General features: G+C 44.2%; 7 protein-coding genes across 18 annotated transcripts; 4 read left to right on the top strand and 3 right to left on the bottom strand.

Annotated features, from left to right (window-relative positions):
* Positions 1-1,856: 1,856 nt before the first annotated feature.
* Positions 1,857-4,852, bottom strand: CCDC184 (coiled-coil domain containing 184). Of its 2 annotated transcripts, XM_064284318.1 has the most exons (2): positions 3,173-4,852; positions 1,857-3,080 (listed from the first exon to the last, which is right to left on the bottom strand). In XM_064284318.1, exons 1-2 carry the CDS (start codon positions 3,648-3,650, stop codon positions 2,998-3,000), a joined length of 561 nt encoding a protein of 186 aa, XP_064140388.1. In that variant the 5' UTR covers positions 3,651-4,852; the 3' UTR covers positions 1,857-2,997. The 2 variants fall into 2 exon arrangements, with proteins under 2 accessions (XP_064140388.1, XP_010594475.1); XM_010596173.3 differs by having other exon boundaries at positions 1,857-4,847.
* Positions 4,853-29,823: 24,971 nt separating this feature from the next.
* On the top strand, positions 29,824-42,211 carry ASB8 (ankyrin repeat and SOCS box containing 8). Of its 3 annotated transcripts, none has more exons than XM_010596168.3 (4): positions 29,824-29,936; positions 33,039-33,202; positions 34,683-34,787; positions 37,619-42,211. In XM_010596168.3, exons 2-4 carry the CDS (start codon positions 33,074-33,076, stop codon positions 38,249-38,251), a joined length of 867 nt encoding a protein of 288 aa, XP_010594470.1. In that variant the 5' UTR covers positions 29,824-29,936; positions 33,039-33,073; the 3' UTR covers positions 38,252-42,211. The 3 variants fall into 3 exon arrangements, with proteins under 3 accessions (XP_010594470.1, XP_003405794.1, XP_064140393.1); XM_003405746.4 differs by having other exon boundaries at positions 29,830-29,936; positions 33,043-33,202; XM_064284323.1 differs by lacking the exon at positions 29,824-29,936 and adding an exon at positions 30,018-30,040 and having other exon boundaries at positions 33,043-33,202.
* PFKM (phosphofructokinase, muscle) lies at positions 42,204-99,748 on the bottom strand. 3 transcript variants are annotated; one of them, XM_023555730.2, is made up of 24 exons: positions 99,070-99,748; positions 98,287-98,409; positions 65,853-65,945; positions 57,587-57,660; positions 56,650-56,727; positions 54,867-55,056; positions 54,210-54,375; positions 53,433-53,477; positions 52,888-52,996; positions 52,678-52,773; positions 52,333-52,425; positions 51,391-51,516; positions 50,182-50,246; positions 49,631-49,694; positions 48,534-48,683; positions 48,020-48,090; positions 47,574-47,661; positions 47,334-47,486; positions 46,687-46,851; positions 45,163-45,224; positions 44,811-44,922; positions 43,155-43,254; positions 42,970-43,075; positions 42,204-42,745 (listed from the first exon to the last, which is right to left on the bottom strand). In XM_023555730.2, the coding sequence occupies exons 1-24, from the start codon at positions 99,149-99,151 to the stop codon at positions 42,601-42,603; spliced, it is 2,556 nt and encodes an 851-aa protein (XP_023411498.1). In that variant the 5' UTR covers positions 99,152-99,748; the 3' UTR covers positions 42,204-42,600. The 3 variants fall into 3 exon arrangements, with proteins under 3 accessions (XP_023411498.1, XP_010594468.1, XP_064140389.1); XM_010596166.3 differs by lacking the exons at positions 98,287-98,409; positions 99,070-99,748 and adding an exon at positions 69,017-69,118; XM_064284319.1 differs by lacking the exons at positions 42,204-42,745; positions 44,811-44,922; positions 98,287-98,409; positions 99,070-99,748 and adding an exon at positions 69,017-69,119.
* Positions 99,749-100,140: 392 nt separating this feature from the next.
* SENP1 (SUMO specific peptidase 1) lies at positions 100,141-165,213 on the top strand. 3 transcript variants are annotated; one of them, XM_064284321.1, is made up of 19 exons: positions 100,141-100,434; positions 104,171-104,217; positions 105,842-105,969; positions 107,226-107,310; positions 108,162-108,203; positions 112,802-112,961; positions 114,574-114,745; positions 135,216-135,319; positions 135,402-135,685; positions 137,223-137,277; positions 141,204-141,242; positions 142,191-142,275; positions 142,459-142,608; positions 143,507-143,638; positions 153,220-153,423; positions 154,298-154,377; positions 155,852-155,936; positions 158,434-158,529; positions 159,532-165,212. In XM_064284321.1, exons 2-19 carry the CDS (start codon positions 104,214-104,216, stop codon positions 159,592-159,594), a joined length of 1,968 nt encoding a protein of 655 aa, XP_064140391.1. In that variant the 5' UTR covers positions 100,141-100,434; positions 104,171-104,213; the 3' UTR covers positions 159,595-165,212. The 3 variants fall into 3 exon arrangements, with proteins under 3 accessions (XP_064140391.1, XP_010594465.2, XP_064140392.1); XM_064284322.1 differs by lacking the exon at positions 100,141-100,434 and adding an exon at positions 100,589-102,900 and having other exon boundaries at positions 159,532-165,213; XM_010596163.3 differs by lacking the exon at positions 108,162-108,203 and having other exon boundaries at positions 100,143-100,434; positions 159,532-165,198.
* Positions 165,214-207,618: 42,405 nt separating this feature from the next.
* LOC135231327 (collagen alpha-1(II) chain-like) lies at positions 207,619-216,625 on the top strand. Its single transcript, XM_064285166.1, has 10 exons — positions 207,619-207,811; positions 212,019-212,228; positions 213,906-213,922; positions 214,137-214,169; positions 214,272-214,304; positions 214,412-214,465; positions 214,622-214,723; positions 215,712-215,776; positions 216,413-216,457; positions 216,568-216,625. The coding sequence occupies exons 1-10, from the start codon at positions 207,727-207,729 to the stop codon at positions 216,623-216,625; spliced, it is 702 nt and encodes a 233-aa protein (XP_064141236.1). The 5' UTR covers positions 207,619-207,726.
* Positions 216,626-218,816: 2,191 nt separating this feature from the next.
* COL2A1 (collagen type II alpha 1 chain) lies at positions 218,817-240,201 on the top strand. Its single transcript, XM_064285167.1, has 40 exons — positions 218,817-218,854; positions 219,164-219,208; positions 219,665-219,718; positions 223,579-223,632; positions 225,190-225,280; positions 225,605-225,649; positions 225,752-225,850; positions 226,039-226,092; positions 226,473-226,580; positions 226,961-227,014; positions 227,099-227,197; positions 227,343-227,396; positions 227,817-227,915; positions 228,302-228,355; positions 228,704-228,757; positions 229,126-229,179; positions 229,376-229,429; positions 229,667-229,711; positions 229,875-229,973; positions 230,210-230,317; positions 230,624-230,677; positions 230,942-230,995; positions 231,359-231,412; positions 231,811-231,864; positions 232,156-232,263; positions 232,854-232,907; positions 233,395-233,448; positions 234,238-234,399; positions 234,737-234,844; positions 235,058-235,165; positions 235,472-235,525; positions 235,675-235,782; positions 235,956-236,009; positions 236,156-236,263; positions 236,539-236,592; positions 237,056-237,163; positions 237,509-237,797; positions 238,217-238,404; positions 238,915-239,157; positions 239,677-240,201. Exons 1-40 carry the CDS (start codon positions 218,817-218,819, stop codon positions 239,821-239,823), a joined length of 3,525 nt encoding a protein of 1,174 aa, XP_064141237.1. The 3' UTR covers positions 239,824-240,201.
* A 10,264-nt stretch (positions 240,202-250,465) lies between these two features.
* Positions 250,466-255,844, bottom strand: TMEM106C (transmembrane protein 106C). 5 transcript variants are annotated; one of them, XM_003405742.3, is made up of 8 exons: positions 255,780-255,844; positions 254,993-255,207; positions 254,091-254,154; positions 253,462-253,621; positions 253,229-253,369; positions 252,784-252,833; positions 252,066-252,119; positions 250,466-251,177 (listed from the first exon to the last, which is right to left on the bottom strand). In XM_003405742.3, exons 2-8 carry the CDS (start codon positions 255,177-255,179, stop codon positions 251,081-251,083), a joined length of 753 nt encoding a protein of 250 aa, XP_003405790.1. In that variant the 5' UTR covers positions 255,180-255,207; positions 255,780-255,844; the 3' UTR covers positions 250,466-251,080. The 5 variants fall into 5 exon arrangements, with proteins under 5 accessions (XP_003405790.1, XP_023411465.1, XP_010594445.1 ...); XM_023555697.2 differs by having other exon boundaries at positions 250,466-251,209; XM_010596143.2 differs by lacking the exon at positions 250,466-251,177 and adding an exon at positions 251,216-251,467.
* Positions 255,845-286,377: the final 30,533 nt, after the last annotated feature.

The raw sequence follows: 286,377 nt of genomic DNA on the forward strand, positions 1-286,377 counted from the left end.
GTCTCCTAAACTGTGAGAGAATAAATTTCTGTTTGTTAAGGCCATCCACTTGTGGTATTTCTGTTATAGCAGCACTAGATAACTAAGATACTAGCCAAAACCTAAATTGCAATTTCTCATTCCAACTGAGAAGATGAAACATGACTAAAACTAAGGTTATTTTCTTTTCAAGACTCTTTAGATTGTGGAGATAATAAATGTCCTCTGAAGATCCAAATAATAGAGCGATTAGCAGAGTGGTTACCATGTAAGGCTCTTCAAGTCAGGCAGACCTGGGTTTAAGTCCTGGCTTTACCAAGTACTAGCTGTGTGACCTTGAGCAAGTTTTGAAGGCTGTTTCTTGAACTGTTGAGTGGAAATAATAACACTGCTAACTTCATAGGGTTGTTGGGAGATAAATTTGATTATAGTACCTGGCACACAGTAAGTGCTTGTAGCTATTATTAGTTATTAGTGCTGAATACTGGAGCTATAGCAGGAAACTCTCTCTGAGTCCTCAGGGACATTTCCCCACTTACATGTTTTAGCTGCCTTCTTTACAGCCCCCAACACACATTTCCCAACCACTGCATAACTCAAAGCTTCCTCTGCTCATCCTATGTGCACAGGGCTGACCCCCAAGCTTATAGTTATATGAACATTTATGAGAAAAAAAGACCTGAGTTAGCTTAGGAATCTCACCATCCTCTTTTCCTGAATTCTCTCCTGAAGGATAAGGGTTCTTTAGGTAGGGAAAGATTATATAAAATGAAAGCTTCTAGAACCTTCCCTGGGTAGTTTTGTTTTCCCAAAGGAGTCAGTCATTGTCTCATTCCCACCCCCGAGAAATGTAGGGAAACTAACATTTGCACAAGACTTCCTAGGGGTCTTATATAGCTAATTCTCCCCAATAACTTTTTATCCCCACTTTATACATTCAAAAGCTAAGTCTCAAACAGGAAACTAAGTCTTAAGAAGTTGATTCACTGTTGGAACTGAGATTCTATCCCGGATCTGTGACTCTAGTGTTCTTTCCACCTCCCTATTCTCTCTCTCTCTCTCTCACACACACATACACACAGCATCCCAGTTCATCCTGCTCTCAAATTGCATTCCAGGGCCGCCTTGGGAAATCTCCATTGCTCAAGGGAGTGACTAGAGTTGATGTCTGCCTAAGCTCCCCAGGGAACACCACACCAGCATTCTCCACTAGAGATCTGAGGCAGTTATTGTGGTTTCCTTTGTGATATGTCACTCTGTGCCTCCCAGCAATCCCCGGCAATCCCTCCCAAACAATTAAAAAAAAAAATCAGTTTCCATGGAGTCCACTCTGGCTCATGGTAACCCCATGCGTATCACAGTAGAACTATGCTCCATAGGATTTTCAGTGGGTGATTTTTCAGAAGTATATCACCAGGCCTTTCTTTCGATGTGCCTCTGGGTGGACTCAAACCTCCAACCTTCTGGTTAGCAGTTGAGCACTAACCGTACCACCCAAGGTCTCCCCTCCTTAACCCTTCCATGGAACAGATGTCACGCCTGCCATTCCAGGATCCAGACTTGGAAATCATTTCCTAGGGGCCAGGTGCTTCACTGAAAAGAAGTCTTTAGCACATCTGAAGTTCTGGTTACTAAAAATTCTTGTTAGTTTGGGAGTCTCAACAAATACTCCCTTCTTCCCTAGTCCAACTTGAGATCAAGGTCCAGATCAGAAGGGAAAGCAGGCAAAACTGGCAGTGACTGTCCCGACCATGGTGGGTCAACTCCTTGGAACTAGAAGCAAGGAGAGAGGAGGGAAGGCAGTTCCCACTAAGCCCTGGTCCATGCAGTGGGCCCAGAAGCCCCACCCTAACATCCCTCTAGTACCAGTCAGCAAGGAGGGGAGATGACGCCTCTTTATTAAGGTTAACACCAAGGAAAGCATTGAGAAAGGGATACACAAAGGAGGGGGATGGGCACACAAAGTCACCACTTGAGGAGGCAGCAGGGAGGCACGTGAGTTAAGGAACCTCAGGACAGCCACATGCTCCATGCCCTGGTGGGGGTAGAAAGGGAGAAGGGGAAGCGCCATGACAGCTTGGGACTCAGAAGGGTCGGATGTCCCCTGAACCTAATGCCAGAGCCACAAGCCCTGCCCCTCAGGGCTCACACACTACTACACATGTGGACACACATAATACACACAAGACATCATGGAGGCAACACCGAGAGGCAGCGGGCAAGGATATTTTGGCAGCAAAAGGAACTGAAGTTAAGTGGATGTAGCCAGAAGAGAGAGAGCTTTTGGCTGCGGCTCCCAAGAGTCCCTCAAACGTCCCCTAAATCTGGGCTACTGCTGAGCACCCGAGTCTCTGCCTGTGAGCTGGGTTCTTTGTTCTCTAAACCCCAGTGAGTGGAAAAGCAATCCCGGATGAAGTCAGTGACAAGGCAGGATCCGCTCTGCATGCAAAATCCTAGAGGTTGAACTATTAGTCTTCATGCACATTCACAGCCAGCTCCTCCCAGCCCAGGGGCCCTTGGAACCCCATTCACCCAGATTCCTAGGGCTGCGGTTCCCTCCTCAAGCTTCCTTTACCAATCAGGAGCCGCCGAGATCTGTGAGGGGGAGAGCCTTCTGCAGAGCACTGAATATGTTGGGTTTCAGCAGAAGGGCAAATGTCCTGTTGCCAGAACAGAATACCCCAATTCCTTAATTTCTAGGTAAATCTTTAGAGATTATTTGCCATAGTCCTAGATAAGTCCTTTTTCAGAATAGAAAAAGCAGAATTTATTTACACAAGTCAGGGGTTCTCCTGTTGGCTGGAGAGGGGTAAGGGTAGGGTAGGGGATGGATAGGAGTCCAGAGACGGGCGCTTCCTCTCCTGGAGCCTCACCTTTCCGCCGTTTGCTACCTCTCGCTTGGTTGTGCAGAAAGAATTCTTGATGCTCCCAAAGTCCTTCACCTTACAAATCATTCCTCGGGAGTCTCTCTCTGCCTGATCTACGAGGTAGCATGCGGCACCGCGCCGTTCAGTCCTCTCACGTCATGCACTGGGAAACCCACAGCCAGCCCGGAAAGGTGCCTCCGCGGAGTCCCCTCACAGGGAGGCCTCGCCCTCCATCTGCAGAAGGGTGATGTCAGGAAGGTCGAGGGGCTCCACAAGTGGCCCGTCCCCCCCAAGGAGACCAGCGCAGGAGCTCTCGGGACGCTCACAGTGACTGGTGGGTGTGGCGGGGCTGGGCACTTCCTTCTTCTCTACTTCGTCGTCGTCGTCCTCCTCGTCCTCGGGTTCGCGACCCAGCAAGCCGCTGCCTCCGGCCCCAGGCGAAGGGTTCTCCGGCTCTTGGGGGGCGCCCGGGAAGCTCCCTTTGCCGCCGACCACGCCCAGGCCGCCCTGGCGGGGCGCCGTGGTCATAATCCTGCACATGGAGACGATGGCGCGCTGGTTGGCGCACACGTCGTCCGAGAGTACCTGGATGTGCGAAGCCTGCTCGTCCAGGGCCCCCCGCATGGCCCTCACGTCCTCAAACAGGGCCTGCAGCTGGGCCTTCAGGTGTTCCATCAGTTCCTTCATGCCGCCGTTGTACTCCCCGGCGATCACGTCCCCCACGGCCGGCACCGTGGACACCTCCAGAGGCGCCGGCATGTCGCCGCCGTCCTTGGTCATGATCTCCAGCAGACCGTCCTCCATTGAACGGCAGAAGCGGGCGGTGGCGGCTCGGGGTCCGGTCCGGCCGGGCCTCCGGGCGGGGGAAGGGCAAGGAGGGGGTCCCGGGAGGAGGCGGGGAGGAGCCCAGGGAAGAGGAGGCTCCCGAGAGGGGCGGGCAGCCGACGTAAGGATACGAGTCCTGGGCGGAGGGCACGGGCAGGCTCGGGGGAGTCCAGGGAGAAGCGGCGGGAAGAGGACCGGGCGAGGGTCCCAGTGCCGGCGTCTCTCGGGCTCGTCCCGGGGCGAAAGCTCCGCGCCCTGCCTGGGCTCCGGGGTTGCGCCCGTATCAGGGCCGCCCTCAGGGCGCCAGGAGCAGCGAGTGCCCGCCGGTTCCCTGAGTCACAAAGGCGCTCGCTGAGGGGCTCGGGCCGAGACAGAGGCCAGCAGCGCGTCCGGCTTGGGACTCCCCCCAGCCATTAACAGGCAGCGCCCGCGAGCGTGTTTGGAGCGGCTGGGGCCGGCTTCCCCGCTGCGCCGCGGATGCTCCTCTGTTTCCAAGGCGACGCACGGCACGTAAATGACGTATGTCTCCATAGCAACCAGGAAGTGGCGAAGAAAAAGGAACCGAGGCTCTGGAGTCGGAGCTAACGAGTGGGGCGGAAGGGAAGAATAGAGCACCGCAGTGGCCTCGGCGAGGCTGGAAAGAGCGTGTGGCTGCAATGTTCAATGGGGAAGCATGAGAAAGCAGTTTGCTGCGTAAACCCAAAAGCCCAGGGGGATCATCCCTTCCCCAGTCTGGGTATCAGACATTGAGTGCGACTGCCTCGGGAGCATTCTCACCAGCGCGCATTCCCTTCCCTGAGGGATGGCGCAGAGCTGGGTACTGCTTCTCTGTCCTCCAGCTGTCCGCAGGAACACGGAGAGGGTAGAGAGGCCCAAGCTAATCATCTGACTTGAGCTGGTGCGCCGCGGCACCCTGGATCCGGCCCCGCCAGGCTTCGGCAGGGTAGAAGGAGAGCACTACCGAGATTTCTGCCTCACACTTCGGCTTCTGCAGTAAATCAGCTGTCTTTGTAGAAAGCACAGAAACTGAGAAAGGATGGGATTCCCTTCCATGGAAGACCCAATCGCTCCTTCCCAGGTCACTAGGGTATTTTCCAGGACGGTGACGCGAAGCACTTAAGTGTTGAGAATGAAAGCTCTATGAAGAGCAGAGATTTTGCCTCTCCCTCCCACCCCCCAATGGCTGAATCCCTAGTGCCTGGAACATAGTAAGTAGGTGCTCAGTGTATTTGTTAAATGAATGCTTTAACAAGAACCACTGTGTCGTGTCCCATTCCCTCACCCAGGTGGATGTTGTTAGTTGCCATGGAGTCCATTCTGACTCATGGGCACCCCATGTGTGCAGAGTGGAACTGCTCCGTAGGGTTTTCAAGGCCGTGACGTTTTGGAAGCAGATCACCAGGCCTGTTCTCCTAGGTACCTCTGGGTGGGTTCAAAATGTCAACCTTTGGGCTAGTAGCATGCTTAACTGTGCTACCCAGGGACTCCTAGACGGAGGTTAACCAAAAACCGTGGCGTCCAACTCATTGTGATCCTATTGGACTGAGTAGAACTGTCCTATAGGGTTTCCAAAGCTGTAATCTTTACAGAAGCAGACTGCCACGTCTTTCTCCCTCAGAGCCACTGGTGGGTTGAACTACTGACCTTTGATTAGCAACAGAGCACTTAACCACTGTGTCACCAGGACTCCTAGATGAATGTTAGGAGACCTGAATTCAAGTTTTGATTCTGCTACTTATTAATTCAGAGACCTTGGCCAAATCATTTTCCTGATCTTCTAGGGGTCTGGACTGGATAATCTATAATATTATTTCTAACTCTGAGTAATGCTCTGTGTCAGCTTACGAATAAAGGCATAAACTGTTGACAGTTGTGTGGAGGGGATGGATGGGCGAACTGTGTGTGAGGATAATTTCCCCTCCCTCCACCCAGTGCAAATATACACTGAGTGTCCCAACCTTTGTGACAACCCCTTTCACTGTTTGAAAAGCCTAGTGGGAGGTGAAGATGAGGAAGAAAAATTTGGATTTAATATATTTACAGATGACAGTAAAGTGAGAAGCAGTCAGGCCCTGGGCAGCAACATACTAATTAATAATAAAACCAAAACCAAACCCACTGCCATGGAGTCACTTCTGACTCATAGAGACCCCACATGACAGAATAGAATTGCCCCCACAGGGTTTCTAAGTCTGTAAATCTTTAAGGAAGCAGACTGCCACATCTTTCTCCCATGGAGTAGCTGGTAGGTTCAAACTATCAACTTTTCAATTTGGATTCAAGTGCTTTAACCACTGTGCCACCAAGTCTCCTTAATTAAAATAAACCCAGTAAGTTGGAGAGGATCCCTGGTGGCAAAAAGGTTAAGCTCTTGGCTGGTAAACTGAAAGGTTGTCAATTCGAACCCACTCAGCTGCTCCGTAGGAGAAAGACCTGATGATCTGCTTCTGAAAAGATTACAGCCAAGAAAACCATATGGGGCAGTTCTGTTCTGTCACATGGAGTCACTATGAGTCAAAATCCACTCAGTGGCACCCAACAACAACAGTAAATTGGAGAAGCCAAGTGATCAGAAACCAAAAATGAAGTTCACAAGACCAAATAAATCTGGGGAGGAGAAACAAACAGCATCCCTTCAAGATGGGGACAAGATAGCTATGGGTGAGTGTTTTGTACACTAATGGTTCAATGATAGCAAACTTGGTCCTTTGGGGCTTCCGGAGTGAAGAGTGGGGCCCAAAAAAACACTCATGGCACTAAAGAACTATTCGGTCTTTGCCTGTATTACTGCTATAAAGTAGAAATAAATTGGAAATATCCTAAATATCCAACAGCGGAATGTTTAAATAATCTAAAACATTGTTAATATAAAAAAGTAGTTATTAGAAACTTATTTCCTAAAACAAATATACAAAGATATAAAAGACCCATAATATTGTATTTTCTAAAACTAATGATTCAGTTGTACTGCTAGGTCTGTCCTTCCTTCCTTCATTCATTCATTCCACAAACTTGAGCACTCTCACCTTGGTTATCACTGTTGTCACAATGAGCCCCCACAGGTTAGCCCTAAAGCCCTGACTCAAAAGAGGACAGAAATGCTTTTCCTCGGTTTCCTTAAGGAAAAAGTGGACTGGTATTTACAAAAAGACTAAACAAAAAGCTATAGAAGAACTGGCAGCTGAGACAGGACACACAAAAACAGGTGAGCTTACACAGCATACGTTTCTGATCACACCACCTTGAGCTTGTTTCCAGAGCAGACATGGGGTTCAACCCTGCTGTCATCCTGCCTGGAGAGCTCTGCTATAGCCAGTAAAGCCTGGCATTGCTTTCAGGCTTTTTTCTTCAGGCTATTACTTCACATCTTTTCACCTGCACTTCAAGGGAAGGATTTCATCTTGCCAGTTCCCTCACCCTTCAGGTGGGTCCCTGCCTTCTGCCTACAAAGAGTGGCCCTCTCCCCATTATAGGCCTCCCATCTTAGCAATCCCTAACCCTGCATTAAACATAGCCTCCAGGCAGTAGGAGCTGGGTTATGCCATCATATAGGCTCTTTGTCACAGTTGTTGAGTATACCATATATGTCAAGGCTTTCAGCATAGGATCACAAGATTACATCATGCTTTCCAGAGGCACTGGCCATGAAGTCTGCTGATAGAAAGGGGGTGCTGAGCCTAGAGGGAGGGGAAATTATTGGAGAAGCAAGAAAGAACATGGGAAACGCGTGCAGAGATCAAGGGGTGTGGCCGATCCAGTCAAGTTCCAGGTCAGACATTTAAGAGCCACGGGTAGGTGGGAACTGGGGGAGTGAATCAGTAGCAGGACTTGAAAATACAGGGAGGAGAACCAGATAATTTCAGAATTCTGTAGGAAAATCAGACAAGGAGGAGTAGGAGGAGGCTCTAGTCTCTGGAGAATAAGAAAAACAGAGGCAGAGAGCAAAGCAGAGACTCAGTTGGCTGGGTTACAGGACTGGGTACTCTGGATGCCATTGCCCTAAGGTTGTTGAGTGGGCCCATTCCCCAAAAAAAGGAGGTTTAGGGACAACCTGGCCATCCCAGTAGAGTATTCAGAGGGACTGACACATAGTGAGTAAAAATAAACCCTACACACTCCTCTTCTGCTTCCTGCCTTTCTCTTATCTTCTGGGAGCCGCCTTAGCTGTTCCATTCCTTCAGCCCAGTCTCATCAGCCCATGAGGGGAAGAGACCCCGTGATGCATAGATGTAGATCTCCATCAGGTACACCTAGTTCCAAACATCACATTCTCCCCAAGATTGTGATTCTAAATTGCCTCTGCCATTTTCCTCTATTCTGGTGTGTAGCTGATCTCCAGTTCGATTTTCTAAAGCTGGTGTGTCTTTTGCACTACAAATCCAACAGTCATGATGAAGCTGCTCCCTTGACTGAGACCTATAACAATTATTTAAATCAACATACAGCTGACTGCTGCATCTTAGGCCCCCGAATCCCAGACAATAACTCCCCCAAATTTAACTTTTATGAAGCTGAGCTGCCTTGTGGCTCATCTCAGCAAGATATCACACCCAATAGCCAAAAATAATTAAAAAGCAATTTCAATTTTTTTATAGTCTCTGGGAAAAGTCTAATGGGGTTACATTCTCAGCACAGAGCAAAACATCTTAAATTCCTCTTCTCCCCTCCTCTATGCATTGCACGTTTTATGGCATAACTGTTGCCTCCAGTCTCTCTCCTTTTTCCTCAACACCTCAAACTTTCTCTTAATCCTAGCACTTGCTTTCTCAGTCCTTCACTCCTCTCACTTCTTGAATGTGTTTTTCTCTTCTGCAAAAAGAAAGTCCTTGTCCTTCTAACATAAGGGAATCAAAGTTTGTTTCAGCTCCTTTGACTCTCTCCCTTGCTTCCCTAATCTGCACTAGTACCGAAAGCCCAACTCTTAAGGACAGGGGTCTCCTGAGACAGTAAGAGAGACTAAGAGGCTGAGAGTACTCATATTACTGGGGATTTTGTGTCACATAGACTAGGTTTTCTCAGCACCAGAAAGAGGTTTGCCTGCTGTTACGGCCAACCTGCTTTGCTCACCGCTCCCTGGTACAGGGTAACCAGCATGATGGTGTGCAAAGACCCTGGGCCCTCGTGAGCCTCTGACTGGGGAGGGAGCCTATCTTAGTTACCAAGTGCTGATGTAATACAAACACCACAAGTGGGCAGCTTTAAAGAACAGAAATTTTTTTTGTCACAGTACTGGAGGCTAAATGTTCAAATCAGGGTCTCAGCCGAGTCAATTCTGTCCTTGTTGGTAGCTCCAAGTGTTCAGTTCCTTGGCCATCCTCGCGTGGCATCTGTCTTCCCCAGTATGTGTGTGCCTCTGTATCTAATTTGCTCTTTTTATAACTCAGAATTAATTAGGTTTAGGATACATCCTACACTGATTGGTATGATCTCAGCTGAATTGATTGATTACATTACATTAGGTTGCATTATGAAAAGTGATTACATTACGTTGCATTGCGTTGTATTACATCCATAGGTATAGGGGTTAGGATTCCAACACATATTTTGGGGGACACAATTCAATCTTTAACAGAGCCCAACTATTCTTAAGAGTCTTTAGTGTCACAGATATGGCCATAAGGTGAGCCACAAACTCAAAGGCCACCCCCTTTGTTTCTCTTCCACATTAATTTTTCTCAGATCAACAAATCCAGGGGCCCCGCAACTTCTCATGCAGCCTGAATTTCCTCTAAAAATAACCCTTCATTCCAGTCGAACCTGCTTTGCTGATGTTCATTCTATCCCCCATCTCTGCCCTGTCCACTGCAATGGCTTCTCTAATGTCAGCATTTGCAGAGGCTCCTTTTTCCTCTCTCAGTGCATGTTCAATCTTCTTTCTTGCACCCTTCTGAAATGACCAATTCTAGTCCAAGGGTTGCTGGGTAAATTGGCCACAGACACAGAGGTGGTTGGAGCTCTGAAGCCACTGATGACCTTGGATGGACAGCTGCATGTCCTTCCCATCCTCTCCATATAGCTTCCTGCCCCAGAAGGCTGCCATTCTTGAAACAGCTTAGAGCATGGTTTGGCCACAAGTCAGAATCCTCATCAGGCACTGATAATGCTGAGCTACCTGAAAACATCCACAATTTCCGGTGCTACGGGGTGATTTTTCTGGACAAATTGCCTCTCTCTGATTATTAGTCCAGTTTAAAGGAAATTATGCCCAAACAGAAGTCCCTGGATTGGAAGTTCAAGCCCACCCAGAGGCACCTTAGAAGAAAGACCTGGTGATCTAATTCTGAAAAACCAGCCATTGAAAACCTTATAGAGTACAGTTCTTCTCTGACACACATGGGGTTGCCAAGAGTCAAGGTTGACTCAATGGCAAGGAGTAATCTCAAGTATCTAGGGCAGGGTAGGGACTGTGGTATGTCTACCCCAGACTTCCATTTCATTAAAGGGGATTTTAGAAATTTAGTGTCCTTCAATGTTGCTTTATGCAACTTCCATGATCTCTTCTCAACTGTCATATCTTTGTTTTTCAACTGTCATATCTTGAGGAAGCCTGTGAAATTCTGCTTAGAGAAAATGCACACAAAAATTTGTAGATCTCATTCTAATACATCTAGTTATACTCTGCCCCTTTCAGAGAACCTAAAAATACTATCAAAAGTGGTGTCTAGCACTTCCCTCTTGCTATGGGATGGTGTCCCGAGGGCCAGCAAGACACTATCAGCTGCAGTTTAGCAGTGACTGCAGGAGTATACTCCAGTGTTACTCCACAGATGCAGAAGAAGACTATGCCAGTGTCATCGACAAGGAGCCCAAAATGTAATCCACATCTTCAAAACGTTACAGCAGTGCTGGGTCTTAGGCAGAAGTGAGGAGAAGGGCCCCGTCAACCACACATTCACAGTTTAAAGGCACAAGGCCTGCATTTTTAAGGCAAAAGGACCCTACTGGAAAACCTCCAATGGCCTCCCTTTCAGAATAAGCCGTACCTGATCTGTTTCTCTCCACCCTATTCCCGTCCACCTTTTTGACTCATAGCCCACCTGTCTCTACTCCAGCCCCACCAGGCTCCTTGCTATTCCTCTGCCCTAGGTCTGTGCACATGCTGCAACCCTCTTCCCCTAGAATCTACATGCCTCCCTTCCTTCAGGTCAAACATGGCCTTATCAGTGAGGCCCCCGACCATCACCTTATACAACACAGCAGCTCGCACTCCCTTTATCCAAGAACTCTCTAATTCCATTACTTTGCTGTTATACTATATTATACTGTATTTTTTGCTTGTTTATTTATTTATTGTCTCTCATCCCCACTTAGAATGTAAGATCCATTAGGGCAGGGGTTTTGTTTTGTTCACTGCTGTATATCAAGCATCTAGAATAGTGCCTGGCACATGGTGGGTACTCAATGAATATTTGTTGAATAGATGAATTAATGAAGTCTGAATCCATATCTAGACAAAGCAGCAGCTCCCTTAAGTACATGTAGTCTGCAGAGCTCCAACTCTGCCTTCTGTTAGAGAGCAGTTAGCGTCCTGGGTTTCAGCCATCTACTTTGGTGATCTGTGGCTTCTAGTTGCACAATTAAATGGTCCATTTAGTGAATTTTCTGTTACTAATTTTAAGATTGCTAGCTGAAAGCGGATATTATTAATAGAAATAATTTTTAAATATTAATTTTTAAAGCTAGTGTTCCTCTTCCCTTTGAGTTCCTGAACTCTCAAACTGTAATAATTTAAGGCAATGTTAGCCTAGGGTACTTTTTACTATTAAAAAATTAAGACCTATTTGTCCCTTGCTTGTGCCCTTCCCTACTTCTGTCCTAAAACCAAAGCACAAAACAGAACAAAAACAAACCAAAAATTCTACACATTTGTTAAATATCTAATAAGGGATGCATAAAAATCAGTCTTTCCGGGAGAGTAAAGCCAAATTAAAACCAAACATCAGACAAGGATAAGAAAAACAGTACCCCAGGAATTGAAGTCAGTCTCTAAACAACGTAAGTAGGACAATTTCAATAAGGCTGTGTTAGTCTCCACAGTATTGTCTGGGTCTCTAAGAAACAAGAGGGCAACTGTATGTGAAGTTCATTGCTGATGGCCCAAATCAAATGTATTAAACTGGGAACTCGATCCTTCCCAGAGGGTGATCCCAAGTCACATATCCAACTTCCTATTCCTCCCAGCCCATCTTGTATTATTAAAAAATCAATTCCCTCTTACCAATGTCATTAGTGGCTCTTTGTTGCTCAGCAAAATAATGGTACCATCTAAGATGCCTCTGGAAATGGTAGATACTAAGTTACCCAAAATTTCACATTATTAGAACATTGAAATTGCTGCTGTTTGTATTAAAATGTGGGCTCTGAGATATAAGGCCTCTCTGCTTTATATTTGTGAACGTTTATTAGCGTTTGGGGACAGTTCTCTTCATAGAAAAGAGTTATGGAGGAAAGTTCAAAGGAGAAGCATGGAGATGATATTAGGGCTGTTATTTGGGATCTGCATTCTAATGGAAGAAAGGAAATAATCAACAGTGATCTAAGAGAGAAGGAAAAGCTCAAAAGAACTCCGTAGAGCTTTAACTCTGAGGCAAACTCTAGCACAGAGGCTGGTGAGCAACATTGTCCTCTGATTCCATGGAGGGCAGGAAGAAGACAAAGCATTTAGGTCAGGTCTCTTGAAGGACTTCTTGAGAGTGATGGATATGTGAGAGGAACAACAACAACAAAAAAACTCATTGCTGTCAAGTCAATGCCAACTCATAGCAACCCAATAGGACAGAGTAGAATTGCTCCATAGAGCTTCCAAGGAACACCTGGTGGATGTGAACTGCCAACTTTTATGGTTAGTAACCATAGCACTTAACCACTACGCCACCAGGGTTTCCATGTGAGAGAAAGGAGCCTGGAATCTCCTTTCCGGGAGACCTTGGAAGACAGGAGTGAGTCTTACTTGCCTGAGTTTAGCTTAGTAGAAATGTAGTTACCTACCACTGAGGCCTGCTGGCTCTGAGATATTTCTACAATCCCACTATCCACATTTTAACCACAAACCAAAGTTGAAAGAATTCCAAAGTGATTGCGTGATTTTCAAGATAGGAAGGTTACCATGGTCTCCAATACCCATAGACAGACATGTCCCTAATCCATCTGCTCATCCCTATTCTACAAGCAACACTATACTTCAGGCCCTTATTATCTCTGCCTGAGGCATGGTAATATCATCTGTTATTTCACTTCCAGTCTTCCCTCTGACCATTTTTTCCCCTCTCCTCCCCATATATCCACCTCTTCATAGCAACTACCAAAAACCAAACCCACTGCCATTGAGTCGATTCCAATTCATAGCGACTCTATAGGGCAAGGTAGAACTTAATAGGGCAAAGTAGAACCGCCCCATAGAGTTTCCAAGGAGCGGCTGGCAGATTCGAACTGCTGACCTCTATGGTTTCAGCTGTAGCACTTAACCACTACGACACCGGGGTTTCCTCACAGCAACCAGAGGAACTCACATTTGAGCCTTTCACATCTCAATTTCCAAAGCCTTGCCATAGCCTCCAGGCTCATTTTTTTCACCACTTCCTACCCCCTGGTTACACAAATCCGCTGGCAGTTCGCATACACACAGCACATTGTTTCAAGCCTTCATTCATGCTGTTCTCTGCATAAAAGTCCTTTCCCCCTTTCTTTTGTTCTTTCTTCTTCTCTTTGTGGATATTTATTAACTGAGAAATATAGTACAGATACATAGAAGTAAATAAACATGAATGTACAATTTAATTAATAAAAGCATGCCTATATAATCACTACCCAGGTCAAGAAACAGAATATCACAAGCATCTTTCCCCTACCCAAAAGCCACCCCCTCTCCTACCTTAAGACCCTTCACGGTCAAAACTCTTTCCTGCATCCCTAGAAGTAACCCTTTCCTTGATTTTCATGATAACGATTTCCTTGCTTTTCTTTATAGTTTTATTACATATTTATATATCTGTAAATAATATAGTATGATTTTGCCTGTTTTGAACATTATATGTATTTTTTTTTTGTCTGCTTTTCCACAACATTATATTTTTGAAAGTCATCAGTGTAGTAGGGGTAGCCATGTTTTTTGTTTTGTTTTGTTTTGTTTTCATTTTCATTGTTCTACAGTATCCTATTGTATGATTGTACTGCAATGTATTTATCTGCATTCTATCGTTCCACTCTACTGTCGGTGGACATTTCGGTTGTTTTCAGATTTAAGCTATTGTTAGCAATGCTGCTATGAACATTTTAGTACATGTTTTATAGTTCACATACGCGTGACTTTTTAGGATTGCAGAATCATAAGGTATGTTTATCATCAGCTTTACTAGAGAATATCAAATTGTTTTCAAAGGTGTTTGTAATAATTTACACTCTACCAGTAGGATAAGAGCTCTCATTGCTCCGCATCTTCACCAACACTTGGTATTGTTAGACTTTTTAATTATTAATTTGCTTTCTGATATAATCCAAAGTGCCTAGAATAGTGTCTGGTTCATAGTAGGCACATATTACATATTTATTGAATAACTGAATATTTTCTAATTTCCAAACATGAGGATTTGCCAGTTGTATTTAAAAGCTTAATTCCATGGTGGTTGAAGAACATTTCCTGTTTGAGTGCCACCTTTTGAAACTTATTGAGATCTGCTTACTAGACAAGTTTTTGCTTATAAGTGTTATTACATGCATCATGAAAGAATATGTATTTTTGCATTTGTTGAGTGTAAGGCTTAGATTTGCCCATTAGGATAAGTTTATAAACAGCGTTGTTCAAATCTTCTCTATCCTAAGTGATTTTTTTTCTACTCATATTACAAATTTCTAAGAAAAACGTATTACAATCGTCTACTATGTTTGTGAATTTATCATTGTAGTTCTGATAATTTTTGCTTTATATATTTTGAGTCTATGTTGTTAAATGTGATTTAAATTTTTAAATTGTCATATCTTCCTGGAAAATTGAACTTTCATTATTATGAGATGATTCTCTTTATCACTAAAAATGCTTTTGGCCTTAAAGCCAGTTTTGTCTGGTATTAATATGGCTGTACCAGCTTTCTTTTAGTTGGTGTACATGATATACATTTTTCCTGTCATCAACTTTCAATCTCTGTGTCTTTATGTTTTAGGTGTATGTCTGGTAGACGATATAGAGTCAGATTTTGATTTATTTTTCTTTTAATCTATTTTCACACTCTATCTTTCAACTAGAGCGTTTAGCCCGTTTATACTTAATATTAATGCAGTTAAAACTTGGACTTAAATATATCATGTTATTGTGACTTTCTATTTGCCTCTCTTGTTCTAAGCTTCTTTTTATCTCCTTTCTTACCTTTTTTTAGATTGATTGAATATGTTTTATCATGTCATTTTCCCCCTCTAATAGAATTGACTCGACGGCAGTGGGTTTGGTTTTTTTTTTTTTTTTTCTGATTAATAGTTTGTAAGTGATAAATCCACTTTCTTTTAGTGGTTTACCTAGAAACTGTTGTTGTTGTTAGGTGCTGTTGAGTCGCTTCCAACTCATAGTGACCTAATGTACCACAGAATGAAACACCGCCCAGTCCTGTGTCATGCTCACAATTGTTGCTATGCTTGAGCCCATTGTTGCAGCCACTATGTCAGTATATCTCATTGAGGGTCTTCCTGTTTTCTGCTGACCCTGTACTTTACCAAGTATGATGTCCTTCTCCAGGGACTGATCCCTCCTGATAACATGGCCAAAGTATGTAAGATGCAGTCTTGCCATCCTTGCTTCTAAGGAGCATTCTGGTTGTTCTTCTTCCAAGACAGATTTGTTTGTTCTTTTGGCAGTCCATGGTATATTCAATATTCTTCGTCAATACCACGATTCAAAGGCATCAATTATTCTTTGGTCTTCCTTATTCGTTGTCCAACTTTTGCATGCATATGTTGCGATTGAAAATATCATGGCTTGGATCAGGCATACCTTAGTCTTTGAGGTGACATCTTTGCTTTTCAACACTTTAAAGAACCTAGAAATTACAACATGCAAAATTAACTTATCAAAGTCTGAAGTTAACGTTTTTACCCTACTCCCAAGAAATACAGGGACCTCAAAACACCTCCTGACTTGTACATTATTGTTATTGTCCATTTTAAAGTCTATCTTTTTTTTTTAATCCTACAAGATATTATTATTATTATTTATTTAGATTTAATGGTATTCTTTTCTTTCGTTCCTCCCAGGATCTAAGGCTTTTATCTGGGATCATTTTCTACCTTAAGAAATTCCTTAGAAATTACCTTAGTGAGGGTGTGTTGGTGGCAAACTCTCACAGTTTTTGTCTGAAAATGTCTTTATGCTATGAGTCGGAATCGACTCGATGGCACTGGGTTTGGTTTTGGGTTTTTATACTTGAAAAATATTTCTGCTAAAAACAAACTTCTAGTTTGGCAACTACTATTCTCCAATACATTGAAGATATCATGCCACTGCCTTCTAATGTCTATTTTTGTTGTTCACTAGTGAGCTCTCAGCCTGATTTTTGCTCTTTGGTTTTTGACCCTCAAGCTGCTTTTAAATGTTTTCTCTTTGTTTTTCTGAGGTTTCACTTCAGATATATCTTCTTTTTAATCCTTCTTAGGTTTTAATGGACTTCTTAAACCTTTAGACTGGTATCTTTCATCAGTTCCAGTCCCGTGTTTAAGTATTCCAATATTGCTTCTGTCCATTCTCTTTCACTTAACATTCTGGAACACTGATTAAATATACAGCAAAAATGTTCTCACTCTATACTCTCTGTTACCCTTAACCTCACTTCTATGTTTTCCTGGTTTTTTTTTTTTGTTTTTTTTTTTGTCTCTCATGCCACATTCTGGGTATTTTCTTTAGACCTATCTTATAGCTCACTAATTCTCCCTTCAGCTATGTCTAATTTGCTATTAAACCTATTATGTTTTTTATTTCACTTACTGTGTTTTTCAGTTTTAGAAGTTCTATTTGTTTATTTTTCAAATCTGAAAGTTATTCTTTATGATTTTCTGTTCACAACCAGTATTTTATTTCCTTAAACATGGTAGGCATGGTTGTTTTATAATCCCCATTCAATAATTCTATTATCTGAAGTCTTTGTGGGTCTGTTTCTTCTCTTCTACTGGTTATTGCTAGGGTGACTAGTATCATGAGTGCTTGGTTATTTTTCTTATATGTAACTGCACTGTCCCTGGGAATTTGTGTGTGTGGAGGTGGGGGCGGGGGGCAGGATTTGAGGCCTCTAACAAAGTGACTTCCTCCGGAGAGATGTACTTGCTTCTGCCAGTTGCTCAAGTGACTACCAGTCAGAACCACTTTAAACCAAATCAAGAAGTTGAGGTTTTTAGGACAATCCACATGATGTGAATTTGGACTTCAAATCTTCGAGAGTAGTTGTCTGGGGAATCATCATGCCTGTCCACTGAAGAACATCCTTCTGTGTTTCCTCACTCAGAGATTCATCCATGCCTCTAAGTCATTCTGTTTGTTCATATTCTTCAGTGAGATCATTGGCTTCGTCAGGATGCTTGTAGCTCATACCAAAACCAGAAACCAAACCCAGTGCCATGGAGTCAATTCTGACTCATAGCGACCCTATAGCACTACTAAATTTTTAATTTATTTCGTTTTACATTTTTATCACCTCTTACACTGAACTTATTTGCTTTATCCTACAATACGCATGAAACAGTTTCACAATACCAGTATTAGCACTAACAGTAAAGCTACAGAATGAAGTTTTTGTTTGTTTGTTTGTTTTGTATGTTTCAGATTTGGGTTTCAATGTTATATTTATTTCATTAAAAAACGTTTTGAAGTTATCCTTTTTCTGTGCTTTGAAATAAAGATTCCCACGTAAAGCCATCTTGGACACTTTTAAGAAGATGAAAAAAAAAATTCTATCCAGTATTTTTAGTTGCTTTCAGCAGGGTGGCTGGTCTAAATAAGCTAGCCCATCTTTTTCCTGGGGGAGAACTCTCCACCTCTTCTTACCTGGTTTACTCCGTCTAATCTCTCAAGACTTCATCAGTTATCATCTCCTCTAAAATGCCTTCTCCCAATCCCCCAGATTGTGTCAAGCGCCCCTCTTCTGTGCTCCTACCAGACATTGTTCATTCTTGTGTTATTGCACTATATTGAAGTAATCCATTAATGCAGTCATTATCCTCCATTAGTGGGAAGTTTCTGAGGACAGGGATCATGCATTGCCTTCATTTTTGAACTTACAGTGTCTAGTGCCAAACACAGTACTCTCGACATACAGTAGGAGCCTTGATAAATATTTGATGATGTAATCTTTGATCAGACCCCTCCCACACACACAGACCTGTTCCTATCTTTGTAAATGGCTCTTCAGTTCATCCAGATGCTCACAGCAAAAATCTAGGAGTCTTACTTGGCAACTACACACCCTCATCCCCAGCTTACAATCAATTGCCAAGCCCTATCACCTCTGACGTTGAAATTTTTCAAACTTACCCACTTCTTTCCCTCTGTGTAGCCAGCCATCCTAGTCCAATCCCCCATCATTTCTTGCCTAGATCACTTAGACTGCTGTTTTCCCTATTTAATACTCACCTGCCCCCTCTGTAACCCCTTCTTCACCAACAAGTCAACATGATCCTTTAAAAACCCAGATGTAATCATGTCACTTGCATGAAACCTGTCGATAGCTTCCTTTTCTTCTGGGATAAAATTCAAAATGCTTAACATGTCCCCCAAGACCCTACTTAATCTGAAGCCTCCCTACCTTTCCAGTCTAAGCTTGTGTCCCTCTCCTCATCTTCCAACTTCCTAACTCTTCCCCTCTCAGCCCTTTGAACACACTGCTCCGTTTACCTGGAAGGCCCCCTCCCTGCACCTTGTTCCTGTCTTTAATCTGATTACTTCCATTCATCTTCCATGTCTGTGCTCAGGGAAGCTTTCCTTTATCTTCCAGCCTGAACAAGGTCCTCTTTTGAATGGTAATATGACCCTCTACACTTTTCCCTTACGGAACTTATGATGATTATTTAGGCATTCAGGTGATTATTTCTCTAATGTTTGTTAATCTTACTAATCTAAAATTTCCCTGAAGGCAGAGACCATGTCTGTCTTGTTCTAAATTATATCTTTAGCATCTATCACAATGCACAGCATAGTAATAGGATTTAATAAGTATTTGTTGGATGAATGGATAAAAAAATGAATCAATGACTAAACAAAAAAGGAATTACTGAACTTTGAATAAAAAGCCTCAAGGAGCAAATACTCTATTTCTCCTCCAGGGGGAGACAAACTCCTACTAGAAATAGCACAGGCCTCCAGAGAGCAGAAAATTCTGAGATCAACTAACTTGCTTTTCAAACCCCTGAAGCTGATTCAGAGTATCTGATCATATCTCTGCTGGTGGAACTTTCCAGATCAGTCTGGACCACCCAATGGTACCAGGCCGGTGGGCATTTTCTCTCTTGGGCAATCTTAAAACCTCATCTGTTAGAGTTTGTCCACTTCAGTCTTGGTTTGCCGGGTAACATAGTTGTGAATGCCTACCTTCTTGGGAAAGTAGTATCATGTATATTGCATTTTAAAATTAACATTAATGTTGTAATTTTTAGTTTTTCTGTAGTTAGTTTTTCAAAATCCCTCCGGCAAACTTTGTCTTCGAAGACTGAAAATATTTAAAAATTATTCTGATAGTAGAAAATATTGGTAGCCCATAGGGCCAAAAAATAATAAAATATTGATGAAAAACTAATTTAAAAAAGTAATCCATAAATATCACTGAGCCTTGGGGAAAGTTAAAACGAAAAAGATTTGAGTTTGAATAACGAGAGCATGTCTGTCTTTGAAGTGTTTCTGAAAGAAGTCCTTGTTTAACCCTAATGACGCGTCCGAGGAGGCAGTCCCTGCTGCACATAAATCCAGCTCTTCCGTCCACTGACCTCTTTCTCTAGGACAAGGCTTAAGAGTCTAAAAAGTTTCATGAGACATTCTATTTCCTCTGAACTTTCTTTTTCTTTTCCGTTGCTCTATTTCTAAAGCTTTCTTCTTCTTTTTTTTTTTTTTTTCGTTTTAAATGTGCCTCTGATCACTCTTTCAGTACTTACAGGCTTTGCATTCTTCCTGTCTTGGGGAGGTCCGTTCTCTGAAGTTCAGTTCATCTGGCATTAATCCACTACCTCCTGTGTGTCTGGAAACCCTGGTGGCCTAGTGGTTAAGTGCTACAGTTGCTAACCAAATGATCAGCAGTTCGAATCTGCCAGGCGCTCCTTGGAAACTCTATGGGGCAGTTCTACTCTGTCCTACAGGGTCTCTATGAGTCGGAATCGACTGGACTGCACTGGGTTGTTTTTTGAGTGTCTGTTGGGGCTGTGCTATGTGGGAGGAGGTGAGGGCAGGAAACCTAGTCTCTCAGCTAGAGGTGTTTACAATGTAGCTGGGAAGAATAGACATTTGGTAACCTTGAACAAATATAAAATGATACAAAGATGACATAAATAAGAATTGATATTTATACAGTTTACAGAACCACTTTTCAGAATGCGATCTAACTTTTGTGAAATTAATCCTTGGGATAATCTTGTTACGCTCATCTCCATTATAAAAAAAAAAACAAAAAAAAAATTTTTTTTTTTTCCATCTCCTTTATACAGATCAGAAAACAGACTTATGACAGGAAAAGTAACTTGCTTAGACAGGTGAAGTAACTAGAGTTACTCTCAGAACTGGAGCCCTGGTCCCTATGGTATTTGCATGATAAACCAAAAAACCAAACCCAGTGGCAGTCGATTCCCATAGCGATCCTAAAGGACAAAGTAGAACTGCCCCATAGAGTTTCCAAGGAGTGCATTTTTGGCCAGAGGCCAGAAAACTGTTGTGAAAGGGTTCATGTTACCACTTAGAGAAGTCTCAAGACAGAATTCCTCTCCTCCAGCACACTGTCACTCTAGACGATCACATGCAAAATCAGGACAGCATTTGGAGCCAGCAGGTAAAGGAAGGAGTTTTTCACTCCAAAAAGGAATGGCACAAAAGCCTGTGGCTGTTAGGTACCCACAAGGCTCACAGGGCAAGACACCTAGGTCTGTAATCTGGGACACCTCCACAGCATCTACCCATGGAGGCTGGATACTAATAACATGTTGAACAGTGACAGCAGCAGTCATTACAAGAAAAAAAACATCATTATCAAATTTCCAGTTCAGATTTATTCCAAGGGCTGAAAATAGGAACACTAGTTGTAATGTCAATCAACACCATCCAAGGAATACTTCTTGAGCACAGAACTGGAAGTAGCAAGGGATAGAAGAGAAAATAATGACCAGAAAATCTCATGGGAGTCACAGCACATTAAAAAAGAACTTATAGTATCACTTATTATAATCAAAAGTTGAACAGAAAAAACCAACTAGAATACATAGAGATGAAATCAAGATGTTGAATGCAAGATTCATGCGTTGTGATCCAAATGCAACTTTATTTGCCTTTTACCACATTGTAAAATATATCACAGGGAAGTATTTGTCCCCTGCCTTCGAATGGAAAATTGGGATGATTACCTGACTTTTCTGTTCACTCAGATAATTGACAGTCTTTTAGGTGACCATACTTTAAGTCAAAAAAGGCAGTCTTAATTTAGTAATTAGATGTTTGCAGTCCAAGATGGTTATCAAATAACTTCAGTCTTCGTTCTCAGGTACTGGTCTGAGACTTCTTGTCCCTCTCACCCGTGTAAGGACTATTGCCTTGCTTTCAGCTTTCTCTTCTACTTGCCACCTCCTTCAGTTAAAAGAAAAGAAAATTGTTGTCCTTGAGTCAATTCCAACTCATAGTGACCCTACAGGACACAGTAGGGTCCCCATACGGTTTCCAAGGAGCAGCTGGTGAATTCAAACTTCTGGCCTTTGGTTAGCAGCCAAGCTCTTAACCAAGGCTCCACCAGGGCTCCCCTCGCACACTGGGTAACTGCTATTTGATCTGCTGGTATCAAAGTGGGAGGACGCAGGACAGCTAAGTTCTTTTTCAGTAGAGTTACCCTGCACTAGCTGGGTCTGGCAGATGGTTAAAGTTAACTCTTTCTTTTGCGGGGTGCTTTTAAAGGTTCTTTGGAGATTCCCATCATCGGAAGCCTCTCACTTGAGTCCCTTTAACCCAGGTGGATGCAGGTGATAGCCTGTGACAACCTCTGTGGATTCTAGGATTTCCGGGTTCATCTCTAGCTTCTGGTCCCTGGGTCCCTCCAAACCTCTAGGCAGCCCTTTTGAATATACCCAAGGCAGTCCCATGTGGCTGTCTTCCATGTGGCCCACATTTATACATTTGTCACCCCTCTTGAACCCGGGATTGTAGGTGGATTCTACTGCAGTCTCCTCTACTCCCTGAGCATAAACCAAAAAATATCAAACCCATTGCTGTGGAGTCAATTCCAACTCATGGTGACCCTATGTGTGTCACTCCACAGAGTTTTCAATGACTGTAATCGTATGGAAGTAGGTCACCAGGCCTTTCTTCCACAGCACTGCTGGGTGTAGTTGAAATGCCAATCTTTTGGCTAGTAGCCAATCATAAACAGTTTGTACCACCCAGGGAAACTTTTTGTGGCCCTTTAAAAACAAATGGTTGCCATTGAGTAGACTCTGACTCAAGGCAACCCCATGTGTGTCAGAGTAGGACTGAGCTCCACAAGGTTTTCATGGTCATGACCTTTCAGCAGCAGATCACAGGCCTTTCTTCTGAGGTGCCCTCTGGCTAGGTTTGAACTACCAACCTTTCAGTTAGTAGCCAAGAGCTAACCATTTTTGCCACTCAGGGAGCCCCTCTATGGCCATAAAAACCAAAACCCACTGCCGTTGAGTCGATTCCAACTCACTGCAATCCTATAGGGTGGAGTAGAACTACCCGAAAGGGTTTCCAAGGCTGTAAACCTTTACAGAAACAACTACCACATCTTTTTTCTGCAGAGCAGCTGGTAGGTTCAAACCTTTGACATTTCTGTTAGCAGCCAAGCCTTTATAAGGCAAAAGTTGGTGCAGTTCTCTGTTTTACCACTACGGGGAACACATTCCAGGATCTCTAGTCCCACAAAGCCCTCTCTAGGCTTGAGGAGAAAAAAGCCACACCACTGCTTCTTCCCTGTTTAGGTGGAAGGGGAGTGGGGACTCAACAGCACAAACACATTTCTCCCCAAGAAACCTCTTCGCAGACCCTCGTCTGGCCACTCTCTTGATCTCACTGTGAAGTAGAACTGTCCTTCAACATTGGCTTTGTACATAAAAACCTTGTTGCAGTAATCATCTTTAATTATAATCAACCATTTGCATATCTAGCTCCTAACCCTTGATGATAAGGGACTGTGTCTCTCTATTTCTGTCTTCCCTGTACTGCTGAGCACAGGGCCTGAAACAAAATAGATACTCAGTAAATGTCTGATGAGTGAATGAATGAGCCTGAAACATTGGTCCCACTCACACTGTAAAATGTTGTCGTTGTGTGTGTTGTCGAATCAGTTCCGACTCATAGCGACCCTATAAGACAGAGTACAACTGCCCCCATAGGATTTCCTAGGCTGTAAATCTTTAGCGGAACAGATCATCAGGTCTTTTCTCTCAAGGAGCTATTGGTGGGTTCGAACCTCCGACCTTTTGGCTAGCAGCCAAGCACTACAGCATTGCACCATCATGGCTCCTTGCACTGTAAAATAGCCTGTATGAGTAGCCTATTTTATTACTCCCTGGCAGACTCTAATCTTTCTTACACTTATGATTGTAGTTTCCCAGAATTTATATGCCTTAGCATTTACCAAAGAAGCCCTGGTGGCACAGTTGTGAAGCTCTTGGCTGCTAACCAAAAGGCTGGCGGTTGGAACCCACAAGCTGCTCCACAGGAGAAAGATGTGGCAGTCTGCTCCAGTAAAGATTACAGGCTTGAAAACCCTGTGGTGCAGTTCTACTCTGTCCTATAAGGTCAAGATGAGTCAAAATTGACAGAAAAGGGGTTTTTTGGTTAGTGTTTATTAACCAAGAAATTTTGAGATCTAAGATAACACCAGGGGAAAAAAAAATCCATCTTTTTTAAGGAATAAATGGATAAATGAACATTCAATATTTCGGTGTTTTAGAATGGGATGTCAAATCAAGTCTTCTCAGAAAAAAAAATTCCCCCAAAGGTATGAGAATTGTGAGTATTATTTGAGTAATTTATTTCAAAAACCTAGAACTGGCCAAAAGAACAAAGAAATGAAAAATTACATAAACAAATTGGCAAAATGTTAATATGTTAAATAAAGGTAATGGACACAAAGGAGTTCATCATACTATTCTCTCTAGTTTTACTGTATGTTTCAACATCTTTATAATAAAAACAACATTCAAAAACCGAAGCTGGGAATCAACACTGTCTTTAACTTGCTTTAGAAAGGAGGTGCCAGAAGAAACAAAAATGAAACAGAGATAATGCCACCCTTGCATCTTTGCTGTTGTTGTTGTTAGGTGCCATCGAGTCAGCTCTGACTCATAGTGACTCTATGTACCACAGAACATCTTTGCAGGTTCCATTAATATAGTAGTGGTATGATAGCCACAAAGCTGTTATCATTTGGACTAGAGAGCAAAATTTTTGAAAGGAGAAATTTTTGCCTAGGAACAAGGTAGAATTAGAATTTGTAGAACTAGAAGGATATTTAGAGATCATCTCTGTCAACCCCTCACTTTACAAAACTGAAAACAGAGAAATGAAATAATTTATCAACCTCAGAGCCAGGCCAAAAACCTAGGTCTTCCATACTCTGGTCTCAAGCTCTTTCCAACATGCAAGTTGGCATGTGATGTTGAGCAAGAGCTTCCAAGGCATGAAACCTAGGAGGAGGGGCAGATGCCAACCTGCAACTGTGGTACTTGTATTTGTTGGATCCTTAAAAAAAAAAATTTTTTTGACTATATTATCTCTGCTGTGTGCAGGTGGGGACCTCCTTTGGTTTTGCAGTGGATTCTCAGAGATAGAGGGGTGGATCCACTACAGTTAGACTTAGTAAGCTGAAGGCCAGAAAGACAGTCACCAACCCCTCAACACGTTAGTTGTATGAAGTTCGTAGTCCACTCTCAGGGACTGTGGGTGTTGCCAAGCAGACCATCACCTTACTAGATCTAGAGAGAAGGAGATTTAGCAGGTCTGGCCCCACGGCATCATGGAATGGAACTTATTACGTATTACTGCCTCTTGCCACATAATTCCCCAGCCAGGTCACATCCAGGAGGGCTTAGGGGAGAATATACCATTGGGCTGTTGATGTTCATCACAGTTTTAGACACAGATGTGGATGGAGGCTTGATGGGTACTGAGTGAAATGGGACTAGGTCTGGACAAGGCATGTAGGTGGCTTGATTTTCCCTGTGTTCTGCTGCTGCCCAGTAAAGAAATAGGTTCCCAGAATGCACTCCCCCATTTTGGATCAGCACAGACTCAAGTACATTTAGTCCCTGTGTTTGGGAGTTTAATGTTCCTTTGGGCTCTGACATAGATTACTGGTTTAGAAGCAATGGGCACAGAATCAAACTCTTTCCATTCACTGACTGCAATTATATGCTGTAAAGTAGCTTGGGGGTGGGGTTGGGGGCTCTTGCCTCCACAGAGTCTCATTCAGACCACTTTCAAGCTACCCCATGTAAACCTGCAAATTAAGTAAAAACAATGTGGTCAGTTTGTAACTACAGCTTCAAGTCAATCCCCCAGGCTTCCCATCCCAATCAGAGGGCTGCCTCCTAAAACCCTCTTACACAGAAATCTTGGAGCTTCCAATGACCAACCCCTATGTGTCTGTCAGTTTGTTGTACTATGGGAGCTTGCATGTTGCTGTGATGCTGGAATCTATGCCACCTGTATTCAGATACCAGCAGGGTCACCCATGGAGGACAGGTTTCAGCTGAGTTTCCAACGAAGACAGGCTAGGAAGAAGAACCCAGCGGTCTACTTCTGAAAATAATTAGCCGGTGAAAACCTTATGAATAGCAGCGGAACAATGTCTGATATCGTGCCAGAAGATGAGCCCCCCAGGTTGGAAGACAGTCAAAAGATGGCTGGGGAAGAGCTGCCTCCTTATGTACAGTCAACCTTAACAATGTGGATGGAGTAAAGGTTTCACGACCTTCATTTGCTGATGTGGCATGACTCAAAATGAAAAGAAATAGCTGCAAACATCCATTAATAATTGGAACCTGGAATGTACAAAGTATGAATCTAGGAAAATTGAAAATCATCAAAAATGAAATGGAACACATAAACATCAATATCCTAGGCATTAGTGAGTTGAAATGGACTGGTATTGGCCATTCTGAATCAGACAATCATATAGTGTACTATGCCGGAAATGACAACTTGAGGAAGGAATGGTGTTGCATTCTTCATCAAAAATAACATTTCAAGAACTATCCTGAAGTACAGTCCTGTCAGTGATGGGATAATATCCATACACCTACAAGGAAGACCAGTTAATACAACTATTATTCAAATTTATGCACCAACCACTAAGGCCAAAGATGAATAAACTGAAGATTTTTATCAGCTTCTGTAGTCTGAAATTGATCGAACATGCAATCAGGATGCATTGATAATGACTGGTAATTGGAATCCGAAAGTTGGAAATAGAGAAGGATCAGTAGTTGGAAAATATGGCGTTGGTGATAGAAACAATGCTGGGGATCGAATGATAGAATTTTGCAAGACCAACGACTTCTTCACTGCAAATACCTTTTTTGACCAACATAAACGGCGACTATACACATGGACCTCGCCAGATGAAATACACAGGAATCAAATCGACTACATCTGAGGAAAGACAATGGAAAAGCTCAACATATCAGTCAGAACAAGGCCAGGAGCTGACAATGGAACAGAACACCAATTGCTCATATGCAAGTTCAAGTTGAAACTGAAGAAAATTAGAACAAGTCCACAAGAGCCAAAGTACAACCTTGGGTATATTCCATTTGAATTTAGAGACCATCTCAAGAATAGATTTGACACATTGCACATTAATGACCAAAGACCAGACGAGTTGTGGAATGATATCAAGGACATCATACATGAAGAAAGCAAGAGGTTATTGAAAAGATAGGAAAGAAAGAAAAAATCAAGATGGATGTCAGAGGAGATTCTGAAACTTGCTCTCGAATGTCAAGCAGCTAAAGCAAAAGGAAGAAATGATGAAGTAAAAGACTGAACAGAAGATTTCAAAGAGTGGCTCGAGAAGACAAAGTAAAGTATTATAACGACATGTGCAAAGAGCTGGAGATAGAAAACCAGAGGGAAGGATACACTTGGTGTTTCTCAAGCTGAAAGAACTGAAGAAAAACTCAAGCCTCGAGTTGCAATACTGAAGGATTCTATGGCAAAAATATTAAACTACGCAGGAAGCATCAAAAGAAGATGGAAGGAATACACAGTTATTATACCAAAAAGAATTAGTCAATGTTCAACCATTCCAAGAGGTAGCATATGATCAGGAATCGATGGTACTGAAGGAAGAAGTCCAAACTGCACTGAAGGCATTGGTGAAAAACAAGTCTCCAGGAATTGATGGAATATCAATTGAGATGTTTCAACAAACAGATGTAGCACCGGAAGTGCTCATTTGTCTATGCCAAGAAATTTGGAAGACAGCTACCTGGCCAACTGGCTAGAAGACATCCATATTTTTGCCTATTCCCAAGAAAGGTGATCCAACTGAATGAGGAAATTATAGAACAATATCATTAACATCACATGTAAGCAAAATGTTGCTGAAGATCATTCAAAAGCAGCTGCAGCAGTCTATAGAGAGGGAAATGCCAGAAATTCAGGCCGGATTCAGAAGAGGATATGGAACCAGGGATACCATTGCTGATGTCAGATGGATCCTGGGGGAAAGCAGAGAATACCAGAAGGATGTTTACCTGTGTTTTATTGACTGTGCAAAGGCATTTGACTGTGTGGATCATAACAAACTAGGAATAACATGGCGAAGAATGGGAATTCCGGAACACCTAATTGTGCTCACGAAGAACCTTTACATAGATCAAGAGGCAGTTGTTTGGACAGAACAAGGAGATACTGTGTGGTTTAAAGTCAGGAAAGGTATGAGTCAGGATTGTATCCTTTCACCATACCTATTCTATTTGTATGCTCAGCAAATAATCCAGGAAGCTGGACTATATGAAGAAGAACGGGGTATCAGGATTGGAGGAAGACTCATTAACAACCTGCATTATGCAGATGATACAACCTTGCTTGCTGGAAGTAAAGAAGACTTGAAGCACTTACTGATGAAGATCAAAGACCACAGCCTTCAGTATGGATTACACCTCAACACAAAGAAAACAAAAATCCTCACAACTAGACCAATAAGCAACATCATGATAAACAGAGAAAAGATTGAATTTGTCAAGGATTTCATTTTACTTGGATCCACAATCAACAGTCATGGAAGCAGCAGTCAAGAAAGCAAAAGATGCATTGCATTGGGTAAATCTGCTGCAAAGGACCTCTTCAAAGTGTTGAAGAGCAAAGGTGTCACCTTGAAGACTAAGGTGCACCTGACCCAAGCCATGGTATTTTCAATTGCATCATATACATGTGAAAGCTGGACAATGAATAAGGAAGACTGAAGAAGAATTGACATCTTTGAATTGTGGTTTTAGTGAAGAATATTGAATACACCTTGGACTGCCGAATGAACAAATCTGTCTCGGAAGAAGTACAAACAGATTGTTCCTTAGGAGCAAGAATGGCGAGGCTGCATCTTACATACTTTGGACATGTTGTCAGGAAGGATCAGTCTCTGGAGAAGGACATCATGCTTGGTAAAGTACAGCGTAAGCGGAAAAGAGGAAGACCCTCAATGAGATGGACTGACACAGTGGCTGCAACAATGGGCTCAAGCATAATAATGATTGTGAGCACGGCACAGGACAGGCAGTGTTTTGTTCTGTGGTACACAAGGTCACTATGACTCAGAACCAACTCAACAGCACCTAACAACAACCAATGACCAAAGCAGCCTTTAGTCTAGAGTTTGAAAGAGGTAGCTTGCAGGCATAATGTAAAACGATTTTTAGAAAATTGTTGCCAACATTTGCAATTTCAGGGAATTCCCATTCTTAAAAATCTAGATTTCAGCTTCTTTTGAGAAACTGGGCAACCTCACCATGGTGGGATGGGAGGGAGGGACCCAAAACCCAGTGCCATGGAATCGATTCTGACTCAGGAGGGAGGGAGGGGGACGCATTCCTGCATGGTACAAATTCACCCTTCAGACAGGGCATGAGCTGCATGAACTGTCTGACCCCTGCTTTAATCTCAAACCGGTTAGATTTTGTGACTTAGGCCAGTTTTGGGAAGTAAGTGCTGCAACACTCTTGACCCAACAGGCTGCTTCGTTAAACCGCCCGTGTGGGGAGCTTCTTTCTTTACATTCAGCACCATGTGCTGCTGGCTTTGAAATGTTTACGCTGTACACATGAAGCACATCTCTCAGAGGTGCCAGCATGGCTCTCCCTGGGTAGGAAGGGTTACTGTCAGCAATGACATCTGTTTTAGTCCTCAACATTTGGGCTACACCCCTAAGGTGGTTGAGTTTGTCTTCAGTGTAGTTCACTCCGATGGAGGGTGGACAATATCCAGGACGGGTACTAAAGAACATGGATTCGCTTCAACATGGTGGATAAATGCTGGAAGTCTCTCATTTGCCAAAGAGACTTTCTTGGAAACAATCTAGTCTCCTAAGCAAGTGTACCGGTGTGAATTCAGTCGACGCAAGGTTTGGTTTAGCGAGTGTGGCTAAGGAGGGTAGAATAGTCTGGGGATAAGGTGCCCAGGCCGTTTCTGGCGTGGAGACAGTGGCGAGGTAGAAAAGGGCACGGATGGCCCCACCGCAGGCCTCGTCTACGCAGGTGTGACCACACAGGCGGCCCGAGAGCCTGGGCCCCTGAGCTTTTTCCCACGGTAGGACTCGGACCCGAGCCCCCTGACTGTGGCCGAGAGTGCTACATCTCGCCCCCGCGCAAAGTCTCTGGGCGAAATGAGAAAGTAACGGGTGAACGAAACTCAGAAGGACACAGGTTGCCCCGCGAGTCTGCGCAGGCGCACCTGGTTCTCGGACGCCGGCCCGTGCGCAGGCGCGCTTCCTAGTCGGCCTTGTCCTGTAAACAGAAGGACCCGCTGCGACAACTTCTGCTTCCGGGTCACGCCTTGACAGCGGCTTTCGCCTCCCAGCTCAGCCTTGCGGTTCGGTGAGTCCGGCACTCGGTGCGGGAAGGTCTGCAGCCAGGTTCCCCACCCCGGGACACCACACCCAGTAACGCTCCCCGCTCGAGGCCCGTGAGCCCTCCAGGCTGTGAGACTTCGTTCCGGGCTTTGGGGAGAGATCCGTGCGAGGGTTGGTCCACTTCTGGGGCTTCTCTGGCGCAAATTGCGCGACCCCCTTTCAATTCCACCACCAGGAGATTTGCCGGGATCGCTGCGACCTTTTGGGAGCCCATGTGGAAAGTGACACCACACGTCCTTGCATGTTGTGCCCTTGCCTCCCGCCCCCTAGCCTCGGAGCGACCGAGCTGCCGCGAGCCCTTAAGGGTCCAGCAGGTGCGGTGGGTGGAGGGCGCCTCTGGCTGGGCCGAGGGTCTCCTCGCGGGCCGGAGGCCCAGGCCTGGCTAGCGCCAGAGCCTGAACGTCGCCTCTCTCCCACTTTGCTTCCAGCGTCGCAGTAAAAACTCTTCGGTGATACCTCCCGATCCTGTCGTAAAGAGAATGGGGGAGAAAGGGCTGTCAGCTCCAGCAGAAGGGGCCCAACAGACTCAAACCGTGCACGGGTGCACGGAGAGAGGTCGTGTTTAGATTTCCTTGACCGTTCCTTCCTGACAGGGAATGTTGTCAATCTGCCCGAGGTTTACCTCTTCTACCGGGAGCTTTGGAGCAGCAGCAGACGACCAGTGATGAGTTAGGGGTCCCTAGTCTGGGTCCAAGAGCGCCTCGAAAATGAGTGCAGGTTGTTTCATCAGATTATGAAAGGTGTCGGTCACCTAGAAATGGTGAAGAGTCTCTTCAGTCCAAGCCTTCCGTTTTAGATAGCCCCTTTCTTGGAATCGCTGACTCAAATGTCCCTCTGCCTTTTTTGTTTGTTTGTTTTGTTTTCTCCTTCCTTGTTAGAAAGAAGTGTGAGATACAGACCTTCTCTCTGGCTGTTGGAGACATTAAAACATACGCTAAATCTAAAATATCTAGAAAATTTCAGAGAGACATGTAAACAAACGTGTAAGCTCATTCATTCATAGTAGGAAGGAGATGCTCAGTTTGAATCATTGACACATATGAGTTGGATATTTTTCACTCTCATTCTGTTAATGGAAACCCTGGTGGTGTAGTGGTTAAGTGCTACGGCTGCTAACCAAAGAGTCACCGGTTCAAATCCGCCAGACGCTCCTTGGAAACTATGGGGCAGTTATAACTGTCCTATAGGGTCGCTATGAATCGACTCCACGGCACTGGGTTTGCTTTTGGATTTTTTTTTTTTTCTGTTAATTAGCACTGTATATTTTTTAAACATATAAATGGCTACTCACTAGCAAAATAGAAACTATTAGAATTTGTAGTATATCCCATCATGTGTAAAGGGATACTTCATTATAAAAAGTAAAAATTAATTATTATGAGATAGCCAAAATAATTATTCCTTGGTTTTTTAGTAATCATTGTATGAATAATGTGCTTAATTATTACAAGTATTGAATTTATTAGGATTCTAAGTAATAAGGTTTGTATTGGTTCAAAAAATACAATTGCAATTTATCATGTGTCAGGCACTATTGGAAAGAAACACAGTCTTTATCACCAAGGAGATTATAGTTTAATAAGAACAGAGACTCCTAAACAGTTACACCTAAAGCGTTGATACTGTACCCTCTTTTTTCTACAGTTTCTCATATGTGCTTTTTCATAGAAATGTTCCACCTTATTTGCTGTAATTTTAAATGTTCCCAACTAGCACCTCTTACATAGCCAAAAGTTTTATCACAGTTGAATTTAAGTATATTGCATTATTTTCTTCCTCCATCCTAAAATTCTCCATCCTGTTGTGGTTTCAATACATACTTCAATATATATTCAATATATATACTTGCCCAAATCTATTTTTCAGTTGTCATAAATAACCAATTGTCAAAATACTTAATTCTATTAGCACTCTTAAATTTGCTTTCCCAAAACTTGAAAGCATATGTCATTGGTAAGAACTTGGATTTTTTTTTACTCTAATTTTATATAGATGATTCCAGAGTGTTCATACTTTTACTTCCTTCCTTATTTTATAAAATATCATATGTTTCCCTTTTTTTTCTTTGCTGAAAACATTTGAAGATATTTTATAGATGCCTTGTCGGTAGTAACATATATGCATTTGTTCCATAGCATTCTCCCTGTCTTTTCATAGGTAACAATTACTTCCATACCCTTTAGTCACTCAGCCAACCAATATTTATTAAACATGTGCTTTTTGGGAGACTCTGTGGATGGGGAAAAAAGTATAAGACAAAGTTCTTGCCCTCCAATCAATTACAATTTAGATGGAGAAATAATATTTATGTAATAACTGTAAGGCCAAATGTCATAGCCTAAAGGTTGTGCCAATAATAAAGATCACGAAAGTTCAGAAGAGGAAAAAATGTCGGTGGCATCTTTACCATTTAAAAATCCCCTTCCTTGCCTAGTTGTGTATAACCACATAGATTTCCATGGGTTCTTAGGACCTGTTGGACAATTCTTGTCTAGACTACTAAATCAGAGAATAGAACAGAGGTCGTGAGGGTCAGAGCATTTGTGTCCAGGTCTACCCAGCTCCCAAAGCAACTACCCCTTCTCCTCACTATTGACATGGTTAGGTTCCAAAGACCAGGTCGTTATGCAAAATCGGTGTTATGCAAAATGGAGGATGACCACACCAGATCACAAGATGGAAGATGACTACATCATTACATAACTGCCAAAGCACTGAGAATCATGGCTCAGCCAAGTTGACACATAACCTTAACATTCACAGTCAGCTTTACTCTCGCATTGCACCTCAGGCACTTCGTTACTGCCAGACGTACGTTGTTAAATTGCAAAATAGATAGTAGATTTTTTACTATTGTTGTAAATGCAAAATGTCAGATAAGAGAGTCAATAAGAGAGGAAAAGGTATATTATAATCTATATCTGTTTCCTTATGATTAAGGAAAAAATGATATTAATCATGATCTTCTTGAAATCTGCTTTAGTATTGGGAAAGCCTCAGAGAACCCTAGCTCTAAGGACAGGTATGTCCAGTGATGCTGTGTATGCCTAAAACTTCTTTGTTTCAGGCAGTTTGGAGCATGTGAGCATATTCTGAGCCTTGATGAGTTCCAGTATGTGGTATATTATGCAGAGCATTCAGAGCAAATACTCTCTCTCAGAGCGCTTAATCCGAACAATTGCTGCCATCCGTTCCTTCCCACATGATAATGTAGAGGACCTCATCAGAGGGGTGAGTGTGCTGTTACTAACGCTAGAGTCTTTTGGGAGGTAAAGTGGGAAAATTCCTGGGGAATCCTAATCAATTACAGATTTGCAGCTTTGACTCAGCATAAGATCACAAGGAGTTGTTATAGTCTCCTTAAATGTATTGACTTGCTCATTAAAATTTATTTTTCTGTGTTTTGCTTCTCTTCCCTTCTCCTTTTCACTTTGTGTGTCTTATATTTTTCTTCATGAAATGTTCTAGATGATCCTAGTCTCATTTTCTTTGTATAAAATGTCTGGATATGGTGTATATGGAATCCAGTGAGCTCAAGGTCTTCTATACATGTTGTACTAAGGAAGGAAGGAGGCAAGCAAAGCTGAGGTGGTTTTCAATTTCCTTAAGAGCCTTTCTTCACATCTGGGTCATAATTACATGGAGAAATTTTACTTGCCTTCTATTTTAACAAAAGCTACCACTTCCTATTGAAGATATCAGTCCCTAAAAGAAAAATGCATGGTAATTTGTGACAAAATACTCAACTAATATCTAACTACTGCTATTTAGTCATTCTGTTATATGACTGGTATGCTAGGTGTGTGATTCCCTGTTCTGTATGTTACTACTGTTGAAGAGAAGTTACCAGGGTAACTTTTTGATCACTAGAAAATACATCCAGATGGTTACTTCTGTACATTCTTTTTAACAACTTTAAGATCCTTATTTGTAGCCTGAAGCTGTGTAACTACTTCAGTGATGTGGCACAACTGTGAGAATGAAGAATCATACAGTGTTATTAGCTCATTTTCGAAAAAGTGGCATCAGAAGACTTGACAGTAGAAACTTTGTCACATTCTAATTCTAGCTCTGAGTCATTTGGTGACTTTGATCTGACTGTAGTATCTCCATCTCCTTTATCAGATTTGGAATAGAAGCACTAGCAGGAGCTAGGTGGCAGAGAATGCTGATACTAAGAGGCTTCTTTGAAGATACCAATAAATAAAAAGATAACATTAAGATGACCCTTCTATTAGTGATGGTCATCTGTTAGATGGCAAAAAGAGCAAGCCCTCTTTGTCCTCCTGGCCTCAGTCTGACAGACTCAATTTCCTGACTTTTTCAAAGCACAGCAGCCAGAGAAAGTGGATTGCTGGCCTAGCTTTCCTGTCCAGTGGTAATGTTCCCAGTGCTTTTACATGTATGGTTAGGTCCTCAATGGTGTCCAATGGCCATATGACGGGCTTCCTTATGGAGAAACGAACAACATGATCTAAGGAAATGACGGTTCTTCTCATTTATCTCTAGTGTGTTCTCTAGGTTTTGACATTGGTATTATATCCTTATTTGTTGAATTTACAGAAATGGAAATTGGGAACCAGTGGTATGTTTATGGTATAATTAGGACCCGAACTCTCCCCCGACCCCCACCCTGGGCTCAGTTCTCAGTCTCATCCTGCTCAGTGAGCCAGAGCTGAACATGCTGATTGAAGTCTCCTTCTACCCATAGGGAGCAGATGTGAACTGTACCCATGGCACACTGAAGCCCCTGCACTGTGCCTGTATGGTATCAGATGCTGACTGTGTGGAGTTACTCCTGGAAAAAGGAGCTGAGGTAATGTTTTTAATATCTTTGTATTAATGAGTCACTAAAACTTGAACTTCATGTTTTCATAGAATCTCTCCCTGTCTCTCCTCCCATCTCTTCCCACCTCCAGTTTCACCTTCTAGCTCATGGTAACATTGAGTATAATCAATATTAAAGTAAAATGTAGTGGTAAATATATAAAATGATCTAAGGATTTCATTCCTTTGTCTTTCTTATTCTCTTAAAGCATCTCTAACTCCAGGAAGAAGGAGTTTTCTCTATTTTCCCTTCCAGCTCGCTTTCTGGTAGTTGTTTACATTTCCATTTAGTCCTCTTATGCCCTGTTGACTGTCCAGGAGCTGGTAAGTGTAGAGGCCTTCAACTCTGATTAAATCTAAACCATTTGAGACCAACTATCAGATGTGCAGGAGTCCCTGGGTGGTACAAATGGTTAACACGCTCAGCTGCTAACCAAAAGGTTGGTGGTTCGAGTCTACCCAGAGGCACCTCAGAAGAAAGGCCTAGCAGTCTGTTCCAGAAACTCAGCCATTGAAAACCCTATGGAGTCCAGTTCCACCCTGACACACTCGGAGGCACCATGAGTCAGAATCGACATGGTGGCAGCTGCCTGGATGTCCCTAGCTGGCACAGCTGGTTAAGCGCTCAACTACTAACTGAAAGGTTGGTGGTCTGAACCCACCCAGAGGCACCTTGGGAAAAGGCCTGGCGATCTGCTTCTGAAAGGTTACAGCCTTGAAAACCCTGTGGAGGGCAGTTCTGCTCTACATATATGGGGTCTGCATGAATTGGAATCAACTCGGTGGCAACTGGTTTGGGTTTTTTTTTTATTATTATTATCAGGCGTGTGTTCCTAATACCACTGTCACGGGGGGATAAATATCATTAGGCAATCCCTTCCTCGGGATCAGGGCACTTATGCTATTTCTGCCCATGAATCATTTTCTGTTGTAATATATCTTGTTCTCGTCTTCTTTTTAATGTACCTCAGTGTAAAAACATGGATTAATTTTTGCAAGTAGACCCTTGGCATTAGTAAGAAGCAGCATAGTAAAATGAATGGTTGAAATAAGACTTTGGAGCTAGACTTCATGGGTTCAAATTCCAGCTCTGCCACTTCCAGCTGTGTGACCTTGAACAAGTTACATAAGCCTTTCTTTGCCTCAGTTTCCCCATCTGTAAAATGAGGGTGATAATGGTATTATCTTCATCAGTGTTTGGAACACTGACATGTAATTGCTAAGTAAAAACCAAAACAAACAAACCCGTTGCCACTGAGCCGATTCTGACTCATAGTGACCCTATAGGACAGAGTAGAACTGCCACATAGGGTTCCAAGGAGCAGCTGGTGGATTCGAACTGCTGACCTTTTGGTTAGCAGCTGAGCTCTTAACCACTGTGCTACCAGGGCTCCAAAAGTGCTTATTAAGTAAATAAAACAGCAGTTTTGACTATTCGCAAGTAATCTTGAAGGCTTATTTACTGAGGCACTAATTTGAATCATATTTGTCATGAAGCTGGTGTGCAGGCCTCCAAACACACTGGTCAGTAAGCCTGAGGGACCAGCCACCTAGCTTCCTCCTCTCCACATTGTCATTCTCTTGTCTACTTGTTGTTATCTATTCTGTAACTTTTGTGATTAAAGACTCTTTCTTTGTGACACTGAAATAAAAGCCAGTGATTAATGCCAGTGATAAAAGGAAAACAATGGTTTTTAGCCAAATAGAAGGTTGAACTCAAATGTTTTAGTTTTGCTTTATTGTATTTTATGGCAGAGGATAATACACTATTTATTAGTTTGGGGATTTGAAATCTTTGGCTGTAGCCCTCAAAAATTACAGGCATGAGGCACTGGTGATTCAGTGGTAGAATTCTTGCCTTCATGTGGGAGACCTAGTTTGATTCCCAGCCAACGCACGTCATGCACAGCCACCACCTGTCACTGGAGACTTGCGTTTCTATGATGCTGAATGGGTTTCAGTGGAGCTTCCAGACTAAGACAGAGTAGGAAGAAAGGCCTGGTGATCTACTTCCAAAAAGTCAGCCAGTGACTACCCTACGGATCACAGCAGTCTAATCCCCACTGTTCATGAGGGTGGCATGGGCAACATTTCATTCCACTGTGCATAGGGTCACCATGAGTCGGAAGCCAACTTCACAGCAGCTAACAATAAAAATTACAGGTGATGCGAATTCTCAGCAAGCCAGCTGCTTTCCCAGCATTGGAAGATTTGTGCTGTTCCCTCCACATGCTTTCATTCAGGTTCTCTTGTGAACCCACAGCATATTCTTGCAAGAGACTGACTTAGCTTAATAATTGGAGCTTCTCTGTATGTCTAACGAGCACAGTAAACTACATGGGCAGCTTTGGCCTCATTACTTTTTAGCCTGGTTGCCATTAGCCACAGGGGAGAGGATAAGTAAAATAAGTAAATAAGTAAGTAAAATAACCTAAGCAGCTAGTATATTCAAGCTGCTCTCCAATAAATGTCTTTGAGAGCAGTTACAAGGACTTAGACTTCATCTTCTTATTCTCTATCTCTTGACCTACGGTAGAAATTCTAATGAACAGTAAATAAGAGAAATGATGCAGCAGCAAAAATCTGAACAATGCAGGCCAGCTAGTCAATGCAGGTAATAGTGTTGATTGTTTTGGGACAACTCTTTTCGTGTTTGCTCGTAAGCTCCTGTCATTTCGTCATCAAGACTCCCAGGGACTTGCTTGTTGACCCTCCTGTTCAGAATGTTATATAAGGAAGGTGCGTAAATACATGCCAGCTGCTTTGCTGCCTATCTCCTTCCCAGTGTCTATCTACTGTAATAGTTCTCCCTCTTTATAGGTGAATGCCCTGGATGGTTACAACCGAACAGCCCTCCATTATGCAGCTGAGAAAGACGAGGCTTGTGTGGAGGTCCTGTTGGAGTATGGTGCAAACCCCAATGCGCTGGACGGCAACAGAGACACTCCACTTCACTGGGCAGCCTTTAAGAACAACGCCGAGTGCGTGCGTGCTCTCCTAGAGAGTGGGGCCTTTGTCAATGCCCTGGATTACAACAATGATACACCTCTCAGCTGGGCTGCCATGAAGGGAAATCTTGAGAGTGTCAGCATCCTTCTTGATTACGGTGCAGAGGTCAGGGTCATTAACCTCAAAGGCCAAACACCCATCTCCCGCCTGGTGGCTCTACTAGTCAGGGGACTTGGAACAGAGAAAGAGGACTCTTGTTTTGAGCTCCTCCATAGAGCTGTTGGACACTTTGAATTAAGGAAAAATGGCACCATGCCACGAGAGGTGGCCAGAGACCAGCAGCTGTGTGAAAAACTGACTGTTCTGTGCTCAGCCCCAGGAACTCTAAAAACACTCTCTCGCTATGCTGTGCGCCGTAGCCTGGGACTCCAGTACCTGCCAGATGCGGTGAAGGGCCTTCCACTGCCAGCTTCTTTGAAGGAATACCTGTTACTTGTAGAATAACATGGAGGAGATGCTTTTACCCACCACGTAGGCAACTCTGGGTGAGGTTTTCCCCTGCAGTATTGTCTCTTCACCATGGAGAGCCAGAAAAGCAGTTGTTCCTGCTGTGTGGTTTATAGATTTTGAGGCAACTTGTCACAATAATAACCTCCACACCACCTTCCCTCTCCAAACCAACCAACCAAACAAAACAACAACAAAAAAATCCCTCACTTTTGTTTTCTGTTTATTGCTTACTTAGCTTTTTATGTTGCACCCTGCAAAAGAGAGGTCTCCCCCACTCACCCCTTTAGAGTCAACAGTGCAACTGAATTTTTGTAGGAAGATGAAAAATATTTAAAGAATGTGTGTTTGATTTTCCTTCGGGACATGATTAACCCTCCAGAAGAATCTTTCTAGAATTATTTTAATTGGTCTCTGAAGAAACTTAAGAAAATCACAATTCCAGAGAACAACAACTGCGACCCAAAGATGAAGATACTGCAGTCTCAAATGGAGTGCAGATTCAGCATTGGGCTGGATGATACCCCTGGAGTGCCACATCATGGGGCATTCAGAAGGGACTAGCCCCATCCCCTCCATCAAAGGAGACAGCAGTCTTTGCCTCTTTTTCATGGGTGTGCCCAAGGGTTACAGTCGTTCAATGTTACTTTAAAAGGATTGTCTTGGCTGCTTGCCACACATTAGAAGAGAGAGCAAATTCTAGGCAATCCTAAGAACTCCTGTTTTCTTCTAATGTAGCTCTTTTTCTTCCTTAAAGCTAGTTTGCTCTAATGGGATTAGCAGGCATTTCTTGCACCTTAGAATAAGGTGTTTGCTCTAGCAGGAGAGGAATATGGGCTGGGCTGCCTTTTCCCAACAGTCTTCTTCATTCCCTCTGGAAAGCTCACTCTCCCAAGAGGCTGGAATTATTTTTCTTTCATTTGTTTTGGAAACTTTGCTTTTTATTGATCTATGCAAGACTTGGGGAGGGCGGGATTGGGGAAGGAGTAGGAAGAGTTACAAGAGCTTCTTTTGAAATGACCCATCAACCCCCAAAATAATCCATTTTAGTCAGTAATACTTAGTCACAATACTCTTTTCCATGTTCCTAAACTAGATCAAGTTGTTATTGATCTTAAATGACCTGTATGCGAATTTGAAGAACTTTTTTTTTTTTTTTTTTTTAAGCTGATTGGGAACCACAAGCAAAATGAATGGAATCTGTTGACACAGCTAATTGCAAAAAGTATGTCTGGTTTTGTCCTTTTGCTGTTGGTGTTTTTTGCCCTCTTAAAAAAAGAAGAAATAAATAGTTCTAAAACCAAGTTTAGCAGTTTTTACTGTTCCTATTTTTCTCCACTTTTTCCTACCTGACCCCAGACATTTCTTCCATTCCTTCCTGGGTCTTCAGTGCATCTTTCCATCCCAACCTCACCCATCTCATCCACTAGCAAGTGATTCAGGGTGATGGTGAAGTGAACAGGAAGGCCCGGACAGTGTAATTTGAAGAAGCTTCCCTTTCCTCTCTCCCCCCACCTCCAATTTGGAATTTTATGTTTTCAACCTCGGCTGCACATTAAAACACCAAGGGAGCTTTTTAAAAACACTGATGCCAAGGCTTCCTCCCATATCAATTGTCTCAGAACCTCTTGGGGTTGGCTTTGGTGCATGGGTGGGTTTTTTACATTTTCCAGATGCTTCTACAGTGTAGCCTAGGCATGAGTGAGAACCATTGTTTTAGTCAATGGTTCTCAAGCTTAGTTATTTATTAAACCCACCTAGGCCCTGGTGGCATAACGGTTAAGAGCTCAGCTGCTAACCAGAAGGTCAGCAGTTTGAATCTACCAGCTGCTCCTTGGAAACCCTATGGTGCAGTTCTGCTGTGTCCTATACTGTCACTATGAGTTACAATCTACTTGATGGTAACAGGTAGGGCACTTTTTAAAATACCGTGGCCTGGCTCCACCTCCAGAGATGGATTTAATTGGTCTGAAGTGGGCCTGGGTATGAGGATTTTTAAAGGCACCCCAGGTGATTCTAATATTCAGACTAGATTTACCACTGTTGAGGTGCTATGTCATTTCTCATCATAGACACTGTTAATATTCTGGAGAGGGAAAGTATTTTATCCACATGGGAAAAGATATTCGTTATTTTCTCATTAATCACCCATGCAGTTGGTGGCTGATAAATTCTGCTTCACCTCCACTTGAGAGTTTAAACAGCTTCACATATCTTTTTCACTCTGGGGAAATGGCATTTTCCTTCATAGGCTTTATTTTTTAGTGATGTCTTCGCTATTTTTTTTTTCCCAGATAGTAGTATGATCATAAATTTCTTACCTCTTTACAAAGTGACATTTTTCCTTTGTGATTAGTTTTCCAACCAGTTATCCCTTCCCTCACCATCATTTTCTTAAACATACAGCTCTAGGACTAAAGACAGGAACAAGAACCTATAAATTAATAGCAGATAGCACTTAAATGTTATGTCCCAGATCTGGAAGAATGCCTAAACTTTCACTTTGTTTTCATAGCCCTTGTGGTTTTAGATTTGATGTAGCATGGTAAGGAGAGGCAGGAGAAATGAAGTCAGAACTGAGTGAGTCGCAGCTTTGGTAAAGACTGTAAGACCTAGGATATAATTATTTAACCACCCTAAGCCCCAGTGTTCTCACCTCTGAAATGGGGCTGTTACCCTCCTCCTCATAAAGCTGTTTCGAGAATTCGATGATAACATGTAAAATGCCTAATACAGTGCTTGATATTTATTCTTAATTCCTCTTCCCCTTGAAGAATTGCACAAAGAGCATTTGGCTGCTTTAATTACCGAATCTGACAACAAGCTTCTCAATCACTATTCAGAACTGCTTTTAGGGTAGGGCAGTAATATTCATACTTCGGGCAGCTAGCAAAAGTGGTGGGCTGGGATTATCCCTTCCTCTGCTCCTTATGAGGAACACTGGTGTCGCAGTGGTTGGTTAAGCATTTGGTGGCTAACCAAAAGGTCGGCAGTTCGAACCTCCCACCTCCACGGGAGAAAGATGAGGCAGTCTGCTTCCTAAAGATTATAGCCTTGGAAACCCTATGCAGCAGCTCTACTCTGTCCTACAGAGTGGCTATGAGTCAGAATCTACTCAATGGCAACAGGTTTGGTTTTTGGTTTTCTATGGAAGCCCTGGTGGCGTAGTGGTTAAGTGCTACGGCTGCTAACCAAACGGGCAGCAGTTCGAATCTGCCAGGCGCTCCTTGGAAACTCTATGGGGCAGTTCTACTCTGTCCTATACGGTCCCTATGAGTCGGAATCGACTCGACAGCACTGGGTCTGGGTTTTGTTTTGATCCCTTATACTACCTTGAACTTCATTTCTGCTTCAACAGGCAAGTAAGGAAACCATTGGGAGGAATATGTGTGCCTGTGCTGAGAGCCAAGATCTGTGTATTGGAGGTTAAGCTGAGCATTAAAGCAGGGCAATATCCTGTCAATTCAGGGTATAATCTATGGTCCTGATTCCCAGGACCAACTGTATTACAAATGGAGTCTGGCTTTCATCCAGGTAGGAGTACAGGGGAAAAGTTAAGAAGAAACCCCCCTGGGTTGGTAGAGGACATGTTGTCAGAGATCTTTGGATGGCCGAAAAAAAAAAAAAAAAAAAACCCTAAGTAGAGGGTATATGGTCATGAGGTGATACACGACTTTATGCTTCAGGGAGATTGGAGAGTCCTCTTGGGTGCAGGTGATGCAGGACGGTTTAGTGCAGGATGAGGACGAGGACCAGCGTATGATGTGCTGGGAGCTTGTACAGAGAGCCAAGATATGCTACAGAAAAATCATCTGAGAGGTAGATAGAAGTGCATGAGGTGATCAATGGACTGCACTGTCCCACGTGTTCTGTCTGGGCACAGTCAGGTGCAAGGGGCTGGTTGGACTGCATCCCGCTTGTGAAAATGAGAACTTAAGGGAACCAAAAGGACAGTAACCAGTTGGCATTTATTAGTGTAGTTATAGCGTGTCACTGTAGTAAAAGTAGTACAGGAACCAAGACTCTTTGTTATCACAAATAAAGAAATAAATAAAGCTTATTTTTAGGAAAATTGTGCATAACTGAAATCTAGCAGTGACACTAGAGCTCAGCCTTGCATGACAGTTGAAGTTGGGGTAGAAGTCATGAGAAATTCTACTTCAAAGGAGCTTTACTCACGACCCTTGCCCCTGCTCCCTGGCCAGAGCTGATCATGGCTGCAGCTACAGAATGAAAGGAAACTTAATGACAAATGAGCTAAATACACTGAGAATATGTGTACTTGGATCTACCGAGGGGTGCGCTGACCATGATCAGATACTCTGGTCCCTTCACTCCAGAGAGGGTCAGACAGACGCTTCCCCAGACCGCTTCCGGCTGATGTGCTCCAGGTGGGCATGATCGGAGGTGTCCAGGTCGATCTCGTACTTGGCTAAGATCTTCAGGATGGGCCTCAGCTTCAGCCACCACTGTTCCTTGGGGATGCGATGCCTACGGAGGAATCGGGGCGGGATGGTGATATAATCTTGGGCACCCCCATCAACTTCTATTAAAGGCTTATGGGAAAAGCTGGGCAGAAGAGACTTATTTAGGGTAAGGGCATCAGAACTGAAGTGGGTTAGATGACAGGTGTTACTCCTAGGAGAAAAGAACTGAAGATACTGAAGAGGTTGAGGAGAGTAGATCTCGAAACAATCAGGGAGGGATATACTCACTCGAAATCTGTTTGCTCCTGCAGCTCAGTCACTGGTTGAAAGACCAGAGCCCTCTTACGCATTCCCAGAACACAGCCTGAGTCTGGACTGTTGGCAAAGATCCGCCCTGCCAGAAGGGGATGACACATCAGCTTCTATACTGGGCAACCAGCTTTTATGGGGGCTCCCCCTCTCACTCCTCCTACCATTACGATAACTCTCTTTGATTTTCCCAGACATCCAGTTCATAGCCTTGGCTCCCATCTTAGTGGCAAAATTCCTGTCAAACGGGGTTGGGCTCCCACCCTGGAAAAAGAATCGTAAAAGTTACAGAGGGAAGAACTCTAAAGAAGTGGCAGCAGAAATACGTAAGAGAAAAAAGAAAGAGTGAGACCAAGTTTATAGCCAGAAGCAGGAATCCAGACATCTAAGTGCGAAAGGGTCACTGACATGGTACTGGAGCCAAGGTGAGTGGGCCCAGCATATCTGACCATTCATCTGGTAATAACTAGTTAAGGTAAAGGGGTTGATGGGCTCACAATTTCCTCTCCTAGCTCTATAGCTGCCAAATCTTGTTCATTCTCTTTTCATCTTATTGGCCACTGGCCAATTTTCTGCCCTTGTTAGCCTAGCAGCTTTTGTCAATCGCCATCATCGATGACACAGAAGTGTTCCTTGTGTTCCAAACTGGCTGCCCTTGGTGGTTGTAGTTAGTTGCTGTCGAGTCAGTTCGGACTCATGGCAACTCCACGTGCACAGAGTAGTACTGCTCCATAGCATTTTCAAGGCTGTGACCTTTCAGGAGCAGGTCACCAGGCCTGTTTTCTGAGGCACCTCTGGGTGAGTTCAGATGGCCAACCTTTCAGTTAGTTGTCAAGTGTTTAACGGTTCCTACAAATTTTCTTCGAACCAGAGAATGTTAAGTGGAAGAGTGGGAGGGAAGGCAAAGTAGGAAATAGGTCTTCAGACCCTATCAAATAATACCCCACTCCTGCAGGGCCTCCCCTTCTTCTCCCACTCAACAATGAGAGGTACCTGTGATGTCTCACAATTTTTTAATCAGAAAATATCTGATAAACTCATTCAAACTGAGACACTGGGAATTCATTTTGGGGTAAGGAGAGGTCAGTGCTTAAGACGTATCAACTGGGGATATCTGGGATGGGGGAGGACCTCACACCACTAGTGCCACCTTTGAGTGAGGCCTACCTTGGGCAGGGGTTGAGTATGAACGATAGAAAATAATTCCTTTCCCCTAGCAACTCCAGTTTGTGAGATGGAACTCAACACCAGGAAGGTGCCTGTACTCATTGAGTAAGTTTCTTATGAAAGCATGGTGCAGAATAAAGAGCAATGCCCTAGCCTCATTCTGGCCCTGACTTGACAAGTGACCCTGGACAAATTATTTCTCCTCTGTAGGGCTCGTTTTATATCATCTAAATCAGTGGTTCTCAACTGGAGACAATCTTGTCCCCCAGGGAACACGTGGTAATATCTGGAGACATTTTTACTTGTTTCAACTGGGGGAGGGTGCTACCGGCATCTAGTGGGTAGTAGATTCCAGGGGTGCTGCTAAAGCAACCTACAATGTACAAGATAGCTTCCCACAACAAAGAACTACTCAGCCCCAAATGTCAACAGTGTTGAGGCTGAGAAACCCTCCCCTAAATGAAGAGGAGGGACCATATAATCTCATTTCCAGGATAAAGATGTTTTGATTCTACAATGCCAAGAGTTTGTAGGCCCATTCTCCATGGTGGCCCTGTCAGCCTCCCAGAATGGAAAAGGCTGACAGGTACCTAAATGGCTGCTCAGGGCTGTGGTCACCTGGGGACAGGCATGACTGGGCACGTCTTCCCTACCTGCTGCATGTGGCCAAGCACATTCTTCCTGCTATCGAAGATGCCCTTTCCCTCCTCAGAGTACAGATTGAAAATGAAGTCAGTGGTATAGTTCTCATTGCACTTCTCATTCCTGCCAGGTAGAGACCAAAAGCCCATGACTTCAGTTGTCTCCCCCCATCTCTCTACCCTCTCAGCCTTTGTGGGCTTTGTTGTTCACTTTTCTAACTCCTGTGGGGCCCAAGGGATAGGCTGTCCCCTCCCTTTGCATCTACAGATTCCTCGGGTGTTCAAACCATGATCCATTCTATGGGTTTGGGCCAAGGCCTGATTTTTGTTTTCTCCACTTAGGAACAAACAATGGATGCAGTACCTTAACACCAGGCCCCTTTTCACAGTCGTTTTCATCTTTTGCACCAGATGCTCAACATTGGCCTGAAAATGAAACAGCAAATCCTAAGCCTCCCTGGGCAGCAGACAAAGGCAGGCAAGGGCGTAAATTTCTCTTCCACATCAGCTGGATATAAAAGGGAGTTGTTTACAATCTTGGGCCTGAGCTCTGCCTAATCCCTTTAATAAGTTCAGTGTAAAACCGAGACTCCAAATAAGACAGGCAGAATTGGAAGAGGGAAAGTTAGAGACAGTCATGGTAACCGTTTGTCAGTCTTCATCCCCTAGCCACCTCCCCTCCAACGTCCTTTTCCCGGGCTTCCTTCTCTTCCCTCAGAGAACTGACTCTATTCACACTGTGGGCCTTTAAATGGGTTGCTTTTATGCAAAGCAGTGATTCATTCATCTGGAAGAATATGTTCCTTCCCCTCATTTGGGCTTTGAGTTAGGGGTGAAGGAGGCAGGCTCCCACCCTCCATTCCTTGCAGGGGCTGGCCGGATTCTCAGATTAGGGAATTCCTCAGCCTGCTGCCCACCACTTCTCGGCTCCTTCTCTCCTCCGAGGACTGGGATCTTGGAAAATAAGGATCATGTGGTCCTTCTGTGAAATAAAAGTCTGAGCCCCACCCCCGAGGTAAAAGGATATCTCCCTAGAAAATGGAATGATAATCAATGCCACCAAATTGTACAGGTAGAAGCTGCTGTACTGGTATATATTTAGCTATACGTATTCTCAACAACGAAAGAAAACTAAAAAAAAAAAAAAAAAAGATACCGAGATCCCAGGAAATATAGATGAGACACTGACCCCATCAGCCACAGTAGACTAGTGTTATTGTTCTTGTTATTCTACTTTCTACTTTTGTAAAAACAAATAAATCCTGTGCAATAAAAAAAAAAAAAAGAAAAAAAACCCAGTGCCGTCGAGTCAATGTGCAATGATGGGGGCGCGGGGAAGAATGTAACCAATGTCACTGAACAATCCCTGCAGAAATTGTTGAATGGGAACCTGTTTTGCAGTGTACACTTTCATCAAAAACGTAATAAAACACTAATAAAAAAATGGCATGAAAAGAGTATAGCTTTCGTAGCAAGGGAAATCGGGAGGGGTGGCATGATACAGTAGAAAGATCACTGGCTCCCAATCCATCAGTTACATTACCTGCTGACTTAGGAGTACAGAGAAGCTTTTTAACCTCTCTAAACCATCCTCATCTGTAATATGGAGATAATATCTCCCTTGCGCATCTGTTGTGAAGATAAAATGCATGTAAAGGGCCTAGCAACATGCCGCCTGACTCAAAATGAGCACTCAAACGGCAGCTCCCGTTATGTATGCAAGGGCGCACAGGGGAAGGCCTGCATGGTGCTTTTTCGAGTCTCCTTGCAGGACCCTACAGTCAGCTCAGTCCTCATCTGGAGCTCTCCCAGCCCAGGCCAGTGTGGGGACGGTGAGAACAGACTAGGGGAGGGAAGGCTGACTAGAAGGCTCTAGGTGGCCCTTTACCTGTAGGTCTCGAATGGTGAAGGGGTCCTCAAAAATGTAGGCTGCATCAGCCCCAGCTGCAAGTCCTGCCATGGTGGCCAGGTAGCCACAGTAGCCACCCATCGTCTCAATGATAAACACCCGTCGTTTGGTGCCTGCCGCTGACTGCTTAATGCGATCACAGGTCTGCAAAGACAGTCGGTCAGAGTTAGATAGACGGGGCAGGGGTTGGATTCTTGTTACTTCTCTAGCCCTTGCCATTACCCCAACTATATTGCCCCAGCCTGGTAGGGACCCTAAATCTTATCAAGTTCTTGCATTCAAGGCCAGAAGGCATATTTCCCAACTCACTGAGGAATATCTCTTCTGGGAAGGAAGTTGTACCTACCCTTTCTGGTGCTCAGAGTAGGGAAACAGGCTGCACAATCTCAGGAAAGAAAAAAACATTTGGCACACGGAGTACCAGTGCATTTCTAGGTTAGAGGACTCACAAGCTGAGGAGAATGAACACCATGTGTGCGGTGAAACAAAGTCTGAATAAATGCCTGGACTTAAGAAGCATTTTTCAAAAGTTGCTGCTTGGTTGGTATAAAAAAGTAGCCCACCACACTTGTGCCTGGGATCATAGTCCTGGGCAAAGGGGATGGGAAATGGTGGTGGGCTCTCACCATGCAAATAGTATTGAGGGCTGTGTCAGCCCCAACGCTGAAGTCTGAGCCAGGGACGTTGTTGGAGACTGTAGCAGGAATGACCACAAACGGGATACAGAGCTCATCAAACTGCTTCCTGCCCTCCATCAGCTCCAGGCCCCCAGTGTAAGCCTGAGAAGAGGAAGAGAGCAGAGGGATACTGACTGGGGAGAGAAGCGGAAGGTGGGAGGGAGAGAAGAAGAAGTGGTGGCCACTTACCTCAAAGCCCCCAATGATGACTAGGCCCTGAATGTTAAACTTTGTTATGTTGGCACTGATCTGCTCAAAGCTCTTCTTGGGTAGAGTCCTAGTTTAGCAGGGGGTAAGGGGTTGGGGGAAAATGTGGAATTAGGGGAAGAGGTGGCAAAATTGAGGGAGAAAAAAGCTAGAGTTACAAGATGCTTTGTTTATCATTTCTTGGCTTAAGCTCCCTTTCCTCTCACTCCTCTCCAAGGATACATACACTGGGGCCTTAAGTTGCCAGAGATGCTAAAAGATGTTTAATGGGCATGTCTGTTCTTGCTCAAGCAACTGTCAGCTTGTGGGTAGATGGCCCAGACAAGAGCGATGGTAGAAGCAGACCCTGACCTAATGAGCTGATGCCTATATTCCAAGGGACACGTTTAAGGGGTGACAGGGAAGAGCCACTCTGTAATGTCACTTACCTTTTGGTCCCAAGTTTGGAACCACCTTGCCCAGTCCAGCCCCCAACATAGCTCCAGCCAGCTTCTTCAATCTGCAGGGAAAGGTGACCCAGGTCTCCTTTGGGACTAAAGCACCAGGAGGCCTGTGTGGGACTGATGCCACTTCTCAAATTCTGACCCTACCCTTAACTCCCACCTGGGTCGGAGAATAACCCCAGGTACCTGTTTTTCCCGACCTCATCAAACTTTTCTCACCCTTATGCTTAACCACAAATATTAGGCACGTACTTCTACCGAGTACTATGCTAAGCTGAGGAAGAGTTTTGTTTGCACTCAAAGGGTTCATTCATCCAGAGCTTCTGCCTATCCTACTGCGCTAAAATTAAATATCTACTACCTGAACCCTAAGAGAGGAGAGGTGGTAAAGGACAGGGCACAGGAAAAGAAGGGACAGGTCACCCCTGCTAGACGCATGCTCCCATGACTGCTCCATGGCCCCAGAATATGTGCCCTCCCCTCATTGTATTCTCCATACCTGACCCTTGGCCAGGCCCTCAAAGCCATCATGCACAACCAGCACGCGGTTGCCCTGGATGAGGCCAATTCTCACAGTGGAGCGGACGGCAGCATTCATGCCTGCAGCTGGGGCCCCCACATTCATCACTGCCACGGTGTGTGCAAAACCCTGGAGGGGAGCAAACAGAGAGAGAGCAGGGGAAAGGGAGGGGCAGAGGCCCCAGCGGGGAGTAAGGGAGGCAGAACTCTGAGTCCCTTATTGTCCTGGGATCAAGACACCTGCCTTCGACAACGCACATCCCTCTCCCAGGGAACACCAGCATTGCCTGCAACCTCATACTGTGTGAGCAAAATTCTTCATCACAAATCAATAAATAAAGGTGCTGTCCCTGATCCCAGGCATCATCATCATATAATGAATATAAGACCTCCCAGACCAGTGTTTCCCAAAGCGTGACCCTTGGACCACTTGCATCAGAATCCACCTGAGGAGCTTATTAAACCAGCATATTCCTGACCCCAAATCTGAATAAGACTCTCTGTGGGAGGGGCCAGGAATCTGCACATTTAATGAGCAACCCAGAAGAGATTTATATTTCAAAAAATGAAGGAAAAAATCAAGGTATCTTTAGACAAACAAGAACAGACAGAATTTATTGCCAGCAAATTCATACTAAAAGTTATACCAAAGGGAGTTCCTCAGGCGGAAGGAAAATGGTCCCAGGTGATTCTGATACACACTGAATAGTGAAAGCTGCTACACCAACGGAAGAAGCGCCTTAGATACACTTAGATGTGATTACTCCCAGATTTTCCCAGAGGAAAAAATATGTAAGCCCTCTCTCCCACTCCTTGCACGCTACCTTGCCTCACCAGCACTGAATTGGACTTAGGGCTTGTGTTAGAGACTTCCATGGCAGAGGAAGAACATGGGGCTGGTCTCTAAGGTGGCTAAGAAAAAATGATCTTAGACGGGTCAGGGACTCAGCATTGAAGATTATCATGGGGCAAAGAATGAAGGTGGCAAAGCTGTAGTTTGTATGGATTGGGGGAAGCACTTCACAAAGGGAGACTGAGGAAGGGACGTGGCCAGGGGAGAGGGCAAGTTGCCAGTACCTTAGTCACTGGAGGTCTGATGTGAGCTAGAAGCTTGTATACCTCCCAGTTGTTCATGAAGCTCCTGTAAACAGTAGAGGGAGAAGTGTCTTTAGGCCCTTCCCCATAGCCGGCAGCTTCCAATATGAAGTTCCATGGAGCAAACCTCTCAGGGCCTAACTGGGGCTGCACAGGGGCCACTAAATCACCAAACCCTCTCTGAGCACTCTCCCCCCAGGTGCTGTGCTCAGCACAAGAGACTGTCCCTTGCCTAGAGAAACTTACCATCTGGTGAGGTTCCCATATAGAAATAACAGATTATAACAGGCTGATCCCTGGGACATCATGCCTGATCAGCACTGTGCCTCCTGGTCACCTCACAGTTAATTTTCTTGAGGAAGAAATTGTTGCAGAGACAATAAGAACAGGAAGGAGCAGAAGCTCCTATTTTGGGTCTTGGTAGCTAACTCTTCCTCCTCTTGCCAGCAGAACCCCATGGAGATCTACAGATTTTTGGCTTCATTCTGACATCTGATTTCTGTAGCTAGTGAGCTTCCAAGTCATTTCCTCACCGGCCTCTCAGCTTTATCGCTTCATCAAATTTCTTCTCTTGCATGGCCCTGGTCACATCCTTGGTCTGCAGGAGGAACACAGCACCCATCACAACTCCAAGGCAGGGCTCTGCACAGTTGGATTCCCATTCCAGGGTCAGACCCTGTGCCTCTCTGGGTTTGACTGGAGCCTGCCCATCATGCCTCCTGCCGTTTCTATGCCCCAGACTGTCACAGGAGTCCAAGTATCTTGCTTTTCCTTAATTTTCTGACTAATGAGCAGCAAAAGCAAAGGGCTGACTCAGAGCTAAATATACTAGAGTTATGAGCAGTATAGAGGAGGCTCACAGGTGTATAGCATCTTCCCCTATTTCACACCCAGATCTCTAGCCTCAAAAGGGCCTCCAAAGTAATAAGAAAATGAAGAAGGTCCTGCTGATAACCCAGTGAGGAAGGAAGGCTGATCCCAGGCATGGGCTTCCCAAGCACTGATCTCTGCTGAGTCAGTGCGTTAGCTTTGGGGCCTTTGAGATACAGTTCCAAGCATGAGCTGGAGCTTGTCTTGGCTGTGGGTAGTTGGGACTCTCGAGTCAGAGAGAGGCAGGGAACACTCAGACCCGCTGAGAATCAGGCCAGACACTCTGGCTCCCAGCCACATGTTCACTCTGTGGTATCAAAGGAGTGATTCTTCTATAATAATAGCCACCACTTCCTAAGCACTTAACATTTTCTAAGTACTGCATTAGAGCCTCTGTATATGTATCCTCTCCAATCCTTACAATAACCCTCAAGGTGAGTACTAGTAACCTCATTTTAGTTCAGAGAAACATGTTCAATGCAGAAATCATGGAGAGACAGCCACTATCCAGCCAGATCTTAATAATATTCCCCTACTTTTAATAAAGTTAGGAGGGATATTGCATTTCTCTTCTAATAAAGACATAGAAGGGTTAAAACTGAGGGTTGGAGATTGGATATTATGAGACCTCAAGTCTCACTGTGAGGGAGAATGTAAAGTCTCCCATCTTCTTTAGAAACATTTTACAGATGTGGAGGCAGGCTGAGAGGTTATGGCTCCCATACAAAGCCCACTGTGTTCTTTCCCCATATGTCTCTTAGTAACCAGCTGCCTTCCCACCCCCTCCTGTCTCTGGCCTTAGGAGCTGGTCTCATGCCCCAAGAGCTCCAGTTCAGAGGCAGGGGCTTTGGGCTGTAAGGATCGGTACTTACCACCTGGACACACTCCATAAGGGGCAGGCGCACGGCCTGGTTACCAGAGAGGCTCACCACACAGGCTGGGGTGTCTGGAGTTCCCTCTAAAAGTGCCATCACTGCTTCCACACCCATCCGGCTACCCTGCAGGAACCCAGGGGGCAAAGACAATTGGGCTCAGGTCCCCCCATCTTGGCTTGCCTGGAGAGACAGAACACTCAAGGCTTTCCAAATCCCAGGGTTGAGTTCCACAATGAAGGACCGCAGCCAAGAACTTAGTGAACATTACTACCCCACCCAGATTTCACCTAAAGCTTAGTAACTCTTCCTGCTCTTGCCATGAGAACCCCAAGGATTCTGCTGGTTCCACAGAAACATGCCCACCATAGTAAAAAAGGGGATTCCTGGGGCTTAATAACATTTCCTTCCTATTTATAAAATAGAGCCCTGGTGGCACAGCGGTTAAGAGCTTAAGAGCTACGGCTGCTGACCAAAAGGTTGGCAGTTTGAATCCACCAGCCACTCCTTGGAAACCCTGCGTGGCAGTTCTATTCTGTCCTATAGGGTCGCTATGAGTCGGAATCAACTCAACAACAACAGGTTTGGTTTTTTGGTTTTATTTATAAAACGGGAAGGATATTGCCTCTCTCTTCCAATGAAAGTAGGACAAGGGGCTTCCAACTTGAGTGTCTGAGGTTAGAGATTAATAATTTCACAGATGCTCAGAGCTCTAAGATATCAGACTTCATTATTAGAACAGAATATAGTTTCCCATCATATTTTGTGCCTGAAGAGGACTCTTGAGTGTATGGGAACAGGTCAAGGGCAGTCCAGAGGCTGATGGGGGGGTAGCATGACCAATGGTTTAAGCCCGTGTGCTGGGAAAGTGCAGTCCTGCAGGGCAAGGACTGTAAGGCTGAGGGGTCTAAGGTGGGAGGGCCACAGGGCCCCATGACTTACCAGGATCCGGTCGAAGGCTGATGGTGTCCCACCTCGTTGCACATGTCCCAAAACAGTGACCCGGGTGTCATATCCCAGACGCTTTACCACCAGCTGATGGGACCGAGAAAGGGAAAGACAGAGTCAAGGAGCGAAAATAAGCAAGGATGCAGACAAACCATGGATGGTTTAGCCTCTTGCCTTCTAATGATTTCTGAGTGGAAGCAAGACAGGGGATGGGGAATCCGGGAGAGATGTGCAGAGGGACCGAGGGGAAATATAACAGCAGGAGACTCAGAAATCACTAGTGAATGGGCCCAGGGTGGGTACGGTGTCTGAAGCCTCTCTTGTTTCATTCATACTAACATTCTTGATGTTTTCTGAGGTGATTGGTTCCCCATTCCTGTCAATTGCACCTTCAGCCACAATGATAATGTTGAGACGAGAACCACGGTTCCTTGTCTGGTCAAGAACAAAGGGAAAAATGGTCTAAGGAATGAAAATGATGGGTGGGAAGTGGATGATCAGTGGATAAGGATGAGAGATTTTTATATGGGCAAAATAAAGTGCCAGTACCTCGCTGAGACGGCGGCAAAGGTGTTCTTCCCAGTCATCATCTGGTGGACATTCAGGAATAAAGACCCAGTCGGCCCCACAGGAGAGAGAGGTGACAAGGGCCAGGTATCTGAGATGACAGCCAGAAGCATCATGCTAGGAGCTACAGTCCACAAACATCCTCACTCAGATCCGACAAGTTCCCAAGCCCCCAGAGTTGGTAAAAGGTCTGAGAGTCTCCATTTCGTTCTTGGGGTAAAGGTGAGAGCACCAGCACCTCTCAGTGAGATTCTGGCCATGAAGCACCCCTTTGTTCATCCTCACCTGCCATAGTGGCTTTCGATCTCAGAGCACTGCTGTTCTTTTACACTGTGTGTGCCTGTGCATGTACAGACACGCATGTGTGCATATACAAGGCAGATAGTGGGGACAGAGGAAGGGGACAGCTCGAGAGGAACAGGTGTGCCCGCAGATGGGCTACCACCGATGGACCTCCTGGACTCTCTGGGAAAGAGGAAAAGGCCATTACTGGGCCCACGGAATAAGTGAGTCAGGATGAATCTTACCCACAGTGCCGGCCCATCACTTCTAGCACAAACGTCCGCTGGTGGCTACAAGAAATAGACATAGGACTTACACAGTGCGACCATTCCTGTGGCCAGGATCAAGCACAGCTAGGCCAATTAACTCAGAGAGGCATTTATGCTGCTAGACCTTCCTGCAGGTTTCCTGAGGGACCAGAGAGACCTACGGGAAACACTTTAGCCATAGATTTCCTCCCTAGGCCTGGGAAAACATAGCTCTTTGGAGGCTGTTCGAGGGAGGGATAAGTCAGAGAAAGTGAGAAAGGGAAAAGAAGTGAAGAAGAGAGGACCAGACTAAACAGGAATCCTCTAGGATTACCCTGGGGTAAACTGTTATCCTGTCCTCCTCCCATCCACCTACACTGTCACCCCCAAGTCCCCTTACCTCTGAGCAGTAGTGGTGATAGTATCTACAATCCCTATGATATGCACTGCAAGGGGTAGCTCTGATTTTGGGCTCCTTGGATTTGTCTCAGTCTGGACGCTAATCATTTAGGGACCCCACAGGTATTAAAGACCTCAGAGCTAGTCTAATAGTTGACTGACCAGTGGCAACAGACAAATCTTCTTATAGCATTTAGGGGGCAGAGCAACTTCAGAGCTCTGGGGATAATTACAAGTTAAAACATGTTCTAGTCCCAGAAAAATGGTCATAATCAATACAGTCACCGTGACTCAAACACCAATCTTCTCTAGCCCTAATACTTTAGTCAGCCCCAGCTCCCATCCTCCTCTGCTGCCTCCCCCATAACCCCTTACCTCTGAGCAGTGGTAGTGATGGCATCTACAATCTCTATGATCCGGTGCAGGGCAGAGTCAGTGCCAATGGTCATGTCAGTACCACAGAAGTCATTGTCAATAGAGCCAACGAGACCCACAATGTTCAGGTAGCTGGACTTCTTAGCCTCTTCTTCTGTGATCTTACCTGATGACAGGAAGTAAATCAGGAGCCATTGGTTTAGGAACTGGTGTGCCTAAAGCACAGATTACTAGAGAGAGAAAGAACTGTAGCCAATGAGAATTGCAAGCAGTGGCACAAGGGAGGACAAAGACTGCCTATTCGTGTCTGGGTAATGTCTTCTTCATAAGGAGCCCTGGTGGCGTAGTGGTTAAGCACTTGGCTGCTAACAGGAAGGTCAAAGATTCGAATCCACCAGCCGCTCCGTGAGAAAAAGATAATGCCAGTATGCTTCCATAAAGATTACAGCCTAGGAAACCCTATGGAACAATTACTCTGTCCTTTATAGGGTCACTAAGAGTTGGAATCGACTTGACAGCAATGGGTTTTAACAGGTAATGTCTTGCTCCAAGGGAAGGTAAGGGGTGTGGGCATGCATGTGCATGTGTGTACAAGTGTGCACGCACACACACACATGCATGTATAAATGAGCAATACTGACTCAAACAATGTCTCACCTGCTTTCCGGAGATCACTCAACAAGTCACTCCACTCAGAACGGAAGGTGTCAGCCCCAGTGAGACTGCCATCACCCCCAATGACACACAGGTTGGTGATCCCACGCTTCACCAGGTTGTGGGCAGCTCGGAGTCGTCCCTCTCGCTCCCGAAAGTCCTTGCATCGGGCACTTCCAATCACTGTGCCTCCCTTTGGGAAAGAGGAAGAAGTCAGCTTCTCAGATGACACAGCCACATTTGGGCTCAACGTGCTAAGATTTCCTCTATCTCAACACTGTGATGGGCTGACATAACCATGTGGATGCCTAGGAAATTCCCTGGTATCTGTAAGTCATTTGTCCCTTCCAAAGGAGAGGGAAACGATGTCAGCAGAGACATCACAGGGTCATTCCCATCTCCTGCTATACCTCTTAGAAGACTGCTAAGATCCAAAGCATTTCTTTAAGGCTTTGTCATCAGTGATTATCTTCAAACAGGAAAAGAGAATACATACATGTCTGTTGGCTTCTGGGATAATCTCCATCTTTCATATCTTCTCATAAGCATAAGAAGTAGCAGTGACTTCAGTCTTTCGAAAGTCTCCCTAGTAGCCTGGCATTACTGAATTATGTCTAAATTATTGGTATTATTTTTTCCTTTCTAACACACTGTATTTTACAAGCTATAACCAGGCACTGCTGATCTTTTCTGCCCTTTGCTCCTTGAGGTCTATGGTCTTAGTGGAAGAAGCTACAAGGTCTAGGTATCCTAGGAAAAATAGCTCTGCATATAGAAAGTCTTGAATTCCCTGGGGATTACAGATATACTCCCCTAAGAGATTGTATACTTGGGTTCTACACAAATCACATAAGCTCCTGGGCATCTGTAACTTTGTGTATTGGTGGTGAATTCTAGCTCATTCTTAGGACCCTTTATGACAGGCACCTGGGCCTGTGTATAGCCTTTACCAGGCATAAACTGGATATAACATTTCCTCCCATGGATTTTTGGAGGACTGAGGTGAAGAATGGGGATACAAATTGGTAGATATTTCAGTAAATCAGCAAATGGGTATATTTCTATTGGGCTAGCCCACAGTAGATATATATCTATATCTGTATTGGCACCCTGGTGGCTCAGCAGTTAAGAGATCAGCTGCTAACCAAAAGGATGGTAGTTCAAATCCACCAGCCACTCCTTGGAAACCCTATGGGGCAGTTCTACTCTGTCCTGTAGAGTCGCTATGAGCCAAAATTGACTTGACGGCAACGGATTATATCTATATCTATCTATGTGTACGAAGGAGTTTGGAACAACTTGGGAAAAGTAGCAAAAAGGTCTGTGGATATGATTGGGATATTATTAGGACTTTTTCTGATACTATGAAGGGCTGCCTTGGTTCCTCCCACCCCTAAATGGTCGGGTTTCAGTTCACCTCATCTCCATCACATGAGGACTAGCTCTGGCTCCAGGCCTCTGGTAGGGTTATTTTCAGGGCCAGACCTTCCCCGTGACCCCAGAGTAAGACTTGCTTATGTGCCAGTTCCCAAAGTCTTGCCTATGACCTTTCTATAAAGAGCAAACCATTCTGGACACTATCCTGTAACCACTCTCTCCAACCCCGAGGGAACCAGGGTGATGTTCTCAAATGCAAAGAGTAAAGGTCAAATACAGCCCCTCCCTTGTCACTAAATCCCTTCACATCAAACCACATGACAGGGAATTTGGGAGACCATGAGCCCAAACCAGAGTGGGGTAAAACAAGGACAGAACAGTTATGGGACAGCAGTCCTCTGGAACATACCAGCTGAAGCATCATCGAAACGCTCTCCCAGGTGGCTTCCCTGATGTGATCTCCACCATCCACCAGGCCTTGATAACCCTGTGGGGCACATTACACCCATTCAGCCTCTGCTAGGTTTCCCTCTAAACTCCCAGGATTAAGATAGGATCCCTGGGAAAAGGTTCTCTGATAATCAAGTCATCTCCTCCCATTATTGATTCTGAACACTCATGAGACCATCATATTTAACATTGTCCAAGGAAAGAGATGCCAACTTTTTCAATACTCTGTTCTAGTTTCGCCCATTCTTGAAGCATAAGAATATCCTTTCTAATATTTCATCTTAATTCTTCTTATTTTTGGCTCATCCCATTTCCCCCAATCTATTTCCCAGAGGAACTAGATAATAGATAGTCTTGAGAACAACCAAGAAAAGAGAGAAGGGGGTATTGGAGAGAAGGAGAGAGGGAGGGAGAGAAATGTGACTTGATAAGAGACTCTAAAGTTTGAGAGAAGAAAGGCAGATAGGTCTTACAGGGAAAGTAGGAGAAGCATGAACGGGAAGTGAGAGATGGAGCCAAAGAGAAGTTAGAATCTCCGAAAGGTAGGAAAAATACAGAAATATCATGAGACTCTTCTTTCCTTGGGCTCTATCCCTGGTTACACAAATTTGCTGTAAACTACTAAGCCATTTCGGTTTCTCTCTCTGTTTTGGGGGAGATGGAGAGAAGAAAGAGTTATTTCTTCCTTTATATCGAACATGAGGACCCAATTTGCAGATCTCTGGGTCCCAGCATCAGTATTGGAGCCAAGAGTGGGGAGGAATGGAGATAGGAAGCCAAGGCAAATCAGACACAACATCATAACTGGGAGGTGAGTAAGGGAAGAGAAAGTGGAAAGGGGGCAGATTAAATAGAAAACAGAGAAAGAATGATGGAGGAAAAGGCAGAGAACCAACCTCATGGACAAAGAAGACACGGGCACCGGTAAAGATACCAACTCGAACCACAGCCCTGACAGCAGCATTCATACCTGCAAAGAGGAAAGAAGAAAGAAGTTACTCCTAAGAAAAGCAGAGTTGGAATCCACAGAAGTTACATCTGTCTAAAGATCTGAGACAGTACTTCCCTTAGCCTCTTCTCTGAATCTAGAATACTACTCTCACCCAAGTCTTCTGGCCTCCCCACCCCCAATCACCATCTTCAATGTTAATGGAGTTCAAGATACCCCTTCCCTCCCCAAGAAATCCTGTCTTAGGTAAGACCATTCCTTGCCAGGGCAATCTGGGGAATAATAATAAAAACAGCAACAAGCAAGCATTTCCTTGAATGCTTATTGTGGAGTTAGATACTATGCTAAGTGCTTGTCAAACATCAACTCATTCATTCCTATGTACAACTGTGAAGTTGCTTCCATTTTACAGATTTGGCAACTGAAGCTCAAAGAAGTCAAAGTCACAAAGCTAGTACTCATAGAAAGCTCAGATTTGAATTCAAGTCCTGAAATGCCAAAGTCACCACTCTTGACCTCCAAAAATCCCAATGGTTTTTCCCTCCCTTCTAAACTGAATCTAGATATCCAGCTTTGGTATCCTTTTTGGAACAAACACATGATTCTCTGCAGCTCAGTGACCTGACCAGTCATAATTTGTTCACAAGTATGTCCATTAACTGGCTGGTGGATTCTCCTAATACACACACACACACTCACACACAGAGCTTTTCCATGTCATTTGAGTTCGTGTACATTCCAATGCGTGCCACACAGGTGCGATTCTCTAGCTCCCACGCTGCCAGAAGCATTTGTGACCAAGTGTGCAAGCAGACTCAGTGGGGACTCTATTCTCTCACTGCCTTCTCTTGGCTTTCACTCAATTAGTCAACAAACACTTCCTCCCTGTATATAAGATGTATATGAGGAACTTAAAAATTACAGCTATATATCAGTCTCTCTCTGCTTCCACTGGGAGAAAAAACTAGGGCTAAAATAGAGCAGAGAGCCCTTTCCCTGTTTCACACATGAGTTTTGGCCCTCTCCCAGTAGCTGCTCAGTATCAAGAACTGTCCCTCCCAGGAGCTCTGTGGGGGAGCTAACCGTCCACAGTACAAACACATAGTGGGAGTTGTAAACACCCCCATATTAGAAATAATGCCACTGATATTGTGCTAAGCATGGCTTCACTGGTAAGAGACGGAACACAGTCGTGGATATTGATCTTGGTGACCTTGTCCTATCTTGTAATGTTCACGGGGGCTCACAACGATGCGTAAAGAATCTTGGGGCCATGACAGATCAACTTCTTATGAACCATTTTAACCACCCTCCCTCAGATACTCCAGTACATATTTTTGTTTCGATCTAAAATTGGCAAAAAACAAGGCTCCAGAAATTGATGAAATACCAATTCAGATGTTTCAACAAATGGATGCAACACTGGATGTCTATGCCAAGAAATCTGGAAGAGAGCTACCTGGCCAACCAACTGGAAGAGATCCATATCTGTGCCCATTCCAAACAAGGGTGATACAACAGAATGCAGAAATTATTGAAGAGTATCATTAATATCACAGGCCAGTAAAATTTTGCTGAAGATAATTCAAAAACAGTTACAGCAGTACATGGACAGAGAACTGCCAGAAATTCAAGCCAGATTCAAAAGATATGTGGAACAAGAGATATCATTGTTGATGTCAGATGGATCTTGGCTGAAAGCAGAGAATACCAGAAAGATGTTTACCTGTGTTTTATTGACTGTGCAAAGGCATTCGGCTGTGTGGATCATAACAAATTATGGATAACATTGCGGAGAATGGGAATTCCAGAACACTTAATTGTGCTCATAAGGAACCTGTACTTAGACCAAGAGGCAGTCATTCGAATAGAACAAGGGGATACTGCATGGTTTAAAATCAGGAAAGGTGTGTGAGGGTTGTATCCTTCCACCATAGTTACTCGATCTGTACACTGAGCAAATAATCTGAGAAACTGGACTGCATGAAGAACAGGGCATCAGGATTGGAGGAAGGCTTATTAACAACCTGCATTATGCAGATGACACAACCTTCTTTGCTGAAAGTGAAGAGGACTTGAAATGCTTACTGACGAATATCAAAGACCACAGCCTTCAGTACGGATTACACCTCAACATAAAGAAAAAAAAATCCTCACAACTGGACTAATAAGCAACATCATGATAAACAGAGAAAAGAGTGAAGTTGTCAAAGATTTCATTTTACTTGGATTCACAATCAACGCCCATGGAAGCAGAGGTCAAGAAATCAAACAACATATTGCACTGGGAAAATCTGCTGTAAATGACCTCTTTAAAGTGTTAAAAAGCAAAGATGTCACTTTAAGGACTAAAGTGTGCCTGATTCAAGCCATGATATTTTCATCACTTCATATGCATGCGAAAGCTGGGCAATGAATAAGGAAGACCGAAGAAGAATTGATGTCTTTGAATTATAGTGTTGGCAAAAATATTGAATATACCATGGCCTGCAAGAAGAACGAACAAATCTGTCTTGGAAGAAGTACTGCCAGAATGCTCCTTTGATGTGAGGATGGTGAGACATTGTCTCAGGTACTTTGGACACATTGTCAGAGAGACCAGTTACTGGAGAAGGACATCATGCTTGGTAAAGGAGAGGGTCAGTGAAAGAGAGGAAGGCCCTCAATGAGATGGATTGATACAGTGGCTACAACGATTGGCTCAAGCATAGTAATGATTGTGAGGATGGCCAGGACCAGACAGTGTTTCGTTCTGTTGTACACAGGGTCGCTATGTGTGGGAAATGACTTGATGGTATCTAACAACAGTTTAATATTATATAGAATAAAATGTAAGATAGGAAGTAGTGAGAGATGAGGCTGGATAGGTGGGTAGGTACCACATGATAAAGGGCCTAGGATGCCATGTGAAGAAGTTTGGATTTAATTCTATAAACAAGGATTTGATTGGGAATCCATGAACCCCATGAAACTGTATGAAAAGTGTGGGCATGAGAATTTCTCTTGGGAGATCTACAGTTTTGAATTGATTCTTAAAGGGACACATGACCTAGGGGGAAAAATAAAGTAGATAATGGAGAATCTTTGAGAATGGAGGAACGTGATGAGATCTGCACATCAGAAAACCCACTCTGGCAGCAGTGTGGAGGACAAGCTGAAGAGAGGTGACACTAGGACTAGGATGCTATCCGGAAGTGCAGACAAGAAGTGATGAGGGCTGGACTGGAAGAGTAGCATTTGATATAAAACAGAGAAACTGGACAGGAGACCCTTAGGAGACAAAAGCAACAGGACTTACATCTAATCAGCACTGTGATGATCAAATTTCAAGTTTTGGAAAGGAAGAAGGAAATCTCCTACAACTGACTTTGGCAAAGGGTGACACTGCAGCGTCATCAATTGCATAGAGGTAGGTTTGGGTTTGGGAAGGCAAGGGTGAGGATGACATGTTCATATTTGGGTATGTTTAGTTTGAAGTTCTTGTGGGATATACATGTGGACTTGGAAGAGACTGTTTTGAGAGAATATGTAGAATTAGAAAGGGAAACAGGCAAGGAATGGAATCCTGAAGAAAACTAACATGGAAGAGGTGGGCAGAGGAAGACGAGTTCCATGAAGGAAACAAAAAAAAGCAAGATAAACAAAAGGAGAACCACTTAACAGTGTCTTGGAAGTCAAGTGGGAACAATTTCAAAAAGTGGGAAGAGTGTTAAATACTTCTGATAACTGATCTATGATAAGGTCTAGACAATTGGGCTTGTCAGCAAAAGGTCATTGGTGAGTGCTGATGTCAAAGTTTACTTATGACATTAGTGAGGCAAAGCTCCATGAAGTTAACAAGTCTGCATTCACACCCTCAAGTTGAAAGAATCAAAACCAAAAAATCTGTGAAGAGAGCGGACTTCTCAGAAGCTTTAGGAAAAGCTTTCCAGTGTGAAAAGAACGGTCAGAGTTGATGGAGAGCCATCGGTGCTTTAGGAAAGGTACAGATAAAGTCAATTCAATAAAATCAGAACAGATACGAAACTGCTATTTGTTGGTTTTCTAGCTTGTCCCAAGGCCAATGGGATTCTCTAAGGGGTACGTGGAGTTTTAGAGTATGAATTTATAATCCTAGAAAATAAGAAAAAAACATTCTTCTCAAATGTATAGGTTGGAACACTGTTTCCTGCTCCCAAGCTGAGTAAATGTGGGGGAAAAAAAACAACTTAAGAGAAACAAACTACTTAAAAGATTTTCAATGTAAAGCAAATAATAGATGTGGACAGGAAATATCCTAATCTGTTGGGCAGAAGAAAAATCCCATAAGAAAAGATATTCTTCCCTGCTCCTTCTACCTTCTAACCTCAACCCCACTAGAGGTCATTTTCCTGCCTCTCTGGGGGTAAATTGGATATTTGAGTGTTTTATTAGTAATCAAGTTTCAGTACTCCCTTAGTGCCCCTGTAGCCGTGTCTCAAGCTCCCAGGCCCCCAAAAATCATCGACTGGGATGTGTAGATAGCTTATGCTAGTGAGTCCCAGTAATTCTTTGGGCTCTCCTACCAAAACTCACTGACCTAGTCTGGCCCCAAGCCAGTCTTGGCCAGGCTGTCCTTGGCTGTTCCATGTTGCCCTAAATAACCCTGTATGAGCAGCTGTCCAATTTATTAGAAGCAAGATGAAGGATTAGATTACAGGCACCATCCTGGGGGTATTCTGGGTACAGCCAGGAGGGGCTCTAGAGAACATCATAAACATGTCGTTTGGAGTTTCCAATTATAGCCTGTCAAGGAGAGGCTTTTGGGAGAAGAACTATGGGTAATGAGCCTCCATAAGATGAGACAGAAAAAAGTAATAAATGACTTTGTCACTATCTTTTTGAAAGCAGATGCTAAAAAGCTTATTTCTACCTTAACTGAATTTAGAATAAGAAAATATATATATTGTAATTCTAACTTGAGCAATAAATATTTGTTAGATGTGAATAGCACTTTCTGATAAATATGCAATGAAAAATTATAAACCCTAGACTAGGCAACCCAGGCAAGTAATAGAATCTCTGTCCATGTAAATCTTTAAAAATAGGACAATCATGGATTTGGAATGGACTGCCTTCTGGAGACAGAGGCTAGGTCAGATGATAGAAGTCCTTTCCAGCAGTAGAATATGCTGAATTCAGAAGGCTAAATGTGCCATGGTTTAGGGGGCTAAAGTCATTCCTGGGCTGCAAAGGGAATTAGATTTGGTATGTTAATTAGCACAGAATCCCAGAGTCCTTAGCTTCTAAGTCCAGGATGCCTGAATTCTGGTCATTCTTCCACTTCCAGAGGTTAGTAGCTTTGCTGAACCCAGGAAATGATGGAGCTGTGGCCTCCGTGAATTTTACAGAGCCCAATCTCACATTCCCATGTGGCCCATATCCTCCAGGAAATAAGCATCTCCGTGCTCTCCTCCTAGGAGAACTAGGGCCATCAAACTTACCTCTTGATCAGGCCACATCTGTATTTGAGCTACTCCTTCAGCTGGAACCTCTCAGTTCTATTTTGAATTTTCTGTTTTGCCTCCTTGCCTCCCTAGAATTTTATTCTCCACCACTTTCAGCCCCCCTTGACATGCTCCTATGATGTTATGTGGACTCACAGGTGGATATTTTCCTGGGTACAAGGTGCCTGATACAGAACCCCATGGGCCCTGACCCAGCTGGGCCTCCAGAAATTAGCATATCTAGCGCCCCTGCATCCATGGAAGATGATCCTTCCCTCTGAGCAGGCAGATAATGGCCATCGTAGAACAAGAGGGCCTCACTGACAGATCAGAAGTTGGAAGGGCTCTGCTGCTCTTAGGCCCAAGTTAAATCATAGGCTTCTACATTTCTTCCCTTTCCCTCTCCAAGAGCCTTTCCCTCGACATTTCTTAACTCTGTATGCCTCATTTGGATTTTTAGCAGACTCTCTCTTCCCCTAATGTGACAGTCCAATTCCACAGGCAATCCTACAAGGTTTTAAGATCAACACTCATAGAGTTTGTGTTGAGGAGCTGAGTACTGGCATGGGATCCTTTTCCGGAGAGAAGAGAGAAGTGATAGAGGCAGGTCAGCAGTCTACAGCCTCAACAAGGCTCCTGCATTCCTAATCTGCTCACTATTCCTAACCTCAGGCCTCTTTGCCTTCCTTCCTCAGTGTCTTCATGCTAGCATTCTCCTATTCATAACATCAATCAAAATTTTATAATGAAATAAAGATTAGTTTTTAAAATAGGTATAGTCTAGCACTCCAGGTCTCGCAAGTCTTCTGCCTTTGACAGGGTACAGTCCTACCACTTTTCTACTGCTCTCCATTAGTGGAAAATATTTGAGTTTTCCTTCTCTGACAGATTCCTACCTTACACAGGTTCTCGCTTTCACAGGTTTTACTGTACCAATAAGAAATATCATAAGAGCAGAGACTATGTCTGACTTTCTCATTGATGTATCCCTAGTGCCTATTATCCTGCTTGGCATACAGTAGGTGCTCACTAATTCATTTTTTAATTACTTAGTAATATATTTATTGAGCACTTACTACATTCCAGGCACTGTTCTAAGTACTTTACTCCAAAGATGAGTTCAGTTTCTTGAAACCTATCTTTTCTGTGAAGGTTTCCCTGATTAATCTAACCAAGGCCTATCATTATATAAACAGTTTTTACTTGTTTTATGCACACTTGATTATTTTTTAACAGCTTTATTGAGATATAGTTTAATATCATATAGTTCACTCATTTAAAGTATACAATTCAATGTTTTTAGTAAACTCACAAGGTTAAGCAAATATAAAAAAAAAAAAAAAAACTCGTTGCTGTCAAGTCGATTTCTATTCATAGCGACCCTATAGGTCTGAGTAGAACTGCCTCATAGGATTTCCAAGGAGCAGCTGGTGGATTCAAACTGCCGACCTTTTGGTTAGCAGTCACAGCTCTTAACCACTATGCCACCAGGATTTCCGTGCAAATAGCATCACAATCTAATTTTAGAACATTCTCATCTCCCCATAAAAACATCCATATCCATTAGCAATCATTCCTCAGCCCAAGGTGGCCACTAATCTACTTTCTGTCTCTATACATGTGCCTATGCTGGACATTTCCTATAAACAAAATCACACAATATGTGGTCTTTTGTGAATGGCTCCTTTTACTTAGCACAATGTTTTCAAGGTTCATCCAAGTTACACCATGGACTGTCATTATTTTTATGTGCCTTATATAAGAATTCTAGTAATATATGGTATCTTTCCTTACCAAAATTCCAAAGGAATAACAACTTCTTTAAAATATACAAGGCTCTATATACAGTGGGTGCTTAGCACAATGTCTAGGATAGCCTAGAGAGGATGGGGCAGAGGAGGGGGTAGACGAGCTGAAATCTCTTTCTTTCTCTTTTTCTCATCACTGTCTCCGTGTCCTGGTATCCCTTTTGCAGAGATTCCGTCCCCTATTAATCACATTGTAAATTAGACTGTACAAAGAAGAAACTTGGGGGGGGGGCGGAATATCAGACATCCTTTAGATTGCATTTCATTTTTCCTATACACTAGATTTTTCTGACCCCCCAGATTTCTTGGACTCAACCCAGGGAAGGTTCCTTCTCTGGCTTTGCTTTCTGCCCCTCTCCCTCCAATGGACTTGTACTGATTAAGTACTGCTGTTCAAGGGCTAAAGGAATGGAAGGGGATGGAAAGCCAGAGAAAATGGAGCAAAGCAGAACTATGCCTAGGAGAAGGAAATGTGCTGTAAGACTGAGGTGCCTGGTTCCGGTCACTGCAGGAACTCTCCACATATCAAAGTTAGTACCTGAAGGTTTAGCTGTGGCCTATTAAATACCAGTTCTAGGTTCCTTCCCCTTCCCACGATTTCCAAAGCACTGAAAGGGAATCTACCTACTGCCTCTCAATGATCTTTTCTCTTTTGTCTCTTTCTTTCCAATGTTGAGAAAATAGCATTCTTTTAGTACCAAAGGACCGACAGGACTCAAATCTTTAAAGAAACTTGGAAGTAGTTCTATAAATATTTGGAGAAAAAATCCAAATGCACTTGGGTACTTAGACCTGACAGATTTCAAGGAAAGCCCAGGATTCTAGTGTGAACCTACAGAAGGGTAGTTCTGTTCTACAGGATAAGGGAATCGAGAAATTTCCAGGGGGCCTACCAGCCATGCTGTTTGCCTTTTCCCCCAGGTAGCGCCCTCTTGCTTACCTTGGGCATCTCCACCAGAGGTTAAAACGGCGATGGCTTTGCCAATCCCCAGGGTTTTGGCTGCATGGTGCTCTTCATGGGTCATGATCCACTCTAGAATACAAGAGAATGGTCAGTTAAGACACAGCTGGATCAGGGTGCTACTAGCTCCAGAAATGGCTACAGCCACCTCAAGCAGATTCTCCCACTACACTGAGTCTGGGCTTTGAAATTCTGCCGGGGAGAGCCACACCCCAGCAGAGTGACAAGCTGAAATGTCACAGTAATCAAGTCCAAGACTGCAAAAATCCTGGTTAATCCCTCTCTGACCCTTCCTACCCCAATTGCAGCCTATTTGGAGAACAAGGTAAGGTTAGGGAGAAGGGCAGTTGATTGAACAGAAATGAGAAAGGATGGAGGGAGTTAGCTTCAACGGTTCTTCCCTTTTAATGAAGGGAAGGTTATTGCAAAGGTAAGAATCAGATGAGGTTTGGGGCACTAAGAACCAACAAAGTGGAAGCAGAAAAGCAAGAGTTGGTTGGGTTATGCTAAGGTTATGTTTGGCTGTCATGGAATTGGGCTACAGTTGGGACTGGAGTTTGAGGTTATAAACAGAATCAGAGCTTGGCCAAGTTAATGGAGTCAGGCTCAGGAATGGTTAGGGACTTTCTATGGCTCTTCCCATGCCTCTTGGGCTCCTAGCCTCCTGAGCATCTCTTGATCCTGTGTCTTCAGGCCAGGGCCCTCACACTATATCCTATCAAATGGGAAGAATAACAAAATCACTGCCATATATACACAGATATGTACAAATGACATGGGAACACCTTCATGTTTTTGTCTTTAGGGCTTATCTCTCCCAAAGGAATACATGAGACATGCTTTTGTATCCATAAAATGCCAAAGGAAATATCACTCTCCCAGTATCATGGCTAAAACCTGTTATTTTTAAATTTATCCCTTATCTTACTCTCAGAATCACAACAGGCATCAAATCCTAATATTCTCCCTTCTTATCTTTCCTTACTCATCCCTTCTTTTCTATCCTCACGGCCTCTTCCAACCTGAACCATTTGCTACAACAGCTGGTCTCCCTCTGCTTGTGTTTCCCTTCTCCACTCTATCAGAGACACAAAATAAATGGAAGGGTAGTAAGCCCCTAAGGCTTCAGCGGAGGGAGGGTTCACATGAGCAGGGGGTAATGACCTTTACAGCAGTTCATGCCTTTGCCCTGCATCTGGGGAACTTTGGGGAGCTGCTTATAGGGACATAGGCCACACAAACATACAAATCCACATCATGCCAATAGAATACATGCAATGAGACACATGAAGACATACATGTTCAAACACACATATTGTTATTAAGGGACAGACTCACAGATAAAAGTACATATAATCAGTTCTGAGTGATAAAGGCCAAACTTCTTGGTTTGGCATTTAAAGATTCCACCATCTAGCCCTTGCCTATAGCTTCAACCTTTGTTCCCAGGAATTCTGTGCTTCATTGTCACCTGGACATTACTTTGTTCCTCTCCACTTTTGTGCCTGGTCACACTGCATCCCTTGTCCAAAAGGCTACCCTTTTCCACAGATCCAAACCCCACTCATCATTTAAGGCCAGTCCAGTCGCCCCCCTACAAGCCTATTAAGTTTTAACTAATGACCACAGGTCAAAGAAGGCTTCTTCTTTTTCTCTAATCACATATTGTCTGGAACTGGATCATTCACTTAGCACCACTACTTTATATGGTATTTTAATCGCTTCTTGTGCATTGGTAATATGGTTAGGCTAGGTCAGAGGTTGGCAAACTACAGACTTCAGGCCAAATCAGCCCTCAGCATGTTTTTGTATGGCAGCTAGCTAACAAAGGTTTTTATGTTTTTAAATGGTTGGAAAATAAAATAATATTTTGTGACACGGTGAAAATTATATGAAATTCAAGTTTCAGTGTTCCATAAATGGAGCACAACCACTCTCATTCATTCACCTATTATCTATGGCTGCTTCTTTGCTATAGCAGAGCAGCAGAGTATTGTGACGGAGACTGTCAAGCCTGCAAAGCCTAAAAGATTTACTATCTGACCTTTTATAGAAAAAAATGTGCTGATCCCTGGACTACATGGCATTTAAGTCACTTCCCCTAACTTGACTGAAAACTCCTCAAGGGCAGGGATCATGTTTGTTTTTTAAAACTCTCCCATAGCCTATCAAAATCTATGCACAAACTGAAGCTCTATAAATAATCGTTGAAAACATTAATGAAGTGACAAACACCACCAAATACAGACAAATCTATGAAAGATTAAAAATACGCTTGGATACAGACACACCTCCATATTCTCCTCACTTCTAATAACACACACAAACTTAAGAAATCATATAGCGACAAATATGATTTGGAATGGATACAGACACTCTCCTGTTTCGCTCAAGGGTTCTCATCCAAATTTCTGCTGTTCTCGAGAAAGAAAGGCTGGGTGGCTGCGGCAAACAGAAAGATACAAATTTGGAAAGGAAAGAACAAGAGGTGAATATGCTGATCCTTATCTCCCGGGGAGTTTTTCCTTCTGGTTCCCTCTTGGAGCTCATCATTGGGTAGAAGCCCATACAGGGATCTTCCGCCCCTGGAGGTCTCGGTGAAGGAGAGAATTCACAATAGCAAGGGGCAGGTTAGGAGGGTGCTGACTTGTAGAATACAGCTCATGTTCTCCTGCATCTCTAGGACAGTTACAGAGGCGCAGGACTCAGGAATACACACAGATTCATATACATAGGCATCCTTTATAGACACACAGTGACACGCATGTAGAAACAGACACAGATATTAAAACATACATATATAAAATCAGATGTTGGAGGGAGAAATACAGAGAGGCAGCAACTTAGGTGCACTAATATGAATTTGGTGAGCGCCAGGGTTGGGGTCAGGCAGCCAAGGGCATCGCAGTCGCGCACCATCCCACCTCATCCCTTGTCATGCTGTGCATGACAAGTAGAGGGAGGCTCGCCAAAGGGCTGGAATGCTTCACTGGCTGCCCTACCCATCCCCCTCTCGGCTCTGATGCCTTATCACCTCTTCTTCCCTTTCTGCTTCTTGTGGTTCTCCCTCCTCTCCGCCCTTTCAGTCCCACCTCGCTCTTAGTTTTTTTCCCCCTCGCTCTTTACACCGGGGCCCCTCTTGCCTTTCAGTCTTTAGCTCTCCTCCGCAGCTGCTTCCTTGCAGACTGTCCTTGGGGACGAGGGGAGGGGAGCTTGGTGAACTCGGGGAGGAGCCAGGTGGAGGCAACAAGGGAGGGGGTTGGAGGAGAGGCTTCCCAACTTCCACTAGCAGATGCCGGCAAGGAGGCTCCGCCTGCTGCTGCTCTCCTTTCTCCTCCTCTTCCTCCTCCCCCTAAGAACACCACTGAGATATGGCAGCGGCCGAGCTCCTTCACTCACCGAATGGTTCTGAGCTCCTCACATCTAATTCGGGAGCCATCACCTCCTATACACCACGAAAATCCGAAGATATTTAGTTGCTCCCTTGTTTTCAGCAGAGAAAACTATCTCCTAGCCTGAACTGCCTGAGACTCCTTGCACTCAAACATTTTTAGCAACTAATACTAAATCCCGGCCCTATCCATTGTTTCCTACCTCTATCACTTATGGAGCATTCACTGGGAGTCTGTGTGCCAAATATTGTATTAGGTGCTGAAAGATGAAAAGATAAACGAAAAAGACTTCCTGCCTTTGAGGGTCATTGAACACTGATATTTCCTATAGAGTGACCTCAAAAACTCCTTTTACATTTTCATTATATTCGTCAGAGAAAACAGAAAAGCTAGAGATGGCAAGACCACTGCCATGATAACCCCGCCCCAAGCCTCTAGTAGGAGGGGGTGCAGGATTCTGGTATGGAAACACATATGCTGGGCAACATAGCAAACATGAGCCACCCTGGGGACATATGTAAAGTGCTCTCTGAGCAAGAGGCACATCCTTTACTCTGATCTCTACTCTTCTTCCCTGCCCCACCCATACCCTTGCTTTCCTGCATCACCACAGTTACCTCTCTTCTCCTTGCCCTCCCTACCACCCTCCCTATTGCTTACTTTTGTTCTTACACTTGTACATTCCAGCTGCAAACAATAAGAATGCAAGTGAGAAGGAGATAAAACTTTGGCTACACAAAACGAAAAACTTTTGAGTGGCAATGACACTGTCAAGAAAATGAAAAGACAACCCACAGGAGAAAATATTTGCAAATCATATATCTGATAAGGGACTGGTATCGAGAATATAGAAAGAATTTTGCAACTAAATAATAAAAATAACCCAGTTTAAAAAAAAAGGGCAAAAGATTTGAACAGGCACCTCACCAAAAAAAATATACAGATGGAAAATAAGCTTATGAAAAGATGCTCAGTATCAAATGTCACTAAAACAAAACCAAATCAAATCTGTTCCTGTAGAGTCGATTCCCACTCATGGCAACCACATGTGTTACAGAGTAAAACTGCTCCACAGGAGTTTCTTTGCTGTAATCTTAGTGGGAGCACATTGCCAGGCCTTTCTTCCATGGTACCTCTGGGTGGATTTGAACAACAATCTATGGATTAGAAGTCATGCACAAACTGTTTGCAACACCTACGGACCTTCCAAATGTTATTAGGGAATTGCAAATCAAAACCACAATAAAATAACACTTCATGTCTATTGTCATTGTTGTTAGGTGCCATCAGGCTGGTTCCAACTCATAGTGACCCTGTGTACAACAGAAGAAAACACTGCCCGGTCCTGTGCCACCCTCATGATCGTTGTTATACTTGAGCCCATTGTTGCAGCCACTGTGTCAATCCATCTCGTTGAGGTTCCTCCTTTTTTGCCAGCTCTCCACTTTACCAAGCATGATGTCCTTCTACAGGGACTGGTCCCTCCTGATAATGTGTCTGAAGTGTGTGATATGAAGTCTCATCATCCTTGCCTCTAAGCAGCATTCCAGGTGTACTTCCTCCAAGACACATTTGTTCATTCTTTTGACAGTCCATGCTATATTCAATATTATTCACCAACAGCACAACTCAAAGGAATTAATTCTTCTTTCTTCTTTGGTCCTTTATTCACTGTCCAGCTTTTGCATGCATACGTGCCCACTGAAAACAACATGGCCTGGGTCAGGTACATCTTAGTCCTCAAAGCGACATCTTTGCTTTTTAACACTTTTACAACAGATTTGCCCAATGTAATACATCTTTTGATTTTTCTTTTTTTTTTTTAATTTTCATTGTGCTTTCAGTGAAAGTTTACAAATCAAGTCAGTCTCTCACACAAAAACCCATATACACCTTACTGTATACTCCTAATTGCTCTCTCCCTAATGAGACAGCCTGCTCCTTCCCTCCACTCTCTCTATTTGTGTTCATTCTGCCAGCTTCTAACCCCCCTGCCCTCTCATCTACCCTCCAGGCAGGAGATGCCAACATAGTCTCAAGTGTCTATTTGATCCAAAAAGCTCATTCTTCACCAGCATCTTTTTCTATCCCATTGTCCAGTCCAATCCCTATCTGAAGAGTTGGCTTTGGGAATGGTTCCTGTCCTGGGCTAAAAGAAGGCCTGGGGGTCATGACCACCAGGGTCCTTGTAGTCTCAGTCAGACCATTAAGTCTGGTCTTTTTACGAGAATTTGGGGTCTGCATCCCACTGCTCTCCTGCTCCCTCAGAGGCTCTCTGTTGTGTTCCCTGTTAGGGCAGTCATCAGTTGTAGCCGGGCACCATCTAGTTCTTCTGCTCTCAGGCTGATGGAGTCTCTGGTTTATGTCTCTTGGGCTCGTAATTGCCTTCTGTCCTTGGTGTTCTTCAATCTCCTTTGACCCAGGTGGGTTGAGACCAATTGATGCATCTTAGATGGCCGCTTGCTAGCGTTTAAGACCCCAGACTCCACTCTCCAAAGTGGAATGCAGAACGTTTTCTTAAAATACTTTATTATGCCAATTGACTTAGATGTTCCCTGAAACCATGGTCCCCAAACCCCTGCCCCTCCTACGCAGGACTTCTAAGCATTGAGTTTATTCCGGAAACTTCTTCGCTTTTCGTTTAGTCCAGTTATGCTCACCTCGCCTGTATTCTGTGTTGTCTTTCCTTTCACCTAAAGTAGTTCTTAACTACTATCGAATTAGTGAATACCCCTCTCCAACCCCCCCATAACCATCAAAGACTATTTTCTTCTCTATTTAAACTATTTCTTGAGTTCTTATAATTTCACTCAGCATAATGCCTTCCAGGTTCCTCCATGTTATGAAAACTTTCACAGATTCTTCACTGTTCTTTATCGATGTGTAGTATTCCATTGTGTGAATACACCATAATTTATCCATTCACCTGTTCACGGGCACCTTGGTTGCTTCCATCTTTTTGCTATTATAAACAGTGCTGCAGTAAACATGGGTGTGCATGTATCTGTTCCTGTAAAGGCTCTTATTTCTCTAGGTTATATTCCAAGGAGTGGGATTGGTGGATCGTATGGTAGCTCTATTTCTAGCTTTTTAAGGAAGCGCCAAATTGATTTCCAAAGTTGTTGTACCATTTGACATTCCCACCAGCAGTATATAAGTGTTCCAGTCTCTCCACAGCCTCTCCAACATTTATCATTTTGTGTTTTTTAGATTAATGCCAGCCTTGTTGGAGTGAGATGAAATCTCATTGTAGTTTTGATCTGCATTTCTCTAATGGCTAATGATCATGAACATTTCCTCATGTATCTGTTAGCTTCATGAATGTCTTCTTTAGTGAAGTGTCTATTCATATCTTTTGCCCACTTTTTAATTGGGTTGTCTTTTTGTAGTTGAGTTTTTGCAGTATCACGTAGATTTTAGAGATCAGGCGCTGATCGGAAGTGTCATAGCTAAAAACTTTTTCCCAGTCTGTAGGTAGTCTTTTTACTCTTTTGGTGAAGTCTTTGCATGAGTATAGGTGTTTGATTTTTAGGAGCTTCCAGTTATCTAGTTTTTCTCCTGCATTGTTAGTAATGTTTTGTGTACTGTTTATGCCATGTATTAGGGCTCCTAGCATTGTCCTATTTTTTCTTCCATGATCTTTATTGTTTTAGATTTTATATTTAGGTCTTTGATCCATTTTGAGTTCGTTTTTGTGCATGGTGTGAGGTGTGGGTCTTGTTTTATTGTTTTGCAGACAGATATCCAGTTACGCCAGCACCATTTGTTAAAAAGACTGTCTTTTCCCCATTTAACTGATTTGGGGCCTTTGTCAAATATCAATTGGTCATATGTGGATAGATTTATGTCTGGATTCTCAGTTCTGTTCCGACTACTATGGCGGTATAATAGGTTCTAAAATCAGGTAGAGTGAGACCTCCCACTTTGGTCTTCTTTTTCGGTAATGCTTTACTTATCCGGGGCCTCTTTCCCTTCCATATGAATTTGGTGATTTGTTTCTCCATCTCATTAAAAAATGTTGGAATTTGGATTGCAATTGCATTAAATCTAAAGATGGCTTTTGGTAGAATAGACATTTTTACAATGTTAAGTCTTCCTATCCATGAGCAAAGTATGTTTCTACATTTATGTAGGTCTCTTTTGGTTTCTTGCAGAAGTGTTTTGCAGTTTTCTTTGTATAAGTCTTTTACATCTCTAGTAAGATTTATTCCTAATTATTTTATCTTCTTGGGGGTTACTGTAAATGGTATTGATTTGGTGATTTCCTCTTTGATGTTCTTTTTGTCGGTGTAGAGGAATCCAACTGATTTTTGTATGTTTATCTTGTATCGTGATACTCTGCTGAACTCTTGGTTTCAGTAGTTTTCTTCAGGATTCCTTAGGGTTTTCTGTGTATAAGATCATGTCATGTACAAATAGAGATATTCATACTTTTTCCTTGCCAATCTGGATGCCCTTTATTTCTTTATCTAGCCTAATTGCTCTGGTTAGGACCTCCAGCACAATGTTGAATAAGAGCGGTGATAAAGGGCATCCTTGTCTGGTTCCTGATCTGAAGGGGAATGCTTTCAGGCTCTCTTCATTTAGGATGATGTTGGCTATTGGCTTTGTATAAATGCCCTTTATTATGTTGAGGAATTTTCCTTCTACTCCTGTTCTGCTGAGAGTTTTTATCATGAATGGCTGTTGAACTTTGTCAAATGCCTTTTCTGCATCAATTGATAAAATCATGTGATTCTTGTCTTTCGTTTTATTCATATGATGGATTACATTAATTGTTTTTCTAATGTTGAGCCATCCCTGCAAAGCTGGTATGAATCCCACTTGGTCATGGTGAATTCTTTTTTGATATGTCCTTGAATTCTATTGCCTAGAATTTTGTTGAGGATTTTTGCATCTGAGTTCATGAGAGACATAGGTTTATAATTTTCTTTTTTTGTGGTATCTTTACCTGGTTTTGGTATCAGGGATATGCTGGCTTCATAGAATGAGTTTGGGAGTATTTCGTCCTTTTCTATGCTCTGAAATCCCTTTAGTAGTAGTAGTGTTAACTCTTCTCTGAAAGTTTGGTAGAACTCTGCAGTGAAGCCATCCAGGCCAGGGCTTTTTGTTGTTGTTGTTGTTGTTGGGATTTTTTTGATTACCTTTGCAATCTCTTCTTTTGTTACGGGTCTATTTAGTTGTTCTACCTTTGTTTCTGTTACTTTAGGTAGGTACTGTGTTTCTAGGAATTCATCCATTTCTTCTAGGTTTTCAAATTTGTTAGAGTACAATTTTTCATAGTAATCTGATATGATTCTTTTAGTATCAGTTGGGTCTGTTGTAATATCGCCCATCTCATTTCTTATTCGGGTTATTTGCTTCCGCTCCTGTTTTTCTTTTGTCAGTTTGGCCCGTGGTTTATCAATTTCGTTGATTTTTTCAAAAAACCAGCTTTTGGTCTTGTTAATTCTTTCAATTGTTTTTCTGTTTTCTAATTCATTTAGTTCTGCTCTAATTTTTATTATTTGTTTTCCTCTGGTGCCTGAGGTTTTCTTTTGTTGCTCTCTTTCTATTTGTTCAAGTTGTAGGGATAATTCTTTGATTTTGGCCCTTTCTTCTTTTTGTATGTGTGCATTTATTGATATAAATTGGTCTCTGAGCACTGCTTTCGCTGTACCCCAGAGGTTCTGATAGGAAGTGTTTTCATTCTCATTGGATTCTATGAATTTCTTTATTCCATCCTTAATGTCTTCTATAATCCATTCTTTTTTCAGTTTCCAAGTGTTTGATTTCTTTTCCCTGCTTTTCCTGCTATCGATTTCCACTTTTATGGCCTTAGGTTCAGAGAAGATGCTTTGTAATATTTCAATGTTTTGGATTTTGCTAAGGCTTGCTTTATGACCTAATATGTGGTCTATTCTAGAGAATGTTCCATGTGCACTAGAAAAGGAAGTATTCTTGGTTGCCGTTGGGTGGAGAGTTCTACATATGTCTGTGAGGTCAAGTTGGTTGATTGTGGCATTTAGATCTTCCATGTCTTTATTGAATCTTTTGATTTCTTGACTGCTGCTTCGATTGGTGTTGATTGTGGATCCAAGTAAAATGAAATCCTTGACATCTTCAATCTTTTCTCCATGTATCACTGTTGCTTATTGGTCCAGTTGTGAGGATTTTTGTTTTCTTTATGTTGAGGTGTAATCCATACTGAAGGCTCTGGTCCTTCATATTCATCACTAAGTGCTTCAAGTCTTCTTCACTTTCAGCAAGCAAGGTTGTGTCATCTGCTTAATGCAGGTTGTTACTAAGTCTTCCTCCAAACCTGATGCCCCATTCTTTTTTATACAGTGCAGCTTCTCAGATTATTTGGTCAGTACACAGAATGAATAAATATGGTGAAAGGATACAACCCTGACACACACCCCTCCTGACTTTAAACCACGCAATATCTCCTTATTCTGTTTAAACAATTGCCTCTTTATCTATGTACAAGTTCCTCGTGAGCAAAATTACGTGTGCTGGGATTCCCTTTCTTTGCAATGTTATCCAAAATTTGTTATGATCCACACAGTAGAATGTCTTTGGATAGTCATTAAAACACAAGGAAACATCTTTCTGGTATTCTCTGCTTTCAGCCAGGATATATCTCACATCTGCAATGATATCCCTGGTTCCATATCCTCTTCTAAATCCAGCTTGAACTTCTGGCAGTTCCCTGTCTATGTACTGCTGCAACCGCTTTTGAATTATCTTCAGCAAAATTTTTCTTGCCCTGTGGTATTAATAACATTTGATAATTTTTGAATTTGGTTGGATCACTTCCTTGGGAATAGGCATAAATATGGATCTGTTCCAGTTGGTTGGGAACGTAGCTCTCTTCCAAGTTTCTTGCCATAGACGAGTGAGCATTCCAGTGCTGCATCTGTTTGTTGACAACATCTCAATTGGTATTCTGTCAATTCCTGGAGCCTTGTTTTTCTCCAATGCCTTCAGTGCAGCTTGGACTTTTCCTTCAGTACCATCTGTTCTTGATCATATGCTACCTCCTGAAGTGGCTGAATGTCCACCAATTCTTTTTGTTATAGTGACTCTGTATATTCCTTCTATCTTCTTTTGATGCTTCCTGGGTCATTTAATATTTGCCCCATAGAATCCTTCAATTCTGCAACTCGAGGACTGAATTTTTTCTTCAGTTCTTTCAGCTTGAGAAATGTTGAGCCTGTTCTTCCCTTTTGGCTTTCTAACTCCAGGTCTTTGCACATGTCATTACAATATTTTGTCCTCTCGAACCACCCTTTTAAATCTTCTGATCAGCCCTTTTACTTCATCATTTCTTCCTTTTGCTTTACCTACTGAACCTTCAAGAACAAGTTTCAGAGTCTCTTCTGACATCCATTTTGTTCTTTCCTTTCTTTTTAATGACCATTTGCTTTTTTTATATATGATGCCCTTGATGCCGTTCCACAAATTGTCTGGTCTTCGGTCATTAGTGTTCAATGTGTCAAATATATTCTTGAAATGGTCTCTAAACTCAGGTGGAATATACTAAAGGTCGTACTTTGGTTCTTGTGGACTTGTTCTAATTTTCTTCAGCTTCAAGGTGACCTTGCATATGAGCAATTGATGGTCTGTTCCACAGTTGGCCCCTGGCCTTGTTCTGACTGATGATATTGAGTTTTTCCATCATCTCTTTCCACAGATGTAGTTGATTTGATTCCTGTGTATTTCATCCGGCGAGGTCCATGTGTATAGTCACTGTTTATGTTGTTAAAAAAAAGGTATTTGCAATTAAGAAGTTGTTGGTCTTGCAAAATTCTATCATGCGATCTCTGGCATCGTTTCTATCACCAAAGCCATATTTTCCAATTACTGAGCATTCTTCTTTGTTTCCAACTTTCACATCCCAATCACCAGTAATTATCAATGCATCCTGATTGCACGTTTGATCAATTTCAGACTGCAGAATTTGGTAAAAATTTTCAATTTTTTCATCTTTGGCCTTAGTGGTTGGCATATAAATTTGAGTAATAATCATATTAACTGGTATTCCTTATAGGCATACGGATATTATTCTATCACTAACGGCATTATACTTCAGGATAGACTTTGAAATGTTCTTTTTGACAATAAATGCAAAGTCATCCCTCTTCAAGTTGTCATTCCCAGCATAGTAGACAATATGATTGTCTGATTCAAAATGGCCAATACCAGTCCATTTCAGCTCACTAACGTCTAGGATATTGACGTTTATGTGTTCTATGTCCTTTTTTTTTTTTTTTTGTACTTTATGTGAAAGTTTACAGCTCAAGTTAGTTTCTCATGCAAAAATTTATACACACATTGTTATGTGACCCTAGTTGCTATCCCATAATGTGACAGCATACCCCTCCTTTCCACCCCCGATTTCCTGTGTCCATTCAACCAGCTCCTATCCCTTTCGGCCTTCTCATTGTACCTCCAGACAGGAGCTGCCCATTTAGTCTCGTGTATCTATTTGAACTAAGAAGCACACTCTTCACAAGTATCATTTTATGTCTTAAAGTCCAGTCTAATCTTTGTCTGAAGAATTGCCTTCGGGAATGGATTTATTTCTGGGTTAACAGAGTCTGAGTTAACAGGGGACCATGTTTTCTGGGGTTCCTGTAGTCTCAATCAGACCATTAAGTCTGGTCTTTTTATTACAATTTCAGTTCTGCACTCCACTTTTCTCCTGGTCCATCAGGGACTCTCTTTTATGTTCCCTGTCAGGACGGTCATTGCTGGTAGCCAGGCACCATCTAGTTCTTTTGGTCTCAGGCTGATGGAGTCTCTGGTTTATGTGGCCCTTTTTGTCTCTTGGGCTAGTATTTTCCTTGTGTCTTTGGTGTTCTTCATCCTCCTTTGCTTCAGGTAGGTTGGGACCAATTGATGCAAATTAGGTGGTCGCTTTCTAGCTCTTAGGACCCCAGACGCCACACACCAAAGTATGATGCAAAGCATTTTCTTAATAAACTTTGTTATGCCAATTGACCTAGATGTCCCCTGAAACCATGGTCCCCAGACCCCCGCCTGTGCTACTCTGTCCCTCAAAGTGTTTGGTTGTGTTCAGGAAACTTCTTAGCTTTTGGTTTAGTCCAGTTGTGCTGACTTCCCCTGTATTTGTGTTGTCCTTCCCTTCACCTAAGATAATTCTTGTCTACTATCTGGTTAGGTTTGTTATGAGTCAGAATCAACTCGACGGCACACAGTTTTGTTTTTTTTTTGTTTGTTTGTTTCTAGTTAGTGAATTCCCTTCTCCCTCCCTCCCCACCCTCATAAGCATCAAAGAATGTTTTCTTCTGTGTTTAAACCTTTTTTTGAGTTTTTTATAATAGTGGTCTCATACAATATTTGTTCTTGTGCAACTAATTTCACTCAGCGTAATGTCTTCCAGATTCATCCATATTATGTTTCTCGGATTCATTGTTGTTCTTTATCATTGGGTAGGATCCCATTGTGTGAATATACCATAATTTGTTTATCCATTCATTTGTTGATGGGCACCTAGTTTGTTTCCATCTTTTTGCTACTGTGAGCAGTGCTGCAATGAACATGGGTGTGCATATGTCTATTTGTGTGATGGTTCTTATTTCTCTAGGATATATTCCGAGGACTGGGATTGCTGGATCCTATGGTACTTCTATTTCCAGCATGTTAAGAAAGCACCAGATCGATTTCCAAAGTGGTTGTACCATTTTACATTCCCATCAGCAGTGTATAAGTGTTCTAGTGTCCCCACAACCTCTCCAACATTTATTATTTTGTGTCTTTTGGATTAATGCTAGCCTTGTTGGGGTGAGATGCTATCACATTGTAGTTTCAATTTGCATTTCTCTAATGGCTAATGATCTTGAGCATTTCCTCATAGATCTTAGCTGCCTGAATGTCTTCCTTGGTGAAATGTCTGTTCATATCTTTGGCCCATTTTTTAATTGAGTTGTCTTTTTGCTGTTGAAGTTTTGCAGTATCTTGTAGATTTTAGAGATTAGGCCTTGGTCAGATGTATCATAGCCAAAATTTTTTTTCCCAGTCTGTAGGTTGTCTTTTTATTCTTTTGGTGAGCATAAGTGTTTGATTTTTAGGAGCTCCCAGTTATCTAGTTTCTCTTCTGGTGTTTGTGCATTGTTAGTTATGTTTTGTATTCTGTTTATGCCATGTATTAGGGCTTCTAGCATTGTCCATATTTTTTCTTCCATAATCTTTATCATTTTAGATTATATATTTAGGTCTTTGATCCATTTTGAGATAGTTTTTGTGCATGGTGTGAGGTATGGGTCTCCTTTTTTTTTTGCAGACGGATAACCAGTTACGTGGTTAAGTGCTACGGCTGCTAACCAAAAGGTGCTCCTTGGAAACTTGATGGGACAGTTCTACTCTGTCCTATAGGGTCGCTATGAGTCAGAATTGACTCTACGGCAACGGGTTTGGTTTTTTTGGATTTATCCGGTTATGCCAGGACCATTTGTTAAAGAGACTGTCTTTTCCCGGTTTAATAGACTTTGGGCCTTTGTCAAATATCAGCTGCTCACAGGTGGATGAGTTTACATCTGGATTCTTAATTCTGTTCCATTGATCTATGTATCTGTTGTTGTACCAGTACCAGGCTGTTTTGACTACTGTGGTGGTACAATAGACTCTAAAATCAGGTAGTGTAAAGCCTCCCACTTTGCTCTTCTTCAGTAATGCTTTACTTACCCAGGGCCTCTTCCCTTTCCATATGAAGTTCGTGATTTGTTTCTCCATCTCTTTAAAAACCATTTCATTTTTTATGATTTCCAATTTTCTTACATTCATACTTCATACATTCCACGTTCCATTAATGGGTGTTTGCAGCTGTTTCTTCTCCTTTTAAGTCATGCCATACCAGGAAATGAAGGTCTCAAAAGCTTGTCTCCATCCATGTCCTTAAGGTCAACCCTACTTTGAGGAGGCAGCTCTTTCCCAATCCTATTTTGAGTGCCTTTTAACCTGAGGGGCTCATCTTCCGGCACTATATCAGACAATGTCCCACTGCTATTCATAAGGTTTTCACTGGCTAATTCTTTTCAGAAGTAAACCACTGGGTTCTTCTTCCTACTCTTAGCCTGGAAGCTCAGCTGAAACCTGTCCACCATGGGTGACCCTGCTGGTATTTGAATACTGGTGGCGTTGCTTCCAGCATCACAGCAACATGCAAGCTCCCACAGTATGACAAACTGACAGAAGTGTGGCGGATGTAACACGCAACATGCAAACCCCTACAGTAGGACAAACTGACACATGCATGGATCTGGGATATAACTGAATAAATCGGTAACAATTCACAATTGTAATGTATCAAACTTGTGTAACATGAATGTTTTAGTAGAGAGTAAATGAAGTAACAGTAATTAAACAAAAAAAAAGGGACCTGGATGGTAAGAATTTGACAGTGTTTATTCAGGACTGTTTAAGGGAAAGTTATCAGGGGATGCAAATATTCCAGCACTACAGAAATTGATGCTATGATGAGATAGGGATTAAAAAAAAATCAGTTGCCATTGAGGCAACCCCATGTGTGTCAGTACAGCTGTGCTCTACAGGGTTTTCAATGGCTAGAATCTTTTGGAAGCAGACTGCCAGGTGTTTCTTCCAAGGTGCCTTTGGGTGGGTTCACACAACCAACCATTCAGTTAGTAATTGAGCGCTTCACTGTTGTGCCACCCAGGAGCTCCTGAAACAGGGATATCTCCTTAAAAGTGAATCCTAAACTCCAAGGCCGTAATTTCCCCTTCTCCTAATTTTCTGTCCACTGAGCAACTTTTTTATTTCAAATATAGTTTTCCAGGAACGTTAATAGTTGGAAGGTGTACTCTAGCTAGCTATGGTTGACCTATCTTATGAATCAAAAATTGGATGCATAATATGATGATAGACTGATGATGGGAGAGAACATCTGAAATCTGGGCAATTCTAGAAAATATGGTATATATCTTATCCCCATCCTTCTAACAGGAGAAGCCTGAGAAGTATCCTTCAGGGCATGTCAGGGCCTCGGTGCATGAGGCCTGCAGGTGAACACAGTATGGTGACAGAGGAAGTGTGGGTTGACAGAGGCGTCTAAATATTGTCATACGAGCTAGTGCACCTAAGGCAAGCCTGAGGAGTGAGGCGCACAGCTCATTGCTTAGAGGAGCAGGGATCATAGGCGAAGCAGCAGGATGGACAGTCAAACAAGGGACAGTGCCAAAAACTTCTTGAGGCAGCCATTCTAAGCCAGCAGTTGTATTTATATTCATTCCAAGTTTATTTTCATTGCTTGTCTGGTTTAATGGGGCTGGAAAAGGACACCCTGGGCACTTGCGCCAGAGGAGAAAGCTGAAGTGTCCTGGGTTTACACTGAAGAGTTTAGGGTCCTCTGACAGGCTTCTTAAGAGAGCAGTAAGCTCTGGTTTATGTCCCTACCAATAATTCAAATATATCAATTACCTATGGTATTGCTGGGAATCTAGAACTTTGTCCAAAATAAACTCAGATTTCTTCAGTTGTTGAGGGTGATAGTTAGAATTCAGGGTCTAGGGTAGCTGGACTTGGCAAGGAGTGAGGAAAAAAGGATTCAACGTAAGAAGAGAGTCAGTTGAATCCAGAAGGCCATAGAGTTAAAGACCACAATTTCCCTACCTTCTATTACCTGCTGGCAGTCTTTCTATTTTCAGGAAGTCAGATAAAGATGCTCCGTCCAGAGTAGATTCAAATGGTTATCTCCCCTTTTATGTCATACCCTGATACCCAACACTGAAAAGCATATTTTTTATACTGGTCCTCAGTGCACAGGAAGGCATTTAGAATGTTCTCTTAAGATTCCCAGACCTCTCTAGGTACAAGCCAGCTTTTGGGGTTTTGGCATGAAGTCCAAGCAAACAGTAAGGGCAAAAATTACAATTATTATGAAAGAAGGCATTTCGGGAGAAGAAATGTAGGAGGATGTTTAACGAGCAGCTAGATAAGTAGTCCACTTGAATAGAACAGCTGAGGTATTACAAGTTCCTGGTTGATACGTTCTGTCTGACCATCAACCCTTTAAGTAGTGCACAGGTACGTGAAACACATGCAGAGCTTTGAACAATGCCCTCCAAATCAGGACAAAACTAGACATTGCTGCCAGGCAGTTGAGTAGTTCAGGAAGATAGAAGATCTCTTTGACCAATGATTACCAGAGGCTGGCCTATATAGGGGGCAACAAGGATGTTGTATGCCATGTTACTGCATCTATTTGCTACCAGTAGGATGTTGTTATGTCTATGGAATGGTTACAGATCTATATTAAAGCCACTGTAATGTTAGTGATGCTGTACCAGGACATTTAGGAATAAGAATTAGGTTAGGCAGACACCCAGGTATGACTCTAACCCAGGAGAACAGGAAATAGCACACTACAGATGACATACTGATTCAACAAATACTGAACACCTATTCCATATTAGGGACTGTTCTAGGTTCAAAGGAACCCAGGATTGAAAAGAAAAACTCCCTGTCCTCATGAAGCTTACATTTGAATGAGGAAAGCAGACAATGAAAAAAGCGGTCATAAGTGTTATGAAGGAAAAAAAAGCAGGACAAAGAAATAGATTAACAAAGGTATTATCTTACATAGCGTGACCAGAAAAACCTGGCCAAGGGGATGATATGTAATAAGAGGTCTGAACTAACGAGGGAGAAAACCATGCTAAGATCTGGAAGGATAGCTTTCAGATAGGGAGAAGAGAAAATGCAAAAGTGAGGCAGGAACAAGTTAAGAATGCCATATTAGAGGGCCACCAAGATTCCCTTTGGACTAGAATCAGAATAGTAAATGGGCTGCAATGACTTGCTAGGTTGATGTTGTGAAACATTTGTGGCACTTGGGTATGGGTCTCTCTCTGGATTGAAACTGACCAAAACAGTCTAAACACTATTGGCAGCTTGATTTAACTTTAGGAAAGCTTCTTATCTACCCAACCATACTCTCTTCCCCAGCCCTTACATTATCCGGAGTCCATTATTTCCTTCTCCCTCTTCCCTGGCCCTTTCAAAACCCAGGTAGTCTAATCACAGCAAAAGAAAGCATCCTAAGCCAAACAGACCTAATTGCAAACTTGGTAAATCACTCACCCATTCTCAGGCCAGTGATTAGTCCCCCTTAATATGGTTTAGTGAGTTTCCACTTAAAGACCCTGTGGCCCTTTGTTTCAGAGGAGTTCAGTTCAGACTTAGTTCTGGCCTCTCTCCTCTATTGCAGTACAATTAGAATAAAGTCATCCCTCCCTGTTTAACATTGTCTGGTGCAAGTTCTTTGGCAAAACAAATACCTATCTGACCTTCCCACTTCTGCACAACCTCTGGATCTCATCTAGACACTACCTGACTAATATATCATTTATCATCAGTTTTCCCCACTAAAATGTAAGCTCCATGAGGACAGATCCAGGGTTTGAGCGTAAAACCATTGTCTGCAAGCATCTTTAGCTCTAGCTGGGATAGGATGACCTCCGGAGAGAGAGGGAGTATGTTCCATACTGGAACAGCCTCCACTAGCCACTAACATTAAAGTTTCTGACACAGGGTACCTGTCTGGCTATTTCACCTCATCTAATAATATGAGCTGGAATCGACTCAAGAGCACTAGGTTTTTTTTTGGGTAACATAGGCAGGCTGAGTTTCTGGATATGTCTTAGTTGGTTGAAGTCAATGATTCTAAGCTCCAGACCAGCAGAAGCATAATCTGGAAACTTATTAGAAATGCAAACACTTGAGCATCACCCCAGACCTACAGAATCAGAAACTCTGAGAGTGGGACCAAGCAACCTGTGTTGTAACAAGCCCTCCAGGTAATTCCGAGGCTTGCTAAAGTTTAAGCACCATTGTTCTAAGCTGTGGAGGTCCAAGAACAGCATTTCTTAAAGAATGGCCTGCATGACTCAAAGCCTGGATGGCTTCCATGGGCTCATTTATGTCAACTAGGATCAGTTTCTTGAGAAAACTAGCTCAGGTAAGAAGCCACAGGTGACAAGATGACCCCTACTTCAGGTTAAAGGTACACTTTCAAGTTTTGCTTAGGGCAGAGGTAAAAAACAAACAAAAAAACTCTTCAGCTGAAGTATGCAGCCTCAGTCTTGGACAAGATAAACTTTTTCTTTCCTTGAAAAAGTAAGCTTTGTGGGATATTAGATATAATCATTGTGTAAGACAATCCTGGGAGTCTTCCGCTTTAGATCCACTAACACTTTATCGCGCATAAGGAAGAAGCATTAGCTGTTTAGTAAGTATATGGTCTAAGCAATATAACTCTAGGCTCTTAAATACTTTTTCCCAGACAGAGTAGGATGGCCCAAGAGGATATAAAAGATCGTCTCTATTAATGGAAGATGACAGAAGTGTACCACAGGTCCACTCGTATCCTTGCATTTTTAACTGGCCAAATAGCATCTGCAAGGCTATTTTTTCCCACTCAATGTTCTTCCCAATTTAGCTGAAGTTATAAGAGCCCTGAAAGGTTCAGTTTCATGAGACTCCAGTTTTGTGAAGCAGGACCTACAAGTCTGGGATCTCACGAAGTCAGTGTTGAATAGTGACTGCGTTCTTGGTAGAGGTGGAGCTCCCACTGATTTTCCTTCAGCAAGAGTACAGTCCTTGGATTGCTACAAAATAATAGTGTCTACATGTGGAGGATCTTGTCTCTAACACAAAAAGCAAGCACACCTGCTTGGAAGAAACTTGGGCTCTGGGCAGCAGTCATTATCTATACCTATCAGTCACACAATCAACGTTGGGGTAACTCTGCATCCTAGTCTGCATAAACTACCTGAGTGTAAACGTTCTTGTCAAAGGAACAGAAAGAGTAGCAGGGGGCATGGACAATGCTGGTGGCAGATAGCCTAGATGAAGCGAAGAATATGATACCAAGGTCTTATGCTTCCAGGGAGAAGCTGTAGGCACAGGGGGCAGATAGGTGAGAAATTAATCTCTTGACATGCTCCCCCATTTGCAGCTCAGTAAGAAGTGGTCTCAAGAGTTACTGGTTACCAGTGCCAAGATGGCAGAATAGACAAAGATGCTTCCAGCAAGCCCGCTTTACAACAAAGACCTGAAAAAACAAGTGAAACGAGTATATTTGTGACAAGCTGGGAGCCCTGAGCTTCAAAGGCAAGCTTAGAAAATGAACAGAGGGGCCGGGGGAGGAAGAGACTGTTCAGAAGAGGAGAGGAGTTACCAGACCTGAATTGTAGGGAACCCTCAGGCACCATTCCCAGAGCTTCCAGCCTTCAGCCGCAGTTTCCTCAGGGAGAAGCAGCCAGCCACACAGCCTACTCACACCTCCGGAACCTGAGAATGGTGCTCTTGGCAAAAGCTAAGTACCTGCATATATTTTACTGTGCCCCCCCCAACCCCAAGCTGCCTTCAGAGGCTGAATTCCCTGGGCCTGACATAGGCACTGTTGAGCACATAGAGCCATCCTCCTGGCCTTGGGGAAGGAAAAAATTTGCAATTGGGGGAAAAGATAATTTTCTAGCTCCACTAACCGGGGGAGCACAGGACAGAAATGGCTCCTGTAGAGGCATAAACCGTCCGTGGACCTTGAGCACCTTTCCCTTCTGCATGGACCTGTGTGGGCCTATTTCGGGAGAAAAGGCCCTTGTTGGCAGACTCCACCCGTTTCAGCTGTATGGAGGAAAGGTGGGTGTTTGATGTTTGACATTGCTTTGCCTATTAAACAAGGTCCTCACCCACCCACATCAGGGATCTAAGGACTAGTAGCTCCATTCAGGTCACCCAGCCACCCATGACAGGGGTCCAAAGATAACTTGTACCTCCCGGTCCTTACAATTTAAAACTTTGGGTGCCCATGGTCCGTCTGCAGAGCCCACCCACCTGCACGCTCTAGGGAACAGGGACACGCTTTCCTCAGAGACACTCAGGGGTCAGTTCTCAGCCCCCTGCCTTGTTCAGAGCGTGACCCCCTGCTGCAATCAGATACCGGTATATACGCCAATCACCCCTGCCCTTTTAAGACTGTAGGACAGAGCCTGTAACACACAGGCCTGTAACACAAAAATATAGCCTGCCAAGAATAATATATCCAGCAAAACTGTCTCTTAAATATGAAGGTGAAATTAAGATATTTCCAGATAAACATAAGTTTAGGAAATTTGTAAAAACCAAACCAAAACTACAAAAAATACTAAAGAGAGTTCTTTGGTTAGAAAATCAATAATATCAGGTATCAACCCAAGACTGGAACACTGGGCAGAGCAACCAGAAGTCAACCCAGACAGGGAAATCCAAAAAAACAAAGCAAGATTATATTTAAAAAAAAAAAAAAGCCCCAAACAGGGTACCAGCGATGTTATTATATAAAAGAAGACAACATTAAAATAATAAAGAGGGACTAAGAAATGTAATCATACACCTTCCATATGGAGAGGAACATATGGCGATACAAAGAAATAAAAGTTAGGTTTAAATGTAGAAAAATAGGGTAAATGATAAGGTAAGCACAAAGGAGACAAGGTATCCTCTTCATCAAAATAAAATACAAGAAAAAAATAGAGACTCAGCAGAAACAAAATCCACAACAACAAATATGACGAAAGGACAATATATAATCTACTCAGCACATAAAATTAAGTGGGGAAAAGAAACTGTCAACAACACACAAAAAAAGACATCAAAATGATAGCACTAAATTCATAAAAAAAAAAATGCATACCTATCCATAATTACCCTAAATGTAACTGGACTAAATGTACCAATAAAGAGACAGAGACTGGCAGAATGGATTAAAAAAAAGATCCATCTATATGCTGCCTACAAGAGACACACCTTAGACTTAGAGACACAAACAAACTAAAACCCAAAGGATGGAAAAAAACCAACAAGCAAACAACAATCAAAAAACAGCAGGAGTAGCAATATTAATTTCTGACAAAATAGACTTTAAAGTTAAATCCATCATAAAGGATAAGGAAAGACACTATATAATGATTAAACGGACAACACACCAAGAAGATATAACCATGTTAAATATTTATGCACCCAATGACAGGGCTGCAAGATACATAAAACAAACTCTATCAGCATTGAAAACTGATATAGACAGCTCCACGATAATAGTAGGAGAATTCAACACACCACTTTCAGTGAAGGACAGGACATCCAGAAAGAAGCTCAATAAAGACACGGAATATCTAAATGCCACAATCAACCAACTTGACCTCACAGATATATACAGAACACTCTATCCGACAGCAGCCAAGTATACTTTCTTTTCTAGTATACATGGAACATTCTCTAGACCAGACCACATATTAGGTCATAAAGCAAGCCTTAGCAAAATCCAAAACACTGAAATATTACAAAGCATCTTCTCTGAACATAAGGCCATAAAAGTGGAAATCGATAACAGGAAAAGCAGGGAAAAGAAATCAAACACTTGGAAACTAAACAACACCCTGCTCAAAAAAGAGTGGATTATAGAAGACATTAAGGATGGAATAAAGAAATTTGTAGGATCCAATGAGGATGAAAACACTTCCTATCAGAACCTTTGGGACACAGCAAAAGCAGTGCTCAGAGGTCAATTTATATCAATAAATGCACACATACAAAAAGAAGAAAGGGCCAAAATCAAAGAATTATCCCTGCAACTTGAACAAATAGAAAGAGAGCAACAAAAGAAAACCTCAGGCACCAGAGAAAAACAAATAGTAAAAATAAGAATAGAACTAAATGAACTAGAAAACAGAAAAACAGTTGAAAGAATTAACAAAACCAAAAGCTGGTTTTTTGAAAAAATCAACAAAATTGATAAACCACGGGCCAAACTGACAGAAGAAAAACAGGAGCGGAAGCAAATAACCCGAATAAGAAATGAGACGGGTGATATTACAACAGACCCAACTGAAATTAAAAGAATCATATCAGATTACTATGAAAAATTGTACTCTAACAAATTTGAAAACCTAGAAGAAATGGATGAATTCCTAGAAACACACTACCTACCTAAAGTAACAGAAACAAAGGTAGAACAACTAAATAGACCTGTAACAAAAGAAGAGATTGCAAAGGTAATCAAAAAAATCCCAACAACAACAACAACAACAAAAAGCCCTGGCCTGGATGGCTTCACTGCAGAGTTCTACCAAACTTTCAGAGAAGAGTTAACACTACTACTACTAAAGGGATTTCAGAGCATAGAGAGGGACGGAATACTCCCAAACTCATTCTATGAAGCCAGCATATCCCTGATACCAAAACCAGGTAAAGATATCACAAAAAAAGAAAATTATAAACCTATGTCTCTCATGAACTCAGATGCAAAAATCCTCAACAAAATTCTAGGCAATAGAATTCAAGGACATATCAAAAAAGAATTCACCATGACCAAGTGGGATTCATACCAGCTTTGCAGGGATGGCTCAACATTAGAAAAACAATTAATGTAATCCATCATATGAATAAAACGAAAGACAAGAATCACATGATTTTATCAATTGATGCAGAAAAGGCATTTGACAAAGTTCAACAGCCATTCATGATAAAAACTCTCAGCAGAACAGGAGTAGAAGGAAAATTCCTCAACATAATAAAGGGCATTTATACAAAGCCAATAGCCAACATCATCCTAAATGAAGAGAGCCTGAAAGCATTCCCCTTCAGATCAGGAACCAGACAAGGATGCCCTTTATCACCGCTCTTATTCAACATTGTGCTGGAGGTCCTAACCAGAGCAATTAGGCTAGATAAAGAAATAAAGGGCATCCAGATTGGCAAGGAAGAAGTATGAATATCTCTATTTGTACATGACATGATCTTATACACAGAAAACCCTAAGGAATCCTGAAGAAAACTACTGAAACCAAGAGTTCAGCAGAGTATCACGATACAAGTTAAACATACAAAAATCAGTTGGATTCCTCTACACCGACAAAAAGAACATCAAAGAGGAAATCACCAAATCAATACCATTTACAGTAACCCCCAAGAAGATAAAACAATTAGGAATAAATCTTACTAGAGATGTAAAAGACTTATACAAAGAAAACTACAAAACACTTCTGCAAGAAACCAAAAGAGACCTACATAAATGTAGAAACATACTTTGCTCATGGATAGGAAGACTTAACATTGTAAAAATGTCTATTCTACCAAAAGCCATCTTTAGATTTAATGCAATTGCAATCCAAATTCCAACATTTTTTAATGAGATGGAGAAACAAATCACCAAATTCATATGGAAGGGAAAGAGGCCCCGGATAAGTAAAGCATTACCGAAAAAGAAGACCAAAGTGGGAGGTCTCACTCTACCTGATTTTAGAACCTATTATACCACCACAGTAGTCGGAACAGAACCGAGAATCCAGACATAAATCTATCCACATATGACCAATTGATATTCGACAAAGGCCCCAAATCAGTTAAATGGGGAAAAGACAGTCTTTTTAACAAATGGTGCTGGCGTAACTGGATATCTGTCTGCAAAACAATAAAACAAGACCCACACCTCACACCATGCACAAAAACGAACTCAAAATGGATCAAAGACCTAAATATAAAATCTAAAACAATGAAGATCATGGAAGAAAAAATAGGGACAATGCTAGGAGCCCTAATACATGGCATAAACAGTACACAAAACATTACTAACAATGCAGGAGAAAAACTAGATAACTGGAAGCTCCTAAAAATCAAACACCTATACTCATGCAAAGACTTCACCAAAAGAGTAAAAAGACTACCTACAGACTGGGAAAAAGTTTTTAGCTATGACACTTCCGATCAGCGCCTGATCTCTAAAATCTACGTGATACTGCAAAAACTCAACTACAAAAAGACAACCCAATTAAAATGTGGGCAAAAGATATGAATAGACACTTCACTAAAGAAGACATTCATGAAGCTAACAGATACATGAGGAAATGTTCATGATCATTAGCCATTAGAGAAATGCAGATCAAAACTACAATGAGATTTCATCTCACTCCAACAAGGCTGGCACTAATCTAAAAAACACAAAATAATAGATGTTGGAGAGGCTGTGGAGAGATTGGAACACTTATACACTGCTGGTGGGAATGTCAAATGGTACAACCACTTTGGAAATCGATTTGGCGCTTCCTTAAAAAGCTAGAAATAGAGCTACCATACGATCCACCAATCCCACTCCTTGGAATATAGCCTAGAGAAAAAATAGCCTTTACACAAACAGATACATGCACACCCATGTTTACTGCAGCACTGTTTATAATAGCAAAAAGATGGAAGCAACCAAGGTGCCCATGAACAGATGAATGGATAAATAAATTATGGGGCATTCACACAATGGAATACTACACATTGACAAAGAACAGTGAGGAACCTGTGAAAGTTTTCATAACATGGAGGAACCTGGAAGGCATTATGCTGAGTAAAATTAGTCAGTTGCAAAAGGACAAACAGTATATAAGACCGCTATTATAAGAACTTGAGAAATAGTTTACACTGAGAAGATAATATTCTTTTGTGGTTACAAGAGTGGGGAGGGAAGGGGAGTGGGAAAGGGGTATTCACTAATTAGATAGTAGATAAGAACTACTTTAGGTGAAGGGAAAGACAATACACGATACAGGCGAGGTCAGCACAACTGGACTAAACTAAAAGCAAAGATGTTTCCTGAATACAGTGAATGCTTCGAAGGCCAGTGTAGCAGCGGCAGGGGTTTGGAGGTCATGGTTTCAGGGGACATCTAAGTCAACTGGCATAATAAAATCTGTTAAGAAAACATTCTGCATCCCACTGTGAAGAGTGGCATCTGGGGTCTTAAATGCTAGCAAGCAGCCATCTAAGATGCATCAATTGGTCTCAACCCACCTGGATCAAAGGAGAATGAAGAACATCAAGGACACAAGATAATTATGGGCCCAAGAGACAGAAAGGGCCACATGAACCAGAGATTACATGGTTCCGAGACCAGAAGAACCAGATGGTGCCCGGCTATGACCGATGACTGCCCTGACAGGGAACACAACAGGGAATCCCTGAGGGAGCAGGAGAGCAGTGGGATGCAGACCCCAAACTCTCATAAAAAGACCAGACTTAATGGTCTGACTGAGACTGGAAGGACTCCAGACCTTCTGTTGGCACAGGACAGGAACCATTCCCAAACCCAACTCTTCAGACATGGAATGGACTGGACAATGGGTTGGAGAGGGATGCTGGTGAGGAGTAAGCTTCTTGGATCAGGTGAACACTTGAGAGTATGTTTGCATCTCCTCTCTGGAGGGCAGATGAGAAGGTAGAGGGGGTTAGAAGCTCACTAAATGGACACAAAAGAAAGAGTGGAGGGAGAGAGCGGGCTGTCTCATTAAGGGGAGAGTAACTGGGAGTATGTAGCAGGGTATATATAAGTTTTTGTGTGAAAGACTGACTTGATTTGTAAACTTTCACTTAAAGCACAATAAAAATTATTAAAAAAAAAAAAGAAGAAGAAGAGTCACTGGTTACCTAGGAGGTTGTCCATCAGTGAAGTCTAGGAGAGGCTTTAGGTCTAGTAGGCAGTTGATCTGTTGGACCAGCACCTGGCCCACAAAGCTGCCTGCTGCCCCCAAGCCTCTGTCCTGAAGATAGCTGTCCAAGGCTCTTAGCTATTTGGAAATGCTAATCACCTTTCTTTATAAATGCTGGGGTCCAGAGCTTAGGGGTGAAAGATGAGGCCTAGGTGCCTCGCTTCCTTGCTGTGCCCCATTGCAGGACTAAATGGCTTCCTTATGCTGGGGGTAGATCCTTTATGGGCCAGAAACATACATACACACACAGAGAGACATACACACACAGCCTGCCTCATCATAGTACAGGCAGAGCTGTTTATCCTGATGGGCAGGAAGTTGGAGAAAATAACAGCTGCTCTCCTGCCAGGTGTGACGCCGGAAACAAAATACAGTCTGTTTTCCTCAAGGACTACAGCTCAACATCTCCAGATATAGCTACACTTAGAGCAAGATGCAGATCATGCCGGAAGGAGTACCTATGGATTTTTCAGGCTGGCAGCAGCAGAAAAACATCAGGCTGGGGTTTTTGCATGTGCGGTATCAGGGGCTCTGTGCTTGCCGCTGTCAACCATGCTATCTGATGACAGAAGTTCTTCACTGGTACCCAATAGCGGGCCAGGCTCTGGTCCAACAGATTAACTGCCTGCTAGACCTAAAGCCTCTCTTAGACTTCACTGATGGACCCACCTCCTAAGTAACCAGTGACTGTTTTTTTTTTTTTTAATAATTTTTATTGTGCTTTAAGTGACAGTTTACAAATCAAGTCAGTCTCTCACACAATCGGCTACACTGCCTAGGTGCAGGGAATGAAGTGAGGCAATGGCATTATTCATTCCATCACAGCAGGGGACCACTCTTGTCCCCATCCAAACCAACTTCTACCCAGTAGCCAGAACAATCTTTTAAAAACATAAACATTCCCTTGCTTTAAAACTCTTCAGTGATTTCCCATAGCTCAAAAAAAAAAAAAAAAAAAAAAGCATCAAGAAAATCCAGAAGGCATTGCATGATCTGGCTCTTACATACCTTCATACTTCCACCTCCAACTAGTCTTCTCATTGAAATCATATGGGCCCACTCTGCTCTACCATAGAGGAAAATTTCTTCCCGATTTACAGCCTACTGTCTTTTTGCCCCAGAAAGCTCTTCTTCCCCCTTTGCCTGGCTAACTCATTCCTCAGGGCTTTTCTGACTTCTCAGGACAGATCAGGTCCCCTGTTTTACATTCTGATTACATGATGTAATTTTCCTTCATTGCACTGTCATTGTTAGGTGCTGTCATTTTGGTTCTGATTCATAGCAACCCTATGTAAAGCAGAACAAAACACTGCCCAGTCGTGTCCTGTCCTCACAATCATTGCTGTGTTTGCATTGAGAGTCTTCCTCTTTTTGGCTGACTCCCAGCATGATGTCTTTCTTCAGGAACTGGTCCCTCCTGATAACATGTACAAAGTACATGAGATGAAGTCTCATCATCGTCACTTACGGAGCATTCTGGCTGAGTTCTTCCAAGACAGATTTGTTTGTTCCTTTGGCAATCCATGGTATATTCAATATTCTTTTCCAACATCACAATTCAAACGCATCAATTCTGGGGCCAACAGGGAAGATGTTTGGTTCCCCTTCTCTAGTGGCTCTTACCTGAGACCTCGGTGCTTGAAGCCAGAAGCTGAACATCAGAATTTTGTCCATGGGATAATGCTGAGTTCAAACCACAGAAGCAGGCCCAAACGGGTCATCAAAGCAATGGGGGTTAGTATTAGGTATTGAGCAAAACGAGATCAGAAAAAGCAGAGAAGATGAGAAATAATCTGTACATATTCTGGAAACAGAACAGAGCCAACAAAGCCAACAGATGAATTTATTTCTTGTTCCTGGCCCCCTTTTTTGATAGGCAAAGCACATCTGACTAGAGGGATATAGATCATGCACTTTTGCCATATATAGAGAGATACATATTACCATATAATCTGAATAAATTGATATTCTTATATATAAATCATTTTCTTTTGAGTCTGGTTGACTCTGGGTACACTAGCAAGATTGAATTCAGTTTGAGTTTATGCAACTTCACAGCTTAGGCCTGGGTCCTGGACCGTGTCCTGCCAACATGCTGGAGCTCAGTGAAGCTCTGCCTAAGCAGTAAGTGACTCTTCCTTTCCCTACCTCACGATGGCATCTTCTTTTTAAATTCAACTTTTTCAACCAAAATTATCAAGCTCTTAACTTATACATTGTTTCATATTATCCCCTCTCCTTGATTCTCAGCTCCTAAGGGACATGAAAAGTGGCCAGCTCATTTTCTCATCTCCTATTGAGACTAGCACAATGACTTAAAATAAGTGTTCAAAAATTACTGAATAAATACTACTGTTTCCTAGGTACTGGGCGTGATTACTCCAATGACATTGTGAACTTCTTGAGCAAAACCTTCTGAGACCCAAGTTCCTTCTGAAAAAATAAGGGGGTTGGACTAAATAATCTCTAAGTTATTTCCAAACTGTAAGCTATTGGAAAAATAATAAGGATATGTCATTCAAATATATATAAAACCAAATCCGTTGCTGTTGAGTCGATTCCGACTCATAACAACCCTACAGGATAGAGTAGAACTGCCCCGTAGAGTTTCCAAGGAACAAGTGGTGGATTCAAACTGCCAAACTTTTGGTAAGCAACCGAGCTCTTGACTACTGCGCCGCCAGGACTCCATGCTCTATCTCTCTCTCTACACAAACACACACAACACTAACACCACCACCACTAGTCTGTCGGTTTGTTGTACTGTGGTGGCTTGCAGGTTGCCGTGATGCTGGAAGCTATGCCACTGGTATTTCAGATATCATGCACGGTGGACAGGTTTCAGTGGAGCTTCCAGACTAAGATAGACTAGGAAGAAGGACCTGACAGTCTACTTCTGAAAAAAATGGCTAGTGAAAACCTTACAAATAGCAGCAGAATGTTGTCTGATATGGTGCCGGAAGATGAACTCCTCAGATTCGAAGGCACTCAAAATATGATTGGGGAAGAGTTGCCGCCTCAAAGCAGAGCTGACCTTAATGACGTGGATGGAATCAAGCTTTTGGGATCTTCATTTGCTGATGTGGCATGACTCAAAATGAGAAGAAACTGCTGCAAACATCCATTAATAACTGGACTATGCAATGTTTAAAGTACGAATCTAGGAAACTTGGAAGTTATCAAAAGTGAAATTGAATGCTTGAAGATCAATATCCTAGGCATTAGTGAGCTGAAATGGACTGGTATTGGCCATTTCAAATTGGACAATCATATGGTCTACTATCCTGGGAATGAAAAATTGAAGAGGAACAGGGTCACATTTATTGTCAAAAAGAACATCTCAAGATCTGTCCTGAAGTACAATGCTATCAGGGATGGGATAATGTCTATACGCACACAAGGAAGACTGGTTTATATGACTAACACTCAAATTTACACAACTACTAATGCCAACAATGAAGAAACTGAAGATTTTTATCAGCTTCTGCAGTCTGAAATTGATCAAACATGCAATCAATATGCATTGATAATTACTGGAGAAGGGAACATGAAAGCTAGAAACAAAGAGGGATCAGTAGTTGGAAAATATGGCCTTGGTGATAGAAATGACAGTGGAGATTGCATGATAGAATTTTACGAGACCAACAACCTATTCATTGGAAATACCTTTTTTAAACAACATAGATGATGACCATATACGTATAGCTCGCCAGATGGAATACACAGAAATCAGATTGACTACATCTGTGAAAAGAGAGAATGGAAAAGCTCAATATCATCAATCAAGGAATAAGGCCAGGGGCCAACTGCAGAACCATCAATCGCTAATATGCAAGTTCAAATTGAAGCTGAAGAAAATTAAAACAAGTCCACGAGAGGCAAAGTACAACCTTGAGTATATCCCATCTGAAGTTAGAAACGGCCTCAAGAATAGATTTGACACGTTGAACACTAATGACCTAAGATTAGACGAGTTGTGGGATGACATCAAGGATAACATACATGAAGAAAGCAAAAGGTCATTAAAAAGACAGGAAAGAAAGAAAAGACCAAAATGGATTTCCGAAGAGACTCTGAAACTTGCTCTTGAACGTCGAAAGCTAATGTGAAAGGAAGAAATGATGAAATAAAAGAACTGAACAGAAGATTACAAAGAGAAGATGAAGTATTAAAATGTATAATAACCTGGAATAGGAAAACCAAAAGAGAAAAACACACTCAGCATTTCTCCAGCTGAAAGAACTGAAGAAAAGATTTAAGCCTCAAATTGCAATACTGAAGAATTCTATGGGCAAAATATTGAACAACACAGGAAGCATCAAAGGAAGGTAGAAGGAATACACAAAGTCACTGTACCAAAAAGAAATGGTTGATGTTCAACAATTTCAGGAGGTAGCATATGATCATTAAACCAGTGGTATTAAAGGAAGAAGTCCAAGCTGCACTGAAGGCATCGGCAAAAACAAGGCTCCAGGAATTGACTGAATACCAATTGAGGTGTTTCAACAAATGGATACAATGCTGGAAGCTCTTACTCATCTGTGCCAAGAAATTTGGAAGACAGCTACCTGCCCAGCCAACTAGAAGAGATCCATATTTGTGTCCTTCCAAAGAAAGTTGATCCAACAGACTGCAGAAATTATCGAATAACATCATTAATATCACACGCAAGTAAAATTTGGCTGAAGATCATTCAAAAGCAGTTACAGCAATACCTCAACAGGAAATTGCCAGAAATTCAAGCCAGATTCACAAGAGGATGTAGAAAGAGGGATATCATTGCAGATGTCAGATGGATCATGGCTGAAAACAGAGAATACCAGAAAGATGTTTACCTGTGTTTTACTGCCTATGCAAAGGTGTTAAACTGTGTGAATCATAACAAATTATGGGTAACACTGCAAAGAATGCAAATTTCAGACCCCTTAATTGTGCTCATGCCAAATAGATCAAGAAGCAGTTGTTCAAAGAGAACGAGCAGATACTGGGTGGTTTAAAATCAGGAAAGGTGTGTGTACTTACTGAATCTGAATGCTGAGCAAATAATCTAAGAAGCTGGACTACGTGAAGAAGAATGGGGCATCAAGATTGGAGGAAGACTCATTAACAACCTGTGAAATGCAGATAACATAAGCTCATTTGCTGAAAGAAAAGAGGACTTGAAGCACTTACTGATGAAGATCAAAGACTACAGCCTTCAGTCTGGATTACACCTAACATAAAGGAAACAAAAATTCTCACAACTAGGCCAATAAGTAATAGTCATGATAAATGGAGAAAATATTGAAGTTGCCAAAGATTTCATTTCACTTGGATCCACAATCAACACCCATGGAAGCAGCAGTCAAGAAACCAACCTTATATGGCATTGGGCAAATCTAACGCAAAAGACCTCTTTAAGACTTTCAAAAGCAAAGATGTCACTTTGAGGACTAAGGTGCACCTGACCAAAGCCATGGTATTTTCAATTGCCTCATATGCATGTGAAAGCTGGACAATGAATAAAGAAGACTGAAGAAGGATCGAGGCCTTTTAATTAGGGTCTTGATGAAGAATATTGAATATACCATGGACTGCCAGAAGAATGAACAAATCTATCTTGGAAGAAGTACAACCAGAATGCTCCTTACAAGGGAGAACGGTGAGACTTCATGTCATGTACTTTGACATGTTATCAGGAGGGACCGGTTCCTGGAGAAGGACATCATACTTAATAAAGTAGAAGGTCAGCAAAAAGAAGAAGGCACTTAATTAGATGCGCTGACATGGTGCAACAACGGGCTTAAACATAGCAATGATTGTGAGGATGGTGCAGGACCAGGCAGTGTTTCGTTCTATTGTACATAGGGTCGTTATGGGTTGGAATGACTTGATGGCACTTAACACATATATATACATATATACATATTTTTTATTACAGCCTCTATCATTTCTAGTAGAGTATTTGACACATAGTGGGAACTCAGTAACTGCAAAGAACGATTCCAATGTAGATGTATTTCATTGAGAAGAAAATCATAGATTTGTTTCTGACGCTTCAAGTAAATAGCTTATGAATTGAACATTACCTTAACTATGAGAAAAATTGTTATTAAATGAATTCCCAAGGTGAATATTTTTATATTTAGAATAGTATTGTAATACGATAATTCATTAAGTGAATCCCTTTTTTAAGTCTCCCGTTTTTACATATCAAGGTTGCTGACAGTAAACCAGATTAGCAGCTTATAGTTATGAGGAAGCCAAGTGATTTATTACTGACTAAATCAAGCTATCTTTCATAGAGAGAATTGTTCCTTTCTCTACAGTTTCCCAGATGACCTCTCACATACACACACATACATGCACTTTTTTCTTTGCACCGTAACTCTTACTTCAACTTTATTAAGTCTACCCCAATTTATAGTACTATTTTTTTCGCGTAAGCTTTTCACTTTCCAGTACTCCTTTCCAAACTCTGCCCATTTATTTACTCACATGCCTCACCATTTTTGAAAATGGGTATGCCTTCCACGGTAGCTGGATCATCCACAGTGTGTAGACTCGTCAAGATGTCTGTCTCTGGTGGTAGCTTTTGTATGAGCATGCCGGAGGTTGAAACTTCCCCAGCTGGGAAGCAATAACTCTAGGTCACCCTCAAGGTGGGGTCCAGGGAAAAGAATGTTTCTTACTCCCGTTCATTCTCCCTATGGCTCCCAGCTGTCCAGGACCTTATTTCCATAAATCCAGTGAAAAATTAGAGAAAAGATGACTCTTCTCAAAAACTATCTTATCTAAAAAAGTTACTATTCCTTCCACAATATAAATGGAGAAAATGCAGGACACACACAAGATACTTTGAGACTGGGATAAAAGAGAAGGCCATTTTTCTTTGAAGCTTGATTTATCTTACAGACTTTACAGCGTTAATCACAATGGCAACAAGGACTCCCACAGAGGAGTTCAGACAGGTTGAAATAATTCATAAAGGGCAGGAAATCAACTATCTGCTCGTGGGCTATAATGTCTGCTCCCCCTCAACTCCCTAGCCTTCCCTATCTTCCTAAGGGCCTGACTCCACATATCAGGCCAAAATCTCACCTGATACTTGTACAACAAAAAGACATGACTCAGTGACAAATATCTTATATAATAGTGGGAATAGAATAAATAAGGTTAATTGACCCTTGAAACCTGTATTTACACTAGTAAGTTTCAAGTGCTGTGTTGAGACTTCCTGCAAGGGGACCCTTTCCCTATCACTGGGGTACGATCAGGAGGCAATAGTACCTGTGCTCTGAGGAGTTCTGACTAACCGGCGAGATTGAATCATACGCATGAAAAATTTCAGATGAAATTCCTCTTTATGCATGGCTGTCTCCTAGAAATAGAGACAGAGTTTAATCTAAATGAACAGATCTGTGGAATGATTAAGATGGACAAAACTGATATGTACCAGGTATGTCCAATACTACTAGGCCTAAAGTCCTGACTGTAGAGAAGTATCAGCATATGGTGATAAAAATAATCTACTTTTATACATTTGACAGGGTAGGAGCCCCTGAACTCATCAGGCACCCTCTTTTCCTAGCTGCTGAAAGTGTTTAAAAGTGTGGGGGCCACCAGGGGCCTCTCTTATTCAAGTCTGAGCTCAAACTCTGGCTTTCATCTGGGTTTAGAGTGACTACTCAGAAGCGTATCTCCAAGACTTCTAGACAGGTCCTGGGTCCAGAGGCCTGTCAAATTGAGGTGATTTGGTAAACAGTTTGGATGAACAAACACGTTATTTCTTCCCAAGGCCTTTTAGCCGTTCAAAGGTCATAGACTACTGGGTTCTTTCCTATCTCTTCCCAGAAAAGTAGATCTCTGGTGGGTGCCTTATAGCTTACCTGACACCTCGTCTGGAAGGTTCTACATGTTCCCAGACACTAACCTAAGCCCTCTCCAAGCTGCTCCCCCTATCCCTCACCCCCACCCCCACCCCCAAATGGTCATTTAAGCGTGATGCTGTGCGAGGAGTGTTGGAACTGCAAGATAGGAAGCTTGTTTCCTAGTCTCAGATCTGTCATGCACTTTGGGGACATGACTTTACTTCTCTGAGCCTGTTAAAATATCTCCAGTAACCCCCACAAGCACTAATGTTCTGTGATTTTCAACAAAGCACAGTATAGTCTGAGATTCGATTTAGCTCTTAGGTCCCCATCTGTCGGGGAAGCCACAGATTTTCGCAGATCTAGGGCCACACCGAAAAGCTGCCATGGAAACCAAAGCGTAAGCAAAAAATCTCCGTGCGGAACCAGAAGGCGGCGGGTACGGAGACCCGGGGAACAGAGAAATGCGAAGGACGAGGGGCTCACTAACAGTATTCCGAGAACAAGAAGTAGCATAAAGCTCAAACTGAAAGCCTCGGAAGAGAGAAAGTATGACCACAGCCTCTGGTGCTCCCAGGGATTCTCGGCCCTCGCTACACCGCCAGGCGTTCCGTGGGTCCTCAACTCTGCTCTTTGACCCGCCCCGTCCCACTGCGCCCTACTCCGCAGCCACCCCAGCTGCTGTTCCGGTGATGTGGGGGCGTTTCCGGTTCGCGACGGTTCCCGGGTTTTGCGTTCCGCGCCCGACCGGAAACCCCTTCGCATAGCAGCCGGTTCCGGTTCGGTGAGTGGCGGCGGGAAGCTGGGGGAGGGGTGAGGATGGAGGGAGCCTGGGCCAGGAGGCAGTGCCGGACCGGGTCCACTGGCCTAGGTTGGGTTGGGCAGAAGCGGGGACCGCTGTGGGTCGGGCGCCTTTTTCTCTGCCCCGCCCCCCTAGGACCACCCCCCGCCCCCCCTGCTGTCCCTCGGCCGCAGTTCGGCGGGTGGCCGTTAGTTAGGCTCCCTGAAGCCGTTCCTTCGGGCCCTTTTCTCCTGGATCGCGGAGAAGTCGCCGCCCTTCCCTACCCGCCGCCGGTGCCGCAGGCCCCATCTGGGCACCCAACCCTGCTGGTGGGGAAAAGGCCGGCTGGGGTTTCGGGGCTTTCCCGCCAGAGCAGGGGTTTCTCTCAGGGAAGAGCCGTTTTCGCCGGGAAGCGCAGCTTTCCTGTCACACCTGCTTCGCCTTCCGCCTTCTTTGAGACCTGAGTGATCTTTCTCGGCTACTTCTGCGTCTCACGTAAACATTTCTCAGCTCTCTTTACTATAGGGTATCTCCCTGAGATGTGATATCGCTAGTGCCACCAACCAGAAAGAGACGTCTCCACTCTCCTGTCCAGCTTATGAAAATCCCCTTAGCTGCCACAGTTTGCTTACCTGTCTCATCGCCTCCTGGTAATTCCGTCGAACTGTCTCTTTCTTGGTGTACCCTAAAGTGATCTCTGAATGGATGCCCAGTTTCTCTTGTCTTGAGCTTGGTGATTTCTGTTTATCGGTGCCTCTGCAGTATTTCCACTATCTTGTTGGCTATAACTTGCCCCTTTATCACTTTCAAGTCAGCCTTGTTAACGTTTGGTACTCTTTATTATGATATTTGGGGTGGTGATTCTTGTAACATTTATATAAAAATTTTATAGGCTACCAACTATTTGACTTAGCGTCTTTGTTCCAGTTGGGTATTCTGGATGGAATAGATCTCATCATTTTCTCAATCTTTGTTTTTCATAAAGATAGTTTGTGTTAAGGACTCCATTGAAATATAGGTTACACTGAATTACAAAATTGCAAGTACAGTGCAACTTTAAGCATCTCTTTAACCATAATCTCTTAAGTTTCCAGTTTAGAGAAGTCCTCCCCTTTTTTCCCTCCAGTCCTTTTCAGGAAGCCTCATTTGTTTTTATCTTGAGAAACCTCATTTGTTTTTACCTGATTCCAGTTAATTATCCTGATTGTAAAGAAGGTCTTGATGTCACCCATTTGATGAGTTAAATCTGGAGGGAGTGGTCAGATACAGGCTCTGCCACTTCAGGCTAGGTGATGTAGCTCTTGACTACTGCTTTTGAAGTCCTTCCTTTCTTTCCCCCGGATTCCCTTGCTTTCTACCAGTTGCACCAACTCTATTGTCTTGTTGTAAGTATCTGTTTATGGTGTAGCTTCCCCCATAAGACAGTGAGTTCCTCAGCAACAGGTACCTCTTTATATCCTCAGCACCTGGCACATCGTTGGCACACGGTTAATGTTTGTGGCATGAAAGAAGTTGAATTCTTAGCCCTTACGTTTAAGATGTTAGCGTCTAGTTGGGAGAGATTACATTTAAAAGTATGAAAAACAAAAACAAATAACTTGATGGTATAGTAGAAACTGGGCCATATACATAATTATTTTCCAGCACTCAGGGTAGGGTGAGTCATGGAATCATTTCCACACCCTTCTCATGTCATAAATTGTCCTAGCCACATCTTGATCCTGGATAAAGCTAATTATACAGTGCTTCTCCTCAATATGTATTTTCCTCACTGTGTAACTTCATTCTCTTTCAGAATCACCTCTTTGCATGTATGTAAGCTTATAAATGTTTTACCATACTTGTTACATTCTGTTACAATCAGGACTCTGCCATCTTTTTTTTTTTTTTTTTACGAGTTCCTATTACCTAACTTGACTTCACTTGAATCCCTGTAACTGCTTATGTTCTTTCAGTAAATTAAATGACAGTTGTGTACTAGAAAATGAATTATTAGAATAATTTTCTTAAAAGGAAAGAAAATTCTTATGCTTGCAAAATACATTTTTGGTACAGAACATGAAAAGTTGAAATTGTAGACTAAAAATTGTAGAACCTTTTAAATTTGGACTATTTATTCTTCATTTCTCAGACACTGACAAGATTATAAAATATTTTCATTGGTGGCACCAAAGGTTCCAGGTCCAGCTTTTCATAGAGAATCTTGGGGTAAAATAATCCCTCTCCCAATGTAATTGCAAATTGACAAAAGAGTATCGTAAGTACACTGAAGAAGCTGGATATACTTATATTAAAATGTACATGTGGGGCTTTAATATAAATCAGTATGGATTCCTCAGGGTTACTTAGGGATTACTTTTATCTTGCCAGTGTGTATGAAGCTGCGTGATATTTGTTAAAAGCACACTTGCCGGGGAGTCAGGATACCTGGATTCATGTCCTCCCTTTACCCCATCTGTGTGGTTTCAGGCAAGTCACTTAACCTCTCTGGATGTAATCTCTAAAGTTCTGTGAATTTTTAGCTTGCTTCCCTCTTTCAGCAAAATGTAGGCTTTTACATTGGCATCCTTATAACAAAAAAGGCCAGTGATGACAATTATGAAGTGACCTGTAAGAGTAAAATGTGAAGAAGCCACTGTTAATTTATTTGTTGATATGATTTTTTCTACCTTGATCTGGGACGCAGGGAACTCTGTTATAAAGAAAGAAAGAGAGAGAGAGAGGGAGGGAGGGAGAGAGAGAGAGAGAGAAAGAAAGAGAAAGAATACCCTGGAAATTTTCCAGTTAGAAGCCTTTTGTGAAACTGAGCATTTGGAAGTATATTCGAGACCTAAATCTAAGGCTTAAATTCTTTGGGAATCCTCCCTGGCAAGGCTAGATGATCAGATGATTACTCTGCTTAGGCTGTAGCTGTGCCAATAAAAACTCAAGTAGCCTTCCTTTGTGTGTGCACTGTTCACAAAGAATGCCTGTTACCATCTAGTCTCTTGAAAAGATTGAAACCCTGGTATTGCTGGGTAGTTGATTAGGTGCTCAATCTTTTTCAAAATATGAAGATATGGTTATGAATATATATAGGTGTGACTATTACCATCCCTGTTTTCCTCGTCTTGGAAATCTGCCAAGAATATGTTCATTAACCTATTTCTAAGCAGCTAGGCTTTTAACTTTGGTTTTCTGGGAAAGCATCAGAGGAGAAAGTAATTTCACATGGGCACAGGGGCTTTGGTTTGTAGCCGTTTGATGATGGGTTAGAATACTTAGTACAACCGCACAGTATTCCTTGATTGTCCTCAGAATATTAGTAGCTTTATATTTGGTCACTGAGTAAGACATAATGGAAGAGAACTCTTAATAAGACCACCACAAGGTCTGTCCCTTGTTTATGAAATAGTTTAGCATGAAGGAATAGAAAGAGCACAGTCACTACTATCTGTATGACCTTATGCAAATCACATAATCTTCAAGAATTGGATCGCTAAAATTTCTTCTCCCTTTAATATTCTGTGACTCTGTGGATAGTCTGGAATTGCTTGTTTAGTGTAGCACAGGTTGTGGAAATGTTTGGAACTACCTCAGGCTGGTTTTGGTTTTCAGTCTTTTCCCATCAAGTCAACCCTCCTTACCACCATTCTCCAGTAAGAACACAAATATGACAACTGAGTGGCTTCCTGTTTTATAATTATATGAAATAGATGTTTCAGTATGTAACATATCTGTTTTCTGTTTTCTTTTATAGGACTTTGTATTTTTCTATAGTCAGTGATGTGAAAAGACCTGACATGGGTAAGGCTAACAATGAAATAGTCATTCAATTCTGTTAGTTACTCTGATTAGTCACGCTGGAGTAGGGGAATGAGTTTTCCTGACGTTTTCAATATTTGCATCTTTGTGCCTAATAATACTTTTAAGGGAGATCTTAATTCCAATTACCTAAAACTATATGCCAACATGGAAATAGTGGTAGTGTAGTGGTTAAGCGCTACAGCTGCTAACCAAAAGGTTGGCAGTTTGAATCCACCAAGCGCTTCTTGGAAACTCTATGGGGAAGTTCTACCCTGCCCTATAGGGTCGCTATGAGTTGGAATTGACTCAATGGCCATGGGTTTGTTTTTGGTGGTTTTATATGCCAACATAATTTTCTTTTGGTTGGGACATTGTTTAGTTGTTTAGAAGCATTTTTTCATTCATTGTATTTAAAAAGGAAATTACCGATGCACACTAACAAATGCTTACTATGTGTCAGGCCCTGTTCTAAGCACTTAAAATATGTTAACTCATTTAGTTCTTACAACCACCCCACAGGGTATCTAAAGTATTTACAAGATAGGTACTATTACTACCATTATTTTATTAACAAGGAAACCGAGACACAGAAGTTAAAAAACTTGTCTAGGGTCATAGAACTACAACTGGTAGAGATGGGATATCAACCCAGGCAGTCTGGTTCCAGAGTCCTTCTACTGCCTTCTGTATGATAAGTAATTTGATTAATATACATTTTTAATTCTATTTAGCTAGCAGAATTGAGAATATTTGTGCTTGGAATATTTCCCACTGTTTCATTCATAGTACTTTGTGTCTTAAAGGGGATCAATATAAGATCAGGATTAGTAGCGAATGTGGGAAAAGGTGGAAAAATCTGTACAATTAGATCTCCTAACATCCCATATTCATCTTTTAATTAAAATTTTTAATTCGTATTAGCTTTCTCTCTAGTTTCTTTTCTTTTCTTTTGTTTAGTCTACTGTCTCCCCTTCTTTCCTGGTTATTTGCATTTTCAGTCATTGCTACTATCAGTGTAAGTCACCAAGTTCCTGTAACTCTCATTTTTTCTTACCCTAGCTCTTTTATTGTAACAAATGTCTCAAACATGGTTATAAAGTAATACTCTGCCATAATATTACAGTGATTGAGCTAGTTAGTCTGTTAAGAACTATATGACTAAATTATGCTTTTTACATAAAAGAAATCTTCAAGTGAATTAATTTTTAAAACACCTCTTTGAGTTAAAACGGAGGAAATAAACCAATATTAACAGCATTTGTTTCTGAATGATGACATTTTTTTCCCTGATTTTTTTATACTTAAAATTTTTCCGCAGTTAAGGCATTTTAAAACTTCTTTCAGGGAAATTCCATTATTTTTAAAACTTCGAATTAAGCTGTTTTAATACTGGTACAAGTTTTGAGGTGTTTGGTCACTGATCTCAAATCCCAAATGAGCCAGTTACTGCACATGGACCTTTTTTGACAATGACACTTCTTGCCAGTGGTTAGTTATGAAGGAGGGGTTTTATTTCATTGTAGAGTTGTTCTTTGGGAATCATATTAGGCAAAAGGATTGATTCATAGTAAAAAAGTTAATAGAAAAATTATGTGACTTGAAATAATCTGTGTTCTTTCCCCAGATGATATTGCTGATAGGATGAGGATGGATGCTGGAGAAGTAACTTTAGTGAACCACAACTCCATATTCAAAGCTCATCTGCCACAGACAGGTTTAGCAGAGGACCAGCTTTCACTTTCTGACCATCAGGTTAGGACTCATTTTCTTCCCTTAATTAATTGATTTCTGTGACTTATCTTAAGTTTCATGTAGTTTAAATGCCAGCTCTACAGTATATGCTTTTTAGAATCAAGAGTTTTAGTGTTTGGAATTCTGTGGAATATATTAAAGACAAGAGCCAGGCTAAGTATGAGTTCTTTGAGAACCATACCTTCTAGAAAACTCTTCATTGTTTCTCTGAATACTACAATTACCAATACACAGGTGAGTGTTCTTTTAAAGTTGTTGCTGTTGTTGTGGGCCATCGAGTCAATTCTGACTCATTGCGACTCCAAGCGATAGAGTAGAAGTGCCCCCATAGGGTTTCCTAGGCTGTAATGCTTTACAGGAGCAGATTGCAAGGTCTTTTATCCCGTGGAGCCACTGGTGGGTTTGAACTGCTGACCTTTCAGTTAGCAGCTGAGTGCTTAACTATTGTGCCACCAGGGCTCCTTTCTTTTAAAGTAGTGACTTAAAATTGCTGGGTACCAAATGGAAGCAAAATGCATGAATATACAGCAGTTCTAAGATTTCCTTTTGCTAGAAAGCCTAGTTTTTCAAAGTCTGGTCAAGGATCAGCAGCATTCTCATCACCTGGTAGCTTGTTAGAAATGTAAAATCTCAGGCTTCTGAATTAGAATCTGTATATTAACAGTATCGCTAGCTGATTTATATGGCTTTAAAATTTGAGAAGTCCTGTTACAAAGCAGTCATTCTCGGTAGGAAAGTCATTAGTAATTCTTTGTTGTGTGACTCTGCCTCAGGCATAGCAAGATATTTAGTATCCTTGGCCTCTAGGCATTAAATACCTGTAGTACCAATATCCCTTAATCATTTTGATAATAATATGTAGCCACATTTCCAGATTTGTACTAGGATTACAGCACCACTTGCAGTTAAGAACTCTCTCTGAATTTATCAAAAGTAAACCAGGTTGATTTTCTCAGCCTCTGTTATCTGTCACATCTGGCTTTCAGAACAGGATATACCAAATACATATTTACCTTCTAAGGAGCAGTCCATAAATTACATCATATAACATATATTTTCCCCCTTGAATTCCGAATCATTTCATCAGATTGTTTTGTATTTTCCTTTCTTAGTAGTAGTGGGTGGGTTTAGTAGTACATAGTTTACACTATTACATTGAGTTCTGAAATATATCATAATTTTGTTTAGTGATACTTTTTTTTTTCTATTTTATTGCCGAAAATATGATTTAAGAAAAGATATTCTGTTTTGTTTAGATTTTACCTTCCAGACAAGGAAATTTGGACCGATCTTTTACGTGTTCCACGAGAAGTACAGCTTATAATGCAAATTATTACTCAGGTACGACACATGGCTTGGAGTCAAGGCACTATACCTTTCTGATCTCTTCCTAGCAAATTGTTTGTCTTTATCATCTCTAAAAGTGAAAGCAGTGTCAAAAGCAAAATGGTTTTTTCTTCACTAAAACATCATTTCAATAAGTTGTTTGTATGTATGTGTGTGGTTGCTATAAAATTTTGCTGATCTCGTCTCAACTAAATATTAAATTTTTTCAAATAATTTAGCAAGCGGTGTTCCTACTAGTCAAAAGCCATTGTAAAAAGCCATACTTTTTTTTTTTTATTGTGATGTAAAGTGTACTGTTTTGCATTGATTTAAAGCACAGAGTTTGCCTGTTTCTGTTCTGCTTGAAACTATGAAACCTGAAAATTTATTTCTACCAAAGCCCGTCACTCCATCAGGACAGGAAATGTTAACCAAATGTTTCTAACTAGCACCTGCCACAGCCATGCTTGCGTATTCAAGGGCTTGCCTATTCAACTCGTGATCCATGATGACAGAAAGTCAGCATTCTATAGGCTATTCCTATTATCCTCTGGCCTACCTGACTTATCATCTGCCCCCTCCTAAACTTTGAACCCCCAGTGATCTTCTGCCTCTATCTTGGGAAACAAAGAGTTTTGTTGATTAGTCTCCTGGCAATGTGACTCAGGAAAATTACAGACATTTGTGTACTTTGAAGAATCAGTGGCCTTCCTGTATCTTGTCCCTCCTCATGCCTCAATCTCCTCATGCAATGAGAGTACTAGTAATAGTATTGAACCTTCCTCACTGGGATGTTTACAAAGATAAATTGAGATGATAAATATGAAATGCAAATAATAATTATTGTTGTTATTTGGCTTCCTCAGGATTCTTTGTCAGCAAGATGAGATCTCCTCCCCTAAAAAGACGTTAGTATGATACTCTTTTAGATTTATATTATATTTAAATGTCATTTAAGTGGATGGTATTTCATCTCCCCTGGGCACTGAATTTCCTATCCTGGGGTAGGCAGTGGTCTCCATATAGTATGTGCATAATTTGTATAGAAAAATCAGTTAATCTTCTCAGAGAGTAACTACCATTATTATTAAAAGACTTTTCTGATGACCAGGGAGCCTGAAATATGGTTTGATAGCTCATTATTAGTCCTAGAGGAAGGGCACCTGAGTGGTTAATGGGATCAGGTCAGTAATATTTCCATTTGAACTCAGTCTGCGTTTGCTTGTAATTTCATATACTGATTTACCATTGGATAGAACCTGTGCTTTTAGTTTAAAATGGTTGCTTAATAATAAACAATTACATAGAAAATTACACTCAAAATCCCTTTACTATAAATCAGCTCTTATTTTACTCAACTCCTGGGGCCTCTTCCACTTTTCATCTGTGTGTACCTACATGGTACATATGATATCATTCAGTACATATATCTTTTTTAGGTCAATATTTTTGTTTTTACTTTCCAATCTGTTCACCTGGTCTTCCTTTATATTTATCATTTTCTGTTTATGTCTAATAATCCATGGAATTTAAATGTACACCGACAATCTCGTATATGCAATTTCAAAATTCCTAAAACTCTGAGAACAGAAATTTTTTTTTCATCTCATTTGGCATTAAAACCTAATCTAACCTGAATTCATTTCTTGGCAAAACCTACATGAACTGTTTATGAAGCTGTTTATTTTTCATCTTTATTTATCTCTCTAAATGTGAATATTTATACATCTCACGGCAGATACATCAATATGTTTGATTACAGGGGTGCTGCTCCACACTAGGAAGTGTTACGTAGTGTACCAGGTTATCTCTCTAAAATTCCTGACTATTTTTCATTCAGAAACACAGCTGTACCCAGGGGTCTCTGATTTGGAATAGTGGGCCTGTGCCTTTATTTGCTTCACTGTTCTCCCTCTGGTTTAGATGCCCTCCCACCCTGCCACTATTTTCAGCTATTATAAATAATATGAGTCAAAAGCATTTATATATATAGTTTTTTTCTTTTGAATTTCAGTAGACCCTTGATATTCACAAAGGATATATGAGATCATATCAAATCTTCATATTCTTGAATATGGCAATATTTGACCAGATTCTTGGCATTTTACTCAATAACATGAATCTCGAGAGTTACATTTTTCCTGTATTTATCCTCATACCACAGTTGATTGCCATATCAAAAACTTTAAAGTTTTATCTCTTACTTGAAGGCCATTTCTTAGGAAAAAAACATGTAATAATGACTGTATACACAATGATGATAGAGAGGAACTGCAGTAAATAAAGTCATATTGAAATGGGGATGCTTGTCTGTCTATTAGCAGAGGCTTGAGATTTGTGCCTCTGCCGAATTTCCCCTAGTCCCTGATCAGGTAAGCCTGATCAGTGTTGCTCCCTAACAGTTGAAACTTTAAATCTGCAAATGCCAAGGATCTGTATATTTTTTTCTTATGATAAATTCTTTAATTAAGATCTTATTTTTTAACCAGTGTCACAAAACAATTGGTGTAATAACTGTTGAATGAGAAACTAATTTGCTCTGTAAAGGCTCACCTCAATCACAGTTAAAGATCTTTCTTTTTACATGTATTTTTTTTTATTTAATTTTTTTTTTTTTTTGGCAAAAACATATATAGCAGAAGATATACCATTTCAGTAATTTCTGCATGTATAATTTGTGACATTCATTACACTGTACTTTTTAAAACCTTTTTTCCTTTGCTGAATCCATTTCAATTCATTGCAAGTCCTGCAGAATTTTGTCTCTGCTATCTCCTTTGGATATGTTCTTTTCTAATCCTCACAGTGATTTCTGTGGGCAGTCACCTTGTGCCTCACCTGTTGATTGGGCTAAATGTAGGTCCGCAGTTTACCTGCTTTGGTCTCCTAGTCCTGACTGTATTGGTATTTGTTTCCCCTCTCACCCCGCTATCCTTTCCTCCACCAAAATGGAAACAAGCACAGGAAAGCCCCGAACCTTAGGCTCAAGGTCTGGAGCTTCCCTATATACTGCTTTACTGGATCTGCCTCTCCAGATCTAGGTTTTTAAAAATCTGCTTTTCCTTCCACCCAAGACTAGACTATTAAAAGTGCAATTTTTTTTTTTAAGTCTTTAAAAAGCAACGATGTCTGGAGGGGAGATGATAGAGCAGAGGCCGAATGGACACAAAAATAGAGTGTGGAGGGAAGGACTGTGTTGTCTAATTAGGGGGAGAGCAACCAGGAGTAAATAGCAAGGTGTATATAAATTTTTGTATGAGAGACTGACTTGATTTGTAAACTTTCACTTAAAGCACAATAAAAATTTTAAAAAGCAGAGAAAATGCAACATTTTAACCTTACTAACTTAATGATGGTCAGGCTTTCAGACGTCAAGGGCACAATGAAAACAAAATTAAAAAATTTTTTTTCTTAATATTAAACAGAAAAGTAGATAAAGATGAAAATAAATGATTTCGTTTATACTTGGAACATTAGCAATGCTATATCTTTGGAAAATATGTTAAATTAAGCTGCCACTTTGGCATTTAGTAGGTAAGACGATTTAAAACATCCTGCTGTTATAGTGACTAAATAAATCCTAAAGTTAACAAGAGCAACTGATGTTTACTTTCATCATAAGTGACTGCCTGACATGCTTTTCTTTTTTAATGTAAAGTTTATTTTATTATGCCCATAAAAGTATTGCCTGCTTCCTATAGGAAGTGTGTAGATAAAAGTGGACAAATACCCATCATTGTATCATTGGAACACAAGTATGATTAAATTTTTGGTGTATTTCCTTCTAGTTTTGTGTGTGTGTGCACATAATAAGTAATCTTATTTGTGGCATTTATAATTCTCATTTCTTCGTGATGACAGAATTCCAGGTTAAACCTTCTCTAAAGCAGAGTATCTGCAGCCCACTGTTGATTCCTCTGTAGCTTAGCTTGATCACATCAGCAATATAAGACTATTCAGTGATTTCACTGAGTGGAGATGAAACTAGCTTATTCTGCTTAAGCTAACTAATCTTGTGCTTTTTCCTTGCATTTTAAAGCTGAAGTCTTTGTCATACACCATTGAGGTTATTCTGGCGTGTCGGTCTCAAATTTCATACCTGCCAGGGTAAATGGGATTTCTTGACAGATTTATTCCTCAAATAGACATCTCTAGTTACATAATTCCTTAATCAAATTTTAGCCAAAAACTGTGAGACAAAGATTTGTACTGTCATTACCTTGCATTTAAAGAAAATAATTTTCTGGTCCTTTAGTGAGACTCATTTTTATTAACCTGTTATCTCTACCCTTAAAATAATAATAATAGATGCTCAACGTACGTACTGATTACAAACAAAAAAAGTTATAATTCATTTTGAAAGTAAATTTGATTTAATCATTAGAACAGGTTCATCAGCTGGTGATCAACTGATACATCGTCTCTGATTCCTTATTTTTTTCGCTTATATTCCCTAAATCCCGATATGTTGACCCACTGGAAAAACATAATACAAAACATATTTTTGTAGGCCACCTTAGTTTTTGGATTGAGTATCAAAAGATACATTAAATCTTTAAATAACAAATACACACTGTTGGGCAAACTTTTATGGTAATATGCTTTGAAAGAAGATTTTCAAAATGATGTCAGCATTAAAGGTTCAGAAAGTAGAGAATTATTCCTGTTTTTCCTTGGGAGCTCCTCATAGTTCCATAGCCTAATGTCTGAAGCTATTTTGAAGGAGCTATTTTAAATTGCCTGATACTGCTAATGGGGAGAGGAGAATATATGAAATTTTTTACCACTCCTAGCTGAAACTTCAAGGGACTTTTGTCACCTAAGTTTGTAAATCATTACTTCAGAAGATTCAAATAATAATCCTTAGTCTGATTACAATAACAAGCATCAGAATATTGATACATCTGATAACTGTAGCATTAAGTGACTAAAGATTATCGTACCAGAACCAGATGCATATGATGGGTCATTCCTGCCTTAAGCCGACCAGAATAAGCAGCAATTAGGTTATCTTTGCTCTTAAAGAGAGCCCCTGAGTCATGAATATGGTATCTAAAAACAACAACAACAAGTGACACCAGCTGCTTATTAAGCAATAACTGTTGTTCATTTGAATTAAATTCTCCTTGGCCCTCCACCTGGTTTCTTACTGGTCTGGCCTACCTTCTTTCAGGCCCAGGCCTGGGAGTGCTTGCAAGATATAGTTGGGGTAAAATGTTGACTTTTGGTGGACACCACGGAGTCACATTGATGCAGATAAGGCACATGGCTGTGGCAGGATTCAGCTCCTTCATCAATTTTCAGGTTAGTATGGCTGAATCAATTATAGTTTGTAGAAGTTCCCTTACTGCACACTTTACTGGCAGTTGAGACTGGGATCTTTCTTCCATGAGAGACATGGTGATATGCCACATAACTTTGGAATACAATGTTGGACGTGGTTGCAGTCATATGAGGCACCAGCTGTAGGTATTTGTTTAATTTATTCAAGCTTTTATTCTTTTAGACAACCCTTCTTCGGATAGTTTTCTTGGCTCAGGCGACTTAAGAACCTTTGGCCAGAGTGCAAATGGCCAGTGGAGGAATTCCACTCCAGCATCAGGTTCAACTTTACAAAAATCAAGAAATAGCCGGAGTCTTTTTGTCGAAACCCGAAAGACCTCAAGGTAGGTTATCTGTGTGCTTCATAAACCCTTCCTCAGATATAAGAGAAAATGACTATTAGATAGTTATTACATTAGCATTTTAAAAGAGGAACACAATTTTTGGACTTTAAACCATAGAAATATGGACAAATCCATTTAAATTTTAACAGATTATTTGGTGCTGAATTTTGATGATAGCCAAATCTTATTAGAAGGGAGAGTTTTAAGGGGCATCTTGGTGGCTATGACCTTTCAGGATTAATAAGGCTATTATGAATTTTAAGGCAAAAGTCCAGGTCAGCCTCCACAACTTAAATAACAAAGAAACCACCACTTTCAGAGGCTCTCAAATGAACAGAGACTCCCTTATATATTTACCTCACAAATTATACTGCCCTTGTCATCTTTTCCTTGCTGCTTCCACCCATCCTAACAGAAGAGCCTGTCCCTGAAATTCTGCATCCTTGCTCCTTTCCCCACTCCAGCCCACACAGAAACCACGAGGATTTGAAGAGTCAAGGCAGGAGAGCATATGTGCTTGTTGATTTTCTTTAGACTTAGTCTGATTTCATTTGGATATGCACCACATGTACTGGTTTAAAAAGTTGTTTTTGTATATTGTCCATTGTAATCAACTTGGTCAGCTGTGTATCTCTATTCTGAGTTCTCAGCAAAAAAGAAGAAAAATTATTTGTTCAGTAAGTACCTCAAACTTACATTGCTGAATATTGATAGATGAAATAGAACACACAGAGAAAACTTAATATAGCCTAGAGACAAGGCTGGCTTTTTGATTTCACAAAAAAGAATTTTCCCCATTAGTTAGCGCACAAATAGTATAAAGAAATAAACAAAAACAAAATTCTCCTTCAGAGGAGGTCAGGAGAAGTAGCTGTGCTGCAACCTAATAAACCTTTTGTCTGTTTTTATTGCATGATGGGAGCCCTCTGCTGGTCTTTCAGGAAATTTTGAAATTCAGTTTACAACTTGAGAGGCTTCAGCTTTATTCATCTTTGCATATTTAACCTAGAAGTAATTATCTCCAAAAGGACTTGAGAGTAGGCGGATGTAGGGCGTAGAAGACAGAAAGTGCATGTGTACGTTTAGAACTCCTGAAACCCAGGCTTTCTGAAGAAGTCTGATAATCATACTGTCATACTCCATACCTATGTGGCTCCTTAGAAGAGGGGCTCACAGATCTAAGGAATATGGGAACTGTTGCTGTTGAGTGAATTCCGACTCACAGTGGCCCTCTAGGACATCGTAGGACTGCCTCATAGGGTTTCCAAAGCTGTAATCATTATGGAAACATACTGCCACATCTTTTTCTCACATTGGCTGATGGGTTCAAAAAGCCGACCTTTGAGTTAGCAGCCGAGGGCTTAACCACTGCGCCACCAGGGCTCCTCAAGGAATACGATAGTAAGTGTTAATAATTACGTTGTTTGGTAATCTAAGTTCCCTTAAGCCACAGAGCCTGATGCAGCAACACAAATGAACTAATTTTGTGTACATTTCCCTCACATGGGACACGTTTCATTCTACATGTTAATTTGTTTTTGTTTTTTTGACAGTGAAAATAATCAACAGATTTATCTTACGTGCTTTTCTTATAACCTTTTTTTTTTCCCAGTGGATTATCAAACACTTTTATGGGAAAATCAAACCATCACTGCCACGTGTCTGCATATGAAAAATCTTTTCCTATTAAGCCTGTCCCAAGTCCATCTTGGAGTGGTTCGTGTCGTCGAAACCTGTTGAGCCCCAAGAAAACTCAGAGGCGACATGTTAGCACAGCAGAAGAGGTAAGAAAAACCTGCAACAAAAGCTACTACAAGTTAGGATCTTTTCCTGCATTGAGCCATTTGTTACCTCTGATTTTAGATGCTTGTTAACTACTCTGTTTATGTAATTCTTTCAATGATTTTCACTCTTAATTACAATTCTTGAGTGCTGTCATCAGTTCTAAAGAAATTAAGGAAGTGTTTTAGCAGTACTTCATTATTTTTCTTACTGTCTTCTCTTCCCATCGAATAGCAGACTTAATCTTCAGAATTGCCTATATGCCTTCTCATATGTCAAACTACCTCCTCTTTTTATTGAACCTTTCTAGGGTCTTGTTTGCTTTTGTAAAACTATTAGCCTTGCTGAATTTGATAAAATACCTGCCCCTGTTCTCAAGAGGGACAATTAATATGAAAGAAAAACCAAGAAGCCAGTTAAACAATTTACGTCTTTTTGTTATACAGAGTAAGATTTTCTTTGCCCAAGGAGAAAAAAAATCAATTCTGTGAATGTAATATGGCATATGATTTGCACAGTACAAAATATGGTTGTACTTGTTCAGTTACATATTGTGCATCTAATCATTAGCTTTGGGCTGCTTGCTGTAGAGATACACATGTATAATAATAGCCATATATTTATATAGCATTTGAGTTTCCAGTATGCTTTCTGTATAATTGTTTTCAATCTTTTTAATCTGTGAAATAGGCAGTTTTGGAAAGTAAAGGTCAGAGGTCGCATAGCTAGTAAATGGCAGGTCTGGAATGCATGTTCCTCCTTTGGACCACTTGACCCTCCTTCTTTTCACCTACTCTCCCAGCCTTGGACTTGGGCTGGCTAGGTAATTTTACCCTCCCATATAACCTTCCTGCCCATGACTGGGTCACTGGAAGACATGAAACTGGAGTTCCTCTTCCTCCTACAGTGCAAAGAAGATGCATGCCAGGGATTGAGTCTATCCTATGAAACAAGATTCAGGGAGTTTTGCCTGAATTGTTTTTAGGTCTACATTTTCCTGCTATGAAAAGTAAGCCACCTGTACTATAGAAATGTAGAAGAACCCACATAATATTAACACGATAAAATTTTGAACCAAGCTGTTAAATCAGACTTTCAACAAATTTAGATATTTAGTTTTAGATACTACTTGATAATCCAGATGAAAGTATAATACATTTTTTCTCTGAGACTAAAGTATTTATTGATGGGAGCTTACAAACTGGAGGGAAAGTTCTTGTCCATGGAAATGTTGAGATTTTCAAAAGAGGTGTATTTGACCAAAGTAGTTTAGACATTTTTATTCTACACTATATGTGTCTTGACATTATTACATATTTACTATTTCTTTGCATTTAAAAAAAAATAATATTGAGTTTTTGGTTAAAGTTTACACAGCAAATTAGGTTCCCATGTGACAATTTCTACATAAATTGTTCAGTGACATTAGTTGCATTTTTCATAATGTGTCAGCATTTTCTTAAAGTGTGTTCTAGTTATACCGTTTCTAGTGCTTTAGTTTTTCTGCCCCCTTACTTTCTCATCCTTGCTTTAGAGTAATTGTTGACCTTTTGGTTTCATACAGATGGTTTTTTAATGGAGTACCATACTCATGGATAATATCTTTTATTTTAGGTGTCTGTCTGTTATTTTGCTAAAAGGTAACCTCAAGGGGTTAGTTTCAGTTCAGGATTTAAAGAGTGTCTCAAGGCAATAGACTCAAGGAGTCCTGTAGTCTTAGCTGGTCCAATAAGTCTGGACTTTTTAAGAATTTGAGTTCTGTTCTATATTTTTCTCCCATTCTGTCTGGGTCCATTTATTGCAACCCTGATCAGAATGGTCGGTAGGATAGATGAGGCCATGGCTTGTGTAGGCTATTAGCCCTGTAGACTAAAAAAAAAGTGAGACTTTAATATCCTTCTTTCTCTTTTGCTTCTAAAGAGTAGAGACCAACAGTTGTATCTTAGATGGCCACTCTCAAGGTTTTAAGACCCCAGACACTCACTACTCCCCTCACTAGTGTGCAGAACATGAATGAACTTTGTGATGCCAATTGACTGAGTTGTCCCATAAGACTAAGGTAGGAAGCCTTCAAACCCAGAAAACTATTCTCGCCAGGGGTTTGATTATGTCAGAGAAGTATCTGTAACTACATCCTCTGTGAATATATATGTGTGCATGCACATACCTGTACTTAAACGTATGTATAAATATTTCTATCTGTGCATAGTACGTACTCACCTGTACCTACCTGTACACGTATATGCCTATACACCTACATATGTGACTGTGCACTCATTTTTCGGTTATTGTTGGTGTTGTTGCCAAATTATATATGTCATATTCTTTAGCACAAACATCCTTTTCTCTTATGCACTTCTTAGTGGCATTGGTTACTTTGTTCAAGCTATGCTCATTATACTCACATTCTGTGCTACCCTTCCCATTACCAAAAATAACAAGTATCTCTCTGTAGTTTTGATTTGTATCTCTCTAGTCGATGGCAGTGGGCTTTTGGGTTTAGTGGCTAATGATCTTCAGCATCTTTTTATGTGTTTGTTGGCTGCTTGAATGTTCTCTTTGTTGAACTGTGTGTTCGTGTCCTTTGCCCATTTTTTAATTGGGTTGTTTGTCTTTTTGTTGTTGAAATTTTGTATGTATTTTAGAGATTAGACCCGTATCAGATATGTCGTTTCTGAAGATTTTTTTTCCCAGTCTGTAGTTCTTTTTTATTCTTTTGATATAGTCTTTTTTTTTTTTTTAATTTGTGCCTTAAGCGAAGGTTTACAAATCAAGTCAGTCTCTCATACAAAAATTTATATACACCTTGCTATATACTCCTAGTTGCTCTCCCCCTAATGAGACAGCACACTCTTTCCCTCCACTCTCCATTTTCTTGTCCATTTGGCCAGTTTCTGACCCCTTCTGCCTTCTCATCTCCCGTCCAGACAGGAGCTGCCCACATAGTCTCATGTGTCTACTTGATCCAAGAAGCTCACTCCTCACCACTATCATTTTCTGTCCCATAGGCCAGTCCAATCCCTGTCTGAAGAGTTGGCTTTGGGAATGGTTCCTGTCTTGGGCTAACAAAAGGTCTGGATACCATGTCCCCCGGGGCCCTTCTAGTCTAAGTCAAACTATTAAGTCTGGTCTCTTTATGAGAATAGAGGGTCTGCATCTCACTGCTCTCCTGCTCCCTCAAGGGTTCTCTGTTTTGTTCCCTGTCAGGCTAGTCATCAGTTATAGCCAGGCACCATCTAGTTACTTTGGTCTCAGGCTGATGTAGTCTCTGCTTTTATGTGGTCCTTTCTGTCTCTTGGGCTCATAATTACCTTTTGTCTTTGGTGTTCTTCATTCTCCTTTGCTCCAGGTAGGTTGAGACCAATTGATGCCTCTTAGATGGCCACTTGCTAGCATTTAAGACCCCAGATGCCACTTTCCAAAGTGGGATGCAGAATGTCTTCTGAATAGATTTTATTATGGCAGTTGACCTAGGTGTCCCCTGAAACCATGGTCCCCAAACCCCCACCATTGCTGTGCTGGCCTTTGAAGTGTTCATTTTATTCAGGTAACTTCTTTGCCTTTGGTTTAGTCCAGTTGTGCTGACCTTGCCTGTATTGAGTGTTGTCTTTCCCTTCACCTAAAATAGTTCTTATCTACTATCTAATTAGTGAAAACCCCTTTCCCTCACTCCCTCCCCACTCTGATAACCATCAAAGAATATTTTCTTCTCTGTTTAAACTGTTTTTTGAATTCTTATAATAGTGGTCTCATAGAATATTTGTCCTTTTGCAGCTGACTGATTTCAGCATAATGCCTTCCAGGTTCCTCCATGTTATGAAATGTTTCACAGGTTCGTTATTGTTCTCTATCGATGCATAGTATTCCATTGTGTGAATATACCATAATTTGTTTATCCATTCATCTGTTGATGGGCACCTTGGTTGTTTCCATCTTTTTGCTATTGTAAACAGTGCTGCAATGAACATGGGTGTGCATATATCTGTTCATGTAAAGGCTCTTATTTTTCTGAGATATATTCCAAGGAGTGGGATTGGTGGATCGTATGGTAGTTCTATTTCTAGCTTTTTAAGGAAGCACCAAATCGATTTCCAAAGTGGTTGTACCATTTGACATTCCTACCAGCAGCGTATTAAGTGTTCTAGTCTCTCCACAACCTCTCCAACATTTACCGTTCTGTGTTTTTTGCATTAATGCCAGCCTTGTTGGAGTGAGATGGAATCCCAGTGTAGTTTAATTTGCATTTCTCTAATGGCTAATGATTGTGAGCATTTCTTCATGTATCTGTTAGCTACCTGAATGTCTTCTTTAGTGCAGTGCTTGCTTATATCCTTTGCCCATTTTTTAATTGGGTTATTTGTCTTTCTGTATTTGAGTTTTTGCAATATCATGTAGATTTTAGAGATCAGGCACAGATTGGAAATGTCATAGCTAAAAACTTTTTCCCAGTCTGTAGGTCATCTTTTTACTCTTTTGGTGAAGTCTTTGGATGAGCATAGGTGTTTGATTTTTAGGAGCTCCCAGATATCTAGTTTTTCCTCTGCATTGTTAGTAATATTTTATATACTGTTTATGCCCTGTATTAGGGCTCCTAACATTGTCCCTATTTTTTTTCCATGATCTTTATCGTTTTAGATTTTATACTTAGGTCTTGGATCCATTTTGAGCTCGTTTTTGTGCATGGTGTGAGGTATGGGTCTTGTTTCATTTTTTTGCAGATGGATATACACTTATGCCAGCACCATTTTTTAAAGAGACTGTCTTTTCCCCGTTTAACTGACTTTGGGCCTTTGTCAAGTATCCGCTGCTCATATGTGGATGGATTTATGTCTAGTTTCTCAATTCTGTTGCATTGGTCTATGTATCTGTTGTTGTACCAATACCAGGCTGTTTTGACTACTGTGGCGGTATAATAGGTTCTAAAATCAGGTGGAGTGAGGCCTCCCACTTTGTTCTTCTTTGTCAGTAATGCTTTACTTATCCGGGGCCTCTTTCCGTTCCATATGAATTTGGTGATTTGTTTCTCCGTCTCATTAAAAAATGTCATTGGAATGATAAAGTCTTTTGATGAGCATAAGTGTTTAATTTTTATGAGGTCCAAATTATATAATTTGTCTTCTGCTATTCATGCATTTGTAGTTATGTTTGTTAGCCTATTTAAAAAAAAAAATTAGATCCCATGGTTTTCTCCCTGTGTTTTCTAATAATCCTAATGCTAGATTTGTCCATCAGCTTCAGGAATATGGAGCCATCTACAGAATTAACAATTAAGATGATGTCACCACTGTTCTGTTTACTCTAGCACCACAGGGGTTTGAAGAGAACACATGAGGAAGAGCTGGGAAATGTGCAAGTGGCAGCTGTGCAGAATAGCTGATTCAAGGGCATTAAAGAGCTGTGCTGTCCAGTAGGATAACCACTAGCCAGTGCAGCTATTTCAGTGTGCGTTAATTCAAATTAAATAAAAAATTTGGTTTCTTAGTCTCGCTAGTCACATTTCAAGTACTCATTAGCCACATGTGACTAGGCTGCCATATTGAACAGGGCAGATTTAGAACATTTCCATTATCACAGAAGGTTCTGTTAACACTGTGAGAGAGGATGTGGATTTCTATTTGAGAAAGAGAAAATAGTAGTGACAATAAAAATGTAAAATGATTAAAACAGAAATAGTTTCTTTGCCTCCCAAGTATCTGTCAGTTTGTCTTACGGTGGCAGCTTGCGTGTTGCTGTGATGCTGGAAGCTATGCCACCGGTATTCAGATAGCAACAGGGTCACCCATGGAGGACAGGTTTCAGCTGAGCTTCCAGACTAGGAAGAAGTACCCGGCAGTCTACTTCTGAAAAGTATTAGCCAGTGAAAAACCTTATGAATAGCAGTGGAACATTGTCTGCTATAGTGCTGGGAGATGAGCCCCCCAAGTTGGAAGGCACTCAAAAGATGACTAGGGAAGAGCTGCCCCCTCAAAGTAGAGTCAACCTTAATGATGTGGATGGAGCAAGCTTTCCAGACCTTCATTTGCTGGTGCGGCACGACTCAAAATGAGAAGAAACGGCTCCAAACATCTGTTAATAATTGGAACCTGGAATGTACGAAGTGTGAATCTAGGAAAGTTGGAAATCGTCAGAAATGAAATGGAATGCATAAACATGGATATCCTAGGCATTAGTGAACTGACATGGACTGGTATTGGCCATTTTGAATCGGACAACCATATAGTCCACTATGCTGGGAATGACAACTTGAAGAGGAATGGTGTCGCATTCATGATCAAAAAGAACATTTCAAGATCTATCCTGAAGTACAATGCTGTCAGTGATAGGATAATATCCATATGCCTACAACGAAGACCGGTTAATATGACTATTATTCAAATATAGGCACCAAGTACTAGGGCCAAAGATGAAGACATAGAAGATTTTTATCAGCTGCTGCAGCCTGAAATTTATTGAATGTGCAATCAAGATGCATTGATAATTACTGGTGATTTTAATGCGAAAGTTGCAAACAAGAAGGATCAGTAGTTGGAAAATATGGCCTTGGTGATAGAAACAGTGCCAGAAATCAAATGATAGAATTTTGCAAGACCAGGGACTTCTTCATTGCAAATACCTTCTTTCATCAACTTAAACGGCGACTATTTTTTTTTTTTTTTATACATGTGGACCTCGCCAGATGGAGCACACAGAAATCAAATTGACTACATCTGTGGAAAGAGATGATGGAAAAGCTCGGTATCATCAGTCAGAACAAGGCCAGGGGCCGACTGTGGAACAGACCATCAATTGCTCATATGCAAGTTCAAGCTGAAACTGAAGAAGATCAGAGCAAGTTCACGAGACCCAACATATGACCTTGAGTATATCCCACCTGAATTTAGAGACCATCTGAAGAATAGATTTGATGCATTGAACACTGGTGACCAAAGACCGGACGAGTTGTGGAATGACATCAAAGACATCATACATGAAGAAAGCAAGAGGTCATAGAAAAGACAGGAAAGAAAGAAAAGACCAAGATGGATGCTGGAGGAGACTCTGAAACTTACTTTCGAACGTCGGGCAGCTAAAGCAAAAGGAAGAATTGATGAACAGAAGATTTCAAAGGGTGACTCGAGAAGACAAAGTTAAGTATTATAATGCCATGTGCAGAGATGGTAATGAAAAACCAAAATGGAAGAACACGCTCGGTGTTTCTCAAGCTGAAAGAACTGAAGAAAAAATTCAAGCCTCGAGTTGCAATAGCGAAGGATTCTATGGGGAAAATATTAAACGACGCAGGAAGCATCAAAAGAAGATGGAAGGAATACACAGAGTCATTATACCATAAAGAATTAGTCGATGTTCAGCCATTTCAAGAAGTAGCATATGATCAGGAACTGATGGTATTGAAGGAAGAAGTCCAAGCTGCTCTGAAGGCATTGGCGAAAAACGAGGCTCCAGGAATTAATGGAGTATCGATTGAGATGTTTCAACAAATGGATGCAGCGCTGGAGGTGCTTATTTGTCTATGCAAAGAAATATGGAAGACAGTTTCTTGGCCAACTGATTGGAAGAGATCCATATTTATGCCTATTCCCGAGAAAGGTGATCCAACCGAATGTGGAAATTATAGAACAATATCATTAATATCACATGCAAGCAAAATTTTGCTGAAGATCATTCAAAAACGGCTGCAGCAGTATATTGGCAGGGAACTGCCGGAAATTCAGGGCAGTTTCAGAAGAGGATGTGGAACCAGGGATATCATTGCTGATGTCAGATGGGTCCTGGCTGAAAGCAGAGAATACCAGAAGGATGTTTACCTGTGTTTTATTGACTGCAAAGGCATTCGACTGTGTGGTCATAACAAATTATGGATAACATTGCAAAGAATGGGAATTCCAGAACAAACACTTGTGCTCGTGAGGATCCTTTACATAGGTCAGGAGGCAGTTGTTCGGACAGAACAGGGGGATACTGATTGGTTTAAAGTCAGGAAAGGTGTGTGTCAGGGTTGTATTCTTTCACCATACCTATTTAATCTGTATGCTGAGCAAATAATCCGAGAAGCTGGAGTATATGAAGAAGAACGGGGCATCAGGATTAGAGGAAGACTCATTAACAACCTGCCTTATGCAGATGACACGATCTTGCTTGCTGAAAGTGAAGAGGACTTGAAGCATTTACTAATGAAGATCAAAGACTGCAGCCTTCAGTATGGATTACACCTCAACATAAAGAAAACAAAAATCCTCCCACCTGGACCAGTGAGCATCATCATGATAAATGGAGAAAAGATTGTTGTCAAGGATTTCATTTTACTTGGATCCACAATCAACAGCCATGGAAGCAGCAGTCAAGAAGTCAAAAGATGCGTTGCATTGGGTAAATCTACTGCAAAGGACCTCTTTAAAGTGTTGAAGAGCAAAGATGTTACCTTGAAGACTAAGGTGCGCCGGACCCAAGCCATGGTATTTTCAATCGCATCATATGCATGTGAAAGCTGGACAATGAATAAGGAAGATTGAAGAAGAATTGATGTCTTTGAATTGTGGTGCTGGAGAAGAATATTGAATATACCATGGACTGCCAGAAGAACGAATAAATCTGTCTTGGAAGAAGTAAAACCAGAATGCTCCTTAGAAGCAAGGATGGCGACTGCATCTTACATACTTTGGGCATGTTGTCAGGAGGGGTTAGTCTCTGGAGAAGGACATCATGCTTGGCGCAAAGTACAGGGTCAGTGGAAAAGAGGAAGACCCTCGAGGTGGATTGACACAGTGGCTGTAACAGTGGGCTCAAGCATAACAATGACGGTAAGGATCGCTCAGGGCAGGGCAATGTTTTGTTATGTTGTGCATAGGGTCACTATGAGTTGGAGCCCACTCGACGGCACCTAACGACAGCAGGTTTCTTTGTGATTGTGTGTTACTTTCAGATAAGCTTCTCTGCAACTTAATGAGCAACATTTTAAGATGTTAGACTTCCTCAGTAGATGGCACTGATGATTTTCCTTTCCTACTCTTTTTTAAAATACTTTACAGTGTTATTATAAATGAAGAATTTTGAACTTAGAAACAAAAATTACTGAATTATGTACTTTTCATAGAGGAAATTTATATATATGGTATAAAGCTATTATTTAAACAAAATGAACGTAAGGTTGTTTATGAAATTATTTCCATATTTTATAACAGGAATTTACTTGTTTGATACAAATCATTTTGTATTCTTGTTAAATTTCTGTAATTTTACGCTTTAGTTTTCTGATGGAGCCTCCTAACAGAAAGCTGAACTAAATGCAGGAATCTGCCACATTAAAAAAAAAAAGAACTCAGTAATTTATAACTTTAAAAACTTCCTGAGTCCTTCATTAGGCTTTAAATGACAGCATTAGCCAACATCCCTTAACGTATTACCCAATTATTGCTTTCTTTCCTCTTAATTTCCTAATTTGCTAATTCATTAGAAAAACAGTTTAATAAATAATGAACTAAGAAAGATGACTTTTACTTTTTAATACCAGATGCTTTGAAAAAGAATTGTGTTTGAAGTTTCAAGTGATTTTCCTTTTTGTGTTTTCTTTTGGTAAAGCCAGATGTTGTATATGTTCTTATCAGAGTTGCCTAGGCTGTCTTTTATTTGCCTGAAATGGTTCTAAATAGAATATAACATAGCCAAGCTAGCACTGTTTTGTTTGTTTGTTTTAATGAAGCCCAAAAAAGACACAAATGCCTTCTTGCATCGTTTTTTTTTTGTGTGTGTGTGTGCTCTAAGTGAAAGTTTACAAATCAAGTCAGTCTCTCACACAAAAACTTATATACAGCTTGCTAAAAAAACTACAAATTGCTCTCCCCGTAATGAGACAACCTGCACCCTCCCTCCACTCTCCCTTTTCATGTTCATTTCGCCAGCTTCTAACCTCCTCTGCCCTCTCATCACCCCTCCAGGGAGGAGAAACCAACATAGTCTCAAGTTTCCACCTGATCCAAGAAGCTCACTCCTCACCAGCATCTCTTTCCAACCCATTGTCCAGTCCAATCCCTGTCTGAAGAGTTGGCTTTGGGAATGGTTCCCATCCTGGGCCAATGGAAGGCCTATGGGCCATGACCACCAGGGTCCTTCTAGTCTCAATAAGACCATTAAGTCTGATCTTTTTATGAGAATTTGGGGTCTGCATCCCACTGCTCTCCTGGTGCCTCAGGGGTTCTCTGTTGCTTTCCCTGGCAGAGCAGTCATTGGTTGTAGCTGGGCAGCATCTAGTGCTTCTGGTCTCAGGCTGATGTAGTCTCTGGTTTATGTGGCCCTTTCTGTCTCCTGGGCTCATAATTACCTTGTGTCTTTGATATTCTTCATTTTCCTTTGATCCAGGTAGGTTGAGACCAATTGATGCCTCTCAGATGGCCGCTTGCTAACGCTTAAGACCCTAGACGCCTCTCTCCAAGGTGGGATGCAGAATGTTTTCTTAATAGATTTTATTATGCCAATTGACTTAGATATCCCCTGAAACCACAGTCCCCAAACCCCTGCCACTGCTACGCTGGCCTTTGAAGCATTCAGTTTATTCCAGAAACTTCTTTGCTTTTTGTTTAGTCCAGTTGTGCTCAGCTCGCCTGTATTGTGTCTTGTCTTTCTCATCACCTAAAGTAGTTCTTATCTGCTATCTAATTAGTAAATACCCTTCTCCCACCCTCCCTCCCTCCCTCCCCCTTCTCGTAACCGTCAAAGAATATTTTCTTCTCTGTTTAAACTATTTATTGAGTTCTTATAATAGTGGTCTTATACAATATTTGTCCTTTTGCAACTGACTGATTTTACTCAGCGTAATGCCTTCCAGGTTCCTCCATGTTATGAAAGGTTTCAGATTCCTCACTGTTCTTTATCAATGTGTAGTATTCCATTGTGTGAATATACCATAATTTATTTATCCATTCATCCATTGATGGGCACCTTGGTTGCTTCCATCTTTTTGCTATTATAAACAGTGCTGCAGTAAACATGGGTGTGCGTATATCTGTTCATGTAAAGGCTCTTATTTCTCTAGGATATATTCCAAGGAGTGGGATTGGTGGATCGTATGGTAGTTCTATTTCTAGCTTTTTAAGGAAGCACCAAATCGATTTCCAAAGTGGTTGTACCATTTTACATTCCCACCAACAGTGTGTAAGTGTTTCAGTCTTTCCGCAGCCTTTCCAACATTTATTGTTTTGTGTTTTTTGGATTAATGCCAGCCTTGTTGGAGTGAGATGAAATCTCATTGTAGTTTTGATCTGCATTTCTCTAATGGCTAATGATTGTGAACATTTCCTCATAGATCTGTTAGCTACCTGAATGTCTTCTTTAGTGAAGTGTCTGTGCATATCTTTTGCCCATTTTTTAAGTGGGTTATTTGTCTTTTTGTAGTTGAGTTTTTGCTATATCATGTAGATTTTAGAGATCAGGCACAGATTGGAAATGTCATAGCAAAAAACTTTTTCCCAGTCTGTAGGTCATCTTTTTCTCTTTTGGTGAAGTCTTTGGATGAGCATAGGTGTTTGATTTTTAGGAGCTCCCAGATATCTAGTTTTTCTTCTGCATTGTTAGTAATGTTTTGTATACTGTTTATTCCATGTATTAGGGCTCCTAACATTGTCCCTATTTTTTCTTCCATGATCTTTATCGTTTTAGATTTTATATTTAGGTCTTGGATCCATTTTGAGTTCATTTTTGTGCATGGTGTGAGGTATGGGTCTTGTTTCATTTTTTTGAAATGGATATCCAGTTATGCCAGCACCATTTGTTAAAAAGACTGTCTCATTTAACTGTTTGGGGGCTTTTGTCGAATATCAATTGCTCATATGTGGATGGATTTATGTCTAGATTCTCAATTCTGTTGCAATGGTCTATGTATCTGTTGTTGTACCAATACCAGGCTGTTTTGACTACTGTGGCGGTATAACAGGTTCTAAAATCAGGTAGAGTGAGGCGTCCCACTTTGTTCTTCTTTTTCAGTAATGCTTTACTTATCCGGGGCCTCTTTCCCTTCCATATGAATTTGGCGATTTGTTTCTCTGTGTCATTAAAGAATGTCATTGGGATTTGGATCGGAATTGCGTTAAATGTATAGATCGTTTTTGGTAGAATAGACATTCTTATAATGTTCAGTCTTCCATCCATGAGCAAGGTGTTTTTTCACTTATGTAGGTCTCTTTTGGTTTCTCACAGAAGTGTTTCGTAGTTTTCTTTGTATAAGTCTTTTACATCTCTAGTAAGATTTATTTCTAAGTATTTTTTCTTCTGGGCTACCGTAAATAGTATAGATTTGGTGATTTCCTCTTTGATGTTCTTTTTGTTGGCGTAGAGGAATCCAACTGATTTTTGTATGTTTATCTTGTATCCTGATACTCTACTGAACTCTTCTATTAGTTTCAGTAGTTTTCTGGAGGATTCCTTAAGAGTTTTCTCTGTATAAGATCATATCGTCTGCAAATAGAAATAAGTTACTTCTTCCTTGCAATCTGGATGCCCTTTATTTCTTTGTCTAGCTGAATTGCTCTGGCTAGGACCTCAAGCACAATGTTGAATAAGAGCAGTGATAAAGGGCATCCTTATCTGGTTCCCGTTCTCAAGGGGAATGCTTTCAGGCTCTCTCCATTTAGGGTGATGCTGGCTGTTGGCTTTGTATAAATGCCCTTTAATATGTTGAGGAGTTTTCCTTCTATTCCTGTTTTGCTGAGAGTTTTTAATCAGGAATGGATGTTGAACTTTGTCAGATGCCTTTTCTGCATCAATTGGTAAAATCTCGTGATTCTTTTATTTTATTTATGTGATAGATTACATTAATTGTTTTTTTTTAAGGTTGAACCATCCCTGCAAAGCTGGTATGAATCCCACTTAGTCATGGTGAATTATTTTTTTGATATGTTGTTGAATTCTATTGCCTAGAATTTTACTGAGGATTTTTGCTCATGAGGGATACAGGTCTGTAATTTTCTTTTTTTGTGGTGTCTTTACCCGGTTTTGGCATCAGGGATATGGTGGCTGCATAGACTGAGTTTGGTGGTATTCTGTCCTTTTCTATGCTCTGAAATCCCTTTAGTAGTACTAGTGTTAACTCTTGTCTGAAAGGTTTGGTAGAACTCTGCAGTGAAGCCATCCGGGCCAGGAATTTTATTTTGTTGGGAGTTTTTTGATTACCTTTTCAATCTCTTCTTTTGTTATGAGTCTATTTAGTTGTTCTACCTCTGTTTGTGTTAGTTTAGGTAGGTAGTGTGTTTCTACAATTCATCCATTTCTTCTAGGTTTTCAAATTTATTAGAGTTCAATTTTTCGTAGTAATCTGATATGATTCTTTTAATTTCAGTTGGGTCTGTTGTAATACGGCCCATCTCATTTCTTATTCGGATTATTTGCTTCCTCTCCTGCTTTTGTTTTGTCAGTTTGGCCAGTGACTTATGAATTTTGTTGATTTTTTCAAAGAACCAGCTTTTGGTCTTGTTAATTTTTTCAATTGTTTTTCTGTTTTCTGTTTCATTTAGTTCTGCTCTAATTTTTATTATTTGTTTTCTTTTGGTGCCTGAGGTTTTCTTTTGTGGCTCTCTATCTGTTCAAGTTGTAGGGATAATTCTTCGATTTTGGGCCTTTCTTTTTGTATGTGTGCATTTATTGATATAGATTGACCTCTGAGCACTGCTTTCGCTGCGTCCCAAAGGTTCTGATAGGAGGTGTTTTCATTCCCACTGGATTCTCTGAATTTCTTTATTCCATCTGTAATGTCTTCTATAATCCAGTCTTTTTTGAGCAGGGTATTGTTCAGTTTCCAAGCGTTTGATTTCTTTTCCCTGCTTTTTCTGTTATTGATTTCCACTTTTATGGCCTTATTGTCAGAGAAGATGCTTTGTAATTTTTCAGTGTTTTGGATTCTGCTAAGGCTTGCTTTATGACCTAATATGTGGTCTATTCTAGAGAATGTTGCATGTGCTCTAGAAAAGAAAGCATACTTGGTTGCTGTTGGGTGGAGTGTTCTGTATATGTCTATGAGGTCAAGTTGGTTGATTGTGGGACTTAGACCTTCCGTGTCTTTATTGAGCTTTTTTCTGGATGTCCTGTCCTTCACCGAAAGTGGTGTGTTGAAGTCTCCTACTATTATTGTCAAGCTGTCTATCTCACTTTTCAGTGCTGATGGTTTGTTTTATGTATCTTGTAGCCCTGTGACTGGGTGCATAAATATTTAATATGGTTATATCTTCTTGATATATTGTCCCTATAATCATTATATAGTGTCTTTCCTTATCCTTTATGATAGTTTTAATTTTAAAGTCTATTTTGTCAGAAATTAATATTGCTACTCCTGCTCTTTTATTATTATTATTTGCTTGATGTATTTATTTCCATCCTTTGAGTTTTAGTTTGTGTCTCTAAGTCTAAGGTGTGTCTCTTGTAGGGAGCGTATAGATGGATCATTTTTTTAAATCCATTCTACCACTCTCTGTCTCTTTATTGGTGCATTTAGTCTGTTTACATTCAGCGTAATGATGGATAGGTATGAATTTAGTGCTATCATTTTGATGTCTTTTTTTGTGTGTTGTTGAGAGTTTCTTTTTCACACTTAATTTTATGTGCTGAGTAGATTATATGTTGTCCTTTCCTCATGTTTGTTGTTGTTGATTTTGTTTCTGCTGAGTCTGTATTTTTCCCTTGTATTTTATTCTGATGAGTAGGATAGTTTGTCTCCTTTGTGGTTATCTTATTATTTACCCGTTTTTCTAAATTTAAAACCATCTTTTATTCCTTTGTATCAATGTATCTTCCTTTCCATATGAAAGGTCTGTGGTTACATTTCTTAAAAAAAAAAAATCCCTCTTTATTAATGTTGTTTTCTTTTATGTAACAGCTTAGCTGTTACCTTGTTTTGAGCTTTTTTGTTTAATCATGCTTTGTTTTTTTGATTTCCCTGTCTGGGTTCACTTCTAATTGCTCTGCCCAGTGTTCTAGTCTTGGGTTGATATCTGATATTATTGATTTTCTAACCAAAGAACTCCCTTCGGTATTTCTTATAGTTTTGGTTTTGTTTTTACGAATTCCCTGTACTTCTGTTTATCTGTTCAAGTTTTTAAATAAGTCATCCCATTGCCTTCTTGCCTGCATGGTTTCTGCCGAGTAGTCTGAGCTTGTTTTTATTGGCCCTCCTTTGTAGGTGACTTTTCGTTTATCCCTAGCTGCTCTTAAAATTCTCTCTTATCTTTGGTTTTGGCAAGTTTGATTATAATATGTCTTGGTGACTTTAAGATCTACCTTATGTGGAGTTCCACGAGCAACTTAGATATCTTCTCATCTTTCACAATATTGGGGAAGTTTTCTGCCAACGAGTCTTCAACAGTTCTCTCTCTATTTTCTGTTATCCCTCCCTGTTCTGGTACTCCAATCACTCGTAGGTTATTTCTCTTGATAGAGTCTCACATGATTCTTAAGGTTTCTTCATTTTTTTTAATTCTTTTATCTGATTTTTCTTCAAATGTATTAGTACCAAGTGACTTATCTTCAAGTTCAGAAATTCTGGCTTCTACTTGCTCTGTTCTGCTCCTCTGACTTTCTATTGAGTTGTCTACTTCTGTAATTTTATTGTTATTCTTCTGAATTTCTGATTGCTGTCTATGGATTTTTCCAGCTTATTGAATTTTTCATTATGTTCGTGAATAATCTTTCTAATTTCTTCAATTGCTTTATCTGTGTGTTTCTTGGGTTGTTCTGCATATTGCCTCATTTCCTTCCTGATGTCTTGAAGGGTTCTGTATATTAAACTTTTGTATTCTGCATGTGGTAATTCCAGGTATGCACTTTCATCCAGAAGACCCCTGGATTCTTTGTTTTGAGAGCTTGGAGAGGTGATGATGGTCTATTTCTTTATGTGACTTGATACTGACCTTTGTCTCCGAGCCATCTATAAGTTATTGTATTAGTTTATGCTTGCTTACTGTGTCATAGCGTTTTGTTTTGTTTTGGTATGCCCAAATGGGTTGCTTGAGTGAGCTAGCTTGATTATTTTCACCTTTGGAGCTCTGACGTCCTGTCCCCAGATGGCTAGAGCTGTTATCTGGTATATCAGTCTAGGAGTCTGTTCAGTTTTCTTGTGTGAATTCATCTCAGGTGTCCAGGTATCTGATCATCAAGTATGTGGTACAGGCTCTGTGCTACAGTCTTAGAGAGGCAAGGGTGATTGGTGTAGGTACCAGTATCTGATCGCAGCAGAGGGTAATGCTCTAAACAAGACAGGGGTTTGAGAACCAAATCCCGAGTGTCTCTGAGGAAAACACTCCCCATTCCCTAGAGCATGCAGGTGAGTGGGTTCTGCAGACGGACCACTGGCACCCAGTGTTTTTGGTTGTAGGGACTGGGAGGTACCATTTATCCTTGGACCCCTGCCGCAGGTAGCTGGGTGACCTGAGCGCAGCTGCCAGTCCTTAGGCCCCTTATGTGGGTAGGTGAGGACCCTGTTTAATAGGCAAATCAGTGTCAAACATCAAACACCCACCTCTCCACTGCCAGCTGAAACAGTTGGAGTCTGCCAACAAGGGCCTATTCTCCTGAAATAGCCCCACACAGGTCCACGCAGAGGGTAAAGGTCCTCAAAGTCCATGGACTGTTTATGCCTGGACAGGAGCTGCTTCTGTCCTGAGCTTCGCCAGTTAGTGGAGCTGGCAAATTACCTTTTCCCCAAATGCAAATTTTTTCCTTCTCCAAGGCCGGGAGGATGGCTGTAGGTGCTCCACAGGGCCCATATCAGGCCCAGGGAATTCAGCCTCTAAAGCTGGCTTGGAGGTTGGGAGGCATGGTAAAATATACGCAAGAACTTAGCTTTTGCCTAGAGCGCCATTCTTCTCTGGTTCCGGAGGTGTGAGTAGGCTGTGTGGCTGGCTGCATCTCCCTGAGGAAACTGCGGCCGAACACTAGTAGCAGCCGCTGCCACTGCTTGGGAATGGTGCCTGAGGGCTCCCCACGATTCACATCCGATAACTCCTCTTCTCTTCTGAACTGTCTGTTCCTTCCCCGCCCTCTGTTCGTTTTCTAATCTTGCCTTTGATGCTCAGGGGTCCTAGCTTGTCATAAATATACTCGTTTCACTTGTTTTTTTGAGTCTTTGTTGTGAAGAGGGCTTGCCAGCAGCGTCTGTCTATTCCGCCATCTTGGCTCCGCCTCCTTGCATCATATTTTTAAGAAAAGAAATCCTTGTGACCCCAAAATTAACATATAGAACAGTGAAAAGGTCTTAACTTTTTTTCTGTAATTTCTTTTTTAAACCATAAGTTAATTTAAACTGAAAGTATGAGGCTTATAAGAGCTCTCTGATAATTATGTGGAATAAGGAACATTTATTCCTGTTAATTTTATGGTATCTAATGACTCTCAGGTTATTCAGGCTCAGACAGAAGCTTTTCTTTGAAGATACACTTATTGAGGAAAATGATTTGTGGGGGACTTTTGTGTGTGTTAAGGAGCTCTAGTGGTACAGTGGTTAAGCTCTCGGCTGCTGATCGAAAGGTCAGTAGTTCTACTCCACCAGCCACTCCTCGGGAGAAAGATATGGCAGTCTGCTTCCGTAAAGATTTACAGCGTTGGAAATCCTAAGGGGCAGTTCTGCTTTGTCTTGCAGGGTCACCATGAGTCAGAATCAACTAGATGGCATTGGGTTTGGTTTGGGTTTTTGGTTTGTGTGTGTTAAATTAGCTTTTTTGGTATTGAATTGATCTGTATTTATATTGAATTGATCTGTATTTCTCACAACTTGTATTAGCAAAGTCACTTTATGGCTCCTTGGTTCTTCGTATTTTTTTAGAATTCATTCTAAGAAAAACATTTTGCTATGTGATGTGAGAGAGGAGAGAAGTGTGTTTATGGTTGATGTTTTTAGGGTAGCACAAATAGCTCCTTTGCATCTCAGTTGTCTCAGTGCTTGCTTAAGGAAGGTCTTGATAAGAATAATTTCCTTACATTCCCTTGGCACCAAGAGGTACTGTGCAAAGTAATCTCTTAACACCAGTTGTCTGCTTTGCTTACTTACCTCTCTGTGATGTGAAATTTTAGTCAGAACTTTTTATCCAGTGTGATGGATATGAGCAGTGGAAATGAACTAAAAAGCTTTGTTACTTAAGAGTTAATCCCTATGATTGAGGCAGTGTTCCTCTTCTGGTTTCCCTTTCCCTCCCCCATCTTCCCACTCCTTAAAATGAAATATTATTAACTCTATTTTATTGTGATGAAGTTATTTGGTATAGTGGAAAAGTGGAGTCAAGATTTACATTCTAAGGTGTTATGGAAATTCTAGCCAGTAAAGTGCCAGATAACACAGCTGTCCTGTACATAGATCATTATCACAAAGATCTCTGACAGTTGAATAATCTGTAATGATGCTTAATTTTATGGACTGCTTGAAGAATCTTCACAATAGTAAAGTTAGGTTTTAATAAAGAGGACTTTGTTTTAATTAAGGTTTTAAAATTTATTTCTCAAGTACTCCTTATCCTCTCTAGTAGAATAGCCAAAAAAATACAGATTTGGTTATTGATACTAATTTATACTGATAATTGTCTTTTTCTAACCGTTATAATTTTTGTGTCCAATACTGCAGAGAGTCTCTTTACAAACATTACAAAAGGGGACCATCATCATCTTGGGCACAGTATTAATGTGTAGGAGGTAAAATACGAGGTTTATTGTTCTCATGTAGAAAATTACAAGTTTATTTTTCTCTTGGGTCCATTCTTCCACTAAATATTCAGTTCTTTTCTTAGCGCTTAACTATTCAGGTTTAAGGTTAGCTCTTTCTCACAGATAGTTGCAGTAACATTAAACTGACAATATAATTGCAATTTACTATGTAGCAAAGAGAATTCTAGAAGAAAAAAACAGTGTCTGTTTACCTTTTATAAAGGCAACTGTTCATTCTGCTTTTAACAAACATTTGTAATTGAATAAAGTACTTATGCATGTACTGAAATGTCACAGTACAGGCTGCTGCTAGCCCTGGCACGAAGTATTAAAATTATTTTGTGAAGATTGGTGGTCGTATCAAACTGTAAACCGGAAAACCCTTTGCCGTCAAATCGATTCCGACTCACAGCGACCCTATTGCACAGAGTAGAACTGCCCCCACAAGGTTTCCAAGGAGCGCCTGGTGGACTCAAACTGCTAATCTTTAGGTTAGCAGCCGTAGGTCTTAACCACTACACCATCAGGGTTTCCTCAAAGTGTATATTAGATAAAATTTCTGGGGCATGTTACTTGGTAAATACAGCCCATTGCTTCAGGGGATCTGTACAGTTGGGTTCTCGGCTAAAACCAAAAACCAAACCCATTGCCACTGAGTCGATTTTTACTCATAGTGAGCCTGTAGGGCAGAGTAGAACTGCTCACAGGATTTCCAAGGATGTAGTCTTTACAGAAGCAGACTGCCACATCTTTATCCACGAGTGGGCTGGTGGGTTCCAACTGCTGACCTTTTGGTTAACAGCTGAGCACTAAACTACTGTGCCACCAGGGCTCCTTGGTTCTCTGCTAACTGATCTGATTTCTTACCACTCTTCTTCTCGTTCATAGTGATATTGCTGTTCCTTGTACAAATCAAGCGCATTCCTGTCTCAGGGGCTTTGCATTTGCTGTTCCTCTACCTAGAATACTCTTCACTTACATATTTCCATGACTTACTTCCTCCCTTGATTCACGTTTCTGCTGAAATACCACCTTTTTAGAGAAATCTGTATCTGCCACCTTCTTCCCCCCATTATTTTCTGTTCTCTTGTCCTTTAGTTGTCTTCATAGTACCTGACTAGTATTTTGTTCGTTAATCCCTTTAACTGTATTGAAAGCTCCACAAGGGCAGGAACTTTGTGTTATTCAATGCAGTATCTCTAGTGACAGGAGAGTAGCAGGTGTTCACATCAATGAATGGATGCATGTTGTGGAGGTTTTGGGGACTTACAGAACAAAAAAAGTAAATAAATGTTAAAGATAAAAACCATTGCTGGAAATATCTGCTCTCTTAACAATTGGATAGACTAGAAAACCATTAACAAGACAGCTAACTCTAATTGATCTTGACTAGTCTGGTTACTTCCCTGTGGTTTTCTAACAGGTTATCAGGAAACAAGGGATTTGTTGGGATTCAAATTTAGAGATTCTCAAAGTTTTTTTTTCTTCGGCTTTTTATCATTTGACTCAAAAATGATTGCCTACTGGCCTTCTGGTTTCATATTCTATAGCTCCTCCGCACTATTACTTACCTGTACGCACTGTAATTTTTCAGAATATACCTGATATATATTTTTTTTTTATGTTACTCAACTCCTCTTATATATATACTTTGTAATTTTCTATACTATCCTTAATGTACCATAATTCTTAATTTTCTTCAGGACTCTGCCTGAGCTTTGGCGGAGCTTCTAGGAGTCTAGATGCTACTTTGAGAAATACTTGCCTCATTGGATATATTTAAGATTTTTTTTTTTTCTTTTATAGACAGTTCAAGAAGAAGAAAGAGAGATTTACAGACAGCTGCTACAGATGGTCACAGGGAAACAGTTTTCAGTAGCCAAACCCACTACACATTTTCCTTTACATCTGTGAGTCACAGAACCATATTTCAGATGAAGTTACTTCTACAATTTGTTACTTGGTATTGAAACTGTGTTCTTTTCTTGCTAGGTCTCGATGTCTTAGTTCCAGTAAGAATACTTTGAAAGACCCACTGTTTAAAAATGGAAATTCTTGTGCAGCTCAGACCCTTGGCTCAGATACTTCATCATCTGGATCAGCCAGCATTCTAACTCCCCAGGAGCAACTGTCCCACAGTGTATATCCCCTGTCATCTTTTAGCCCAGAACTTGTTGCTTTTGGATCCAAAGATTCAGATTCTCTCCATCAATCCCATCATCACGCTCTTCCATGTCAACCAGATAACTTACCAACTTCAAATACACAATCTGAAGGTAAAAATGGTATCATAAAAATATTTTTTTAATCCTAATAGCCAGTTGCCTGTTTATTGATCTATGTGAATTACAGGCAAGATTGCAATACATTTGTAATTTAATTAACATATTAGATAATTTAGATACATATAATTGAGCTAACCAGGCCATGAGTAAACTAAATATACAAGTAACTTATTTTTTTTCTTACATGAAGATGCAAATGATTTGCCATAACATTTCATGTAAAAGATTTACTTCCTGTGCAGAGTCTAGAGTCTACATTCAGCCCAGTTACTTCAGCACTATCTCTGTTTCTAGTGTTTTACAATGGAAATTAGGTAGTCTGAAGTTCTTGGAGATTTGGACTATCAAATAAGCATTGAAGTGTAAATACTAACTATATAATACATTTTAGAATGGTCGTCAGCAAGTTTTGGAAACAAAAAGAGTTTTTTCCCCTACTTTCAGCCAACCATCATTCAATTTCTTAGACACATTCCAGTTAATTAGGTTCTTCTATAATATTTTTATAATAGGTTTTTTGTGTCCTTAGTTTTTCCCCTCTTTAAGTATGTATTATGAGTGTATTTATGGTATATATTAGGTATGTAATTTAATACAGCTTTTAGATTAAATGGTTAGACTTTAGGAATCTTTAGACAGATGGAACGCCAGTCTTTGAGGCTCTTTCCTCCTTCTTCAGTTTGTTTGATCTTTTTTTTTTACTCCATTCCACACTTTCTAAAAACTCTCATTTTGGAAGTTAAAGTTTTTAGTTATAAATAGTTATAAGTCATTACAAAGGTACACAGATTCATGAAAACTGGTATTAAATTTTGAGGTGATTTACTGAGAACTGCCATTTAAAAAACCAAAACAAAAAAACCTTTGAACCCCAAAAACATACATCGTTTGCCAGACACTTAGATACAGCCAAACTGGAATAGATACACTAGATTATACTGTTTAATTACTTTCTTGTACCATTTAATAAATACTCTAAATGAGGTTCTAATCATAGCACTTTGAACGACATGGTTCTTGGTTCTGAGGAGTATTCAGTGCAGAAAATAAATGACAGGATGATTTAAAAAACCGTTTTTTTAGACTCCACTGCTTCTCCTATAGTTGTTTCTCTTCCTCTTTCTTTTTCTCTCCTCCCTCCTTCTCTCTTTCTAAGACCTTACTTAGTTCCATGGTAGTTCATGAACTAAAGCTTTTTAAGCAACCTTGGCATGATCTTGTTCCCCAGGAACAGAAGGAGGAAACATAGGGAGTAAGCACAACCCAGGAGTGAATGCTGCAGGACAGCTCTGCTTGTATTTCAGAGTGACTGCCTTACTTGTGAGGCGAGCTCTTCACTGAGACCTGTTTCTGGTCTTGGGGAAGATGGACCTGCCTGTCTTTCTCTTCCATCTTATCTTTGTCTTTATGCTATGTTATTTTTGTGGAAATAGAATATAACAAAACATAGGAGCTTGAACTGTAGACATGTAGAAAGTATAACTGTGGAATTTTATTAATAATGAAATGCCCTTGTTTCTTTGTTTAGGATCAGACTCTGTCATTTTACTCAAAGTGAAAGATTCCCAGGCTCCAGCTTCCAGGTAAACTTTGGAAAAAGATCATTCTTAACATTTCATTTTCTTTCTCTTTAATCAGTTTCTTTACAACCACTAAGAGTTACATGATATAAAACATTAAAACTGCCTCAATTCAGATATTTATCATGTGTTGTCTGAATTATTTTGATGACTTTCTAATTGGTCTTCCTTCTTCTAGCTTCATTTTGTCCTTCATTCAGTCTTTCACCGTGTTCTCCAATCCATTCTTCTGCCTTGTTCTCTCATTCATCTCCCACGCAGCAGCCAGAGTGACCTTTCTAAAATGCGTGTTCATTAAACTCCTTCAGGGGCAACTTATCAAACATAGAATCAAGTCAAACTCCTTAGTATAGTATATAAAACACTTCAAGCCTCATTTCCTATTACACATTCTTTCCTTTAACAAATATTTATTGAGAGCCTACTGTGCGCCAGGTACTAGTAGACACTGGGAATAATAGCAGTGAACAAAATGTAAGCTCTCAAGGGCTTACATTCTAGTTGAGGGAAGGGGTAGGGGACAAATAACAAATAAACATGTATTCCAGGTGGTGATAAGTGTTGATAAGAAAAAGAAAGCAAAAAGACTGGGGTGAAGGGGCATCTCTGATAAGATGGCATTTGAGCAGGGACATGATGGAGGTGAAGACGCTGAGCTACATTCAGTCTGTAAGCATGGTGCGCACTTTCTTGCCTTCATATTCAGTGTTCATTCTGCGTGGAATGTCCTCCCCATCTTAGCTTGTCCGTCTGACAGTAGTCTCCTTATTCTTCAAGTCTCAATTCAGATGAGATCTTCTAGGTAGCAAGTACTTCTTCCTTTGTAATTCAGCAGGTTACTACTTATATTGTTACATCTGTGCCATATATGGCCTTGGCAATTCAGTTGTTGGGATGATAATAATACTTGTTTTCTGTTCAGAAGCTTAGGGATAATGTTCTTTATTTATCTCAGTTCCCCTACTTCTTCATAGCTCACATATGTGTTCTAAGCTCTAGATATTTCACCCAGAATTTCTATTTGTGTAGTTCTCAGGGAGACTTTACAGTTTGGGTTTGTATTCTTTCTATATCTTTTGGAGTCGCCTGGCTTCTGGTCTTGGCTTTTCCAGGATTCATGTAACTTTGGACAAGTTGCCCTTCTGAACCTTAGTTCTTTATTTATAAAGTGCCAGTATTAATAGTTTACCACTGAATTGTTGCGAAGATCAGCTGAGATAAAACACTTGTGAAAATGTTTCATATGTAAGTATGCTTTCTGATAAGAAGTTCATCTCGGGTAAAGAGTGCTCTCATTTCCTTAATGGTTCTTTTTGAAGTCTTCCTTTCCTTTATGGAGGTTTCTCCTAGTGATGACTGACAATTGAGATGGAAGGAGAAATGCCCTTTTGGGTGTGGCTGACTGAATAATGCTGTTTGTTGAAGCTGAAGCCTACTCTCCCAGGTCTTGGTTGATTGGCCCTCAAGTCTTAAACTCCCACCACTGCCTCACAATTAAGTTCTAGCAAAGATGACTTGCCTTTATTTCCCAGAATATGCCGTGCTGTTTGTGTCTCTTTGCCTTTGTACATTCAGATCCATCTGCCTGGAATTCATCTTCCTCCTTGTCTACTTGATAAGCCCTTATTTTGCTCTTCACAGTCCAATGCAGGTGTTATTTTTTCTCAGAAACTTTGACTTCTCCAGAAAATATTAATCCTTCTGCCCAGCAGTACTTCTGTCTTTGTTACTAATACTGTTACACGTACCACGCAGTGATGATCATAGTGCCTGGCATGTGAGAGGTGCTTAGTAAATAAGTCTTTGTTAAATGAATGAATTTCCTAGAGAGCCTGAAATGCTGTGTTGAGTAGCTTAATACTCATCTTACCCCTTTTGGTTTAATGCCTTCACTTATTGAAAGACACTGTATAGTAGTAAAAGAGCATAGTCTTTGGAATTGTACAGACATGGTCCACTCCTGGCTTTCCCAAGACAAATTATCCTCTGAACCTTATAGTTTAGGTAATAATTCCTTTTATATATTATTAAAAATATATATATATATATTATATTGAGGTTTAAATAATATGGGGATTGTAGAGAGGTGTAACTAATTTGTAAAACAGCAGAATTTTACATGGAGAACACTAAGTAGATGCTCCGTAAATCGTTTGTAGTTACTCTTACTGTATCCCTTAATTATATGAGAAATATTGCACAATCTCTTTGGAAAAGCAATTTGCCCCTGCATTTTGCTTTCCTAAGCCGGCAGAGTCATTGGAGAGGAGTACTTGCCCCTACGTTATTCCTTTATGCAACAAATATTGAATACCTGCTACTTGCCAGGCACCGTTCTAGGTGCCAAGGACACAGCAGTAAACAACAAAACAAAAAGACAAAAACCTCTATCCTCATCAAGTTCATATTCTAATAAGGGAAGCAGGCAGATTTGAGTAGCATGTTCCATTACTGTGAAATTCTGGATGATTCTCGTCATACCTTTATATCGTGTAATAAGTATGTTGTTGTATTCATTTGTTTTTAGTATCATATACCAAATAGTCTTCGCTGTGCTAGATCTTTGTGGCTTTCAATCGTTGTTACATGAGTTGTCCTCTGTGCCAAGGGGATAGGCCGCCTCAAGTTTCTCCTCTCATTAACTTCGCTGACAGCAAAGAGGCAATAGAACAGCATTTTCATTGCCAAGCCCCAGCCTAAGAATGATTGAGAACACTAATTTTCAAAAGTTAGGCTAAGGAGCAAGGGACGCTCTCTAAGCTCTTCTTTCTAACCTCACTAGGACAGATTGTAGAGATTTAAGAACTGAAAGGGACTCTAGCCACTGTATTTTACAAATCTAGAAACTAGAGCCCATAGAAGTGAAGCGACTTGTTCAAGGCCACAAAACTAATCAGGGACAGCTCCAGAAGATACAAGTCTCTTTAACTCCCAATTTAATGCCTTATTGGCTTGTTTTATGTATCTAGAAGTTTCCTGTGGAAAAGTGCTTACTTTTCTTTTTGTTTCTGTGAGAGATCCCTCAGTTAGGGATTTGAAGGTTGATGAGGATGTTTGAGAAGAACAGGAGGCCCTAGAACAACTAACATGCCTGGGACTCTGCTAAGCATTTTTCACTTGGGTCGTCAGCAGAGCCACATGGAATGGCATTGGCCTCTCATCGGAGGAATGGAGTTCTGTCACTGATCTTCTGCTTTGGTTCATTGACTCACTAGCTATTTAATAGGGACTGTTCAGTGGGTAAGGGGCCTTCCTTGGTGGTGTGTGGTTAAGCACTCTGCTGCTAACCGAAAGGTTGGTGGTTTGAACCCCCCAGCTGCTCTGTGGGAGAAAAGACCTGGTGATCTGCTTCTGTAAAGATTACAGCCTTGGAAATCCTATGAAGCAGTTCTGCTCTGTCCTGTACTGTCCTGTAGGGTCACTGTGAGTTGGAATCGACTCAACAGCCGCAGGTTTTTATTCTGTGGGTAGTTTTTCTGTATCTATGTAATTTGGATCAATACATTTTGAATCAAGTAGACTGACAAAAAGTTTGTTCAAGAACCTGTAAGATTTGATGAACTCTTTAATAAATGTGTCAGTCTGAACCATTTGGGAAGAGTAATGTTCTAGTTTAGTATATTATCTTGATAAATGATAGGCTCTTTCACGTAATGTTTGTCTCATGCAAGTAGGGAGCTTTGCTCAGCTTAATCTCTCTGCTGAACTTTGGGTCATCTTCTTAACTAATATGTGTGCAAATGACTCCTATTTGTGTTTCTTTAGGTCCAATTACAATTATCTTATGTAATTCAAGGACCTTTTACTTATTTCATACTTGTGAAGCATTCTTATAAATAATTTAAATGGTTGGCTTTGTTGGTAAAGATACTTGTATCTTCTCATAAACCTCTTGCTCATTTTTTGCATTTTTCTCTTCCCACCCGTAGTCCTACTTTTTTCCAGGCAGAGCTGTGGATCAAAGAATTGTAAGTTATTTATTTCGGTATCATTTTTCCTTCTCAGTCACTTCATTTTCAGTTAGAAGAAATCAGACAATTAGCCAATCATCCTGCTTATTTTTTGTCATTAAGAATTATCTATTTATACTTTAAGTTACTGGGTTTTAAAATTTCTGCTGGTGACATTTATATGCTCAAGTTTATTAAATCTGTAACAATTGTTGAAGCCAAATTGAATTGGAAAAATTAGTAAAATTAACTTATTAAATAATTCATATTTTTGGAGTTTGCAAAATCACAGAAGCTTTTAGTTTCTAAGTTTCAAGAAGTCGCTTTGAGTTATCCAGACTTCCTGTTCTTAGTGAGTTAAATTTTTTTTTTTCCCCTGTTTTTTCTTTTGCATCATAAATACATGATGTTTGAATTACAACTCAATGTTATTTTCTTTTGTATTACTTTCTCCTTTGGGGTTCTTTCCCATTTTGGGATTTTTAGAATGAACCTTCACTTTCTCCATAATCTTAGGAGGATATCCAGAAAAGGACTAAAGAGTTATAAATATCCACAAAAATTATCTGTTCATATTTAGTAGCCAAGTGATGTTTTTTCATAATTTCAATAAAGATGGTAGGATAATTTCATTAACACCATATGGTTTCACTCTATGTATTAAAATATAAACATGGGAATAAGTTAGTGTAAGGATTTTAGACTTTCTGTTTGGAAATCCTGATGGTGCAGTGGCTAAGAGCTATGGCTGCTAACCAAAAGGTCGGCAATTTGAATCCACCAGGTGCTCCTTTGAAGCCTTGTGGGGCAGTTCTACTCTGTGCTGTAGGGGTGCTATGAGTCGGAATTGACTTGACAGCAAGGGGTTTATGTGTATTTTGTTTTTAATGTTCACTGTGTTTCAGCATTATACTTGATACTAAGAGGGTGATCTACATTTGTGTCACTATCTTTTACATGCCCTAGAACTAGTGTTTACGATTCTCGAGCACGGGAGAGATTGCGTCAGATTGAAGAGCAGAAAGCCCTGGCATTACAGCTTCAAAATCAGGTAAAGAATTGGGATAGAATTATAAGTAGCACATCCAAGTTGAAACTTTTTTGCAAAGTTATCTGGATTTGTGATCAAAGCTGTTATGATTACAAGATTGTATTATACTGTAGTGTTGAATGACAAGTGATATATTTTCTTTGTCTAGCTAGCCAGGACTACTTAGTGCTCACTGTCTTTCAGAGATTACAGGAACATTCAGCACATGATTCAGTAGAACTGCATCTTCGGGTACCTCTTGAAAAGGAGATCCCTGTCACGATCGTCCCAGAAACAGAAAAGAAGGGTTATAAATTAACTGATAGTAAAGATGAATTTCCTGAAATTACAGAGGTAATTTACTACTATAAATTCCTACACTATCAAATATTATGTTTAGAAACAATGCTTTGGACAGATTTCAAGCATAATAACAATAGAACTTAAATTTTATTACATACTTCTACCTTCATTTGTATTATATACCTATCTGGCCTTGGTTTTTAAAGGATTATTGAGAATTGATAAAAGAATTATAGATGACTTTTAGCTACTTCAGTGAAATGGTATTTAATAAATTTGTGTTTCATTGCATGTCTGTTTTGACTTAATGCACATGTATAATACTTCGACATCAAATGGTTAAGTTCAGGCTTACTATTAATAAATTATTTTTAAGTTTTAAAGTAGTAAAATCCAACTCTTGAAAATTTAGATAATACATAAAACCCTATGTATATTTTAAAACAACCCATTCCTTAATCTATACATCTCTTTGAAAAGCTGTCGTATAACTGGTGAGCATAACACATTTATTATAGTTGTGCTGGATTCCATATTTCACATTTTTAAAAAAATGTCTAGGAAAATAGTGTCTAAAAGATACTACCTTCACTCCGTTGTTACCTATTGAGAGAGAAAGTATTCTGTTTCTCAGGAAGTCATTTGGACCAGAGATATGAAATATAATTAGCTCATCTCATGAGTTTAGAAAATTTGATAACAGCAGGTTATTTCAGACTTTAGAAATGATAAGAAACAAGGGTCTAAATGTGCTGAAAAAGAAAGAGGACGAGGTGGAATGGAAAATATAATCAGGAAAATTACTGAGAAGGAATAGAAACCAAAATGTTAGAAGTTAACAGTTAGTTAGTAGTAAATACAGTCTAGGGATGGTATAGGGCTCAGTGAGAAATCCAGTTTGCCTGAAGCCATATATTTTTTATTTCTTGACACTTTTTTGATTTCCTAGGAAATGGAGAAAGAAATAAAGAATGTATTTCGTAATGGGAATCAGGATGAAGTTCTCAGTGAAGCATTCCGCTTAACCATTACACGAAAAGATATTCAAACTCTAAACCATCTGAACTGGCTCAATGATGAGGTAATCTTGTCCCTTTTCTGTGTGCATATAGAAGTGAACGTTAAATGGAGATTAAATGAAGGCATTAGCTTACTCTTTGTCAAAGGGGCCCTGAGATGATCTGCATCAGCCTTACCTCTCACAGACCTCCCCATTCTCTTGCATAAGTATGAGGGGAGTATGGTGGAGAGATGCGTTTTAACAGACACCTCAGGTGATTTTTAGTACTTTAAAGAACCACCGAATTTACCTTTTCCTACATTAAAGATTTGAACACTAAAAAAGAGGACATTTTCTCTCTAGTATTCTCACTTCTTTAAGTTACCTGCCCTGCAGTTCAGCTGACTGTGTTGTAGCATGAAGAAATTCTTGGGGATTTCTATATAGGAATCCATTTCTACTTCCTTTCTGTCTCTACTTTTTTTAGGACGCTTAAGTTATGAGAGGTAAGCTTTCTAAAATTGTCTTTATTAATACTTAATTTTCTTTACACTGACATTGAAAAAGTTGTATTATTAAATATTTGATGTAGTAGGGGAAAAAGTTATGGCCCTCAACTCTCAATTCCACTTATTTTCTTAAATATATTAATTACACTACAATATTTAAACTGATACGTCCTAGTCCTAAACCAGTAGGAACCTGTTTTATTTCCAAAGAATATTTTCATGGCAAAAGAAGAAAACTGGTTTGGGTGTCTTTTCCTAAGTACCTCATTTCTTAGGCTCACTAGGAGCATCCCTGCCTGATCCGGGTATACTCAAGCTTCGCATCTATGGAGGAGTTTTAGATACTCAGTACAGTAAGCACTAGATATTATAGATACCCATATCCTATTCGGATCCCTGGAGGCACAGTGATTAAGAGCTTGGCTACTAACCAAAAGGTCGGCAGTTCAAATCCACCATCGGCTCCTTGGAAACCCTGTCAGTAGTTCTAGTCTGTCCCATAGGGTCACTATGAGTCGGAGTCGACTCAACTGCGGTGGGTTTTTTTTTGTTATATCCTATTCTTGTATACCTTCTAAATAATATTACTGACTTACATCTGTGGAATATTTACCTCATGTTAGGCAGGATAAACTAGTTTTATAGATGAGGAAACCTGGCATAGAAAGATTAAGAAAATTTCAAGGTCACACAGCCAGTAAGAAACAGAGCCAGTATTCAGACCTAAGCATTGAATTTTATCTGTTATACCATGCTGTCTCAGAATCTTATATTGGATTCTGTCTTAGGATCAGGTATATAGAACTTTGGAAACCATATGTCATGCCTATTAAGTTGATGTTCTCCAGGGCCAGAGGGACTAGCTCTATTCTCTATGTTATTGGTCTGTTTATAAGATAAAAGTTTCAGAAGCTCATCACTCTCTGAATAATATCTTTGAGCAAGAATGATAGGGAGGGCACAGTTTGGTAGCCTTGCTTTAGAGGAAACCACCTGTGTTTCTTCAGGCTCAGAAATGTGACATTAGAACATTGGATCAAAAATAGGAAAAAAGAGCTCACCAAATCAAAGAGAAAAATGAAAATGAAGGACAGGCAAAAATATACAATTACCGGGTATTTTTGATTTGGAGATATTCATCTGCTGTTTTTTGCCATTTTTCTGCCTGTCACTGCTGGAGGGGAGGGTTCAGTTATTCCAGCAGGATGGCAGCCTTTGTTGTAAATTATGTGAAACCTGCTAGGGGGCAGCAATGAGCAGGATACGAGCTGAGTTCTTGCTGTTTCTTGTGGCAGTTACCTCAGTGAGATTCCCTTACAGAGGCAGTATTCATCAGGACATATTTTCCATTCCCTGGGCCCATCAGAGGCTGGATTTTTAGCAAGCAAAGTTAATGGAAATTACATTATTTAGAGGAGATGAGGAGAAGGAAAGATTCCTTGTCTACTTAATCCTTGCCACACCTGCCCATAACTTTTATAGGGAGTGCTTGTCTTCTGAGTTCAGAATAATGTTAACCTTGAAAGCAGGTGCCAATTTACATGTTCATGATGATGATGAGAACTATTTTTAAAAGCACCCTTTTCAAAGTACCACACTTCTCAAGCTTTCACACTTATTGCCCTTGAGAAGATAACATTCTGATGGGGTGTTAGTATGTATCCTTAGGTATTGATACCCATTTAAAGATACTTCACTCTGTTTCTTGGTTGTGAGCTCTCAATCTCTTTTCCAAGTAATTTCTCATCTTTTAAATCCTATTCCCTTCCCTCAAATAGAAGTTCTTGTTAATAACCAATTCTCTTCTTTTTAAATCTCTTGTCAGTATTACAGGATTTAAAAAAAATCTTTATCCAAGGTAGGTGACTGACGCATTATTCTTAACATTTTGCAGACAAGGAATAAGATTTAGGAAGTAACAGGGATAATACTTAGTTTGCAAGGAAAATAAAATCTGGAAGTTGTCCTGTAGTTGTCTGAACAGACTACCCTTTATCTGTTCTCTTTCCTAAAAGAAGAGTAGGCCACACTGTATTTTTATACAATAATAACCTTTCAAAAAAAATTTTTATGAATGTGTTTATGTATCAGTGAGTAGTAAAATTCTGTATAGTTTCAAAGGACTAATGAGTGACAGGATTGGCATTTTATCCCAACGTAAAAAAATAGAACCTCTCAAAAATGGAATGGGGGAACAGGCTGCCTTGTGAAGAATACAAAAGGAGGCTGCAAGATTGGTAACATCAGGGATATTGTAGATTGGGCCTTCTATACTGAGTCAAGAGAGTAGCTATCAATAAAAATATCTGGTCAAGGGAAGGAAGATACACATGGTTAAGAAGAGGAACGGTTAATTGCAAAAGTAGATTGAAAGCCAGTCAAGAAACAAAATGAAATATTTTAAAATGGGTGTTAGTACTAGAAATCACTTATTAGTTTCCTGGAGATTGGAATAGATGGCTTCTAAAATCCCTTCAGATTTTAAGGTGAGTTAATTTAGATCCTGAGGAGAAGACTGTTCTGGGCTTTGTATGTCTGTTTGTGGCCATATGGTTCTGCTTCTTAGTGGGTGCAAGGCATCAGATACATTTAGAAATACATAGAAATAATTTAGGCATATAAGTAAATGGATTTGAGTTCCACTTCTGGTCATGAGTGAAGTAAAAGGAGCCAGATATACCTTTTCAACTTAAACAACTAGAAAACTAGACAAAATATATGAATCAACAGTTTTCAGACATTGGATAACAAGCAGTGCAGGACAGTGATCCCTGAGAGAAGAGATATAAAAGGTGAGCCCAACTATTTCCCCAACATACTGGGGTAATGTGTATATTGAGGGTGGGGGGGCAGGGGAACTGGCAGCGCCTGGCAGTCTTGCTGAGTTGAGGAGACAGTTCAGAGTGAATTCAGGGAGACCAAAGCAACTAAGGTTTGTGAGGCAAAGTACTGGAGGGGAGATTGCTGCACAAAAAGAAAGCTCCAGATTTCTACAGAGGATCCTGTCCAGTCTTTGGATGTGTACTGATCTGTGCAGGTATGGGAAGAAACTACCAGAGGCTGGGGAAGGAACCACCAGAAAGAAGGAATCAACAATCCTCAGAGCTTACACAGGACTGAGAATAGTTTATGTTCCGACCAGCCAGAGAGGAGAGACCTTAAGTCACAGGGCATTGATAGATCCCTCAGAAGGGTGTTGCCTCACGAGCTAGGGCCAGTTTGGCCCTGTAATAAAGGCTGCTCTGAACCCATTGTAACAAAGCTTAAAAACAAGACTAGAAAGCTTGAAACTGGGTCGAAGTAACAACTGTATCACAGAATGAAGCTCAACAATATTTAAAGGAATATGATAAATTCCAGCACCCAACAATGTAAAATTCACAATGTCCAGCATCCAATCAAAAATGAACAGACATGCAAACAGGAAGGAAAATACAACTCAGAGGGAAAAAAATTAAATCACTAGAAACGGACCCAGAAATGATAAAGATGGTAGAATTAGCAGACAAGAATGTTAAAACAGCAATTATAAATATACTTTATATATTCAAGATGGTAAAGGAAAAATGGAGATTATTAAGAGAGAAATGGAAGATATTTTTTTAAAAAAAGATCCAACTTGAACTTCTAGAGGCGAAAAATGTATCTGAAATTAAAATATATGTTGAAATTAATTTTCATAATGTATTTTATTTAACCCAATATATCCAAAGTATGTCATTTCAGCATGTAATCAATATTAAAATATTATAAATAAGATATATCACATTTTTTTCATATTAAAAAACTGGTTGCCATTGAGTTGACTCTGACTCATCGTGACCCAGTGTGTGTCAGAGTAGAACTGTGCTCATACGGTTTTTAGTAACTTATCAGAAATAGGTTGCCAGGCATTTCTTCTGAGGAGCCTCTCTGGGTGGACGGAAGTCTCCAGCCTTTTGGTTAGCAGCTGAGTGCATTAACCTTTTGCACCCCCCAGGGACTGCAATTGATAGAATAAGTCAATAGAAAATCAGTAAGGGTATAGAAGGCTTGGACTGGTAGATGGATCCCATCTTCTCCAATGTCTGTGACCAGGAAAAGGAAACACTTTCTTCTCCACACAGCCCTATATGCCCTGTCCCACATGGAGAAACAGGACAATTACAGCATCTCCTGTCTCTATTTTCTTTCCAGAGCTCTGTTCTCTCATCATCCCTTAATATCAATTTACATGGTTGAACTGGAAGGGTAGCAAACAGGCATGTCTTCTTGTTGGCTCCTTTGCAAGCCCATATTAATAATTCCCAGTTGTTTCCAAAATGGGAAAACATTGGACTGCTTGAATATTGCATTTCTAACTTTACCAGCTGGAGAAAGGCCATGAGGATAAGACTCATTGCAAATATTGGGGGTGGTGGCGGATGGAATTGACATAAAACCTACATAGCAGGCTATAACAATACTGACACCATAGCTAACCAGGCAGACTAATTACCTATTTTGTAAGCCTCTTCTCTGAAAGGAAAGATGTCTTTCAGCTATTTAACATCATAATAGCCTTGTGTACAGAGACAGAGAAAGTATTCTTACTTGATTGGTAGTGGTGAAGTAAAAAGTAAAACTTCATAAGGGATGTAACAAGGTCACGTGGTTTTCATTGCATATTCAGGGTCTGGAACCAGAGCACATAACTCTTTGTCTGGCATTGTAACTTTTAGAACATAAATCATCCATGAAAATGGGGGAATGTAGTGATCATAGCTTAATATGTTAATTCTGTTTTCAAGGAGTAGTTAAAACTGAGTGATGCTCGGTAAAAGGAGGACCCAGCCTGCAAGACATTAAGTACAGCTAGACAAACCTAGAACAGGAAATAGATTTTCCTTAGAGAATAAAAACTGATTGCAAAAGATAATAAAAAGTGAGATAAATTAGTCACATGAATACAATTTACCATATGCCCTGCACTATTACATGTGGATTAAAATGATCACAATGGAAGGTGTAGTGTTTCTTACTGACTCATTGGCTTCCACATTATTTTAGCTTACCTCTTAGCCCTGAAAGACCTGGGAGTTGTGCAGGGTAACATGGAGAGTAGTAATTTCAGTTGTCATTTTATGACTCCGTAATAATAGATGTTACCTACCTATCTTTCTCTAAAACTGTAGCAGTGATTCTAATAATTTGTTACTTGAATTTGTATTTGAGAAAAAGCCTATGTATATGTTCAGAGTGATGGGCGCAATACATAGAGCTTTCCTGAAGCCTGTCTTCTTAGTTTCTGTAATATTACTAGATCAGATCTTATGAGTGAATGACCTTCTGGTCCGTAATACTCAAGTGCTGCTGTTTGGTTAGTCTTTGGGGCTTTGTGGTTGACAAGGGTAAATTTAATTTAAAAATCAGAATGGGGAGGTAAGGTAAAAATTTAGAAAGGTAAAACTGGAAAAACTTCTTTTTTTCCCCTCTAATAGTTGTCTTGGTTTCTGCGCAGGAGCACTGTCAAGCCCAGGACTTTTAGAATATTTTTTAAGCAAATTGAAAGGGTTGAGTATAAACATGGAAGACTTGGCTGTTAGTTAAATGTTTTACTTCTAAACGCATGACAGAATGATAGCGTGGCCGGCTTACTGGGCAAGAAGGAAGATACAAATAGCAATGGTCATTTGTGTCATTGTGGTAACATACAGGAAAATGATTAAGTCCTTACTTGGAAAGCATTGTAGACTTTTGTTTTAGAGTGACTTTTTTCAGCTTCAACCTGGCAGCTCTTCAAATAAAATCACAAAGAAACATGACACTGTAAACAAACCTCCCCTTCCCCAGACAGGACTGCATAGACAAGCAGGCGCTCGTGGCCAAGGCTGTGAGGCAGCAGGAGGGGCAGCTCCATAGGCACCAGGAGCCACAGCAAGCCCACGGAGGCAGTGTAGACCCCGAGAAGGGTGACAAGTAGACCAGCACTGGCAATAACCCTCAAATGCTGGTACATTGGCAAGATAAACAGTAGGCACAGGGCTGGTCTACTACTTTTAGCCCCTATTTCAAAGGGAGTTCAGAATCTGCTGGAGCTAAGAGAGCCTTGTGTGCAGAAAGGGCTCTCACTGTACGGGGAAGGACCCTTTTCTTTACAAAATATAAGCGGATGCTCAGACCATCACTGCTTCTCTTTGATCTTGAACACTGTGATCTCTTCTCTCATTTCTTTTGTCCTTCATCTTCAGCTCTCCTCTGTGAGGTGACATGTAGGATTCTTGTTGTTCTCTAACTGTATTTCTTAGCTTGGTTTTTTTTTTTTTTTTTGGTATGATCACATCTTGGCTGAACTATGTATATTTTCCTCATTTGTCAGAGTAATAGCTGAAAAACTGAGTAGAGAAACTTGGATCTAAATTCTGCCTCAGATGTCATCCTTAGCTAATAGGAGGGAATATTGAGGCCACCAAGCTCCCTCTTACCTGGATATAGGGGAAATCCAGATCTTGTCAGAGTAATAGTTGAAAAACTGAGTAGAGAAACTTGGATCTAAATTCTGCCTCAGATGTCATCCTTAGCTAATAGGAGGGAATATTGAGGCCACCAAGCTCCCTCTTACCTGGATATAGGGGAAATCCAGATCACTAGATAGAGCTAATTAAAGAGCTGACTTTGGAAGAGACCGATTTCGTTTTGAATCAGGAGCCCTGGTAGTGCAGTGGTTAAAGCGCTTAGCTGCAAACCAGAAGGTCTGCAGTTCAAACCCACCAGCTGCTCTGCAGGAGAGAGATGTGGCAGTCTGCTTCTATGAAGATTTACAGACTTGGAAAACCTATGGGGCAGTTCTACTCTGTCCTGTAGGGTTGCTAAGAGTCAGAATCAACTTGATGGTGGTGAGTTTTTTTAAATTCCCCTCTTAGTGACGAAACCTTGGTAGGAGACAGGACTAAATCAATAGAAGAGAGGATTCTCAAAGGAAATAGATAATGTGGTGTCCTGATTGCTGGGTCTCTGTTCCTGTTCAGCTGTGTTAGTCTTTAGTTTTATAATCCTCCCTCTCAAAGTGGGGGCGGGGGTGGGAAACTCAGGCTGTTTAAGTCCAGCTAAACTTCTTTGGTTTCTGGAACTTTTTTCTCCTGAAAATATGGTAGTGTAGCATGTTGCTGGTTTGTGTTGTCTTTTTTTTTTTTTTTAATCTTAGGCTAATGAGCCCAGAGGTGATACCTTCCTGATGGGCACCTATCTCCATGGCTTTTATGTGTTTGACTGTCTTTAGCTCTCTGATTCCTCTTACCTCCTTCCTGATTCCATGTTACCTGTTATAATGTGTAAATTGTCCCTGTGGAAGATCTGGCTTGCAGTGACTGGTAGGTCATCCGCCTATTCACTTCATCCCTTGGATTGAAGGGTTTGTCCTCATAACATGGCTGATATTGTGGGTAGAATGCTAGATGAATCAATCCCCCCTTGCTGATTTTCTCTCACTGGAGAATGTAGTTTGCAATCTGGAAATTTGTATTTCTGAGTAGATCCGCGTGCACTGTGGCTACCTTCTCAAGTCTAGAGGCATCCTACATCACCATTATCCTCAGGGGCAGAGTTAGATTGGAAACCTAGATTTGAGACACCTAGGCTCTACACAGTTCTAATTGTGCCTTGATTTGTTATTGTTTAAAGCTACTGAGCTCTAGCAATGTACTGGGCATCACACTAGGCCGAGAATTAGCTACAACCTGAGTCCTCTGGGTTTGCTGGGCCTGCTGTTGCTCAGTCCACAGAGCTACAGGCAGAACGGTGTCTTTCTTCAGCCTCTGCCACCCCCACCTCAGAGTTCTGCCTCATGGTGAGTGTGGTTTCCCTGCCACTGCCTAAGCATCCTCATCTATAGGCCCTTTCTCTGGTCTAGACCATGTTCCGATGTGTTCATGGCAGTGTTCCCTGCTGCCTACCCAGTATGTAGTTGCCTACTGTTGAGCAGTAGCTCACTGCTCTGGCATCCTGGTGTGTAAATATTTGTCAAAGGACAGGGGCGTTTTCCCATTCCCCAAAAAGCATTCTGAAAAATGTGCCTGTTTTCTTAGTCATATTTCCAAGTTGTGGATCAGTTAGCCCATTCATTCCTTGTAGTTGACAGACACTGGCCTGGCCTCAGCTGGCCACATAAAGTAAGTATGCAGCAACTTCCAGCACAATAACTTTCAAGCTTTAGTACCAAGGAGTCCTGGACCTAAAGGAACCATGGACAACATAGTTACTATTAGAGGGGATGTTGTTTCATTAACAGAAAGAATCACACATCTCGCCTGTCAGACATTTTCATGTCTCTCACTCATACTTGATATTGAAGGCATAAATGGAATCCACAAAGATGAGAAAGCTAAACATGTAGATTCTGGGGGAGAACTTTACTCTTCATGTTTGTGACTTGACTTTCAGGTCTCATGTAATGTAGGTTTTTATGCTGCATTCATGCCTGGCTCTATAGAGGTAACATTACTGAGCTGCTGTCAGTTTAGAGGTATTTTTCTAGTACCATTGATGGGTTTATCCTAGGCCATAGGCACTATCACTTAATTCTGCTTGAGACCAAACAATTTGCCTCTGCAGGATGGCTTCTTAGGCTAAAAAGACAGTCTTTAGTCATGGAGCAGGATTTTCTTTCTTTGTACAAAGCTAGGTGACCTACATACAAGGATTGAACTCTCAACCTTTGCTTCATTAACAGTAGGCTCTAACAAAGTGGGCTCAAGATCTATTTAATTTGCTCACACAGTCCCAACAGATTAAAGGGACTGCTAATGTGCCTTATTAAACTGCTTGCATTCCTGGGTTCCTTTTTCCTAAGCCTCACCTTCTAACACCCCTTCCTCTCCATTCTCTCATCTTTTGACCTAACCCTCGTCTGGCCAGCATCTGCCCATTTGTATCCCAAACCCCATTTTAGATACATATATACGTATATATACACATACATACCAGCTTTTCCTCTTTTTGCTGTTTATAACCACCTCAACCCTCCTCCCTTCTAATCAGAATTTGTTACAGGGCATGAACCTGTTGGATGTTTAAGTCTTGAGTTGAACAGGAAACGATGACATACACTATTCGCTACAGCAGTTGCTTCCCCCCCCCATATAGTACAACTACACAGAAAGGCCAGGGTATTCTAATACATAAAATTTCTTCCCACAGATAATCAATTTCTACATGAACATGCTGATGGAGCGAAGTAAAGAGAAGGGATTGCCAAGTGTGCATGCATTTAATACCTTTTTCTTCACTAAGTTAAAAACGGCTGGATATCAGGCAGTGAAACGCTGGACCAAGAAAGTGGATGTATTTTCAGTTGACATTCTCTTGGTGCCCATTCACCTGGGTGTACACTGGTGTTTAGCTGTGAGTACCTCTTTTATATCTGATAAAAGTTAAAAGAAATGTATAATTATAGAATACACAGAGGGTAGTGAGTAGTAGTTCTACATTTTCACTTGAGGATTGAGAGAAAGTAATAGTGTGCTGTGGTAAGTTGAATAAAAATCAGATAGATCAATGAACCCTCTGTCAAGAATGGGAGATACTTAGACTTTGAAGAAAGCTGTGCAATTTTCTTTTCTGGAAAAAGTTTGAAAGAGAGTTACAAGTTGGCGAAGCAGTGTCAAGGCACGGCATGGGGAGAAAAAAATGACTTCTTAATGATGTTGTCAACTCCGATTCTGTGATTATTATTTTCTGCCTAATTATGAGTTGTCTTGTATACTTAGTGTTTTAATACTTTTTATGGCTCTGAGAACATGATACCTTAGCTTAATGCAGCTGTAAAAGTGTAAAAGTTATTTTACAGTCTGTTTTGAATTACATTTGAAAAGCACAAAGCCAAAAGGGAATTCTCAAGGTAAAGAAACAAAACCTGGAATCTTTTCCCCATCTTTCTGAACTGTATAGAGATGATCTCATTCAGCTTAGGTTCTCTGCAGAGCATGTTGTCACTGTTGCCCACCTTGCAGATGGAGAACGCACTCGGGAAAGGTTTCAGGGCAATTACTGAGGCCTCCGATTGGTCAGCCTCATCCTTAGTTCCATGTAAATAATCCTTGTGTTCTTATTTTCTCTGCAGATTTAAAAAAAAAAAATGGTATAATGCAAAGTAGCAATCAAACTTGGCATGATTTCCCAGGAAATCTGGCAGAATAATCCAGTGCCAGGGAAGGGACCAGCTGAGAAACCAGTTTTTTTCACTTTATAAACACACAGATTTTTTTCTTATTCCCAGGTTGTGGACTTTAGAAAGAAGAATATTACCTATTATGATTCAATGGGTGGGATAAACAATGAAGCCTGCAAGATCCTCTTGTAAGTAGGAAGCTGAGACAGATGAGTTTAATGTCAGATATATGTTGTGTTTTTCCAGCTTTTGAACTCAGCTGCTGTGAAGTGATTAATGAAGGAAATCTTCATATTAAGAAAGAATGGATATTTTAAGTCTAAGTAAATAAAATCTGGAGCCCTGGTGCCCAGTGATTAAGAGCTTGGCTGTTAAACATAAGGTCAGCAGTTTGAGTCCACCAGCCACTTCTTGGAAACCTTACGGGGCAGTTCTGCTCTGTCCTATAGGGCCACTATGAGTAAGAATCGACTCGATGACAACAGGTTTGGTTTTTTGGTTTAGATAAAATTTGACAGTATAATAATGCCAAAAATATGTTCATTTGGGAGCAATTACTATCATAGTACACTAAAGTATATATATATAAAAAAAAGAAACTATAAATCATCATCTAATTCAGCCTCCTAATTTTTCAGATGAAGAAACCAAGGCCCACAGAGGTGACTTTATTCCCCAGATCCTACTAGTTAGTGGCTCAGCAGGGAGCCAGAATGCAAATCTCTTTGTGCCCAATCTTTCTCTTTCCAAAACACCGGTTCCTCACTGTACCACTCTGGTAGCCAAGAGGAGGTAGGTTCCAGGATGGTGAGCGGTTTGCACCTACGAAGAGTGTTCTATATGAGGTATAACCAAAACCAAACCAAACTCGTTGGTGTTGAGTTGATTGCGACTCATAGCGACCCTATAGGACAGAGTAGAACTGTCCTATAGGGTTTCCAAGGAGCAGCTGGTGAATTTGAACTGCCGACCTTTTGGTTAGCAGCTGAGCTCTTAACCACTGTGCCACCAGAGCTCCAATATGAGGTGTAAGCCAAAAAACCAAACCTGTGGCCACTGAGTCAATTCCTACTCAGTGACCCTATAGGACAGAGTAGAACTGCCCCATAGGGTTTCCAAGGAGCAGCAAGTGGATTTGAACTGCCGACCTTTTGATTAGCAGCTGTAGCTCTTAACCCACTACGCCATCAGGGCTCCAAGATGAGGTGTACACTCCATAAGTTGTTGATTTGGATTGAATTTTCACACAGGAGAATCATGCCCAACAATGGTAAATAAATACCTTGATATTGCTGGAAAAACATTCTTCCATTACATTGAGTTCTAAAGGACCGTATAAACCAAGGAAAAACTAAAAACTTATTCCTGAGGAGGAACAGTAGGTAGAGGGAGCCTGAGTATCAGACACAGCTATCCTGTTCCTCTTGGGTCAATAGAAAAAAAAGGTCAATAGAGTGGGCATTAATTGTAGGGGCAGTAAAGCAAGCTCAGCTCCTGAGGGAGCTTAGCAGACCCAGGATTCTCCACCCAGTGTAATAGACTGTTTTCTTCAGAGGAGCAGATGAAACTCTTCCTAATTGGGGATTGTCAGTCCCATTCTTAGGGTGGCAGCTGTCATCAAATTTCCCCATAGCTCATCTTGTTCTTTCTCAATACCTTTAGACAGTACCTGAAGCAAGAAAGCTTTGACAAGAAAAGGGAAGTGTTTGACACCAATGGCTGGCAGCTCTTCAGCAAGAAAAGCCAGGTACGTTTCATCTTGATGAGGTGGAAATCCTGAGATTCGGGTATTTGGGAAGTAAAGGGTTTTACTGCTTGATTCCCAGAACTTTTTTTTTTTTTTAGTGTTTTAGATGAAAGTTTTTACATGGCAAATTAGATTCCCATTTAACAATTTTTATACAAGTTGTTCCATGACATTGGTTACAATTTTCACAATGTGTCAGCATTCTCATTTCCATTCTGTTTGTTCTGTTTCCTCTGATATACCTTCCATTCCCTCCTTTTCTTCTCATCTTTGCTTTTGGGTAAATGTTGACTGTTTGGTTTCATACAGCTGATTGTTTGAGGGAGCACATTATTCATGGGTGATACTGTTTATTTTATAACTAGTCTATTATTTGGTTAAAAGGTGACCTCCAGAAATAGCTTCAGTTCCAAGTTCAAAGGGTATCTCAGGACATTATTCTTGGGTCTTCTTCTAATCTCTATCAATCTAGTAGGTCTGGCCTTCTTTAGGAATTTGATTTTTATTCTACATTTTTCTCTTATTCCATCTGGGACTTTGTTGTGTCCCTGGTTAGAACAGTAGGTAGTGGTAGCCAGGCACCATCTAGTTTTTCTAGTCTCAGGTTAGAGGAGGCCGTGGTTCATGTGGGCTGTTAGACCTGTGGACTAGTTTCTTCTTTAAGCCTTTGGTTTCTTTCATCCTCTTTTACTCCAGACGATTAGAGACCCATATTTGTATCTTAGATGGCCACTTGCAGGCTTTTAAGATCTCAGACACTACTCATCAAACTAGGTTGTAGAACATTATCTTTATGAACTATGTTATGCCATGTGACTAAGTTGTCCCAGGAGACTATGGTCCTAAGTTTTTGAACTCAGTAAACCACTCCCAAAAGTTGTTTGGATATGTCTAAGAAATTTCTGTAACTGTGTCCCGTATGTGCTTTATTACATATATGGCTATATATGCAGCACACACAAACGCGTATACATACGCCTACAGATACATCTATACATGCACATGCACGTACTTGCATGTGCCTTCCTGTACACATGTGTGCATGCCTATCTGTCTGTGTAACCACACATATGTTTTGGTTGTTATTACTTTTGCTACAGAATTGTGTATGTTGTAACGTTTATCAAAATTATACCTTTTTCTTGTGTACTTCTTAGTGTCTTCATTTACCTTGGTCAGATTGTGTAGACTTCACCTATATTTGGTATTGCCTTACCCATCTCCAAAAATAACAAGTGTCTACTGTCTAGAAAGTGATTTTCCCTCCCATCCCCGGTAACCTCAAAGAATGTTGCTTTCTATATGTGTATCTGTTCTTGACTTTTTGTAATAATGGGACCAAATGATATTTCTCCTTTTGTGACAGACTTATTTTACTCAGCATAATATCTTCCAGATTCATCCATGTTATAAGATGTTTTGTGGACTCCTCATTATTCTTTAATGTTGCATAGTATTCCATTGCATGTGTGTACCAGTTTATCCATTCATCCGTTGATGGCCACTTAAGTTGTTTCCATCTTTTTGCTATTGTGAGTAATGCCTCAGTGAACATAGGTGTGTATGTGTCTGTTCGTGTCATTGATTCTTTATCTCTTGGATATATACATACGAGTGAAATTGCTGGATCATAAGGTATTTCTATTGCTAACTTTTTGAGGAAGCACCATACCATTTTCCATAGTGGTTGTACCATTTTCCAGTCCCACCAGCAATGTATAAAAGTTCCAGTCTCTCCACACACAACCTCACCAGCATTTGTTTTGTTTTTCTGATCAGTGTCATTTTTGTAGGAGTGAGGTGGTATCTCATTTATAGTTTTGATTTGCATCTCTCTAATGGCAAGCATCTTTTCATGTATTTGTTGGCCACCTGAGTGTTCTCTTTGGTGAAGTGTCTGTTCATGTCCTTTGCCCATCTTTTGATTGGATTGTTTGTCTTTTTGTTGTTGAGTTGTTGAAGTTTTCTGTATACTTTAGAGATTGGACCCTTGTCAGGTATGTCATTGCCAAAGATTTTTTTCCCAGTCTGTAGGTTCTCTTTTTACTCTTTTGGTAAGAACCTTCTATCTTAGTGTCTAGCCCTCCTCAGTTTGGTTGTTGGTTCCTCGAGGAAGATATATTAAGCTATTTGTGGGAAAGCTGGTGATGTTTCTTACGTAGAGCTTGGTTTTCAAATGCCCAGGTATTTTGCTAAGCATTTCACTCCAGTGAGAAAAGTTTGTTGATTGGCCTTTCAGCAAGGGACAAGTTTTTACACCCTTAGATGCCATGGTAGCCTAAGATATTCTCCTGTGTGATTAATATGAAGTACACAGGCCTAACTGAGATGCTGTATTTTTTTCTCTGAGACTCCATTGTCCTGAGTGGCACCAGGGCCATCTGTTCAAAGTTTAGGGAAACTTGTAAAGTTTATATCCCTTAGTTCTTATTTATAATCTAATAAGAAGGAAAGCACTTGGAAAGATGTGACCTCTTTGTTGTTATTGGTCTTTCAGGAAATTCCACAGCAGATGAATGGTAGTGACTGTGGGATGTTCGCTTGCAAATATGCTGACTGCATTACCAAAGACAGACCAATCAACTTCACACAGGTGAGCTGGGCCTTGAGCAAGGAACTTGGTGACCGCCTTGTCTCCAGGCCGCTCAGTGGGTGTTTTCTTTCTACTTGCTCTGCTTAGAGAGCTCTGCCCTGACCTTTAGCGTGATTCGGCCTACAAATCATAACACTGGTGGTTACTGCTTGTGACATATCACAAGAAAAAAAAAGGATAGTGATAGACCACATCTTGGATTACCATATATCACATAATCCTATAGTCAAGGAATTCTGGTCAACAGCCGAAACTTCTTCTAGGAACTGTCCATCTGTAACCTACCTCAAATTCTCTAAAAAACGGAAAACAGACCAAAACAAATGTTTTTTAGTTTCCCTGTTTGGTTAGCAGTCAGGTTGGAACAGAGGACATCTCTTGATCTCCCAGTATAATTTGTTACACCCTCCTCCTTCCTCCCCCATTTTTTGATACAGCTGATCTGTCTTCTCTTAGTGTGTGATTGGTCATTTCCATCCATGTGGTCCCTCAGACACCAAAGCAGGTTGTGAAACTAAGAGCTCATGACTTATTTTGCTGTGTTCTTCACTTAACTCTGCTCTTTGAATCAATGGCTTTACCAAGTTTTCCCACCATAACCGTTATCTATCTAGACCAGGTGGGTTGAATTTTGCAGTTCTCATAAAAAGTGAGTTTTTATTTCGGGCCTTAGATAACCCCTTAAAAGTTAACATGGAGTTCTTGATAAATGCTATTCTCAAAATTCTTGGAGACATCTGGTTATAGTCTGGGGACTCCTGGCCATGCCCAATAAAACTTCTAAGGCTGCAACAGTATTTTAAGGAGTTGAGTAGGAAAAAACAGCGGAAAGAAAAAAGCCATATGTAATCAAGAATGAACCATTTGAAAGACCAGAAATGCAATGGAGACTATTTTAGTTGAAAACCTCTGAGAGGGAAAGAGTATGGGGATGGGTCTGTTCTTTGTGACTTGGTCTGGATAAAAGAAATAAAAATCATTGGAGTCTTTGTGTCCCCACAGCAACACATGCCGTACTTCCGGAAGCGAATGGTCTGGGAGATCCTCCACCGAAAGCTCTTGTGAAGACTGTGTCAGCCACAGACACTGACCTCGACGGGGACCAGCTCTTTGTTATCTACAGCTAGAGACCTTGGAAACAGCTGCTCCCAACCCTCTGTTCTTGTAAAGCCCTTCATGCTGGACCAGGCCTTGGCGAGACGCATTCACAAGCACATCTGCCTTTCCTTTTGTATCTCAGATACTATTTTTGCAAAGCAACTTTGGTGCTGTGAAAGGGGTGAGGGACATCCCTAAGCTGAAGAGAAAGACTGTTTTTCACTTCTTCAGTTCTGCCATCTTGTTTTCAAAGGGCTCCAACCTCACTCAGTCCCTCCCTAATAAGGGGACTGAGAGAAGCTTGGAAAGAATCTTGGTTTCATATAAACGCTTGTTAGGCCTTACTGAGAGCTAGGAAAGGGCATGGGCAGAAAGGTAGGGATAAAAACCACCACCAGCATATACACGCACACATACATACACATGTGATTTTCAAGATGTGTAGTCAGGAATGTGACTGTAAACTGGACTTTGGGGCACATGCCTAAGTCTCCTCCTCCAGGACTTTTTATATGCCCCTATGTGAAGTCCATCCACTTCTGTACAAGGCTGTTTTATCATCCTTAGCCCTCTCCCATCCCGAGACATAGCACTTGGGTCCTGGTTGGGCCCCAAAGTCTCAGGCAGTCCTCTGCTTTAAAACAGGGGTTTGCATGTGCTAGCAACACATGATACGGGAAAGACCCACCCAGGGAGTGGTTTGGTGGAGCAACAAAGCACCACTTTGACTGCTGCCTACTTCTGACCAAGAAGAAAAAGGACCTCAGTCTTTAGCATAAAATTCAACATTGGATGAATGCAGGTCTAGTTTGGTCTGTGGCTAGTTAGTTTAAATATGTTTCTAACCACAGAGAATTTAATATATATATTTTACAAGGATATGCTATTTTTTTTTCCTAAAGGCTGAGTGTGTTCATCATTTTAGACTGTAGACTTATTTCCATTTTCCAAATTTAGCTCCAGCACACACAGATCCCAGCCCCTATGTGGAGGGCGTTTGTGGACTTCCTAACAGAATCTTTGAAGGCCTGGATGAACTGTGGCTTAGGGGTAAGGTTACAGAGTGACGTGAGATTTTCAACTGGAAAATGGGTGGAGTTTGGACTAATGAACTTGAGATTAAAAACTGCTATTTCTTTTGTTCCTTCCAGCATCTGCTCCCACCCTCTGAGAGTTCCTCAGGCTTAGATAGTGAAAATGATCCAATGCCAGTGTCATTTTGTACCTAAGTTCCAGAACAGGAACGTTTTATACTTTTTTCTGTATTGTAATAGGTAGTTTTGTATGAAATATTTTCTCCTCTTCCCTCGTACCCCATCGTTCCCAGCATTGTGCATTCTCCTTGGGCTTATTTGGAAATTTTACTCTGTTTTATACCAAGCTCGTTTAGTACATTTTTCTATGTTTTACCACAGGTTACAGTTTGAAAAGAAAACTATTTTTTTTAAATATTCCATTGTTAACTGAATGTTAATGTTTCCACTCCAGCAACTAGATGTCCTACCTTTTTTCGTAACTGTCTGCCTTTTGGGGGGAAGACCATCTTTTTATTTATTTTCTTTCTCACTCTTTTTTTTTTTTTTTTTTTAGTGTGTGTGTGTTTTCTATAGGAAATAAATAGCTTTCTATATATGAGTTGCTGGGACCTTCACATTCTGCTTTAGAAAGCTCTAGTCATGCAGACTGATTGTAGGCTCCTGGACATTGTCTGATGCTTGATACTCACTGTTTAAGTGACAGCTTGAAAGGTGGTAATATGGTATAGATTTGGACTATGAGTTAGAAGGCCTGAGTCTTTTTTTTTTTTTTTCAGGCTCTCCCACCATTGTCTGGGGGACTCAGAACAAGATTGTTTTGTGTATTTATTTTATTGTTTATCCATTTAGATGACACCTGTCATACCTTTCTCACAGACTTTGTACAGACCAAAGCAACAAGTATTTATTGCCATGTACAGCAGAAAATGAAACAATGCAACAAAATATTGAAAAATATATAAGAAATTATTGATCCTCTCTGAACTCGGTCCCCTTTCTGACCAGTGCAGTTTTACACAAGATAGGAATTACTGATCCTAAGACTACGTAGTAGGAGTAAGCCAAGCTGAGACCTAGGATGTGGCCCACAGTGGCCCAGTGGGGACAAAATACAGTGGGCTTATATAGTGGGCTATTCTTTCTAGAGAGCTGGCCAACGAGAGCAGGACTGGCATATGGAGATGTACCTTCTTCATTTAGGAGTGGACCTTCATCACTGGCAAAAAGGGCATGTTATCAATATCTTGTTTGACCTGCCTTAAACTAAGTAAGTCCATCACTGTTCTTATATCTTCTCTTCCCCGCTGTGCTCAGTGCTCTGGCATAACATAATCACCTACCTCTCCTTAAAAAAAGGAATACACTTGAGAGATGGTAAGTACTAAGTGCCAGATACAGAGCCTTCAACAGAAGCCACATTCATACTGGGTCCTGTATAGAGAAAATCCGACAGGCTGCTCCTGCCCATTTTAGAACACATGGTCTTAGGAACAGAGGCTAGTTACATCCCATTTGTCGCCTGAGACCCACTGTTGCTTCCAGGAATCCTGACTAGGGTTGAATGTGAGAGTACTTCCTCATCCCTCCTGGAGACTTTGGGTAAATTGACTCTTCTACATGAGGTGCTTCCTACTTCAGCTCCTCTTTAGCCACTGTAATCATGCTAGCATCTTTTACCCACTGCTCCCAGCAAGGTTAGCCTCAAGTTAGAGTTTTCCTGGAGCCGAAAAACAGATAACCTGGAAAAGTACTTCCACCAATCCCATCACATAGTCTTTCCATCACCTGGTTTTACATGGCCCATAAAAGGCTCTTCTGGGTAGAGAGAAGGGGGATTGACTTAAGAGCCCCTGTGTTTTTCATGTTTCAACCACTAGTCCTGTGCAATTGCTCCAGCTCTTAAATCTGTCTTTCCAGGAATAAGAGAGATGACTTTTCATCATAGAGCCTAGCACTTGGGGTTTGTCTTCTCCCTCCCTCCACGTGGATGGGTCAAGGTGAAGTGGAATATGATGCTTTCTCTCTGAGGGTTCACAATGCCCAAGAGAGACGAGGAGACAAGGCTATCAGGCCCCGTTGTTGACTTGGACTGTGTGTGCAGTCACTGGGAAACATGCCGTATTTCCCTGCTCAGGAGCAATCTAAGCCACAGCTTCAAATTCATTCTGTAATTTTGGAAGGGACAAGTAAGGCTCAGCCCTGCATCCTTGTAAGTCCAGTGTCTTACTTCACTGTGTTGAATCCTAACATCTTTCTATCACGGATCATATAGCTCTCATTCCCAGCTGTGAAGGTGGAGAAGGGAGGGACCGCTGGGGTAGGAGATCATGCTGGTCACCATTAAGATAAGGGAGAACTGGCGTGTGTATTCTCTGGGGGAGAGAGGAGAAGCGAGGAGACTGAGCTGGAATATGAACCTTGAAATGTTAGTGTAAGCTGCCCCTCTACCCTGCCAGGTAGGGATAGTTCCAGTTGTGTGAGTGGTTGCATCAGATGTGTAAGGCCTTGTCAAACTCTAAGATTCTGAAACAATGTTGAAGCCCACGATGCTGCTGTGGATAGGAATTGAGGTAGAGATTCATAGTTTAAGGCCGGTGTTAACAGCTGGTTTGGTTTTACTCTTTTCTAATGGGACAGATCACAGGTACAGACCTCCATTCTAAGCTGAGGAGTAGCCGTCAACTACGTAACTTCTGGAAGTTGTCCTTCCACGCTTCACAGAACACAGGTGCTGGGAAAGGCAAGTATGGGGCAGAGGCACCCAAGGAGCACAGCATCTTCAGTCTGCTGGAGGTCTCTCTTTCAGGTTACAATTTTATTCCTTTCACAAATAAGCTACTGAACACACAGCCATGTCCCATCTTGAAACCTTCCATGACCACATTATTTTATAATCTCTTATCTGGCCATCTGCAGTACAGCTCTTATAATCAGAAAAGAATACAACTCCACATGGTATTTGTACTGTAATCCATCTTTCACATCAAGTATAGACTGAGACACGGCCACAGAAGGCAGGCCAATGACTTGGTGCTTTTTTTTTTTTCCACACCAGTAGTGCAAGCTGCTTCCCTCTGGCGTGTCAGAATTGATGTAAGGGTAACTCTAAGGATTTTTTAGAAAGCATCGCAGAGTGAGGAAAGAGAAGGACTGCCATGGCAACCTGCAGCCTCCTTTGTGGTCCTGAACAGTTCATTTCTGCCCCCAAATCTTATGTGCTACCCTGCCCTTAGCATGTCCTCCAAGGAGCTCACCCTCTAGTCCAAGGGGCTTCTCAAAGTATTTTTTCTAACCACATCTGGCTGTTAATAGTTTTCTCCATCAAAAAAAAATTTTTTTCCAGTGATATTTTACTTCTCTTATAGATTGAGACTATGGGTTCCTAGCTGTCTGGTTTGTCCTTTAAATGGTCTATTTTGTCTGCTTTCTGGGTCTTGCCTATTAACCAGAACTGAGCTCCCTGAGAGGGCGGTGGTGGTTCAGAATTCTTGCCTTCCATGCAAGACTCCTAGGTTCTATTCCCAGCCAATGCACCTCATGTGCAGCCACTGCCCTTCTGTCAGTGGAGGCTTGCATGTTGCTGTGATGCTCAACAGGTTTCAGCAGAGCTTCCAGACTAAGACCAGGAAGAAAAGCCTGGCAATCTACTTACCAAAACCAGCCAATGGAAACCCTATCGATCACAACAGTCTGATGGTGCAGGGCTGGGCTACAATAAGAAGCTTCCTCAGGGCATTTGTCTTGCCTTGTACTTCCAGAAGAGCCACTTCTACCAGATGTTTAATAGGCAAGTGTTTGGGCACTGGCCTTGGGGGTCTTGAAAGGTGAAGAGATAGTTTGACCAAGGAAATAAAAGTCACCCTGTCCTCAAGGACCTTACAGTCTAAGTTGGAAACCGTCAAGCAGACACCAAGCAAGGTGCATTATCAGGAAAGCAGATTGCTAGGGACATGCTCAGTTCGAAGCTAGATGTGGAGGATGGAGGGGCAGAGGTGGAGATCAGTCAGATATCTGCCCATCGATCTGTGACTCTCCCTAGATTTTGAAGTGAATTTATTAAAAATACTGTGAATTTTTCTTCCTCGCTTTGGCTGGAAACACCCTGATAAAAAGATCTGATGGTGTTTGTCTCTCTGACTGTCTCTCTGACTGTTCTGTCTCTGTCTGTGTCTCCTGATCTGACTGTTTGTTCTGTTTCTGTCTGTGTCTCCTGATCTGAGCTGGACCAGTGATTGGCTTCTCAGTGTGGTCTGGATTCCTGAGTCCACCCCTTCACCAAGAGTCTGAATACTGTTCATTCATTCGTTTCATTCCACATACCTGGAATTGAAGCCTGGACCGCAAATAACATGCAAATGTGTGGCTATCTGGCACTTTTAAAAACCAGACCTGTTTGTGGAGCCTGCCAGAGAGCCCTCCTGAGGCCAAACACACCAGTCGGGACTTCTAACCCACCCTGGTAACAGCCTCCCCGTCTTCTTGCCCCTCTCCCCACCACTCTTCTCCTGAAAATACAACCTCAAAGAAGCTCTTCCCATTGCTCTACCCGTAAAGCTCCTGCTCGATAAAACAAAACACAAGAAAACACCAGTTTCTCAAAAATCTTTCACAGTATTGGTAAAACACTACAGTGTTGGGTTAGAAAAGCCCCCTGTAGTCTCTCGGACATCCTTGAATTCTAATATTTTTTCTAGGCATGATTAGGATTTTTCAGCCATTTGAGGTTGGAATGAGGAGGAAGGCCTTTCCTTCTGATTCCTGAATGTGGTCAAAGATAACTGCCAATTACCTGAGTTTGCCCCCATCTTGTCACCAAATGGGGGAGAAGGTGGTCCCTCAGGGTGGTGACCTGGACCCAATCATAACTCAGCCTCTGCTCCCAAATACCCCCCTGAGTGCCTTGTCTGGTCTTGGGCCTGTGGAAAGTTACAAAAGAAAGAAGGGGAGGTGGGGGAGGGTGGTGTTTGTTCCCTTAAGGAGCTCTCTCCAGACACTTCTTGAACCTCTTCTTCGTTGCCTACCTGTGCCCCGTTTCGCATCAGGCCCCGTTTCGCATCAAGCCGTTACTGGTCAATTACCTATTGATTGCCTACAGTAGTCTACAAGGCCCTGCATGGTCTTCCCACCACCTCCCCAACGTCATCTACTAACCCTCCCCTGGCTCCTCCTGCCTCAGCCACACAGGCTTCCTTGGTATTTGTCTAACACACGAAGCATGCTTTTAGCTCAGGCCTACTTGCTGTTTCCTATGACTGGAGGGCTTTTCCCCTAGATAACCTCCTGACTCACTCCCTTACTTCCTCTGGGCTCTGGTGAAATGTCATTCCCAGACCCCAATTATCACTACCTAGCTTCCTTTTTTAGCTTCCTTACCTTCATTTCTTCTCCAGAACACCTCTCAACATCTGACTGTATTATTTACTTGTTTGTTTTGTCTGTCTCTCACTAAAATGTAAGCTCCATGACAGACCCCATGACAGTACCCCATGAGGGACTTTATCACGTGTCCCAGGTGCCCAGCTGAAGGGGTGAATGTTGAAGGAGTGAATGAACCACTGTTATTATTCAGCATCTCTGAACTGTGCTTATCCCTTCATTGTGACAGGTTCCACCCTATTTCAGCCCTTACCTCCTCGTGCCTGGTTTACAGTGGCTTCAAATCCATCATCCATTTAGCAGTTAGAGCTCTATTCTCCTGAAAATATTAGTTATAATGCTAAACATTTATTGAGGCCCTGGTCCCAGCCTTATGTGCCAAACACTTCATTTAATCCTTACAACCCTATGGCAGAGGTGCTATTATTATCCCCACTTTATGGATGAGAAAACGAGGAACATAGAGATTGAATACCTTAAGTCTCTCAGATTATCAGTGATGGGAAACAGGGACTCCAAGCCAACAGCGTATGACTCCAAAGTCCTTAAAATTGCTGTGATCAGCTGTTTCCACAAGATCACTTAATGTGCTACTTAATGTCAACAGGGGAAACACCTGACTTATGTGAAGCCAAAGAAGAGAACCTTTGACGACGTACACAAAGCCCAGTCCTACCTCTTTTCTCTCATGAGTGTATTTAAGTCCCTTATTTGTCCCTTCACCCTTAGTTTGGAGGGGGAAGGGGAATGGCAGGACCCCTGGGTTTCTCCAGAACAGTAGGCTCCTCCAGGTAGGAGGTAGAGGAATTCCCTTCGTCCCTCCCATGACAGCACTTTCCCCAACTGGTTTTTTACCCTCTCACCCTCACCTCCAACTCTGGACAGCCACATTAGCAAAACTGTTTCCTTCAGGCCTCTGTCCTAACCTAGAAGGGGAAGCTAAGGATTGGAGGGTGGCAAGGTGGGGCGATGCCAAGCAGATGCAGCTGATCCCCAGGGAGGGGCTCAGGAATCAAGTGTCCAAGTGTGTGTCTGCCAAGGCATTCCTTGGGCTCCACTGCTGTGGCTAGGTGCCATTGAGTAGATACTCGACTCATAGTGAGCCTATGCAACAGAGCAGAACTGCCCCATAGGGTTTATCTTGTCTGTAATCGTTTACAGAAGCAGATCATCAGGCCTTTTTCCCTCAGAGCCACTGGGTGGGTTTGATCCCCCCAGCCTTCCTGTTAGCAGCCAAGTACTTAAACTTTGCACACCAGGGAGCCCAGAGTTCATTAAAACCAGTTGCCATCAAATTGATTCTGACTGATAACCACCCTGTAGGGCTGAGTAGAACTGCCCCATAGGGTTTCCAAGGCTGTAAATGTTTAAGGAAGCAGACTGCCACATCTTTCTTCCACAGAGCTGCTGGTGCGTTCAAACTGCTGATCTTTCGGTTAGCAGCTAAGCGCTTTGACCCCTGAGCCAGGAGGGCTCCTCTTAGACCTCCATAGTACTCCATTTTATCTTCCCACCTCTGTCTGCAACTCATACTCTGTCTCCTCAGTATGGAGTTTCCTCTGCCCTTCCGACTGGTTTGAGAATCTCAGGAATGCAGAGTCCTGCGCCCTCCTGCTCTCCTCCACTACTCCCCCGCCCCGCATACCCCCCCGCCACAGCCCCTCAGTCCTCACAGAGGCCAGGCTTGGCTCAAGCTAGGGGGAGGGGTCCTGCCCCTCATACCTGAGAAAAGGACAAAGCACACATACTCTCTCTCAACCCCTCCTCCTACCCTCTCCCTCCTATTTCTCCCCCTACATCAATCTGCCACTTTCAGCTTCCTCTTAAACAAATGGCCTTTCCCACCCTCACCCCTCAGTGGGGGCCTCTTGATGGTAATTACTCCTAATTGTTTTCCTTTGGCTCAGGAAGACTTGAGCCAACAGTTCCCCTGTGTCTGCTCAGAAAATGGGCTCAGCTCAGACCAATGGCAAGCTTCTCTGGGCCCCAAAGGCCTGGTTCTTTCTAGAGCTCATTCAGAGGGCAGCTTTGCCACAGACGGGCTTTAAGGGAAGGCCTCTAAGTGCACTCTCCCAAGGCAAATTGTAGTGGACAATAGAGGTCAAACTTCAGGAGCCCTTCCCAGCAGCAAGTTCCCCTGCGGAGCTCCAAGCACTTCCTTCTCTGAACAGCTCACACTAGATAAAATTCCACTGGGTCTGGCCTGAGGGACCAAAACCAAGACCAGTTGCTGTGGAGTGAACTCCGACTCATGGCGACCCCATGTGTGTTAGAGTAGAAATGTGCTCCCAAGGGTTTTCAATGGCTGACATTTTGTAAGTAGATCGCTAGGGCTTTCTTTCAAGGCATCTCTGGTTAGACTTGAACTTCCTCCCTTTCAGTTAACAGACAAAAGCATTCACCGACAGAACCTCTGAATATAGTCCCTGAGCCCCACAACTCTGGCCTTGTATTGAGCTACCCATCTCTCATCAGACACCTCCCTCCACACCAGAGGACCACTGCCACACCCGCCCCCAAACCCCATTCACCTGTGCCCCACCCCCAACCAGTGCTTGCAACCATAGCAATCGCACAATCTCACATATCCTCCTCCCCCTGACAAGCCACATGCACACACAGGGCAACCTCCCTCCTGGTGCCCCAGCCTCTGGAACAGCACCACTGTAAAAGGTAATAAGGTTGAGGAAGTAGGAGTGAGGGTGGGGGAGGAGGAGGGCGGGTGGTGGTGGTGTTGGGGAGAGCTTGGGTGAGCTGGTGTGCTCATGTTATCCCCTCTTACCCAAGAAAAGAAGGGCTGCTGATTCAGATTCATTCTACCCATGGAGGAAGGTCCCTAGTATCCTGTAGAAACCTATCACCCCCAGGAAAAGGATTTTGGGACATCAACCAGAGGGAAGAGGAACATAAACCAAAAAAACCAAACTCCTTGCTGTGGAGTCAATTCCGAGGCAGACCAGACTACAAACCCAGAACTCCAAGTATTGCTGGCTAGAGCAGGTGAGACAAGGGTTTTCCCCCAGAGCAGAGAGAGAGCTTTCCCCTAGAACTGGTGCCCTGAATTCAGACTTGTAGCCTCCTAAACTGTGAGAGAATACATTTCTGTTTGTTCTAACCATCCACTTGTGGTATTTCTGTTACAGAAACTAAGACACCAGGAAATCAGAATGTCTGATTGGATCTAAAGGTCTTCATTTATTTATTCATTCATTCATCTACCTATCTACCCTCCCATCCACTCAACCATTCATTCACTTATTCTTTTAGTACCTACTCTGTGCCAGGCACTGGGGATAGAGGGATGAACATGGTGTGGTCATTGGTCTCTTGTGGGCCTCTCCTTTGGTCCAGGCTAGCTCTCTCAGCCTCAGCTACTTCCTCAGAACCCAGATCTCCCTATCCCCATACTTAGGGGATCAGACAGCAGTCCAGGAGGTCTCCCAGTGGGTGACCAGCAGTCCTGGGCCAGAGACCTCTGTTAATCAGGGCCAGCCAGGGGAGGGGAGGCCAGGCTAGTGGTTGGAAGGACAAGGATGGTGCCTAGCCAGGCCACTGAGCCCATCACCGTGGTTTGGCTTCTTTAATGAAAAAATAGCAAGTTTGGACAAGTGTTTCCCTGTGTCCCGAGCTCTGGGCTGCTCCCAGACAGGAGTCACTCCATTAAACAAACCACAGCCAAGGGCAATAGGGGCCTAGGCCTGGGAGGACTAGGAGGAGGAATGAGCACATTGGGCTCAGGACAAGACTGGAGCCAAGCCTGTCTATCACAGGCACAATGGTGTAAGTGAGGTTGGCTGTCTGGGACAGAGGTAGGAGTGTGCATATCAGGGGCTGCAGGTGAGGCAGAGGAAAGAGAAACTGCACTCAGACTCAGACACAGGAGAAAGACAGACATGCACATTATAAAACTGAGACAGTCACAAAAACAAAAATGGTCAGTTCTCTAGGATCTATTTCAGGACACTAGCTAAAGATTTTCCCCAAAAAGTGCCCAGCTGAGTACCAGGGGTTTAACAATGGGGTTGAGATAAGAGGAGGTTATGACTGGGTATTATAGGTGAGTGTGTGTGTGTGTGTGTGTGTGTGTGTGTGCATGCGAGGGTGTGCTCACGTCTGTATGAGTTTGGGTCTATATAATTTCTTTCCTGTGCATCTTCTACTTCATTCTAAAATCAGAAGAACTATTGGTGGTTTGGGCTTCTCTGGGCGTCCACCCCCTTTCCACATGTGGCCGATGGCGAGTTAATGGAACCTGCGCACACAGAGGCTCACACAGCCTTGAATACAGAGGCCCATTCATCCCAGGAACACCACGGCACCTCTCCGGGGCTGGACTGCAGTCCTGGTCCTGAACCACCAGCTCACACAAATAAGCAACGTGCGCCCTTGCACATGCAAAGTTACTCTCAACACACACACAAAAAGCTACACACAAGCTCCTTTAACCCCTCACCACCATGCGCAGGGTGGTTCTTGGCTCGTAGCTTGGGCTCTGGCTTTGCCTTTTTCAATCCTGTCTACCCAACCCTGGACCCACCTGAGTTAACTCTTAAACAACCTCCTCTGGATCCCAGGCAGCCAGCTTGCAAAGCTTCCCAGTGCCCAGGTCGGGAAATACACAATCTCAACCAAAGCACAGCATGGAGTTATTACCTTCCAGTGGAGGAAGAGAGAGGACTACCAAAGATCTGAGCTCAAGTCACAGCTAGGCCACTAGCAAGTTATGGGACCTCATGCAAGTTATTTAACTCTTCTGGGCTTCAATCTCTGAGCTGTGAGATGAGAGGGAAGAATTTGAGCAAGGATGAACCTGGGGTCCACAGACAAACCACCGAAATTATCTGTAAAATTACTGTAGAGTTCTACATTTTGCTGGTAAGAGGTTTCATAAGTTTAGTCAGCTTTTGTCTTAGTTTCTTAATGTTGCTATAACAGAAATACCATAAGTGGGTGGCTTTAACAAACAGGAATTTATTTTCTCGTAGTTTAGGAGCCTAGAAGTCCAAATTCAGAGCGCGGGCTCTGGGGCAAGGCTTTCTTTCTCTGCTGGCTCTGAGGGAAGGTCCTTTTCTCTTTGACTTCTGTTTCCCGGTTCCTTGGAGATCTCCTTGTGGCTTTGCATCTATCTTCCCACATCTCTGCTTCCTTAATCTGCTTCTTTTATGCTTTCAAAGAGATTGACTCAAGACATACCCTACACTAATCCTGCCTCATTAACACAGCAAAGACAATTCATTCCCATGTGGGACTATAACCACAGGCATAGAGGTTAGAATTTACACAGATATTTTGAAGGACACAAGTTAACCCATAACAACTTCTCATAGATTCATTGAACCCCCTCGAAACTTAGGAACCAGTGAAGTTATTGAAAATTCCAGGACCATATATGACTCAAGTGTTTTGTAAGTGACATATGTGTGGCCACTGTAAGTGCACTCAGTCATTTAAAGTCAGCGTCGACCTCACCCTAAACTAATGCCTGAAGTTTCCCCTACACTTATACCACGAGGTTGGGGAAACACATCCCCTAATCACCTCCATGAAGAGCCCAGCTCAGCCTCAGAGTAAAGCTCTCTTATAGGCCCATTTGCTGGGATGAGGCCACACTGGACAAGGGTCAAGCTCAGCAAGAACTAAGGATAGGGTGGATATTAGGAATAATAGCCATGATAGTGATGTCTATTGAGTGCTTACTATGTGCTGGGCATTGTGTAACCAACCAATGAAGGTAGTATATCAATATTCCCATTTTACAGATGAGGAGACTGAGGCTCAGAGAGAATGTCATTTGCTCAGAATCATTTGGCCAGCAAGTGGTAGAACCTGCCACTGAAAGCAGATCTGTCTGACTCCAAAATCCTTTTTTAATCTTGATTTAGTTTCGTGATTTCCCTACCTGGGTTGATATCCGATTGCTCTGTCCTGTGTTCTAGCCTTGGGTTGTTATTTGATGTTATTGATTTTCTAACCGGAGGACTCCCTTTTAGTATTTCTTGTAGTTTTGATTTGGTTTTTGCAAATTCCCTAAACTTCTGTTTATCCGGCAAAGTCCTAACTTCGTCTTCATATTTGAGAGACAGTTTTGCTGGCTATATGGTTCTTGGCTGGCAATTTTTTTTCCTTCAAGGCTTTATATATGTCATCCATTGTCTTCTTGCCTGCATGGTTTCTGCCAAGTAGTCAGGGCTTATTCTTATTAACTCTCCTTTGTAGGTGACTTTTCGTTTATCCCTGCCGGTCTTAAAATTCTCTCTTTGTCTTTGGTTTGGCAAATTTGATTATAATATGTCTTGGTGCAAAGTCTTTACTTTTAAGAGAGAAGGGATGACAGGACATTGGGGCCAGTCTGGGAATGGCCCCATTCCTTGTGACACTTCAGATGAATTGTGCACCACGCTGCAACATTTAGAGCATAAAGCTGCATGAGGAACCCCTTTTGGGGGAGAAGGGGCCAGAGCCAGCAATCTGCCTGAGCCAGTCACTGCCTGGGGGTGAGGGCATCCAGGAGGCTGGGCCCAAGGCACTGGCTCTTCAGACCTTTCACCAAAGACCTCTCTCAAAGCCCTCTTTGTTCACTGGTCTGACTTCTTCCCCAAGGAACGCTTTCCATCCCCTGGGTCCTCAGAGACCTTGGACTGCTGCACAAGCATATGAGGGTCTCCAGTTCCTTCTATCCTCACCCAAGAAACGTCATCCCCCATCATGCCACAGACTATGGCCGGGACTGCTAGGGAGGTGTGGTGGGAAGGAGGGACTGTGTCAGGGAGAATCAAAACAGAAGGGCTGCAAGTGGGCTGCTGCCCAACAAGCAAATATGCTTTACTTCTTTTGGAGGCAGACAGTCAAAGACTAACTAGTTGTTTCTTTTTATATTACTTAAAAGCGTTTTGCAAATTTTCGTTAATTTGCTGTTAAATGGCTTAGAATACCCCCAACCACTTGCTGTTGCTGTTTTCCTGTTCTCTTCCTCTTGTTATCTCTCCCATGGCCCCCTCCAGTCTCTGTGGTATCTGAAGCAGTGGAAGAGACTGGAAGATATGCTATTCATATTGATGGGTGCCCCTAAACTTAATTCCAGCCCCTTTCACCCCCAGTCTGGAGTCTAGAAGGAACCAGAGTAAGCAGGAAGGAGACCCTAGCCCTGAGGAGTTCTGGAGGTTGAGGTCAGCTCTACTAAGGAGTTGGGAATCAGGACCCTTTCTCGCCCAGCTTCTTCCCCAACTCCCCTCCTAGTTCTCTTGCTGAGCTCTTCTAAGACCTCAAGTGTCTTACACTTTTGCCTTGGCCCTGCTGGATTTGGAGTCTGTCTCCTTCCTAAACACAGAGATGGTGGTCATTGTTGCATTTCCCAAACTCAGGAAGGACTACAGTTCTGCAGGAACCTCATTTCCTTGTCCAAGGGAGAGCACGAGAGGCTTTTGCCAGATGGGGAGAGCCCTTCTTCTTGCCTGTTTCTCACCAATGGAATCCTTCTCTCAGGCGCCTCTGGTCTCTACTTAACAGCCACTTCCTGCCCCAGCATAGGCTATTTCCCTACCTTGACAGCCCTGCCCAATTTCATAGGGAAATTCCAGAGATTTCCTGGCTGTGCAGATCAGTGTATCCTAATGGCTCACGGGGCTGTGATGGTGGGAAGTTCTCAGGGCTAATAGGAAGACTGGGTGGTGTTTGTTATTGTTAACTGCCGTAGAGTAGGCCCTGACTCATGGTGATCCCATGCACAAGATCGGACCATTGTGATCCATATGGTTTTCATGGGCTGACTTTTTGAAAGTAGATTGCCAGGCCTCTCTTCCTAGTCTGCTTTAGTCTGGAAGCTCTATTAAAACCTGTTCAGCATCACAGCAGCACTTAAGCCTCCACTAACAGAGGGGTGGTGGCTACACAAGAGGTAAACCAGCAGGGAATCAAACCCAGGTCTCCCACATGGAAGGCAAGAATTCTACCTCTGAATAAAAAATTAATAATTTAATTTCTGATATTTTATTTTTCTTTAAAGCATCAATGCAATCATCATGGTAAAAATCACAACTTCGCTGGACTTTTTTACACTTACTTTACCTTTATTTTGTGATCTGATGTGGTCTTCCTCTGTTTTCACATAATGTCAATTTTCGCATAATGACCTGATCTTTGGAACCTAACCATGTCCATAAGTGAGGAGCAGATGTATTTTTTTCTAATAAACAAGAGTGGGGATGGGTTATCAAGTCTAATTCTTGGTATATTCACCCAATATGCAGTTGGATCCAGCATGAGTGGTTACTGGGCAAGGAAGGGTTATATTAATAGATAACAGGTCCCTGATCCATTTTGAGAGAACCATCTTATACATCCACGTCTGCTGATCCAACAACTCCAGGCAGGAGGACTAGTAACACTCTTTGCCATGATACAAACATGAGGGTATGCTACCAGTGGGAACTCCAGTCCCAGATAATGCACAAAAGCAAGGGAACTCAAATAAGTCGACCACTGCAATGAATTCAATCACGTCTTTTTCTAACTGTATAGCCTTCCTAAGTTTTGTAAACAGTAATATTTATAACTTTAACTTTAAAATATGTTTGCCATACAGGTGGACACAATCTAGCATACACTTAATATAATAACATGAGTACTAATATAATACCAATGTAGCAAAAGCCCCCAAAATACCAGAAATATTTGTATTTATCTAACACAAAAAGGGAAACCCTGGTGGCATAGTGGTTAAGTGCTAAGGCTGCCAACAAAGGGTCGGCAGTTTGAATCCAACAGGCACTCCTTGGAAACTCTATTGGGCAATTCTACTCCGTTGTATAGGGTCGCTATGAGTCAGAATCGATTTGACGGCACTGGGTTTTTGGTTTTAACATGAAAAGTTTTAAAATTTATGTTTCAGGTGAGTTTCATTTTTTATTGTCGGTTGTGCGGGACGTAGTGCTTGGTGTTACTCTATGTATGCTAATAAATGAGGTAGTAAGCACATTGAGAGAATGCAAAATTCAATATTTGTTTATTGTGCAGAACATGTTTCTGTTTTGCAGCAATGAAATGTGTTTTTAAATTGGTCGCCCAAGAAAGCAAAAAAGGGTGTGGATATACCTGATGAAGAGTGCATGCAGGCATCCCAGAAATTAGTACAGGCTTGTCCTGATGACTTAAATACAAACCTTTATGGAGAAGTATGACAATTTCATTCTCACATGAGAACTAAGTTTACAGATTCAGGAAAGACAAATTTTACTCACATAGGCATGTATGATTACATAATAGAAGATAAAGTACAATGTACATTTCCCGATGTTGAAATTGCTTTACACATATTCCTAACTTTAAAGATCACAGACTGTACAACAGATCGCTAATTTTCGACCTCGAAGAGGCTCAGAAACCCTCAGTGTACAGCAGTGATTCAAGAAAGACTCAATTCATTATCCCTGTCATGTATGGAGGAAGATATTGTTTGGCAGTTTAATTGTGATGAAATCATTGAAGAATTTGTAAGAGCAAAGAATAGAAAAAAATAAATTATAACATGTTAGAGAAGATCTAAAAATAAAATATAGTAATTTGTCATAATATTTGTTTTCTGAGCATTGAATTTTCTTTTATGACATCTTTTCATTTGTTCATTTATAATTATAGCATTTATTACAAAACAAGCATCAAAATTGAAGTATGAGCCATTTAAAGCAAAATTGTTGAAAGTCAATTTTGCATCGTGGGAGAGCAACAGAATTTCGCATTGATTGTTGAATCAACTAAGTTCACTGACTCACTTCCTTTGTTGTAGAATATGTGGAATATTTTTTTTGTAGAAAATGTGGTACATAGTAAAAATCTTAGTATCCCACATCCACTAAAAATTTTATAACCCAGTTCATCTCATTCTGCTAAAATGACATATGCTACTTTTGCATTCAATTGCTGATATTACAGCCACATTTAAAAAGAAGTTACATCATGGATTAGGGCCCTCACATGCCTTAATCTGGCCTTGTCCCCAAGCGAGAGGAAAAGCAGTCTGAAAACGTCAGCCCTCCATGGCCCCAAAAGGTGGGGGTGGAGGGATGGCAGTGTACTTAGCAAAAGGACACAGAATTTGGGACCAAAGTTGTTAGATTTGCTAACTGAGGGCCCTTAGTCTTACCCACTCGGAACCTCCATTTTCTCCTCTGTACAACAAGGGTAATATTATGATTACTTATTTCAGAGATTGTTGGGAGGGTCAAATGGGATTGCAGATGTCAAAGCCCACTGAAAATAGTCACTGCCTCAATATTGTTGTGTGCCTTCGAGCTGATTCCGACTCATAGCAACCCCACGTGACAAGAGTAGAGCTGCCCCATGGGGTTTCCTAGGTTGTAATCTTTACACAGCCTAGGCTGTAATTTTTATGGGAGCAGATCGTCAAGTCATTTCTGCCGTGGGGTGTCTCATGGGTTTGAACCTTTCAATTACCAGCTGAGTGCCTAACCACTGCACCACCAAACACTAACTGCATCAATATTAGTCATCATTATAGTGCAAAGTGGAAGGAAAGCCCTGGAATGACCACCGGAAGTGTTATGATGGCCTCTTGTCCACCTCCTGGCCTCCAGTTCAACCCAATGATACCCAGGGAAGAAGATCCCAGGCTTCCTCAGTCTAATTCTGGTCTCACAACATTATAATGGTGGTCTTTATGTTGCTGAAGTGAACACTTTTTGGTAACATGAATAACAGTGGCTTAAGTTGAATACAAGGCAAATTTGCTAATTACAAGCACAACACAACCCAGCCTCCAGGGGAATGGAATCTCTGTAGAGCCCCCCCGCATAGGGCTGCTTGGTCACAGTGGTGTTGATGGTGACTGCCATCCATAGGATCACTGTCTTCCCTCTGGCCGGGGCAGAATGCAGCGTTTGTTGTTGCTATTGTTTGAGAACATTGTCACAGCCTACACAGTTGAAAATTGGCTCTCCTTGCCTGACCCTCAAGTGCTGCATTTTTTTCAGCTCCTCTCACCAGACCCCCAGATGAATTTACCTTCTGGGCATGCGCCATTCGGCAGTTTCTGTTTCAGGGAAGTATGAGCTCAATAAGCTCCACTGTTCTACCAAGCTGGCTGAACAGCTGCTCTCTGTTCTCTCGGCCAGACCCCAGGGCTGGAGTCCTGCCTCCAGGGATTCCAGAATTCTAGAAGGTTAGAGCTGGAAGAGACCTCAACCCTCACTCAGTCCTGCCCCACCAGCCTTACAGATGGGGAAACTGAGGCCCAGAGCAGGGAAGGCTCTGAGGAGTACAGGATATGAGGCTTTCCTTTGTTAAGTCCGGCATCTGCCTTGAGCATGTAAGCCATCATCTCCACAAACCTGTGCCTCAGACCCTCCCAGGCGGCCCACTCCACTGGCGGAATAATAACATTCTTCAGAACACTGTGCTGAAATTGGCCTCCTGCCTCCCTTTAAGGCTCACTTATTTGTGTAGTCTCCTTGGAGAGATATGCCTGACCTGCGTGGAACAGTTAGAAATTAATCCATCCTCAAGGAGTGGAGCAGACTGTCTGAGGTCACCCTTCAGCAGCCTCTGCCCCCCAGATGGAGACAGGACCCAACGCACTGGGTCTTACACAGACTCTGATCACAGAGACCTGGGTTAAAATTACGGCTCTATTTTTAAGAGCTATGTGATGGTGGGCATGTTACTTAACCTGTTTAAGCCTCAGTTTCCTCATCTGTTAAAATGAGGATACTAGTAGGCCCTACCCCAAGGCTGTTGTAAGCATGCAGTGAGATAACATATGAAAAGTGATTAAACACAGAGCTGGTGTATAGTCAGTATTTAGCCAATGTTGGTTTTGTTGATGTGGTTTGTTGATGTGGTTGCTCCAGGTTCATAGTGTCACAGTTCAAATCCTAGCTCCATCACTTATATAATTTACTTGACCTTGGACAAATTACTTAGCTATCTTGGACCTTGCATTCTGCATCAGTTTGGATACTTTCATTTGCAGGGTATTAAAAATCTGACTCACCCAAAAAGCACAAAATAATAAATGTTGGAGAGGCTGTGGAAAGATTGGAACACTTACACATTGCTGGTGGGAATGTCAAATGGTACAACCACTTTGGAAATTGATTTGGCGCTTCCTTCAAAAGCTAGAAATAGAACTACCATACAATCCAGAAATCCCACTCCTTGGAATATATCCTAGAGAAATAAGAGCCTTTACATGAACAGATACATGCACACCCGTGTTTATTGCAGCTCTGTTTACAATAGCAAAAAGATGGAAGCAACCAAGGTGCCCATCAACGGATGAACGGATAAATAAATTATGGTATATTCACACAATGGAATACTACGCATCGATAAAGAACAGTGAGGAATCTGTGAAACATTTCATAACATGGAGGAACCTGGAAGGCATTATGCTGAGTGAAATTAGTTACAAAAGGACAGATATTGTATAAGACCACTAGTATATGAACTTGAGAAATAGTTTAAACTAGAAGAAAACACACAAGGGAAAGTCAACACACAATACAGGGGAGGTCAGCACAACTGGACTAAATCAAAAGCAAAGAAGTTTCCTGAGTAAACTGAATGCTTCGAAGGCCAGTGTAGCAGGGGCAGGGGTTTGGGGACCATGGTTTCAGGGGACATCTAAGTCAATTGGCATAACAAAATCTATTGAGAAAACATTCTGCATCCCACCTTGAACAGTGGCATCTGGGGTCTTAAAACGCTAGCAAGCAGCCATCTAAGATGCATCAATTGGTCTCAACCCACCTGGATCAAAGGAGAATGAAGAACACCAAGGACACAAGGTAGTTACGAGCCCAAGAGACAGAAAGGGCCACATGAGCCAGAGACTACATCATCCTGAGACCAGAAGAACTAGATGGTGCCCGGCTACAACCGATGACTGCCCTGACAGGGAACACAACAGAACCCTGAGGGAGCAGGAGAGCAGTGGGATGCAGACCCCAAATTCTCATAAAGAGACCAGACTTAATGGTCTGACTGAGACTGGAAGGACCCCAGTGGTCATGGCCCCCAGACCTTCTGCTGGCTCAGGACAGGAACCATTCCCAAAGCGAACTCTTCAGACAGGGATTGGACTGGACGATGGGTTGGAGAGGGATGTGGTGAGGATTGAGCTTCTTGGATCAGGTGGACACTTGAGGCTATGTTGGCATCTCCTGCCTGGAGGGGAGATGAGAGGGTAAAGGGGGTTAGAACCTGGCGAAATAGACTAGAAAAGAGAGAGTGGAGGGAGGGAGCAGGCTGTTTCATTAGAGGGAGAGTAATTGGGAGTATTTAGCAAGGTGTATATAAGTTTTTATGTGAGAGACTGACTTGATTTGTAAACTTTCACTTAAAGGACAATAAAAATTGTGAAAAAAAAAAATCCAACTCACCTAGCTTAAACCATAATGGGCTTTATTTATTTGCATAACTGGAAATTCTATGGTTATGGAGGTTTCAGGAAGAGTTTGATCAGGGCTTCAATTTATTCTCTGTGATTCTCTTGGCTTTGCTTTCCTGATATGTTGGTTCCTCCTCAGTATGACTCACCTGTGATCTAAGATGGCTGCCAGAATTTCCAGGCTTCACACCTGTGCATCTCCCTGTCCAGCACAAAAAAGAAAAAGGAGTCTTTTATTCTCCCTCATCATTAAACCAAGTTCTGCCTTATATTTTGTTTGGACCAACTCTAAGGGGTTTCTCTGGCATGCATGATGGGATTACCTTGATTACCCAGATCAACCGGGCCTACCTTTGGAGCTGGGGCTGACAGGGTAGACCCCACCCAAACTGCAATTTTGCTGCTCAGTAGGAGAGGCAACCACAATGCACTCATGTGCACGGGACATTTGGAAGGACTAAATGAGAGGGTAGTGCAAAGGTTTAACGGCTGCTAACTGAGAGGTTGGAGGTTCGAGTTCACCCAGAGGCACCTCGGAAGAAAGCCCTGGAAATCTACTTCTGAAAAATTAGCCATTGAAAACCCTGTGGAGTTCTACTCTGACACACATGGGGTTGCCATAAGTTGGAATCAATTTAATGGCAACCAGTAAATGAAATAATGAGCACAAAGAGTTTAGAGCTGGACCTGGTGCAGAGTAAGTGCTAACCATGTTTATTAAGGATTATTGTTACTATTGTCCTGAGCACATGCTGTGAATCCATTTTCAAATGTGTGGCTGAGGGCCAGTTTGGGGTATAATTCCAGCAGCGTCACCAAGCCTACTAGTTTCTGTTTCACAGCAGCCACCGTGCTGCAGCCCAACCCCCTATTTCTTCCTTTCTTGGGCCTCTGCACAGACTCAGGCATTGATTGAGAACACTTTGCGTCCTGATGGGCCATCGACCTGCTTTTGATCACAGCTTCTGCGGCACCCCAGCCCTCTCCCAACTTCAGTAGGAAGCTGTGCTGCCTGGCTTTTCAACCCCAAAGCAGGTTTCATCTATAATCTCTCAGCATTTCCATTTCTGCCCCCCCAGAAGTTGCTTTAGGTCATTGTGGACCCCGGTTCTACTCTCCCTTTTGATCCGTCCCACTCAAACAACATCAGTTGCAGAGTCCCAGGACAGACAACAAGTTGCCCTCTGCTGGCCCCAGGATCCCAGGGAAGATGAACTTTCCTTCCTAGACAAAAATTCCAGGATTGTCTTCAAAGGCCTATGTCCTACCAACCTCAGTTCTACATGGATCAACCCCAAATTTTGGTGGTGAAAAACGACGGGGGATTTCTCTAAGCCAAGAACCTCATCTACGTGGCTAATGGTGGAACCTGTTATTGTTGTTGTTAGATACCATGGGGACAGGCCTCAACTTACAGGGACGCAATGCACAATAGACCAAAATGCCGCCTGGTAATGCACCATCCCCATGATCAGTGGAGACTGGACCCTTGTGACCCGTAGCGTTTTCTTTGGTTGATTTTCAGAAGTAGCTCCCTTGGCATTTCTTCCTAATCTGCCTTAACCTGGAAGTTCTGCTGAAACCCGTTCAGCATCATGGCAACACACAAGCCTCCACTGACAGACGAGTGGTGGCTGCGCATGAGGTGCATTGGCCAGGAATCGAACCTGGGGCCTGCATCGAAGGTGAGAATTCTACCTCTGAACCACCACTGCCCTCAACAGTGAAAACTGCTCTTCTCCGAACGGTCCATGCTGTGGGCTTCTCTTTGCTCTTCTTGCTACAGTGGAGAGAACCTGTCTTGCAGCTTGCAGGTGGCTATTAAGACTTCTAGCTCAGCCCTAGCCCACTGCCAGCGCCTAGTGAACTGTGTCCGAATGGCCCATTCCCTCTTGCTGTCTCACTGGCACAGTACAGCTTAGAGAGCCCATTCAGATACCCTCCCGTGGACCTGCTCAGTGGTCCTGTGAGATTAGCGGGAGGGTTTTATAATTTCCAGTTGATAGATAAGGGAGCCAGGCTGGAGGCATTCTACACAAGATCACCCAGCTAAAAAGTGAGAGAAGTGGGACTTGGATCTTGGCCTTTGGAATCCAGCTCTGGGGCTTGTTCACTCCTGCAGATTCCCTTCTTGCCTTTGGTTCTTGGGGAGGAAGACCTTGAGAAACCCAAGTTAGCTCTGTGCTTGTGTCTAGCCTAGGGCCTGGCCAGGGTGGGTACTTGGGGACCTTTGTCTTCTGAGCAGGGATGGATCCCAGCACTCTCTGGGGGCTAGGCTAGCCTCACCTCCCTGCCTTCCGTTCTGTGAGGGACACAGTGGGGATCCCAGAAATGGGACCAAATCCTAAGCTACACCTGTAAAAGTGTCCGCAGCCTCTTTTCTGACCTCTTGTTCTCTCCGCCTGTCTGGGTAAACACCTCGGTGTTGCCTTGCTCCTTTGACTTCAGTCTCCTCCCCTGCCCCCTTCTTTCTGCCGGGCTTGGTTCTCCTCTGTCCCCTGGCCTCTTTCTCTCCCTCTGGATAGCCAGTGTATCTCAGTTTTATCTCTTGCTGATTTCTCTTTCTCAGTTCCTCTGTCAGATCTTCCCAAGAGCCAGGTCAGCAGGTGGGAAGTTTCAGCCATGCTCAGAGGCAGGTGAAGAGGGGGCCAGCAAACTGCCTGTTTCTCCCCTCTCCCACTGCGGTCTGCACCCCGCCTCTCCTGCTGGGGCCCTGGCCCTTCATCACCTTAGCTGGCTCCTCCTTATGTGTGGGGCTGAGGCGAAGGTACTGGGAAGCAGTTAAAGCCACTTCCCTGGATACAAAAGCCTCTTTCTCCCCCTTGGAGATGAGGTTTCCAGGCAGGTTATTTTTATAGCAGTGCCCAGGCAGGATCCTTCAGAGAAAATAAACAAAGTCACACACACTAGTCCTTCACACCCCTCAGCCCCTCCCTGGAGAGGGACCTAGCCTGGCCAGCCGACACAGGGACGCCCACGACCCCAGAGGGGCCGCAGGGGCTGTTGCCGACTGGGAAGAGGCCCCCTAGGAGGTCCAAGTTGGGGGAGGGAGCACCCAGGAGGGAGACAGACAGAGCGTGATCATCCGGGCTCCAAGCAGACCAGGGAGGCGTGGGTTGGAAGCCTGGGCCCAACCTGAAATCTGGGCCAGGGTCTTCGGTTCTGTACCTAGAGAGAGAGAGAGAGGTGGATTCAAATTCAGATCTAACCCAGATTTTCTAAATGCCTCCAAGTGTCAGGCACTGGGCCTGAAGCTTACAAGTACTTTGCATTGATTCTTTATCATTCAGTTCAGTTCCACAAATTGCCACTTAGTGTGCCAGGCACAGTGCTAGGTGCTGGACATACAAGAATGAACAAGACCCCCGGAAGACAGTCCTTCAGAGAACCTTCCAACTGGTGGAGAAGGCCGGTGATTGGTACAAGGTCTCCACGTAGGAATTTCTACGCTTATATTGCAGATGAGAAAACAGACTCGATGAGGTCAAGAGACTTGTCCCCGAAAGCTGGGGACTTTGCCGTCAAAGGCACCAGGGACTTCCAGATCTCTTGGGGTAGATTTCTTGGAAGCGGAAATTTCAGCAAAGAGGGTATGAAGGGCAAAAAGCCTGAGAGGGGCGGAAGAGCAAGGCACCGGTCCAAGTGCAGTTTTCCCCGGGTCTGGGCTCCCCCTCCACTCTGGGCCTGGGGTGGGGCACGCACACACACACACACACACACACACACACACACACAGTTCCTATTCCTTGAGGGCAGGCTGTCAGCAATGCCTTGTCTAACAGATCCCAGAAAGGAAGGCCTTTCACAGCCAGTTTCCCTGTAGGCTCCTCAAAGCTCCTTTATGAGGAAGCCTTGGGTTAAAAAAAACTTCATAAATCGTGTGCATTCCCTGTTGGGCATGACAAAAATATGCGGCCTCTGCCGGTCCCAGCCTAGCGAGGGCAAACAGGGCTCCCTGAAGAAAAGCTGGGATCCACACAGCTGCCTGCTGTCCTCAGCCTCCCACTTGAAGATGGTCCCCACCTTGGGGCAGCCTCTCTTCCCTGCAGGACAGGGGACTCCAGATACCAGACCTTCACACCAATGACCCACACCCCAACACTCACTTGTGATTCAGCCTTTCCGTGACTAATTGTGGAATGAAGGCATGTGTCCTGGCCCAGAAGTTCCATTAGTAGGTAGAGTTCTAGTCAGTTCTTGGAGAGCCAGTTGTTGTTGTTAGCTGCCGTCAAGTTGGCTCCAACTCATGGTGACCCATGTACAACGGAACAAAACTTTGCCCAGTGCTGTGCCATCTTCACAATTGTTGGTGTGCTCCAGTCCATTGTTGCAGCCACTGTGCACTTTGAATGCCTTCCAACCTAGGGGGCTCATCTTCCAGCACTATATTGGGCAATATTCCGTTATGATACATAAGGTTTTCACTGGTTAATTTTTGGAAGTACATCACTAGGCTTTTCTTCCTAGTCTGTCCTAGTCTGGAAGCTCCACTGAAACCTGTCCACTGTGGGTGACCCTGCTGATATTGGAAATAGCGGTGGCAAAGTTTCCAGCATCACAGCAACACACAAGATACCAAAACACAACAAGCTGACAGGCGGGTGGTGGTGTAGACTCAGAGCAGCCCCAAAATAACACATTGTGGTATCTACTTCTTATCTTCAAAACGGAGCTAATAATACTTGTCTTGTTGAGTTACTGAGAGCTTGTAGATAGGCAGTGCTTAGGCAGCGCCTGATGCATAGAGATCACTCAGGGAGTTTGAGCTGTTTAAGCCCTCCTCCCTGAGGAACAGGCTAAATATTCTGTCAGCAAATGGCTGGTGAGGGCCTTCCATTTGCTGAGTCTATGCCGGACACTGGGGGGTCAAAGCCTCAGGAGGCCCCGAGTTTACCTAATGGAGGCTGGTGAGACCTAGTCTCTGATAATTAGGGGAGGAATGTGGGAAAGAATCAAGCAGGAGAAGCTAGAGGCCCCTCCAGGACCCCGGGCCTTCCCTTGAACAGTCGGAGTACAGGGCACCCTCTTAGCTCCTGGTTCACTTCCCACTCTTCCCGCAGGTCCCAATGTACTAGTTTCCATTCTACTTGAGCTGACCTTAGTTACGGTTTAATGGCCTTTTTCTCCTGCAGCCCCTCCTGGCGGACATGTGGGATGCCTCTCTAAGCTGCCTCTCATCTTTCTGTCTCTGCTAACAAGATTTCTAACAAAGCCATGTGTCTGCTCCCAGAGGTGCTGCTGGACAGCAGTCCGAGGACCCAGGGGCTGTGAAGGAGGAAGGGGAATGTTGGCAAGGGGCAGGGCAAGGCAACACAATTTGCTTTCAGAAAAGGCTGAGGGCCGGACGGGGAGGCAATGCGGTCTAGGCTTGCTCACTCTGGGCCTGCTCCAGGGTGACCACAGGCTGGTCGCTGGAGAATTTGCCCTAATCCCCAGGCTCTGGAGTTGTCTTTGTAGCCACCTGAGCAAGGGCTGAAGGAACTGGGACCAAGGTGCAGGGCTGGGCCTTGTAGAGAGTGCCAAGCACTGCGCCTGGCACAGTGAGAAGCTGGGCAAGGGTGTGCTGACAGCTACTCTCCAGTCTGGGTGTCCTGAGGCACCGTCTTCCCTTTTTTCACCTGTCTGAGCTGGGCAGGTCTCTTGTGCTGCAGCCACCAACCCTGTCTGCCCCTGCAAGTCTCTAGCTGTCAATCCAAACATGAAGCAAGAAGAGGCAGCTCCACCAAGAGACTGAAGACCAAAGTTATCTTGGCCCAGAGAAGAGAAGGCTAGATGTGGCCCAGGAAGAGATGCTCTTCAAAGTTCCTAAGGGTATTAGATCCAGGAAAGGGAATGTTTGTTCCTTTGTTCTCATGCTCCATGGAGCCTGTGAGAATATGAATAGAAATACACTCTAGGACATCTACAACCAATTCACAAATATGTATCAAATACCTAAAATATAAAAGTTGCTGTCAAGTTGGATTCATAGCAACCCCACGTGCGCAGAGTAGAACTGCTCCATGGGGTTTTCAAGCAGATCATCAGGACTGTCTTCTGAGGCAGGATGAGAGAAGTATTTTAGGACAGCAAGTCTGGCCAGGTGCAGACCGGCAAGGGACAGGCCAGCGGAGCCTGAGGAAGTTGTGATAGGTCACAAGAGCTCTCTGCGAGTGGAGCAAACCCTCTCTCCAGCCAGCCTAGGAAGGGCTTTCCTGTTTAGAGTAAAACTATGTCTGTCAGATTGAGTCTCAGGCAGCATTAGGTGAGGATTGAGTTCAAATGTGCAGGGTTCCGAGTCTATTTGTTAGGCCTAAGGACAACCAATACTATTATTGATTTAATTAAAAAAAAAAAGTTGCCATTGAGTTGACGCTGACTCATCATGACCCCATGTGTGTCAGAGTAGAATTATGCTCCACAGAGTTTTTAATGGCTGATTTTTCAGAAGTAAATCACCAGGCCTTTCTTCTGAGGCATGCCTGGGTAGATTTAAACCACCTTTTGGGTTAGCAGCCAAGTGTGTTAACCCTTTGCACCAACCAGGAACTCCATTGATTTAATAGTTTCCTTAAATCAACTCTCTCTTTTTATTTTACTCAAATTTAATTAAAATGAAAACTCTATCATAGGACTGATATAGATTTCCTCCAACACACACTAAAATAAGTACATCTTAAAAAAATAAACACATAGTAATTTTAAAAAAAGTTCATCCATGTTCCACCTAATCTCACTCCAGAGACCACTGCACTCAAGAAATGTTACTGGGTGACTCCCACTTGCTCCCCAAGTCAAAGTGACCTCATTCAAAGAGTTCACATTTGGAAAAAGCATGTCAGAAAATCACTCAGTACCAAGGAGGGAATTAGGCAAGGCACTGGGGCCTCTGTAAACAAGGCCCAGCGAGCACGACTGGTAGGCGTGAGGCGAGAGGCTGGGGGCAGTGAGGGAGCCACCCGGGGAAATGAATGAGGCCTTGTTGGGAGCCGCAGCAGCCAGGCAGAGTGTGAGGCCATGCCGTGCATGTAACATTTCCAGCACATTTTATGGATAGTTTCTTAATAAACATTTGAGCACACTGTCTGGGCTGGGAGGTGTATTGTCCAAGGCACCTAGAGATGGGGCTGGGTGAGCACTGCTGTCTGTCTGCAGGTCCAGACTTCTGAACCTCTTCCTAAGGGTGCGACTCCTCTCCCCACCCGCTTTTGTCCTCCTTGCCCTTTCTTTTTGATATGCTGTGATGGGAACAGCTTCCGTTTCCAGAGTGCTGACTGTGAAGTAAGCTCTTGCTACATGTTGTCTTATTTAATCCTCACAATAACTTTATGAAGTAGTACTAGTGTTATACACGCAAAAGCTGGACAGTGAAAAAGGAAGGCAGAAGAAGAACTGATGCATTCGAACTGTGGTGTTGACAAAGAGTACTGAATATACTGTGGACTGCCAGAAGAGTGAACAAATCAGTCTTAGAAGAAATACAACCAGAATGTTCCTTAGAAGTGAAAACTTCGGGACTTTGGCTTGCTTAGTTTGGGCACGTCATCAGGAAAGACCAGTCGCTAGAATAGGACATCATGGTTGGTAAAGTAAGGGATCAGCGAAAATGAGGGAAACCCTCAATGCTACGGACTGACACAATAACCATAGCAGTGGACTTTAACATATCAATGGTCACGAAGATGACACAGGACAAGACAACGTTTTGTTCTGTTATACATAAGGCCGCCATGAGTTGGAGGCAACTTAATGGCACCTAACAACAATGACAACAACTGGTGTTCTGCCAGTTTTACATATCAGGAAACATGTAAACACATCTGGTTGCACACCAATTAAGTGGCAGAGCTTCAACCTTTGGGCCCAGATAGGTGTGACCACAAAGCCTGTACTCTGAGTCACTTTGCACCCTGACAACTTTTACGACATTACTCTTCCTCATCCATATCAGGAAACCCTGGTGGTGCAGTGGTTAAGAGCTATAGCCGCTAACCAAAAGGTTAGCAGTTCGAATCCACCAGCTGCTCCTTGGAAACCCTATGGGGCAGTTCTACTCTGTCCTATAGTGTTGCTATGAGTTGAACCGACTCAAGGGCAACAGGTTTTTTTTTTTTTTTTTTTAATCCACATCAATTCACCACCTTCCCTGTCCTCCTCCACACATCTTCTCAGAGCCAGCCTCAGCCACTGCCTCTCCTCTCGGAAACATTACTAGGGAAATACTGCTTCCCCATTGCCTCTGTCAGAAATGGCACCACTTATAAATATAGCAGGCCAGTCCACCGGTTGTTTGACCTTTTTTTGACGGAATTGATTAATGCTTAGAAGCTTTTATAGCTATCAAAAGCCATGTGGATTATTGGGCCTGGTTTCAGATAAGCAGGATAAACAAACCTCAGCCAAAGAGGAAATGGCTTCTGAGGTCTTTCTTTGAATTTGGTACATCAAAGTCAAGTTCTGGTTGGAAGCACCTTCCAATGGTGTCCCTTGCTTTGTTTAGTTGACTAATCACAAGGGTTGTAGGAATCGATAACACATTTTTTTTATTGTAAATGCTATATTCCTTGGGCATGGAACCTTTTGTAAGACCCAGTTGGTCTGTGAATACATAATTTTCAAAATCCCAATTCAGAAGCTGTCAGTTGGTAGTTGTAACTCGAGAACAAGAGGTGCAACAGGGCTTCTCTGATCCCCAGTGCAGAAAAAAGTCCATAAACATGATTGAAAACCCTGGTTTGACCAACACACAGGTGCATATCACTCAAACACTGACTCATGAGCTCTCTTATGTTTGTATCTGCACACAGATAAAAGCTCCACGAGATCAGAGGCTACAGACCAGGGATGTCCTTCTCCACCCAAAATGGAGAAGTGGCCAGAGGACTGAAGGCCTTGGCTCCATTGGATGCTGCACCCATGCTTCATGCTCTGATCTAACACCTGGTTTGCAGTGTTGCTGGGACTCTGGGTTTGAAGCACCCAAGTTTGTTCTACTCTAACACAGTCAAGAAAGATAAGACATTAGCTAAGGCACTTCAACCGCTGAGGAGCCCAAGCACCAGCTGGCCACCAGACGGGGCGGCGGGGAGGGGGCGGGGGGGCGACGTCCTAGCTGGGAGTCAGGCCTGAGAACTAGGCTGGCTCCTCCTTCTGCCTGCTCCGTGAAGGCTGCTCAGAGGAAAGGAATGTGGACTCAGGCTTCACAGAAGGACAGAGAGCGCTTGTTATGAGCAGTTCCTTCAGGATTGAAACTCCACTTCAGGTCTCAGCACCTAAAGTCACCTTTCTTCCTTATGTTTTCTGTGGAAAGTCTGAAGAAAAACCTTCGGAGTATCTTTGGAGTTTGCATTTGGAAGGGAGAAAATATGCTCCTTCTCTGCTGGGAAAACATTGCAAACACTGATGCTTTTACAACACAAACACAAGTTGATTTTCAAAGCCTCCCACCTGGCAGCACAGCCAAGCTCACCATAGCAGAGAAGCAGGATTCAGCCACCTGGGCTGGAGGTTTGCTTTGGGAGCAGAACCTGGAATTTGTATATTTCCTACATCCAAACAGTTCATCCCTAGCCAGCATCTGCACACGTTTGCTCAGGCAACCTGGGTTCCTTCTGCCTGGAGAGGGGTTGAGAGCCAGGGGCCTCTGATGACCCCCCCTGCTCCCATGCTACGTGTGGAGGGGCGACAGCTGCTTAGCAGAGAGGGTGGAGATGAGCAAAGAGGCCATGGAGGTCTAGCCTGCTAAGGATGGAGGGTAAGGGTGAGAGCTAGGGGAAAGTAATTCTTGCATGCACAAATTTCCAGGCTTTTGAACACTAATCAGAGAAACCATCAGGGCAGAAGTTGTTCTTACAAAACTAGAGCCATAGGAATGGCAGATCGGGGCTGAGGCCTGTCTGGTTCTTTCAATGTAGTCTGTAGCAAGGCTTTCTTCTTCCCTCCTTCCCTCCCTCCCTTCCTTCTTTCTTTCCTTCCTTTCTTCCTTTCAGGAGAGATTGAAAGAATAATATAATAAACCCCTAGGCATCCATCGCTAGTTTTAACAGTTACCAGCTCATGGCTAATCTTGTTTAATCTATAGTCATACCCTTTCTACTGTCCCCCAACTGGAACATTTAGGAGTAAATCCCAGACATCATATCATTTTGTCCACTGATATGTGAACATATATTGTAGTAAGGAGCCTTGGCTTTTGTTGTTGTTGCTGTTGTTTTAACTCTTGAGTTCCTTGAAAATTCGATGAGCACCAAGGAACCTCCTCCTCCACTCCTGAGGAAAAATGGCCCTCGGCCTACTCATAAGCTTTACAAATCATTGCAGGGATTCAGGGAATCTCTGTTGTTCATCCAAAGACCTTAGCTTAAGAACTTCTGATATATGGTAGGAGCCCTGGTAGCACAGTGGTTAAGAACTCAGATGCTAACCCAAAGCTCAGCAGTTGGAATCCACCAGCCATTCCTTGGAAACCCTATGGGGCAGTTCTACTTTGTCCTATAGGGTCACTATGAGTAGGAATCCACTCAGTAACAATGGGTTTTGTTTTTGGTTTGGTGTGTAGTGAGGAGTCCCTGGGTGAGCTAATGCTGCTAATTGAAAGGTTGGTGGTTCAAATGCACCCAGAGGCACCTTTGAAGAAAGGCCTGGCAATCTACCTTTGAAAAATCAGCCATTGAAAACTCTATGGAGCACAGCTCTACTCTGCAACACATGGGTCGCCATGAGTCAGGGTCCTCTGGATGGCAACTTGTTTTGGTTTTTGGCTTGCTGTATACAAAAGGTTGGCAGTTCAAATCCACCAGGCGCTCCTTGGAAACCCTATGGGGCAGTTCTACTCTGTTCTATAGAGCCACTATGAGTCGGAATTCACTAGACCACAAGTGGTTTGGGCTTTTTTTTTTTTTTTTAATGGTATATAATCTCTACCTCCAAAGGAAAACACTCCTTTTGATAGCCTGGGGCTACAGCAGTTCTTTCTAAGGAAGAGCTTTCTTGTTTTACTTGCAGTAGGTATTTACTGAGTGCCCTGGGACCAAGCTGGCTTATGGGAGTTGGGGGAGAGGTGGAAGAAGCCAAAGGCAGGGTGCCCGCCTTCTAGGAGTTTACAGTCCAGCTGGGGAGAGTGGTAGGAACGCAGCGTGCAGACTGAGAGAGCAGAAACTCCGGGTCAGCGTGGAGGGGCGGAGAGGCCTCTTATGCATAATCTCTCCTAGGGGCTTGTTTATTGGCCCGCATTAGTTAGGTCGCTTAGTGGCTGTTAATGTGTTTGTTTAGGGTCCTTTGTAATGTCTTTAAGATAGGGGGCAGCTCAGTTTACACAGGGCCGTCAAGTCCAGGGCTTGGATCTAGGGAGTCTGTGAGGGCAGCACTTCCAAGTCTGGTGATCAAAGCGGCAGCTTCAAGGCGGTCCTCGGCTCCTTAAAACCGGAAGAGAAGGCGCCCGGGAGAGGGTCAGCACCGCACACGGCGCTAGAGGAGAGGGCTTCCCTCCGGGGCGGACAGACAAATGGTTAGGTTTTTAAATGAGGAAATGAACGTCTTTGTTCTCTTTTCGTTTTTCTCTAGAGCGTGGGAATGGGAGCACAGCCATTTTAGATGCAAGCGGTTCTTTGGAGAGAGCTTGACAGCTTCCTGACAACAATGACGCTTGTGCTAGTCTTCCGCCCCATCCCGCCCCATCCCCAACCCCTTTGCTGTCCAGTCAATTTTGACTCATAGCGACCCTATAGGACAGAGCAAAACTGCCCCATAGAGTTTCCAAGGCTATCATCTTTATGGAAGCTGGCTGCCACCATCTTTCTCCCATGGAGCGGCTGGTGGGTTTGAACCGCCAACCTTTCAGTTAGCTGCTGGGCACTTAACCACTGCGCTACCAGGGCTCCTTCATCCCACCCCAGGGTCTGCAAACCTCAGGGGCACTTGGAACCCAGTAACCTGCAGTCAAGTCCAAGTGGCACCTGGTGAAAAAGGGAGAATGTGGTACCGGTGCATGAATATATAGGTCAATGGAGCACAAGAGTAAGTTCTGAAGTAGACCCAAATAAAATCTGGATTTTATAATGTAGTAAAGATAATATTTTAGCCAGGGCAGGGGAGAGATATCCTGGAAAAACTGGGTAATCACTGAGGGAAGGAAAAGTCAGATTCATACCTCACACCTTAAAATAGATAAATTACACATAAATCAGAAGTTTAAATGTAAACATTAAAGCCTAAAGGAACTCAAAAGAAGCCATGAGAAATTAAAAAACTATAAAATAAAATAAAGATAATTGATTATATAAAAAGTTTTTGCATGGCAAAACAAAAAGCAAAGCCAAAAGATAAAATGACAAACCACAAAGAAGTGTTTACCGTTCTTATCATTGCTGTAGTGCTGTTAGCTGCCACGGAGTTGGATCTGACTCATGGCAACCCAGCGCTCAACAGAACGGAACTCTGCCCAATCCTGCCCATCCCCATGATCGGCTTCAGATTGGACCGCTGTGATCATAAGGTTTTCATTGGCTGATTTTAAGAAGTAGATCACCAGGCCTTTCTTCCTAGTCCATTTTAGTCTAGAAGCTCTGCTGAAACCTGTTCAGCATCACTCAAGCCTCCACTGACAGATGGATGGCAGCTGTGTGTGAAGCGCATTTGCCAGGAATCGAACCTGGGCCTTCCACATGGGAGGCAAGAATTCTACCACTGAACCACCAGCGCCCTACTCTGATCGTAGATAGACAAGGTCTAATGTTCTATATAAAGCACTTGTACAAATCAAATAAGAAAAAGACCAACAATGTAATAGAAAAATGGGAAAGGATATGAACAGAATTCCCAGAAAATGAAAACCCAGTCTTACTCAACAAAAGAAATTCAAATTAAAGCCACACTGTGATACTATTTTTCACTTTTCAGATTGGCAAAGACCAAAAGAGTTAACCACTGTACAAGGAGTAGCTATTATGGTAAAATTTCTCCTTTGTAAATTACAACAATCCTGACTGGCAATGGTTGGGAGAAACGTGCATTTTCATACATTGCTGGTTGAAGGGAATTTAGCAATATCTGTCAACATTTTTAACGCATATCACTTTGACCAGCAATTCTGCTTCCAGGAAATTATCCTACAGATAAACTTGTGCATGTGCAAAATGACACATATACAAATATTTATTGCAGCATTATTTCAGCAAAAGACTAGAAATAACCCAAATGTCCATCAAGAGGGGACTGGTTAAATAAATTGTGGTATATTCATACAGTGGAATACTAAGAGACCACTAAAATAATGACGAAGTTTTAAATATGTTGATGTAAAATCATCTCCAAGACACAACAAATGGAAAAGTCCTTTGTAGACCAGTACGTTACCATTTGTGATTGGAGTGGAGGAGTGGTGTTTACTCACAGCTGTATGTATACACTTGGAATCTCTCTGCAAGGATTTCTGCAAACCAGCACTTTTGGTTCCCTTTGGGGAGAGGAAGTGGGTGGTTGGGTGGGAGACTTTTTACCTTTTGTGCTTTTGAAATTTGGAATCGTATGAATGTGTTACTTATTGTATCAATCAGGGTTCTCCAGAGAAACAAAACCAATAGGAGATCTTTCTCTCTCTTTCCCTATGTATTATCTTATCTGTTGGGTTGTTTGGGTACAAGTCTATCTATCGATATGTATATCTATATAAACAGATTTTATTTAAAAAAATTGGCTCATCTGGTTGTGAGAGATGAAAACACTGGAAGTTGTAGGGCAAGCCAGCAGGCTAAAAACTCATGCAGGATTTTATGCTATAGTCTTGAGGCAGAATTTTTTCTCCTCTGGGAAACCTCAGTTTTTGCACTTAAGGCCATCAACTGATTGGATGAGGTTTACACCCATTATCGAGGGTAATCTACTTTACTTAAAGTCAGCTGGTTTTAGATGTCAATCACATCTACAGAACATCTTCATACTAATACTTAGGTTACCCATACCCTGTTGCAATCGAGTCGATTCCAACTTGTAACAACCTGACAGGATAGAGTAGAACTGCCCCATAGGGCTTCCAAAGCTGAGCAGATTGCCACATCGTTCTCCTGCGCAGCAGCTGGTGGGTTCAAACTACCAACCTTTTGGTTAGCAGATGAACAACCACAAAAACCAGTGTTTGATTAAATAACTGAGTACTATATATCTATAGGGTTGCTATGAGTCAGAATCGGCTTGATGGCAATGAGTTTTTTTTATAGCCTAGCCAAAATGACCTGCAAGACTAACCATCACACCTATTAAAAAGATATTAAAATAATGATTTTCCTTTTAAAAAAGAAAAGGAGGGGACAAATGACACATAAAGAAGAAGAGAAAGACAAGCACACCTTCCTTCCTTTGTAACAGATGCCAAGCTGACTGACTTAGCTCATGCAAGGGCGGCACCGCACTGAACTCTTCTCCCTCCTCCCCCTACTTTTTTTTTTTTAATAATAATTTTTATTGAGCTTTAAGTGAACGTTTACAAATCAAGTCAGTCTGTCACCTATAAGCTTATATACACCTTATTCCATACTCCCACTTACTCTCCCCCTAATGAGTCAGCCCTTCCAGTTTCTCCTTTCGTGACAATTTTGCCAGTTTCTAACCCTCTCTACCCTCCTAACTCCCCTCCAGACAGGAGATGCCAACACAGTCTCAAGTGTCCACTTGATACAAGTAGCTCACTCTTCATCAGCATCTCACTCCTACCCATTGTCCAGACCCTTCCATGTCTGATGAGTTGTCTTCGGGAATGGTTCCTGTCCTGGGCCAACAGAAGGTTTGGGGACCATGACCGCCAGGGTTCCTCTAGTCTCAGTCAGACCATTAAGTATGGTCTTTTTATGAGAATTTGGGGTCTACATCCCACTGATCTCCTGCTCCCTCAGGGATTCTCTCTTGTGCTCCCTGTCAGGGCAGTCATCAGTTGTGGCCGGGCACCATCTAGTTCTTCTGATGTAAGTTTCTGATTCATGTGGCTCTTTCTGTCTCTTGGGCTCATAGTTGTCATGTGACCTTGGTGTTCTTCATTCTCCTTTGATCCAGGTGGGTTGAGACCAATTGATGCATCTTACATGGCCGCTTGTTAGCATTGAAGACCCCAGACGCCACACTTCAAAGTGGGATGCAGAATGTTTTCATAATAAAATTATTTTGCCAATTGACATAGAAGTCCCCTTAAGCCATAGTCCCCAAACCCCCACCCTTGCTCCGCTGACCTTTGAAGCATTCAGTTTATCCCGGAAACTTCTTTGCTTTTGGTCCAGTCCAGTTGAGCTGACCTTCCGTGTATTGAGTATTGTCCTTCCCTTCACCTAAAGTAGTTCTTATCTACTAACTAATCAGTAAATAACCCTCTCCCACCCTCTCTCCCTCCCCCGCCTCGTAACCACAAAAGTATGTGTTCTTCTCAGTTTATACTGTTTCTCAAGATCTTATAATAGTGGTCTTATACAATATTTGTCCTTTTGCCTCTGACTAATTTCACTCAGCATAATGCCTCCCAGGTTCCTCCATGTCATGAAATGTTTCACAGATTCGTCACTGTTCTTTATCGATGCGTAGTATTCCATTGTGTGAATATACCACAATTTTTTTAGCCATTCATCCGTTGATGGACACCTTGGTTGCTTCCAGCTTTTTGCTACCGTAAACAGAGCTGCAATAAACATGGGTGTGCGTATATCTGATCATGAGAAGGCTCTTATTTCTCTAGGGTATATTCCGAGGAGTGGGATTTCTGGGTTGTATGGTAGTTCTATTTCTAACTTTTTAAGAAAATGCCAGATAGATTTCCAAAGTGGTTGTACCATTTTACATTCCCACCAGCAGTGTATAAGAGTTCCAATCTCTCCGCAGCTTCTCCAACATTTATTGTTTTGTGTTTTTTGGATTAATGCCAGCCTTGTTGGAGTGAGATGGAATCTCATTGTAGTTTTAATTTGCATTTCTCTAATGGCTAATGATCGAGAGCATTTTCTCATGTATCTGTTAGCTGCCTGAATATCTTCTTTAGTGAAGTGCGTGTTCATATCCTTTGCCCACTTCTTGTTTGGGTTGTTTATCTTTTCGTGGTTGAGTTTTGACAGAATCATACAGAGTTTAGAGATCCGGCGCTGGTCGGAGATGTCATAGCTGAAAATTCTTTCCCATTCTGTAGGTGGTCTTTTTACTCTTTTGGTGAAGTCTTTAGATGAGCATAGGTGTTTGATTTTTAGGAGCTCCCAGTTATTTGGTTTCTCTTCGTCATTTTTGGTAATGTTTTGTGTTCTGTTTATGCCTTATATTAGGGCTCCTAACGTTGTCCCTATTTTTTCTTCCATGATCTTTATCGTATTAGTCTTTATGTTTAGGTCTTTGATCCACTTTCCTCCCCCTACTTTATGGGATTGCCCAGCAGCCACATTTACAGAGATTTTTAGGGACTACGGTGAGGTGAGGGAGGCACTTGCCTTGGTTGCAAAATTTAAGAAGGCACCAAAAAAAAAAAAAAAAGAAAACCCTCAGTAATCAAGTAAATAATATTTTAATGCCATATTATTTTTAAAAGTCAGAATTAATGCGAAAAATCCATGATGAACAAAAGATCAAAAATTTAAATGAGGACAAAATCAGTATTTCTGATTTTTTCTTTTGCCTCGGGTTCCATCCAATATGGCCCGACACAGTACTATGTCCTAGGCTTCCATTTCCTCATCTCAAAGTCAAGAGGGTTGGCATTTTTGACTTCCAAGGAGCTGCCGGGCCCTGGCATTTCATGGACCCATAAAGAAGGGCTGTTAAAGAATTAGGGAGATTTAACAAAGTGCTAATTGTACAGTCCAGAGGACAGTGTGGGCGAGGTGACAGAGAGTCTTCATGGAGACAATGGGATAGCGATAGAGTTAGAGACAGCTGGAGGAGATAACGACTTTTGGCTGGCTTTCTCCTTCTCTTTCCACTGGACACACCCTAACCTACTCAGCGATGGAGGGGAGAAAATCCTCCCCCTGTCTCTTTCCCGAGTCTCCCCTGTATCTAGAACTGGGCTCATATCCAGTCGGAGCACAGAAAGAGCCTCATTTAGATGTGGCTGGTGGCCCAGGGACCTACTGGCCATCAAAGCTTTCTAAGGATATCTGCGAGGCACTGGGTCTCCTGCATCTGAAGGTACAGGGGAGGGGAGGCACCTTGTGTGAGGTGTCCTGTGACACTGCTGGTTCTGGCCCTCGCTCCTCCAGCCTGGGCACAACATCATGGCTGCTCTCTTGCATCTTTTCTGAGGGCAACCTTGCCTTGACCAAGTCTTCTAAAGTCGGCCTGGATACATGAGAAGAGCTGTGGGTACAAAGCTTAAGGCTTCCTATGGACATGTCCAGACAAATGAGCTAATAATCCTGTAGTTGGGAATCCCATTCCTAAAGCGAATTGTTCACATCTCCACATCACCCAAGTCAAAGATGATGTTTCTCAGTTCCACAGTGAGACCCTGTTCACAGGCTCCCCACGTGGGGGCCAGTACAGAGTCCCTGGTAGTGCCAGTCGTTAATGTGCCTGGCAGCTAACCAAAAGGCTGGAGGCTTGAGTCCACCCAGAGGCGCCTCAGAAGAAAGCCCTAGTGATCTAATTCAGAAATATCAGCGGCTGAAAACTCTATGGAGCACAGCTCTACTCTGACACACTTGGTTCTACAGCAGCTGGTACACGGGGCTGCAGCTCCACCCCCTGGAACGGTATTCTTCCTCAAAGACTGGCTTCGGATGTGCTTTTTCTGAAATTTCACCAGCTCAGAGATGGAGGCTCATCACCGCAAATGTCATTCAGGACTAGAAAGTGACTGCGGCCACTGAGGTCCTGTTCAGAGCCACTGCTATTTGGCTCCAGTGACCCTGAGATGCTTGCTGAGCTGCAGGAGGGGCAGCTGAAGACAAGTGACATTGAAACTCGCTTCCACCCTGCTTAGGAAGAATAGCTCCCTTAATCGGGGCGCTCTGGGACACTGGGGTTATCCAGGTCCCGGAGTGAGGAAGTGAATCAGCCCTTCCCAGCCTTCAGTCATCCAGGCAGGCTCAGGATCCTTTGGCAGTGTGGTATTTGGACATGTTTTGTCAAAACCTAATGAATATCTCACTTAGGCAGTGGAAACAAACACAAGCCTGGCCAGGTCTTACACTTGCTGAGGATGAATAACTCCCTTTGGCTTCCCAGCCGTCTCGGCCCAAAAAGCGAATTTAGAGTCTGAGAAGTGAGTTGCTGGCCCTCGCATGGACTCATCTGTCAGGGGGTGGCTGCATGGCCCCAGAGCAGCAGTTCTCAACCCTGAGTGCCCACTGGAATCACCCAGGGGCCTTAAAAAACACTGATGCCTACCATTCTGGCTTAATTGGTCTGGGGTACAATCATAGCAGTGGGAGTGTTTAAAGCTCCAGAGGTGATTCTAATACTCACCCAAGGTCAGGAACCACTACCTTATACCTTATACTAGAGCTCCTCAAACCTTACCATGTCAACAGATGACCTCTCGGGATCTTGTTAAAATGCAGATTCTGATTTAGTAGGATTGGGATGGGCCTGAGAGTCTGCATTTCTAACAGGCTACCAGGTGAAGCTGCTGCTGGTCTACAGATTACGCTGAGCAGCAAGGACTTGCTGTATGGTCCAATATGATAGACACTATAAATAGATAGATTCGACTCTTGTTCATGGTAACCTTATGGACAACAGAACGAAACCTGGCCTGGCCCTGAGTCATCCTCACACTCACCTGTAGATTCAAGTCTATTGTTGCGGCTATCATGCCAATCCATCTCACTAAGGGTCTTCCTTGCCCTTGTTGACCCTCTACTTTACCAAACATGATGTCCTCCTCCAACAATTGATCCTCCTTATGACATGTCTAAAGCAGGCGAGTTGGACAATGTTCTGTTGTGATTCATAGGGTTTTCACTGGCTAGTTTTCAGAAGTAGATCACCAGGCCTTTCTTCCTGGTCTATCTTAATCTGGAAGCTCTGCTGAAACCTGTCCACCATGGGTGACCCTGCTGGTATTTGAAATCTTGGTGGCATAGCTTCCAGCATCACAGCAATGTGCAAGCCACCAGAGCACAACAAACTGATGAGTGGTGGAGCCACATATGGCTTATTAACTGAAATTACTTAAAATGAAGTAAATTTGGAAATTCTGTTTCTCAATTGCACTAGCCACATTTCAAATGCTCAATAGCCTCGTGTGGTTAGTGGCTACTGTACTGAACAGCACAGAAAGTTCTATTAACAGTGCTGTCTTGGAACATCTCTTTGTCTCTGAGCTCCAATTCAAATTGCCATCTCTTCAACTGCGAATGGAAGCTTTCTTGGTGGCAGGGAGGATGGAACCTCTCTTTTATGCTCCCCACGTAGTGCCTGTGTGCTGGACGCTGAGTGCTCAGTTCATGCTTGTGCAGGTAAGAGCACCCATGCTTTTGTCCAAAGACTACTGCCATATAGATATGGCTGATTAACTGGTGTCTACTGTGTGTACTTGGGTATCAATTAGTATTCTTCCATAAAGATCACAGCCTTGGAAATCCTATGGTGTGGTTCTACTCTGTCCTGTAGGGTCGCTGTAAGTCAGAATCTATTCAACAGCAATGGCAATGGATTTGCCTTGGTTTGGGTTAGAGTTTTACCTGACAGTTCAATTGTTATGTCTGCTTGGCAGAGGTCAATGATCTGGTTGCACTAGGAATGCCTCCCCTGCTCCTGGCTGGGCCATGATTCAGGCAAGAAAATGCAGGGCCCCAGGGGATCTCCTCTGTCAGGTCCTCTGCTGGTCCTCAGTCATTGTAGCCCGAGAGATGGACCAAGATGACCAGGTCTTGAGATCTTTCCTTCATTTTCCAAGCCCACCTCAGGGGAGACGCATCCAGACATGTTCTGACTTTTAAGGCATTGTTCCTGGGTCTTGGGTAAAGAGAATGATTGCGTGAAGATAGCCTGCTTTCTCTCCCTGCTCTGTCTTTCCTTGGGTAACTGGAAACACCCAGGAAACAGGTGGAGCTGGGAGTCCAGAGGTTCTACCTGACAGCCATACTGGGTGAGAAGGTTTAACATTTCTACCCATTGATCTCTTGTTTTATCTTCACAGTGGTTGATTTTCAGATTCAATTGACTGATCATTAATAATAAAACTAAAATTGGCTAGGGTTAGGGTGAGTTAGTAGTGGGAAGGAGCCCTGGTGGTACGCTGGTTAAGAGCTTGGCTGCTAATCAAAAGGTCGGCAGTTCATATCCACCAGCTGCTCCTTGGAAACCCTATGGGGCAGTTCTACTCTGTCCTATAGGCTCTCTGTGAGTCAGAATTGACTCAATGGCAACGGGTTTAGTAGTGGAAAATAACTCCATGCAGCCACCTCATTTTACGAAGGATCTGAGATTCACAGAATCATGCAATTTGGTCAAGGTCATACAGCAAGCTAGATACATAGTTAGGTATAAAATTTAGATTTTCTGACTCTTTGCACTGCTCCATGCCCAAGAAATTTGCAGTAATATATAAGCCAATCAAGAGAAGAAATATAATATTACACAAATATGCATCCCTACTGCCCTGCACAATGTGGGAGCCCTTTAACTGTTTGCTAGAAAGGATAGCAATGAAGCTGCTTTTTTCCTGCCTTCTCATTTCCACCCACCACATACTACTGTAAGATTCACCTTGCACACTCCCTTTGGGACAGCTAACCCTTCCCCCTCCTCCACTAGCATACACTTCAGCAATAAAAAGCAAAACCTTTAATCAGTAAATCATCATGAGTAGCGAAAGGTGAAGCTATGAGCACCGTACCCACAGGAAATGTTTCCAAACTAATGAATTGAGCTGGTAAAGAAGAGAATGGTAGCTTTTTCGTGGGTTTACAGACATCCCACCCTGGGCATTTGCAAACCGTGCAGCCCAAGACCCCAAAGTGGTAATCAGTCTGCTCTTAACAAACACAGGAACTTATATCAGCCAACAGTTCTCAAAATCTCCTTACCTGCTCCATACCCAGGTACTGATCATCTTACTAGTTCTCAGGGTAGAAAACTATCCCAGTGTTATTATCATTGAGTCCTATCTCCACTGAAAATCCATGCTAGACAAAAGCACTCCCTGCCATTTAATATCAAGGGTAAACATTCCTCAGTGGACAGTTACTTACAAGGCATTAATATTAGAGGAATCTAACATTTCCTAAGTGCCCTCATTTAATAAACATCAGTAAGTGTAAAAAAAAAAAAAAAGGAGCACTGGTGGCACAATGATTAAAGTGCTCTGCTGCTAACCTAAAGGTCGGTGGTTTGAACCCACCAGCTGCTCTATGGGAGAAAGACGTGGCAGTCTGCTTCTGTAAAGATTTCAGCCTTGGAAACCCTACAGGGCAGTTCTACTCTGTCCTGTAGGGTTGCTATGAGTTGGAATTAACTCGATGGCAATGGGTTTGGGTTTTTTGTTTGCTTGTTTTGTTTTTTTACTGTGTTAGATAGGCTCTGTGGGGACAATTTAAATGTGTAAGCTATGGCCTCTGCTCTCAATGTATGTGAGTAGTCGTCGTTGCTGTTGGGTGCTGTCAAGGAGATTCTGACTTATAGTGGCCCCATGTGACAGAGTAGAACTGCCCCCATAGGGTATTCTTGGCTGTCATTATTACTGGAGTAGATTGTCAGATCTTTCTCCTGTGAGGCCACCGAGCGGGTTGGAATTGCCACCTTTTTGGTTAGCAGCCAAGCACCTAACCATTTTGTCACCAGGGCTCCATGTGTATAGACTCACGTGAAATTTCTCTGCATGTTTGAGGGATAGATGAATGAATGAAAGAAGAAAAGCACAACTCCATGGTATTGACTATACTTAAGTGCAACAAGAGTTCAAGGAAGGAAAAGAGATGGGAGATAGAAGCTGCCCACTTTCACACCTTAAAGGTTGTTCCCTGGAGATGGTTGTGACCAGACAACCACCTGATGTGGAATTGATTGCTTTACACATAACTTCTGCTGGAAGTACCGGGACATATCTCTGTCAGGGCACTTGTGTTTTCCCTTCTCAGAACCATCAAGAACTGATGAGAGACACTATCTTAGTTTCTTGGTGCTGCTGTAACAGATATACCACAGATGAGTGGCTATAACAAACAGAAATTTATTTTCTCACTGTTCAGGAAGCTAGAAGTCCAAGTCCAGGGCACCAGCTCTAGGGAAAGGCTTTCTTTCCCTGTGGGCTCTGGGGGAAAGTCTTTTCTTCCTTGGCTCCTTGGTGATCTCCACTTGGCACCAATCTTCCCCCGTTTGTCTTAGCTTTGCTTCTGTGTCTGATCTGCTCTTTTATATCTCAAGAAGTGATTGGTTTAAGACAAACCCTGCAATGACGTGGGCTCATTAACATACCAAAGAACCCCTACTCCCAATGGGATTACATCCACAGGTATAAGGGTGAGAATTTACAACACATAATTTGGGGGGAAGAAAATTCAGTCCCTGACAGGTACACACTTTGAGAAAATGCAGGATTTTGTATGAGAGAGTTTTGGAAGAAAAGTGTAATAATGGTAAGATTATCTCTGTGTAAGAATACAGCTATTTCTTCAAAAAGTAAGCCTTAAAAAGAAACTCAGGTAACTGTTCAAAGACATCATTCTCTTTCCCCCAGAGGCCAACCTAGTAGTACATAAGTTGTTGTTCTTGTTAGTTGTCATCGAGTCAGCTCTGACTCATGGCCATTCCATGCACAACAGAAAAAAATGTTGCCTTTTCCTGTGCCGTATTCAGGATCTTTGCTACAACGGAGTTCAGAATTGCAGCCACTGTATATTTTGAGTGCCTTGTACCCTAAGGGGTTCATCTTCCAGCACTATATCGGACAATATTATGTTGTAATCCATAGGATTTTTACTGGCTAATTTTCAAAAGTAGGTCACCACGCCTTTCTTCCTAATCTGTCTTAGACTGAAAGCTCCACCGAAACCTGTCCATCCTGGGCGGCCCTGCTAGTATTTGAAATACCGGTAGCATAGCTTCCAGCATCATAGCAACATTCAAGCCACCAACCATAGTACGACAAACTGACAGACGAGTGGTGGAGTAAATAAGTAGAAAGGGGAAAAATGATAAGAAAGCCAGATCTGACTCGGCCTAAGTGACGACCAGTGGCATTCAAGGAGTTGTCCGTCTCTGGTGTCGATGACATCCCTTACTGCTACATGTTATACCCAGCAGCCCCATGGCTAATTACATACCGTTCTGGAACACCTGCTATGCCTTCTGCCCTTGGTCCTTCTTTGTTTTTGTATGGGAACCCTCCTGCCCTTCACCACACCTCTGCATTTCAAAATCCGCCACTCCCTTGACAGCACTTCCTATAGGAATCTTCCCCAGCACACCCTCTGGTTTCCACAATGCTGCTCGCTCTTTCTAGTTTTTGTGTGTGTGTCCTTTCTTGTAGCATTTTTCATAGTCATTTCTTTTTTCTTATTTCCCCTAGAGTCAGAGGTAGTATCTAAATCCTCTGTCTCCCCATTTCATGCAGAAATCGGTGCTCAGTACTAGTGCTGAGCTGAATTCGTATGGTGCTGGGACAGGACTGAGGTGACTGGGTGGGATTCTTAATATTGCTTGCATTTGAGAATACATAGTAACACATTTATGCTCCTATGGAATGGAATGTGCACTGTAAATCTGGAAACCCTACCTTGGACAGTCCTGATCCTGTTACTCTGCCCCAAAAATGCCAAAGGAAAACATAAACACATCTTGAAAGGATGTCTGAACTGAGCCCAACCAACAGAAGCTGAGTGTCACTCAGGGAGCCCAGCCACTCCCCCCATGGCGGGGCTGTCTGTGTGAAGTGTGGCTGGGTGCTGCATGAGTGAAGTGTATGCATTCACCGTCTGCCATATTTGGGGTGGGCTTACCTCAGTGGAATGTGAATCCCTCCTCACTTTATCACCATTTTTAAATGGGATTTGTGTTGAGGGAGAGAAAGAGATCTTTTCTTTACAGTCTGCCTACAAATATCTTCCCCAACAAGGCTGTCCATGTGTAAATTTAATATCCTCATAAAAGAGGGAGAAAATGGAACGGTTATATTGTCTACACAACAAAATATTACTGGTCTCATCCACCTGTTTCACTGAGTTGGTCTGAGTTGGGTAGATACACTGATTGTGTCTGTTTAATTTCTTTTTTTAGTAATTAATTTATTTTTGATGGCAATATACACAACCAGACATACATCTGTTCACAATTTCTACATGTGCCGTTCAATGACATTGATTACATACATTGCGTCACCATTCTCGGTATCACTACCCATATTGTTTCATCATCATTAATATAGGCTCTCTGCCCCTTAAAGTTCACATCTGTGCTTTCCATGAACTCTTGTCAGTTTGAACTTATGCAGATACTTGTTTATAGGAGCACAATACTTAAGGCAAACATTTTTTGTTAATTGAGCTAAATTGTTGGTTTAGTTTAACGATGGCTTCATGGGATAACTTTGGTTCAAGATTTAAAGATTATTTCTGGGTAATAGATTCAGGGATTCTCCCAGTCTCCAGGGCTCCAGTAAGTCTGGTTTCCATATAAATTTGAAGTTCCGTTCCAAGATTTTCCTCCTTTTGATCAGGATCCATGTACTGGGTCTGTGATGAAAATGTTCAGTAATCGTAGCCAGGCACCATCCATTTCCGTGTCTGTTTAATTTCTAATGGTTCTACTTACTGTCAGGCATGCTGCATCTAAGATGAAAGTGAACAATGATGGCCACGTGGGACCTTCATCCTGAGCTGTAGATACTCTTGTTCTACCAGGACAAGGATTAATCTAAGTAGGGGAAATAAAGCTGTTTGTTTCCAGCTCAACAATTCTAAAAATGGCAGTACTCCCTCATCTTTGTGACACTGCTGTCATGTAAGCTTTCTCACAATAAGTGAAGGAACACTTATTTTCATTATATTTAAAGGGGACCTTCAGAGTTGATGCATGTTCCTCATCTCCTCAAAGAGATCATATTAAACTTCAATTAACATTTTATTGGACATTTAAATTCACCATTATGAACCTCAGTGCCTGCAGCAGCTGCTGTAAATCAGGAATGCTCCCTGGAGCCACTGAGGACTGTAGGGCTACTGACCACTACCCTGTTGGCCCAGTGCTACTGTGTTTTTTATTCATTATGTCAACTTCATACTGCTTTTTCTGTCTCCTCTTACTGTGTTTTCTTTCAGCAGCTGCTCTCCCCAACCTGCCTCAATTTTTCTGCATCTAATCTGTGAGGTCAAATGACACCACCTTTAAATACATTATCTGAGCTATGAATTAATAGGCACAGACTAAGAGGGACCTTACTATGGATAACATGTAAGCTTTAGTACATGACATGAATTCTGGCTGCTCAGAAGCTTATTTCCCCTTCTTTCCAATTTATTGGCTATGTTCTGGATAAGTGATATCCAAATCTGAATTTTTTTTTTAAACCACTTTAGGTTAGATTCCAGTTTGAGTCACAAATTAGCAGTTCTAACATTGTAGTTGTTGGAATCCATGAGTGGATAAAAATTAAAATTGGGATTTATTTGGCTTTAGAATTTAAATAATTTCTATAGTTTATTTTGGCTTTGGAGTTTGTTGTCAATCACCATATCTGATGAAAGTTTTTCCTCCACTGAGAGTGGAGAACTAAACTTTGTATTCACAGATAAGCCATGGTTACTGGAAAGATTCCAAACTTTTTCTATATAGATGTAGTCCACTGGTAAAGATAAATGACAGAGTTAGAGGTTAAAATCAAGACAGACTTAGCATATACCACTCTGCTGCCTATTGAATTAGTTCACTTTAAAATGTGCTTCTATCTTTTTCCATAGGTTTTGTTTTGTTTTTTCCAAAATTCTTTTTTTTTTTTTTTTTTGCTGTTGAGTCCTTTTGGCACTTGTATTTGAGGTCAGATATAAATTCTTAGCTTTATAGCTGCCTATGTATTGTTCGTATCATAAAATAATGTTTTTCATCTAAATGTATTAGTTCACAGGGGTTTGCTAAAAATCTCCTATATGCTAACATTGTTCCAGGCACAGTTCTTGTCCCCAAAGAGCTTTCAGGCTCGTTGGCAAGATATGATCAATGAAGACAAGGGGAAAAAATATAACCCTCACAGAAGAGTGTGTAGCTTAGAGTCAAATTGTGAATACAGACTACAAATGCCAGAGGGATTCAGAAAGGCCAGAAGGCATTGTGTTCTACGGATACCGGGAAGGCTGCTCAGAGGTGCTTTAACGTGGATGGCTTGAGAAACGTGTGGAACTTGGCCATTCTACTTTCCAGGTGGAGAGGATAGGACCCATGGCCTCCCAGAGGGCATGGGCCACTGTGGTGTGACAAGACCAGCTTTCTCCTGGCAAAGGTTGGGTGCTGGGGAAGGGCTGGAGCTTAATGTAAGCCCTTAAACACACAGATGGGAGGAAAAGAGCCACAGAAGCCCATGGCAGATAGAGAAGTTGCAACCAGTTGGTTAATTCTTCTCTCCCTCCACTCAGGCACCACAAAACATGGAAGTGTCTCCTAAGGGCTTTTTTGTGAAAGTTCTTTCCCTTTTTGACCAGCACATGTCCTCAGAAGTTAAATTCTCCACACCTGGCACTTGGGTCCCTACCCTGAGAAGCTTTCAAAGCGTCAGGTCTAGGAAAACAAACAGCCCAGGCACCTTATAGAAAGCTGAGGCCTGGGTGGAGGAAGTAGCTTCTTGCGAGTGCTCTGAGCGCCTGTCTAGGAGAAAAGCTCTGACTACCGGGGAGGGAAGGTTCTGGTTAAGTCAGACCTCAAATTCTGGGTTTCATGAAAACTTGCATTTTGAATAAAGTTCTTTGAGGTCCCTACAATCCTCAGGAACAGAAAACCATCTTACTCAGGAGGAAGTTCTGTTTGGGGCTTTTCTTCCCCGTTATCAAAGGAGGCACCAGGAGCCATGGGAAGAGCTTAGTTGAGCCCTGGGGAGAAAGCAGAGTTTGGGCTACGATGCTGGGGGGGCGCTCACCGGGGAAGGTGAGGTGAGGCGGGAAGCAGAGGGCCAAGGGGGTGCAGTTAGGAAATTCTGGCGTTACTTCTGCTCACAGAACTGAGTCCAGCTGGAGCGGCTTCCTCACTCCCGGGCCAGGGCGGCAGCAGTGACCAACTGTCCCTGGCCTGAGCAGCTCAGCCCCGACCGGCATTGCCCACTCCCCCCGGGACTCCCGGACCCCGGCCAGGAAGAGCAGACACCACGTCTGAGTCTGGAACTAGACAGTCCCCCACCCCGGCAGCGCGCACCGTTTAGTCTCGGCTCCCTCCGCTCCTCTGCGGCTCCTCCGGCCCTCTTCCCAGGGCCTCCCCCGCCCCCTACACCTTCACACAGGTCTCCTTCTGTGCAGTAACACACCGGCCCCTTTCCTGGCCGCCGTCGGCTCCGGCCTACGTCTGCCGAGGTTCCAGAGGAGGCTCTTTCATCGCATAGTTGGATGGTGGAGGGGTTCGGAGGCTGCCACTCTGAGCTTCCAGGTGGGAGCTTGGCGGGGGGTGGGGGGGAACAGGCACTATGGGAAGCGGCTAGAAGATAGGGGGGCAAAACCCCCCAAACCTGGCCCTGCTTCCCCGCCTCCAAGATTTAGGGTTCCGCACATCTTCGCAGGCGCCCCCTGTCCCCCGCCCACGCGCCACACGCGGTGCCCTCTTTAGTCCTCCCTTTGGTCCTCTCTACCGCTTTCCCTCCTTCCACCCATCTCCTTTCCATCCATGGTCTAGGGCTCGAGGCCTGAGCCTCTGCAAACACCCCCGCCCCTCTAGCCCTGGCAAAACTCCGAGGGGAGGGGCCGGAGGCCCCCCTTCCCGCCTGTGGTCGGAGGGGGCAGCGCCGCAGCCCCGGGTGGGGGGGTACCGGGGACAGTCTCTGCGCCCCGCCCGATCAGGCCACTAGGCACACTAGGGGTGGGGGGCGGGAAGCGGGGCTCGGGGAGGAGGGGGTACTGCCCAGGCAGGTGCGGCCTCTGGCAGGGCCCGGGCGGGCTCCGGGGGCGGGGTCTCAGGTTACAGCCTGGCGGGGGGCTGGGGGCGGCCCGCGGTTTGGGCCAGCTAGCCAGCCTTCAGAGGGGCCTGGTGCATATAACGGGAGCCGAGGTGGCGAAAAGACGCAGAGCGCTGCTGGGCTGCCGGGTCTTCCGCCTCCTACTGCCGCTCAGAGGGTCTCCTGCATGAGGAAGCGGTAGAGACCCGGACCCGCGCCGTGCTCCTGCCGCCTCGTTGCGCTCCGCCAGGGCCCGGCTCCGCCAGGCCCAGCGGTGAGCCATGATCCGCCTCGGGGCTCCCCAGACGCTGGTGCTGCTGACGCTGCTCGTCGCCGCTGTCCTTCGGTGTCAGGGCCAGGATGTCCGTAAGTCGCCCCACCGCCCCTGCCTGACTCCCTTCCGTGCCTCTCCTGGCGTCCTCCTCCCTGGCCAGCTCCGGGTCCCGAGTCTGGTGATCGCGGGTCCGGGTTAGAGCGGCTCCCCGAACCATACCCCTCAAGACTCGGCCGCAGGATGCGCGGGAGCTCGCGGAGCAAAGTTCTCCGAGTCGGGAGCTCAGTCTTTTGCGCCCTAGGTGCTGGTGGTGGTTGGAGGCATTTGCAGGTCCTTACATTGCGCAGGAATATTGAATGTGCAAAGTGTTGAGTCGTAGAGGTTTACTCACAGATTTAAGCGCGCTCTTTTCCTCCAGCTTTGATAATTAGGCGCACACGTGCACAACTCGCCTGGCCGAGGCACTATGAGTTCAGCAAAACCGGTCAGGGCCCATCGATCTTAGGAGAAGTGGGAGAGAGAGCGCGCGCGGGCGAGGGAGCGAGCAAACGCCAAGGCGTTAACTTCGTAGTGGTGTCCAGGGGCTGGTGGTTAGGGGTTCAAAGGGGAGTTAGACAAAGGGGGTACTCTAAAACCGGTGGGCGGAAATCCGAGGCCACAAAGAAAGGCTTCTGAGAGGCGCTCCGAGACCTCTGCGCCTCTCTCGGACTCCCTCCCCCGCACCCCCCGCACCCCCCGCACCCCCCGCACCCCCCGCCCCCTGGACCTGGAGCAAGGTGCAGCCATCGCTTGCATCTCTGCTTCCCCTGGCCTTTCTTCTCGAAAAGGGTTCAGAAACTTCTCGTAGGAGAGGCCATCTGAAGAGCGATAACATTCCAACCAGACCGTGCTCTTCAAACGCCACTCAAAATAGCGTCCCCTCCCCGCTGTCTCCTCCCCCTCCCCCCAGGTACTACAATGAGTTACTTTTCTAAGTTCCTAGAACTCACCGAGCCAGGCGGCGGGCTATGTGTGTGTGTATGTGTGTGTGAGAGAGAGAGAAGCAGGGGAGGAGACAATTGCTATAACTATTTCAACCAAATATACCTAAAGATGGCCTGGCAATTTTATGGTCTGATCCAAACGTGTCCTGGGTCGCACCTTTCCATTGCCTCCTTTGGTAAGGTCCTACTGACTGGGATTATATTCAGGACAAACGAAGCCTGGAAAGTGTATTAGGTAGAGAGGATTTTTTTTTCCACGTGTTTGGGCACGTTTCCGACGGCTAAGATTCCAGCTCTGTCTTTGTATGTTACAGATTGTAAATCAGTAGCAGGGGAAATTTGGGGGGAGGGGAGAGAATCAAAGTCTCTCTGCCGACGAGGCTCTTTGCGCTCTCGCCTGCCACCAGGCTGCCTCCAGAGATAGTTTGGAAGGCGGCGCGCCCAGTAGGACTTTCGGTTCATTAGCGCAACTGACCCCGCCGGGGGCATGACTGGAACCCGCCGCACAGCCTCCAGGAGCGCTGGCAGCGGACTTCTGACCCGTGGCCCTGTGGTGCGCTAAGGAGACCGCGCACTCCCCGGCATTTGGGGAACACCGTGTGTCCATACATGGCCTCGGCTCGGACTGACTATATTTTGTCCTGAATTTACGTGGACACTGACCTTTGCCTTAGTATGCAAAGGAATTAGTTGGGTGACTCTAAAACAATTCCCAGATCTCCTTCTGGTATTAGAAGTGTTCGCTTAAGTGACAGAGCTCTTTCACCTCTGCATCTTTCTCGAGAGTGAATTCCATAGTTTCTGGAGTCTAAACCTTCCAGTCGCTCCGCCTCCTCCCTGGAGGAGTGTAATTCTGCACCCAAGAGCTAACTTTGCGCCCTGGCTCATCCCACCTCCGTGACAGCTTCCCCCGCTCCCCCCTCCCCCCCCCCCGGTCCGCGGACCCAAAGATGTGACGTAGGGCAAGGCGCAGTCTGCGTGGATGTCAGGAATGTCAGAGCCTAGAGCCCGGGCACGCTCCTCCTCTCCAGCTTTCCACGGGTTTGAGAAACGTATTGGCGGCGGCGTCCCTGACCCACATCTGCATTTCACAGCCCTAGCCTCTGAAAGTGCCCCTCGACTTGGGGGGAGAGACCTCAATCTCCCTTTGTGAGGCTTGTTTGCGTTGGGAGATTGGCAGAGATGGCTTCCAGATGGGGCTGAAACGCTGCCCGTATTTATTTAAACTGGTTCCTCGAGGAGACCCGTGAATCGGGCTCTGTGTGAGCTGGAGAAAAGCCCCATTCATGAGAGGTGGGTTCCCCCGGACTCCCCGACCCCCTCTCCCACAATGCCCCCCTGTGCCCGCCCGCCGCCACCTCCCGGGCTCCAGTTTGAGTCGAGCTGCTGCGAGGCAAAACAGTTCCCCGAAAGAGGTAGCTTTTTAATTGGCCTGCCACAAAGAGTCACTTATATAGTGCTGCTGTAATGAGGAGAACCCGATCGGGTGCGCCGGGATGCTATCGGCATCCGTTTTCCAACAGCAATTATGATGGTGCTGGGCTCCTGCGTCCACACCTAGGTGATCCGGTTACCGTGCTGGCTCCTATCTCCGGCCGTCATTTAATCCCACTTTTCACCCTCCCAGTGTCTGTGGGCCAGCCGTGTCCAGGGCCGCAGCCGCAGAGCCACCCCGTGGCTCTCACACCTAGAGCTGCCTGGCTCTGTCCCAGCGCCTGCACATCCCGGGGGCCACCCTTCCTAGAGAAATCTCATCCGCGTTCAGGGCACACCTCCTCCTCCCAGCATTTTCCACTCTTTCCTTCCTGGGACCTCCTGGGTAAGGGTGCGCTCTTACTTAGGCGGGACAGGAGACCATTAGCCGAGGCCCCCCTCTCCTCCTCCCCATTCCGTTGGTGGGCTTTCTACAGCTCCAGCTGCGCTAGCAGTGGGTGTGTCCCAGCAGCCTTGTAAATCCACTGGAATAACACCCCCTCCAACCCCGCCCGTGATTATCTTGCCAAAAGGCTGGGTGGTTTCTTCTAGGGGACAAGAAAAGAAAAAAAAGGGGGGGGGAAGAAACGTTTAGATTTGTGCAGATCTTCTTAAACGGCAATGGGCAGACCCACTTATTTCCCCGCCCACCTGGTTTGTGTCTCTCCTACAATTCATCCCCTGCTGCTGCCATTGCTTTGGGGATTTTGATGAGAAAAACAGCTCCGGGGCCCTCCCTAGCACGTGGTGCGGGCTCTTCGGCCCCTTGGCAATCTTGTCAGCGTAGGTTTCATTTGCAGCGTGAATTCCAGACAGCAGAGCTCTTGTGAAGAGAGACCAGTCTGTGCTGCTCTTAGTCTGCATTCTTGGAGGAGGTCAGGCCTAAACTGGCCGACCCTTAGCAGAGGCCAGGCATTCAAAGCCCATCTACCCCCCAAACTGGGGTGCTGTATTCAGACAGAAGTTGAGCTTCTTGAGGGAGGGCTCCAGCTGAAGGTCAGCACCAGGATTCCTTTGACCCTGCTTGCCTCCTCCTGCTCTAAGTGTATTGTTTGATCGGTCCTATCCCTGTCTCCAAATTCGTCCTAATTCTAATATGGTTTAAAGAATGAGAACAGATCCTAATTCTAAAGAGTCCTGTTTTCTCCTTTTGCACTATTTTGCGCTACACTCCCCCCCCCCCATTATATATCCACTTTTGGGGCAGCTCTCTGTAGGTTCTAATTTTTCTGCGTAGAATTTCCTACATTCTCTCAGAATTTTAGCTGTCAGTTGTATTTAGCAACTCCCACAATCCCCAGAGGAAGGCAGAAAAAAAGAAGCCCTCCTTGCTCCTGTGCAGGCGGCTGCACCATTTCCCTGTCTCCTCTAGCTTCACAGTCCCAGAGTCCTAGTTCAGAGTCTCATCTCCTCCCATTCACCCTCCAGTCTCTCCACCCTCCTGTCATTGGTTCTCCCTCATGCCAGGTGGGTGCAGAGAATATGCTACAGTAGCCCCCTCAGCTTCACTGCTGGGTCAGGATTTTCACTAGTGAATTGACAGTATAGTGCAGGGCACACAATAAATATTTGTTGGCTACGTGGAAGAACGAACATTCTCTTAGAAACATCATGTTTAAGTCATTTGTGCTCAGGTGGCCCCAGCCCATTCTTCAACTTTGGGAGTTCTACTGGTAAAGGGTGAGATGGGGCTGGGACCCTGCACTCTGATGGGTAGTTAACTCCCAGCTAGTGTTGGTGGATAATGTCACGTTGACTGCAACCTCTTTCTCTTTTTCTCTTCTGGCTCCCTCCCACCTCCTTCCCTTGGTTCTCTGCTCCCCCCACCCCACCCTTGGTACAGAGGAGGCTGGCAGCTGTGTGCAGGATGGGCAGAGGTATAATGATAAGGATGTGTGGAAGCCCGAGCCCTGCCGGATCTGTGTTTGTGACACTGGGACTGTCCTCTGCGACGACATAATCTGTGAAGACGTGAAAGACTGCCTCAGCCCCGAGATCCCCTTCGGAGAGTGCTGCCCTATCTGCCCAACTGACCTCACCACTGCCAGTGGTCGTAATTTATTTATTTCCTGTTCCACATAAATAAATTACTTGCGGGTTCAGCAAACGCTCTCCCATGGATGCTGGTCATCTCTGCAAAGTGGAGGGGCTGGTTATTCATGGGACCTCAGCAGCTGGGGCAGAAAGGAAAGGCCACTTCTCACTTGCCCACATACCTACCCACACAGTGCAGTCTGGAACCCAGTGAGTCTGAGACACTAGAGGGGTCCTTCCTCACTGAATGCCTCTAAAACGGATGGCTTTAAGATACCTGGAAGGACAGATGTGATTCCACAAGAATACCCTCTTCGCAATCATCTCTACAGATTACTAGAGCCACAATGGAGATCAAGTGTTCTGTCTGGCCAAGCCACAAATTAACTCCTCCTCTGTCACCCACACCTTGTCTTCTTCAAAGAAGACCTCCAAAGATATGCTCCTTAGGGTGGAAAAACCTCTGCCAGCTAGTGGGGACACAGAGGGGACAGGTTCCTTTTTTGAAGTATGAAACATTGGTGGTAGTTTCCTCTTTGTTTTTCCTCTGTTGGAGCTGACTGCCAATTAAAACCAAAAAACCCTTTACCATCGCATTGATCCGGACTCATAGTGACCCTATAGGACAGAGTAGAACCGTTCCATAGAGTTCCCAAGGAGCGCCTGGTGGATTTGCACTACTGACCTTTTGGTTAGCAGCCATAACACTTAACCACTACACCACCAGGGTTTCCAATTAAGAAGCAGGTTAATAAAGGAAGGACAAGCTGGGCTTTGGGAGTTGTACGGGTGAAGGGTGGAGATGGGACGGGGACCCTGCACTCTGGTGGGTAGTTAACTTCCAGCTGGTGGATGACGTGCAGGTCACCCCTCCCCAGCACTCAAACCCATGGCCTATCTCCTTCCAAAGTGGATGAGGACACACGTCTAGGCTTCTTGGGGGATGTTTACTGTTCCCTCCCTGCTCAAGGTTGAGAAGGCAGGTAAAGGGGAAGCGAGAAGTTGCCTTTCCTAACACTTTACCACACTGGCTCCTTTGGGAAGCTGTTTTTATGATTCAGATCCCCAGATCGCTTTTGAGGGGGCCGCTGTGTGTGAAGAGTTGATTGACTTTATCATTTTGCTGCTGCATTTGGGGAGGGTCGTTGATTTGGGGTGGTGATGGCTACAGTGCTTTTTGTAACTCCTGTGCCCTGCTGTTTTTTTGTGCTTGCTTCAAGGAGACCCAGCTCTAATGTAAGACCTTTCTAAGTACCTAACTCTTCTGGGAGGGTCTGGGGTGCAGGAGGGGCTTCCTACTCTGTTGGGAAAAAGAGAGAATGACAATTGCTTCTGTTTTGTCTGTTTTGGGGCTTACTTTCCTCCTCTGTGGCTGATCAGGTCTTGGGCTGTTCATTCTCTCCCTGTACCTCCCTCCTCGCTCCATTCCTTTGCACGCTGACTGCTTGACTAACTTGAATAACGAAGTCTGGGTCACTTCCATTTCTCATGGGATCTCAGCAACCTTGGGACTTCAGTGACCCTAACCCCACAACAGAGGGGTTCAGAGGAGTAACAGGAAGCTGCCTCCTTCCTTGACTGTGTCATTTCCTTGTTTGTCCCTAAAGAGTATTTGGGTGACAAGAACTTGTTCTTATTCATCTCAGGAATCTTACATTCTCCTTCCCTATTTTTTTTTTTTTTTTTTCCATTGCAGGGCAGCCAGGACCAAAGGTGAGTTGTTTTGGCTTTTGCCTTCATCTTCCTATTCCCTTCGTCAGTGACAATGCTATGCTAATCCTACATATGAGTCTTTAGAAGCCATCTGTAGATGTCAGAAGTGGTCTGTTTCGGAGGGCACCACAACGTTGGGGCTGCTGGGCAGGGTTTTGTACCTGGGGCTTAGTGGACTTACTCAGTTTAATCCCAAGAATGTTCCCTATTTCAGGGACAGAAAGGTGAACCTGGAGATATCAAGGATGTAAGTGCAAATTATTCTCACACTATGTTGCACCTGATGCTCTAAATTGGCTATTTCCTTGTCCTCCTTCTAACTTGCTTCCTGTGGGTCTTTCTGTTACAGATTGTAGGACCCAAAGGACCTCCTGGGCCTCAGGTAAGAAAGGGAGGAAGCCCTTCCTCCATCCCTTCCTTATTGCCTCTGATTGACTGATCTGTAGACCCCTGGCCTTGCTGCCACTTTACTATTTTCTTCATCCTCAGGGACCTGCAGGCGAACAAGGCCCCAGAGGTGACCGTGGTGACAAAGGCGAAAAAGTGAGTAGAGAAGGGGCACCACCTGACCTATGTGGACCCCCCACGTCCTCTAAGGCCCCGCCACATGCCTGGCTACCTCCCCAAGGGCAGCCTGTGTACAGATGGTTCTTGAGTAAACACTGTTTCACATTGGTGCCTTTTCCTCTTCTTGCCAAGGGTGCCCCTGGACCTCGTGGCAGAGATGGAGAGCCTGGAACCCCTGGAAATCCTGGCCCCCCTGGTCCTCCTGGGCCCCCTGGCCCCCCTGGTCTTGGTGGAGTGAGTATCCTTACTTCACCTTCCTTCAGGCTGTTCCTCCAGAGTTGTGGCTTCTAAATTGCTACTTGCCCTTACCTGGCTAGCTCCCAGGGTGGCCGGCTGTGTGTACATAACCTTTCCACGGGCTTCACCCCCAGATCTATAATTTAGTGGAATCACATATTAGGCATGAGACTGTGGTGCTAAAGGCTGGATTCCTTTTTCATTCACTGAGTTTCTGCAAAGAAGGTCTTCAGTTACCTGGCTCCCTGGCATCTGTACTGTGTGGTTGATTCTTGGGGGGAAGAGGGAGGTGGCTGGGGTGAGAAAATGACTGGACACTTGTGTTTCCCTGGAAGAAGAGTGACCACTGTCCTTGGAAGACATTTATTCTTGATCCTTGCCAAGTACATTCCTAGCAACTATTCATTCTCATGAAAGAGCCCCACTGAGTGAAGGTGTGTGGCTAAAGTCATTTTTGGAATCCAACCAATCAACAAATGATATTATTGTTTGCAGGTCTGCCATTTTGATGTTTGCTGTGCTTTAAATTCTTAAACTTAAATAGACTCACAGACGCCTACTACATCTTTTGTTGAAATATTTTGAGACCGTTGATTTTAGTCCTTTGTTGGCATTAAAGTATTGGAAAATAAAGAATCCCTTTAAAAGTGATATTTTATTCATGTTTCTCAATAAATGTTACATAATGTATTTCATATTTTAGAATTAAAAAATAATTTTATCAAATGAAATGCAGATGACTGATAATCCTTCAAATAATCTTTCATCTTCCAGGGAACTGATTTTGCCGCTGTCATCTAGTAACACATTTCTAAAACTGTTTTTCAGGAATCATTGGTAATTCTGATCAATGCTAAGTTAGTCTCCAACAGTCAGTATTTATCTAAATAGAGTTCTTCCTATTCAGATGTAACCTAACCTAGCCAACCAGGTAGGAAAGATCTAGGGCCTCTCAAGCTCCTAATGTTGTTGGGTTTATTTGCAGAACTTTGCTGCCCAGATGGCCGGAGGATTTGATGAGAAGGCTGGAGGTGCCCAGATGGGAGTAATGCAAGGGCCAATGGTAAGAAAATACATCAGCTCTTTCCAGCCAAAGTGGCAGGAGGGCCCTTAGCACAGCCAGAGTCTCTGACAACCTCTAAGCTCTAATTGCTTAGAACAGCTCTTCTGCATCAGTTATGTAACCTCCCATTTAGTTAGCCCAACTCATTTGGTTTTTAATGGTGATGGGTGCCAGTTCTAATGATGCGCTGGAGCGAAAGAAGAATGAGGATGGAGCGATGCTTATAGGCTGGTCTGTTGAAGGCCAGTTGCTATTGCTCTTGGAATGAGAACTGAAGAATGCAGACAGCAGCTACTGTTCTCCAGCATCCACAAGACTTCCAGCAGGAAATCTCAGCCCTGCAGCTCGGCTTGGCACATGCTAAATGAAACTCAGACTTTAGTAAACATGGCTGCTTTCCAGAAGAAAGCAAGGCCAACTTCTCTGTCTAAATGGTGCCTATAAATAAAAATAGATTGTTGCATGGGGAGTGGGAAATGAGAGGGAGCAGCCGCCATAGGCCCCCTGCCTACAGAGTAACTCCTTGTCCTTTGTCTGGGCTTTTGGCTAGAGGGGAGGCGGCACACTGGATGCCATTGGCGAAGCATTTGCAGTAAACCTCCTCATTTTCTGTTCCAATACAGGGCCCCATGGGACCTCGAGGACCTCCAGGCCCTGCTGGTGCTCCTGTAAGTGCTGTATCTTTTCCTCTTAGTCATGTCCCAGATGCTTGTCAAGATCTCTGTTGCTGTAGCATTCTTTGGGGGCTCAACACGGTGTCTTCACTTTGCTTTTTTAGGGACCTCAAGGATTTCAAGGCAATCCTGGTGAGCCTGGTGAACCCGGAGTTTCTGTGAGTATCTGCCAGGGTCCTGCCCTCTCTCCTGATGCCCCTTCATGATCCACCACTCAGACTCCCAGACCCTAGCTGCCAGCACCTTCCTCGCTTGGCCTAGCTCTTCCCCAGTGCATTGGCCCCGAGGAAATTCCACATCTTACTTCTTAGCTTTTTTTTTTTGGGGGGGGGTGCGGTTTACTTCTTAGCTAAGGAGAAACTCTGATGGAGAATCACATGGGGCAAGGTCCACCAGGAGCTGTCACCAGCTTCCCTTTCTGGGTCACCCCTAGCCTGTGTTGTGTGCTGCCTCGCACTATGGTCTGCTCAGCACTGTTACTCTCTCTCAGCACAAATTGGGGTTTTCCCTTTCTGTCTTCCTTCCTTATAGGAGAACTAGTTTACAAAGCTACAGTCCCAAAGTTTTGTCTAAAGACTAAATGCCTTCTCCCTCCAGCCATCTCTTAAAACTCTCCCCTTGTTTATAGGGCCCCATGGGTCCCCGTGGTCCTCCTGGCCCCCCTGGAAAACCTGGTGATGATGTAAGTAAAATTGAGTAGTCAAATGAGGCGCTGCCTCCTTTGGAAGGGCCTGAAGAGGCTGTGTGGGGACAGGGGACTGATGTGGGTGCACCTTTGGCTTGGCACACAGGGTGGCAGTATCCTGAGGCACAATATTGGTCAGTCGTAAACCCTAACTCTGCCTACTGTCTACATTCCCCCTTGTGACTTAGCTTGCAAGTTTCCATGGGACTGCTTTTGACCTGATGGGAAGGGAAATAATTAAAACATCATTAGCTCCAAGAAGAGAAATTGAGAAGCGAGAGAAGGGAGAGGAAAAACACAAGGGGGAAACATGTAGAGAAGGAAAAACAAAGAAAGAAACATTTACCAACCCAACATTATTTTAATTGTAAATGAGTTAGGAAAAGCTCATCCTGAGTCAGGATGTCTACAAAGGATGCAAATGAAGTGGAGAGCCGGAGTTGGAGCCCTTGAGTGGTTTTCTTATTAATATCATTAGACAGTAACGTCTCTCAATGCTGGGGAGAGCTAGCCCAGCCAGCAGAGCCTAAAAGAGGAGAGACAAAGTCTTCCAGGGGAAGTCGGTGGCAGAGTGAGGACAGAGGAGCTTGCCTGTGGGCCATGCGTGTGTTGGAAAGAATAATGGATGACCAATGAAGGGCATGCAGGGAAGTCTGGACTCTGAGTGAGGGGAGGGAGGTGAGTAAGCAGGTGGGCAAAGGCCTGAAGGGCAGGGAGGAGAGACACCCATTCTGAAGTGTGCCAACTGTGCTAACCTCCTTTCAAGGAATCTGAGGTCTCTCTCTCTCCCTTCAGGGTGAAGCTGGAAAACCTGGGAAATCTGGTGAAAGAGGCCCTCCTGGCCCTCAGGTAAGGGTCCACATTTCCCAGCCTCAAACCTCTTTCCCAGAGCCTCACCTCCTTGAGATCAAGGCGGTAGCCTTAGACCCAGATCATCCACCTCAATTAGTTCACTTCTAAAACTAAGTGGTGCAATGGTTAAGTGCTTGGCTGCTAACCAAAAGGTTGGCAGTTCAAACCTACCCCGCGTTTCTGAGAGAGAAAGACCTGACAATCTGCTTCTGTAAAGATTACAACCAAGAAAACCCTATGGAGCAGTTCTACTCTGTCATATGGGATTGCCATGAGTCGAAACTGACTCAATGGCACCTAACAACAACAATAAAACTAAGTACTAACAATACCTGAATCTATTGCACCATCATGTTTATTAACCCATTGTGATTCCTAACACTGTCCCACAAGAGAAGCTGGGCAGTTGTTACTTATACCTATTTGCATAAGATGGGGAGGGTGAGGCTCAGTGGGGGTCTTCCTGCGTTTACTAAAAAAGCCGTCCAGGAGCTGGGATCCATGACTGCTCCCTGGTGGCCTGGGAAGCTGGGCTCTGAAGACCTGCTAGGAGCCCCAGGCAGCCTTGACCCTGCTCTTCTGCTCTGGGCCCTGAACATTTGCTCTTGGGATTGCAGGGTGCTCGCGGCTTCCCAGGAACCCCAGGCCTTCCTGGTGTCAAAGGTCACAGAGTAAGTATCGTGGTGGGATTTTGGAAGCATGGGATTGCCTCCGGGAGAGAAAAGTGTCTAGTGGTATGTGTATTGCTTCCTATTCAGGTTCCCCAGAATAGAGACTCAATGTTTTCTCTTGTTGCCTAGGGTTACCCAGGTCTAGATGGTGCTAAGGGAGAAGCAGGTGCCCCAGGTGTTAAGGTAAGGACCAGGAAGCACATGGGGGTATGGGAGTGGGGGAGACCACCAGGAGCCTCTTTTTCCAGTTGAGGAGGTGCCTTTGCACCTGGAGTTAGGACATCAGAACAGCTTTGTTTGGGAACACCCAATCTCCCACCCTGATGGATGAACAGCGGGCCCGGAAGTCTTGGGAAATTGTCCTTCTCAGAACTGACGTTTGGGTGGATTGGTGCTGGCTGAGATGACCAGAACTTTCAATTTCTTCCTGGGGAGTCTTCTGGGGGTCAGAATTGGGGCCACAGGCACTAACTCTGTGCGTTTTTTTTCCAGGGTGAGAGTGGCTCACCTGGTGAGAATGGTTCTCCGGGCCCCATGGTGAGTATGAACATCGCCTCGTGGGAGGGCGGTCCACACTCTTCAGATACCTCCTATAAGCCCCTCGAATGGCCGCACTGTAAACACCAGTGCGCCCTTTGTGGAAAATAGAGATTAGATTTTGCAGATTTGATCAGATTATGAGCAAAAAGTGAAATGTATTGAGTAGATGATTTGTACCAGTTTTCACCAACATTGCCCCAAAATAGGCAGCCCTGTTAACACATTATGTTTCAATTCATGAAAATTCTCTTTATTCTCAACAATTTGGTGACAGTAGGAGTGTTTATGGGTAGAAAAATCTTTGGGTGTGATGTGAGAAGTCCTGGCCTAGTCAGAAAGGTAACACAGTCAGGAATATTCCCCCCACCCCCAGCCCTGGCATCCAGGCAATAAGTATTATGCAGAGTGTCCCTAAGCCACCTCATGCTTGTGCTGTCCTCATGTGTGTTCCAGGGTCCCCGTGGTCTGCCTGGTGAAAGAGGACGGACTGGCCCTGCCGGTGCTGCGGTAAGTCATTGACAAAGCCAAAAGGTGCCATTTGCCCAGCACTCTACCGTTTACAAACCACTTTTATATATGGTTATTTTGTTAACCCTCAAACAACCCTCTGGTGTGGAGTGTCATCATCCCCATAAAAATTCACTCTAAGCGTCCAGTCACAGATACCCAGGTGGGGTCTGTACAGTCAAAGGAGAGGGGAGTGAGTGATGGGAAGGTTGGTTGGTGAGAGCAGGGCTCTCTCTTAACCAGTCTGGATTATTCAGGTAATCCCTTCAGCTCCTCCCACCCACTCCCAAGCCAATCCAGGGTGACAGGTGGACAGACTTAAGTTGGCTATGGCACTGTGCATAGCCTGGTTGCTCAGATGATGCCCGAGGAGAGTCTAACAGTTAGCATCAGCTTGAAGTCACTGGGTGAATGCACTTGGCTGCTAACCGGAAGGTTGGCTCTTTGAGTAGATTAAGGGACATCTTAGAAGAAAGGCTTGGAGGATCTACTTCCAAAAAGCCAGCCATTAAAAACCCTATGGAGCACAGTTCAACTCTGACACACATGGAGTTGCCATGAGTCAGAATCGACTCGACCATAACTGGTTTTTTAGCATCGGTTTAGAGGTCCCCCACACTTGATGCTGCTGCTGGTGACTGGTAATGAAAACTATAATATGATATAGAGGCCCCCACTGAATAGGTCTTCCCATGTTTAATACCTTATGTAAAATCAAAACCAAACTCATTGCTATCAGGTTGATTTTGACTCACAGTGACCCTATAGGACAGAGTAGAACTGCCCGATAGAGGTTCCAAGGCTGTAATTGTTACAGAAGCAGACTGCCTCATCTTTCTTCCAGGGAATGACTGGTGGGTTTGAACGGCCCACCTTTGGCTAGCAACCAAATGTTTAATCGCTTCGCCACCAGGGCTCCTTAATGCCTTATATATATATGTATATATTTTCATTTAATTTTTCCCCAAATGCTGTGAGGGTTTTTCCATTATTCTCCCAAATTTATAGATAGAAGAAGAAAGCGAGGTTTCTTGTGGCATGGAAGGATAAATAGCTGAAGACAAATGATGCTTTGCAGCCTCAGACGGCAGGGTGGACTCTAGCTGATGTGGGAGATGAAGGCCTGGGGGGTTGGCAGCCAGTGGAGGATGCCCCGTGCCAGACGGATGCATTTAGCTCAGACCTCTTAGGCAACAGAGAGTTCTTGTAGGTGCTTGGTGAACGAGTGCTGTGATGAAAGCCGTATTTAGGAAAGATGATGCTTTCTGTTATTTCCACCTCCCAGGCACCCAAGCTCTGCAGCCCCTCCTCACAGGGGAGGGCTGGCCTAAATCAATCCATCGGCTTCACTCGCTTGCGCTGCTTTCTAGATAATGCACATATTTGGCAGAAATTTCCCTCAAAAGCAGATCAGTAGAGTGACAAGTGGCCACGACCCTCATTTGTCAGCCAGAGCTGCTCAAGTGCCTTGCCCCAGGTCACTTTGTATGAGGGGATTAGAGAGCATGGACCTGCCAAGAAACACTGCTCTTTCTACAGCTTAGCAGGACCCTGGCTTATGGCTAATGGCAGGGCTTGCTGGCAAGGCTCTGAGCCACCATGGCCTCACACCATGAAGGGGTAGAGGTGACCTGCATCCCTTGCCCTTGTTCTCCCTCCTCCCCGTGCACAGCAGCCCTGCTTCTTGATTCTCCTTCATGATTCCTGGCCCCACAGTAGTACCCAGGCTGGCATGGTGTGGCTAGGGTTTTGCTTAGAAGGTTGATGATATTGCCCTCCTTTGCCCCGCCTTCATCTGACCTCCAATCAGACTTATCTTAGCTAATGCCTGGACTCGCAGAAGGTGGCTCCTCAGAGTGTCCAAGGCGTGCAGGCCCCAGATACAGGGCAGCTCGAATAGTTCCAAGTGCAGGCCTGGCGTCAGGCTGGGCTGGGGATTGGGCTGGGCCAGCCTTGGCCTGCTGCAGTCACATGCCTGCCTTTGAGCCAGACTTGCTCAACCCAACCCTGGACGCAGCCTTGCTGCAGGGAGAGCCGGCAAATGCCAGCCCAGCTCTGGCTCCTCCAAGCCACTTGGCAGCTCCCTCACTCGTGCCCACTCACTCTCCACTGGCCGACCCCTTGGGGGAGGGTGCTCCAGAACTTCCCAGGAACAGTGCCACCCTGAGCTGCCAGGCAGGCCTAGGAGGGGCTGCAGCCAGCCCTGGGGCTTTATATCCCTCTGACATTTTTCCTGTTAAGTCTTCTTTCGCTTTCCTGTGTAATGCCAATCTGGAAAGTCTCAGTGAGGAGAAGTGGGCTGTAGCCAGGAGGAAGATTTGAGCTTAAGGCATGAGCTCCCCCTAAAGCATCCATCTCTGGTAGCTTCAGAGGACAGGCAGAGACAGACAGGCAGGCCCAGTGGGGAGAGGTCACCTTCTGGCCTGCTTGGGTCAGCAGCCAAGCACCAGGCCCCAGTTCCATCCCCACCTTGCCTGACAGCTCCCAGAGTTTGGGTAAAGATTTCCCTCAGCCCTGAGGGACCTTGAGAAAGAAACTGGGAGGTGCTCACCACAACCCTGGAGAAAAACCTCAGTGCACAAGTCCTGTAGATAAGGAACTGACAGCATTGCCTTTCCGGATAAAGGAAATGTCTCTCAGGGGCACAAACTCAGATGTGGCCTTGGAAGACCTTTGGGCCCAGAGGCCAGTGCCTGTTCCCATCGTGGCGCTTTCTTCCTGGGCCAGGAGCAAACATCTGCTAGTGGCCTCTGTTTTCCTCAGAATCAGGTTGTCTGGGGAGGGTGTTGGAGAAGACCAAAACATGGGGGCACCCTGGGGTTGAGGCCTTAAATGAGCCCCTACAGGGTTCCCACTGTGAGCAGGCAGGAAGCACCAAGTCAAGGTTATGCTTCGATATTTCATTTTCCTTCTTCCCATTCACTGAGTCTTTAAACAATAACTCAGCCTTGAGGTTGGGGATATTTGAGGTCTAAACTAAAGTTTAAAGAATGATGGGTTAGATGGGAAATTACTTAAGTTTCCTGTAAGCTTCATATAGGAGTCCCTGGGTGGTACAGTCATGTGCTGGGCTGTTAACCGAAAGTATGGAAGTTTGAGCACACCCAGAGGAGCCTCAGAAGAAAGGCCTTGCAATCTTCTTCTGAAAAATCAGGCATTGAAAACCCTATGGAGCACAGTTCTAGGCCGACACACAAGGGGTCACCATGTTGGGATTGACTCAAGGGCAACTGGTAACTGGTAACTCATATGAGCTGACAAGCCCACCATTATTGCCCCTCAACTCCCACTGTAGACACCATGGAGGGATTCTGGGGCCACTCTTTCTCCTGGGCGGCATCCAGCATCACAGCCTTGCCATCTTCATGCTCAGCCCTGGGACACCCCAGCACCGTGTCTCCCATGTTGTCTGTTGGGGTGGGTGGGCTGTGGACAGGAGTGGCTGGGTGTATGGAAACCTCTCACCGGCTGCTTCCTTCTCATTGTTCACAGGGTGCACGTGGCAACGATGGTCAGCCAGGCCCCGCAGGGCCTCCAGTAAGCACATTTCATCTTCAGCAGGTTTTCGGAGGCGGGGGTAGCTGGGGAAGGAAATCAAAGAAATGTCTGCTTCTCACCATATTCATAGTCAGAAACTCCCTTCGCCTTCTGAAGCCAGGCAAAGCAAGGCATCTTTCTGGAGCTTCCTGGGGACACTAGCAATGGGGACAGTGTTCACCAGGGACTTTTAGCCACAGTGGGCGTAGATGGAAATCAGTACAAAGGTGGGAGGGAGTGAGAGGGGTGCGCTGGCTCCCTCTGGGGGCTGAGCGACTCCACCCTGCAATGGTGTTCACCTCCAACCCCCTCCTTCTCTTCAGGGTCCTGTTGGTCCTGCTGGTGGTCCTGGCTTCCCCGGTGCTCCCGGTGCCAAGGTATGTGCCCTGCTGCTGGAGTCCTGAACCCCATGAGCACCCCAGAACTCCCCTTTCCCCAAGACCCTTGCTAATTGCCCCCTTAATAATCCCCTCTCCCCTTCTGAGGAGAATCTTCGACCCTGCCCACTGCTGCAGTCCATGGAGGGAAGGGAAAAAGCCAGGTGTTTCTCAGTCACCAGCTGGAAGGGAAAGTAAGATGGAAGGATAAAAAGCTGGAAGTATAGTTACAACTTGAGTGGAGAGAAAGGCAGACAGATGACAAAGATGGGGAGAGGAGAGAAGACCAGAGGTGAAGGAAAGAAGGCAATCAAGTCAAGGGGAAGACCCAAATGTTAAGAAGGCTCTGGACCCTGAAGCGCAGGCAAGGGGGAGAGGCTCACAGGATGGGAGGCAGCCCCTTCTTCCCTCTCTCCCCTTCATGTTTCTACTTCATTTAGGGTGCTTGGCTCTCCCAAGCCATATTAATTGAGTTCTTCCGAGGATTAATAGAGGCCAGTGGGAGGCCAGCCAGTTCAGGGAAAGGCCCCTGTGGCCCAGGAAGGATTCCAATGTGAATGTCCCTGGGAATTCTCCCCATCGCTGCTGCCAGGAGATGAATAAGGAGCCTCCATGTGGCCACTGGCATCAGGTTGCTTTTCCCCTCCTGGGGGTTTCCACGGCAACCAGACAGTGTCTGAGGCCCTGGGAGCCGGGTGAAGGAGACCCATTGTGAGGAGGTACAGCAGAAGGTGAGAGGGCCTGACCTTTAGAAAATAATAATTACAAATGTGAAGCAGGAATGTTCTGAGGAGAAACCTGAGGAGGCTCTGCCATCTCTCCAGGTCAGCAGGCTCCCCAGGGAGCCCGGATCTCAGCCAGTTGTAACTTTCAGGAAAAAATGAAAGGAAAAGCAGAGGCCCTTTTAGGAGTGAGAGGTGTAAGAGGGGCTGCCAGAAGCCGAGGGGAAGTGGAGTGCGGTTAGAGCAGGGAAAGGAGAGCCCATCCCAGCCTGCTTCTGCCAGCTCGGCACTGTTCACACGTCTGCCAGACTGGAGCAAGGTGGTGTCCTGGGCTGAGATGTTTGAGGAAGTGGACAGCTAGGGGCACAGGAATTCTCTGGGGGGCCTCAGTTTCCTTAATTAAATAGTTCAGTGGGAGGGCTGGGGAGACAGAGGGTTCTGCTCCCTGGAGCTATCTGTCATCCCACCATTCTGGGTCTGGCCGGACCCACTGGCTGAGGCTTTGCTGACAGAATCAGCAAGTTGCCCATTGCCATAGCACCTAACTGTGCCATCACTTGTGATAGTTGACAGTGCAGAGGGGAGATGAGGAGCAGAGAAGGCAGGGGTAGCAAGTCATCAGTCAAGTGTTCAGTCAGGTGGGGACAACAATGGCAGCATGCCCTGTGTGTGAACATGCTGGTGAAAACATGTGCTCATGTGCAGGGGTGGGTGCGTGTGCATAAGGCGGCCTTTCGGTGCAGTGTGTGCAGCTAGCCCTCAAGTGCAGCTGACCCATGGAGGTCTGTGTCCTCTGTCCCTTCCCTTCAGTTCACCCCTCCCTGTGTCCCTCCAGGGTGAAGCTGGCCCCACTGGGGCTCGTGGTCCTGAAGGCGCTCAAGGTCCCCGAGGTGAACCTGGTACTCCTGGCTCCCCTGGGCCTGCTGGTGCCTCTGTAAGTACAGCTTCTCCTTGGCCAGAAGGGTCTAGGGTCTGGGGTCTGTGGGCCCCTGGACTTCGCAGTCTTGACTCCATACTCCACTATGGGGGAAGTGGAGCCCCAAGCTCCATTCTAGCCACTGCCTGCCCCCACTATCTCTAGAGACATGTCTCCTTCCATTCCCAGTCCTTCTCTGGAAACATCCAGCAGAAGCATCCCTGAAATGGACAGCTCTGTCCCCAGCCTCTGGCCCAGGGGACCCTTGAGGGCTGGAGTGGGTGTGCTTCCTTCTTTGCTGCTAATTTTATATTGACCCTGTCCCCTTTTTCAGGGTAACCCTGGAACTGATGGAATTCCTGGAGCCAAAGGATCTGCTGTGAGTATTGCCTTTGGACTTCTTTCCTCCGAGGGTGGGGTGGGAGGGGTCAGTGTTTCCTTGCATATCTCCTGACCCTGCCCCGTCTTTTCCTGCTGACAGGGTGCTCCTGGGATTGCTGGCGCTCCTGGCTTCCCTGGGCCCCGTGGTCCTCCTGGCCCTCAAGGTGCTACTGGTCCTCTGGGCCCTAAAGGTCAGACGGTAAGAGCCCAAGATAAAGCCCAAGTCCCACTGACATCTCTGGGAGCAAACTCTGCCAGCCCTCCTTCCATGTAATCCTGACCTGGCCTCACACCAGTGTCCTTCTGTGGGCACCTGTACGAGGGTGTTTGAAGATGGGCAGGATCCATGGGGAGAACTCAGTGTGAGTGCCTCTCTCTTTTGTTTAGGGTGAACCTGGTATTGCTGGCTTCAAAGGTGAACAAGGCCCCAAGGGAGAGCCTGTAAGTATCTGACCACAAGCCCTTGTCTATCCATGGGGCACAGAGCCACTCCCCCAGCCCCATAGCCCACCATCTCTGAAGCCCATCCCCCAGTCTGAGGCCTCTTGGGCAGTGTCTGGGGGAGGGGGCTCAAGAGGACTGTGAGGGCCCTGTGCAGTGTCAGCTCCCCACTTTGGCTTAGCTGTGTGCACAGCTTGAACTCTGCATCCTGTCTCTTCCTACCAGGCACTTCAGCTCAGGGCTAACCCTTTGTGGCCCCTCTTCCCCAAGCCTCCCAGCCCTGAAGCAACTGCCAAGGCCACTTCCTCCACACAGCAGGCCAGTGCTTGCCCCGGGGTCGAATGAAGGCTTACCCATTTCTCTATTGTGTTGGTCCTCAGGGCCCTGCTGGCCCCCAGGGAGCCCCTGGCCCTGCTGGTGAAGAAGGCAAAAGAGGTGCTCGTGGAGAGCCTGGTGGTGCTGGGCCTGTTGGTCCCCCTGGAGAAAGAGTAAGTGGCCTAGGAGCCCCCAGTTTCACTGAGGTGTGACCTTGAGATGAAAGTTGAGTCCTTGTAGCTATCTCGGCCAAGTCCCATGACCCTTCTGGATATCATACCCCTCCTTTCTTTATTTACCACTATAGGGACATGGATTCCATCCCCTATTTGTGCCCTCCTTCTCCAGGATGGCATGAAGCAATTTGAGCTCCTTCCAGAAAGATGGGGACAGACCCAAGGAGTTAGTCCTCAGAATCTTGTAGGGTGTAGCTACTGCTCCACAGAAATTCGGTTTGGTGGGTTGATGGGCCTGACTGGGCTGTTTCCAGCCACAGTTGGATTACGGTCCATCATAACGCACTCCCTCCTTTTGCCTCTTTCCTTCTTCCTAGGGAGCTCCTGGCAACCGTGGTTTCCCAGGTCAAGATGGTCTGGCAGGTCCCAAGGTGAGTGGGGAGAGAAGGCTGGGGTCCATCCCTTCGTCCCTGGTCAAGTGGCCTCCTGCTCACTTCCTGTCTTCTCTTGTATAGGGAGCCCCTGGAGAGCGAGGGCCTAGCGGCCTTGCTGGTCCCAAGGGAGCCAATGGTGACCCTGGCCGTCCTGGAGAACCTGGCCTTCCTGGAGCCCGGGTGAGTTAGAGGACCTTCTTTTGCCCTTGGCTTTGGACTCTGAGTAGCCCCTTCCCTGCCTGCTCCCTCCAGCCCTGTGCTGTCAGGGTTGGGAGGTCCAGGAGCCTGCCCCTGACACCTATACTTTTTTCTCTCCCAAACAAAGGGTCTCACTGGTCGGCCTGGTGATGCTGGTCCTCAAGGCAAAGTTGGTCCTTCTGTAAGTCTATCATCATGGAGTTGTTGAGGAAATATCCCTGGGGAGGCAGGTGGGAAGGGAGAAGGAGTTTGGCTGGGGGCAACCTAGATTACCGTGAACTTAGAGAATTGAAGAGGGAGCTAGATAGTAGACACTGGGCCCAGGTGTGAGCTCTGAAAATGCCACTTTACTTTTGCACTTGGGTGTTTCCTTGGGGAAAGACAAAGTACACAGAATGTCTAAGCTAAGCAATGCCTTTCGCAGATAGGGCCCCTGCATGTGGTATGGGCTTCTGGTCACAGCCTCAGTCAATCCCAGATGCTGTGTGTGTACGGCTGGTGCCTAGCACTGTGCCTGCCACATAGTGGGCACTTAGTAAATAGTGTATGGATGTATGTGACCAGAGTGACTGTGTTCTAAGAATGGTGTCCTCTCTTTCAGGGAGCTCCTGGTGAAGATGGTCGCCCTGGTCCTCCAGGTCCTCAGGGTGCTCGTGGGCAGCCCGGTGTCATGGGTTTCCCTGGCCCCAAAGGTGCCAATGTAAGTAACACCTTGCCCTCCCATTTCCTTCCACATGGTGCTACCTATCTCCTGCTCACTTGGGGAAAAGGCTGGCTGAATAGAGTTAAGCAGGGGCAGTGATGCACAGGAACTCTGGCACCATGGACGGCTCTGGCCTCCATGTCCTACCAAAGTACCTGTGATCCAAGGAAAACTCAGGGCTCGTTAGAGCCCCAGGACATCTCAGCCATAGCACTGTTCCATGCGACAGGACCCAGTGGCCTGGCTGCTGGTTCACACCTCTGAGATGATAGTTTTATCCTTTACTGTCCTTCAGTATATAACCCCAAGCCCCAGTCTCCACAGTCTCCTCTGCCCTCCACACCTGGTACCCCGCTCATGGTCCTGCATTCTCTTTCCTCCAGGGTGAACCTGGCAAAGCTGGTGAGAAGGGACTGCCTGGTGCTCCTGGTCTGAGAGTAAGTACCCCTCCCAGTGCCTGACTGGACACCTGCAAGGAAAGATGGGTGGCTTCCCTGTGGCAGAGCCCTGATCCCTCTTGTTGATTCCTGAGGCTGAGCTTCATGCTGAGCAGGGCCCTTTGAGAGCCTACCAGGGAAACTTCCAGGTGCTGTTAGCCAGAGCCCATGGAGGTGGGGTGGAGGCTTCCAGCTGAGAAAGACTGAGAGAAAGGGCCAGGAAAGAAGGAAGGAGAGGGGATGGCAATGGAGTTCAGTGATCTGGAAACACTGGGCCAAGACATCCACCTGAGGGACTGAAGAACTAAAGAGATGAAAGTCCTTTGTCGCTCTTTTCTCTCCCTCTAGGGTCTTCCTGGTAAAGATGGTGAGACAGGTGCTGCAGGTCCCCCCGGACCCACCGTAAGTGCCTGCCAGGCCTTTCCAGGTGGCCCTGGGGATGTGGTGGGCTGGGTGGAGTGGAAGCAGAGGGCGGGTGGAGGTGGGGCCTCAGGCCCCCCAGTAATAGAGCTGACAGATGTGGATCTGGGTGGATCTAGGACACCAGACCCACCCCAAGCTGAGGGAGGTGTCCCAGGAGGCAGTGTAGACCTCAACCTGGCTGTCAGGGGTGCAGGCCATGAATTGGGAGAAGAGCAGGACACACACATGCACCCCTTTTGTTGGACAGTGCAGGTAGAAGGTAGATGGGCTCTCCAGGCCCCTCTAGCTGTGGCTCCTGGGTCCTCCAGAGCACTGGCTCTTCTCACCCTTCCCTTTTTCCTCTGCAGGGACCTGCTGGAGAACGAGGAGAGCAGGGTGCTCCTGGGCCATCTGGGTTCCAGGTGGGTGGCTGGACCAACTTCCTCTTCAGCCTCCTGACAGGCCCAGCTCCCTCTAGTTTGCAGCAGGCTCCATGGGGGGCAGGAGAGAGGCTCTCATTGCTGCTGCCTCCCTTTGGCCTGCCCTCCGTGGGACCTCCTTGCAGAGGTGGGGCAGCACAATTACTCCTTTGGTAACACAGGTAACTTTGGCTTCTAGGGACTTCCTGGCCCTCCTGGTCCCCCAGGTGAAGGTGGAAAACCAGGTGACCAGGTGAGTATGAGGCTCTTTGATCCTGCACCTGTTTAGATGGGAAGAGCTCTTCTGCCCAGGAGACAAGGGCAGGAGGAGGGGACGAGGAGCCCCGGGAGGCCTGGGGATGTCTGGGACTGAGGCCCAGCTCTCCTCAGAAGGCACAGTCTAAGCTCAGACCTAGTAGGAGGGAGACTTAGCTGGGATCCAGGAACATAAAAGCCTTCCTTCTCTCTCACCTTTTTCTTTGCTCTACAGGGTGTTCCTGGTGAGGCTGGTGCTCCTGGCCTTGTGGGCCCCAGGGTGAGTGTCCTGTCTGCTCTGTCCCAGCTGCACCTTCCAGCACACAGCCTTCCCTGAGCCCAGCACCCACTCGCCTGCATCCTCCCTGCTTTTCTCCAGTCCCGAAGATCCCCCCAGGCCTCCTCTCCTCCCACTTGCCTGACTGCCTTTTCCATCTGCGCAGGGTGAAAGAGGTTTCCCAGGTGAACGTGGCTCTCCTGGGTCCCAGGGCCTTCAGGGTGCTCGTGGCCTCCCTGGCACTCCTGGCACTGACGGTCCCAAAGTAAGTACATCCTAGTCCTTCTGGTGGGGATCCTCTGGGCAGCACTGGGGGCCCCCCTGAAGGAGGAGGGGGGTTAGGAATGAAGACTAGAAGGAGGGAGGAGTAGGAGATGGAGAGAGAAAGGAGGTCAGGCAGAGAGGGAGGAAGGGATTTGGGCCTGGTTTCCCCAACTCTGTTCACTGGGGGCCCTGGGGAGGTGCTGCCTACCACAGACTCCCTCTCAACTTCCACCCTAGGGTGCTTCTGGCCCAGCTGGCCCCCCTGGGGCTCAGGGCCCTCCAGGTCTGCAGGGAATGCCTGGTGAGAGGGGAGCAGCTGGTATTGCTGGGCCCAAGGGAGACAGGGTAAGTCCAAACCTGCAACCTTGCTGCATTCCTGCCCTTCACACCCCTCTCCCCATAGTACTGGGGGTGAGCCTTCCAGTTACCCTTCCTAAGGAACTGTGGGACACTCCCCCCAACACGTGCAAAGCTGTCTGTTTCTTTTATTGACAACCCCTCACCACCCTTCCCTCCATCTCACTCATGTTCCTCCTCGTTGCCCACCCTGAGACTACAGCTGATGCCTCTGGGGAAGAGTCTGGGCGGCATGAGCTGGCAAAGGGGTCCCCAAGGGCCCCCCTGAAGTGGCCCATTTTCTCTGTCCTCCAGGGTGATGTTGGTGAGAAAGGCCCCGAGGGAGCCCCTGGGAAAGACGGTGGACGAGTAAGTGATTACTGGTTACAGGACCTTGGGGATTGGGGTAGGGGCAACGCAGAGCAATCTTCAGCACTGGACTCAGGGGAGAGAGCTGGGCAGTGTGAACACGGTCCCCGGGCCTCTCAAAACTGGGGGCCACAGGAAGAATGGGAGCTTCTGGAGGCCAGGGGAGGGTGCTCCAAGGCCCGTTCATTGGTGGGGCCCCAGAGTCCCTGGGTGCCCCAGCCTAACTCTCCCCCTCTCCCTTACTTCTGCCGTCTCTCTGCCTAGGGCCTGACTGGTCCCATTGGTCCCCCTGGCCCGGCTGGTGCCAATGGTGAGAAGGTGAGTTGTCGCTCCCTCTCCCCTCTCCGCCTCACCCCCCATCAAGCCTCCTTCTCATCTCCTGCCAAAGAGGCTATTTCTTCTCCTCACTCATCAACTGTGCCCCTCCTGCCCACAGGGGCTTAAAAGCGGAAGTTGTTGGCTGTGGGCCTGTAGGATGGAGCAGTTGGCCTGGGGGTAAAAATGTGTTCAGCAAAAGCCCTGAAGAGGGTGCAGGTGTGGACTGAAGCAGCAAGGAGAAACCAGGGTGGGGTGGGACCATGAGCCCCCTTCCCATTGTCAGGGCTTCTTGGGTGTACTTTGCTCTTGAAGGTCCCCACTTTGCTCCCACCACCTCACCCTTGGCCCTTGTTCCCCCTTTAGGGAGAAGTTGGACCTCCTGGTCCTGCAGGAACTGCTGGTGCTCGAGGCGCCCCGGTGAGTTTTGGTCCCAGCCCATACCCCCTCAGGTGCCAGCTCTTTTCTCAGCCTGGCCTTGCAGGCTGCCTGATGCTGGCTCCCTGTGCTTGGGGTCTGGGGTGGGAGGGACATATGGGGAAGGAAGGGGAAGGCATGTCACATTCCATGATGTCTTCAAGTTGGAGGGCCTCTGGTCACTGGATGTTCTGACTAAGAGAAGCTTCTGGGTCCTTTGTTCAAGAATGAGCCTCCTGAAGGCTACTTTCAGATGCCCTCTGGGAGTTTTCTCTGGGGGTTGCTGTACACAGGGCTGGATCAGGCTAGATGGTGCCAGGCCCCTCTCCTCTGGGCTCTCAGGAGAGAGCAGACTCAGACAGAGGGGGCCTGACCTCTCTCTGGGCCCTTTTCTCTCACAGGGTGAACGTGGAGAGACTGGACCCCCTGGGCCTGCTGGATTCGCTGGTCCTCCTGTGAGTATTCCTGTCCACACTCTCTCCACATGCAGCACTGAGGGCAACTTCCAGCCTGTGAGGAAGGCAGGGATAAAATTTTTAAAGAAGGGGGGAATTGACTCCCCCTTCTTCTCCTTTCATGCCTCCACACTAAACAAGAATTCTACCTTAGTCCAACTTTCAGGCCTGTGGTAGACCAGCACACACACACACACACACACACACACACACACATGCATACACACACACACACTCTTTCTGTCTCTCTCTGGCCCTGCACCCATCTGCTTCCTCTTTCCTCCCACCCAGGGTGCTGATGGCCAACCTGGTGCCAAGGGTGAGCAAGGAGAGGCTGGCCAGAAAGGAGATGCTGGCGCCCCTGGTCCTCAGGGCCCCTCAGGAGCTCCTGGACCACAGGTGGGTAACTGAACTCCCCAAGAACTGTTCTCATGAGGCATCACTGGGTGCAGGAGGAAACGCCTCGGTAGACCCAGGTGGGCCAAAATCGGCTAGGAGGCCCTGGGAGCACCCATCTGTGAGTTTAGGGCCCTCCACTGACTTAGCTAGCACTGCTGGAGGGAGAGGCTGCAGGGAGCAGGAATTTGTGTTCAGAGACAAAGGTTCAGGTGGTAAAATCTTGGCCCGTGGTCAGGGGAAGGAGCTCTCATTGTCTCAGGTATGGGAGTCGGGGAGAGCTGGAGGCTGACACAGAGTGCAGCTGGCTCTGTGTCTCTGCTGCCCAGGACAAAGCAGTCTCCTGGGGAGTGAGTGATATGGCAATGAGAGCTGGGACTGGCTTCGTGGATGACTGACAGGCTTCTTTCCCCCAAGATCTAGAACAAGAGTCTCCTGTTGGCTGGGGTGGGATTTGAGTGCCAAGAAAGCTGTCTTTGAAGATCTCACCCTCAGGAGTCCCTTGCTGGGGCTCAGACAGGCCCTGAGCCCAGCAGCCCCAAGACCCTCCATTGGGGTCTCTGGGACTCACTGTCTCCCCCTTCCTCTCCCAGGGTCCTACTGGAGTGACTGGTCCTAAAGGAGCCCGAGGTGCTCAAGGCCCTCCGGTAAGTGAGGCCCCATTTCCACCCTTACCCAGGTTGGGAGGAGGGCACCGTGGGGCAGGGGTTGCTTTCACCCCCACCCCTGCCCGTGTCTCTCGAGGAAGGTCTGAGAGGCTCCCGAGGTGGCGTTCTGTGACTCACCCCACCTCCTTCCTTCTCAGTCCTACCTTTCCCCCCAGCCTAAGCCCATCCCACAGCCAGGTGGCCTTTCTGCTGGGAAGCAGTGTTCCCAGTAGCCCTCAGACCTAGGCTCTGCCCCTGGTTCAGCTCCCCGAAGCTTGCTGAATGCCCCTATGTAGGAACGAGAGATGGAGAAGCAGCACTTGTCCCATTCCAATGGCTGGACCTAGCTGGCCTGTTTTCCCTCTCAACCCTGCTTGCTGCTTTGCAGCCCCTCCTCCCTTCCCACACCACCTTCTAAGATGCCCACACTTGATTCTGGACCACTTGAGGGCCTGAGGCATTCAGAGGCTCTCTTCTCCTTTCACAGGGAGCCACTGGATTCCCCGGAGCTGCTGGCCGTGTTGGACCCCCGGGCTCCAATGTAAGTGACCACTCCGATTTGCTCCTACCCTACTCCTGGCATCGAGGCGCAGAGGTTGCACAGTCTGGCTCAGCCACCCCAACAGGGGTCCAGAGAGCTTCAGGAAGTCCTACTCCCACTCTGGGAGGGGTAGCTCATTGACACAGGGATGTGTTCCCCTTGTAGACAGCTGGAGTGGGGGCGTGACCCTGTGCTTGGACATGGGCTGTCTCCCTACTGGCCTGAGCTTGACACTCAGACTTCTGCCAGAGGGAGGACAGGGCGGGCACAATTGCCTCCTTCATGGACACATGTTTCCTGAGCACGTTCTGTGCACCGGGCTGTCCACAGTTGAGGTCTTTGCTCTCAGGGAGCTTGCAGTGGAGGGAGTAGAGATGATGAAGAGTTACTCAGTTCACTGTCACCACCAGGTACAGAAGGAGCAGGTGCTGTGGGCAAGCAGAAGGCTTAGGGGTCAGAGGGAGTAAGGTTGGAGCTGATCCCTGAGGAATGGTGGGCCTGAGGGGAGAAGGCAGAAGGGATTCTGAGTAATTCTGAGTAGGTAGGGAAAAACAGAAGGTGGGGATGGAGAAGCAAGGCTGGTGGCCAGAGTGCTCGCAGTGGAAGAGAAGACCAGTGAGGTGGGGCTGCATTGCCCTCAGTGTGGAGGAGGCAAGGAAGCCCCCAGGGTGGACCTGCTATCACTAGGGCCACAGTGGCTTTGGCATCCAGCGCCAGTGCATGACTTGAGCCAGCCAGCCTGGATGGATGGGTGAGATGAGCTCTTACTTCCTGCATTTACTCCTTTAGGGTAACCCCGGCCCCCCCGGCCCCCCTGGTCCTGCTGGAAAAGATGGTCCCAAAGGTGCTCGAGGAGACAGTGGTCCCCCTGGCCGAGCTGGCGACCCTGGCCTCCAAGGTCCTGCTGGAGCCCCTGGCGAAAAGGGAGAGCCTGGAGAGGATGGTCCCTCTGTAAGTTCCCCTGACCCCAGGACCGAGCCTACCCAGGGCCAAGGCCCCTGGGGCCAGAATTGTGAGAGGCTCCTGAGCCCCAAGAGCATGGAATGGGGGGGGGTGGGCTGTGGAGATGCTGGGGTACGGGGCGCAGAGAGAATTGTCCCGGAAGGCAGGGCAGGCATGGAGTGGGAGGGAGTGGGCTGTGGAGATGCTGGGGTGGGGGGCGCAGAGAGAATTGTCCCAGAAGGCAGGGCGGGCAGAGCACTGGCCCCTGCAGAAGTCCTGGCCAGGCCGGGTGGGATGGGTAGGCTGCTCTGTGTCAGTTCTCATCTTCCACCTTTCCTCTCTGCAGGGTCCTGATGGTCCTCCAGGTCCCCAGGGTCTGGCTGGGCAGAGAGGCATCGTCGGTCTGCCTGGGCAGCGTGGTGAGAGAGGATTCCCCGGCTTGCCTGGCCCATCGGTGAGTGAGGGGTACCCTTCCACTGGCTGAGTCAGGCATAGCTTGACCCAGGCTGGAGGCTCTCCACTTAGTGCTCTTGGTGCGGTGGCCTGGCCTCCACCCACTCAGCACCCTTAGACTATCCCTGCGGCCAACCTTTCCCCGAAGGGCCAGTGGGGCCCGGGGCAGGGTCATTCAGAGCGGCACTCATTGTCTGTGTCTTTGTTTCTCCAGGGCGAGCCTGGCAAGCAGGGAGCTCCTGGCTCATCTGGAGACCGAGGTCCCCCTGGCCCCGTGGGTCCTCCTGGCCTGACTGGTCCTGCTGGCGAGCCTGGACGAGAGGTGAGCAATGGGGCCCACCGGGGTGCCCTGAATAGGGAGGGCAGCCTGGCTGAGTCCTGTGCCCTGGAGAGCGAGAGACCCATAGCCCAGAGTGCAATGGGAAGGTGGCGATGGGAGAGAGCAGGTACAGAACACTCAGAGGGGTGACAGGGGGGAAGCAGGAGGAAGCTCATGAGAAAGCTTTGGCTCCCAGGCTTCAGCTGGACAGAAGAGAATGAGCCTGGGGCTTCTGAGGGGAGAATGGGAGAGCAGAGTGGGAGACAGGGCCAAGAGCAGCTCTAATGCACTCCTGTTTCCCTTTGCCAGGGAAGCCCAGGTGCTGACGGCCCCCCTGGAAGAGATGGTGCCGCTGGAGTCAAGGTGAATATCTAGGTGTCTTTATGTGCAGTGGGTTGGGGAGGTCACCTGGGGTGGCAGGCTGGGGTCAGAGTCTTGTCTCAGCCTGGAAAGACTTCCCCTCCTTGCTTCTCGAACGTTCCTCTCTGAGCCTAAGACCTCTCTTCTGACAGGGTGATCGTGGTGAGGCTGGTCCTGTTGGTGCTTCTGGAGCCCCCGGACCCCCTGGCTCACCTGGCCCAGCCGGCCCAACTGGCAAGCAGGGAGACAGAGGAGAAGCTGTGAGTGGCCTTACTTCAGTGGAAGCTGGTGGTGAAGGAGGGTGGCTGAGATCTGCCACTCCTGCCCCAGGGTCCTGGGAGTAGCAGCCACAGTGCCCAGCCCAGAGCAGATGCAGAGGAGGCCCATCCCTACCTGGCTGCTCTCTGACGCTTCTTTCACTCCCTCCTCACAGGGTGCACAAGGTCCCATGGGACCTGCTGGACCAGCTGGAGCCCGAGGAATAGCAGTGAGTGTCCAAGCGCCATGTGCTGGTTTGAGTCCCTGACAGGGGAAGGCCTTGAGGGCAGGAGAGGACCTAGGGTTCCTGGGACTCCTTGGCTCCTGCCCTGGCCCCAACGTGACCTAACCTCTGTCTGTCTGTCTTGTTCCCAGGGCCCTCAAGGCCCCCGAGGTGACAAAGGAGAAGCTGGAGAGCCTGGAGAGAGGGGACTGAAGGGACACCGTGGTTTCACTGGTCTGCAGGGTCTGCCTGGCCCTCCTGTAAGTGTTGCTGCCTGGGCTTAGCTCCCCTGAAGCCTCCCACCTGCTCAGAGTCCACTTGAGTTTCACATGCTGCTAAGACAACTGAGAATCATCCTGAGAAGCTTCCAAGACTTCCTCAGGGTTGAAGGGATGGGGAAGTTGAGAGGGAATGAGGGTGAGACATATACCTGCTCCCTCAAAAGCAGGAAATAGATGATAGAGAGATAGAGATAGATTCAAGAAGGCTCCAATGCTGTGCTGACCTCTGACCTTTGCTTCTTCCTTCTGCCCAGGGTCCTTCTGGAGACCAAGGTGCTTCTGGTCCTGCTGGTCCTTCTGGTCCTAGAGTAAGTGACATGGCTTTTGGAGATGGAGAGAACCCTTCCCTAGAGGGGCGGGGCCGTATGTTTAGGTTGGGAGGGAAATGCTGTTGCTTCTTGAGTCCTCAGGGGTCCTTGGGCTCAGGGTCCTCACTCAGCAGCTGCAGTAGGACTGGCTCAGCCTGACTATGGCCAGAGAAGCACGTGGGGTCACAACGCCCATAAGATGAACAAGAAGGCATCTCATATTCAACCCCCGATAGTAGAATTTTACAAAGAAGAGTTTAAAAGAGTAGGAGAACGATAAAACTATCTTCCCGGTTATTAGCCAAATAGAGACCAGTCTGAGGTTCTGTGACTGAGAGCTATGAAGACTGGAGCAGACTGACTATTACTACCAGGACAGCCCTCTAACCGCCCCATCTGCTCCCCAGCCTTCTCTTTGGTCACCACATTTTTCTCACCACCTCTTCTCTCTCCTGGCATGCAGGGTCCTCCTGGCCCTGTTGGTCCCTCTGGCAAAGATGGCGCTAATGGAATCCCTGGCCCTATTGGACCTCCTGGTCCCCGTGGACGTTCAGGAGAAACCGGCCCCGCTGTGAGTGTCCTATTCCAGGTGTACCCAGCGTCGGGAAGGCTTGAGCTCTTGGGCGCTCATGGCCTCTTAGAGGCATCGGCCTGCTGCTAATGATGATGGCATCCTTTAATCCTGAGGTCTCCCCAGAGGTTTGAAGGGGGCATGATTGGCGTTGGGAAATAGAAGAGAGGGGCTAATGGAAGAAATAGGGAAGGTGCTATGGTGTTCTTGGTCTTACTGCATCTTACTCTCCCACGGGCAGGACTGGGAAGAATTTAACACTCTAGAGCATTCTAACAGGTGGGGTGGACACAGAAGGGACCCCTGCCTACCGTTCCTGGATAACCTCTCTTTTTCCTGCCACAGGGTCCTCCTGGAAATCCTGGACCCCCTGGCCCTCCAGGTCCCCCAGGCCCCGGCATTGACATGTCCGCCTTTGCTGGCCTAGGCCAGAGAGAGAAAGGCCCTGACCCCCTGCAGTACATGAGGGCTGACGAGGCAGGTGACAACCTAAGACAGCATGACGTTGAGGTGGATGCCACACTGAAGTCCCTCAACAACCAGATTGAGAGCATCCGCAGCCCCGAGGGCTCCCGCAAGAACCCCGCTCGCACCTGCCGCGACCTGAAACTCTGCCACCCCGAGTGGAAGAGCGGTGAGCCTGGACCCCTCTCCCCTGAGAGTAGGAATTCAGCCCCCTGGGCATGGCCCCCTTAGCTCAGGGCAGAGTCAGGTTGGAAGTTTCTGGAAGGTGGCTGATCCCCCATTTTACAGCAGAGATGCTGCAGCCCTGGGACCTGTCCTGCCACAGGCACATAGCAGAAGAAATGACTCTAGGGTAGGGTTCATCCGCTAGGCAGGCACTGCACCTGCCCTTTGCTTGTGTGTCTCTTTAGTGCTGTACCCTGGCATCCCTCCACCTCCCTCCCTTTGGGCCACATGTGGACCTCACACCCTTCTCCTCTCCTCTGGTGTCCCTGAAGGACTTTCTGCCTTCCCTTGTCAGGCCTGACCCTCAGGGTATGTGTCTATTCCCCACTGAGCCCCGAGGGGTCTTGCCTCTCCCCCGTGCAGGAGACTACTGGATTGACCCCAACCAAGGCTGCACCTTGGATGCCATGAAGGTCTTCTGCAACTTGGAGACTGGCGAGACCTGTGTCTACCCCAACCCGGCAAGCGTTCCCAAGAAGAACTGGTGGAGCAGCAAGGGCAAGGAAAGGAAACATATCTGGTTTGGAGAAACCATCAATGGAGGCTTCCATGTGAGTACCTGGTTGCTCTAGGCCAGAGCTTGCCCCTCAAAATCTTTATCTTTTTTCTCCCTGAAAGCATTTAGCACTTCCTCCCATTTTCACAGTTTCCTTTGGGGCTTACGACAAAGGAAAGAGATGGAAAAATTTAGGAGCAGATAATGATGATGGTTGAACACCATGATGAACACGATTAATGTCACTAAACTGTACATGTGAAGACGGTTGAAATGTCAAATGTCCTGTTACATATAAATATACCACAACCTTGAAAAAAAGAGAGAGAAAGGAAAGAGGAGCAGTACAAATTTTTTTTTTTTTTTAAACATTTAGAAGTTAACAAAGAGAGGCCCTCTGGGGTTTCCACTCCCTGGAAGCAAAACTGTTCTCCCTGTTACCTGCTCCACCAGTATCCTCCTTCGGCTCCTCTGAACCCTGGAAAATTTGACAGTCCCCTAGATCCCTTTAGCCCACTGAATGCTAGGCTCCCAGATCTCACACCACCACCCTGTGCCCTAACAGTTCAGCTATGGAGATGACAACCTGGCTCCTAACACTGCCAACGTTCAGATGACCTTCCTACGCCTGTTGTCCACTGAGGGCTCCCAGAACATCACCTACCACTGCAAGAATAGCATTGCCTACATGGATGAAGCTGCTGGCAACCTCAAGAAGGCCTTACTCATCCAGGGCTCCAACGATGTTGAGATTCGGGCTGAGGGCAACAGCAGATTCACATACAGTGCCCTGAAGGATGGCTGCACGGTGAGTGGGGTTGGCTGGGGCTGTGGGAGAGATGAGAGGCAGTGGGGCGAGGGGCTCAGGCTGGAGCAGGGTAGGAACTGGTCCACAGCAAGTGTAATTGTCCTAAAATGAAAGGTTCATCAGAGGCATGTGTTTGAGGGGGTTACGTACAGAAGACGAGCAGGGTGGCAGGTGAGGGAAAGGCACATAATTGTTCTATTTCTCCACTTGCTTGGCTCAGGAGAAATAAGACTCCACCCAGTGTGTCCAGTGACTCTTGTAGAAGTCTTCATGTCATGTGTAAGATAAAGAGATCAAGTGAGGAAGGAGGGAGAAGGGAATGGTGGGCAAATCACTGCTGCTAAGGGTAGGAGTTGAAGTGGAGAAGGCTTTGGAAGCCAAGACGTATAGGGAGCCCCCTGAAATCGTGCTTAATGTGAGGTCTAAGGAAGCTTGTCAGGTTGCTCAGTCTTGGGGTCCTGGGTATTGGGCACTGGGATTTCATGGCATGTACTGAATAGTGCCTCCTTTTTCCCCTAGAAACACACCGGTAAGTGGGGCAAGACTGTCATCGAGTACCGATCACAGAAGACCTCTCGCCTGCCCATCATTGACATTGCACCCATGGACATAGGAGGGCCCGATCAGGAATTTGGTGTGGACATAGGGCCTGTCTGCTTCTTGTAAAAACCCCAACCCAGAAACAACACAATCCATTCCAAACTCAAAGGACCCACGTACTTTCCAATCCCAGTCACTCTAGGACTCTGCACTGAATGGCTGACCTGACCTGATGTCCATTCATCCCATCCTCTCACATTTTGGACTTTTATTCCTTCTGTTTCTAAGAGACCTGAACTGGGCAGACTGCAAAATAAAATCTCGGTGTTCTATTTATTTATTGTCTTCCTGTAAGACCTTTGGGTCAAGGCAGAGGCAGGAAACTAACTGGTGTGAGTCAAACGCCCCCTGAGTGACTGCCCCCCAGCCCAGGCAAGAAGACCCCCTTCAGGTGCCGGGCGCAGGGACTGTGTGTGCCCTACACAATGGTGCTATTCTGTGTCAAACACCTCTGTATTTTTTGAAACATCAATTGATATTAAAAACAAAAAAAATTATTGGAAAGTACCTATTGTCCTGTGTTTCATTCTTTATTTTCCATTAGTCCTTGATTCTGTAGGTGTGACCAAATGGCCTTTCTAAGGCCTTCTTCTGCTATACTCTTCAGCCAAGAGGGAGGAAACTGAAGCCACACTGCCCGGCTTAGTGGCCTCACACAAATGCAAACTTACCCCTTTTTATAAACTTTGGCACCACATGGACCACAGTGGTGAACTGGGATCAGAAACCAAGGTTTGGGAAGGAAAGCGCAAAAGAGGGATGGTCTTGTTCTATGGAGTAGATACTGAACACAACTCTGGGATCACAAGTCTCCAACAGATTAGTGCAAGAGAGGTGACGGAGGATGTGTGAGCCGCATCTTGGTGGATGGGAGAAAACCCAGGCGTTCCCTAGGGAATGTGATCGGGGAGCAGGGGGAAGGGTGGGGAGCGAAACCCACAGAATCATATAATCTTGGTGATATGTTTGTGTCTTTCTATAAGACTCTTAAGGCGCCCTGGTGGTAAAATGGTTAGGAGCTCAGAGGCTAACCAAAAAGCCTGCAGTTTGAGTCCACCAGCTGCTCCTTGGAAAACCTATGGGGCAGTTCTACTCTGGCCTATACGGTCGCTATGAGTTGGAATAGACTCAATGGCAACAGGTTTGGTTTTGGTTATAAGACTTTTCAAGGAGTCCTGGTGGCATGGTGGTTAAGTGCTCAGCTGCTAACTGAAAGGTCAGTGGTTCGAACCCATGGAAAGATGTGGTGATCTGTTTCCATAAAGACTACAGCCTTGGAAACCCCATGGGGCAGTTCTACTCTGTCCTATAAGGTCATTATGAATCAGAATTGACTTGATGGCCATGGGTTTAAGTCTTTTAGGTTAAGGAGAAGTGAGGGTGTTAAATGCCTCCTTTCCCCCTCTTATCTATTTGTCTTGCTCTGTCCTTCTGGCCTATTCTTCACTTCCTGGGCTTGCACTTGTAGCTTGCGTGGACTGCTTCGAAAACTGGGGTTGTGAATTGACACCTCCCATTTCTCCCTACTCTCAGGTGTCCCTTGCCTTCCAGTGACTTGGTATGAATGGTGAAAGCGAGGAAGCTGTCACCTTCTCCCCTGGAGGGGTATGGTGGTAATGTGTAAGGTGGGCAAGAAAGATAAAACCAATCAGAATCAATGACAGTATTTCATAAAATAAATTTCAAAAGCTATTTCGCAGTACTAATGATCCAGACAGCCCTCCCTTCCTCTACTCCTTTCTCCTATTCCGGCCCTCTCCTGTCTCGGATGAAGGTTGATAGCTTTCTTATCAAAGAAATAACAGAAATAAATATTGGGTTTGTTTTTATGTATTAATACCCAACTTATAAATTTTGCTGAACCTAGTTCATGACAAGCTAAAGGAGTAAGTGAAAACATGATCATTAAAAACATAATTAAGATAGCTAACTCATAATTTTAAGTAAACAACACTTCTACCTACCATGAAAGCTAATGAGGGCAAGGGGAAGAGCAGGTGAGGTATCTGGGTGCTTATGAAAACCATTCCTTAGACAATAGTTTGAATTGAGTCCAAGTTGTCAATTCAACTAAAGGAGCCTACCCTGCATCAGGGCTCACTGTACTTCCCACAGTGGTCTTGGAGCTACTTAGTCTTAATAAAGTAGCTCTGTAGCTCATGACCATCAGCTCAGACCTTTGCAAGAGGTATCCTACCTGTACCAGGACAACAAGGTGATTCCTCACAGGCCCACTTCCTGGGTACCTAGTAAAACCTACAAATAATAGCAACTGCTTCCTATGTCACCAAAGAGTAGACAGAAGAAAGAGCTCCAGAGAGGCAGTGGGCAGAAGGCCCAGCCCAAACCTGCCTGCATCTGTGGTCACATCAAAATGGACCACTCTGACCTGCCATGCTGCACTACTTACCGCTCACCCATTCCAACCCGGTCCAGAGTGGAAGGAAGAATAATTTATTAATTCCCATAATCCCTGATGTCCCAGGAAAGTCAAGTCTCTTCACTCAGATAACCTCTCAGAAAAATTCCTGCCTTAGGATTGAGCGAGCAGAACTGGTGTACCAATTGTGAGACTGTGGTTAGGTTACTCTTCCTCTTTCCAGCCTTAGTTTCCTCATCCCATTCACCAAAGTGGGATGTAAAACATTTTCTTAATAAACTTTGTTATGCCAACTGACCTGGATGTCCCCCGAAACTATGGTCCCCAGGCTCCAGCCCCAGCTACTCTGTTCCTCAAAATGTTTGGATGTGTCCAGCTTTTAATAAACAGGCTGCTTCTTCCAAGGATTTGTTTCACACTTGGGGTTAAAATCCCTAAAAGGATAGTGGACCCAATGGAGATCTCAGGGGGCCTAATTTTGGGTAACTGGGTGGTGCAAATGGTAAAGCGCTCAACTCCTAGTTGAAGGGTTTACAGTTCAAACCCACCTAGAGGAGCTCAGAAGACAGGCCTCGTTATCTGCTTCCAGAAGGTCACAACCTTGAAAACCCTATGGAGCTCTATTCTGCACACATATAGTTGCCATGAGTTGGAATCGAGTGGATGGCACCAACAACAAAGGGTACAGAAAAAATGGTGGAGGTAAATCATGGCCTATACAGGGCCTGCGGTGTATAAAATGTTTGTGATAGTGTTTTAAACTTCTAGCCGTGACTCTGGACAAAAGGCATCAGAAAATGCAATCCCTGGCATATAGTAAACCAAAATGAAACCCACTGCCTTGGAGTCAATTCTGACTCATACTGATCAGAATTACCCCATAGGGTTTTCAAGGCTATAAATCTTCACAGAAGTGGATTGCCACATATTTCTACCATGGAGCTGCTGGTGTGTTTGAACTGGTGACCTTTAGGTTAGCAGCCAAGTGCTTTAACCACTGACCACCAGGGCTCCTTTCAGCATACAGTAGGTGTCTTAGTTATCTAGTGCTGCTATAACAGAAATACCACAAGGGAATGGCTTTAACAAAGAGAAATTTATTCTCTCAGTCTAGGAGGCTAGAAGGCTGAATTCAGGGTGCTAGCTCCAGGCGAAAGCTTTCTTTCCCTGGCGGCTCTGGGGTAAGGTCCTTGCCATCAATCTTCCCTGGTCTAGATGTTTTCAGCACAAGGTTCCCAGGTCCAAAGGATGCGCTATTCTCCTGGCTTTTTTCTCTTCGTGGTATGATGTCTCCTGTCTTTCCACTTGCTTCTCTCTTTTATATCTCCAAAGAGATTGAGTTAAAACACAACTTAATCTTGTAGATTGAGTCCTGCCTCATTAACATAACTGCCGCTAATCCTGCCTCATTAACTTCATAGGGGTAGGATTTACAACACAAATGAAAACCACATCAGATGACAAAGTGGTGGACAATCACACAATATCAGAAGTGTGGCCCAGCCAAGTTGATACATATTTTTGGGGGACACAACTCAATCCATAACAGTTGTTGTTGTTGTTTTTAGGTGCCGTAGAGTTGGTTCCAACTCATAGCGACCCTATGCACAACAGAAAAAACACTGCCCGGTCCTGCGCCATCCTTACAATCGTTGTTATGCTTGAGCTCATTGTTGCAGCCACTGTGTCAATCCACCTCCTTGAGGGTCTTCCTCTTTTCCGCTGTCCCTATACTCTGCCAAGCATGACGTCCTTCTCCAGGGACTGATCCCTCCTGACAACGTGTCCAAAGTATGTAAGACACAGTCTTGCCATCCTTGCTTCTAAGGAGCATTCTTGTTGTACTTCTTCTAAGACAGATTTGTTTGTTCTTTTGGCAGTCCACGGTATAGTCAATATTCTTCACCACCACCACAATTCAAAGGTGTCAATTCCTCTTCAGTCTTCCTTATTCATTGTCCAGCTTTCATATGCATATGATGCGACTGAAAACAGCATGGCTTGGGTCAGGCATACCTTAGTCTTCAAGATGACATCTTTGCTCTTCAACACTTTAAAGAGGTCCTTTGCAGCAAATTTACCCAATGCAATGCGTCTTTTGATTTCTTGACTGCTGCTTCCATGGATCCCAGTAAAACGAAATCCTTGACAACTTCAGACTTTTTTCCGTTTATCATGATGTGGCTCATTGGTCCAGTTGTGAGGATTTTTGTTTTCTTTATGTTGAGGTGCAATCCATACTGAAGGCTGTGGTCTTTGATCTTCATTAGTAAGTGCTTCAAGTCCTCTTCACTTTCAGCAAGCAAGGTTGTGTCATCTGCATAATGCCGGTTGTTAATGAGTCTTCCTCCAATCCCAATGGCCCGATCTTCTTCATATAGTCCAGCTTCTCGGATTATTTGCTCAGCATACAGATTAACTACGTATGGTGAAAGGATACAACCCTGATGCACACCTTTCCTGACTTTAAACCAATCAGTATCCCCTTGTTCTGTCCAAACAACTGCCTTTCGATCTATGTAAAGGTTCCTCATGAGCACAATTAAGTGTTCTGGAATTCCCATTCTTCAAAATGTTACCCATAATTTGTTATGATCCACACAGTCAAATACCTTTGTAGTCAATAGAACACAGGTAAACATCCTTCTGGTGTTCTCTGCTTTCAGCCAGGATCCATCTGACATCAGCAATGATATCCCTGGTTCCACATCCTCTTCTCAAACTGGCCTGAATTTCTGGCAGTTCCCTGCCAATACACTGCTGCAGCTGTTGTTGAATGATCTTCAGCAAAATTTTGCTTGCCTGTGATATTAATGATATTGTTCTATAATTTCCATGTTTGGTTGGATCACCTTTCTTGGGAATAGACATAAATATGGATCTCTTCCAGTCAGTTGGCCAGGAAGCTGTCTTCCAAATTTCTTGGCATAGATGAGTGAGCACCTCCAGCACCGAATCTGTTTGTTGAAACATCTTAATTGATATTCCATCAATTCCTGGAGCCTTGTTTTTCGCCAATGCCTGCAGAGCACCTTGGACTTCTTCCTTCAGTACCATCGGTTCCTGATCATATGCCACCTCTTGAAATGGTTGAACATTGACTAATTCTTTTTGGTATAATGACTCTGTGTATTCCTTCCATCTTCTTTTGATGCTTCCTGCATCGTTTAATATTTTCCCCATAGAATCCTTCACTATTGCAACTCGAGGCTTGAATTTTTTCTTCAGTTCTTTCAGCTTGAGAAACACCGAGGGTGTTCTTCCCTTTTGTTTTTCCATCTCCATCTCTTTGCACTTGTCATTATAGTACTTGTCTTCTCGAGACGCCCTTTGAAATATCCTGTTCAGTTCACTTCATCAATTCTTCCTTTCGCTTTAGCTGCTCGACGTTCGAAAGCAAGTTTCAGAGTCTCCTTTGAAATCTATCTTGGTCTTTTCTTTCTTTCCTGTCTTTTCTATGACCTCTTGCTTTCTTCGTGTATGATGTCCTTGATGTCATTCCACAACTCATCTGGTCTTCGGTCACTAGTGTTCAATGCGTCAAATCTATTCTTCAGATGGTCTCTAAGTTCAGGTGAGATGTACTATAGTTCGTATTTTGGCTCTTGTGGACTTGCTCTGATTTTCTTCAGTTTCAGCTTGAACTTGCATATGAGCAATTGATGGTCTGTTCCACAGTCAGCCCCTGGCCTTGTTCTAACTGACGATATTGAGCTTTTCAATCATCTCTTTCCACAGATGTAGTCAATTTGATTTCTGTGTGTTTCATCTGGCAAGGTCCATATGTATAGTCGCCGTTTATGTTGGTGAAAGAGGTATTTGCGATGAAGTCATTGGTCTTGCAAAATTGTATCATTCGATCTCCGGCATTGTTTCTATCACCAAGGCCATATTTTCCAACTACTGATTCTTCTTCGTTTCCAACTTTCACATTCCAATCACCAGTAATTATCAATGCATCTTGATTTCATGTTCAATCAATTTCAGATTGCAGCAGCTGATAAAAATCTTCTATTTCTTCATCTTTGGCCCTACTGGTTCATGCGTAAATTTGAATAATAGTCGTATTAACTGGTCTTCCTTGTAGGTGTGTGGATATTATCCTATCACTGATAGCATTGTACTTTAGGATAGATCTTGAAACGTTCTTTTTGACGATGAATGCAACACCATTCTGCTTCAAGTTGTCATTCCCAGCATAGTAGACCGTATGAATGTCCGATTCAAAATGACCAATACCAGTCCATTTCAGCTCACTAATGCCTAGGAGATCGATCTTTATGTGTTCCATTTCATTTCTGACGATTTCCAGTTTTCCTAGATTCATACTTCATACATTCCAGGTTCCAATTATTAATGGATGTTGCAGCTGTTTCTTCTCATTTTGAGTCATGACACAGCAGCAAATGAAGGTCCTGAAAGTTTTACTCCATCCACGCCATTAAGGTCGATTCTACTTTGAGGAGGCAGCTCTTCCCCAGTCATCTTTTGAGTGCCTTCCAACCTTGGGGGCTCATGTTCTGCTGCTATTCATAAGGTTTTCACTGGCTAATGCTTTTCAGAAGTAGACTGCCAGGTCCTTCTTCCTAGTCTGTCTTAGTCTGGAAGCTCAGCTGAAACCTGTCCTCCATGGGTGACCCTGCTGATATCTGAATACTGGTGGTATAGCTCCCAGCATCACAGCAACACGCAAGTCCCCACAGTACGACAAACTGACAGACATGTGGGGGATCCATAACAGTAGGTGCTCAATAAAAACATCTTTTGGAATCAGTGAATGAACAAATGGAGATTTCTATATGCAGCAACTCTTTAACCACACAACCTGGTATAAGCAGTCTGAGAGCAAGAAAAAGGTGTAGAGAGCTTGGTTTGGTGAGAAGGTAAGGGAGGCTTTGAAGCCTGAAACAGATCATAGTATGTACCAGGCCAGAAGCTACAAAGTGAAGAAATCTCTAGGAAACATGTCCCTTCCACATTTTAATATGCTAGAAGCACAATGGTGATGGCAATGAGTGAGCCAGCCAATTCCCCTTTCTATTATGGTATTACTCAGAGCAAACTCCTGGCATTTGCTGAAGAGTTGAGGGATACCGTGATGAAACTATATGGAGCAACCCAGAATGCAGTTTGGGATGCTAAGAAAATAAAAATATAAAGAGGCATAAGAATTCGTAGTGTGAGATCTAACTTGTTATATGTTTAAAAGTGAAGTGCCCTCATTTGAATATAATAGGGGAATTTTAATATTGAGAAACAGGAAATGTTACTGAGGCATACAATCGTAAAAGATGATTAAAAACTGAACTACCAACATGAATAGCTTTTAAAAACTTACATGCAAAATATGCTAGAGATGCTACTCAGAAAATGGTTAAAACTAAAGAGAACATGTAGCAACATGAATGCCTTCATGTGTCTGCTTAGGGCAATGTTCTCAGAAACGGGGCACATTTGCACTCCCACAAGCGGTGATGTTCCACCATCAATGCACGTAACTTTCATCACTACCACACATTGTTGTTGTTAGGTGCCGTCAAGTTGGTTGTGACTCATAGCGACGCTATGTACCACAGAATGAAACACTGCCCGGTCCTTCGCCATGCTCACAATCGTTGTTATGCTTGAGCCCACTGTTGCAGCCACTGTGTCAATCCATCTCATTGAGGGTCTTCCTCTTTTCCGCTGACCCTGTACTTTGCCAAGAATGATATCCTTCTTCAGGGACTGACCCCTCCTGATAACACGCCCAAAGTATGTAAGCTACAGTCTCGCCATCCTTGCTTCTAAGGAGCATTCTGGTTGTACTTCTTCCAGGACTGATTTGTTGGTTCTTTTGGCAGTCCACGGTATATTCAATATCTTTCGCTGACACCACAATTCAAAGGTGTCAATTCTTCTTCGGTCTTTCTTATTCATTGTCCACCTTTTGCGTCCATATGAGGCAATTGCAAACAGCACGGCTTGGGTCAGGCACAACTTAAGTCTTCAAGGTGACAACTTTGCTTTTCAACACTTTAAAGAGGTCCTTTGCAGTAGATTTGCCAAATGCAACATGCCTTTTGATTTCTTGACTGCTGCTTACATGGGTGTTTACTACGGATCCAAGTGAAATGAAATCCTTGAAAACTTCAAAATTTCCTGTTTATCATGATGTGGCTTATTGGTCCAGTTGTGAGGATTTTTTTTTTTTTATGTTGAAGTGTAATCCATACTGAAGGCTGTGGTCTTTGATCTTCATCAGTAAGTGCTTCAAGACCTCTTCAGTTTCAGCAACCAACGTTGTGTCATCTGCGTAACACAGACTGTTAATGAGTCTTCCTCCAATCCCGATGCCCCGCTTTTCTTATAGTCCAGTTTCTTGGATTATCTGTTCAGCATACAGACTGAACAGGTATGGTGAAAGGATACGACCCTGACACACACCTTTCCTGACTTTAAACCACGCAGTATCCCCTTGTTCTGTCCGAACAACTGCCTCTTGATCTATGTAAAGGTTCCTTGTGAGCACAATGAAGTGTCCTGGAATTCGCATTCTTTGCAATGTTATCCATAATTTGTTATGATCCACATAGTTGAATGCCTTTGCATAGTCAATAAAACACAGGTAAACATCCTTCTGGTATTCTCTGCTTTCAGCCAGGATCCATCTAACATCAGCAATGATATCCCTGGTTCCACATCCTCTTCTGAAAGCAGCCTGAATTTCTGGCAGTTTCCTGTTGATATACTGCTGCAGCCATTTTTGAATGATCTTCAGGAAAATTTTGCTTGCGTGTGATATTATTGATATTGTTCTATAATTTCCACATTCGGTTAGATCACCTTTCTTGGGAACAGACATAAATATGGATCTCTTCCAGTTGGTTGGCCAGGTAGCTGTCTTCCAAATTTCTTGGCATAAATGATTGAGCACTTCCAGAGCTGCATCCATTTGTTGAAACACCTCAATTGATATTTGTTCAATTCCTGGAGCCTTGTTTTTCACCAATGCTTTCAACGTAGCTTGGACTTCTTCCTTCAATACCATTGGTTCCTGATCATATGCTACCTCTTGAAATGGTTGAACATTGACCAATTCTTTTTGGTATAATGACTCTGTGTATTCCTTCCTCCTTCTTTTGATGCTTTCTGCATTGTTTAATACTTTCTTTGTAGAATCCTTCACTATTGCAACTCGAGGCTTGAATTTTTTCTTCAGTTCTTTCAGCTTGAGAAATGCCGAGCATGTTCTTCCCTTTTGGTTTTCTATCTCCAGCTCTTTGCACGTCATTATAATACTGCGTCTTCTCAAGTTGCCCTTTGAAATCTTCTGTTCAGCTCTGTTACTTCATCATTTCTTCCTTTTGCTTTAGCTGCTTGACGTTAAGGAGGAAGTTTCAGAGTCTCTTCTGACATCCATTTAGGTCTTTTCTTTCTTTCCAGTCTTTTTAAGGACTTCTTGCTTTCTTCATGAATGATGTCCTTGATGTCATTCCACAACTTCTCCGGTCTTTGGTCATTACTGTTCAATGTGTCAAATCTATTCTTGAGATGCTCTCTAAACCATATACATATATATCTTTAAATAATCTAGTATAATACTGAAACCCAATTTTCAAACCTCATCTTTTGGGTTACTCATAGTCAATGTCAACCAAAGTCATGAAACTTAGCCTTAGTTTGAAAACTCAGAATGTAAAAGTCATTAAAAGCAAATATTAAAAATCAAGCAATGGGAATGGGGACAAAAACTAAGGTGCAAACCTTGCCTCTACCTGCTGTTCTGGTAAGGCTTTCTGAGGCCACCAGTGTGTGGAAAGAGGTAGGGTCCACTTCAGCTGAGCTTTGAAACATGACTACTTAAGTGCCCCAAGTAGATTCTCTGCCCCCTTGGGGAGGTAGCCTATTCCTTGGCGGCTTGGAGACTGTACACAATTCAAAAAATTTTTCAACCTTAAACCTGATTCTCTTATTCAGGACTAAAGCTGGTTGGTAGGGGATAAAATCATTCTACCTCAACATCCTCAAAATAAGTATTTAGTTAACACCCTGCTGAGAAAAGCAGCTTTTCACTCCTTAGGCATCTCTGCCCTGCCTCTTTCAACCTCCACGGGGCACTAGGTGCTCACTTTTAGAAGAACAATAGGACAGTCTATTGCTATGAGGTAGATGAGAAGTGAGGGTTGGCAGGAGGCCGCTTTGTGGTTAGTGCTTACTGGGACAGGGAGTACATCAGGATTCCATCTTTGCTTCCCATCCTGAGCTGACCCGCTTAGTGGGTAACTAGCCCATGGTCCCATCCACAGGTGCCTACTAAGATATCCAGTCAACCAGAAAAGACACAGATCAAAGAAAAGCAAGATTTATTTTTCTACCAAATCCCCCAATCCATGTTCCAGCCAATGGATGAAGGGTAAATCAAGCCCCACAAAAAGTCCTGGTAAAAACTTTTTTTTTTTTTTTTTTTTTTAAGCTCCTAGGCACCTGTGAGCAGATGAAAAGATTCCTGTATTGAATGCGCTTTATTTTCTTCTCTTATGTATTCAAATGTTTCCTCCTTGCTGCCATTTGTGCCCAGATAGGGCACTAAATAGTTCTGCAGCTGTAATTAATAGTCCTATTTTCATGTCACTCTATGGGTTGATACTAGGATCATGGGATGATTATTATGTCCCAAGAACAGCTGAAAAGATCTGAATTAATTCTTCAAACATTTATGGAGTGCCTACTATTTGCCGGGCACAAGACAGAGGCACTGGCACTGACTCTGCTGGTTCTGAGTAACATGAATGGTGCTGGAGAGTCTTCTTCTCAAGTGGCAGGAGGATATTTGCTGGGGGTTGAGAGAACAAGTTTCTAGTCTGCTTACACCCTCTGGAGCAGGTGTAGAACTCAGGCCCCAGGAACATATGCTGTGCTCTCTTGTGACAGGTGCTGCCATCGAAGAACCAAGAGCAACTTCTAAACAGCTGTGGAATTTGCTCCACAATCCACATAGTGATGGGTCTCCAAGGAGCTCTGGGTCATGTGGCCAATGTAAGAGATCTTCACTGAAGTTCTAGGGAAAACAAACCAAAAGGAATTCTGTTTCTGGGAGGAAACAAGCAAGAAAAATTGCCCGTTCAAGCAACAATACCCAAAGGTTCTAGACACCTATCTGCATGATTATACAATCAGGAGGCCAGAGGCCCTTTCAACTTCCACAGAGACTGTGTCATGAGGTAACCCTCGAAACCAGTGGTTTTCAACCAGAGGTGCTGCACAGGGTACTTTTGGCGATGCCTGGAGATGTTTTTGGTTGTCACAACTGGGCAGGGCTGCAGAGTGGGAGAGGAGTTTAACTGGTATCTAGCAGAGAGAGAACAGGAATGCTGCTAAACATCCTACAAAGCACAAGGCAGCCCCTCCCAACAAAGAACCGTTTGGTCCAAAATATAAACAGCGCAGACACTGAGAAACCCTGCTCTAAATCTTCATACTTCAAATGTCTACAGCAGGTACTTGTACCTATGGATTTAACTGTCACATGCCAGTAACAACCCTAAAAGTCCACGACCCAGGGTAGTTTTTGTGGCTAGTATGTAGGAGCTAAAGAGAAAGTCTGGCCAGATGCCCAGTGCTGCCATCTTGAGAAAGCTTTTCTGTTCTGTACTGCTCTTATTAGGTTTCTAAAGGGATCACATCATTTTTTAGTTCAAGTAGACCCTACTTCATGGAGAAAATAATATGCTCTACTGTTCACTGTGAATCTGGGGACTTGTGAAGGTCTCTCCATACTGCATCTAGAGGACATTAAGGGTCTACTGCAACTCTGTCTGTAGAGCAGCAGAAGCCTCCTCTTTGGCTACATGCCTCTGCCCTGTGTGCCACCTGGATATCCTGAGCAAAGGTGGTGAGCTCATACAGGTCCCAACACAAAGCCCATCGAAATAGAAGACGGACGTACCGCATGAAGATCACTATGTTGTGCACCAGGATTTCAGGTAACGTGCAGAAGAAGCTGGCAAACAGCAAATAAAGAAACGGTCAGACTGATAAAAAGGAGAATCAGCGGGAGGGTGCTGAGTTACACTGTTAAACCTAGGAGCAGTCAGTCCTGTTTGGGGTGCCCCTTTCTCCCACACCTGTCCCTCTGACTTAAGCGCTGTCAAGGCTTACTAGCCCTGGGTCCCCACAAGGTGTTGTCCTTGTCCTCCCACATTATACTTTTTTTAAAAATAACACATCATATAAATGGTGGAGCCTGGCTTCTTTGCAATGTTTCTAGTGGCTTAGAGTCCCTGGGTGGTACCAATGGTTAATGCACTTGGCTGCTGAGAGGTTAAAAGTTCAAACCCACCCAGGGATGCCCTGGAAAAAAGGCCTGATGATCTATTTTTGGAAAATCAGCCACTGAAAACTATGAAGCTCAGCTCTACTCTGACATACGAGGTTGCCATGAGTTGGGAGCTGACTCGGTAATAATGGTGGTGGTGGAATGTTCTCTTTTAGAAATTCCAGCACTTCAATTACATATTAAATGACACATCCTCCAAATAAATCTCAAAGCTAGGAGAGGGTAATGGGGCAGGGACTTAGGCAGGACCAGGCCCCGAGCAACTGGGTATGACTTTGAATCTCTTTAATTTGATAAAGAACACATATACAAACAGCATTGTCCTTACTAGACATAGGAAAATGGTCCTCCCATCTCAGCATTTACAGTAAAATTCACCTGAAAATAAGACACCAGAGTCAGTCTGTCGCTAAGCAGGCTCAACATACAGCAGTACTGTTATTAACAACTCAAAGACCCTGGATCATTCTCCCATCGCACACAAAATTTCCCCAGGAAGTGCTTCCAACCTCTTCCCCTTCAAGAGGTCGACAGACATTAGATTACAATCCCGCCTCTACTTGACTTGTAGCAAATCTCTTTCTTACAAATTCTTTAGCTCCCCAAATACTTATATGCTAGTTGGTGTTTTTCATAATTACAGAGCCCTCTAGGTCTCCCTCATCAACTAGTTCCTTCAAGAGGGAAGAAGGGGCAGTAGCGAGGATACAGCATTCCCCCGGTCTACTCTGGTCTTGAGCCCATGCAGCCAGGATTTTAGAAGAACAGCATACCAGTTGCTCGCTCCGAGGTGGAATGAGGGAGACATTAGTTGTCCCGTATGTGCCAACCACTGTGTTCATGTACTGAACCTGGCTGGACAAGCTGGTCACTGCCACAGAGTAGAAGTTGGAGTTGCTGATTTTCAGGGTGGCCTGCATCAGGGGAAGTGCAGACACAAATTAGGTCTCCTGAGTCTAAGACTTGGAAAATGCATAACCCAGGAAGTATAGGCCCAAAGTCTTACCGTGATGGCGAGGATTACAAGGGAGTCCTCCTTATTAAACAAGACTTTCACTACTTTGATGCCGTCATCATCCACAAGGACTGAATGTGGAAACAGGAAGAAAACCACCAAGCCGGATGCCAGGAGACAGAGCAAGATGGACAAGAGGACATACTGCTTACTGCAAATGACATAGCACATGACTGATCCAGGTAGCCAGATACCAAATCCAATCAGTCAAGATCAAGTGCAAAATCAGGTGTGAGGGGAGAGCAAAAGGAAAGTACAAAGAACTAGAAATCACAAACTAGGCAATAACAAGTAGAGTGGGACATGGCTTTTAAAACGCATTTGAATGACGGCTGCATTCTAGAAAAAAAAGTTGAGAGGAGCTATGTAGGCAGAAATATTTCCTCACCTCCCAGAACACCCCTCTTCTCCAACCCAATTCCTTCACGTGGCCCTCAGAATGTTCCCTTCCCCAGATTTTGATGGGGGCAGAGATATTTTGTTTGAGTAATAGTAGTAAAGGAAATGGGAGAATCTGTAAGAACAGATGCAGTTTTCAAGAAGTTAACTGGCATCCATACATATAAAAACGGACTAGGGACAGAAATAGGTAATAAGAGGTGGCAGGCAGGGTCACTCACGTTCTCTGAGGTCGCAATCTCTGATCACTATGTGGAATCAAAGCCACCAACTCATTTACTTGCTCTAGAAAAGAACCAAACAATTAGTCTGTAAATCCCATGTGTTGGCAGAACTTTCCTTCACATCTCACATCAGCCTGCCACAATAAATACTCATGTGGAATTAGACATTTCTAAAACACTAGTTTCACATTTGGGTCCAATGAATAAGGAACAAGTAAATCTGTAGAGTGCCACAAATTACAAAATATTCATTAGTGCTGCCAATGCAGTGAAATGGATGCTTTACCATTTGCCAGCTACAGGCCTTGGAAAAGTCTAACTTCTTTAGGTCACTGTCTCCGCATCTGTAAGATGAAGGTTTTGGAGTAAAAGGTTTCTAAGGTTCTCACCAGCTCTAAACCTCTGCTATTCTCTATCTAAGCTGACTTTCTGAGGGCCAACTCAGTAACAAATAATCCTGGACTTAGTCCAGGTTCCACACCTGAGGTGTTCCACACTTTGACTCTCTCTTTCCAAGTGACATATCCTTCAGACCTTGGGCTGTTAATTATTCAGTTTGTTTCCTCAAAAAGAAGCTTCTAAGACAGTCCCCCACACAGCTGTGTCAGTCCTTATGAGTGACAGCAATAAAGCAATGTGCCTGTCAACAAATCCATAACGTAGTGTGAACTCAGTGTTCGAAACCAGGGAAACAAAGAACAAGTTAAGGAAAGGAAGGCTTCCGGATATAAGGACACCAAAAGAAGTTGTGGAACCTGCCCAGGTTTAGTGGGTTGGTCGAGCTGGCTCCTGTTCAGTTAGGCCTATGACCATGGTGTCATTGCTGAGAAGAAAAGCTCTGGACAAAAGCACTCCTGTGGTTATCTTTGGATTCTTGTTGGGAAATCATTGCTCCTCACCTGTTGGAATGTAGCCAGTCCCTTGGCAGGTGAGACAGGTGATGCTATCTCTCCCTGTGAACTCCACATATGGGAACTGCGCAATGGCTTCTTCCTGCTCCCGTTCGGCCAACAGGTCGTCCCTGTTATCTGCTTTCTTTCGCTTGCAGGAATAGGCACGAGCAGAGACAGAATGTTGAGACCCCATGGCTGTGATGTGGCACTTGTGTCATGTCCTAGGATGCAAAGAGGCAAAAAGAGTACATGTTAGTGTCACTAACACAGGCCACGAGAAATCACTTCTATTAGAGAAGTGAAAACACAAAATGACCAGACTGCCGACCTGAGTGTGATCCCAACACCACAGGATTTCTACCAGGATCTTGATTTTGTAGTACTGTTCCCCAGTCCTCTGTCACCCCCACAAACGGCCTGGGGAGCGGGCCGCCTTCGCCAACCTGCCTCGCTCCTCACTGCCCCGGGAGTGGGAGTACCCCAACTCCCACGCGGCCCAGCCTCACCCCTTCTTCTCAGCATTTTGCAAACTCTGTGCCCTCCTCGAGAAAGGCTTCCCGGACAAACAATAGACACCAAATTAATAATAGGCCTTAGCGGCCCCCATCCCCCTCCACTCCCAGTCCTGGAAGGAGGTCTCAGGTCACGGCCCCTGGCAAAAAGAGACACTTAGAGCCCACCAGAGCCTCTCAGCCGGGGACGAACGCCAGCGTCCCCAGACCTGCAGGGCACGAAGTCCTGGCAGCCCCTCTCCGGGCCGTTCCCGGCTACCGGCCCCATTCAGCCCCGCTACCTGGTCCTCCGTCCTCGGAGCTGGGCTCCCGCAATGCGCACGCGCCGAATGGCAGCTGGCTCGCGGAACGCCAGCTTGCGCTCGCGCGTGCGCTCTTCACGGCTCAGTAGGCCAGCCCTCTCGCTCAGCTGTCGCGCCCCCTCTGCACCGGTAGAGGGCGGCAGAGAGCGAAGGAAAGTCGCGCTTCGCGGAGAACGGGGGCAGGGTGGTGCACGGCTGTTCCCCAAAAGCGCTTGGGAAAGTGGAGGAGGAGGAAGCAGCTGCCGGACCTTGTACTCCATGACTGATGTTTGTCTTACCCCTCCTCAGGGAAAGTCATCTTTGGGATTGGGAGAAGACAAGTTGCCTTCTATGAATGAAGCTGGGCGTTTAGACTGGCCACAACCAACCCACTGAACCTTTAGAGTAAGAAGCAATAAGGAGACATTGCTCCACTTCTTCCACCTCCAGGGCTGGCCCACATCTTCTTCATCTCTTCCCTTGCAAGCTCTGTAGCAGTTTGTATTCCTTATTTATACTAATCTGAGTCTGTTGGGGGCAGCAGTATGCTCTACATTTCCAGCCTGCCTTTCAGATGGGGTGGCCATGTGACATGGTTCTGGTCAACGACATATAAGCAGAAGTTGTTGAGTGGGGCTTCCAGGAAATCTCCTTAAAAGGGATGGAGACTGAAATGGTTCTTTGACCTTCCTCTTCTTCAGAGAGGGATTACCAACAGGCAAGGTAGGCACGGTGTTTATCTTGCTTACCAGATCATCTGTAGTGAACAAATTCACATTTTTTCACATCAAAGCTTCTGCTTCTAAGTATGGCTGGCATATGTCTCTCTCCCAGCCCCACAGCACCTTCCTACTGAATCAAAGCCTCTTTTCAATTTTACAATCCCTGACAGGGATGGATGAGCCAATAAGCAAGGTAAACACCGGCTTATTTGTGCTTACTTACTGATCTGTAGCGAATAATTTCATGCGCGTTTCACCACATCTTTGAAATGTGGTGTGATATGTGAAATTGTTCACTACAGATTAGTAAGTAAGCACAAATAAGCCCGTGCTTACCTTGGTTGTTGAATAATCTGCCCTTGCTCTTCTTCCTGCTGTAGGGTTGCTATGAGTTAAAATCGATGCAATGGCAACAGAGTTCTTCTTCCTGCATGGAATTTGGACTTGGTGTTGGTGATGGAGCAGCCATTTTGTGACCATGAAGCAAGAAGAATATGCTAAGGAAGGCTTGGTAGAGAGATAAAAGGATCCTGGGTCCCTAATGGCATTGTGGAACCACAGTCAGGTCCTGGATTTCCTATCTTTTGATATTACATGAGAAAAACAACCCCTCAAAATTGTTTAAACCAGTTTTTTGTGAATCTCTTTCTCACAGAAGAGTCCCTGGGTGGTACAAACGTTTAAAGCGTTTGGCTACTAACTGAAAGGTTGGAGGTTGGAACCCATTTAGAGGTACCTTGGAAAAAAGGCCTGGCAGTCTACTTTCAAAAAATCAGCCATTGAAAACCCTATGGAGAGGGCCTTAAAAACTTGTTCGTGGCCATGTAAGATACATCTATTGATCCTATCCCATCCGGGGCAAAGAAGAATGAAGAAACCAAAGACACAAGGAAAATATTAGTCCAAAGGACTAAAGGACCACATGAACTGCAGCCTCCACCAGCCTGAGCTCAGAGCTAGATGGTGCCCAGCTGCCACCACTGACCGCACTGACATGGATCACAACAGAGAGGACCGGACAGAGCAGGAAAAAAAATGTGAACAAAATTCAAATTAACAAAAAAAAAACTGGGTTTACTGGTCTGACAGAGACTGGAGGGACCCCCAAGACTATGGCCCCAGGACATCCTGCTAATTCAGAACTGAAGCCACTCTGAAGCTCACTTTTCAGCAAAGATTAGACAGGCCTAGAAAACAAACAATGACACATGTGAGGAATGTGCTTCTTAGTTCAATCAAATATACGAGACCAAATGGGCAACTCCTGCCCAAAACCAAGAAGGCAGGAAGGTACAGGAAAACTGGATGAATGGACACAGGGATCCTGGGGTGGAAAGGGGGAGGGTGCTGTCACATTGTGGGGATTGCAACCAATGTCACAAAACAATATGTGTATAAATTTTTGAATGAGAAACTAACTTGAGCTGTAAACTTTCACCTAAAGCACAAAAGAAAAGCAAAGAAAACCCTATGGAGCACAGTTCTATTCTGAGACACATGGGGTCGCATGATCGGAATCAACCCACAGCAACTGGTTTGGCTTCCTCACAGTGGAATGCAATCCTGAAAGATATAGACACAGAGCTAGTAAAGGGGGAAGCCTAGGCTTTAACACAAGCAGCCTGATTACTCAGTGTGCACTCTTAGCCACACACTACAGAGGCCACACTTAGGTTTCTATCCTCTTTCAACTTTAGTCCTCAGAGCACAAGCCCCTAGGGAGGGGGAGGCCTCTTGGTCTGAGGCCTCTCTTCCAAGCTCAACTTTCTTGTCTGAGGACCCATACCAGCTTGACCCAGGGAATGACCTCTGCTGAGAGTCCATCCTTTAGTCATAGGGGTGTCACCTCACCCTGTGGCCTCCTGGATGCTGCCAGGACGGATGCAATAAACCTAATGTTTGACTAAAGATGGACACTGCAGCAAGTTGTCCAGGCTTCCCAGAAGCAGGGAAAATGAGGAGGTAGCACCCTGATCCATGCCAAGTTATGAGGAAGAGGAACCCAGGGAAGAAAGAGGGCCATGGATACTGTGAAAAGGAAAGGAAACAAGGCTAAGGGCTTGGGGTCTGTGGTAAGGAAGAGGACGGCTTGGGGCTACTGGGGACTGGAAAGGGGTCCTAGGGGCCTAACCAACAGAACCTTTGAGACTCTCTGGGAATCTGCTTCCAAAGATATGTGTGGGATAGATAGACTGTACTCCTCAGTGTGGCCTTCACTCCTCCTTGTCTCCTCAGCACCCAGCACAACACCTGGAACATAGCTTTAAAAAAAACCAGTTGCCATGTAGTCGATTCTGACTCATGGTGACCCCATATGTTAGAGTAGAACTATGTTATGTAGGGTTTTCAGTGGCGGATTTTTCATAAGTAGGTTGCCAGGCCTTTCTTCTAAGGTGCCTCTAGGGTGGACTTGAACCTCCAATCTTTTGGTTAGCAGCCAAGTAGTTTAACCATCTGCACTATCCATGGACTCTCTTGGTGCATAGTAGGCCCTCAATAGATGCTTGCAGGATGACTCAGCTGGGAGGCCAGCCAGCACTGCCTGGAGAGTAGTCCCAGCATCCGCTGAGCCATCTGGGAGGCAGTTTTAATTGGGCAGCACATTCCTGAGGAGACACCCATCACTTCTCACTTGAGCCTCACTTCCAAGTTTGTCTCATCTTGGCCATGAGCGGGGAGTTGGCTGCAGACATGAGCTCACTGGGGCTCTCAGGGTGGGCCTGGGCAGAGCGGGGCCAACTGGAAATCTCTGCCCCACTGGCTCAAGCTGATGCTGGAACCATTCCCCCAGATTGCTCCCCAGCCCTCCCCCACAGTCTCATCAATTTCTCCATGTGCATTAGGTACCCCTGTTGTCATAGGCTGAGGGGAGTAGAGGGTGGAAAAAGTTCCTGGTCCGGAAGGGCCATGGGAGGGAAGGGGTCAGGGATTCCCTCTGCCCAGCTCTGCACCCTTCCCCCATTCATGCACAGGGACAAGAATAGACAGAAGGACTACGTTAACCGGTCTTTGTACAACAGGGAAACTGACGATTTAGGGTTAGAAGAGCTCTTCATGGTCATCATTCTGTTCCCACCCTTCCCCCTTTATTATTCCGGAGTCCCAGGGTGGTGCACAGTTAACACACTCAGCTGCTAACAGAAAGGTTGAAAGTTAGAGTCCACCCAGAGGCTCCTCAGAAGAGAGCCCTGCTGATTGCTTCCGAAAAGTCAGTCGCTGAAAACCCGATAGAGTACAGTTCTACTCTAACATACACGGGGTCGCTATGAGTTGGAGTCGACTTGTCAGTGACTGGGTATTGATTCCACAGTTGAGAAAACTTGCTCAAGGCTAAATGAACAAACAGAAGAGTAAACAAAAGAATGAGGACCAGAACCAGATCAGCTTTTTCCTTGTTCAGTGCACTTTCCCAAGAGTTCTGGTGACTTGCTTGGAAAGTAGAGACGGTCACTTGGTACACAGGTGGATTTAAGGGACACGCAAATCATTTTATTTTCAATTATATTTTATTCTAATGTTAATTAGACATCTTAGTGTGCAAAGTTCTGGCCCATGTGTTGCCCAGGTAAAGAGAGACGATGGTCTCACTTTCTCAAGTTTTGGGTTCAGTTCTGTTAATGCAAGGTGTAAAGGAAGACGGGGAAAAGAGGGTCCCTGGCTTTTTTTTTTTTTTTTTACAGCTGTAGAGCTTTTTGCCATGTATGTGGCACTTCCTTTGATGTGATGTAGGTATTATTCCCATTTTGTTGTTGTTGTGTGCCATCGAGTTGATTCCAACTCTTAGTGACCTCATGTAACAGAGTAGAACTGCCCCATAGGCATTCCTGGTCTATAATCTTTACAGACTGAGCCCTGGTGGCACAATGGTTAAGGACTTGGCTGCTACCCAAAAGACTGGCGGTTCGAATCCACCAGTGGTTCCGCAAGAAAAGACCCAGTGATCTGCTGCTCCCATAAAGATTACAGCCTAGGAAATCCTATGGGACAGTTCTACTCTCTCCTATAGGGTCACTATGAATCAGAATCGACTAGACAGCACAACAACAAAAACAATCTTTACTGGAACAGATCGCCAGGTCCTTTCTCCTGTGGAGTGTCTGGCGGGCTGGAACCACTGATCTTCTGGATTGAGAAACAGATACAGGGAAGCTGACTTGCCCCAGCTATGGTGGGGAGGTCAGGATTGGAACATGGGTTTTCTGCCCCAAGCCCTGCCTCTTTCTACTTTACTGTGCTATTTCCTATGAAGGATGGTCACAGGAAGGTTTATAGACCTGTTCTAGGAAGGCGAGTAATGCAGAGAGTGTTTATATGAAAGGGTTACAGGTAGGAGGCTACTCTGGTGTTCTATGAACACTACAGTTGTAAGGTGGGGAGCTCTGCAGACAGAGGTTGTGTGTGGCATTAAACATTGTGTGGGGTACAGAGGTTTATGTGTTCAGGGAATTCACAACCCACCACAGCCTTGTAAAGGGCACCCTGAAGCCACAGTCCACCAAAATAGACTGCAAAGCCAGGCTCTCCTCCGATCCTTCCTTGAGGAATGTAAATGAGCTTGATTATGAGGATAGGGAAGGTGGTATCACCTGTATTGTGTTCACATACACCTGGCTCAAGAAGGCACCCTGAAACAGCCTATCAGTGTCCTGGGTGTTGGCTGCAGTTATTAGCTGCTATTGAGTTGGCCCTCAACTCATGGTGACCCCATGCACAATGGAATTGAACCATTGTGATCCATAGGGTTTTCATTGGCTGATTTTTCAGAAGTAGATCACCAAACCTTTCTTCCTAGTCTGTCTTAGTCTGGAAGCCCCGTTGAGACCTATTCAGCATCATAGCAACACGCAAGCCTCCACTGACAGGTGGGTGGTAGCTGTACTGAGGCACATTGGCCAGGAGTTGAACCTGGGTCTCTGGGAATTGAACCCGGGTCTCCAACATGGAAGGTGAGAATTTCACCATCAAACCACCAGGTATAAATCTTCCTCTACAATCCCAGGTAGGCAGAAGATGTCTTGTTAAAAAAAAATTTTTTTTAAACCAACCTATATCCAACTCAGAGCCCCCTCCTGACTGATTGGAAGGGAATTTCATGTTCTCCATCATTGAGGCTGCCTCCCCATCCCCAAGGTCACTCAAGAATCCTAGAGACTGGCTTCTTACAGCCCAGGCAGCTGGGTAAGGAAGGGTTTCTCACACTGAGACCAACATGTCACACTGATCTCCTCATCCAGTCCCCCAGTGGCTTCTGATTTTAGTGATGTTACTGCTTCCTTGAGACCTAAGAACCCTTGTCCAGGGGCTGGCATGCCTTGTGCCAGCAGAGCCATTCTCCCTGGAGGCTCTGCCCCCTCCCCAGGGTGATGCCAGGACAAAGGCCTCGGAATCTCACAAGCCGTGCTAGTAAACTCATCTGCCTCAGCTCTCTTTCCTGACTGATGCAGGCCTCACCTCTCCCCTACTCGCCCCTCATTTTTCTTTCTGTCCTCAATAGCATCTCAGTAACACCTGGTATCACCTCTTCAATAAGTCAAGCATTTATGGAAGACAGTTCAAGGGTTTGTTATCAATTAATTTTTTTGTAAAATTTCTACCCCATCGGAATCAAGGAAATCCAAAGGGCTGAGTTATCTCCTTGGGATGGGGGGACAGAAAACCAAAACGCAAACTAACATCTTAAAGTTATCATCTGAGCCAGGTTGTCTTGTAAGAGGTCCTGCGGACCAAGGACACTAATACCTGGTCTCTGAACACTATTAGCAACTGTCCCCAGGGTTGATATTGAGAGAGTGTTAACACCAAGTGATGGCTTTAGGGGCCTTTGTTGTTGATGTTGTTGGGTACTGTCATGGATTGAATTGTGTCTTCCAAAAATATGTGTGTCAGATTGGCTGATTCCCAATGTTGTGTGATTGTCCACAATTTTGTCATCTGATGTGTTGTAAATCCTGTCACTATGATGTTAACGAAATGGATTAGCAGCAGTTATGTTGATGAGATCTACAAGATTAGACTGTGTCTTAAGCCAATCTCTTTTGAGATATAAAAAAGAGAAGTGAACAAAGAGACATGGGGACCTCATACCACCAAGAAGCAAGAGCCAGGAGAATAGCTCGTCCTTTGGACCTGGGGTCCCTGTGCTGAGAAGCTCCTAGTCCAGGGGAAGATTGATATGAAGGAACTTCCTCCAGAGCTGATGGAGCGAGAAAGCCTTCCCCTGGAGCTGACACCCAGAATATGGACTTCTAACCTACTAGACTGTGAGAGAATAAACTTGTTTGTTAAAGCCATCCACCTGTGGTATTTCTGTTCTAGCAGCACTAGATGACCAAGACAGGTACCATTAAATCAGTTTTGACTCAGTGACCACAAGTGACAGAGTAGAACTGCCACATAGGGTTTTCTAGGCTGTAATCTTTACGAGAGAAGATTACCAGGTCTTTCTCCCGTGGAGCCAGTGGGTAGGTTCAAACTGCCAAACTTTTGGTTAGCAGCCTAGCGTTTAACTGTTGTGCCTCAGGGCTTCTTTTGCGGGCCCTAGCCCTAAATAATCGCCAGAAGTCCCCCCACGTCTGGCAACCTCAGATGAACACACACTCTAAATAGACACACCACGTGTGCTATCCACATGTAAGCTAAACTGCTTGCCTTCCCCTCCCCTCCCAGAAAGGCCAGCACTGAGCGCCCCATCCTAGAAGTTCTGGACCTACTCCTGAAAGGGTACTGTGTTGAGAGTTGGTGTGGGGGGTAGACTGCCTGGGTTGGAGAATTTGAGAAACTGCCTGAGGAGTAGGCCAGAGGTGGGCTTGTTGGATTTTAACCCTGCAGTGAGTGTTTGACGAAACCCAAGCGATAGTCAGCCAGTTCTTCGTGTTCAATCTCCCCCAGCATTCTCTTCCTTCACCCCCTTCAGCTTCAGGGCCAAACCTGGTGATTGAAAAGGTCAGCATCTGATTGTTGTCAGAAACCTCCATTAAACTCCTGCCTGTGTCCACTACTGCGCCGGACATTTCACCCACAGGTTCAGCCAGCGAGGCCTTTGCCTGACCCCCAAGAAGATTTGCCTGAGACTTAGCCAGACAAACCAAAGGTGGACAGCAGTGAACAGTGTACAGGGTGTAACTGCAGGCAGAGAGAAACGCGGGAGAGTTCTGAGGCGTAAGGGCGTCATGGGGCAGTACCTGAAAACAGAAGGCAGAAATGAACTCCAAGAGATTTTCCATGTCCAACCGCATGCCAAAAGTCAACAGTCTGAAGGAACTCTTGATTTCTTCTCTCTTTTCACATTGTCACCATCGTACTTGAATTCAGGCCCTCAGCACCTTTTGCCTATACAATTGTGGTAGCCTTCTTGGCAGGCTCTCTGACTGAAAACAATTTTACAATTTCCTGAGTAGCTATTGTCAGGCCCGGTAGTAGACACTTCCCACACATTATCTCATTTAATCTTTACAACAACTCTATGAACTGGGTATCACCACCCTCATTTGACAGGTGAGGTGACCGTGGCTCAGAGAAGTGGCTTGTCTGATGTCACGTAGCTGGGATACAAGTGCCACACTATCTCAGACCACTTTCCGTCTGGCTCTTTTTTCACACTTCATAGATCTAGTGGTTTAGTCTCTTGGCCCTTTCTAAAATGCAAATGTGGTCATATCATTCTGTTTCTTAAAACTTTCAGTGGCTCCTCATAGAATGTTGAATAAGACCCCAAAACCCTTACACAGCTCACAAGGCCTTCTCCATGCTCTCTCTGCCCTCTTCCCACTAACCAGACACTCTGACCACAGCAGACTATTTGTAGCTCCCTAAACACGCCAGTACTTATGTCCTCGCTCATTCTGTCCTCTCTGTGTAGGATGGTTTTTCCCCCTGCCCCTCCCTACGCCACACCCCACTTCCTATGCTTGGAGAGATCCTACGCAACCGTCCAAACCCAGCACAGATGTTGCTCTGAAAACCCATTTCCTGCCTCCACTCTCTCTCTCTTTACAGACACACACACACACTTCCTGTGCTCCCACAGATTAGTCTTCACAGTGTCTGTAGCTGTCATCACTTCCGGTCTGTCTCCTCTAACACCTGTGCTTTCCCCACCATATTATCATTGTTAACTAGGCTGTATGTCTTGTTAGGGGCAGTGGTTGCTCAGTGGTAGAACACTTGCCTTCCGTTTAAGAGACCTGGGTTCAGTTCCCAGCCAAGGCACTTCATATACAGCCACCACCCATCTGTCAGTGGAAGCTTGTGTGCTTCTGTGATGCTGGACAGGTTTCAACAGAGCTTTCACACTAAGGTGGACTAGGAAGAAAGGTAAGGTGTTCTACTTTAGAAAAAATCAGCCAATGAAAACTCTATGGATCACAGTGGATCTCTGTGGATCACTATGTATCGCGGGGATGGAGCAGGATCTGGTAGCACTAAGTCTCGTTGTGCCATGAGTCACCCTGAGTTGGGAGCCAACTCAGCTAACAGCAACGACAACATGCTGTTAGACCGTGAACTCCTGGAGGACAGGGATTGTGTCCCTGGAGCTTAGAAAAGAGCCTGGCAGAGAGTAGGAGCTCCACAGATGTGTCCAACGAATGAGTGAGTTGAGTGAATGAACTAAGAGCACCTCGGGGCAGGGACAGTGTCACAGTCATTTTTGTGTCCCCATTCCATGGCATATGCCTGGCACCCAGTGGGTATGCAGCTAAGGTTGAATGAATAAAGGGGGGAGGAGGAGAGAGGACAGATGGGAGGAGAGCGACGGAGAGGCTGGGCCTACAGTCTACTGTGCAGGCCTGGGCACAGCTCTGTTCCTTCCATTAGGGGGCGCAGGAGGCCTGGGAGCCAGGCTGGAGATCCAGGATCTTCAGGCTCGGATCCTTCCCTTCTTACGAGAAAACCAAAAACAACAACAACAAAAAAAAGCAGTTGCCACTGTGTCTATTCCAACTCATGGTGACCCCATGTATGTCAGAGTAGAACTGTGCTTCATAGGGTTTTCAATGGCTGACTTTTTGAATGTAGATTGCTGGGGCTTTCTTCCAAGGCACCTCTGGGTGGACTCAGGCTGCCTACCTTTCAGTTAGCAGGGAGCATGTTAACTGTACCACACAGAGACTCCTGAGACTCAGCCTTAAAACTCTTGGGGTTGTTCCACCCCACAGAAGGGTTCAGGAGATAGCTGGGAGCAAAGGGAAGGAGCCCACCTGAAGCTGGATTCTCACAGAAGCAGGACTGACCTGGCCTGCTCTTACCTGGTGGGATAGGTAGGAGCTGGGACAGGTGGTCACTTGCATCTGGAGGCTATGACTGGAGTTGAGTTGGCTGAGCTGGGAAAGGGTTGCAAATAGCTCTGCTAGATAGATTCATTCAGTTATCCCATCATGGGCATGGGAGCGGTAGTTTGCACAAATCCTGGGCCCTAGCAACTCTTTAGAACTCACAGCTTTGTCCCCTCCTCCTCACACCTCAACACATCCCAGTTAAGGTCATCCCAACCTTCCAGGGACCCAGGAGTCTTGGCCCTCATGACAAGCATCACCTATGCCAGGGACAGTGTTAGGCACCGTGAGACAGTGATGAGCACTCTGCAGGCACTCTCCTCTGATGAGAAACAACCTGCACTCTGCCTCCTTCTAGTGGCTAGGAGCACAGTCTGTAGAGCCAGGCTGCCCGGCTCAGCCCCCTATTAGCTCTGTGACCTGGGGCTCGTTCTGTGCCTCAGTTTCCTCATATGCCAAAAGGAATGATAATAGCACCACCTACCTGATAGGGCTATTAAGAAGATTAAGTAAATTAATCCAAGAAAGCCTCTTAGAACAGTGACTGTCATGTAGTAAGCACTCAATAAATGTTGATTATTAGGGTGGTGCAAATGGTTAACACACTTAGCTGATAAACAAAAGGTTGGAGGTTCAAGTCCATCCAGAGGTACCTCGAAAGAAAAGCTGGGTGATCTACTTCTGAAAAATCAGCCATTGAAAACCCTACGGGGCACAGTTCTACTCTGACACACATGAGTGTCCATGAGTCAGAGCTAACTCAATGGCAACTAGAAAAAAAAAATTATTATTATTATGATACTCTATCAACAGGCCCTTAGAGTCTTGCATGTGATGACACACAAGACATCAGCCAGACCAACCTCCCCGCAAAATTGCCACTCTCTTTGGATTCGTCCTCAGCATCCAGCCAATCATTCCGTGGAAAGTCCTTGTTGTTGTTGTTAGCTGCTGTTGAGTCGGTTCCAATTCACAGTGACCCTGTGTACCACAGAATGAAACACTGCCGGGTCCTGCACCATGCTCACAATCCTTGTTATGCTTGAGCCCGTTGTTGCAGCCACTGTGTCAATCCGTCTTGATGACAGTCTTCCTCTTTTCTGCTGACCCTGTACTTTACCAAGCGTGATGTCCTTCTGTAGGGACTGATCCATCCTGACAACATGTCCAAAGTATGTAAGGCCCAGTCTCACCATCTTTGCTTCTAAGGAGCATTCTGGTTGTACTTTTTCCAGGACAGATTTGTTAGTTCTTTTGACAGTCCATGGCATATTCAATATTCTTCACCAACACCACAATTCAAAGGCGTCAATTCTTCTTCGGTCTTCCTTATTCATTGTCCAACTTTCGCCATGCATATGATGTGACTGAAAACACCATGGCTTCGGTCAGGTGTGTCTTAGTTTTCAAAGTGATGTCTTTGCTTTTCAAAACTTTAAAGAGGTCCTTTGCAGCAGATTTGCCCAATGCAATGCATCTTTTGATTTCTTGACTGCTGTTTCCATGGGTGTTGATTATGGATCCAAGTAAAATGAAATCCTTGATGACTTCAGTCTTTTCTCCAGAAAAGTCCTTAGGCATGGAGAAAAGTGCTGAGCTCTCCGAGTTCACTGGCTTTCTGACCTGGAAGGGAGCACAAAAAAAGATGTTATTACCTTTGAGTTTCAGGTCTAGAGAGAGAGCTGAGATGCAGAGACGCAAAATGACCTGGAAAAGGTCACCCAGACAGATAGAGGCAGGGCAGAGTCCAGCCCACTGACCCACCACCGCGTCTCTTGGGGCCACCTGGCTGTGTGGCCACCCTCCTGGGCCCATCCATCCCAAACAAGGCAGCTTAGTGGTTTCTGTCTATATTTAGTTGCCACCAAACAATTGTATTATGAAGAATTGTTTAAAGTGTGTGGTTTTTGCCTTTTACCTTCCCCTGTGAACAAATTAGCAGGGAGACAGACACAAGAGGTAAGAGTGAGGGAACTGAGCAGGCAGGGGAGGTGCTGGAGGGTGAGGAGAAAGCAGACTAAGGGTGCTGGAGGGATGGAGCAGGAAGCACTGCTCTGCTGGCTGCTTATCTTCCTCAGGCCGGTGACCCCACAGGGTACTGGGCTTCTGGGAGGAGAGTCTTGAGTGTTGGGCTTGGGTTTCTGCCCCTGCTTCACCTTTCTCTGCTGTATACCTTCCCTCCTTGCACCTGTGTGTTGGTCTAACCACCGCCCCCCCCCCCCCGCCCACCATCCTTCCAGATGCAGCTCGTATATTACTTCCTACACAAAGCACTCCTTGATTCCAACCCTCTGTCAGGGGCTTCTCTCACGGGGTGTCGCCTCAGGTCTTGTGTGACTATGAGAGGCAGCTTAGCAGAGTGAAGAATGTGGATTCTGCAGCCAGACTCCCTGGGTCCAAATCCTGACTACTGCTTACTAGTTGTATGCTCTTAGGAGGGTTTCTTTCTTTCTTCTTCTTTTTTTTTTTTTTATTGTGCTTTAGGTGAAAGTTTACAGAGCAAATTAGTTTCCCATTCTATAGTTTGCACCATAAAGTGTTCCATGACCTTGGCTTCATTCCCTACCGTGTGTTGGCACTCTCCCCATTTCCGGCCTGGTTTCCCTCTTTTCTTTTGTCCTGATTTTCTACCCCTTCCTGCCTTCTTACCTTTGCTTTTGGGCATACAATTGATTGTTCTAAGGAACACATTCCTCTCAGATGTTATACTTATGAGAATTTAACTTCCGTGTGCCCCAGCTTTCTCATCTGTAAAGTAGGGATAATAATAGTACCTGCGTTACAAGGTTGGAGGGTTTTAAGTGAGTTAATTTGAGTAAAGTACTTCAGCCAGGACTTCATACACAGTAAACTCTATATGCCAGTTGTCATCAAGCCAGTTTCGAATTACGGTGACCCCATGTGTTTCAGAGTAGGCTCTATAGAGTTTTCATGACTGCGACCTTTTGGAAGCAGATTGCCGTGACTTTCTTCCAAGGCGCCCCTGGGTGGGGGAGACTTTTGGTTCTTTTTTTTTTTTTTAATTAATTTTTATTGTGCTTTAAGTGAAAGTTTACAAATCAGGTCAGTCCCTCATACAAAAATTTACATACACCTTGCTGTACACTCCTAATTGCTCTCCCCCTAATGAGATGAGATAGCACAGTCCTTCCCTCCACTCTCTCTCCTTGTATTCATTTGGGTAGCTTCTGGCCCCATCTGTCCTCTCCTCTCCCCTCCAGACAGGAGATGCCTACATAGTCTCATGTGTCTACTTGACCCAAGAAGCTCGTTCTTCACCAGTATCACTTTCCATCCCATATTCCAGTCCAATCCCTGTCTGAAGAGTTGGCTTTGGGACGGGTTCCTGTCTTGGACTAACAGAAGGTCTGGGGACCATGGCCTCCGGGGTCCTTCTAGTCTCAGTCAGACCATTAAGTCTGGCCTTTTTATGAGAATTTGAGGTCTGCACCCTAATGCTCTCCTGCTCCCTCAGGGATTCTGTGTTGTGTTCTCTGTCAGGGCAGTCATTGGTTGTGGCTGGGCACCATCTAGTTCTTTTGGTCTCAGGCTCATGTAGTCTCTGGTTTATGTGGTCCTTTCTGTCTCTTAGGCTCATAATTACCTTGTGTCCTTGGTGTTCTTCATTCTTCCTTGCTCCAGGTGGGTTGAAACCAATTGATGCATCTTAGATGGCCGCTTGCTAGTGTTTAAGACCCCAGACGCCACTCTCCAAAGTGGGATGAAGAATGTTTTCTTAATAGATTTTATCATGCCAATTGACTTAGATGTCCCCTGAAACCATGGTCTAGCCTTTTGGTTCTTGGTCGAATGTTTAATCGTTTGCAGCACCCAGGGACTCCTAAACACTATTTAAGCACATGCTATTATTGCCATGGAAATCCTGGTGGCGTAGTAGTTAAGTGCTACGGTTGCTAACCAAAAAGTTGGTGGTTCAAATCTACCAGGAGCTCCTTGGAAACTCTATGGGGCAGTTCTACTCTATTCTATAGGGTTGCTATGAGTCCTAATTGACTTGACGGCAACGGTTTTTTGTTTTTTTTTTTTTGGTATTATTGCCATTGGAGTGTTTGTGTCTGTGCCTTGCCTCTTCATTAAGCCTGTAGCTCCTGGAGGATAGGGTTGGTCTCTTACTTAAGCCAATTCGTGTCCTTCACAGTCCCAGTGCAGGGCCTTGCACATGGCAGGTTCTCACTGCTAACGTTCAAGGGATGATGATGGGGCCCACAAGTTCCCGCCCCCATCAGTGGTCCCCTGCAGGCCGCTGCAGAGCCGCTGGGCTGACTTTGTGGCTGGGGCCCAGCCTTTCACAGCACCGCCTGAGCTCCAGCAATTTTCCCTGGCAGCTCCCACGTTCCGGACTAACTTTAGGGTTGGTTTCAAACTGTGGTTGGATTTTTCTGCTTGAAAAATATTTTAAGCAGCTGGTGGGGAAGGGGTGGGGAGGTGGGAGAAGAATAATAAATAAGCTTGTGAAAGGAAGATTGTCTAAATGCTTGGAGCTGACACTGTCTGAAGCTTGGCCTCTGGACAAGGCCAGGCCAGGGGCTGAGGAGCTATCAGGTGGTAGGTAAAGAGTGGGGAGAGGGCACCCTGGTGGCTTAATAGGCCAAAGAGGAAGATTCTCTGCCCCCACAAACACCTCTTATGCATGCTTTCACTTTATGCCGGACTTGAATTCTGAGGATGCAAGAGTAAAGCAGTGAAGAGCAAGTTGGAAAGAACTAGTTCTGTAGCAGGCAGGATTGAGGTTACACAAAGAAAAAAAATTCCTAATGTCAGAACCTACCCTTGCCACCCATCTTTTTTTTTTTTTAACCCAAGACCCTGTTTTCTTCAGAACTCATCTTCCTTCCTAGCTCTGGTAACATAATACCTCAGACAGCTTTCCCCTCCTCTGTCTCCCACCCCCTCACTTATTCCTCATTCCCCTGACAACAGCCCGTGCTCCCAAACTTCCTTTTAGCCTCTTGCAGTGCCCCCATCCTCCTGCACCTCGAGTTTTTTCAGCTTTCTCTTCTTCCCTTTCAGCACTGCTCTGCCTTTAAGACCCTAGGGCTCTTTCCAGACACAAGGGGGGATGCCAGTGGGATGAGGAAGTGCTGAGGACCAAGGTAGGGGCGGGACGCCTGAGGTGGGCCAGCAGACACAGGCCAAAAGCCAGGAGCAGAGGCCCGTGGGGCACCCCACACGCACAGTATTAGCTGAGGAGGACTGTAGAGACAGAGACCCACAGAGAAGCAGTGATGAGAGAGAAACTAAATCACAGAGTCCAACAGAAGTGGAGTCAGGAAGAGACAGGGAGCAAGTCAGATGCTGGGGGAGGGAGTCAATGGTCACCATGCAGTGCCCCGCCAGGCCCACATGGAAATTCCTGTGGCCTCTGATGGCAGGGTGGGCTCAGCCCTGAGGGCTGCCTGGTGCCAGCGGGTGCCGGGGCCCAGCATGGGGTCTTAGGGCTGGGCATCAGGCAGGGGGCCTCCCTGGCACACAGGCAGTCTGTCTGTGCCCTGGGTTCTCCTGAGGGCTCCCTCTGCTTTAGTTCTGGGGTGATTGTGAAGCCCAAGGGGGCTAAGAGGTGACACCCTTGTGCAGACCTGGCTCTGGGAGCCTTGAGGAGGTAGGTGTGAGTGGCAGAGAGTTCCTCACAGTATTAGGGAGCCAGAAATGGGGGGAGCAAGAAAGGCTGGGGATATGGAGGCTAGGAAGGCTGGGGACTTGACCTTCCAGACACAAGGGGGGTGAGGAAGTGCTGAGGACCATGGAAGGAGCTGTGCGGGTTGCTGGGTGTGGAAAAGAGAATTCCTCCCCCAAAGTGGTAACACACCCCCTTGGGCACCTCTGCCATCCTAGGCAACCCCTCTCACCCTCCAGCAAGGAAAACAACTCTGGTCTAAATTTATAACTGAAATCTCTAGTTATTAGGAGATCCTTGCCACCCAGCTAACTCAGGCCTCAGATCTGCTACTCTCTCCATCCCCTTTAGACCCCCTGGGAAATTAGGCAAAACTATTTTTTTTCTTTTTTTGACTCCCAAAGGCTCCCCAGAGTGCATGAAGATGGGAACTTACACTTCCTAATACTATCTTACATGTACATTGAGCACGAAAATTTCCAAATGTTCCAGAAAACTTTCTCTTATTGTGAAACATAGCATATATATAGTAAACATATAAACCTCCCCCCCTAAAAAAATCAAACCCAGTGCCATCGAGTCTATTCTGACTCATAGCGACCCTATAGGACAGAGTAGAACTGCCCCGCCGGGTTTCCAAGGAGTGCCTGGTGGATTCAAACTGTCGACCCTTTGGTTAGCAGCCGTAGCACTTAACCACTACGCCACCAGAGTTTCCGGTAAACATATACGTACAGTTTAACAAATAATTATAAATCAAACACCCATGTTTTCACCACCCGGGTTGATAAATAGAATATTGCCAGCACCCTTGAAGTCCCTATGGGCCTTCCCTGACTGAAATCTCATCCTTCTGCCCAGAGGTAACCAGTGTCCTGACTTTTGTGATCATCATTTCCTTGTTTTTCTTCCAAAGCATTTAGGGTTTCTTAGATATTATCACCTTTGAGTTTCACAACGACCCTATTATTCCCATTTTACAGATGAGGAAACTGAGGTTCAGAAAGATTAAGTAACTAGTCTGAAGCCACCCAAAAAATAAATGGCAGGACCAGGATTGTATTCAGATTGGCTGATTTCCCAATGTGGTTCCTCCATCGAACCAGAATCTATGGGACACCCTGGGCCAGCCCCAGCGTTGGAGACAGGTGCCCCAGGGCTCCATGCCCAGAGAAGTGCCTGTTCCACTCCATACTCCCCTCACAGCCAGGCTGGGTGTGCCCCCCCTGGATTTGTTGGCTGTCCTGACTCCCCGTGGTGGGGATCCAGGGGGTATAACCTGGAGGCTGGAGGAGCAAGAAGAGCTGGGGGCTGATGTGGGATGTGATCAGTGCTTAGAGAGAACTTCAGGCCCTGCCTGACACATGCCAAGGGAACTCGGGACTGTGGGCATGTGCCTGAGCCAGGTGCTTGCCCAAGTCTTTGCCAGGACATGCCAGGTGTGCCCTCCTTGGTGGGCCAGGTGTGCCCTCCTTGGTGGGCCAGGTGTGTGTGTGTGTGTGCATGTGTGCACACACCTGGCATGTCTGCGTGTGTATGCCCGGCTGTATCTACATACTTGAATTGTTCTCAACCATTTCTTCCACTCTCAGCCTCTTTTTTCTTTTAAATTATAAAAACAACACATGGTTTTGGGAAAATTTCAAATAATATAAAAGTTTCTCCTCCTCTATCATTCTAATCTAAATTACCCCAAACAACTTAATCTTTGAACAATTTAGCATTTATTCTTCTCCACTTTTTAAAGCATATTTAAATACATAGTTATTTAGATACACATATCCAAACGTGTTAGTGTCATAGATTGAATTATGTCCCCCCAAAGATGTGTGTATCAACTTGGTTAGGCCATGATTCCCAGTATTCTGTGGTTGTCCTCCATTTTGTGATTGTAATTTTATGTTAAAGAGGGTTAGGGTGGGATTGTAACACCCTTACCAGGTCACATCCCTGATCCAGTGTAAAGGGAGTTTCCCTGGGGTGTGGCCTGCACCACCTTTTATCTCTCAAGAGATAAAAGGAAAGGGAAGCAAGCAGAGAGTGGCGGACTTCATACCACCAAGAAAGCAGCGCAGGGAGCAGAGCACATCCTTTGGTCACGGGGTCCCTGCGCCTGAGAAGCTCCTCGATCATGGGAAGATTGAGGACAAGGACCTTCCTCCAGAGCCCACAGAGAGAGAAAGCCGTCCCCTAGAGCCCGTTCCCTGAAGTCAGACTCCTAGCCTACTGTACTGTGAGAGAATAAATTTCTCTTTGTTAAAGCCATCCACTTGTGGTATTTCTGTAACAGCGGCATTAGGTGACTAAGACAGTTAGGTTTAATTATTTTTTAAAAAAATGGGATCGGAATCTACATACCATTTTTCAACTGCTTTTTTTCTCACTCACTGTACCTTGATCATCTTCCCTGGCAGTATGTATGGCTTTGTTGTTGTGTTGGCTGACACAAGTCAGCCCTGTTCATGGTGACCCCATCCATGTGTTAGAGAGTAGAACGTTTCCATAGGGTTTTCCTAGATGTAATCTTTATGGAAGTATTTGCCAGGCCTTTCTTTCGAGGGTGGGTTCAAACCTCCAACCTTTAGGTTAGCATCCCATCACAACCACTTTTTTAAAAAAATAGCTGAAGAGTATTCCATTAATAGATGTGCCATCATTTGTTTAACTGGCTACCTTTTCTGTGTACACCTCTGTGTCCTAGCTCATGAGTCTTCTAGAAGCTGTGAGAATTATGAGCAAGGAAAAAGGGGAAAGCACGAGGGGACTGGCTCCTTGAATGTCTGCCCTGCCCTGGGAGCAGCCAGTCTCAGCTGCCCTTTGACCTCCTGTAACTGGATTCAGATCTCTGCCTCTTTCACCCCCTGCAACTCCCATTTACCCAAAGTCTACAATTCCTTTATTCTGTCCTCTGCCTCCTGACCCTCTTCCCTCCTGACCCTTGACCTCTGCACAGTGCTGCAGGTTCAGGGTGCTGCTGGGTGAACCCCCTGCCTCCCAATTCTCTGGCCTCAGAGACCTGGGAGTAAGTGGAGCTTGAGAGACCCTGAATTCGGGAGGCTCTATTCAGACAGCCTGGCATGGACGCTAACCTGCCTCTTGCCAAGGCCAACCCGGGAAAAGGTGCCATACTGATGGTGAGGCAGCTTCCTGCTTTCCAGAGGGCATCGGGGGTGGGAGCTGTGCCAAGTAGGCATGGTGCCCCCACCCCTGTACAAGTGTCATGGAAAACCCGAAGCCTTGATCTTTGTTCCTGATTGTTCCTCCCTGGTTTTTACAACTGGAAACTCCGGCCTCTTTGTTCCCATCAGCTCTGGGGGGAGGTGTTGAGGGTGGGGGGAGGGGAAAGTGGCAGAGTCAGTGGCTCCACGAACAAACCGTGACCCCTTCTCTCTCACTCACATCCACAGGTTTACCCATAAGCAGAATGTACCTCTGTGCCTGGAGCCATGAGAATGGGGGATGGGCACAGCCTTCTCAGTCATTCCTGGTAAGCTGTCTCCTTTCACCCAGGACTGGCGTCTTGCTCCAAACCCCTCTAGTTCCTCACCCAACAGGTAGACTATGTGGGTGTCCATGGTCATCTTGGCCCATCCCTCCCTCCAGCCCAAGGATGACAAGTGGTTCCCAGCCCTCTTCATTTCTCAGTGCAGGTTCAGTGTCTACCACACAGCCCAATTAGAAGTTTAAGGTAAGGAAACCACTTTGTGAGGTTGCTTCCTCCCCTGTGCCTGGCCCAGCCTCCTCCCTGCTCTCTTTCCCTCCTTTCTCCCTGGAGGGCAGAGTTCATGGAAACTTCTCAGGTCAGTGATTCTCACCTTCCTTCCTCCTCTGGAGAGAGGGACCCAACCCCCCTTCTCTGGAGCCTGCCTTCCTCCACACAAAGCCCTAGTTTCCTCAGAGATGGTGCCCACACTCCTGCTGTGGGGGAGGAGCAGGACCTGGGCCCTGTCAGCATCAGCTGGTCTCTTAGCTCTAGCTCAGAGTGTTGTCTGGTGGCTGAGGAGAGGGACCTTTTGTTTCCTGCAACCTTTGAGGTGAGCCTAGGGAGCTAGAGATGAAGTCAGAGAGAGACCCAGGAGCTGACACGCCAAGGTGAGGGAGGACAGTGGTGCTGAAGAAAAAATGAGAGACAGTCCAGATCTTTGTTCAGAAGCTTTAACACACAAATCCAACTGATCACTCAATCAACTCACAGGTGTTATTAGAAAACAGAATCCCTTCTGAGCAATTTATAACCTAGTTGTGTGTGTGTGTGGTTGGCTGGGTCAAAGGCAAGATTCAAGGCACAGCTTTTTGGATCTGAAAAGAGGGAGACTTGGTGGGCTGCTTCTTGTGGGGCTGGCCATCAAGCTGAGACTTGGCCAGCTGGCTGGTCAGGGGGAGTGGGAAGTGGGGTTGAGGGAGATAGGGCGGCCTTTCTAAAACCCCATGCATTGGCCTTCTTTGCCTGGGGGTGGCCAAGTGGGACTGTGCTCTGTGTGTCTGTATGTGTGGTGGTACGCAGGCTGGAGTCCTGAGCCTTCAGTGGCTGTGGGGCAGAGGAAAGCTTCATCGCCAGCCTGGGCACTGAGTGCATGACCTGCGTAAGGATGCTCTGTCTGCCGGGGGCCACCGCTCCGCTAATGGCAGATCAAGACTCAAAGGAGCAGTGCCTACCCCTGCAGGCCAGGGAGGGGTGCTGGGGGCCGAGGGACCACAGGCCAGGCCTCTCCACCCCCTACATCTGATCTGCCCGGTTGCCCAAGCGGGACAGATTATTTTTGTTCCTTCAGACTTGGCCTGTGCCTTTGCCCCCCTCTCCAGGAGTTACTCAGTTACCAGTGTTAGTTTTCTATTTCCAGAGCAAAGGCAGGGTCCTTCCCTCTCTGGCTTTCTCCAACCCAGGCCTCAGCATTTCCCCTCCATCAGGCCTGCATCCTCTACTCCTGCCTGTGTCTGGGTCGAGGTCCCCTCATCTCCATGCGGAAGGCAGGTAGCATCTCTGGGGAGGGTTAACCTCTCTGTCTTTCAGTTTTCATGCTCCTGCTTTTCTCCAGATCCTTCCCATCAACACCAAACATACCCTACACCACTTCAGCCACACTTTATTATTCCACATCCTTTCACACCACGCTCCTCACAACAGTGGCTACACTTGCTGCTTCTACTTCCTGCCTAGCCATTCACTCTTCAACCTCCTCTGGTCTGGCTTCTGATCCCACCTCTCCACTACAACTGTTCATATTAAGTTCACCAAACCGAATGAGTTCTTCTCTGCCTCATGTGTTCTCTCAGCAGCTTTAACCCAGTTGACTCCCTGCCCCCGAAACCCTCTCTTCTCTTGGCTTCCCCAAATAGTGCTCTACTGGTTTTCCTCCTGCCTCGCTGGCAGCTCCTTCTCAGTCTTCTTGACAGCTTCCTCTTCAAAGTGGCTCTAATACCAGTGCTCCTTGGGCTTGGTCCTGGGCCTTCTCCTCATTTGTCTCTGTGTTTCCTTGGCTTTAGGTACTATCCACCGATGGCAAGTCCCATGTGTCTGACTCCAGCCCATTCCTCCTCTTTAAGCTGTTCCCACTTGACATTTCTACACGAGGTGTCTCAGATGTTTCAAACTTGACAGGTCCAGATGAAGACTCTTGGTTCTCAACCTAAACCTTGATTCTTGCCCTGTTAGGTCCCAGTCTTGCCTATATCACCTCTATCTTCCCAGTTGCTATGACTGTGGTCTTTGATTCCACCTCACCTTTCACATCTAATTTGCCATCAAGTCCAGCAAATTCTATTTTCAAAATTTCCTTCAATTTCCACTACCACCCCTCTTTTTCTAAGCTACCATCTTCTCTTATCTGAACTCTGAAGTAGCCTCATACATATATATGAAGGGGTTAACCCTCCCCAGAGGTACCTCCTGCCTTCCCCACTGGTCTCATAACTGGTCTGGCTGCTTCCAAATCACCACTCTTCCAGCTCATTCTCCATGAAGAATTAAGAATTATCTCCTTTAAATGTTACTCAGATTATGCCACCCTCCCCCCAAAAAACTTTCAATGTCCCTTTGTGTGTATGTGTGTGGGGGTGTGGGTGTGGGTGTGTGTGTCCCATGATCTATGAGGCCCTGAGTGATTCTGGATTTTTCCCATTTTTCCAGCTTCATCTTGTGCCCCTCACCATTGGCCGAGCAAAAGATCTTCTTTCAGTTCCTAAGAGTCAAAGTTCTTTTCCTCTTTCAAGGCCTAGAACACTTCCTCCCAACTCCAGTCACAGCCAGCCCCATTCTTGTCCTTCAGATCTGCCCAAGTGCCATCTCCTCGGAGAGATTTTCCAACTGGTCCAAACTTGCCGTCCTCCTCTAACTGCTATTTCAGTCCCCTATTTTATTTTCACAATAGCACTTATTATAATTTGTAAGCATTTTACTTATTTGTTTACTTATTATTATTTTTGCCATTCACATAGAAAAAATCATACATTGTCCCATTGTTTTTCTGAAATTCAAATTCAACTGAGCTTCCTGTATTTTTATTTGCTAAATCTAGCAACCTTACCTAAGGAGTGTCTTTCTATCTCCACACTTTTGTCCAGCACCCCCCAGAACCTTGATCTTAGCAGCTAAAACCATTCATTCATTTATTCATTCACTCATTCAATGAATTTTTATTGCATGTCTACCAAGGGACAAGTCATCTCCTAGGCATCTGGGATGAAAAAGTCATACACAGTCCCTTCCCTATTGTGAGACATACTCAGGTAAGAGTCCTGTGTGTGAAAACAGTGCACAGGTGCGCAACACTCTTAGGATGAGCCTTGGCCTTAGAGAACGGACCCCAAGAGGAAGCTCTGACAGACCTCGATTGAGACCTGAGTGGAGGGTAGGGGGAGCTGGGTCCTGGGGTCACAGTAGGCATTCAGGTCCTTGCCCTTCTAAGGTCACAGACAAAGCCACCAGATGCATCCCTCCCCATGACCTTCTCTGACTTATTGTCAAAGTTTCAACACACATCTATTGGATACCCTAGGACACAATGGGTACTGTGGCAGGTACTGAGGGAACAAAGATAAGTAAGACTAGTTCCTGCCCTCAAGTGCTCAGTGCTCGATCACCAGACAACATGTCTTGGCCCTGGAGGAAAAACACAACAGGCACCCTCTGTTCCCCAGACACAGACAGGGTTGTGTGCCTCACACGCTTTGTCTTATTGACTCCTCCAAACAACCCCACGAGGTAGGCATTATTACTGTCCCTTCATAATCGAGGAAACAGATGATCAGGGGACTATGTACCTTGGCAAAGGAAACACATGAAGTAAGTGATGGAGCTGGGATGCAAACGCAGGTTTTCTGATTCTTTGGGAAGAACGGATCCCTCTGGGGAGGATCTCAGCTGTCATAGCTGGGTTAGCATCCGGTAGGGCTGGAGAAGGTAGGTGGTGGAAGGACCCTCAAGGCATACCAGTGCTGCTCTGCTACAAGGTGCAGAGTCTGTGAGCACAAATTCCTCACAGCCTGTTTACACTGGGCCCAGCTGAGCTGCCAGGATCTGTGGTGGGGCAACATCAGCACTCACTCACCTGCCTTTCCCTGTGACTTTAAACATCTTGTCTGTCGACTCAGGGCTCAGTCCCCCAGGGGCTTCTCAGCTTTGGGGAATGCAGGCAGTGCAGGAGAAGGGGCTGCTGAAATGCTCCTCCTGCCCGCAGGCCCAGGCCCTTCTAACTCTGGGGCTGCAACTGAACTCGCATTCCTTCGCTTGGAAATCCCATGTTGTCCTAGGCTCTTGGAACAGGTTAGGGCTCTGAGAGGTCATCCTTGCCTCCCTTCTGCCTCTGCGAAGGCCAGGGCCCTTCCCCACTTTGATAGGTGGGCCATCTTTTGATCTCAGAGATCCCTGGGGCGGGAGAGGCTAAATCTTATTTCTCTCATCCCCCCAGGGCATTTGTGACAAGTTACTGTACCCCAATCTGATCTCTGAGAACCAAGAGAACCTTGAAACTTGCTGTTCAACTAACTCTGTTTCTGTCTGTCCAGTACCACATGCTTCTATTCCTTTATTTTCCAATGTGTCTTTATGTTGTTTCCCTACTCATTCATTCATTCAAGCAAATACAGCTTGTGTGGGGGGAATCCCCTCGTTCAGTCCTTCCTGGAACTGGTATGTGTGATTTCCCAGCCTTGGATCCTATACCTAATGAATGAGTCTAGACACACTTTACACATTTTCCAAATCCTATTTGGTCTAACTCCTAGGTCTGCTCCCTATGTGTGCATACACCACATCCACACGCTGGCACACAAATAGACTCTCACCCATGCTTGCACTTGCACTCACATGCATACACCACCATGTGGATGCTGTCCCTCTGTGCTGTAATTGAAGGTATTGGTGTGTCTGGAAAGGGTCCCCTGTCAGTGATGGGCTGTGGGAGAATTCATGGGCACTTTGTTGAGCAAACATCATGATGGGTCATTTGGGTTGTGGAAGGCAGACCTCTAATGGGATAGACTTGGGCTGAGACAAAGAGAAAATCAACATAGGAATTTGTGGATGACGGATTGAATTGTGCCCCCCCAAAATATGTGTTGACTTGGTTAGGCCATGATTCCCAGTATTGTGTGGTTGTCCTCCATTTTGTGATTGTATTTTTATGTTAAAGAGTATTAGGGTGGGATTGTAACAACACCCTTGTCCAGGTCACATCCCTGATACAACTTAAAGGGAGTTTCACTGGGGTGTGGCCTGCACCATCTTTTATTTCTCAAGAGATAAAAAGGAAAGGCAAGCGAACAGTGAAGGGGGGACCTCATACCACTAAGAAAGGAGCACTGGAAGCAGATCGCATCTTTTGGACCTGGGGTCCCTGTGCCTGAGAAGATCCTCCACCAGGGGAAGATTGAGGACAAGGATCTTCTTCCAGAGCCGACAGACAGAGACAGACTTCCCTGGAGCCAGCACCCTGAATTTGGACTTTTAGTCTACTTTACTGTGAGGAAATAAATTTTTCTTTATTAAAGCCATCCACTTGTGGTATTTCTGTTACGGCAGCACTAGATGACTAAAAAAAGAAAGAAAAAAAAAACAAAAACCCAAACATGTTGCCATTGAGTCAATTCTGACTCAAAGCAACCCTCTAGGACAGAGTAGAACTGCCTGCATACGGTTTCCAAGGCGCGCCTGGTAGATTCGAACAGCCAACCTTTTGGTTAGCAGCCATAGCCCTTAACCACTACGCCACCAGGATTTCCACTAGATGACTAAGACAGGGATATTTAGCTGAAAAGGAGATTGGATGAGGAATGCGCCACAAGTAGAAGACAATTCCCCATGGTGGGGATGTGGGGGGAAGGAAAAGCTAAAGGATTTTTAAGAACAAAAACTCTAGTAATCAACATTCTATTGCACAAGAAAAAACTGCTCTCAGTCACTTCCAAATCTACAGAGAAAGTCTACAGCTTTCCCTGATCTTGGTGAGTGATTTTTTACAGAAATCAAGGAAAGTGGGCTAAATTACATGTTTGATCAATGAGTTGGAGAGTAGAAAGTCTATAAAAGGTAAGACATAAGAGAGAGAGAGAAAATTCCACAAAAGCAGGAGCTCTGAGCCAGAAATGACTGGGAGAAACAGAAATCCAACCTCCTTCCCACCACAAATATTCCTAGAGATATTGGGAGGGAACCTAGTTTTCCCACCACCTGGGTAGAGAATATGAATCAATATTATCTGATCTCAAACAACAAAATGACCCAAGCTGACATGTAAGTTATCTGTAAATGCGCATATCCAGACATACGTGCCTGTTCACCCTCATGTGAGCATTCCTCTTCCCTTGAGAAAGCCTGAATGACGCAGTGATTTGGCAAGTATCAGGTTAACTTTATCAATGAAGACAGCCAAACCAGAATCTGTAAGTTCAAAAACCTGCCAAGGGCCTGAATTATCTGATTTGGCCATCTTCAGCTAACACATTAACCAGATAATTGCCAAAGTCCTGCATTTGTGCTGGGCAGACACAATTTTAGAGTGGCCTGCATCTTTGCAGATATATAGATATTTTTCCACACATTATTATTAAGTATATCTTTCCACATATTATTACGTTTAATATATATTTATAACCATTTCAGTGATTGTACACAGATTATCCAAAACCAATCTTTCATACCGGACTGGTTTTCTGCACCTACCTGTCATGTGACTGAACCATGGGTACAGAGCTCTTGGAAAAAGTAGGACACTCTTACAAAGAAAAGGCCATTATGGCTTCTGTTCTTGTTATTGTTTTCTTTCCCCACTAAAGTGTGCTCAGAAAATGGCAGTGAGGTTCACTGTTAGCCTAAGTTACATATGATTGGGAAGGAAAGCCTGCTTTTAAAACAGGTTCCCAAATAAAAAGCACCAAATACGAAAAAATGAAATAGGAAGAGAACAAGTGTAATAAAAACCTTTTGAGCCAAAAGAGAGGAGATGTGGGTTTTTGCCTGAGTTCTGCCAGGATTTTGCTTTGAAAATGAGTCAGCATCTTTATTTGTACCATAATGGAGTTAGGCTACAAGCTTTTGAGAGGCCCCAGTTCTAAAATACTGGGACACCCCAAGAGTGTATAACTCGGGTAGATCGTCAGGTGCTTAGCAGTAGCCTGATAGGGTGGGACTAGGGTTTTTCAAAGTGACCATACGTATTAAATGTGCTTCACGTGGGGATCTTGTTAAAACGCAGATTCGGACTCACTCAGCCTGGGTCTGAGTTTCTGTGTTTCTAACAAGCTCCAGGGTAGGCCGATGCTGCTGTCTGTGGCCGACAGTTTGAGACCAGTTACCAGTTGCTGCTGAGCTGACTTAGACTCATGGCAACCCCACATGTGTCAGAATAGACCTCTGCCCCACAGGGTTTTCAGTGGCTGATTTTGCAGAAGCAGATGGCCAGGCCTGTCTTCCAAGGTGCCTCTGGGTGGACTTGAACCTCCAACCTTTGGGTTAGCAGTCAAGATTGTTAACTGTTTGCACCACCCAAGGGCCTCCACACTTTGAGAAGAATAAAAAACATACTGAGTCTGGAGTTAGAAGTCCCAGGTCTGTCCGTAGTTTCTTATCTTTGCGGAGCCTCAGTTTCCTCTTTTGCAAAATGAAAACAGTCTTAAATACATACTTCACAGAGGATGCTGTGAGGCTCACAGGAGATAATGTATTTGAAAGCCATCGTTAAATTGTAAAGTGCCTTACAAATATTTGTTATGTTTCCTGGTTGCCTGGCTTTGCCTTCAAAGGCTCCCAGCGCTCCTGACAGGGCAGGCGGCTCTGATAGCATGAGAGTGGTGCACGTTCTTGCATCTGTTCCACGGTGCCCTCAGGTGAAGCTGTTCCCCTGGAAGCTGTTATTTGCAGAGTCAGATGCTATGTGTATCTCCCTCTGCCCTCTGATTGCTGGTCTGCTGTGCTCCTGGCCCGTGACCCAGAGAGGCCTCATGGCTTCCAGCTGTTCTGGGGCATCCGGAACATTCCTCCCTCTCTGGCTTGTGGCCTCTCCGTTTAGCTCACCACACAATCAGGGCTTGCCCTGGGCAGAACTCTGCACTAGGCAGTTTTTTCTCTGTTTTTCTCCTCGGGCAGCCCGTGCCCTTATGCCCTCATGCCTTGGTGCCCTCAGCTCACCCCACCCAACCCTCCCCATCAAATCCCATGTCAGGAAAGCATCTGATACATGAATTCACCCTGAGTTAGCAATGACTGATAAGCCTTGGGGTGACCTCTCCTTGGGGGTTAAAGCCAAGACAGGGGTTAGAACCACAAAGGAAGGGGACTTGAGGAGGGGTGGAATTCAGGATTCAGTGACTGGAAAAGAAAGCATTTCTAGGAAGGATTAGGAGACCTCTCTCCAGTACCAGTTGCTGATGAGTTGATTCAGGGTAGAACTGCACTCCATAGGGTTTTCAGTGGCTGATTTTTTGGAAGTAGATGGCTAGGCCTTTCTTCCAAGGTGCCTCTGGGTGGACTCTACTGCTAAGCTTTCTGTTAACAGGGAACACGTTCACCTTTTGCACCACCCAGGGACTCCAGGAGGCCTCTCGGTTGTTAGCTGCTGTTGAGTCAGTCCTGTGACTCATGGCACAACAAAATGAAACGCTGCTATTGTGATCTGTAGGGTTTTCATTGGCTGGTTTTCGGAAGTAGATAGTCAGGCCTTTCTTCCTAGTCCATCTTAACCTGGCAGCTATGCTGAAACCTGTTCAGCATCATAGCAACACACAAGCCTCCACTGACAGCTGGGTGGTGGCTATGCGTGAGGTGCATTGGCCAGGAATTGAACCCACGTCTCACACATGAAAGATGAGAATTCTACCACTGAGCCACCGATGAGCCCAGAGACCTCTCTACTACCTCTGAAATTCTAGATTTCAGTGTCCTGGCCCTGTATGTATGCCTTGCTATTTTCCATTCTCAGCTAGAAATATTCGAACGTTGCCATGTTCCTCATCTCGCTCCTGACTTGCTTGAGTGTGTTTGACTTTGTGAGAGCGGAAACCAACTTTTGATTTTGTGGACTGATGTGAAGATCTGGCAGTCCAGGTTTCTTGGCCAAGTAGACGCTTGGGCATGGTATTTGTTATCAACCAGTGGTCCTCAACCTGCTTCCCCCTGCGACAACCACGGCAGTTGACGTTCACGGGCGGAACACGGTCTCCTTTGTGTACCTGGAGCAATGAGCAAGTCCCCACTCCCACCCAACACATCCCAGCTATGACTGTGCCCTTTTCTTCTCATTCAAGCAAATCTCATACAAGTTAATGAGAAGAATGTTATTATAGGGATAACTTTGATTTGTTCCGATTATTGTTTTCAAAAGTACGGCGTTCCTAAACTTTAGTGTTTATTTAGCATTAGTAACAAATAACTTACCATGACATGGAATACTTGGTTGAGAATCTCTGCCCCTAGACTTTCTGTTTGCTGAAATATTGGGACCACAAACTACTTACTCAGGAAGGGGATTCACATTTTACAATAAACCTGGTGAATATCTGTTATGTACTGGGCTCTGTTAACCTTTGATGGTACAAAGATAAATAAGACATGGACACCATGCAGCAAGCTGGAAGGGGAAGGGAAATGTCTCCCCTAAGGACATGCCACTCCTTGAAAACCGTATGTGGCAGTTCTACTCTGTCCTATAGTGTCGCTATGAGTCAGATCGACTTGATGGCAACCGGTTTGTTTTAATGGGTTTAAGGACATGATATTCTCTTAGGCTTTTTTATCTTTTCTAAGGGGTCTCTAACAACAACAAAAAAAAAACCCACTGCCTTTAAGTTGATTCCGACTCATAGCAACCCTATAAGATAGAGTAGAACTGCCCCATGGAGTTTCCAAGGAGCACCTGGTATATTTGAACTGCTGACCCTTTGGTTAGCAGCCATAGCTCTTAACCACTACGCCACCAGTGTTTCCAAGGGCTCTCTAGTTGCCATTAATGCTGTTTATGTCTCTTCTCTTTCTCTTTCTTCCTAGATGAATCCTGCAAAAAGTTTGCAGACTTATTAATCTTTTCAGAAACAGCTTTTGGGTTTGTCAATTACTGTCTCTTTCCTATTATATTCATTTTTGTTTTTATTTTTTATATTTCTATTTTCTTTGATTGTTCTCTTTTTTAAGCTTTCTGACTTTTTGAAATGAATATGTAGCTCACTAACATTCCATCTTCTTTTCTAACTTATATACGTAAAATGGCACTTTTTCAATAAAGACTGCTTTTGTGCATCCATAAATTTTGATGTATATAATTTTCATTATTATTTGGTTGTCACATTTTGTAACCTAAATTATTTTTCTTTGATCTATAAATTATGTGGGGAGCACTTGAAGTTTTCCAAGTAAAAATTTTATTTATCTTTTTGAAATTGCTTTGCTATGGTCACAGAACATATTTTAAAAAAACCTTATTTTGGTCTTTTGGGGAACTTTCTTTATGGTCTACTTTTGTAAATATTTTGTCATGTGTTCTTGAAAAGAATGTGTACTCTCTGATTTTGGTGTGCAAGATTTTATATATGTCCATCAGATCGAGACTTATTAGTGCCATTAAAATGATTTATATCCTTATTCATCTTTGTCTCCTTAAATATTCAGTTTCTGAAGAGGATGAATGGGAACCCTCCAAGTTAATTATGGATTTGGTAACTTCTCCCTGTAATTAGTATATCACCTTTAAGTAATGATCTGCCTTATCCCTAATAATGTTTCTTCTACTTTTTTTTTTTTTTTTGCTTTAAAGTCTCTTTGGCCTGATATTAATACTGCTATGCCAACTTTCTTTTTTTTTTTTAATCATTTCATATTCAATATTTTTGTACTATTATGAATTAGGCCTGTCTTTTATAAGCAGAATGTAAACCAAACCAAACCTGTCACTGTCAAGTCGATTTTAACTTATGGCAGCTCCATGTGTTACAGAGTAGAACTGTACTCCATAGGGTTTCCAAGGCTGCGACTTTTCAGAAGCAGATTGCTAGGCCTGTCTTAGGAGGCACCTCTGGGTGGGTTCAAACCACCAACATTTCGGCTGGTAGTTGAGTGCTTAATCATTTTCATCACCCAGGGAATCCAGGTTAGTACTGCAGCACTGTCTTAGGCTGGGTTCTCTACAGAAGCAAAACCAGTGAAGCGTTTACATGTGTATATAGACAGAGAAAGAGAGACAGGAAAAGAGAAATTTATATCAAGGAAAAAGCTCACACAGTTGTAAAGGCTGGAAATTCCCAAGTCCGTGGGTCAGGTTGGAGGCTTCTCACTCACGTAGCTTTGGGGGCTGGTGAACCCAAGATCAGCAGGTCACACAGCATGCCTCTGGCTCACAGGCTGCGAAGACTGAGGAATCTCAAGATTGGCAGATAAGCTGCTAGCTCAAGTCCAAAGAACTGGAGGTCAGATGCAGGATTCAGAGTGAGCAAAAGCCCAAGAGCTTTGCCAAAAGTCCACATATATTGGACACAGGGCACACCCT

This window comes from Loxodonta africana, chromosome 4 (genome assembly GCF_030014295.1).
Source record: "Loxodonta africana isolate mLoxAfr1 chromosome 4, mLoxAfr1.hap2, whole genome shotgun sequence".
In the NCBI taxonomy this organism is placed as follows: Eukaryota; Metazoa; Chordata; class Mammalia; order Proboscidea; family Elephantidae; genus Loxodonta; species Loxodonta africana.

Bases quoted from the DNA above. Each gene is read 5' to 3' on its own strand.
- COL2A1 (XM_064285167.1), top strand. From the start codon at position 218,817: ATGGTGCTAAGGGAGAAGCAGGTGCCCCAGGTGTTAAG. The intron at 219,209-219,664 runs GTGAGTATGAAC...TGTGTGTTCCAG, and splicing joins ATGGTTCTCCGGGCCCCATG to GGTCCCCGTGGTCTGCCTGG. The intron at 226,093-226,472 runs GTAAGTATCTGA...GTTGGTCCTCAG, and splicing joins AAGGCCCCAAGGGAGAGCCT to GGCCCTGCTGGCCCCCAGGG.
- CCDC184 (XM_010596173.3), bottom strand. From the start codon at position 3,650: ATGGAGGACGGTCTGCTGGAGATCATGACCAAGGACGGCGGCGACATG.
- LOC135231327 (XM_064285166.1), top strand. From the start codon at position 207,727: ATGATCCGCCTCGGGGCTCCCCAGACGCTGGTGCTGCTGACGCTGCTC. The intron at 207,812-212,018 runs GTAAGTCGCCCC...CCCTTGGTACAG, and splicing joins GTGTCAGGGCCAGGATGTCC to AGGAGGCTGGCAGCTGTGTG. The intron at 214,466-214,621 runs GTGAGTAGAGAA...CTTCTTGCCAAG, and splicing joins GTGGTGACAAAGGCGAAAAA to GGTGCCCCTGGACCTCGTGG.
- TMEM106C (XM_010596143.2), bottom strand. From the start codon at position 255,179: ATGGGGTCTCAACATTCTGTCTCTGCTCGTGCCTATTCCTGCAAGCGA. The intron at 254,155-254,992 runs GTGAGGAGCAAT...GTTCTTTTCTAG, and splicing joins GACTGGCTACATTCCAACAG to AGCAAGTAAATGAGTTGGTG. The intron at 252,120-252,783 runs GTAAGGACAATG...GCTGTTTGCCAG, and splicing joins GGACCATTTTCCTATGTCTA to CTTCTTCTGCACGTTACCTG.
- PFKM (XM_023555730.2), bottom strand. From the start codon at position 99,151: ATGCATAAAGAGGAATTTCATCTGAAATTTTTCATGCGTATGATTCAA. The intron at 48,091-48,533 runs GTATGGAGAATA...CTTTCCCTGCAG, and splicing joins AGGGCCTGGCCAAGGGTCAG to ATTGAAGAAGCTGGCTGGAG. The intron at 45,225-46,686 runs GTAAAGGGCCAC...TTTCATTTTCAG, and splicing joins TCACCATTCGAGACCTACAG to GCCAATGTTGAGCATCTGGT.
- ASB8 (XM_010596168.3), top strand. From the start codon at position 33,074: ATGAGTTCCAGTATGTGGTATATTATGCAGAGCATTCAGAGCAAATAC. The intron at 33,203-34,682 runs GTGAGTGTGCTG...TTCTACCCATAG, and splicing joins TAGAGGACCTCATCAGAGGG to GGAGCAGATGTGAACTGTAC. The intron at 34,788-37,618 runs GTAATGTTTTTA...CCCTCTTTATAG, and splicing joins TCCTGGAAAAAGGAGCTGAG to GTGAATGCCCTGGATGGTTA.
- SENP1 (XM_064284321.1), top strand. The intron at 143,639-153,219 runs GTAATCTTGTCC...TTCTTCCCACAG, and splicing joins TGAACTGGCTCAATGATGAG to ATAATCAATTTCTACATGAA. The intron at 153,424-154,297 runs GTGAGTACCTCT...TCTTATTCCCAG, and splicing joins GTGTACACTGGTGTTTAGCT to GTTGTGGACTTTAGAAAGAA.